The sequence below is a fragment of the Dama dama genome, chromosome 9, assembly GCF_033118175.1.
Source record: "Dama dama isolate Ldn47 chromosome 9, ASM3311817v1, whole genome shotgun sequence".
Classification (NCBI taxonomy): domain Eukaryota; kingdom Metazoa; phylum Chordata; class Mammalia; order Artiodactyla; family Cervidae; genus Dama; species Dama dama.
In genome coordinates, this window is record NC_083689.1 from 62,108,737 (window position 1) to 62,397,094 (window position 288,358).

Here is a 288,358-nt window from a genome sequence, read left to right on the forward strand (position 1 = left end):
AAAATAAATCTATGTGAGTAAAAATTTGAATTGACTTAAATAAAAATATTAAATAAATAACAGTACAGGCAGGACACATGTTTGGTAAAAATCCTTGGGTGACATGTTAGAACACTTAACAATCCTACCAGCTCAGAGATTGTCTCCATTTTGTAAATGAGATAAGTGAGGCAAGCGCTGGTTAAAAAAGGCCCGAAGTGACACAGGTGTCTCAAACTCGAGCCTTCAAATCCATCCCTGATTTGTTCACATTCAAATCAAATATTCGGCCTCAGTTTTCTAGATTGGATGGAGAAGAAATTGCACGTTATGGCTAGAAGAAGTAAGTGCATTAGTCTTCCACCCCACCCCACCACCCCCCCCCCCCCACCCCCCGGCTCTAGACTAGCTATTACAGTAACCAGAGTAAACCAGAGTCATACAGAAAAAGAGAAAAGCACTATTGATCTCTCACCAAAGAGAGATAGAACACCAAAGAGAAAAACCGATAGACAGCAAGGCACCAAGAACACATTTTTTTGTTTCTTACTTGAAAACAATAGTGAAGGAATTTAGTTATAGCCACTCCCCAGCAGACCACACCCTTTCCCTCCCTCATCCACACCCATGCCCACCCCCCAAGCCCCAGCTAGACAGCAATTTGCTACAGCACAGAGCAAGTTAGCAGCATGAAGAGGAAATGGTGAGGTGAAAGGTGAAGTCTCAGAAAGGATTTTTTTGCAGACACATACTTGAGTGTTAACTGAAGTTGGCTTTTTATCATTTTTGCTTCCTAGCTGCTGATCATGAGCTGGATGGGGAGTGTCAGGGCTTCTCCCTGGACAGCCCTGTGGGCTGGAGAATCAAGGTGCAGAGCAGCACAGGTGAACCCCCTTTATCCCAGGCATGGGGCAGCCTGGCTGTCAAGACTAATCTAGCAGATGTGGCTGGGGTCGTGTGCCCCCCCGGGAGCATCCCTTCATGATGTTGCAAGCTTTCTGGAAAAGGATGACCTCAGAGAAGACAGCAAAATGCCTCTTCCTTGAAAAGCTCCAGTTCTTCTCCTTCTGACTCTTCCACACACATGCTGTATTACCTAGATTCCCAGAAGCCAGAGATTTAAGTAATGCCACGCCAGCAGCTGTCCAGATAAAGCAGCTCTGCTTCTGTTTTATGAGGCTCCAATGTGAGCATTTGGCGCATCACCCACATCCTCCCAGCCCTCCTCCAAAGAGATGGCAAAAGATGCTTGTGAGACTCTCTCTATAAAAGGGACCATCTTCCTGACAACGGCAAGGGCTCCTGTTCCTGCAATTGCTGTTCTTTCCCTGACCCAGGGTGCATGTGACCTCTACAGACACCACTCATGGGCTGGCCCACACAAGCATATCCAGAGAGTCCGGAAGATACGGACCTGTGACATGGTCAAGTCTCATTTTCCCATCCATGTTGTAGTCTTTGGATCCCTGATGAGTTCAAGTTGCCACTTAATATGGGAGACTATCACAGAGAAATAATATTTGGCATAAGCAGATATGCTTTCTACATTCCTGGGAAAAGAAACATTTCATAGGGAAGAAATCCTACTGTATTTGTATATGCATGTATTACATATGTATTATATAGTAGCAATTATTTACTTTGGGAGACATTAAAGTGTACCAGCTGCCTCAAAGCAAGGATTTCTTAATCTTTCCCTAAGAAGTCCTTTATCCTTTGAGAACAAAGACCACATTTAGATAGCATGCAGAAAAGTCTGGACTCCCAAATTCACTTATCTCTGCCTTTTCCATGAAAAAGTGAAAATAAAGGAAATGCAATTCTGAGGAGGCATATTAACCCTCAGCACAGGGAGGTTCCCATCAACGGGGTGACCATTCAGCCTAGTTTATGTGAGATTAAAAGGTTTCCTAGAACGTGGGGCTTTGGGTGCTAAAATCAGGGTGTAGTTCACCCAGGTGTAGTTCACCCATGTCGAGTCTGACCATCCTCCCACAATCTGGGGACTGACAGGTCCTTCCCTCGTGGATGAAATGGCTGATAAGGAGGCAACTGTGGCTTCTGGGATCACTTAGGAAGGAAAGTGGGGACAACAGACCAAGTAAAAGGGCAAGGAGAACTGGTGAGGTTAGAAACTTCTGGCACTTCTTTATCTTGTAGTTCACGTTCGATACACTCCCGACTACCCACCACGTTGCCCCTTCCCTAGGCTTCCCCATAACGACCAGCAGTGAACACTCTCAGTAGGGTTTTTATCAGCAACCAAAAGAGAGGCAACTGAATAACCATAGAGTCTCCAGCTGAGGGGATACTTCACCCCAACATAAAGTCATTTGGTGTTGGCTTTGACATCAGGGAAGCATCTCCTTAGGAGCTTGGAAGAAATGAGATACCTAAAAAGATGTAGAAAAATGGTAGCCCAGGAAATTCATGGGAAGGAGGCCAATGAAGTTTCCCAAGAAAGTAAGCCCCTAAAAGGGGCTTATAGGAGCAACTGAGTATCCCTCCCAAAATCTGAAGTGTAGGACAATTCTCAGTCAACATTCTTGGTAAAGGGATAAGTCCTTTTCCCACTGTCATGGAAGGGGAGTGAATCAAGATTTATTTTGAATGACCTCAGAGCAAGTCTGCCAATGAGAAAATATCTTTAAACACACACACACATACATACACACATCAGACCAGCTATAAAGAGGCCTTTTGATAATGGATCCAAACCAAAACCTAAGCAGAGTTTCCAAAGTCTATCCCCAAGAAAAGAAAAATGTTCAAGTCTATGAACCAAAAAGCACTGATGCTTCACTTGAGAAAATTCAGTGCTGGACAGATATCTTGGCACTGACATCAACCTAATCTCTTTGTGAGAGCCTTGATTAATTCACCCACCAATGCACATCCAGAAGATGGCCAGAATGGAGAGGAAACTGGAGTCGTTGAGTTCAGAGAGAAGACTTTAAAAGGTGGGTAGGTGGCAGATCATGGTCTTCCAATATTTGAGAGCTCTCAGTGGAAGAAGGGGGCCAATTGCTTGGTCCTAGATGCAAACTAAAGCAGAGACAAATCTGTGTCCCAACAAAGGAAAGAGCTTCCTTATAACTAAATCTTCTCCACAATAGAAGGAGCTGTGTTAGGAGGGAGTAAGCTCCTGTCCCTGGAGGTATACAAGCAGAGACTGACCAGCCTCCAGGACGCAATGGAGGATGCCGCTTCTGTGTGGGCTGGGAGCCTGCATCTGATGGCACCTGAAGCCTCTTCTCAGCTCTGAGGTCCTCCACGCTCTGCTCTTGGGTTCCGTCCAAACCTGTCATCCACGTGCCTTCCCTGGGCCCTTGGCCCCACGGCCCATGCCTCTCAGGTGGTGATGAGGGTCAGGAGAGATGCCAGGGTGTCCTGTTCATCCAGACATGAATGGGAATGAATGGCTTAGTTGTGAGCCATGTCCTCAATCAGAAGCATGATTCCAGGGATTCTGGGTCATTGTGTATGGGCAGTTTCTCGAGTTCCTGGTGTCCACTGTGCAGAACCGTGTACCTAAGGAGGAAGGAAAGAAAGCTTGAGAGTCTGACAGGCATTCTTCAAGGACACCAAAGAGAGCACTCCCATGACTCTTGATGTCCTTTCCCCACCCACTTCTGAGAGCTTGGCGAGGTGGGGCTGGCACTTCATCAAGAGGGAAGCCCAAAGAACAGCATCTGAACTGCTCCTTTTAACTGAAGTCCTGGGGGAAAGGACAGGCCCAGGGTTATATAGAGTGAGGGGTAGAACTGGCATTGGTACTCAGATTTATTTCCCTGCAACAAAACCTGGAGTTCTTGTGTTACTCATCAAAATGGACCCTACGTACCACTTCAGGCAGTGTCTATTATATATATCTTAGCAGGGATGGTTCTGGGTTCAGCAATACCCAGGTTCTGAACTGAGACTCATAAACCACTCAGAGCCTGAAAGACAATGTAGCTGTATTTGTTAGCTGGATTTCTTCTGGTGACATTTGGGACAGTAACTCAATTAGATGGATCCAACAGCATCAGAGTGAACTTTACCATTTGACTAGTGTTTATTATTTTTCTGCAGTATCACACACTTGCACTCAATATGTTAATTGCATTTAAATCAGTCTTAATCACAAGTGGGTCTTGTCATCAGTAATCCAGTTTACAGCATCTGGCAGTGATCCTTCTGACATTTCTACAGTTTAGAAGGGCTATTACCTCTCATTCTCATGGCCAATGTCTAGTCCATTCAGTAAAATAAACACACACTAGTTACTCGGCATCATGTGTTGACAACCAACTTGATGGTGGTTTCTCAAGAATTATACTGATGCTTTCCTTTGAATTATATTAATTTATTGTTGACTTGTGTTGACTGATTGGTACATACCAGGTACTGTACTAAACTCTCTCCACTCTATATAATCTGCACAACAACCCCATGAAATAAGATTATGTCTATTTTTCATTTAAGCCAAATTACACGTAGCCTCAGTGACTTGCTCAAAGGAGTACAGGTAATATGTGAAGATACAGCCTATCAAACCTGGTCTATTTGATAGCAACACCCATGTGTTTAACTGGTTCACACACAAGCCATGGACCAGCTATAAATTTAGAACAGTGAGTCTCAACAGAAACAATTTGGAGGCACTTTTGCTTGTCATGGCAGGGGTGATGCTAATAGTATCTAGTGGGTAGAGATCAAGAACGCTGCTAAATATTGTTTAGTACATGGCGCAGACTCCCACAACAAAGAATTAACTGGCCCAAAATGTCCATGGTGCCCTGATCTAGAATAAAATATCCTCCTAGCTAGACAGAAGCAGGTGTTAGCTGAGGAACACAAGACGAAGGGCATGAGTCTGCTCAGTGACAGAAGTGTCACTTCAGATGGTGCTAACAGAGAGGTGAGCAGCAGAGCCATGACCTGAAGAACCACAAGTACCTGCTAGGTGAGTGCTGAGGAGAAAAATGAAGTGGAAAGAGTTATAGAAAGGGCTGGATCACACAGTCTTCATGAGGGTGGCCAGGACAGTCCCAGTGAGATATGTGAGTAAAGGCTTTAGGGTGGTCAGTGTTCCAGCTATAGAGTCATAATCTCTCAGCCTCAATACCACTCTTCTAAGCTTGGCTCTGTGGTTCTGCAAAGCAAGTTCTGGCTTGTGAGCTGGCTTCTCTCAGGCTTCTCCAGCAGATGACTGGAAGCCTGGATGGAAGAGAAGAGCCTTGCTCCTCCTGCGAGCTTCCTACCTACTCAGCTTCTCGTGAGCATCACCCCACCCATGCTTCCTCAGCAGCAGCGCTGCCTTGCCGTAGCAGCAGCAAGTCTTTTTTACAGTTTTTCCAACTCTTACATAACCAGCTTCATAACAGCCCCTTGGAGGTAATGCGTCCTTTTCCTCAGAGGTCCAAGTTTCTGCTCTGTGGGATCTCTCTAAGTTTCTAGGTTTGTTTGTGTTTTTTTTTTTTTTTTTTTGATTACTCCTTTTGTTCTCTCAGCCCTAGAGGGAGCAGTTGCTTCTTACTGTTGCTACCTCCATATATTAAAATATTGCTTAAATATCTGGTGTGGTTTCTGTCTTCTGACTAGATCCTATGAAATATAATAAAGAATGGAGATAGGTGCGTATCAGGGAGAAGAACATTCCAGGTAGAACAGCAGGTGCAAAGGTCCTGAGGTTAGATTCTGTCTGGAAGTTCTGAAGAAAAGCAAAGATCCTGGGTGCCAAGGCAGAAAGAGTGAGGGGAAGAGTGGAAGGAGTTGAAAGTTGAGGTCAGTGAGGTAGCTGGGGCCGGAGTGTGGAGGTGGAGGGGCCACGGCTTGCAGATTCCTGTAAGGCTTTGACTTTCACTACATGTGAGAGGTTTGAGCAGTGCCCTGACATAATCTGAATGACTTCTTAGCTGGCTCTCTCTGGTTGCTCTATGGAGAGTAGATGGAATGGAGCTGACATGAGCACAGGGATTCAGGAGGTTACAGCAATAATCTGAGTGAAGGAGTAGTTTGCTGTTATACTTAATCCTAGCAGAAGACCTAGCCTTTACAACTGTTCTCAAGCTCTGTCATGTGTGGTGGGGTTTCCCTGACCTTATCTCACCAACCAGAGGCTGTGTTGTGCAGCATAGTGATAAAAACTATGACTTGAGTCAGCAGACCTTTCCCCCAAACCAGGCTCTACCACTTACCAGCTTTGTGATATTTAGCAAGTTATTCAATGTCACGATGCCTCATTTTCCTCCAGTGTGACAGAGTGACAGAGATACCTCACAGTACTGGTGTATGGACCAAATTATATTATGTATGAAAAACAGGAGCACAGAGTCTGACACAAAACAGAATCTCAAAATACTGAAGCTAAAATTATTCTATTTACTTCTTTCCCTCAATATCTCATTTAGATGTGAGTATATGATAATGACAGCATATATAATTCTAGGCTTAAAAATATTTTCCTGCTTTATTTCCTTTACAGGCAAAACTTAAAAGAATTCAAGATATTGAAAGCTTCCAGATCTTGTTCTTTCTCTCTTATCAGAAACACAAGCTCTCATTTGGCAAGCATGGGCACCAAAGCAGCACTAATTGATTTTCCCACCCATGACTTCAAAAGTAGCTTTTCAGGCCAGGTAATATAGGCAATAAAACCAACATTATATGGAGAAAAAAGTGAAACTTGGTGCATCCGAGTGAGTAATGAGCATTGTGGTAAGTGAGCGGCAGAGCCTGACCAGGACCACAGTCAGATGCCCACCTGTTTGCTCAAATTCACATCCATTGAGTCGGTGATGCTATCTAACCATCTCATCCTTTGTCATCCCCTTCTCCAACTGACTTCAATCTTTCCCAGCATCAGGGTCTTTTTCAATGAGTTGACTCTTTATATCAGGTGGCCAAAGTATTGGAGCTTCAGCATCAGTCCTTCCAATAAATATTCAGGGTTGATTTCCTTTAGGACTGACTAGTTTGATCTTGCTGTCCAAGGGACCCTCAAGAATCTTCTCCAGCACTGCAGTTTGAAAGCATCAGTTCTTTGGCGCTCAGCCTCCTTTATCATCTAACTCTCACACGCATACATGACAACTAGAAACATCATAGCTTTGACTATTCAGACCTTTGCTGGCAAAGTGATGTCTCTGCTTTGTATAACACTGTCTAGGTTTGTCATAGCTTTCCTTCCAAGGAGCAAGCGTCTCTTAATTTTGTGGCTGCAGTCATCATCCACAGTGGCTTTGGAACCCAAGTAGCAACTATACTAGGACCTATTTTACAGATGAGAAAACTAAGACTCAGAGAAGTCAAGCAATTTATTTAAGGCCACAGTGTCTATGACACCCACACTCTTAACCTCAAAACACATTCCCAAACCTTTGCCCTTTTCATGGCCAATAAGCCATGCTCACTGGCAATCAATCAAGTCCACATGAAGAGGGTGTCCTGTTTGAGGCATCTTTTCATATTTATATACAAAGATATGCTGCCATGGAATCAGGCACACCTCCACAGCAGCCTTTAACATGTCTCTCCTGAGTATCTGTTTCTCGTGTGCTAATGAGTGAGTTGTTTAGGAATAACAAGTGGAGGCTCCAGAGTTTAGTGGAAAGACAGAATTTCCCATTACACATGGGCATGTTTCCTGTTACATTTGGATGGTCCTGTCACCATCGTGGGTGATACACCCAGAAAGGAGAGGCCAGTCTGAGATTTCCTCGATAGCACTCTCGCAGAGGGCGGTGTGTCTTACGTGGTTGTCTGACCTGCAGAGGTTTCTCCAAATCTCATGAGACCTATATTTAATTTGGTATTTTCACTTTGACAGTAAATAAGTAACCTGAGCAGATTTGGAATGATATGGTAAGCTATCTTATGAACTCATACTGCCTTGTGAGTTCAGCTTCGCCTGGTGTGGTGACAGTGACTGACTTTGGGCAGCATTTCTCCAACAAGGGTGCGTGAAAGCGCATGATACTGCAAAACAGCATTCAGGTCCTGACTCTACCACTTACTAGATGTGTTACCTGATCAGGTAGCTTAGTTCTACCTACCTCACAGCTTTGTTGTGATAAAATCAACATCTATAAAGACCTTCACAAAAGGCTGGACATGTAGTGGGTGCAGAAATCTTCACTGGTAAGGAAACCAAGGTGCAAAATATGTGACACTCCCAAGGTCATAGAAGTAGTTATGTATGAGGTAGTTAAGAATACAGGCTTTTGAGTCAGAATGCCTAAGTTTAATCCTACCTCTAGCACTGTGATTTACTCAAAGTGTTCTGAGTCACTGTGGGCATTCAGTGAAATAACACACATAAAATGCTTATTAGAACAGTGCCAGTCAGCTAGTAAGCACTCAATAAGTGTTTACGAGAACTGTTGCTATTTGATGATAGAAGTAAGACCTGAACCCAGTACTTGATGGCTGATTTGCAGAAATCCATTCTTTAATCAAATATTTGTTCACTTAGTCATTGATCATAGGGCTGTTGAAGGAAACCTTGAAGATGGATTTACAGATAAAGAAACAGCCCCAGAGAGAGGTTGTCCTGAGTGACAGAAGTCTCCGGGTTGGTTTGGTATAAGATCTGTTTGATGAAAGAGCTGCAATCTTGGAGCTGAGCTGTGGAAAGCAGACCCCAGATGTGTGAGTGCACCTGGACGGCTCTGAGTCCAGATGAAAAAAACCCAACTGCTGTCTCCTAAGCAACAGGAAGGCAGGAAGCAGCTCCCTTCAAGCTGGATTGCTTTCCCTCTCTGCATTAATTTACTCAAACATGACTGAAGCCACATTAGGTTTGATAATTACCTGAGTCTACAATTCATTCACTGAGCAATTAGCATCACACTTAGAGCAGCCTGGATGCAGTAATTAGTCACATGATAATAGCCCCCTTTGCCTGCCCAACCTAGTATTATAAGGAAATGATTAGACTTTATTACACATGCGGCTCTCCCCCTCATGGCAGTGTTCACATGGGGGCACTTGCAAGAAGATGATTTAATTAAGATGCAAGGTGCATGAGTTTAAAGAGATTCAACCCTAAAGCAAAGTTTCATGGAAGCCGGAGCACCATCACCTGGAAACAAAGATCTCATATTGGGTGCTTTTTGATGTTCAGAGGAAAATGAAATTTTCAAATTCTTAGGCATTTATTCATTCGGCCACTTATTTATTTAAAAACGTATTATGAGTGCTTACCACTGTGTCATGCCCTGAAGGTAACAGGGCAGTGAGGAAAATCTATAGTCCCTGTCCACAAGGAGCTCACAGGGCCGTGTGGGAGACCCACAGTGAGATGGAAAATAGCCAGCCTGAGAAGCGTTAGGGATGAGAGGTTCTTGGCAGTGCTGAGAACATGTCACAGGGGATGTGGCCAAGGTTAGTGTGTCAGGGTAGCATGACTGAGGAAGTGAGGGAGATGAGAGCTGAAAGATGGGTAAGGGTTAAACAGGTAAAGAGGGGGAAGATGTTGGCTAAGGGCCAGCCAGAATAGAGGACCACAATCCTGAGGGCATGTGTGACAGCGGAACAGGGTGCGCAGCATTCCAGGAGGAGGGTGAAGGCCCAAAGGCTCCCCTTGCTAAAGGCCGTTTTGCTCATCCTCAGAGCAGCGCGAAGCTGGCCAAGGGAACAAGAGTGGGCTCATGAGGACTTAATGATTTGGAAGACCATTCTAGCTGTGATGTGTAGAGTGGGCAGAGGTGCGGTTGCAATGGGGGCCAGAGGCAAATCAGGAGTTAGCTTCCCATTGCTTCTATAATAAATTACTACAAACTTACTAGCTCAAAAGAATGCAAATTTATTATCTTACAGTTCTGGAGGTCAGAAGTTCAAAATGGGTGTCAGTGGGCTAAAGTCAAGGTTCTGGGTGGAGCTGCACTCTTTCTGGAGATCCCAGGAGAGAACGCCATTCCTCATCTTTTCCAGCATCTAGAGGCTGCCCTCATTCCTTGCTTTGTGGCCTCATTGCTCTGACCTCTGCTTCCACCATCACATCTCTTCCTCTGACCCTGATCCTCCTGTCTCCTTATAAGGATGCTTGTGATTACAGTGGGCCCATCCAGATAATCCAGGGAAATCTCCTCCCCATCTCACTACAATACCGTAATCACATCTACAAAGTCCCTTAGCCATCTAAGGTAATAGATTCATCGGTTTTGAGGAATAGGATGCAAACCTCTTCGGACACTATTTTGCCTGTCACAGGTGATTTTCTTTCTTTCTTTCTTTTTTTTGTTTCTTTAAGATGGTATATACTGAAGCAACTTTGCACACATGCACATGCTGATTTTAGGGGCTTCCCAGGTGGTAAAGAATCCAGCTGCCAATGCAGGAGACATTGGTTTTATCCCAGGGTCAGGAAGATCCCCTGGAGTAGAAAATGGCAACTCACTCCAGTTTTTTTTTGCCTGGAAAATTCCATGGAGAGAGGCGCCTGGCATGTTACAGCCCATGCGGCCATAGAGTCCGACACGACTGAGCCACTGAGCACAAAAACAACATGCTGACTTTAACATTGTTGTTATGCTTATGTTGGGGGAGTAGGCAGTGTGGACTGGCACTCTTTATTTTTATTCTATTTCCTAATTTTTATTGTGGTATATTTAATTTAAAATGTGTTAGTTTCAGGTGTGCAGTAAAGTGAGTCAATTATACAAAATATATCACAGGTGATTTTTAAGGTGTCTAGAGATGTCAGACATCTGGTCCCATCACTTCATGGCAAATAGATGGGGAAATAGTGGAAACAGTGAGAGACTTTATTTTGGGGGACTCCAAAATCACTGCCATGAAATTAAAAGACACTTGCTCCTTGGAAGAAAAGTTATGACCAACCTAGACAACATATTAAAAAGCAGAGACATTACTTTGCCAACAAAGGTCTGTTTAGTCAAAGCTATGGTTTTTTCTAGTAGTCATGTATGGATGTGAGAGCTGGACTATAAAGAAAACTAAGCGCCTATAAAGATTTGATGCTTTTGTACTGTTGTGTTGGAGAAGACTTTTGAGAGTCCCTTGGACTGAAAGGAGATGCAACCAGTCAATCCTAAAGGAAATCAGTCCTGAATATTCATTGGAAGGACTGATGCTGAAGCTGAAACTCCAGTACTTTGGCTACCTGATGGGAAGAACTGACTCATTTGAAAATACGCCAATGTGGGGAAAGACTAAAGGCAGGAGGAGAAGGGGACAACAGAGGATGAGATGGTTGGATGAGATATCAGTGACTCGGAGATTTGGGATGGTAGCAGTGAAGGTGTTGGGAAGTAGTCAGATTCAGGTTCCACCTTGAAGGCAGGGCTCCCAGGACCTGGTAGTGCCCTGGACGTGGGGACGATGAGGGCTTTCAAGGTCTGGCATGGGCTGGGTGAAGTGCGGAGGAGGGAAGAACTTAGAGTGGTATCCTCAGTTTGTGGAATGGTGATTGTTCTAAAAGCATCCTGCATGGTAGGGATGAGGTTCCTGGGAGATGAGGCTTAGAGGAAGCTGAGGCTCCATGACTGAGGGTAAGGAAGTTGGGCTGAATCTTGAGGTGAAGGAGAATGAAATGAATACAGGCTGCACTGTGGGAAATAACAGGGACAATGGGGACACTGAGACCAGTGTGGAGGCTCGTTCCTCAGGAAGAGACAAGACAGGTCATAAGAACAAGTAGGAGCAGTAAGTGGGAGGAGAGAGAAGGACCTTGTAGAGAATGGTGAGCAGGACACCCTCACTGGTCCCACCGATTGAGAAGGGTGTCCGGTCTGAATTTAGCCTGCAAACCTAATGGGATGCCAATGTCATTAATGATGGAGCTCTCAATCACCTGTGATTTTCCTTCTCCAGGAGAAACACCTCCAACTCCTTCAGGATTCCTCATAGACCAGGGTTCCTATTCTCCCCTGGCTCCCTGGTTGTTCCCCTCTGCACTAGCTTATTTCTGTCATTAGAAAACAGATATTCTTGCTAAGGGACCCTGGCCTTAGGTCCTCTCTTTGATTGTCAGTGGAGCTGGGATTAAAATCCACACCTATAATTCAGCTGTTTGTTTTTACACAGGAATTTATAACTACTCCAAAACAGGAAATGTTTCCTTTAACTGTGTTCCTCTCTTGGTCTCCCCACCCCACACTATCACAGGCTCACAATTTCTTACACATGCTTCTTAACCACAGCACACAGCTGTGGCTGGAGGTGTGGCTGTGGTCTCCAGCCATTTCTTTCCTAATCTAAGGACCCCCTTAGATTAGTCCCCACCCCTGCAGGAGGCTCTAACCTCCTGGCCATGTGTTAGTCAGGAGGCTCTACCTCCTGGTCATGCGTTAGTCACTCAGTCATGACCCCACGGACTGTAGCTCACCAAGCTCCACTGTCCATGGGATTCTCCAGGCAAGAATACTGGATTGAATTGCCATTTCCTTTTCAGGGGACGATCCTGACCCAGGGATCGAACCTGGGTCTCCTGCATTGCAGGCAGATTATTTACCATCTGAGCTATAGGGAAGTCCACCTCCAGGTCATGGCAGAATCCAAAGTTAACTCTGCTTCTATCTCCAGGAAATATGTGACTGGGGAACATGGAGATATTATCAAGGTCTTAGTGTTTGAGCTGAGAATGGGAAGGGCTGCCTAGGGGAGCCAGGTTTGACTCATGTGTTCATAGAAGCAAAGAAAGGTGATCTAGAAAGAGAAAAGAATAAAGCTGATATGCAGTGAAAAAAACAGAAATAGATTATGGTCTCAGAGAGATAGAGAGAGGAACTTAATCCCTAAAAGTACCCATCTTCCTCATTTGTCACCAGGAAGGCCAGTGAGTTTGCTATTCTGGGGATCCATGAAACATCTCTGTATCTTTTCAATAAATCTCCCTGTGTTTTTCTCCAGGAAGGACAAATGGGTTTACAGTCTATAGTAAACATTGTGAGTTATTTAAAGCAAAGGCTCACACATTCTTTTTTCTTTCTAACAGAACCTGCCTCCTAGTATAGGCAAAAATACCAGGTGCATTACAGCTAAGGGCTTGGCCTGTGATCTTCTGATTAACAATACTTGAAGGTCTGCTAGGGGGATGGAAAATGTTTTCCTCCTGAATAAAAGACAAGTACAATAAGAGTCTACCTTATCTTCTAGCACTTGGTTATGATTATGTGAGGAAGATGCAATGTTTGGAACTATTGCAGCTAGTTTGTGATCACAAGAGTATCATTTAGAATGAAAGCTAACAGGCTGAAAAGAGCAGAGGAAAAGCATCTGGGTCCTTCACAGTGCTGTTGAATCACTGAAATAACCAATCCTAAAACTACCAAACTCTACCAAACCAAGCTTTTTATCATGTAAATGGATAAATAATCTTATTTTTAAAGTTAATTTTAGTTAGGAATTCTAGCACTCACAGGCCAAAGTATTCTGAATGACACAATGCCCACAATCCCTGTATTTCATGTCTACAATGACTTCCACATTCTACCACATCCAAATTCTACCCACTCTTTAAGATCCATTCAATGTCACCTACTTCCAGAATCCTTCTACACCACCCATGAGCATTTATTATCTGTAGGAACACAAATTATCTGCTAATGTGAGGTGTCTGATTGGACATATGTCTGGCCTCCTGACACTCCTGGAAGGCAGAGCCGGCATCTTATTAAAAGAAGAATCAATCTTTCAGCCCTCTGTACCAGACCCTGCACTGCGTACTTTAAAATGTTATTGCATTTAATACTAACAATGAGTCTATGATGTTAGCACTGTTATTTTATATATTTCCATTTCACAGATGAGAACACTGAAGCTCAGAGAGGTTAAGATTTGCCAGAGGTTACTCAACTAGCAATGGCAAAAGTGAAGTGAAGTCGCTCAGTCGTGTCCGACTCTTCATGACCCCATGGACTGTAGCCTACAAGGCTCCTCCGTCCTTTTTTTCCAGGCAACAGTACTGAAGTGGGTTGCCATTGCCTTCTAGCAAAGCCAGGATTCAAACCCAGGCATGGTAGAATCCCAAGCCCTTTCTGCTATTAGTACTTTGCAGCCTTATTCTTTTTAATACTTGCTACATAGCTCACAATATATAGTGCAGAATATCATAGAATATATAGAAATGTTTACTGACTGGATTACAGAATGAGACAACCCTCCCCACATTGCCTGGAATTTATATTGATTACAAAGTATGTTGGCAACTATTCTCCCACTGATCTTCACAGCAGCCCTGTGTGTTCACCACTCAGGTTATCTCTGCTGTAGTGACAGTACTTTCTATTCTTTCCTGTGCTATGCCATATCTTCCAGAGGATGGGGTGGGGAGATGTAATCCCCTCCACACATTCCTCTTTGGGAAAAAACCAGGCTGAGAGTATTTCTGGCTGTGGGTATTCCATGTCAGGAGGCCAGACATATGTACAATCAGACACCTCACATTAGCAGATAATTTGTGTTCCTACAGATTATAAATGCTCCTGGGTGGTGTAGAAGGCTCTGGAAGGAGATGGCATCGAATGGATCTTAAAGGGCGTGTAGGATTTGGATGTGATAGAATGTGGGAAGTCATTGTAGACATGGAATACAGGGATCGTGGGCATTGTGTCATTCAATCCTTCCATGAGGAGGATACTGAGAAACACAAAACTCACATCATGGGTTCGGTCACTTCCATGGACACCCCCTGGCAAAGAAGCTAGGAGTCTGAAGATTAAAAAAGGAATATCTCTCAGCTGGTACAGGATGGAAACATATTATAAACCAAATATTTTTATTTTTTCAAAAATTCATATGTTAAAGGTCTAAACCCAAATATGATGCTATTTGGAGGTGGAACCTTTGGGAGGTAATTAGGTTTAGAAGAAGTCATGAGGGTAGGGCATCCATGATGGGATTAACACGCTTATAAGAAGAGGAAGAAAGAACTGAGTCCTCTCTCTCCATCCCCCCACCTCCACACTCTCTCTCTCTCTGCCATGTGAGGACAGTGACAAGATATCTCTCTGTAAGATAGGAAGAGGATTCTCACTGGGAACCAAATTTGCTTCCACCTGAATCTTGGACTCCCCAGCTTCCAAAATTGTGAGAAATAAATGTCTGGTGTTTAAGTTACCTGGTCTATGATATTTTGTTATGGAAGACTGAGCAGGCTAATACAGGAGGTCTCAAGGAGTCAAAGAAAGAATGGGGATGGAGGGAAAAGAAAACAACAGTACATGTGGAGACAGGACTTTTCGCTGCTAGCCATTAATTCAGGAAAACCTAAGGCATCAAGAGAAAATGAACCACCAGGGGGACATCTGTATGTATGTGTTCCTGTGAATCTTTTACTAGCAACACTTCATTTATCCAAAGGTCAGTATCCAGTGACCCTAATGATCCAGAAACCTACACCTTTGGTTTGTTTGTTCTTTTCAAAGGTCTCAGTAATCAGAGCAGTTGTCCCAAAGGTGTGGACTCTCCTAGTCTTCCTCATTTTTCACTCAGAGAATATGTAAACTTAGTTTGCCTACAACTCTAGAAAGCTCCGTCCTTCTACACACAGAAGAGCAAAGACTGGAAACTAGGGTGAGAAGGGAAATATGTAATGCTACTGTAGATAAACTGATTACAGGAAACAAGGAGAGGTGACATGTGCAGAGAGAACAGAAACATAAGAATGTCTACAAAAATCAACACAGCAGAACCAACTGGGACCACACAGGGAGGAAGAAAATATTTCAAACATCCCTCAAAGCCATTACTGTAGTGTAAAATAACTTAATAATGGAAATTCAAAATAATGACTTCGAACAAAGTTACTCAAAATCTCATTTGATACTAGGGGAATCCAAATAAAGTCTGTGTTTCACTTAATAGTATTGGATAAATGCTAATTTTCTAGCTTTTGATGAATGTCCCGTGGTTATTTAAACTGTTAGCATGAGGGGAAGCTGCGTGCAAGGTATATATGCATACTATGTACTATCACTGTACTATTCGTTTTAAGTAACTTATTTATGTGACTGTGTTGGGTCTTAGTTGTGCCATGCAGCATCTTGGTTGTGTCATGCAGGATCTTTCATAGTGGCACACAGACTCTCTAGATGTGGTGCATGACCTTAGTTGCTCTGCAGCATGTGGCACCTCAGTTCTGTGACCAGGGATCAAACCTGCATCTCCTACACTTCAGTATTCCTGCCTGGAAAATCCCATGGACAGAGGAGCCTGGCAGGCTATAGTTCATGGGGTTGCACAGAGTCAGACATGACTGAGTATGCACGCATGCACACTACTGCATTGCAACGCAGTTTCTTAACCACTGGACCACCAGGGACGTCCCTCTATTATTCTTCTACAGATACAAAAGTGTTTCAAAACAAAAAGATTTTTTAAAAACTGAAAGAAAAAAAACTTAGTCACAATCATTTGTTTGAGAAAGATGGGGTTCACCACTTACAGCCAAGGAGACACAGGATGAACTGGGGCCTGGAAAAAGCCTCCGAGGACCATGGTTAACACTGGTGGAATTCAGCTCGATCAAGTGCTCATCTCCTAGAGGGCTTGAGAAGATCGTGCACCCAGAACAGGGAAGAAGCCCAAAACAATATTTAAAATTAAGTAATAGAAAATAAAGCTCTCAAACCATGTGAATCTTTGACCTTCAGGTCAACAGCAGTCAAGGTCCAGAAGGACCTCTGCACAGGCTTCAGCCAACAACTGTGACGTTTCCATGATATGTGATGTGTCCACTGGACTCAACATGGCCCAGTGAGGGCAGAAGAATAAGAGAAACCAAGGACCTTTTGTGAGAAGAAGTGAATGGACAGATGCACATATACTCACAACACAGACAGTGACAGACTTACAGAGTATGTTCAGAGCTATACAGGAACCGGTCTATTGCAGAAGAGCAGGAAAAAGCTGGAGACAGAGGAGCAGCCACTTTTAGTTGAAACAGAAAACAGCCACAGAAGTTGGGGAAAAAAACAAAAAATGCAGAGGTTAGTGTACAGGTGATCTTAGCCCAGCTGAACATTCTGCTAGAATCAAAGTGCCTTTAGGAGAGGGTAAGGAAGGGAGCATAATTATTGCACAACACGGTTATACCACGCAGTACCTCTGAAAAGCACTTTTATAGCTAGAATCTCATTTGAGTCACAGAAATGCTTGAGAGGTTTATACTGTAGGTTGCTATCTTAATTAACCAAGTCAGAAAACAGGCACCGAGAGGAAAGTTACCTGTCCAAGGGCACCCGGTAGTTAGCTTCTGAGGCAGAACCAAAGCCAAGTATTCTAAATTATCTTTTATGGTATTATGGCCAAGCTATGTATAGAAAGCCACCTTCTTTCCTTCCCCTTCCTCTTCGTCATCACTAGCTAGGCCTTGTCTTGTATTCCATACATGAATCATCCCATGTAATATTCCCAATACAACATCCCTGTATATAATGTTGCACATAATATTCAAGCCAACCTTGTGAAGTAGACACTATTTACTCTCATTTCCTAATGTGGAACCTGAGGCTTGGAAGCAGGCTTGAATGTGACCAAAATAATCTGGTTAGTAAGAGGGATGGGGGGTTCAGATCTATGACCTTTGAAAACAGTTCAAGGAGAAAGACTTAACCAAGAGAAGACTGAGAAAACACTGGAAGTCGTGTTGATTGTTACATAATGTTGAGTAAAGTTAAAATGGTTTTGTGGGAAAAAAAAAAAGAGGGAAAACCATAATCTGACCTCAAGGCCCTCTGACAGAACCACACACATTTAAAGTGAGCATCTTGATCACAGAGCCTCCCTTCTAAAGGCTAGAGCAACCTATTCCCCATCCCCATCCCCATCCGACTGGCCCCCAGTAGATTCTGGATCAGGCAAGGAATGAAGCTCATCTTGCGCTCTGGGTCCCATTCCAAGAAAGAAAAGCCAAGCATGGCTTTCTTGTATTTCCCAGAGATACCCCAATCTCTGCATTAGGAAACCCCATCCAAATACTCCTTCATACCTTCAAGACACCAGGTTCTAAAAGGCTCTCCTAGCTCTGCCCACTTCTTCCCTCAACAAGACATCAAATTTCACTTTTTCATGGGGCAAGAAGCCAGGTAGAAAGCCAGGATCCTGGAGTCAGAATTGTTAAGGGCAAGCTGATTAAAACAATTTCTTTTTCCTTCTCCAGGGGATCGTCCCAACCCAGGGATCAAACCCAGGTCTCCCACATTGCAGGCAAATTCGTTACCAGCTGAGCCACAAGGGGAGCCCAAGAATATTGGAGTGGGTAGCCTAACCCTTCTCCAGTGGATCTTCCCGACCCAGGAATCGCACCAGGGTCTCCTGCATTGAAGGCGGATTCTTTACTAACTGAGCTATCAGGGAATAATTCATCATAAGGATAAAAAAGCACATACCATACCCTCTTTGCCCTTCTTCCCTCTTCTTTAGCTAACTTCCTATGGTATGTCCGTGGTAAGGAATCTTTGAGAATGTAGCTGGGTAGGCCACTTCCTCCTTTCAGCCATCTCTGGCCATCTCAACATGATATTCCCTTTCCCTGTTTTAAACAAACATAGCCCTTTCTGCCTCTATAATTTACTTGACAATATAAACTGCCTTTGTGATAGCCTTTACTGTGTCTTGTTAAATGCAACTGTACAAACACTTAGATAGCGTATTTCCAGATAAACTACTCTTGTGGGAAGGAACTATGACTTATTCATCTAGTAGTTTTTACTTTACTGACCATTAGCCAAACAATGGTGGTTGAGAGTCAAATGTTCAGAATTCTAATCACAACTTCATTACTTAGAAGCCTCACAACCTCAGACATCCCTATACCACAGTTTCCTCATCTGCCATAGAGATAAAAACAGTATTTCCCTCAGCTAGCTATGGTGAGACATGATCATATTGCTCATCGCGCCTGGCATGGTGCTCATGAACTATTAGCCAGTATTGCGCTGCTGCTGCTAAGTCGCTTCAGTCGTGTTTGACTCTGGGCAACCCCAGAGACAGCAGCCCACAAGGCTCCACCATCCCTGGGATTCTCCAGGCAAGAACACTGGAGTGGGTTGCCATTTCCTTCTCCAATGCATGAAAGTGAAAAGTGAAAGTGAAGTCGCTCAGTCATGTCCAATTCTTCGCGACCCCATGGACTGCAGCCCACCAGGCTCCTCCGTCCATGGGATTTCCCAGGCAAGAGTACTGGAGTGGGTTGCCATTGCCTTCTCCAGTATTGTGCTAGTCAAACATTAACTACATGATTTCACAGTGACATGGACCCACATCTTTTTCTTCCTTCAACTGGTTCTCTCTAGCCCTTCATTAGCCTGATGACATGCTTTTACTATCCTTCACAATCAAGGCTCTCCTAAGGGTTACCGTAACAAGTACGATGTCTATTCTATGAAAAGTTTCAATTTCAGTAACTCATATATGGTATGGCTCCTAACAGTAGGAGCCAGGGTGTTTCCGAGTGCAAGAGGAGCTGAGAAACTCCATGGCTCTGAGCTTCCACAGTTCAATAGATGCCAGTATTTGTGTGGGGCTGAGATTATACATAGGATAATACAAACTACTATAAATAACTAATACTACAAATATATGTTAGACCTTAATAATTACTTAATTAAAAATTTAATTACTCTTATATTACCCTTACTCCTTTTAATTACTGTAATTACTCTTACATCCTTTCAAATGTAACAATATTGTTTTTCTTGGATATAACCCTTAACGAGTTTAATGAGCAAATTTTGGGAGTGCAATGTATAGGTAAGTTATAGACATGTCTGAAATAGTAGCAATTCTAGGGGAAAAAACTTTCCTTATAAAAATCTCAGAAGAAGATATAATCTTACAAACACTTTTTTTGCACTGCATTACACTTAAACAAGGGGGATGAGATTAAAATTACACATTGCAGAAATGTTAAGATGAAATTTAAAATATTAGTATAAAAGAAAAATTTATATTTTCATAAATTTTATAAAATGTCTTAAAGACCTATTCCCTGTCCCTTGTCCATGTCAGCCTTGCTGAATAGTTTTCCTGTGACCTCTGGCTGTTTGAATTTTTACTGGCTATAGTATTAATGTAAGACCTCTCCCAGCTGAATCTACGTTTTTATATACAGAGATTTTCCCTTACATTTGTACTGTAGACCATGATCTTATAAAGTCTTTGACATACATCACTTTACTTTTTACCCACCACGAACCTAAGAGGTTGGTATTGTGAAAGTATGAGCAGAAAAAAAAATCACACGTCCCTTCCCTTGCCCAGACAAGACATGTAGAAGACCATGCTAACTGATCAGCCTTACCTTTCTTAAATTCAAACATATTTGGTCCAGGCAGAGCCTTGGCCTGGCAGCTTGGGACAGAGCTGGGGCAGGTCACAGACCCAGGAAACAGCACTGTGACGGCTGCTTTGGCTACTGTTTGGATGCAGCTGTGACAGGCTGGGGATTGGTTGGTGGTTAGCCAACTGCCTGACAGCAGGTGTTAGATAAACTCAAAGCCGAAAAGACAATGCTTGGTGGCAGATAGAGGGAAGAGGTCAGACAGAGAGCTGGCATCCGAGATAATGGCTGGGAGTACTTCTAACACCAGGATAGCTCCTGCCACCTGCTGTGACTAAGAACCATGGCTTTCCTGATTAGCTCAATCTCTGTTACGCTTGGAGGAATTCTTTGCTACTAGACAGGGTCTTATCCACAAATACTGAGTTAATACCTTAAAATCATTTGCCATAAGCTCAGAGGATAAGCCTGTATCTGGCCCAAGGTAGGGACCCACAGCAGTATCCTCCCTGGGAAAGGAGGTCATATTATCCTCTTCCTCAGACTGAGGGCTCTATGTCTTCAGGACAACAGTTGAGGACCAAGTCTCAAAGCTGTTTTTAAGCAAAGCTTAATGCCATAACCAAAGACAGCTTCCCCTAGCATGGCAAATCCTTAGCTACAAAGTGTACTTTCATAAATTCTGCCCTATATATCAGGGACAACGATGAAGCTTCTTAAGGGTAATTTTCATTATTTTTGCAGTAACAATATCAGGAAACACAACTTAACATATTGCCCAACAACAGCGTGTTTTTTTAATCTACTGCCTTAAAAACATCTGACCTGAAGTTGTTCTAAGCTAAAGCTGATTGGAAATGACTGGGACTCCTTCCATGAGCTAACTTTGAAATATCACCTATTTTTACAGTCATTAACTCACTCTGAGGCTGCTCCACTAACAATCTTAACAACTTGCTGTAACATCACTCTGAGGGCACACTTTGCTCAAATCAAGTTTGGCCAAAGCCAAATAAAATACAGTTCTGATCTGACTACATCAGCCCTGCTGTCAAAAATGTCCTGGCTCCTTACCTCACTCTTCCCTATGCTAGGGACCTCTGCTTGTCCCTAGTGGGAGGCTAAGTTCTGGCACATTCTGAAGCCACCTCTGCCCTGGATAGGAACTATTAGATAGAATCTGGCTGCTGTTGATGAATTTCACTCTCTGTAGCATTAACAATGAGGTCCTGCTGGGGGTTTGTGTTTGTTTGGTCAGGGCTTTTTCCATTAGGTTTGGTCATCAGCAGTTGGCTGGTTACAAATGCAGCCCTAAGATCGAATGGCTGGAATCCAATTATCCCAGCTTCCTGTCTGCTGAGCCCTGCCAGGGAAGAACACAGTCATGTTTGCCTGCCTTGTCAGGCTCCCAAGACTCAAAGTATATCATTTGGAGAAAACTAACAAACAACAGATCCTCAGATGTTTTGATGGAGAGGCAACATGGTGAGGAAAGAGGATGCACTGGTTCAGAACACAAAATCTAACTCTATTCCATATTCTGCCTCTTTCTGGCTCACTGTCTCTCCTTTCATTTCTTTGTGCTTTCGTTTCTCATTTATTAGAGGGAGATCACAGCACCAACCACTGGGCTGTTGGGAGATTTTAATGAGATGTTGTATGTGAAAGAGTTTTGAAAACAATAATGCTGCTGATGATGATCATGACAATAACAAAGTTAGCTGACATCTACTGAGAGCCTATCATGAAAGGGCACCCTAGTGGGTATTTAATAGACACCATCTCATTTAATCCCTACCAAAATCTTCGGAAAAATTGATGATGGTGGTAATAATGATATTAATAATAATAGCTAGCATTTCTTAATTGTTTACCATATACTGGCCTCCAGTGTCAGCATTTTATACATGTTACATTATGTGAAATAGGTACTTATTATTATCTCTAATTGACACATGTATAGTCAAAGTTATGGTTTTTCCAGTAGTCATGTATGAATGTGTGAGTTGGACCATAAAGAAGGCTGAGCGCCACAATTTGTATGGAAATACAAAAAACCTCGAATAGCCAAAGTAATCTTGAGAAAGAAGAATGGAACTGGAGGAATCAACCTGCCTGACTTCAGACTATACTACAAAGCCACACTCATCAAGACAGTATGGTACTGGCACAAAGACAGAAATATAGATCAATGGAACAGAATAGAAAGCCCAGAGATAAATCCACGAACCTATGGACACCTTATCTTTGGCAAAGGAGGCAAGGATGTACAATGGAAAAAAGACAACCTCTTTAACAAGTGGTGCTGGACCATTGCAACAAAAAGAATAAAATATTTAGGAATATATCTACCTAAAGAAACAAAAGACCTATACATAGAAAACTATAAAACACTGATGAAAGAAATCAAAGAGGACACAAACAGATGGAGAAACATACCATGCTCATGGATTGGAAGAATCAATATTGTCAAAATGGCTATTCTACCCAAAGCAATCTATAGATTCAATGCAATCCCTATCAAGCTACCAACGGTATTTTTTACAGAACTAGACCAAAGAATTTCACAATTTGTATGGAAATACAAAAAACCTCGAATAGCCAAAGTAATCTTGAGAAAGAAGAATGGAACTGGAGGAATCAACTTGCCTGACTTCAGACTACACTACAAAGCCACAGTCATCAAGACAGTATGGTACTGGCACAAAGACAGAAATATAGATCAATGGAACAGAATAGAAAGCCCAGAGATGAATCCATGAACTTATGGACACCTTATCTTTGACAAAGGAGGCAAGGATATACAATGGAAAAAAGACAACCTCTTTAACAAGTGGTGCTGGGAAAGCTGGTCAACCACTTGTAAAAGAATGAAACTAGAACACTTTCTAACACCATACACAAAAATAAACTCAAAATGGATTAAAGATCTAAATGTAAGACCAGAAACTATAAAACTCCTAGAGGAGAACATAGGCAAAACACTCTCCGACATAAATCACAGCAAGATCCTCTATGACCCACCTCCCAGAATATTGGAAATAAAAGCAAAACTAAACAAATGGGACCTAATGAAACTTAAAAGCTTTTGCACAACAAAGGAAACTATAAGTAAGGTGAAAAGACAGCCCTCAGATTGGGAGAAAATAATAGCAAATGAAGAAACAGACAAAGGATTAATCTCAAAAATATACAAGCAACTCTTGAAACTCAATTCCAGAAAAATAAATGACCCAATCAAAAAATGGGCCAAAGAACTAAACAGACATTTCTCCAAAGAAGACATATAGATGGCTAACAAACACATGAAAAGATGCTCCACATCACTCATTATCAGAGAAATGCAAATCAAAACCACAATGAGGTACCATTACACGCCAGTCAGGATGGCTGCTATCCAAAAGTCTACAAGCAATAAATGCTGGAGAGGGTGTGGAGAAAAGGGAACCCTCTTACACTGTTGGTGGGAATGCAAACTAGTACAGCCACTATGGAGAACAGTGTGGAGATTTCTTAAAAAACTGGAAATAGAACTGCCATATGACCCAGCAATCCCACTTCTGGGCATACACACTGAGGAAACCAGATCTGAGAGAGACACGTGCACCCCAATGTTCATCGTAGCACTGTTTATAATAGCCAGGACATGGAAGCAACCTAGATGCCCATCAGCAGATGAATGGATAAGGAAGCTGTGGTACATATACACCATGGAATATTACTCAGCCATTAAAAAGAATTCATTTGAACCAGTTCTAATGAGATGGATGAAACTGGAGCCCATTTTACAGAGTGAAGTAAGCCAGAAAGATAAAGAACATTACAGCATACTAACACATATATATGGAATCTAGAAAGATGGTAACGATAACCCTATATGCAAAACAGAAAAAGAGACACAGAAATATAGAACAGACTTTTGAACTCTGTGGGAGAAGGTGAGGGTGGGATGTTGTGAAAGAACAGCATGTATATTATCTATGGTGAAACAGGTCACCAGCCCAGGTGGGATGCATGAGACAAGTGCTCGGGCCTGGTGCACTGGGAAGACCCAGAGGAATCGGGTGGAGAGGGAGGTGGCAGGGGGGATCGGGATGGGGAATACGTGTAAATCTATTGCTGATTCATGTCAATGTATGACAAAACCCACTGGGGGAAAAAAAAAAAAGTGGTGCTGGGAAAACTGGTCAACCACTTGTAAAAGAATGAAACTAGAACACTTTCTAACACCATACACAAAAATAAACTCAAAATGGATTAAAGATCTAAATGTAAGACCAGAAACTATAAAACTCCTAGAGGAGAACATAGGCAAAACACTCTCCGACATAAATCACAGCAAGATCCTCTATGACCCACCTCCCAGAATATTGGAAATAAAAGCAAAACTAAACAAATGGGACCTAATGAAACTTAAAAGCTTTTGCACTACAAAGGAAACTATAAATAAGGTGAAAAGACAGCCCTCAGATTGGGAGAAAATAATAGCAAATGAAGAAACAGACAAAGGATTAATCTCAAAAATATACAAGCAACTCTTGAAACTCAATTCCAGAAAAATAAATGACCCAATCAAAAAATGGGCCAAAGAACTAAACAGACATTTCTCCAAAGAAGACTTACAGATGGCTAACAAACACATGAAAAGATGCTCAACATTACTCATTATCAGAGAAATGCAAATCAAAACCACAATGAGGTACCATTACACGCCAGTCAGGATGGCTGCTATCCAAAAGTCTACAAGCAATAAATGCTGGAGAGGGTGTGGAGAAAAGGGAACCCTCTTACACTGTTGGTGGGAATGCAAACTAGTACAGCCACTATGGAAAACAGTGTGGAGATTTCTTAAAAAACTGGAAATAGAACTGCCATATGACCCAGCAATCCCACTTCTGGGCATACACACTGAGGAAACCAGATCTGAGAGAGACACGTGCACCCCAATGTTCATCGTAGCACTGTTTATAATAGCCAGGACATGGAAGCAACCTAGATGCCCATCAGCAGATGAATGGATAAGGAAGCTGTGGTACATATACACCATGGAATATTACTCAGCCATTAAAAAGAATTCATTTGAATCAGTCCTAATGAGATGGATGAAACTGGAGCCCATTATACAGAGTGAAGTAAGCCAGAAAGATAAAGAACATTACAGCATACTAACACATATATATGGAATCTAGAAAGATGGTAACGATAACCCTATATGCAAAACAGAAAAAGAGACACAGAAATACAGAACAGACTTTTGAACTCTGTGGGAGAAGGTGAGGGTGGGATGTTTCAAAAGAACAGCATGTATACTATCTATGGTGAAACAGGTCACCAGCCCAGGTGGGATGCATGAGACAAGTGCTCGGACCTGGTGCACTGGGAAGACCCAGAGGAATCGGGTGGAGAGGGAGGTGGCAGGGGGGATCGGGATGGGGAATACGTGTAAATCTATTGCTGATTCATATCAATGTACGACAAAACCCACTGAAATATTGTGAAGTAATTAGCCTCCAACTAATAAAAAAAAAAAAAGTATTCTGATGACCTGATAAATAAATTTTCAGAAAAATGATCCAGCAAATCTTGTAATCAATCAAGATATTACATTAATAAAATAGTATTATAAAATTAAAAAAAAAAAAAAAGAAGGCTGAGTGCCAAAGAATTGATGCTTTTGAACTGTGGTGTTGGAGAAGACTCTTGAGAGTTCCTTGGACTACAAGGAGATCAAACCAGTCAATCCTAAAGGAAATCAGTCCTGAATATTCATTGGAAGGACTGTTGCTGAAGCTGAAACTCCAGTACTTTGGCCACCTGATGCAAAGAGCCAACTCATTAGAAAAGACCCTGATGCTGGGAAAGATTGAAGGCAGGAGGAGAAGGGGATGACAGAGGATGAGATGGTTGGATGGCATCACCAACTCAATGGACATGAGTTTGAGTAAACTCCGGGAGTTGGTGATGGACAGGGAGGCCTGGAGTGCTGCAGTCCGTGGGCCGCAAAGAGTCGGACACAACTGAGTGACTGAACAATGTGATGTATCTCTAGGAGGTAATGTTATGTGTGATTACCTCATTTTGTGGGGCTTCCCATGTGGTACTAGTGGTAAAGACTGAAGGCGGGAGGAGAAGGGTTTGACAGAGGATGAGATGGTTGGATGGCATCACTGACTCGATGGACATGAGTTTGAGCAAGCTCTGGGAGACGGTGAAGGACAGGGAAGCCTGGCATGCTTCAGTCCACAGGGTCGCAAAGAGTTGGACATGACTGAGTGAACAACAACAAACTGACACATATGAGAAAAATTGGACACATCAGTTGGGTAATCTGCTCAAGATTAAGCTGGTGGAAAGAGGCCACAAGGATCCAAACACAGGCATTGTGATTCAACAGGAGTTGGCAAACTTTTTCTATAAAAGGCTTGATGTAAGAATTTTAGGTTTGGGGACCACATGCCATTTCTGTTGCATATTCTTCTCTTTTGTTTTTTTCTGAGAGGGAAGTCTGTTTAGTTCTTGTTATTGTTGAGTTTTCATACCCCTTTACAAATGTAAAATCAATCTTATCTCAAGGGTTACACAGAAATAGGCCAATGGCTGGATGTGGCCCACCATAGTTTGATGACCTTTGCTCTAGAGATAACTTCAACTTTACAGATAAGGAGACTAATGCTCAAAATACTCAAGTACTTAAGTCATTGAAATCAGGATTCTAATTCAGTTTTATTGGCTTTCATAAAGTGTGCTAACCCAGACTCTATTGCTTTCACATATGCTGTTAAAATGTAAGATATTTTCGCTGAGTTAGGGACAATATAGTCATCCCAGTCAGTTTCTAAAGAGAACAGGCTTTTCCCTATTTGAACAAATTCCCTGTATCTTGTCTTTGGGGCAAGATAACAGTCTGAGGTTTAGCAGACCCAATGCTGTGTACAGTGCCTAACACACAGTAGGCATGCCATAAATCTCTATTGAGTGAAAGATTTCTGATTAGATTCAGCAATTAACCAAGATCTCAACCATTTGCTCAAATACTCTAGACCTTGTGTTTGAGTCTGTAAATGAAGGCAATGACATATTCTTTGGTTTAGCTCATAGAGAATCTATACCAATTTATGAGATCATTTCCATAGAACTATTTGGGGGAAAGATATTATGTAAAGAAATATGATCTTCACAATGAATTGTTCTGTTGACAATAATGGCACTTGGAGACTCTACTTACGACTTTGAGATACATACATCACTAGCCAGAAACAGGACAATAAGGATGAGTCTGTGACTTCATCAAGTTAATACTGCTGTATCCACCAATACAGTCTTATAACAAAGTGGAGATTTTAATTTTAACCTTGGGTTTTTACTTCAGGGAATAAGTGAACTTCTTGGAAATGTATTCAAAATTCTTTCCAGATTTCTAAGGGAAAGGCTATAGATTATATCAGACTCTCAAAAGAGTTTTATTATACCCTGTTAGTACTACAATAAAATTGATGCAGTGTAGTTTCCACCTGATGAGGAAAAGGGAAAGATAAAACCTGCCAGTGCATAGTGATCAGTGCTAGGTTTTCCAGATGTCCCTGACAGTATGATGCTTTGTTATACTCCCAAGATACCCACTTAGGATCCTATAGCAGCTCCCCAGTTCCCCACTAGCACAGGTGTCTGGGTCTGGAATCCATCCAGAAGATTAACCAACCATCCATGCTGGGTGAGTGACCAACATTCAGAGAAACCAGGAGGGTAAAAACAGCTACAAAATGCAGCAACAGGGCCTCTTCCATTTTTACCTTTGCCCTTGAGATCAGGGCCACAGAGGGTGTCATAACAAGCCCAGAGATCTTTTCTCCCCCCATTACTAGCACTTAGCTAGCATTTAGTACTGGATTACTAATAATAATATTACTCTGCATTTGTTGTCCATTCCTATATATTTTAGAAAGAATATTGTGTCTTAATTAACCTCACCAAACATCACTTTTTGCCTGGTTTTCTAGTTTTTGTAACTGTGTCTTTCCCTGACTACTAATATTATAGCCATTAAAGGCCCGTGCAAAAAAAAAAAAAAAAAAATTTGATTTGTTTCTCTCTCCTCTAACAGCACAAAAACCTTTGTCAAGTGAATAAATAAAGTTCGGTATCTGTGAAGTGGGCTACGGAATTTGTCTCATGAGAAATTTGGGACCCAGAAGGGAAGTGGCTTGCCAGAAGTCACCCAGCTGGTGACTCACAGTGGGATCAGAATTCATGCTTTTTTTTTTTTCCACATAGGCTATCACAAGTGAAACCATCAGTTACAAAGGAAGGTTTAAATAGAAAATAAATGCCAGGAAATTAGAAAATAAACAGAGACTGCTACTGAGAGGGCTTCTATTAGATGAAACAGAATTCTGGAATGACTTTGGCATTTTACTTTTATAACTCAATGTTTCCAGAAGGCTTTGCATTGAGATGAGGAGATGCAGTAATAAGGGTAACCCTGATAAAACCACTCTTTCCTGGTTCCTTCCATTGACTCACATCCCCTTGACCAACTGCCCACTCTCTGGCCAGCTGGTACGAAAGGTTCACTAGAAATGGTGCCTTGGCTCAGTCATCCAGGGGCTTTTCACTTGAAATTATGAATCCCTGGCTTTATTTCCCTTTCACAAAGCCTTAGTAATGGATGACTCACAGTCTCCTCCATGGCAAGTTCCTGAGGATGATAAAGAGAGATTGTTATAAGGCTTCAGAGAATGAATATGGGGTGTAGGGGGGGCGTTCTGTGTTCTGATCAAGAATTTCATCATCAAGCAATGGCATATGGGCCCCCATTTGGACCCTGATGACAAGAAGACTATATTCTAATGATTACCATGCTAATTCAGGGGACCAAGGCTGGAATGAAATAATATAACCCTTCAATGACATTCAATACTGAGAAAGACTCAATTGAAGTTGAATTATGTGATCTCAACCAAGTATTTTAAAAACAAAGATAATGTCTGACCTTTTATCAAAGGCTCTAGACCAATTTAAAAGACTATCCATCCAGGCTACCAAGATACCCAGACATATTATAAAACATCTTCTAATTTTGGAAGGAGGATCTCTTTAAAGTTTGATGACATTGTTTCTACACAGGCAGAAAAACAGAGTATGAACTCTGAACTCTTAGGATGGACAACTCTATGCTCGTATCCTGGCTTTGCTCATTATTACTTGTATAACCTAGGTTCAGAAACTCAGTCACCCTCAGCCTCATTTCAGTTATCCATAAAATGGATTATTATATAAAATGACAATGAAAATAATAATAAAATAACAATTATCTGCCTGGTAGTATTGTAATTGCTATCATATATAAAATTTAATTTAAATTATATAACCTCATAAGTCAGGTAGCAACACCTCTATTTTACTCATGAAGAAACTGAGACTCAGAGAAGTTAATTAACTCGTCCAAGGCAACTCAGCTGGCAACTTGGGAAGGATTCAATATAGTCAATACTATTTTTGAGAATTAAATGCTATAATACATGTAAAGCCTCAAAATAGTATTGACATATCTTAGGTGCTCAATAAAATTGTGTCCCTTTACCATCTTAAAAGGTAAAGTGTAGCTACTGCTTAGGAAACTCATGAACTGGAGAAAATGAAGAGACATTTTAGGCTTTCCATAATAAGACACTGAATCAACTAAACTCTGTTTCCTGCCTACGCACATGATATAAACCTTCTCTGACTCTGTAACCAAATATCTTATCATCTCCAGCTTCTCCTGAATAGTGTTCACAGTCTGCCCTTTTCTGGATTAGACACCTGACATAGAAATAACCACTGCTTGCCACTTTCACCACTTCCCCACCCCTGGTTTCTCAACTTCCTTTCCATATGTCTCTACACGCAGCTTCAGAATTTCAAATGTCATGGAATCAGAGTACTAATAGTAACAGGTACACTTCAGTGAGTGTATATGCCAGGGACTATGCTCCACTGTTTATGAGCTTTAACCCACTGAACCTCACAACAACACTCTACAGGATGGGCTATCGTTATCCCTCCGCTAAGAAGAAACATGCCAGAGAGTCACGAACTTTCTCAAAGTGATGTACAGTTAGTAACTGGAAAAGCCTGAATCTAAACCCATGTCTATCTAATGACAAAGTCCAAGCTCTTAACCACAAAATGCTTCTCAATTTATATATGCAAAACTGAAGGCAGAGAGAGGCAGGGACATGTGGAGAGTCATACGGTAAGTTAGGATGCTAGGGAAAAAGGACACATTTCCTGACATCTCTTGAGCATGCTGTATCATATCCTAGCCTGGGCAACTCCCACATCCTTGGCCTGGACCATCCAACATCCACTCCATTCTCTGTGCTGTGTCAATAAATGCCATTACAGGTGAAATGGTAGCCAATGCTCTCTAGGATTATACAGTGTCAAGTAACTCACACTTCAGTCTGATTCACCACCATGTTTTATAAATACAAAACTTTAAGCTTAAGTTCTTTTTCAACAGGCAGACATGAACCAAAAAAAGGGTGGTGGGGGGGGGGGAAGCTTGTCATAAACCATGGAAATAATGGTATTTTGAAACTCTAGTCTTTTGCTACTTGCAAGAAATATGATAAAATCTTGATTTTATTCAAAATGGTCACAGGAAAATTTTCTTCTTATCAGAAAGCTGCAGCTACTGCAGTGGATGGAGAATTAAACAGCAGAGGAGCAGTGAGATTTGCGGGTTGAAAGAGCTAAGCAGGATGTGCAGTGCAGATGCTATAAACAAAAGCAAGTTCTTCCAAGTAAGTAAATTCAATGAATTTATTGAAAAGCTTCAGTGCATAAAAACCTGTGTTGGACACAAGAAAAAGGTGAAAAAAATGATGATTGATAAGAATTGGCTCTTGTCCTCAAGGAGCTCAAAATCTGGACTCTGGAAGGGAAGCTCAGAATAGGAATCATTAATGAACCATGAGGGCTTCCCTGGTGGCTCAGATGGCAAAGGGTCTGCCTGCAATGCAGGAGACCCAGGTTTGATCCCTGGGTTTGGAAGATCCCCTGGAGAAGGAAATGACAACCTACTCCAGTATTCTTGCCTGGGAAATCCCATGGAGAGAGGAGCCTGGCAGGCTCCTGTCCATGGGTTCAGAATGAGTAGGACACAGGTGAGCAACGAACAATACAAATCACACTGAGAAGCACAGAAAAAAGTTATAGGAGCACAAATAAAGTGCTTCAGGGGCTGAAATAGATGAAAAAACCTCACACTGTCTTAGAGGCTGGAAGAGACTTCAAGTAGAAGGTGGTATTTGAGATAGACCATATAAGAGATGCTAAGAGATGCATACCCAAGGGAAAGAATAGAAGAATCAATAAACTGAGGATGAAAATGTGAAGAGCATGTAAGGGGAACACAGAGCAGACGGCTCGCTTTGTAGGGATATACCTATGTATAAAGAGAAATAACTGGAGGCAAAACTCTGATAGACTTAGAAAACTATGGGCAGCCCAGATCTGGTTAACAATGAGGAGTCCTTTGGTCTTCCCTTGTGGCTCAGCTGGTAAAGAATCCGCCTGCAATGCGGGAGACCTGGGTTCGAGCCCTGGGTCAGGAAGATCCCCTGAAGAAGGGAAAGGCTACCCACTCCAGTATTTTGGCCTAGAGAACTCTGTGGACAGTTCATTGGAGGAGTCCTTTGGAGGTTTTGATCTGAGAAACGGCATGCTCGAAGTTGTGTTCATAGCCGAACTCCCCAGTCTGAAGGTGATAGCATCAGTTGTAGAAGGATGACGTAAGTAGGATGAAGATTTAAAAAATGCATGAGAAAAATCTACTGATTACATAACCAGATTCAATTTCCTTTTATTTCTGATGAAATGAATAGTTTTATAGGAAATCACTTTCTGGCTAGATAATAATTGACTTTTTAACTTCCAGTTATGTGCTATTTGGGATTAGCATGGCTTCCCTGGTGGCTCAGATGGTAAAGAATCTTCCTGCAATTCCGGAAACCCAGGTTCAATCCCTGGGTCAGGAAGATTCACTAGAGAAGAGACTCTTGCCTGGAGAATCCCATGGCTAGAGGAGCCTGGCAGGCTATACAGTCCATGTGGTTACAAAGAGTCAGACATGACTAAGTGACTAACACTTTCACTTTCACTGGAATTAACATACGTGAAATAAATGAAGAATCGCTATAAATGTAAGCAACACTTCATGGAGAAATAAGGGAGACAAAAGGAAAAAGACAAGAAGAGAATTATCTGTGTTAAGGATGGTTCTTGTTGCTAAAGAGAACAGGTATCAGGTGGGTCGAGTCCCCTCAGCTAGTGACACTGGGGAGAAAGGCTACACTTGGCAGGGTCTGGGTTCCATTTCCCCATTTCTGGCTCTAAATAATCTCTTTGTTCTTGGGGAAATTCCAGGCTAACTTGCATGTGATGGAAAAATGATACCTACCTTGTAGAGTTTCAGTTAAAATACTTCCCATAAAGCCTGGCCCATAGTAACTTACTGATATGATAGTTCTCTGCCTTGACACAGCAGATGCTTCACAGGAGGTGAAGGCTCAGGTGGCCATTCTTGATGGATGTTTCAGGAGATGAGGCCTTTTCTTCATGGAGGAAGAGGTTCTGCAAATAAGTTCAGTTCAGTTCAGTTCAGTTGCTCAGTCATGTCCGACTCTTTGAGACCCCATGAATCGCAGCATGCCAGGCCTCCCTGTCCATCACCAACTCCTGGAGTTTACTCAGACTCATGTCCATCGAGTCAGTGATGCCATCCAGCCATCTCATCCTCTGCCATCCCCTTCTCCTCCTGCCCCCAATCCCTCCCAGCATCAGGGTCTTTTCCAATAAGTCAACTCTTCGCATGAGGTGGCCAAAGTATTGGAGTTTCAGCTTTAGCATCAGTCCTTCCAATGAACAGCCAGGACTTATCTCCTTCAGGATGGACTGGTTGGATCTCCTTGCAGTCCAAGGGACTCTCAAGAGTCTTCTCCAACACCAGAGTTCAAAAGCATCAATTTTTCGGTGCTCAGCTTTCTTCACAGTCCAACTCTCACATCCACACATGACTACTGGAAAAACCATAGCCTTGACTAGACGGACCTTTGTTGGCAAAGTAATGTCTCTGCTTTTTAATATGCTATCTAGGTTGGTCATAAATTTCCTTCCAAGGAGTAAGTATCTTTTAATTTCATGGCTGCAATCACCATCTGCAGTGATTTTGGAGCCCCAAAAAATAAAGTCTGACAAGTGTGATTCTGAGGAAAGTCATCAGGAAAAATGGCTCACAGGAATCTTACAAATGTTTTAGAAAAATAAAGAAGGAAGGAAAAGCCAAGCACCATCATAGACTTTCAGTGGAGAGTGCCTTATCCAGCTGCTTAAGGTTTTTAGATGTCAAGAAATCTCCTTCCAGCAATGGATCGTAATGAGTAGAGATGAGGAAACCCAGATATACCTGTTCTCCATCCTACACCTGTTCTCCATCCTACTTCAAGCTATTGCAATGGAGTTCCAGGTAAATCTTGCATATGAAGAAAGAGCTTTTATTTGAAAACCTAATTCTTGCCCACCCTCTGCATTTCATATGTGAGATGATGGTGGCCCCAAGGATTAAACAGAAGAACTGGGGTGAGTACACTGCCCCTGACTGCTGATGGGGGTCTTTCCATCACCCCATTCTCAGAACAGTTAGGACCTGAATTTCACTGACTTATATTCTGGGCCTCAAATTCCAGGAACTCCAGAATCCTAAGTTGTTCATGACACAGAAAGAGAGGCACATGATTAACAACCTCAATTCAAGACCAGTGAATATACACTATAACCACCACACTGACTTGAATGGCTCCTATGGCGTATGCCCTGAGAGTGGCTGGGCTGAAGCCTTCCCCATGCCCTTCGTGAGATGACCCATGTAAGAGACATACGTCTTAGTACTTGAGGCTGACAAAGGTGACAGGCAGACAGGCAATATCACATTATCTAGGAGTCCTAGGCTTCTGTCTTTACCTTGAAGAGAGCCTGATGCTTGAGACAGAAAATTCTCCAGGGTCAAACATCCAAAGCTTCTGAGGGGTGAGTTGGGCTATGAGATAACAGAGAAGTTGCAGAGAACTGAGGCATGGGATTGACTTCGGCATTTTATTGTATACTCAAAATTCTCCTAATAGTTTTAAGACATTAGATTTCCCTCCATATGTAATTCTATAACATGTAAAGAATGCACAAATATAAACATATGTATTTTATTAATGTTTATCAATAAATAGAATTTATCGATTAAAAAAACAAGGCTCCTGTTTTTCCTAGAACATATTCTTGGGAACTGCATCAAAAAGTGAATTGCATCATAAAGCCAAGGGTATAGGAACAAATTAGAATCAGGGGTCCTAGTACTTCAAAGCTTTAGCTTCAAATAAATCATATGTATAAGTAACAATTTCATAAAACCAAAATATAACCATCATTAAAACTTGCAAGTCTTTGAAGATATATATTTAAATCCCATGTTCTGTATAATGGACACACATGTACTTTATTTGTTGATTACACAAGGGGACTTAGTTTGCTGGATAATGCATGAGTGGCCCCACTTGTAACTCTGCTTTATTAAAAATGTAAACAAAATGAAGGTACTATCTAGATAACACTAAGTGATAATTAACAATAATTTACATAGACTATCAGATTTTAAAAAATCTCAAAATTATTTGCTTCAGTATCTCAGTAGACTCTTTATATAACATTATCAGCTTATCATTCATGATTTAATTCATGTTGGAGGGTTCTTTTCATATATATATATAATACATATATATATATAGAGAGAGAGAGAGAATTAACAGGGTGGGGACAATTTCGATGATCCAAATCTTTGTCTACATAAATGTTTTCATGACAAAAAGGTATATGAATTTATTCCATGTGACTCTGAAGGTACATGAAAAATTAGGCTCAAAAAAAAAAAAGAAAAATTAGGCTCATTATCACAAAATTTAGACTGTAGTCCTCATCTCTCTCTACCTACCTCTTTACTTTGAGAACAATAAAATCCCTTCAAATGAGAGTGTTTGTGATGCACAAATTTGCAGTGTTGGTGTGTTTTGGGTAGCCTAGAATAATCAAATGCAAAAGACTAAATTTGGGAGAATGGATCCCCAAAAAGATGATCCCTTGGTATTGTTTTTCAGTATAGAAAGCTCACTCTCTAAACTGGTCCACCTCTTGGTGAAGAAATTCTTAGCCTTTGACTACCCAGGAGCACTCAAAGTAATTCAAAGTGATAGTAAACAAAATGGCATTTTATGATTTACAGAACATCTTCACAAAAATTATCTAATTTATCTCCACAACAGCTTCATGAAGGAGGCAGGAGAGATTGTTTCTGAGGCCAGAGAGGTACAGTTACTAGTTCACGGTCACACAGTAAGTCACAGCAATTGATTCAGGGCCTGTGCAGCTTCTCTTCTTCCTCATCCTTAGTGCACATTCATGCAAGTTGTGGACAGTGTGGGCAGCAGCCCAACAGATAGAGTGTGAGTTTCACTGCCAGGTTCAGGGCCTTGCAGTTCAAAACCTTGCTGATCTCTCCTTTGTATTAGAGGAGGATCATCCTCCTAAAGGTGGCTGCTTCCTAAGCTCCAATCTTGTTAACGGCAGAGGGACAGTGACTTGAAAAAGCACAGGCAGTTGGTCCATCCAAAGTCAATGTACAAGACAGGACTTAGATAAACTTTCTTCATATATGATGAGACTAGGTCCCCAGATGAATCTGCTCCCACTGATCAGTGACAACCCCAGGCCACACCAGGAGCATTTCAGCATGGCACAACTTTCTTAACAGCATTTGGCAGTTCAAAGTCACATTTCTCATTAGAGTCTTTTCCTGTTCCTTAACAAGTGATTTTCTCCACAAAAAAAATTGTAAGCCTTTGCAGGACTCAGAATTTTTTTTTTTTTTGCATTTGGATTGTTTGACGGCAATCTTTTCTTTCTCATTCCAAAGTCTCTTCCAGGCTGGTGCAATTCCAGAAATAAAGTAAACATCAGTGGAAATGACACCTGACTTCTTAAACAGAAGGAACAAGGACAGTATGATGAAGTCCTGAGATGCTATCAAACCACAGCCAAGACCAAAGTGGACACCTCACAGGGTTCTGGGATGTGGCGGTGTTTACCTCCCTGGGACCTTCACTCTGGGACAGGTGGCAAGAGCTGTGAACTCAGTTTTGAATGAAAAACATCCAGGCTTATCTGAAGGGCAAAGCTGGCAAGGTCAAAGGTCTAGAAGGCCCAGATGAGGCAGCTAGTTCCTTTGAAACAAAGTCAAAAGGCAGGCAGGTCACACCTTTTCGAGGTAGCTGATGGCTATAGCAGCATCCTGTTGTCATAGAAACAGAAAGGAATCTTAGAGATCCCCTGGTCCAAACTTAAGTTGATAGATGAAGAAAGTAAGGTACAGGGAAGGAAGGGCATGGGTCACGATCTCACATCATGTTAGAAGTGGAGCCGGGGCTGGAATCTAGGTCCTCTGGCTTCAAGTAAAGTGCCGTTTTTCCACCCTGAGCACTGCTTGGTCCTTTCCTCCACCTGGGGAAACTGCAGTGAGTGACAAGTCTTGGCAGCGTGAGCCTCCAACAGTTCTCTCCTTTGGAAGCAGCAAGGCCAGATTCAAGGGTTATAAATTGGTATTATGGACTTTGCCACAAGCTCATGAGAAAGATTCCAAAATCTTTCAATAAACACTATGATGCCGCTGATCCTGCCCAAGGCTCTCGAGGAAATGGTTTGTTCTAGGAAAGTGAGCATCTCAGAGCAGGAGGGCTTGAGGCCATGGGACTGATGGGGAGCCGTCTATCTTCTGCTTCCCTCCGAGGTTGCTGCAGAAATGGTTTTCCTCTGAAAGATTGTTGCCCTGTTTCTTCCATGGTGAATAATTGGAGCATATCCTGAAGAGAAGGACTGACATGGACATAAGAAAGAGCAAGTAGAAGTCTGTGATGGACACGGGAAGACGCACAGTTGGACCCAGACTCTGGTGGAAAGTGTATTAGTGTCTGGCATAGAGCAGGACAGAGATGAGCCAGTGAGTAGTCTGAACATGGCTGTGACAGACACGAACAAGCAAGAGATGTGTGCTTTTGGAACAGAACTCTGACCAAGGCAGGCGCAGGGAGGATGTGTTTTGGCAGTGCATGTGAGCAGGCACAGCAAAGAAGGAATATTTGGAAACGTCTATGATTGAGATAGGACACAGTGAGTGATCATGTTTGGAACATGAGCAAGACAAACCAGGGTTTGTCATGCAGGGTATATACTGGGGACAACAGAGACTATGAGGCAAGGGACAACAGAGACTATGAGGCCAGAAAGAGAGAAAGCTAGGAAACAAAACGATCCCTTCCAGGGGGATCTCTGGAGAAGAACCTCCCAGTGAACTAGGGGGCCATCTGGTCCCCTGCCACCTGCTGGAATCCTGGAGGAAAAGCTCGATGGGCACAGGGCACCTGCACCAACAGATGGAATGCTGGGTGAAGAGGACACCGGGTGCAGTCATGCACAAGCAGCAGCTTAGGACCTGGCCCTCTCCCGGAGGGATGGCTGTCTTCAGGGTCACTGCCCCAGGGGCCTAAGTGTCACTGGGCTGTGCAGCCACCAAAGGAGAACTTGCTGGGGGGTGGGACTGACTCTCCCATTGGCCACCACATTCCACTGCATCCCTAGAGAGGGGAGAAGATCACAGAACCTCAGAGTTGGAATGGACAAATAGTCTGGGGCAAGAACCCACCCACTGCAGGAAAGCCCCTTGTGCCATGCAGATGGGTGGTTGTTTAGCCCCTGCTTAGGAATCTCCCCTGACCCACCAGGCCACATTATTTTTGAGCAACTTTAGTTATTGGAAATAGCTTATTCATGTTCTGCCAAAATGAGCCTTCCTACAGCTTCTACCTAGTGGAACTACTATGCCCTCCAGGCCCACTCAAAATTCTTCTCTCTGCTAATTATATCCCCCAAGTTTTCTCTTCTCCAGGCTACACATTTCCATTTTCTGTAATAGTTCATTATATATTATGGTTTCCAGATGATTGCCCATAATAGTCACTGTCCTCTAAACACAATCCTTATTAAAATTATCTCTCTTGGAATACAGAACCAGGAAAGAGCCCAAATCTACATAGTGAATCTGATTTATGTCACAAACTTTTCATCAATTTAGTTTACTTCTATGGATGTGATTAAGTTCATTTCTGACAATGATAATATTCTATTGGCTACATGTTCAGTTAATTGCCAGGTTTTATCTTTTTTGATACAAACAGCTGTCAATTCCTGTGGTTCTTTACTACACTGGTGCAATTTTTATTTATATGTATATTTGTTTATTTACTCATTCACTTATTTTGCCAAAATATAGGATATTACATTTGTCTCAGTTTAATTTCATTTTATTGATTTGGTATCATTTTACTCAATTGAGATCATTCTAAATCATAACAATTTCAACATTCAAGATAGGATTATTTAGCATTGACTCAAGTGAGACTTTAAGGCTTCTACAAGCACATAAGAAGATCAGATATTCAGGATAGGGGGACACATGTACACCCGTAGCTGATTCATGTCAATGTATGGCAAAACCCACTACAATATTGTAAAGTAATTAGCCTCTGATTATAATAAATAAATTAATTTTTAAAAACATGCAAAAAAAAAAAGAAGATCAGATAACTATTGCTACCTAGATCTTTCAGTTTAGTATCATTTGCCTTTTAGATATTTAATTTTCAGTCAAGAGAAAAAAAAAACTATTGATCACACAGGGATAAACCAGAACCCTGTGGTACCCCAACACAGACTAGCCTCCCAGCAAATGGGTAATCATCAGTGTGCCTGAGAATGGTGCCTTGCTGAAATGTCTCTGTCAAGCAGTAAGTCTGTCCTAATAGATAATGAAATGAGTTGACATGAATTATTTTTTAATGAGACAACACTGACTCTTGCATCCATACCATTTGTGTAATAATTGTTTTCAATTTTTGGTAAGGTCTATTTCAAGTTGTGAGGCTACAGTTTCTGGAGTCTACTTTATTCTTTCTTTAAGAACTAGGGCAATATTTACTGATCTCCAGGCTGCTATCAAACCCTGAATCCACAAAAGAGCACCAGTCAGAGGTCTCATCAATCAGTTCCTTTAATCCCCTGAGAAATATTAATAATACATCTTGGCTCAGAGACAGTTAAAAGCTTTCCATAAATCTCAGTTAGCAACTTTCTCCCTGTGATGTTCTCTTCTTTCCAGTTGGAAGACTATTCTTACTGAAGCAGAATATGTAAGATTTCTTCCCTAAATAATGAGAGCTAACTATTTTTGGGTTTTCTACTTGCTCTGAACATAGCTATTGATTCATCCTTAGTTATATTTTCTTTCGTTCAGATTTTTCACATGCCATTTTCAAGCATGAGCTCCCTAGAAAAATTCAAAATGCAACCTCATGTCTTTATATACCCCTTGTATTTTCCTCTGTTTTATTCACTGAACATATCTATTAAAAGAAAGACTCACTGAAGAGAAAGGAAGAAAGAAAAGGAGAGAAGGAAAGAAGAAGGGGAGAAAAGAAGGAGGGGAGAGAAGAAAGGGTTTCTCATTTCTCACTGGCCAAATTCCCTTTGTATCACACTTTTTATTATTATTAGCAACAATAAAAACAATCACTCATTAGGGTAGCATCTGTGTGCCAGGGCCTGGGCTAAGTGTGTTATATGCATTAATTAGTATAGTTTAAACCCATTTAACAGACAAGGAAACTGAGTTTCAGAGTTAAATAATTTGCCCAAATTTATTCAGTTAATAAGTAAATCAGAACTTAAAAATTCTGGTCAGTTTTGATTCCAAAATCCGGACCCTGAATTGTCCTGATACGTTGTCACTCATCATCTTAAGAACCATTACTGCTAAGTTCAGGGTTCAGGTTCTGTGTCTCCAGCATTTCCATGTCCCATTATGATGGACTCTAGGGTAAAAGGAATATGCACATGGGTGTACATTACATCTACTCCTCCTATGGGAAGCCTACAGCATGATGTGTCTTCTTCTTTTACTGAAACACAGTGTGACTGGGACACTAATCCGGAACTCTTTCCTCTTGCCCACTAAAGGAGCATCTTTGCCAAGAGGTGCACATATTTTCTGTGATGCAGAACCAGGGAGACTAGGTGGAAAAGGAAAAAGAAACTGTGAAGTCAGGGTAGCAGAGAGAGTAAAGGAAGGGGTTAAGTGAGTAAACATCACAAAGAATGAGCAGAGGGGATGGAAGACAGAGCAGGAAGACCTGGGATAAACGGAACCACTGAGCTGGGTGTGTGGAAGGCTCCAGAGCAGTTGTGGAGCTTGGGAGGAGGTTCTTTGAGAAGTATCTCCAACAGGTTACACTGGTTCTCTCATATAATCCTTCCAGATAGTCAATTAATGATTGAGACTTCTGCAGAATTGCTATTGGATGCTTGGTACCACTCCTTTTTATTCAGACAATATCAATATAGCTCTTGTCAAGGAGAGAAGAAAGGAAAATATCCCAGCCTCCTAACTCCATGGAGAACTCACAATCCACTCCCTCTCAGCAGGAAAAAAGGAGACCTGAGAATAATGAGGGGGTGATCTTGTGTCCTGGTTGGCCTGTGTCAGCCTCAGTTTACACTATTGTATGAATCACAATTAAAGGTTTAAAGTCTTCTCCCTTTCAGTTCTTCATTCAAGATACAGAATCACGGTGCAGTATGCTGTCCCCCAAGAGATATTGTTCCCACATCTGTCCATGGAATCTTCCAAGCAAGAGTATTGAGGTGGGTTGTCACTTCCTACTCCAGGGGATCTTCCCAATCCAGGGACTGAACCCACATCTCCTGCATCTCCTGCATTGGCAGGTGATTTCTTTGCCACTGAGCCACTGGGAAGCCTCATACAATGGAAACATGACTTTAACAGTCAGTGAGTTACCTTTCACTTTCAACTGCAAGGCCACCCTATTAACTAAGCAATGCAAACAGTAAACCAGGAGACAGGAAGCTAGATTCTGACGTCTTTTTAGCCTTCAGTCATGGCCCGCCTCTGATGACTGAGTCCCTTTCCTGTGCCTCATTTTTCTCATGTGTTAAACCAGGAAGATAATCTTTGACATTCTGGTTCTATGAGTAGCAGAGATGGTGGGTGACAGATGCAGACCTTCTGACTGGGCACCAGCTGTGTGTGGGACTGTTCTCCAAAGCTGTGGGTATTTGAATTTGGCTTTTAATATTCTATTGTTAGTATCTGATACTTTATATTCTGTGTGGAGGGAGGAGGTTTCTGTGGAAACACAGGAAGATAATTTTGGGATTTGTATTAAAGAATCTGAAATACTTCAATTTCTGAATCTGTGAAGTCACAGTGCAAAGCTGTTAAATATATCTGGCTAAGATAGGACAGGGAGGGGCCAAGATGCCACAACTTAAAATGCAGCGAGATCACAACTGTCTTTCCTCAAACATATGCTTGATCAGAAACATTGGCAGAGCCACTCAAAACCCCTGATGCAAAACACCATTAAAAAAGAATCTCTGATATTTTAACAGATGAGTTTTTAAAATGCAATTTCTTATTTTAATAGTTTTAGTAAAATCCTCTACAATTCATGAAACATTCTTATATCATTATATCATTCCACAAATAACCTTCAACGTAACTCTGTAAGGAAGGCAGGTAGGTACAATGTAGGGGCATGGATTGACTGATAGGTAATAGTGGATCTAGTGCTATAAATCAGGTGGCCTGCCTCCCAAATCAGGAATTCTGTCCACTGGGAAACATGGAAATCATTGTATGGTGGGAAGAGCTTTGTGATGAAGTTTAATATGAATGGTTGATGAGACAGAGTTAAAATTACAATTGTTCCAGAAGAAGAGGGAGAAGGAGGAAGAGAAGGAAAAAGAGGAAAAGAGGAGAAAGATCACTAAGTCATCTTTCACAAAACTGTCCAGAGACTGTGTGCATCAGAGTTATCTTGAATACCCATAACAAATCCAGATTCTTAGGACCCACACACCAGACCTCTAACGACAGCGTGGGAGTAGGGAGTGGGGAGAGGGCAGAGGTGAGGAGGGGAGAGCAGAAACCTGCATTTTTAAAAGGTGCTTTCATATTATTCTTGGGCACATGGAAGTGTAAGATTCCCCGAGGAGGTGAACGTCCAGTTATTTTACTCACACCTGAAGCAGAGTTTAGCAACAGAAACAAAGGGAAGAGAAAGGACATGTGAATACGAAGAACTAGAGTTTGAGGCATTCAGTGATTCTTCACAAGGGACCAAAAAGAAAGCATTGAATCGCATGCAAACAGTTCGTTTTAGCTGAGTGGACAAGTGGTATTTGTTGGCTTTTATGACATTGATGATAAAATGAGGAAAGATTTGGTGATGAATCATAAAAATGAGATAGCAAAAAATGTAAATGCACAAAAAACGAGTTGCACAAAGCAATATTTTTTAAGGTGTTTTTTATGTGATGAAAAAAAAAGAATGACTGGATACAACTAACTGATAAAAACTAATAGAACTGTTTATAAACAGTGAGCATATAAACTTGTACTGAGTTATTAGTAAGTTTAATGGCCCAGAAGGTGACAGTCTAGGGTTAGGGTTAGACAATTTCTTCATTTGTCTTTAGAACACTATCAACCAGAACAGAATTTTGATGCTGGAAGATCTAGTATTTCCCAAATATGCAGTACTTGCCACAGATGATATGCCAAAAAAAGAGGCATAGCATTAAACAGCCTGAATTGCAGTAAGGAGATTCAATACTTCATTCATTCATTCTGCTTATTTTAAAGAGAAATACTCAGTTTGGCTCCACTCTGGCTTTAACAAGTCTCTAGTACCTAATAAAACGGAGAGTAGGCCTTTGCTTAGAGTTTTTGGCAAGAAATATTATTAAATTTTAATACTAATAAAAATTTATGCAAATAACAATAATTTGTTTTGTTTTCAATGTATTTGTTTTTTAAATCATCTTCTGTATGTGATTTTGCATGTAAGGGCATGATAAAGTTTCCAATTTCCAGAGATCAAATTGCCAACATTCGCTGGATCATCGAAAAAGCAAGAGAGTTCCAGAAAAACATCTATTTCTGCTTTATTGACTATGCCAAAGCCTTTGACTGTGTGGATCACAATAAACTGTAAAATTCTGAAAGAGATGGGAATACCAGACCAGCTGACCTGCCTCTTGAGAAACCTGTATGCAGTTCAGGAAGCAACAGTTAGAACTGGACATGGAACAACAGACTGGTTCCAAATAGGAAAAGGAGTACGTCAAGGCTGTATATTGTCACCCTGCTTATTTAACTTATATGCAGAGTACGTCATGAGAAAAGCTGGGCTGGAAGAAGCACAAGCTGGAATCAAGATTGCTGGGAGAAATATCAATAACTTCAGATATGTAGATGACACCACCCTTATGGCAGAAAGTGAAGAAGAACTAAAGAGTCTCTTGATGAAAGTGAAAGAGGAGAGTGAAAAAGTTGGCTAAAAGCTCAACATTCAGAAAATGAAGATCATGGCATCTGGTCCCATCACTTCATGGGAAATAGATGGGGAAACAGTGGAAACAGTGGCTGACTTTATTTTTTTGGGCTCCAAAATCACTGCAGATGGTGACTGCAGCAATGAAATTAAAAGATGCTTACTCCTTGAAAGGAAAGTTATGACCAACCTAGATAGCATATTAAAAAGCAGAAACATTACTTTGTCCACAAAGGTCCATCTAGTCAAGGCTATGGTTTTTCCAGTAGTCATGTATGGATGTGAGTTGGACTATAAAGAAAGGTGAGCACAGAAGAATTGATGCTTTTGAACTGTGGTGTTGGAGAAGACTCTTGAGAGTCCCTTGGACTGCAAGGCGATCCAACCAGTCCATCCTAAAGGAGATCAGTCCATCCTAAAGGAGATCAGTCCTGGTGTTCATTGGAAGGACTGATGTTGAAGCTGAAACTGCAATACTTTGGCCACCTGATGTGAAGAGCTAACTCATTTGAAAAGAACCTGATGCTGGGAAAGATTGAGGGCAGGCGAAGGGGACGACATGGATGAGATGGTTGGATGGCATCACTGACTCAATGGACATGAGTTTGAGTAAACTCCGGGAGTTGGTGATGGACAGGGAGGCCGAGATGGTTGGATGGCATCACCGACTCAATGGACATGAGTTTGAGTAAACTCCAGGAGTTGGTGATGGACAGGGAGACCTGGTGTGCTGTGGTTCATGGGGTTGCAAAGAGTTGGACATGTCTGAGCGACTGAACTGAACGGAACTGAGAGTTTCCTTTACAAACAGATCTATTCAAATTTCAAAAAATGTATTTAAAGATAGATAGCAAATAGCATGGGCAGAATGCTGATATGGGTAAAAATTGTGAAAATAGCAGGCAAATGACCAAAAAAAACCCCTGTCAGACAGATGTGAAAACCTAATTGCAGAGAGTACTGTCTTGACAAGGACATAAAGCAATGCATCCTCGGGGTGGAAACTCTGGGATCTTAGGCTAGCACTCTTTTTATTATTTTGTGCTGCTTGCAGAAAGGACCCCAGTTAGCTGAATTTGCAGTTTGGAATGCCTAACTTTGTAGCTTGGACAAAACATATTCTAAGGGGTTCTTTAATTCCATCACCAGTGTCAGACATGTCGATGTTTCAACATGCCAAAGTGCAAGATCAAATCAGTACATATGGCTTATTCTAATCCCAATGCACCTCTGTTTATCCACATGCACATATAATTAAAGACAAACCAAGTTGCTTGTGAGACTTTTTTCCATTGCCTTCCATAGTTCTTGAAGGACAAATAAAAGACTAGAACTTTTAATCTTTGGGGAATCAGACTGTCTGCCTGCTTCTTCTGCTAAACTATTTTGATATGAAAGAACCTAAAAATCTGCAGGAGAAAAATGTCTTAAAGGTATGGATCCATGACAAAATCAGCCAGTATTAACTGAATATTTATTATGTGTCGGTGATTGTGCTAGGCTAATCACGGATTATCTCATGTAATTTTCACAACAATCCTATCACAGAGTTTTTTTTACAGTATCTAGTTGAACAGAATGAGGCCTAGCAACTTGCCCAAGTGAAATGGCTAGGGAGAGGTGGAGCCACAATCTGAACCAGGCAAATTCAACAGCCGCACTGCTAAATGTGCACCTTCACTCAGTAAGTACTCTTGACTCTTAGACACTGCAGGTGGGAAATGTCTTGCTTTCTAGAAGCTGCCCAGGTGAGCAGAGAGTGTTTTAAATACATAAAAGTATTTAAGATCCTACAGGATAAGCTGAGTCTCCAAGAAAAAGAGAAGCAGGTAGTGTGAGGGCCCAGAGGAGGAAGTGATTACCTCAGAGATTGGGGGAGTAGGGATCAGGAAAGTTTAGAACTCATGTTGGAACTATGCCTCAAGGAATGAGTAGGCTTGTGCCAGGCAAGAAATTGAGAAAGAGCATTTAGGGCAGCAGAAGTAATTCACAGGCTGGAGAATTCACTGTTCACCTAAAGAAAACTGATCAATCTTGCATGCTTATTGCATAGGAAGTTAGGTCAGGGGAGAGTTGGGGGAAAGGAGTTAGAAAACCAGATTGGGTCAGGCAAGAAGGACTTTACATGCCCTTCACTATTTGCCCACTGCAAATCACACTATATTGCTCAAGGTTATTCTATTACAGCTCAATCCAGTTGGCATTTATGGTTTAAAATCCCACATGCCTGAATGGCCTTAACATCCTCTTAAATGATATATGTGAAATAGCTTCTCTCTCTATGGTGATATTATACATATAGTCCCAAAAGAAAACCAGAGGCAAAAAATTTATAATTTGCAGCCCTGCCAATGTCTTGCCTTGGGTAATAGTAAGTTACCCCTCACTGGGAGGAGAGACAGACAACTACCTACCAGATAAGTTATAGAAGAGATCACTGCACTGGTTGGGATATTTGACCAGATTGCTTCTGAAGCCCAGCCCATGTCTAAGAACCAAATGTTCTGCATTATTTCAAGAGTTTTCAATTAACTAGCAAGGAGCATAGCTTAGTAGTTAACAGCAATGGTCTGAAATCAGATGAATATTTGTTAGAATCCTGGCCCACCACTTGCCAGCTATAGGATAGTAGCCAAGTAATTTAACCTCTCAGAGTCTCAATTTTCCCATCAGTAAAACGGGGATAATAATACCTGCTCCATGGGTTATATTAAGAATTCCACGAGATGACGTATGTAATGCATTTAGCTTAATCCCTGGCACATAAAACCAGCACTCAGTAAATGGCCGATGCTAAGATAATGATAATAAACATGGTGATGTCTGGACCAGGAACCAAAGTATTCATAGGCAACTAGGTGGTATACAGGACAACCATACACACACACACACACACACACACACACACACATACACACACACACACACACACCTTCCCCCATAGAAATTCAAAGCAGGCAATGCCAATTCACAAATAGAAGAAAAATTCCATTATAACAGCCAACAAAGGAAATAAAAGTCTGAGAAGAATAAAAGGAACATGAGTAGGCACCAAATATGTTTGTTTGTTAGGTTTATCAAAATACAGATTCACCCATTTCTTAGAGAATAAAAACCTCTCCAAGAATAATTCTAACTGTGAAATGTTTCGAAGAATCTTGTAAAAAATGAGGATGGGAAAATAATTTGGAAATCATCTTATGGAAAGCAGGTTCTTGGCTCTTTGGTTGAAAATAACCTGGAGCACACTCAGATGTCTGTTTATACAACCAGAAGCCGTCCACCAGGTTTCTTCACCTAAGGGTTAGGGGTAATTTCACAGCACTCCTTGGAGGACAGAAGCTAGAACTTTCAGCCTCACTCCCTTCCCCACAGTTCCCCTTTCCTTGCAGTTGAAGTAATTTTCTTCTCCTTCTGAATTTCTTGTTCAGGAACTATCCTATACCTTATGAAAAGGATATTAAGGTAATTTTGACCCCAAACCATTTCCCCTCAGACCCAGTTCTGACAACGAACCAGTGTTTCAGAAATAGGAGCCTTGTCTTCCTAACTTAGAGTTCCTGCTTTTTTCGCCTACTAAGATGATGATTATGAGAACACAATTCATCAATAACTTACTAATTCCAGGCTCCATCTGTATAATATCTTACATCAGCCTCATAACAATGTTATGAGGCAAGAATCATCTTCACTCCCTTTTTTCACTCACTCACTTTTGCATAGAAAGAAACAGGGGCACCAACAGGTCAAGGAACTTGTCCAGGATCACGCAGCTTCAAAGTGGAAGGACCTGAATTCAGACTGAGGCTCATCAAATGCCAAGTCCTATTCTTTTAGCCATAATACTAAATTGCTTCACCAGTGTTCTGATTTCCTCTGGATTGGGATCCTGCTTTATTACTTTCAGACCAGTGAAGTCCCAACAGTCTTAACTGTCCATATGTAAAAAAAGAAGAACATGAAAACCAGGATGAGGGGATGTTTCTTGAATCTCAATCCTTCTCCTTAAAAATCTTTATCAGCAATTTCTTTCATATCAAAGCCTGAAACAATAGAAATTTATCTTGATTGTCAGACAGAATCTCAGGCATAAAATCAGTTGCTTACCACTGAGCACCTACAGAGGCTGGGAATGGATTCCTTCCTTGCACGCATGCATGCTCAGTTGCTTCAGTTGTGTCTGTGTGTGACCCTATGGACTCCTACTCCCTGCCAGGCTCCTCCGTCCACGGAATTCTCCAGGCAAGAATACTGGAGTGGGTTGCCGTGCCCTTCTCCAGGGAATCTTCCCAACCCAGGGACTGAACCTGCATCTCCTCCATTGTAGACGGATTCTTTACCACTGAGCCACCAGGGAAGCCCGGATTCCTTCCTCAGATGCATCTAAATTTCCTATCAGCCAGAAGAATCATAAAAGAAAAGAGAACTGACAGCATCACTCTGGCATATCTCTTCCCACAAGTAACCTTTGCAGAAGGTCTCCAGCTTCAACCAAAGAAGACACTATGCTGGCTGAAGTAGGTTTGCTCTCTCTTGTGTTTAACTGCACTGTGGGAGGATTTAGTGGATCTGTAACTCACACAATCACAAATGAAGGGTCTGAGAACATCTCCTTTGACCTCCCACCCCTTCCTTGGCCAAGCTAATGATCAATCAATGCTTCCAGTGACTGGTGATCATCCAATTTTATCCTTCTACTTTATTAGGAACATCTTAGTAAGCAGATCCGTTCCATTTTGTGTTGAAATATGTATCTTTAAAACTTCAAACCTTTATAACTACCTCATTTCTTTGCTGTTGTTGTTTAGTTGCCAAGTTGTGTCCGACTCTTTATGATCCCATGGACTGTAGCCTACCAGGCTCCTCTGTCCATGGGATTTCCCAATCAAGAATACTGGAGTGGGTTGCCACTTCCTTCTCCAGTGGATCTTCCCAACCCAGGGACTGAACCCACATCTCCTGCATTGGGAGATGGATTCTTCATCACTGAACTACCAGGGAAGCCCACCTCTTTCCCTTGGGATCCTGCAAAACAAATTGGTCCCCTCTTCCCAAAAAAGCCCTCAGATATATTAAAAACAACACTTAGGACCTGAATCATCTTTGAGCCCTAAGCTCATCATCCCCCGTTCCTTACATTGTTCTTCACATGGCATGAATATTGCAAAAAAAAAAAAAAAGAAAGAAAATCATGATGTTTATCTTCTACTGGATACACTCTTGTTTGTGGACACCAGAATAAGATGAAGCTTTCCCACTGCCATGGACCAGGGCCGCGTGTCACCAGAGAGGACTAAGCGCACGTTTACACGGTGGTGTGGTTTTCTAGTGGGTCTCTCAGTGTGCTTTGGAAGCGATTCCTTCCTGAACAGCTGCTCCGACTAAATCGGGAGGGCTGTGTCTCTGCCAAGTACATGCTGTAAGGGAACAAGCTTGTAGAGCCTGCCTCATAGAAAGGGCTTATCTGCAAGCTTACTGCCGGCACTCTAACCACGGACATTCAGAGCCCTTCCTCTCACAAACACCTGCCTTTTACAGGGGTTTCCACTCTTTGGTCCTGTCTTGGGAGTGGATGCGGATTAAGAAGAGTCAAATGATGCAGGGGCTGCACTGTAGTAGGCAGATAACAGCACACACAACTCCTGGCTCCTGCTATCCCCTGGCAGAGGTAAGGAGATTCTTTGTTGCGAAGCCCAGAGGATTAGTTTAAATCAGGGTTTCTCAACCTCAGATTTATTTTGAAATTTGGGACCAGACAATTCTTGGGAGAAGTGGGATGTCCCATGCATTCTTGGATGTTTAGTAGCATCTCTTGCCTCTATCTACTGGCTGCCAGTAGCATCCACTAGTTTTTTTGCTTTTTTTTTTCTATTTTTGGTTGTACCACGTAGCATGTGGAACTTCCCGACCAGAGATAGAACCTGTGCCCGGTGCAGTGGAAGCACAGAGTCTTAACCACTGGACTGCCAGGGAACACCCACCAGTTGTGAAAACCAAAAATGCCTTCAGACATTGCTAAATGTCCCCTGGCAAACAAAGTGAACTGAAGTGAAGTCGCTCTGTCATGTCCGACTCTTTGTGACCCCGTGGGCTGTAGCCCACCAGGCTCCTCCATCCATGGAATTTTCCAGGCAAGAGTACTAGAGTGGGTTGCCCTTTCCTTCAAGCAAAACTGCTCCTAATTGAGAATTGCCAGTTTAAATCCAAACTATCTCAGTAGTTTAAGACATGGTGTTAGTTGCTCAGTCGTGCCTGACTTTTTGCAACCCCATGGACTGTAGCCTCTGTACATGGAATTCTCCGGGAAAGAATATTGGGGTGGGTAAGCCTTTCCATTCTCCAGGGCATCTTCCTGACCCAGGGATCAAACCTGGGTCTCCTGCATTATGGGCACATTCTTTACCATCTGGGCCACCAGGGAAGCCCCTTAAGACATGGAGCTAGACCTAAACTTGAAGCATTACCTACTTCTACTTTCTCGTTTTACTGGTGCAGAGAGAAATGACAGCAATCAGTAAGAAATTAGAAGACAGGCTTCGCTCGTTCCAGTATACTAATGGTTCTCAATCCTGCTGTATACATTAGAGCTCCTAAAACACATGCATTTCCAGTCCCTGACCAGACCAATTAAAACAGAATCTCTACATGTGGAAGCCAGGAGCTCCCAGCGACTCCAGTGTGCAGCCAGGGTCAAGGGTCAGAGACTCGCATCGCACTGCCTCTGTTCTTGCCTCCAATAAACCACCTTGAGCACCTCTGGAGTTGGGTGTGGTTTGTGGTTTGCCCTGCAGGGTGACATGCACAGTGGGGCACCAATCTCAGAGGCCTGGTACATCAGACCCTAATACCCTAGAAACAAGAGCACTTGCAGAGCAAAAGGGGGAAAACAAATACACATAGTGTGTAACCAATTTGTTCAACAAGCTAGCACGTTTTGCGCTGGATCAAAGAAATGCCTACAGGTAATTTAAAAGCCAGAAGTCATATTCAAAATAACAGCCCCAACTGTTCAGCACAGGGCATGATGTACTCAGGAAACAAGTCTTGTCTCATGTTGTTTAAACAATTATTTACAAACAGTGTGATTAATTTCATTTCATTCATTTCTGGCTTTTCTCCTAACAGAGGAAGCTCCTTGTTTAAGCAGTGTTTATAACATAGAGATTTCTATTGACTCGTTCATCAAGAAACGCTTATCAGGAAGCTGAGAAAATAACCGGATAAGTTGTTTGTTTTAACCAAAACATGAGCAATGTTATATCTACAATTATAATAACAATAGTGATGGCAGCTTCCATTCATGAAGCACTTTTTTATGTATCAGGAGCTGGGCTCAGCTCTGCACATACATTATCATATTTAATCTTAACAAAAGTTCTATGAGATGGGTTCTAATATTATCCCTGTTTTACAGTTTGGCCACATTGCTAAAGATTATGTAGATGGTAAATGACAGATCTGAGACAGGACTGACAGCCAGGTGTGACAGACTCCAGCCCCTACAGCCATTATGCTACATTGGGTCGAATGACTGTTTGGTTACAAACCAAAGGTCAGCTTCCTCTGAGTCAGAGACTGGAACTTTTCCTTGACAATATGTCTCAGTGGAAGGGAAAATGTTTAGATCTCAGCACTTTGGCCCAGAAGTGGGCATCCTGGAGGTCAGCTTAAGCCACTTGATTACCAAACTTTTGCAGGTACGCTCTGCAAACAGCACTAACTTTTCTAACCCTGAGTATTTGATGAGGCAAGTGGAGCTCTTGTGATGTTATTCTCACTATGTTCTAGTGTGATGTCAACAAGAACCATGTTTTGTGAGAGCTGCCTCAGGTAGGGATGGGACAAAACTGAGGACAGGGCCAGCTTCATGACTGTGCGATCAGAGTAGTCACACACAAACTCAGAGCTTGCTGCTTGTCCTCATCTCAGAATTCGCAGTAACTTTATCTTTGAAACAGTGAACCCTGAGACAGTGAGGCATGCACGTGAGCAGAGACGACATGTGCAATGGGCAGCACACCATAATTCCTTGCTGCCTATCACATTAGCGATGCCCCATGAGCACAGAATTCTGGTAGACCCACCAAACATATGGACTTTACTCATACTCAAAGCAAGCACAATGTGAACATATAATTTAAATGAAGTATTTTCCATTGTCTTTCTGTCAGCAGCTTCTCTAACATGCTTACCTTGTGTTTGCTGAGTCTCGCTGAATTTCCACAGAACATGGGTCTGCTACAATTCTGCACCCATGTTTCCTATCAACACATCTACCAACACCAGTGGATGACTGGTGGCCCTGAGAGTACATGTTTTCCATCTGAACCAGAACTTGCCAGATGCAGAAAGAAGGCAGAGATTGTCTAAGAAAAAGAAACCATCAAGGAACCCTACCATGTCTTTTTCACAGTGTTGCTCTCCTGTATTAGCTAAGCATTTATGTTTAAAGTACTGACATAGAAAGAAAGGATATGATAGAGCAAGTCAAGGTTCTTTTCTCTGCAGTCCTTCTTTACTCCTCAGTAAGCTGAGGGGAGAATGTTAGTAGAATGTGTATGCAACAAGAAGTAAAATAAAAATAGGTGCATTAGTTTTATGCACTGTCTGGTAAAAATAAAATACATAAGCATGTCTGAATTTCAAAATACAATTTGTGTAATTTTGGTTATTCCACATACAAGTTAAATGCTCTTCTTTTTGCATTTAATACTGCCATTGCACAACATAAAGATAGATGGCAAATTTTCTGCTAATAATTTAAAAATGCATTTTGTTTTTCTACTAGAGAACAGGTAAGTAGCAAATAAAATACATATGACAAATTAAGAGAAAGACTGAGGAGGAAAGAAAATGGCTTTACATTTTAATACTTTTAACAGAAATTTGTTCCTGCCCTTTGAACCAGAAGCCCCACATTTTCAATTTTCACTGGGGCTACAAATTATGTAGCCCGCTCTGGAGGTGATTGAGGAAGAGAAGGCGAGGTCATTCTCATCCATCCTTTACTGTCCGAACTATCAGCGAAGCCCCTTTCATCCATCTTTGACTTACCCAGAGTAAGTCTGCATTGGCTCAAAACAATGAGATAAATGTTGAATCCAATTGTAGCCTCCAAAGTTCAAGGTAAAGGACAAAAAAAAAAAAAAAAAAGGCTTTTAAATGCCAAACAGCTTTCCAACATTAGCAGAAACCTCTAGGGATCTAAAGTAAATTAAACCTAAATTATTTCCTCATCTGTGGGTAATCTTCCAATCTACTAAATGAAAACCTTTATTTAAATACAGAATTCTGATGGGATGAAACTAAAGGTTGGTAAGTGGCTTCACTGTGACAAAAGCAACTATTCCAGTTAAGAGTTAACAAAAAAATTTCTTTTTGTGGTGAAAATTTATTTGAGTACACAGTCCTGGTAAATGATAGGGTCTAGGCAGGGTCTGATAAGGGCATCCATCTATTCATTAGACAAATGTATTAACTGAACAATGAGCTATACCCTGCAGTAACTTTTGGGAATAAAATGGACATTATCCACCCTCAGGGACTGACAGTCTGGGTGCAGATAATAAAGAAGTAAACGAAACATGAATATAATTAAAAATTCCGATAACAGGAGGCAATAATGAACCTGAAGAACTTTTTTCTCCTACTGTTATTTGGGGGAAACTCATTCTCTTTCTTACTTTCACTTTTTCCTATTTTCACATTTCTCTTTATTGATGCTACATATAAATCTGAATATACTAATCTTGTGCATGGAAATGTCAAAGATTATACAGTCCATCCATTAGAATCATTTTATTTATTATTAAGCTCTAGTGGATAATAAGAGTTAATAGTATGAGGAAAAACATATATTGCTTCCTTCCAGAGAGAAGGATCAAATTGCTTTGGAGCAGTTTTGTCCATTGGAACTTTTCACGATAAATGAAATAGTCTTCGTTTGCATTATCTAACCTTGCTGTATGTAACCACTGAGCTCTCGGGATGTGGCTACTAGACAGGGCAGGTCTAGAGACCTCCAGGTCAATGGAAAGACTTCATCAGAGAGATTGAGGGTAGAGAACAGAAGATGATAGCCAAGTCAGATAGGTAAGAAGTTCTTTGGGAAGTGCTGCACGAATGTTCAGCCTTCTTAGGAATTAGGTGAGTGACTTAAGTCGAGCAAGATCTAATCTTGCAGAATGTCAGGGAAGATACTGAAACCCAGCAAGAGCAGAGAAACCCACCCCCGAAGCTAAACGTTCCATGCAAATTCTGCTTGTGTTCCCTAACTTATAAATAGTCTGCTCTTATAATTATCTCCCCCATGAGGACAGAGATTTGCAGTTAGCAAAGCAATTTCACATACATTATCTTGTTTGATTTTCACAGTGAGTTAGGCAAGAAAGGAATTATTTACCCAAGAAGCCCAAACTGGAATTCTCAGTGGATTTCAGGTAGAGAATGATCTCTGCTCTGAAGTTACTGTTAGCACCCCAAGTCCCTACTCTGCCAGGGATCATCTGAACTAATCAACATAAATAGAAGAGAAGCTAGACCAAGAGAGAAGAAACAGAAGCACTCCTCCATTCCCTTGTCAAATCACACGATGTTCCAGGCACTTTACGAGGCTCAGAGGACACAGTAGTGAACAAAACTGGCAAAATCCTTGGCATTTATCCAATGCACAAAGAACTCCAGAATCAAATCCCTATATAACCCCACATCAAATCAACATGGCTTATTCCTATCATCTGTCCCCCATGTGACTATGCATGGTCACAGTCTGCGGGTCCACACTATGCCTCCCAAGTGTGGAGCATCACTTTACTTAAAGAATGACTGAGCTGAAGCAAGCTTCCAAAGGAATATTCTCCCATATTTTACTGGTTAATATCAGATAAAATTATGTTTCTTCCTTTTGTCATTTGAATTTTGTATACACAATGTTGACCAGCAAAGATGAAAAGGCATCCTTGTTTTCTTCCTGACTTGAGTAGGAAAGCAGCCAATGTTTTCTCATTAGGTTATTTCTTCCTTTCTCTGTCATTATATTTGATGTGAGTTTCCTAGAGTGGCAAAAGTGACTTCTATAAGACTAAGAAAGATATTGGCAGATGGGGAAAACCTAGCTATAGAATTGGGTTAAAGATGTGATAAGGAGAGAGAAGCGAGCTCCAAATTAACTAACAATTAATTTATACACAGGATGAACCTGTTAGAATCCATTGTTCACATGTTACTAGCATTATGCCTCTTTCTTATATATGTGTGCATACAAATTAAAACTGCCCCAAGAAACATTCATATGATATAATTCATGTTTGGAAACCATTTTTTTAAAGACTATGTAACCTACATATCTGGACAAACTATTTCATCAGTTAACCAAATGGTATCTTCACTTCTATTTTGATTGTGGGCTGGATATTCCCAAAGAAGACAATTATCCAACAGAAAACAACCAAACACAACTGCAGACTATTCTGCTAGTATGGGCACATTAGTCAGTACAAGCTGAGTGACCAAAGTCCTCTAAAAATGTCTTGCAAAAATGTATTATTTCACTGGCTACCCAACTGTTTGTTTAATAATAAAATGTCATGTAAGTCAAAGGGCTGTGAAGATAGGACCAAGTATGGGAAATCTACTGTTCTAAACCACCGAGGTCAGATTGGCTTGTTTTTAATTCAACTTGGAAAAGTAAAATTCCATTTTTTCAAAAAGATTTTAAGAGGAAAAAAGGTCAGAGTCTCAGAGTGCTGCCATTAACTGGCTCTCCTCAGTGTGAGTCTTGGATTGTAGACTAAGTCCTCTACAATAAGAGACTTAAGGAAGATTAAAAGAAAAAAAGTAACTTTCAGTTTTGAGCATGTGAATCTTTCATAAATCTGAAGATAATCATGAAGATACTTCATCAGCAAAAATGTACTGATCATTTGGTTATATACTATTTTGTAGACACTGTGTGAGGGGCTAAATGGTATACAGAGAAAAGAAAGCCGTGGTTTCTACCCTCGAGGAATAATTGGCCTTATAGGGGTTAAATAAGGAACTCTATAATCTCAAGCAGTACAAATGCGAGAGAGTACTGTAAACAGGTCACTGCTATTCAGAGGAAGCAGAGAAGAACAAAGGATCCAATTGAAAAAACACAAAAAGGGTGTTTTCTATAGACGAGGTTAGTATCTATCCTGAGATGAGTTTCTATTAAGTTGATTATTTCTTTGAATAGTCAATGTGTGCCCAGGCAAGAAGTCAATGAGATTACAAAGAATAGACTTATCTGACCTAACCTTAGTTCCTTTTTAGAAAAGAGATGGAGAAAATGCCTGGATTTGAACAAGTTACTAATCTTCACAGTTTGCAGACAAGATAGAGAAATATGAGCATGATGGCAGAGTTGACAGACTGATAAATATCTCACCTAATTTATACAAACAGTCAGGATGAACATGAGAAGTGGTAACCCTATTCCCGACTCTAAGTGGGCTGGACAAGACTGAACTCTGAAGTCAGGAAAACTAGGATCTGGATTCCAGCTTCCAGCTTCATCATTTACTATTACTTGTATGAATTTGGGCCAGTTACTTACCCTCTCTAAACCTTGGTTTACTCATCGCTAAAATGACAATAATTGTAACACCAAATTCTTTGGGTGTTGTGAAAATTAAATGCCACAATGATTTCAAAGTTCTTAAATACAGTAACTGGCACACTTTTCTGGAATTATGTTAGGCATCATGATCACAATCATTATTATTAGTGATATGGAAGGAGGTCTCTGGTGGGCTGCCCCATACTTTGTCAATAGATGCCTTGGAAGAGGAAACTGACACACAGTTCCAAATTTGACATACACAGCTATAAATTTGTTCAGCCATCATCCTACATTTCTGTGATTTATATTTTGCTTGTATGATTAAAACTTGCATTTATTTAGATTTAACTCCATATTTCCAACATTGGCTGATTGGTTTTCCTTTCTAAAGCCTTTAAGTCTGCCTTCTAACATGTTAGCTCTCCCTCAGGGCCATTTATTAATATGGTAGATGATAGCTCTACTTATGGAGACAGGGAAGACTCAGGAAATTTGTGGCTGGGGTGTGAGAAATAGAAGAATTCTATTTTGGATGCATGAAATTTGATATTCCAAAGAAACATATAAATGGGGTTGTCAAGGAAGCAAATTGGATCTTGTGGCCTGGAGTTCAAAAGGCAGCTATGACCTGGAGATATAAATTAAAGAGAGGGCTGACAGCATGATGATTGCATTTAAAGCTATGGATGCTTAAATCACATAAAGTGAGAATGTAGTTTGAGGAGAGTATTAGGAACCAAGTGCTGAAGAACTCCAACATTTAGAGGCCAGATAGAAAAGGAAGAACCTGTTAAGGATTCTCAGAAGGTACTGATATTGAGTTAAGAGGAAACCCAGACAAATATGGTGTTTAAGAAAATTAATTTAGGAAATTTTTCAAGAAAAAAGCTGAGTCAACTGCAAGAGATCAAATAAGAAGAGTTTTTTTCAAAATTTAAAACTTCTGTAAGAAAAAAGCTAACCAAAGTTCAAAATCAAGCAGAAGATGGGAGTATGTTTCTGCAACTTATCTAACAAAGGATTAATATTTGGAATATAATAAAGAACATCCAGAAATTAATCAGAAAAATAAAACATAGTTTTCAGACAAAGTACCAAATATAGGAAGGTGCAGTCAATAACTAATTTAAAAAAGGGTCAATCTATCAAATCACCTGGGAAATGCAAATAAAATGAAAGATCATATTTCAAAGTAGTATATTAATAAAAGATGCATAATATCCAGTGAGGGGAAAGAGTAGCAGATACTCTCACAGCCTGCTGATGAAAACACAAGGTACTATGGTGCTCTGCCGTGCCGAGTCGCCTCAGTCATGTCCGACTCTGTGCGACCCCATGGACAGCAGCCCACCAGGCTCCTCTGTCCAAGGGATTCTCTAGGCAAGAATACTGGAGTGGGTTGCCATTGCCTTCTCCAGTGGTGCTCTGGGAGGTCAGTTTTACGGTAAGCATAACATTCTTAAATGCACATAATTGTCAATAGTGCAATTTCACTTTCAGCAGTTATCTGAAAGGAATACTGGCACATGCACAAAGAAATGTGTTTCAGGGCATTAAAAATAGTACAGTTTGTAATAGCAAAAGATTGGAGACACCTACATATCCATTAATGGGAAATAACTAAATAAAATGTAATATGTATTTTTAGTACAGAAGATTATGTAACAGTTAAAAATAATGAGTTAGATCTATATGTCTGAGTGGGATGATCTCTAAAATGCATTGTTAAAGAATAAAAATCAAGGTCCAGAAAAGTACACACAGAATGGCTCCATTTATGTAAAATGAAGGGAGAAAAAATCTGTGAATCTGTATGTTTTTCTGAATGTTTGTAAATGCATTGAAAAGATTATAGACTAGTGGTAATTGTTGTCTAGGGGCTGGGTTAGTAGGATAAGAGCTGACTTTACTTTTCATTGCTACAGGTTTTATATTTCATTCATTCATCTGTATTTGTTGATGTCCTACTTGTGGGAGTTTTAGGAAAAACACACATTTTTCTTAGATTGAGTTAAAATAGCCAATCTGGAGAATTAATTTTATGATTTGTTAAATTATCCATCAAGCAGCATATTGTGCATTTGTTACGTTGCAGGAAATAAAATGGGCAGGATTCCTGTCCTTGCAAGGCTTACACTCTTGTGGAGTCAAATAGTTTTCTCTTCTCTGTATAGGCTACCTCCACTCTTACAAGATTCTTCACCTCTACAGTGAAATACCTGATACCAATTTCCTGTACTTTTCATGGCCTCAGGAAGAAATAAATGTAAGGAACAAAGTGTGAAGAATATATACATAAGCCATCTCGAAACTGCTCTCTCTGCTTAACAATCATGCTGCAGATTTCCAAAAGCAGGAGGGATAAAATAATAAAGTATTAGTAAAATAGGTTTCCTGGGCTTCCCTAGAAACCCTAAACTCTATGACTGTTAGTGTGGGGGAAAGGCACCAGTTCTAAACAACTGTCTTAGTAAAGGCACTGCTAGAACAGACTCTCTAAGTAGTAGGCAACTGAGCTTAAATCACTAAAAGCTCTCTGGCACCCACACAGACGTTCTAATACACAAACTTCACTTTACTGTAAGATCCTTTCTGCGACACTCATGAAGGCACAATAATTATTTATAAATAAGAATGCCAGCTTATAGGAGTATCTTTTGAGGCCTTTCTACCAGCTGGAATCTCAACATCATACTAGGATTTAACTGCAAGTCTGTTCACACCGGTAACAGAAAATTGAATTTATGTTTCTGAGAAATCTCTGAAGCAAAGTATTGATATTTCATAGAAACTCCTATGTTTTCTTCTTTTCTTACACATGCAAATGAAAAGTCCCCAGTTTTCAGCTGCCAAAACAGCTAAATACTGTCATCATCAGAAAAATTAAATGTTTGTCTCAGAGAAGGAGCTGCTGTGTGGAAATTCCTGTGCATCTCAGGACAAAGGAAAAAAATGTTGTTAATGATTAATCTTTGCTAAAGGATAAATGTACTTATCATACATGGCTTTTCACAGTTTCACAGCTAAGAACAACTGTAAGCCAGGGTAGCAAGAAAATTATCAGAGTTGAGAAAGAGGCATCATGCCTAGTCACTGAAAATCAACTCCAAATTTTCTCCTACCTCCATCAACCTATGAGACCTTGGGTAAATCACCTGACCTTTCCACACTCTTTCATATTCCAGTGCCTTCCTCATGCTGCTCATTCTATCTGGAATGCCTTCTTTGACATCTCCTCCAAGGCTGAATTCTTATGAAACGTTGTTCTGTGAAGTTTTCCCTCATTCCCTTAACCAAATCAGCTTCATTCCTACTCGTATTCCCAGTCTACATTGTCCATACTTCCGTTATATCATTTATCACATGGCATTACTATTGCACATTTATCACTTAGTTTTATTTTAGCTTATCATGTTATTTTATAGCCATCTTATGGTATCAGGTTATATGCTATTAGTTCTACTCCTACAAATATTTACAATATTATTAGTAGTATTATGAGCACTTTCTATGTGCCAGGCCCTATATGATTACCCCTAATTGTCATACAAGTCCTATATGATGGTGTTATAATTATTACCATTTTTTACAGTTGAAAAAAGTAAAAATCAAGAAAGATCATGCAAATGATTAATAGTGGCACTGAGGATCAAAATAAAGACTATTTTACTATGGCTTTAATTACTACCCTAAAATAGTACCTGTAAATAGTAGATAATATATACTATATTCTTACTAGGTGTCAGATTCTGTACCATATGCTTTATACAGAGTAGCTAATATGATTCTCAAAAAAGCACTGTGATGTAGAAATTGTGATTATGATTTTCATTTTTTAAAATGAAATTAAAGGTTCAGAATGGTTAAATGACTTGCCTGAAGTCAAAGAACTCTGGAGGCTGGATTTGAATACAGGTCATTGTCCCCCAGTGCCTAAGGGCTTATCCATTACTCTATTCCATTAATAGATGGGAGAAGTTTATTTTAATCTTTGAAAATACTATACAGATTTTTAAGAATAATCCATCTGGAAACAGAAAACTAGAAAGTTACCTCTTCTGAGTCATGCAAGTGATCAAAATCTAACAAGCCCCAGAGCACTCACCTTAGCACATGTGTGGATCCATTAATGGTTGTGGTTGAACAGGGGACAGTCTGGCCCAGAATGGAAGGTCTTCGGTAGCGTTCATCATCACAGCAGAGGATGATGAGGAAGGCACGTCTAAAAGACTTATTCAAGAAGGCGTAGAGAAAGGGGTTCAACCCAGAATTGATGTAGCCAAGCCAGAGGAAAGCGGTCCACACCTGCCCGGGAACAGTATAGTCTACGAATGGATCCACAATATTGGTGACAAAGAATGGAGCCCAGCAAAGGCAGAAGCAGCCCATGATGATGCACAGAGTCTTGGCTGCTTTGGTCTCTGTCCTCATGCGATGAGTGCTATGCTGGTCTGTTGGTTGGAGCCTGCCCTCTGTGGGGGCTCCTGCCCGCTGTAGCATCTGGATCTGGTGAGCATGCTCCTTAGCTGTGACATAGATGCGATAATAGGCCAGCACCATGAGGAGAAATGGGATGTAGAAGGCTACCACGGAGCAGGTGATGGCATAGGGCTTGTTGACCATGAAGATACAGTACGTAGAGTTAGAGTTCTGATTGAACTTCCTTTTTTCTATCTGAGAGTTAGAGGGAAAGAGGAAGTGAGGAAGTGGGGGGAAAGGAAGAAAAAAGTGGGGGGAAAGGAAGAAAAAAAGTGAATAGGAAGAAGCAGGAGAGGAATGAGAAAAATTGTAAGACAATACAAAGGATGAAAAAGAAGAGAAAAGGAGGATTTGGAAGGTCGAAAGAAAGAGGAAAGGAATAGAGAAGGAAAGGGAGGGATTGATAAAAGAAAAGGGTGAGGGGAAAGAAAATGAAAAAGGTTTATCAGAAAAACTTTTGTTTTTCTTCTAATAAGCCTACAGCATATAAAACCATGACAGTAGAAAAGGAATATGCTTTTGGCTGCTTTGGGTCTTCTTATCTCTCAGAATTTCCATAAAAATCTTCTAGAATTTTGATAGGAACTAGAATAGCATAACTGAGGAAAAATGACATTTTTTCAATGCTAAGATTTCCAATTCACAAGCATGATAATTCTTTCTCTTTATGTAAGTCTTTCAGAATTTATTTCAGTAATAGTTTATATTTTTATATAAATATCTTTTGCCAGATTTAACATAAATATTTGCACTTTTATTCTAATGCAAATAGTACTATGCTAAATTCATATTCCAAACTGTCTGCTGCTAATATGTAGAACTCTGAAAAATTTTTGTATATTGGTTATGTATTCAACAATTTTGTTAAATTAGTAACTAATATTTCATCTTTAGAGTCTTCTGAATGTTTTCCATGAATAATCATGTGATCTGCAAATAATGACAACTTCATTTCTTTCTTTCCAGCCTTAATACCATTTTTCCTTGCATGTTGAACTTAGTAAGATCTCTAGTACAATAATGAATAAAAATGGTAACAGTGGACACCATTGTTCCAGTCCCAGTTTTAGGAGGGGAGATTTCAATATTTTACTATTAAGTATGATATTTGCTGTCAGTTTTTTTGTCAATGCCCTCTATTTGAGAAAGCTTCCTTCTATTCTTACTTTGATGAAAAATTTTTAAATTATGATTGTATGTTGAAACTTGTCGATGCATTTTTGATAGTAATAAGATGATCATGTGGGTTTTCCCTTCTTTCTTTAATTCATACAGTGGCATATAGTGTTGTATTACTGGTATAACCCTCACTCGCCTTGAATACTGTGATATACTAGATTCATCTTAAGAACTGAAAGACTTTTCTTCCGCCTGTAAACTCTGCATGCTGATGGCTCTTGGTTATCAGTCTTCTCTAGGAATAGATCTTGGTTGAAGAGAGCTGTGTAACCCAATGACACTTCCCCTCCTGAGGTCAGCCTGCATCCAGTGTGAACACACACGTGAATACAGATATGAACAAAAATATGTATGATAAACAATATGCTATTTCATTCACTGTGTACACATTTAGTATCTTGTCTTATAGTATATTGTAAGGTTATAGTATACCTTCTTATTGAATTGATATTATTATTATAATAAAATCTCTTTTTATCTCAGTATTACTTGCCTCAAGTCACAGGAACTTAATCCTATATTTCACCTAGGAACAAAGATTCATGATTTGCTAATTCAGTATTTGCAGCAACTTTATTACCATGAATAACAAGGATCAGCTACACATGTATAGAGAACACCTGGGTTACGCTAGTTTCTCTCTAGGCCAATTCAAAGTGCAAATGAGTGAAAGATATGAAATGCAACTACAATATCATGGAGCAAACACTAAGCATGTTAATAGTAAGCAGATGCCCCATTCCCCAGTTACATGAATTAAACAGGGGATGCTTCTATCTCACTGTCACAAAAGAACACAGTTCACGAGGTTATTTCTCTTGGAAGTTCTATGTCAGAAGGTAAGAGTGCTGAATCCTTGTTACAAATTTTGATGCACAGAAGCTTATACTTCCAAAGGTCTTCTCCATTAGGGATTAGGTTTAGCACAAACATAAGGACATAGACTCTTGGGTCCAGTAAGCTTGGGCTTAGCTCTAGTCACCAGCACTCCCTACCAATGTGACTTAACCTCGTTGACCCTCAGTTTCCTGAGGATGATAACAGGATTACTTCACAGCACTGTTGTGAGTCCTGAGTGAGACAATGATTAAATTAACACAGGGCTCAGCACACAGTAAGTGTTCAACATTTGCTGGCCATTATTATATTTATCCACTCATTATTAGAAATTTGAATTTCACTTCCCCCAAGAGTGATAAAACTGAAAGCTTGAAAGAAAAGGGATAGGATTTAAAAAAATATCCATACAGTCTCCCTTGTACGGATCCCCTTTCATTTCTCCACTCCTCTGTCCCCAGCATTTCTTTCAGAAGCCCAAGGAACTCTTGTTCTGACATACCACATGCAAATCCTGGCCCAGTCTTGGCTTGGATATCCTTTCCTGGACAAAGAATAAGGCAAGATTAGGGGCTAGGAATGGGATGGAGAGAGGAATGGGCAGTTCCTATTCTGACTGGTCCTCTTGGGTCAGAGCTCACTCTCAATCTCTCCTCCCCATTCCCTGGTCAGAGTCCTGGGATCCATCTTAAAGTAACTGCCTGACAACTTCCTTAGGGAAAAAAGTATATATATATATATATATATATATATATATCTGCTAATGGATCCAAACCATAGCTTTCAATCTTCAATGCAAGCTTGATATTGAAAACAAAGTATGTCAGAGTTGGAAACTCTTCAAGAGCATCTAGACAGGAGTTGACAGATGCCTGCAACCTGTGTTTTCCTGCACTGCTCAAAGACCCTGTTCCCAATGAGGACCCAAGGATCTTCTCATCACAGCCCTTCAGGAAGTGGCTCAGTGACAGAGCTGGGCTCAGGGTCCAGTTCTGGACCCCTGGCCCATACATTTTCTGGAAACCTCCACCCCCATGACAGGTTTTCTGTGGGTCACCATAAGCCTCAAAGGGTCTCAGCATGAAATGAGATGAAGGTGTCTTGGGATACTCAGGCTCTGGAGTTTGTCTGCTAAGCTTTGAATACCTGTTCTGCTATTCACTAGCTGTGAATTCACAGGCACATTACTTCACCATTTTTGAACCTGAGTTTTCTCAGTTGTGAAATGGGGGGAAATTATTGTAATTTTCCCAAAGGGATGCTGTTGTCAGGATTACATGTATTTAGTGTACTACTTTCTGGCATACAGTAAACTTTCAAAAATGTTAGCCTGCTTGTTGTTGTTGTTGTTATTGTTGTTATTCTGTCAGGATCTTTCTTAGGATACCCACCTAACCTGACATTGTTTGTTTATTTAGAATCCCAAGCAAACAAAGTTAGTCAGACAGCAAACCCATAGGGTCTGCATGAGTACTCACCAAATCAATTATTCCAATGTTATTCCAGCCTTGCATTATAGGGAGAAAAGAGATAAACATGGGGATGACCCAGCAGCCTCCCAGCATTAATGCGATGCGCAGAGGGGTCATCTTGTTCCTATAGACCAAAGGCTGGCAGCAGATGGCATAATACCTGGAGAGAGAATAGAGGGGGTAGGTGCCAAGGGAAAGGATAGATGAGAGGGAGAAGGAGGAGGCATAATTCATGAGAGAGTTCAGAGGAGAAGGGAAATAAGAAGAGGGAATTAGTGGGAAAGGGGAAAATTAGAGGGGGAAGTAGAGAATAAAAATAAAGAAGGAGGAAAAAAGAACAAGAAGGGGGAAATTGGATGAGAGAGTAGTAGAGGAAGGGAGAGAGAAGTGGGAGAACAACAGAGAAAATAAAAAGCAATTGTACAATAAAATATTGCATTGTCCAGTGACTTTCTGCTACTATAAATATAAACTTTAGATCACACATATGAGAACCATTACCAGACATTGGTCCCATATCCCTCTTCCTCTCCTGATACCTGAGAAACTCAACATATACCTGAGAGTCTGCTCTGTCTCAGGCACAGACCTAACACTACCCTCATGCCTAGGAATTTTAAAGGCTACTGCCCAGCTCTCTGGGCGTCTGTGTCCAGATATATGCAGTCCTTTTGACAACAACGTGAGGTAACCCAGAGTTGGCCCTATATCTGAGCTCTAAGAACAGTATCTCAAACTTGCCCCATCCTCTTGATACCTACCTATACTGAGTTGATGCTGTAAGTCAGTGTTCTTTAAATTTTGGTCCAGGGATTCTGCCCTTCCTCTCTATATCAGACTCACCTGAGGAGATCTGCTTAAAATGCAGATTTCAAAGATCTCCTGAAATAGAGCCTGAGGGGGAGGAACCTGCAGTTTGCATTCTGACAAGTGGAAATCATCACTGCTGTTTGCTACATATGTCCAGTTCCTGACCTCCCTGTGGTTGAGTGGGGCCAAATGACTATTTTGGCCTGAGTCATGAATAAAATTGACATGTATTATTTCTGGACTGAAGCATTTAATTGTTTCTCTGATACCAAGAAAGTAAAGTTTCAAATATTTCCTGCTCCATCATTTCCTACCTCCTGGTAGAGACCATATTATTCCCATTTATCAGGGTCTGATCTCCTTCAGGGGACTCTCTGCTCATGGTTTCCAGAGCTCAGATTCTGCTTATGTTACTGAAAGTGAAAGTGAAGTCACTCAGTCCTGTCTGACTAATTGCGACCCCACAGGCTGTAGCCTACCAGGCTCCTCCGTCCTTGGGATTTTCCAGGCAATAGTACTGGAGTGGGTTGCCATTTCCTTCTCCAGGGGATCTTCCCGACTCAGGGATCAAACCCAGGTCTCCCGCATTGTAGACAGATGCTTTACCATCTGAGCCACCAAGGAAGTCCTGCCTATGGTACTAGCTTTCTTCTTATCTCCAGAGAGAGGTACAACTTGCCCCACTCAATGATCTGGCCTCTAATTCCTAGACTGTTCCTTGTATGCTGTTCCAATCTTGGAGACCATTACTTCCATCCCCAGACAGTTCACTGAATCTGACAACAAGTAAAATATCATGGTAAGCCCATCAGCCATTTGTCTTTGGAAAAGTCAAAGAAAAAAATGCAAAAAGACAGCCTGGAGGCTAAGTCTATTCTTTAAGATTTTACACCATTTAATGATAAGCCACCCCCTTATACCCTTCATTTTATGCAATTCAGTTTGTTAATTTTTACCACCTCTTCCTTTCTTTTCTTAATTCAAAGCCTAACTAATAGAACAAAGGCTATATTCTTTGACAAGCTGGTGGCAGGATGAATTGGGAGAGGGAGTGAAATGAGAAGGAGAGCCCAGTGTTGGAGCTTGAGAAGACAGTGCCATACGATATGGGAGAGGAGAATTATACCCTTCCCTCCAAGGCATCAGAGTAGGCGACCACAGTGCGTCAGGGAACTCTCTGTGCCCAGCAAGACAGTGGAGTGTCCTGGTCTGGACCAGGGTGCAAAGAACAACAAACCAAAGAATGAGAGCAGGGATTACTCCGGAACTCATTTTCTTTATCTATAAAACTGACATGATAGCCAAATCTAAATAAGACTAACTCAGTAATGGAAAGAATCACGATTAAGTGGAATTCTCTTCACACTCTTGACTTACATAAGAAAGGCAAATTTTTCTGAATGGCTGTATTAATAATCATCAGAGGTTTACTTACAAAAAAGTTGATGAATTTGGAGTATATGAAAACATAATTTTTTTTTTCAAAATTTGCTCCCTTCCTCACTTCCTACTAGAGGGCCTAGATTAGCTAGATTATATATTGGTTTTGTACATTTACCATCTTCCCTCTTCTTTCTTGGTAATAGCATCCCAAGTCCTTTGGGTATTCTCTTTTCACTTGCTGTTGTATAGTTGGGAAAATAAATGATGTGACTCTGACTTTTCTAGCCAGGGAGTGACCTAATCAGACATTTTCCTGGAACGCTGAATGTCATGCAGAGTGATGCGAAGATGGGAAAGTCAGCAAAGGTCCCTCTATTCCCACAGCTGCCTCCTGCTCTTAGCAGGACTGAGAGCAGCTCCTGCTCCTTAGATATTTGGGCAGTCATGCTCTTGCCCCTTTAGGTTCTCAGTTCTTTAGTTCTTCCTTCAATTAAACAAGCCACCTCATATCTTTCCACTAAATTCCCTTTTTTCAGTTGATGTTATGGGTTGAAATGTGTTTCCCTCTCCCAAAAGATATGCTGAAATCCAAAGCTTCAGTGCCTTGGAATATGGACTTACTTACAAGCAGGTTCTTTAGAGAAGTAATAAAATGAAAATGAGGTGATTAGTATGGGCCTTAATCCAACATGACTGAAATCCTTATAAAAATGGAAAGTTAGACAAGACAGACACACTCAGAGACAAAACGGCAATGTGAAGACAAAGGATTGAAATGACGCTTCAGCAAGCCAAAAAAATACCAAAGAGTGCCAGCAAAACACTTGAAGCTAGGAAGAGGCAAGGAAGAATCTTTTCCCTACAGGTTCAGAGGGAGCAGGGACCTGCTAACACCTTGATTTCAGATGTCTAGTCTCTAAAACTGAGATAATAAATATCCTGTTGTTCCAAGCCACTCAGTTTGTGGTACTTTGTTATGACAGCTCTAGCAAAACCTAATAAAGTTGGCTAAAAGAAGTTTCTGCTACTTGTAACCAAAGTACCTTGCCTCTGTGAAAATGGTAATGAATGCCAGATATGTCCTTCATAGAAACTTTGTTCTAAGTAAGAATGCTTTCATTTTTATTCACTACACCTCCAGGTCAAAGCTCAAATTATAGCATCTCTTCATCCACCAACCCAAAGAAGGCAATCAAAAAATAACTGAAAAAGGTGCTTCCCTATCTTTGCTGAATAACTTATGATTTTTGAGGTTTGGAACAGGTACCAAGATACTGGGTAAAGAAAGACAAGAGACTTCAGGAATTTGATTGGATCTCCATTGTCATGTAGATGCAAAAATTCAAAAAGGCAAAACCAAATCAAATATTTTATAGGACAAAAGGTATGTTTGAAGAGGCAAGATGAAGATTCTTCTGATTTCCATAAGTAGATATGTATGTTTAGAGGATTATGTTGGGAAGACAACAGAATTTACAGAAACGGACTATGACCACATGGTTATACTCATTGGTAAAGAATCCACCTGCAATGCAGGAGACCCCAGTTTGATTCCTGGGTTGGGAAGATCCTCTGGAGAAGGGAAAGGCTACCCACTCCAGCATTCTTGAGCTTTCCTTGTGGCTCAGCTGTTAAAGAATCCGCCCACTATGCGGAAGACCTGGATTCGATCCCTGGGTTGGGAAGATCCCCTGGAGAAGGGACAGGCTACCCACTACATTCTGGCCTGGAGAATTCCATGGACTGTATAGTCCATGGGGTCGCAGAGTCAGACACAACTGAGTGACTTTCACTTTCACTTTCTTTTCTAAGCCTAGTTTGGCCAAGGTGATTGTCTGATTTCATAGCATAATGAATATCATGTGGACAATAAGAGCTCCCCAAGTTCTGCTGTCCAAACATTCAATGCATTAATTTGCATTGTTGTTGTTTAGTCACTAAGTCGTATCTGACTCTTTTGTGACTTCATGGATTGTGGCCTGCTAGGATCCTCTGTCCATGAGATTTTCCAGGCAAGAATACTGGAGTAGGTTGCCATTTCCTTCTCCATGGGAATCTTCCCAGCCCAGGGATCGGACCTGCATCTTCTGCATTGACAGGTGGATTCTTGACCACTGAGCCACTTAACTTGCGTTGCCCTTGGCTACTTGGAGCTGCTGTTACAGAAATAATGGGGACAGGTTCTTTTTTGAAATTCAACTTTAAGAGGCATCCTGTGGATGCAGTACACATCCTGCCTATCGCTTACACATTTACATACACAGTCTGTGCTCTGAACAATGAGGGACTGGAATAAAGTTGCTTGGAAAGTTCATTTCCCAGAGGAATAAGGTAGGACATAGTGATGGTTTCATGCACAGACGGCTGTAGAAAGTTACTCTTGCATGATGTGAGGTGGGGGCTTCCCTGGGGCTCAGATGGTAAAGAATCTGCCTGCAATGTAGGAGACCAAAGTTCAGTCCTTGGGTTGGGAAGATCCCCTGGAGAAGGGAATGGCTACCCACTCCAGTATTCTTGCTAGAGAATCCCATGGTCAGAGGAGTCTGGTGGGGTACAGTCCAAAGGGTCACAAAGAGTCAGGCTAACACACACACACAAACTGATGTTAGGTGGTGGAGCAAGCCTAGGAAAAATCCTTTATTTCCTACTATAAAAAATAACAATAAGTAAAGGGGGAAAAAGAATTTTATTTTCTCTGAACTATATTGCTGCTGCTGCTGCTGCTAAGTTGCTTCAGTCATGTCCGACTTTGTGCAGCCCCATAAACGGCAGCTCACCAGGCTTCCCCATTCCTGGGATTCTCCAGGCAAGAACACTGGAGTGGGTTGCATGAAATTGAAAAGTGAAAGTGAAGTCGCTCAGTCGTGTCCAATTCTTAGCAACCCCATGGACTGCAGCCTACCAGGCTCCTCCATCCATGTGATTTTCCAGGCAAGAGTACTGGAGTGGGGTGCCATTGCCTTCTCCAAACTAGACTGAAATTGTGAATTACAGGTAAGGATGACTAAGACAAATACTAAACTGTGTCTAAGTATGTGTTTTACTTAAATATTCTCCTCTACACTTTCAATCTGGTGTCATGTCCTACAATAAAAATAATATGATTTTTAAGTGACATGGAATAGAGACTTTAAGACTAAAAACTATAAGCTTTTTATTTGGAGCTCAAATTAAAGCTCTCACTTGACTTTGTGGGCCCAAGATTCTTACCAAGGCCTTGGGGCCCTTGAGACAGCTGTCATAAATAAGCCACCTCATATCCTTCTAATTTCTTTCCTCATATCTCTCCGATCTTTGCTTTCTAGCAAAGGATCCAGAAAAATAAACATCCTCTTGAAGGATGTAAATTAAGTATGTGAAAATCAATATCACTGAAGAAAATGATGAATAAAAATTGAGTTCCACTATTAACTGACTAATAAAGGGAGCTTCTTTAACATTCTAGCTTTGTTTGTAGATCATGGACCAGATAGATATAAAAAAAACTTGATTTTTACCTATCATGGTTGCTTTTAATACTTACTTTTGGATTATATTACCAGTGTTAATAACAAACATATTTTTCCTATAATGAACTGCCCCCCAAACACATGTGCAACATTGACAGAAATAGCTAGTTAAATTTGCAAGTTATTTGGAGTTTATGAAAAGCATGCTGAGTTAATAATAAGATCTACTCTTCATTTCCTTACCAAGGAAATTTCCTACTTGTAATCTCATTTGGTCCTCCTCACAACTACTTTTGAGAAAGGAACTATAAATGCACCCATTTCACATATGAGGAAAGACAGAAGTGTTAAGACTTGTCCAAGGTCCCGCTGGTGGTAAGAACCAAGCTGGGATCCGGCCCAGGCAGCCTGGCACAAGGGCCAGGACGTTGACCTCATTACTGTCACTTCACTCTGTCGCTCATCTGAAACCCCCAAGGGATTATTCTAATTCTTTACAAGCCATTTTAAAAAACAATCAAAACATAAAAAATGTTGAATCTCAAAACTTGAAGGATCCTCAAAATCCCCAAGTCCCCACATCTCTTCTAAAATGAAGCATATCCAAGCCTGCATGAAAGCACAAAGGACTGGGAATTCACCAAGTCCTACAACAGTACACTCTAAACTTAAGACTATCCCGAAGTCTCCTTCAAAACTGATTTTCTGTAACTTCCAGTTTTACCCTCTGTCTCGAATTTAAATTTCTATCTCTAATTCTCCTTCTGCACAGTGGTCCTAGATATCTAAGGAGAGCTCTCATGTTTCTCTTGAGTTTTATTTTCTGCGGGTAAAAGTATTCCCAGTTGCATGCAACCCAGATTGATTTTTCATACCAAAGTATATTTTGCAATGTATGGAGACATATTTTGTGGTCATGATTGGAAAGGGTGATGCTATTGACATTCAGGGAGCAGAGGTCAGAAATGCTGCCAAATGTCTTACAACGCACAAGACGGCCTGCTACAACACAGAGTCATCTGATCTCCAATGACAGTGGTGCTGCAGTTGAAAAACTCTGGTCTAGAGGAGGTGATTTTCACCAACAGCAGGGACTCTGTCCTCTGTATGTGTTAGTGTGCCATTCCCTGTTAAGAATGGTAGCTATAAGGACAGCATAATTCTCTGGTGTATTCTATACAGATCAGAGAAGCCTAGAATATTACCTTCCGCTCTACCCACCATAACTTAACACAACCTACACGACACCCAGCAGTACAGTATAAGAGACCTGCACCTTCTCAGAGCTATGATCTAGGACAGGGGCTGTGAGAAAGTCTACCCCTAACTGATTTATACGTTTCAGAGATGTTTGTCTGTTCTCAATTGTATCCTCAATGCCTAGTACAATGCTATATATAGAGTTATACTCACAAAAGGGCTGAATAAATAGTAAACCCTGGATCACTACCAATTAAAATAAATTACACTAAAATGTGGGACCAAGTTTTGAGAATGTGAAAAACTGTGTCTATCAGAGGGATGAGGAAAGGCTGTCCCCAACAAGTGTCTTTTAAGTTGGATTTTGGGCTTTCCCAGTGGCTCAGTAGTAAAGATTCTACCTGCAGTGCAGGAGCCACGGGTTCGATCCCTGGGTTGGGAAGAATCCCTGGAGGAGGGCATGGAAACCCACTCCAGTATTCTTGCCTGGAGAATCTCGTGGAGAGAGGAGCCTGGGAGGCTACAGTACACAGGGCTGCAAAGAGCTGGACACGACTGAAGTGACTTAGCACAACACAGCACAAGGAGAGTGGAGGAGAAAACACGATCCAGGTATTATAAAGAGCATGGACAAAGACCTGGGATAGAAATTTTATACATACACACATCCATCTATAAATATACATCCATGTATCCACATACACACATAAATACAACAGAGTACAATAGCTGGAAGGGAGAGTGTTTATATGGAAGTAGAAGGAAGTAAGCCTAAAAAAGCTGACTGAGGGGCAGATCTCAGTGCAATAGTTCTCCAATGATGATGTGCTTCAGAATCACCTGGAGAGCTTGTTGAAACACAGGTACAGGTAAATCTTGAATGGGGCCTAAGAATTTGCATTTCTGATACGTTCCCAAATGATCTGTTGATGGTCATCCGGTGACCACACTTTGAGACAATTGTCTTAGAGGTTTTTGAATGCTATGCTAGGAAGAGTCACCGAAAGTTTTTTTGAACTGGAAAATGTCCATCACAATCAACACTGCTCTACCAAAGGAACTGAATTACAACAAATTCAAGAAAAAGAGTGGTGGGTTCACAGGCTAGCTGGATAGTATTCATCAGAAAAAGCAATTCTGTCTCATCTGAGGACTAGGTTAATCCACTGGATTAATCTAGGTCTGTTCTCTAGACTTCCACTGGACAATTCACACCCTTTTTTTTTTTAACTAGAAAACTTTTACAAAGTGGTTAAGTAAATGTTTAAATGACAAATGAGGTTCCAGATGGCCAGGATTAACTAAAATGTAGCAAGGATATTTACAAAGTAATATATTATGCAAAACATTTCCAAGTATTGCTCACAAAACTCCATTAAAATCCCCTTTGGTAGACCAATCACTAGTTTCCCCAACTATAGCCATGTGTAACTGTGTGATCAAATTTCTTTTAAATGTCTCTGGGGACACAATTTACTTTGACAACTTTTAGAAGGCAGTCATGTATTTTTAAGTTCCATGCTAATCTTTCCCACTCCTCTTGCAATTAAGGAAAATTCTTCCTCCTCACTTACTGCCCTTCCAACCACAGTGAAGGCAGAAGGAGCAAAGAGAACAACTTGGAGCCCTAGACTTTCAGAATCAGAGGAGATTTTAGCAGTCATCTTACGTTTTTGCATGTGGCTACCATCAACTCTGTGGTCTTAGAATCAGTTACTTAACCTCTTCAAGACTCAGTTTCCTCATCTGGGACTGTTATGCCCAGCTCATTGACTGGCTGTGAGAATTGATGAACAATATGTTTAAAACTTAGAAAGTTTCTGACACATAAAGCTTAAGAAAGAGTAGTTACTATTTTTATTCCCAGCCCCTCTGACCTTACAGGTATGCATGCGTGTGTTCTAAGTCACTTCAGTTGTGTCAAACTCTGTGTGACTGCATGGACTACAGCCCACCAGGCTCCTCTGTTCATGGGGATTCTCTGGGCAAGGGTACTGGAGTGGGTTACCATGCTCTCCTTCAGGAGATCTTCCCAACCCAGGGATCGAACCTGCATCTTTTACATCTCCTTAATTGGCAGGCAGGTTCTTTACCACTGGTGCCACCTGGGAAGCCCTGATCTTATATATATATATATGTATATGTATGTATGTATGTATGTATGTGTGTGTGTGTGTGTATAATAAATATTATTATAAACAAATTTAAATACATTTTGGAACTGGGACTCTAAATCATTTAACAAATAAAATAGAAGCCACTGAGTTCAACCTCTTTCCTGGTCATTGATTCTAAGAAACAAAAGGCAAATGAGTTGATCCCTCAAGGTGAATGGAAACAATGAGACCATACTGGCTACAAGCAGCGAGGTTGATTAGATGTAGCATCCTCTCGTAGATTTAATCCAGGCCCAGCTTTTCTACCTGGCATGGCTGAAGATCACATCTTGGATGATCCACAGAAATCAAATCTCCAATTAAGATAAGCTAAAGAAAAAAAATGTCAATCACGGGACAGAAGAGATGAAGTATCAGGTGGCTGATAAGACCTGGATTTTGGAATGGAATAAGAAAACAGAAACCTTTCACCACAAATATTTTCACAATTCCTAATCAATAAAGCACAATCATCTTTAAAATTTAGGAATAAAGTGTTAAAGGTCTTCGCTGAACTAGCAAACCTAGGATTTACAAGTGCATTTTGCCTTTAGCAAGAAAATCAGTAAGTTCTAGTCCCAAATATTTCATGCATGTTCCTTTTGACTTTGGACAAATCTTTGGACACTACACATCTTTGTGTCTCTGTTTTCTTATGTGTAAACAGGGTATTGACTTACATCTGAGTTTTTATAATAGGTTGTAACTGTAATGAATTAAAGATGGCCACATCTCCCATCCAGGGACAGGGCATCTGCATCCTTCCCACAGGGCTGCCCTGTGAATGGTTTGACCAACAGAGTACATTGGAAGTGTTCTATGATGGTTTCAGGTCCAATTTTTAATAAGACTCTTGGTTTCTTGGAGTCAGGAGCTGTCATGTAAAACATCCAGTATGCATCAACATGAGATCATGAATAGGGATCACACGGACAGAGAGAAGAGCCTGGCTGAGCCTCGCCTTCCAGATGACCCTACCAAGATGCCAGGTATATAACTAATGACCTTAGACCCTCCAGGCCAGTTCAGTCTCCAGTTAAAAGCCATCAAGTGACTTCAGCCAAGCCGAAGTTCCTGATGAACAGAACTGTGATATCTAATAATAATGCATGGTTGTTTAAGGCACTAAGTTTTGGGGTAGATGTTACACACAACCACAGAGGTAAACAGGTAGCATATAGTCGTGGGTCACTGTGAGGTTTACCAGCTGGGCAGTAATTCTCCTTCCAGGAGGTGATCCATATTTTTGTGGCAGAATTTTAGAGGAAGAGACTGATCTTTCTGCTCTTGATTTTGTTATACTTTAGTTCCTCCAGTTCTATTCTGAGGGGGTGGAGAACAGAGAAAAGCACCAGTAGCTCAAGAAGAAACTAAAGGCCTTTTTCTTGGCATCCCAAGAGGCTCGGCAAGCTGCCAGTCACCTGGAGGATCAATGGGGAAGACCTCACAGGGATATTCACCAGCAGCCAGGCACAGGAAGGAGCTGAGAATGCAGCCAAGAGCAGAGATAAAACTGTGGGTTCCAGTAAGGAAAAACTATAGGGGTGGAAGGACAGGGAACGACTGCTTCCTGTCAGAGATGCAGAGGGCATCAGATCGAGTCTTTGCACACAATCCCACATGCAATGTGCAGATTTAATGTTTACTATGTTCTTCTTGGTTAAATATTCTTCTGTACACTCACGATAAGAAAATTTGCAAGAAGGGGAATATCAGCTGTCTAGGAAGGTGTCTCCTGAGTTAATACTGACTAAAGGAAAAAGGATAATCCACTAAAAATATAACCTGCAAAAATCTTAGCAGGGTTTACTGAACACACAGAAAGGTTTCCAAGGTATATTTTGATATATATGAATTGATCAATCTGTCAGCAGACAGTGGATGATTATCCCACTGACCCTTCCAGACTAAGCCCAAGGGTCACATTCCCTGGAAAGTTCTTCTGGCCCCAAAAAGCTCAGGGGAGACTCTCTCCTGTGAGAGACGTGGATTGGTTCTTCATCTCTGCATTTTGGGGGAGGGGAGCGGGGCATGCCACATGACTTGTGGGCTTCCCCGGTTGCTCAGTGGTAAAGAATCCGCCTGCAGTGCAATAGACACAGGAGATGTGGGTTCAATCCCTGGGTGAGGAAGAGCCACTGGAGAAGGACATGGCAACCCATTCCAGTATTCCTGCCTGGGAAATCCCATGGACGGAGGAGCCTGGAGGGCTACGGTCTTGTGCTTAGTCACTCAGTAGGGTCTGACTCTTTGCAACCCTTTGGACTGTAGCCTGCCAGACTCCTCTGTCCATGAGGATTCTCCAGGCCAGAAAACTGGAGGGGGTTGCCATGCCCACCTCCAGGGGATCTTCCTGACTCAGGAGTCGAACTCAGGTCTCCCGCATTGCAGGCGAAGTCTTTACCGTCTGAGCCGCCAGGGAGGCCCAGGCTACAGTCTATGGGGTCGCAAGGAGCTGGACGTGACTGAGCAAATAAACAGCAGCTGCAGCACATGACTTGCAGCATCTTAGCTCCCTGACCAGGGATCAGACCCATGTCCCAACAGTGAAAGTGCTGAGTCCTAACCACTGGACCACCAGGGAAACCCCTCTGCCTTGCTGCTTTACCGTACCTCGTACATATGTGTGACACAGCATTTCTCTAGCTATATTACAACTGCCACTTATTTCTCTGCTACAATTACTGCTATTCAAACCATGTTGCTGTTGTTTAGTTGCCAAGTTGTGTCTGACTCTTTTACAACCCCATGGACTGCAGTCCCCCAGACTCCTCTATGGAATTTCCCAGGCAAGAATACTGGAGTGGGTTGCTATTTCTTTCTCCAGGGGGTCTTTGTTACCCAGAGGTCAAACCTGCATCTCCTGCACTGGCAGGTGGACTCCTTACCACTAAACCACCAAGGAAGCCCATTCCTACTATACACACCAGCTATTTTTTTAGGACACACTTTGTGTCAGAAGTATTCTACATTATTTCTAATTCCTACCAACTCTGCAAGGCAGCATTCAAAGTCCACACTTTCAATATAAGGAAACTAAGGCCCAGAGAATTTAATACACTTGCTGAACATCACACAGCCAGATATGGTAGAACTGGGACTGAATCCCGCATTTGCCAAAGTTCATACCCTGGTAATGCTAACAAAAGGGCAAGGCTTGACACAAGTAACTTCATCTAGAAATAGGAAGGACTGTATGTAATGCCCTATAAGCTTTCTGAGCTGAGGACACAAGAAAAAAGACATATTTAAAGATGAAACTGACAGATAAGATAATACACAGAAATAATCACTAAGAAGCTACTGCAATAACCCAGAAACAAGATGAAAAAAGTTTAAGACGGGGAAGATAGATTTGAAAAAATATTTATGAAAATATAACTAAGACCCAGCATTTGGATGGTCATGGTAGATAAGTAAAAGATGCCCTCAAAGAATTACCTTTAAATGATGAAAAGTTAACTAATAAATGCATCTTTGATGTACAAAGTGAAGAGGATAATGTTTATGATGGAAATTTCCACTCTGGGATTAAGAAGACAGAAAGATGCTTAAGGCAAGATGTTGAACAGGCAGCTACATGTTCTACAGAGACCAGAGGCATGGGACATGGGACACAGGACAAGTTTACAGCAGGAGAGATGAAGGCAGAGGTGCAGATAAAGCCACAGGGTATGGGTGATCCTTCCAAAAAAGAGAAAGAAGATATCGAGGGCTGGAAGGCTGAGGGTCTAACCTTGAAGGACACTCAGCTATGCACCAGGAAGAAAAAGATGACTATCAGCGTCACGGAGGGCACTCACAATAGCCACCAGGAATTCGCATTGGGAAAGGGAAGCAATAATGGAATAATAATTGTGGCTAACATTTACTGAACACTTACTAGTTGTCGCACACTAGCATACCTTTTTTTTGCATATACTCAGTAATTTAATCTTCAGAAACTCCAAACGGAATATGGGACTTCTCAACTGGCTCAGTGGTAAAGAATCCACTTGCCAATGCAGGAGACACAGAAGATGTGGGTTTGATCCCTGGGTCGGGGAGATCCCCTGGAGGAGGAAATGGCAACTCACTCCTGTATTCAAGGACCCTTATTCAATGGACATGAATCTGAGCAAACTCCGGGAGAGAGGATCCTGGCATGCGGCAGTCCATGGGATGGGAAAGAGTCGGACACAACTTAGCAACTGAACAACAACAACAACAAAATGGAATATACTATTAATATTATTGGACTTCCCTTGTGGCTTAGCTGGTAAAGAATCCATCTGCAATGCAGGAGACCTGGGTTTGATCCCTGGGTTGGGAAGATCCCCTGGAGAAGGGAAAGGCTACCCACTCTAGTATTCTGGCCTGGACAATTCCGTGGACTGCATAGTCCATGGGGTTGCAAAGAGTTGGACATGACTGAGCAACTTTCACTCACTCACCCATTAATATTATTAATACAATTTTGCTGATGAGAAGATAAAAACCTGAGAATTTAAGTAACTTATTAAGACCATATAATTGATAATTAGTCAAAGCTGGGTTTGAATCCAGGAAACTTAGGATCCCAGGTCTCATTCTTATACATGTATATATCAAGACTTCTTAAAGGGTAGAAAAACTAACACTAAAGTCATATCAAACCACAAGTCACATTTCAGAGCATTCTGTGCTCAGCTAAACAGGCCTGGAGCAGCTACTACTGATCCGTAAGAACACAGAAACAGACGAGATAAAGACTGCCTCTTAAGGAGCTGGTGAGAGACAGGTAAATAAACCAATTATTTAAAAAGCGGCAACTGCTGTGTTAATATTTATGGGAGCTCAGAGAAAGAAGTAACAAATCTTCTTTGGGAATGAAGCTCAGCCAGTTAGTGGAAAAGGTTAGTACTGAAGAAGGCTGCATATTCACCTGGAAATGAAGAGGAATTCAAGACACAGGTGCAACATGGAATTATGAGGAATCACACCACACTTGGGAAATGATAACATACCACTCATGGGTGGGAACAGAGACAGGAATACACAGACTGAGGATAATTCTGAGGAAAAGGACTGAAATACAAGCTAAGAATTTAGTCTATATTTAATAATCTGTCACCAATAAACCTCTGGGGCTTTGCATATGGGTATGCTCCCCATACCCCACTTTCTCCCTCTTCACCTACTGGCACCTACATCACCTACAGACCCCAGCTTCACCATCACTTCTTCTGAGAGCTTCCCTGCATAGGAAGTCACGTGCTCCAACAACCCCTTTGACTTCCCCTTATTCTATTTCAATAACCACAAATTTTACTATAATTATCTACCTACTATCTATATTTCTCACTAGACTAAAATCTCTGTGATTCAGAGCTATTCTGATTGTTCACCATTGTACTTCCAGTGCTCTACTCAACTCAGAGCAATTAGTAAGCACTCAATAAATAGCTGATAAAATGAATATAAAAGTAAGATTTCATATCCTCTAGCATGAGCTTCAATTCAACAAATATTACTATTATATAAAAACATGAACTTCAAAGAGTATGTGAGAAGGGGAAACTTGTAATCTCCACTCCTTGCAGAAATGCATTTCAATCCTGTTGGGAAAACAAATGTAATTGTGTGACACAAGCTCAGGGTGACAGACACTTTTCATTTATACACTGCAAAATTGAGCTATGCTCCAGGGAGATCATTAAGAAATGCCAGCACATTTATCTCCAGCACAGGATGAAATATACAATCTTTGACTCAGAATCGTAGGTTTTAGAAGCAAAACAGTTTTAAAAGAAAATGTGTGACTGAGTATCTGCTGGAGGAGTTTTGCAGATAAAACACATCAAATTCCTGGGCTGCCAAGAGGAAGGATGGCAATTCAGATGGACACATCAAAGAGAAGATGATGCAGTGCTACAGGTAATGGTATCCTCAATGAAGTGAAAGGGAACTACATTTGAGCCAAATACAGGGCAATATACAGCATGATCAGAGAAAGAGCATCAGCGGCAAAAAGTCAAGAAGTAGCGATATATAGCTTAGTGTAAAGAAGACTTGGGGATGACACACCTCTGTCATGTTGTAGAGACTCCATAAAGATACCTGTAAGTCTTCAGGTCAGCTTAAGAGATGTTGATAGCTGCTATTCATGTCGCCCAACATCCCTCTTTCCATGGGGAAATGAAATGCCATTTTCCTGAGACAGCTGCTTCTGGTAAAGGTGGCAGTCACAGGGCCTCATCTCTGCCCAGCAATCACATGTGTCAGCCCCACACCAAGATGATTAGCCAAGAGGAGAGTGTCTGACCCAGGCACAGTCAATGGTCTTCAATGAGAAATAGCATTTAGGTTTATCTTCTTTGGATTCATGAGGTAAGGATGCTTTAAGACTCATGTTGCCTACAGCTATTTTTCAACCCAGCCTAAAAATGAATCCAACAAGTAAACAACATAGGGACAGGCATAGAGAAATAGAGACACGGAGAGAAGGACCGAGAGAAAGAGAAGGAAAGAAGGAGACAAAGAGGAGAGGGAGACAGAGACACGGGGAAAGAACTAGACTAGATGATATTGGTCAAACCCTGCAGAGCCATGTCTGAAGCCTGACTTTTCAGCTACAAATCAATCAGTTCATTTTCTGTCACACGATGATGAAAAAGACCTCACTAAAATATCACCTGAGAAGCAGGTTGGTAAAAACACTACACTCAGGCAATTCATTAGGATATATAAAGAGAAAGCCCTCTTCAAGGTCTTATTTAAAACATAAAACCATTGAGTAAACTAAAAATATATTCACATAACACATCTGCTTATTGCACATGAAATGACTGGCATTTAGAGGGGACTATTATTTACAGTTGTTAACTCTAGGGTATATAGTTGTGGAGGTGGAGAGAAATAAATGGGGACATTTTTATGTTTTACTTGTGAAATAATGACTTTTTTTTACAATGCTCAGATATTATTGTTATGATATTTTAAAACTGTAATGATTAGAAAGGACCTTGGTGAAATAAATCAAACACAAGGTCATGAACTGGGGTTGGATGAATGAAGACGAAGGTGAGGGTCATTGTGAGGAAGAATCTGCTGATAGGAGATGTGAGGGCTCCCCTGGGGGAGATTTTAGGGCATTTTGTGACAAAGCAGAGAAAACTCATTGGTCAGAAAGATGTCCATGCTCCCCACCTTGTTCTGACCTCAGAGGGAACTTCGCATACCTAAGTCAGAATGTTCTCAGAGATTTGAGGAATGTGCTATCCCAGGACCATGTCCAGCTTATAGCCCATTGTGGACACACTTACAGTCAAGAAGTGTTAACTTCCAGTAAAGAGAAAACTGAGTGCATATTTCAGAAATTAGTAAAAATGACCAAGATCCAAATGACCATCCAGCCTAGCCAACACTACTCTCTACTGCCCCCAGATAACCATTTTAACAGTTTGGTACAATTTCATTCCTACATTCCTACATTCATTCATTCATTCATTCATATGCTCTCATACACACTAACTCACGTACATCCAGAGACAAACATCTACATATTTACTTTCCAAAAGTGAAATTACTCTAAACATTCAAGTCTGACACTTGCTTCTCCACCCCCCACATAATATACCAGTGATATCTTTCTAGGATATCACACATAACTTTTCCTCATGGTTTCATTGGCTGCATTATATTTCACTTTAAAAATTAGTACTTTATTACAAATACTTGGTTGGTTTTAATTTTCACAGTAAACCTTAGATTTCAAACAATCAATCATATGTAAAGTTTTAATGCTGTTTTTGACCTCCCATGACCCATATTATCTGATGCATGTATTTTAGTCATATTTTGGAAATTATTTCTAATGAGTCAATAAACTTTCATTAACAGGTCTCAGTCCTCAAAGCACTAGGAAGCACAGTGGATAGAGAAAGATAGCTAGAGAAATGCATTATATATATATGTATAATTTTAACTTTTTATTTTACATTGGAGTATAGTCAATTAACAATGCTGTGATAGTTTCAAGTGCACAGCAGAGCAACTCAGCCATGCACAGGCATTTAATAATATATTAATGGAGTCTTGCATTTTGCTTTGATACAGAGGTCTACCATCTGGGTGGAATTAGAAATCAAGATGAGCATTCTTGCTCGAGAGGCACTGCCTACATCAGTCACCCCCAAAGACTCAGAGCAGCTTTACAGAGGAAAAGACATCCTGCTAGGTGCTACTTGGCAAACAGTATCATCACACTTCTCTGAGATATTCATTCTGTACTTCAGTCCAGCCCGGCCCAGCCCAGTTGTAATGCTGGGAGGAACACAGCAAAATAGAAGCTAGATATAAATAAGATCACACTCTTTCAGACTAAACTGTCCTGTAACATCTAGAATGAACCTTCCAGCTCAATGAGAATGTCACTCTTGGGACAGAAAATGATGGGAGATAAATGGCAAGTTTCCAAGACTCTCAGAAGAAAACAAAATCATTTGACTTAATTTATTAATAACTGATGGGTGCTCGCTTCGGCAGCACATATACTAAAATTGGAACGATACAGAGAAGATTAGCATGGCCCCTGTGCAAGCATGACACGCAAATTCGTGAAGCATTCCACATTTTTAACATCACTCATTATCAGAGAAATGCAAATCAAGACCACAATGAGGTATCATTACACGCCAGTCAGGATGGCTGCTATCCAAAAGTCTACAAACAATAAATGCTGGAGAGGGTGTGGAGAAAAGGGAACCCTCTTACACTGTTGGTGGGAATGCAAACCAGTACAGCCACTATGGAGAACAGTGTGGAGATTTCTTAAAAAACTGGAAATAGAACTGCCATATGACCCAGCAATCCCACTCCTGGGCATACACACCGAGGAAACTAGATCTGAAAGAGACACATGCACCCCAATGTTCATCACAGCACTATTTATAATAGCCAGGACGTGGAAGCAACCTAGATGCCCATCAGCAGATGAATGGATAAGGAAGCTGTGGTACATATACACCATGGAATATTACTCAGCCATTAAAAAGAACTCATTTGAAGCAGTTCTAATGAGATGGATGAAACTGGAGCCCATTATACAGAGTGAAGTAAGCCAGAAAGATAAAGACCAATACAGTATACTAATGCATATATGTGGAATTTAAAAAGATGGTAACAATAACCCTATATGCAAAACAGAAAAAGAGACACAGATGTACAGAACAGACTTTGAGACTCTGTGGGAGAAGGCAACAGTGGGATGTTCTGAGAGAATAGCATTGAAACAAGTATACTATCAAGGGTAAAAAAGATCACCAGCCCAGGTTGGATGCATGAGACAAGTGCTCAGGGCTGGTGCACTGGGAAGACCAGAGGGATCGGATGGGGAGGGAGGTGGGAGGGGGGATCAGAATGGGGAACACATGTAAATCCGTGGCTGATTCATGTCAATGTATGGCAAAAACCACTACAATATTGTAATTAGCCTTCAACTAATAAAAATAAATGAAAAAAAAAAAAGAAAAAAGTGAAAGAGAAAAAAAAAATATTTGTGGAATGAAAAAAAAAAAACTTATGGTATTGGAGTTTCTGATGTCCACTCTCAGAGAAAGAAACAGAATTATTGGCAGCACTGTTCAAAAAGAGAAATGTGCCAAACATTCCTTTTGTTCAATGGTGTTTATAAAATTCCTAAATCAGTATTTATGTAATTACTGGTTAACTGACAATCTCCCAAATAAAAGGTAAGTTCTGTGAGGGCAAGAGCTTTGTCCTTACTCATGCTCTTGCACTTTTTTCCCATTGGGGGAGATAGAGACATTTAAGAAAAAAAAATGAAAGAAAAATCAATTGTGGTTTTAATCACAATTGCATTAAGTTTTTAAAGGAGAAGACCAGATCGGACCAGCTCAGAGAGGACTTCTGCAAGAAAGAGAGGATTGAGCTAAAATGTGAAACACATGCAAGCAAGGAGGAAGCAAAGGAGCTTTGCACGCAGAGGGATGAGCCAAGGCCCTGAGGTGGCTGAGTACAGAGCACTGGAAAGAAAGAAAGAAGGTCAAGAGTGAGGCTGGTGAAGGGCACCAGGAGCATAAAGTGGGGCTGGACGTATAGATAGGAAATAGATGATGCAAAACTCTACAGGCCAAGGAGTTTGGTCTTATTGCTGGTGCAATGAATAGCCATTGAAGGGTTTTAAGCAAAAGAACAACAGGGTAAGAGCTGCAGTATTAGAAGAGATTTTGTCAACACTAAGTGGATTAGAGGGGATAAAATAAATGTGGGGGAAATAATTAGGAGGTTGTTGCAGTGATATCCAACAGACAATAATAGTCTGGACTAGAATGACAGAGATGGGAAGAAATAGACTCAGATCTGTGCCAGAAGGAAAGTCAATAGGACTTGTCATTATTTAAATGCAGTGGATAAGGAAAGACTGCATTAAGAGTAACTACCTGGTTTCTAGGTGTGCAGCTGCTGGAAAAGCTACTCACTGAAAAGGAGGTCCACGTTTGGTAAGAAAGACCATGGGTTGTATGGACAGAAACTGAAATTAGCATCCACTAACACTGAGGGCTGTGCCAAGCTGGGTCAATGCTATGCTTTAAATGGATCATCTAATTCATCCTAACTGCCATCCTATAGAATAGGTGCTACTGCTCCCATTTTTAGAGATGAGAAAACTGAGATTTGGAAAGACTTAGTAACTTATCGCCATTCTCAGAGCTAAAAATTGACTGAGCTGGGATGTGAACCTGGATTTCCTTGGTTCTAAAGCAGATGGTTCTTAATTACCAGCCCATACTGCTTCATGACAACTGAGGTCTACTTAGGAAAAATTTCATGGTTTCAAAAGGGCATGATACTTACCCTAGAACTTTGAAGCCAAACCTTCCTAGAAAACCTTCAGTTTTCCTCTCCAGGCCTCCCAGAACAACTGTCCACATCAGCAAGATGATTCTACTCTTTCTCCCATCCTTCACTGCCCACCCACTCAGGCTTTTGGCCAAACGTCAAGGTTACCTCCAGTTGCCCTGATCTCCTCAACTTTGCCTTCTCCAAAATACTGTAATATTTTCAGTCTCACCACTTACTTTGGCAACAATCTCATGTGGGCTACCCTGCAAGATGTCCATATATTCTCAACTTCCTCACATTTTATTTTTCCTATTGTGGATTTTCTTTCTTTCTTTCTTTCTTTTTTACAGTATATACTGACTGTCTTATAAAGCCTTTCAAGCACTGAAGTCAGATTGTTGTAAATAAGCTAATAAACACAAATTTCAAACTGTGACACTCTGGTTCTGGCTGCCAACCAACAGCTCTGTTTTACCAATGTTATTATCTCTAGTTGTGGAATGGAATCTCATTATACACTGCATTTAAATTAAACACATTCATCTATATATTCTTGGCAGAGCAAGAAACAGAGAACATGCACATTTTAAACAGAGCAGGCCATTATGCCTGCCATTCTAATCCATAAGCATGTGTCCCATAAAATAGGAGATGAATTAACTGATTTGAGTCCCTAAGGATCTTTTCTAGTATGAGTAATTATTTGGACAAACTCTGATTTTAGTGTATAAAGGTACATATTTTAGATAAACCACAACCTCTAATTTTAAGTCAACTATTCTTCCTAGTCCTCTATTAAGGAACCTATTCTAGTGACCTATCCCAAGATTAGGGGGAAAGTTGGGTCTTCTGGACTAATCAAGAGACAGTAAGGGATTGTCCCTGGCAATTCTGATAACACAAGACTTTCACACCACAGTTTCTTTTGGGATCTACCCCTAAGATATGACTACAGTGATGGCAGTGTATGTTCAGTTAATCATCTGACTTTTAAATTGTATTCTCCCTTTATTATTGAAAATAAATAAGCATGAACTGGAAAATGAAAAGTGCTGATACAACTGATAAACATGTGCCTCTGACAAATGAGGCAAAGACGGAAATCATTAGGCCTCCTGAAGTCAAATGCGAAATAAAAAGAACCCAGTTATGCAAGAGGAATGAAATTCTAACTTGGGTCCAAAAAGCCAACAATTATTAGGGATTTTATAATCACCCTTGATTTTTTGGAAAAGAGCCTCCCCAGCCACAGGCACAAATCTAAATATGCACATAAAATGATGATACAGGTGCATTATCAGAAGGTCGTGTTCAAACAGAACACTATCACTCTAAACTACCCTGCTGCCTACTGGGCAGATAGATTAATTCTTGCTTCTCAGCATCCTCAGAATTTTCTTTGTGCCATCAGCATACAATTTCAGGCTTACCTATGGGAAGCATGGTTGCTAGTACCTGTCACTATTTAGACTGTAAGCTCCTTGCAGGCAGCTTCTAGGCCTTACTCATCTCTGCGTCTGCAGTGCCTTAGAGAATGCCTGACTAAGAGAGAGTGCTATACAAAAGCCAGAGAGTGAATAAATAAGTGAATAGCCAGATTTACCTCTCTGAGATTCATTTCCTCTTATGAATCAGAGAAGAAAAAAGACACAGCCCAGTGGGCATCAGGCTGCTGTCTCCAGCATGGAGGTACACTTCGTACATGGTGCTGGCCTTACCTATCCAGAGAAATGCAGCATAGGTGAAAAATCGATGCTGTTGTGAGCAGGACATCCAGAGATGTCCGGACAAGGCAGAACATCTCCCCGTAAATCCAGATGTCTTGAACCAGCTCAATGGCACCGAAGGGCATCACGAGCACTGACACCAGCAGATCCGCAAAGGCGAGAGACACAATGAAATAATTGGTTTTTATTTTCCTGTGGGTGAAAAAGTGTAAGGGAGGAGGCAGTGGGAAGGATGGAGGAAAGAGGTTAGGGGGAAAGGAGCAGGGGAGAAAAGAGAGGGAAAGGGAAGCAAAGAAATAAGGGAAGAAGGGAGGAAAGAAAAGGAGAGAAAAGTCAGATGTGCAACATACTCTGTGGGATTCAGTTTCCCCTTCTGTCTTGTGTGCGGTCCAGTCACTTTGGACTTCTCCAGACCCCTGGCACCATACATCGTCTCTTGCCCTCATCTTTGACCACACTGGCCTGACTTGAGCCCCCCATGTACAGAGACCCTCCAGAGGGTCTTTATGGGGTGTTCTCTCTCCCTACTGTTGGCCTAGCTATATCCTACCAACTCATTGGGCCTCAGATTAGTCATTCCCAGGAAACCCTCCCAAGGTGCCCCCCCCCACAAACAGTGTCAAATTCCACCATTTTCCACTTTTACACTGACTACCGTGTGCCTCACATTTGTCACAGTGGTTAGAATTTTGTTTTTATGCTTTCTTGATTAGAGCATGTCTTGCTTTAAGAGGAAGATAGCAGCAGATGGGACAGAACTGAACCTTTCATCCCTTTTTGTGGCCTGGTGGATCTTAATCTAGACTGCACAATAGAATCACCTAGTAAATGTGTCTAAATATCAATGCCCAGGTCTTGCCCTGGATCTATTAGTTCAGGAATTCTGTGTGATGAACCCACTTACCACTCCCCGCCAAGCTCGCCAAATAAAATATACGGCACTCAGTTAAATGTGAACCTCAGATACACAACAAATAATTTTCCAATATAAGTGTACTCCAGATATCACATGAGACACACTCCTGCAATACATTAGTAATTTTAAAAGGGTCTTTAGGTGATTCTAATTGCAGCCAAGGATGAAGTGGAAAGAGCAGAAGACCGAGGTTTAAATCCTAGATCAGCTACTAGTCAGCTATCCTTTGGGGGCTTCCCTGGTGGCTTAGATGGTAAAGAATCTGCCTGCAATGCAGGAGACCCAGGTTCAATCGCTGATAAGGAAGAGCCCTTGGAGAAGGGAATGGCAACCCACTCCAGTATTCTAGCCTGGAGAATCCCATGGACAGAGGCGCCTGGTGGGTTATATAGTCCATGAGGTCGCAAAGAGTTGGACATGGCTGAACGACTAAGCACACATCCAGCTATCCTTTCTTTGAATCAGTTAATAAAGCGAGGAGGTTAGATATGCTCTCAGCCATTATATATATAGTGATCACAACTATTATAGAAAAAACAACATAGGAAAAAAGTCAGGATGGAAATGCACTTACATGTTTATACTTGTTATGTTAGAACTATGAGATTACATGTGATTTTTTTCCCCTGCATCATTTTTCAAACATCATTGCCATGTATCTTTTTCCCTTCATAGCTATAAATTCTAGCGGAAATTATAAATTCAGACTCCAGTTCTCCAGGGAGAGCCCCGAAATCCACCCAGGTTTTCTCATGAGGTTGCCTCACGTGACTCACCTGAGCTGTCTGTCCCTGCACACGGCCACCATCACCAGCAGGTTCCCCAAGATAGCCATCAGGATAACTGCCGAGAGAAACGTGAGCAGCACGACCTTCTCCACTGACCCGAAACCCTCCTTGGAACTGGAAGACACACAAACACAAAGAACTGAAGAAAACTCTTGAGACACAAGAAAGAAAATTAGTTTTTTCCTTCATTCATTTTCAGAAAGGTAACTTCACTGTCGAAGCTGCAAACACACATGTCTTGTACACCTAATATATGCCAATGTTTGCACTTGTCACTTTACATGTTATTGTGGTTAACTCCTACATAATGAGAAGGAGGAGGCTCAGAAAGGTAGATTAACTACCCTGAGATTGCACAGTGATTCTCTATCAGAGAACTTGAGGCTTTCCTTCAGAGCACTGAGCTTAGCTTGTGCTCAGAAAGCTTATTTGGTTGATTCTTGTTTGGCACAGCAACACAGCTAGGTTGTAAGCTCCATGAGGCAGGGACATTGCCTGTTTTCTCCATTGACAAATTCAATTTCAACACATCATTCATATTTAGAGAATGAAGGAAAACGGCATGAAATGAGCAAATGAAGGTAACTTGAACCAGTATCTGTGTGAACACAAAGGCCATCTGTGTTCAGTATCTCATCCCAGTCCACACAGAAGCTGCTGTGTGCAAGTGGGCTGTCCAAGGACTAGGTCACGGTTTGAAAGTTGTTTGTTCCTAAATGGCTGACTTGGACAAACTGTTCTTGGATTATGTGAAACCCACTGGAAATACAGAATCCATCAATAAACTCAGGGATTCCTTTCACTGCCTTGAACTACATTTCTTTTGGTGCCCAATACAACAGCTCAAATTTGTGTGCTTCTGAGTTTCAGCAACCAATTTGTTTCTATAAACCCTGCCCTCCTAATGTCAACTCAGTTTTGTCTTGCTAACTTGGAAGTGAGTGTCCCCTGTCAATAAAAGCACAAAAAATGCAGATTATTCAGAAGCTGCAGGAAAATATTTGTTTTTTAATGTGTTTTTTAAAATGTTCTTTTAAATGAAGTTTCAAAGGATCTTAAAACTTTTAGACCCAAACACACATTTCAATATGAAGAAACTAAGACCCAGTGAGAGGAACTAAGTCGCCAGAGTGTGTTAGCATCTAGACGGGGAGAAGCTGCCTGCTCTTTGGGCCACCACCGGGTACTCAGGCAAGAGTGAACATCGACATTTTTGGAATCAGTGAACTAAAGTGGACTAGAATGGGTGAATTTAATTCAGATGACCATTATATCTACTACTGTGGGCAAGAATCCTTTAGAAGAAAAGGAGTAACCCTCAGAGTCAACAAAAAGAGTCCAAAATACAGTACTTGGATACAATCCCAAAAACGACAGAATGATCTCTGTTCATTTACAAGGCAAACAATTCAATATCAGAGTAATACAAGTCTATGACCTGACCAGTAATGCTGAAGAAGCTGAAGTTGAATGGTTCTATGAAGACCTACAAGACCTTCTAGAACTAACTCCCAAAAAAAGATGTCCTTTTCATTATAGGGGACTGGAATGCAAAAGTACAAAGTCAAGAAATACCTGGAATAACAGGCAAATTTGGCCTTGGAGTACAGAATGAAGCAGGGCAAAGGCTAACAGAGTTTTGCCAAGAGACTGCACTGGTCATAGCAAACACCCTCTTCCAGCAACACAAGAGAAGACTCTATATATGGACATCACCAGATCGTCAATATCGAAATCAGATTCGTTATATTCTTTGCAGCCAAAGATGGAGAAGCTCTATAGTCAGCAAAAACAAGACTCGGAGCTGACTGTGGCTCAGATCCTGAACTCCTTATTGCCAAATTCAAACTTAAATTGAAGAAGTTAGGAAAAATCACTAGACCATTCAGGTATGACCTAAATCAAATCCCTTATGACTACACAGTGGAAGTGAGAAATAGATTCAAGGGATTAGATCTGATAGAGTGTCTGAAAAACTATGGATGGAGGTTCATGACATTGCACAGGAGGCAGTGATCAAGACCATCCCCAAGAAAAAGAAATACAAAAAAGCAGAATGGTTGTCTAGGGAGGCCTTACAAATAGCTACGAAAAAAAGAAGCGAAAAACACACAAGAAAAGGAAAGATACACCCATTTGAATGCAGAGTTCCAAAGAACAGCAAAGACAGATAAGAAAGCCTTCCTCAGCGATTCCAATGCAAAGACTTAGAGAAAAACAATAGAATGGGAAAGATTAGAGATCTCTTCAAGAAAATTAGAGACACCAAGGAAACTTTTCATGCAAAAGTGGGCACAATAAAGGACAGAAATGGTATAAACCTAAGAGAAGCAGAAGATATAAAGAGGAGGTGGCAAGAATACACAGAAGAACTATGCAAAAACGACCTTCATGACCCAGATAACCACGATGGTGTGATCACTCACCTACAGCCAGACATCCTAGAATGCAAAGTCAAGTGGGCCTTAGGAAACATCACTAGGAACAAAGCTAGTGGAGGTGATGGAATTCCAGTTGAGCTTTTTCAAATCCTAAAAGATGATGCTGTGAAAGTGCTGCACTCAATATGCCAGCAAATTTGGAAAACACAGCAGTGGCCACAGGACTGGAAAAGGTCAGTTTTCATTCCAGTCCAAAAGAAAGGCAATGCCAAAGAATGCTCAAACTACCACGCAATTGCACTCATCTCACACTCGAATAAAGTAATGCTCAAAATTCTCCAAGCGAGGCTTCAACAGTATGTGAACCGTGAATTTCCAGATGTTCAAGCTGGATTTAGAAAAGGTAGAAGAACCAAATATCAAATTGCCAACGTCTATTGGCTCATTGAAAAAGCAAGAGAGTTCCAGAAACACATCTTCTACTGCTTTATCGACTATGCCAAAGTCTTTGACTGTGTGGATCACAACAAACTGTGGGAAATTCTGAAAGAGATGGGAATACCAGACCACCTGACCTACCTCTTGAGAAATCTGTATACAGGTCAGGAAGCAACAGTTAGATCTGGACATGGAGCAACAGACTGGTTCCAGATAGGGAAAAGAGTACGTCAAGGCTGTATATTGTCACTTGCTTATTTAACTTATCTGCAGAGTGCATCATGAGGAATGCTGGGCTGGATGACGCAGAAGCTGGAATCAAGGTTGCCGGGAGAAATATCAATAACCTCAGATATGCAGATGACACCACCCTTATGGCAGAAAGTGAAGAAGAACTAAAGAGCCTCACTTTCACTTTGATGAAAGTGAAAGAAGAGAGTGAAAAAATTGGCTTAAAGCTCAACATTCAGGAAACTAAGATCATGGCATCTGGTCCCATGACTTCATGGCAAATAGATGGGAAAACAATGGAAACAGTGAGAGACTTTATTTTTCTGGGCTCCAGAATCACTGCAGATGGTGACTGCAGCCATGAAATTGAAAGACGCTTGCTCCTTGGAAGAAAAGTTATGACCAACCTAGACAGCATATTAAAAAGCAGAGACATTACTTTGCCAACAAAAGGTCCATTTAGTCAAAGCTATGGTTTTTCCAGTAGTCATGTATGGATGTGAGAGTTGGACTACAGAGAAAGCTGAGAGCCCAAGAATTGATGCTTTTGAACCGTGATGTTGGAGAAGACTCTTGAGAGTCCCTTAAACAGCAAGGAGACCCAACCAGCCCATCCTAAAGGAAATCAGTCCTGAATATTCATTGGAAGGACTGATGCTGAAGCTGAATCTCCAATACTTTGGCCACCTGATGTGAACTGATGTCATTTGAAAAGACCCTGATCCTGGGAAAGATTGAAGGCGGGAGGAGAAGGGGACGACAGAGGATGAGATGGTTAGATGGCATCACAGACTCAGTGCACATGAGTTTGAGTAAACTCAGGCAGTTGATGGTGGACAGGGAGGCCTGGTGTGCTGCAGTCCATGGGGTTGTAAAGAGTCAGACATGACTGAGGAACTGAACTGAACTGGGCACTCAGGTCCAAACAACAAGAAAGATCTATCTTCACTGAGCTCTTTTGATTGAAAACCAAGATACCTGCTAGTTTGAAATGGCATCAGCCCTCCAAATCTGGGCTCTGGCTTTGTCTGAAACCTCTTTTGTTAAACCTGGCATAGAAGACAAGATGACAACTGGAATAAGGAATCAGAAATTTCCACTCAGCTCACAAGTAGCTTTGTTGCTTCACTGAAGTCCTTATGGCTGGATTCAGATAAAAGGAAATTTTAGGTTATGTCCATCTAAATCACCCTTCTGCACCTAAACTCCAGCTATTGCTGGTACAAATCATAGACAGGTGAGATTTAACTCAATGAGGAAAGACTTCAGTAGGCTGTTTAGCCCACCCCAAACTATTTCGATTTAGGCCATGTTAATCAAGGCAAAGCGTCTAATAAAAGAGGTAACAATGCTTTTTGCCTTGTCCTTCTTGGAGGCTTTGACTCAGAATCCCTGTGAAACTTGTTCCCCTCTCTAGGTCTCTAAACTTGTGCCTTCTTCTTGGAATGCTTCTTCTCAATATTCAGGTTTCAGATTAAAGTTCACTACCATTTAATGTGCCACACTCAAACATTTTTCATTTTCTTTATAACCTTTATTGTTATCCAGAATAATAACTTCTGTTATTATTGTCTGTGTCCTACCTCCACAGACTGACGTTTGGTTGGTTATCTTTTTCACCACAATTCCTAGTACCTGGCACAGTGTCTAACCTATGGTATGTGCAGTGTAAAGGTAGATGAAGTATATAGGAAGTGCATAATTACTTGCTGAGAGAAAGATAGTGAATTCATAATGGTGAGGTTTATTCTTCAGTGTCTTTGGACAGGTTGCAGGTATAGAAAAGGTTTTACCTAGACAAGAGAAGACCCAAGGATGAGACATAAAAGCTATTGTTAACTCTCTGAGGACTGTCCTTTGAAATAAGAGTAGATTTATGCATTAATTCATTCAACAATACTTTCTAAGCACCTGCCCTGCATTAGGCATTGTTGTAGCCTTAGAGCAGCAGAAATAAGCAAAACAGAGAGCAATAAATAGATAAGCAAGAATATAGATACATTTAGCTAGTAATATGAACAGCAAGTGGGGACTGAAAGCCTGGCTGTTAAATGGGGGTCGTCAGTGAAGCTCAGCAATAGGTTGTCAGAGTTTACGGCTTACAGATTATGTAACTATGTGGGACCAGTGAGCAGTCTCTAAACAGTGGCTCTCAGCATTGGCTGCATATGGAAATCACCTGAAGAGCCTTAGAAAATGCTGATGTTAGAACCTGACTCTCAAAGACTCTGATTTAGTTAGTCTGGGTTGCAGCCTGAATATCAGAATTTTTAAAAGCTCCTAAGTGGTTCTGATGTGCAACCAAATTTAAGAATCACTGCTAAAGGGAGGGAAGATTTAGTAGTGGATGATAACTTTCTAATAACTAAGGATGGTCCACAGGAGCTTCCCAGTGTCATTGTGAGTGCCCTGGCTTAGCAAGTGTTTAAGAATATCTAGGTGTCAGTTAGATACGACTTCACACCTGTTAGGGTAGTTATTATAAACTACAGTTGTTAAAAACTGAAAAATAACAAGTGTTGGTGAGAAAGAGAATAAACTGGAAATTCAGTGCCTTTCTGATAGAAGCGCAAAATGGTGCAACTGCTATGGAAAATAGTTTGGTGCTTTCTCAAAATGCTAAATACAGAAAGACTATCTGATTCAGCAGTATCAGTCCTAGGTATACACTCTGAAGAATAAAAAGCATGGACATGAATAGAGATATGCACTCCATTGTTCATAACGGCATTATTCACAATAGCCAAAAGGGAGAAACAACTCAAGAGTCCATCAACAGATGAAAGGATAAAAAGAATGCAGTATAAACAGACTGGGGAATTTCTGTTCAGTGATAAAAAGATATTAAGTTCTCATCCATGCTACAATATGGATAAACCCTGAAAACATTATGCTCTGTGAAATAAACCAGACACAAAAAGACAAACATTGTATAATTCCATGTATACCAAGAGCCTAGAACAGGCAAATTCTTAGAGAAACAAAGCAGAATAGTATTTACCAGGGGCTGGGATAGGTAGAGGAGACGGGAATGGGGATTTATTTAATGAGTATAGAATCTCTATTTGGGGTTTGAAAAAATTCTGGAAATGGATAATGGTAATGGCTGCACACCACTGTGAGTGATCATCTTGTCACTCAATTGTACATGTAAAATGGTTACTGTATATATTAATGGTAAGTTTTATGACATGTACATTTTATCACAATAGAAAAGAAGAATACATCAGTTCAGTTCAGTTGTTCAGTCATGTCTGACTCTTTACAACCCCATGGACTGCAGCACACCAGGCCTCCCTGTCCATCACCAACTCCTGGAGTTTACTCAAACTCATGTGCACTGAGTCTGTGATGCCATCTAACCATCTCATCCTCTGTCGTCCCCTTCTCCTCCCGCCTTTAATCTTTCCCAGGATCAGGGTCTTTTCAAATGACATCAGTTCACATCAGGTGGCCAAAGTATTGGAGATTCAGCTTCAGCATCAGTCCTTCCAATGAATATTCAGGACTGATTTCCTTTAGGATGGGCTGGTTGGGTCTCCTTGCTGTTTAAGGGACTCTCAAGAGTCTTCTCCAACATCACGGTTCAAAAGCATCAATTCTTGGGCTCTCGCTTTCTCTGTAGTCCAACTCTCACATCCATACATGACTACTGGAAAAACCATAGCTTTGACTAAATGGACCTTTTGTTGGCAAAGTAATGTCTCTGCTTTTTAATATGCTGTCTAGGTTGGTCATAACTTTTCTTCCAAGGAGCAAGCGTCTTTCAATTTCATGGCTGCAGTCGCCATCTGCAGTGATTCTGGAGCCCAGAAAAATAAAGTCTCTCACTGTTTCCATTGTTTTCCCATCTATTTGCCATGAAGTCATGGGACCAGATGCCATGATCTTAGTTTCCTGAATGTTGAGCTTTAAGCCAATTTTTTCACTCTCCTCTTTCACTTTCATCAAAGTGAAAGTGAGGCTCTTTAGTTCTTCTTCACTTTCTGCCATAAGGGTGGTGTCATCTGCATATCTGAGGTTATTGATATTTCTCCCGGCAACCTTGATTCCAGCTTCTGCGTCATCCAGCCCAGCATTCCTCATGATGCACTCTGCAGATAAGTTAAATAAGCAAGTGACAATATACAGCCTTGACGTACTCTTTTCCCTATCTGGAACCAGTCTGTTGCTCCATGTCCAGATCTAACTGTTGCTTCCTGACCTGTATACAGATTTCTCAAGAGGTAGGTCAGGTGGTCTGGTATTCCCATCTCTTTCAGAATTTCCCACAGTTTGTTGTGATCCACACAGTCAAAGACTTTGGCATAGTCGATAAAGCAGTAGAAGATGTGTTTCTGGAACTCTCTTGCTTTTTCAATGAGCCAATAGACGTTGGCAATTTGATATTTGGTTCTTCTACCTTTTCTAAATCCAGCTTGAACATCTGGAAATTCACGGTTCACATACTGTTGAAGCCTCGCTTGGAGAATTTTGAGCATTACTTTATTCGAGTGTGAGATGAGTGCAATTGCGTGGTAGTTTGAGCATTCTTTGGCATTGCCTTTCTTTTGGACTGGAATGAAAACTGACCTTTTCCAGTCCTGTGGCCACTGCTGTGTTTTCCAAATTTGCTGGCATATTGAGTGCAGCACTTTCACAGCATCATCTTTTAGGATTTGAAAAAGCTCAACTGGAATTCCATCACCTCCACTAGCTTTGCTACTAGTGAATACATGGATGACCCTATATCAGGATGCTGTATGGTTTCTTGTACTTGAGGCAGGTAGGACTGACTGATTTTAGGTCCCTGTCTTGTCTATGGACAGTATTTGAACATATCCTCAGAACATAGATTGTCCATCAACCACACCCTCACCATAAGAACCATCTCCCCTCAATTGCCTTCCTCTTGCAGAAGAAAGGAACAGATTCAGAGTCTGAAGTGAACACCTTTGGTTCCAGAGAATGTATATTTCAAATTAAGTGGGAATGTCAGGGTCAGAGATCCCCAAGTTCAGTGTTATGGTTCATTCATGGCATGCCAATTAGGAGCTAGATACAGCGAAGCTTTGCAAGTGAAGGGCAAAATGTAACCACAGAATTTTTAATTAGGCAGATTTGTCCTTTGAACTAAACGTAAGTCCAGTCAAGATAATTAAAATATGTTAAGAACTATGTCTACTAACTTCATGGTAGGTCCTTGGATTGCCTCTGACACCCTTCAAGATTACTGTCAACCACCACCAAGCAACTCTCATCTGGCCAAAGGGCTGGCCACTCCACTAAATCGGTTATTTGACAGTTATTCTTATGAGAAATTTTACTTTCTCTCCCTCTCTTCTTTTGCTTTTCCAGTGATCTTTTGACCCATTAAGGAAATTCCACAAATTTGCTGGCTCTGTTTACCATTTTCTCTGTTCTTAACAAATGAATATCTATGACAATAATTCTGGGTAAATTTTAACATAGGTTTATACATGAAAATGTATTGTAAATGACAAAATGTAATATAAACAAGTAATCACTGGTATTAATACCAGAAGCCCATATAGGGACAATAGCTAAGGAAGTTTTAGATAGTTATGCTCTATCATCCAAAATAATGGGTCTCAAGGGCATACACGGACATCTCTCTTCCCCCCACACCTGCACTCCCACTTGTTTTGTTAAAATAGCTATGTAATTTCAAAATTTTCTGAGCCTGTTTCATTCTGGATCAATTGAGGAAGTCAGAGTAAATCTCTCATTTATCAGATATGTATTTATTGCCAGTTCAGTTCAGTTCAGTTGCTCAGTCATGTCCGACTCTTTGCGACCCCATGAATCGCAGCACGCCAGGCCTCCCTGTCATCACCAACTCCCGGAGTTTACTCAAACTCATGTCCATCGAGTCGGTGATGCCATCCAGCCATCTCATCCTCTGTCGTCCCCTTCTCCTCCTGCCTTCAATCTTTCCCAGCATCAGGGTCCCTTCCAGTGAGTCAGTTCTTCACATCAGGTGGCCAAAGTATTGGAGCTTCAGCTTCAGCATCATTGCCAACCATATGCCAAAATCTATGCCAAGCACTAGGATTCAACAGTAAAGAAGGTGGACAATGTCCCCACCTTCATGGAGTTCACCACTGATGAAAGTACACAACTAACAAAAAAATACAGTTTGTGATCAGTGTTTCAAAGTTACACTCTTAAACCTTAGTGCTCACATGTATCTTTTGGGAATACTGTTAGAATGCAGATTCTGATTGTTTTGGCCTAACATGGGGTCTGGGGTTCTGTGTTCCTCACAAGCCCACATACAGGCTCATGAAGAGTATCAGCGATACTCCTGCCACTAGTTCATGAATCACACGTGGGGCTGTAAGACTCTCAAGGGCATTGGCATGATGGTGATAGAGAACAACTAGATTAGAGGGAACATTTAAGAAATCAGGGAACACTGGATTTAGTTGTTCTGATACACACAAAGGATCCAAGAGTTAGGGTTAGGGGAACCAGGAGAAGAGCAAGTACAAAGGCCTTGAGACAGGAAAGATGTTTTTTGTGTTCACTATCAGAGAGGAATGAACAAGGAATAAAAAAATCCAAGATGAACTTCAAAAAGCAGTTAGGAGTCGTATCCAGAGGGTTTTGGATGGGCTGGTAAGAAGCTCATGCTTTATTAGCCAATAAATGAGAATACAGTAAAGTGATTTAAGGAGAAAAATGACATTGGGGATCTAAATGTGAGAGAAAGTAAGTAAACCCTGGACCTTGCCAGGGTCCAGGTAAGGGAAGACAATGGCTTGGAGTAGGGTGGTGGCCCTGGAGATGGAGATGTGGGTGGAATGAAGGTATATTTGAGAAATAGAGGTATAGGTAAGAACAATATATACCATGAATGGACAGAAAGAAGCAGAAATGAACGTCATAATTCTGATTTGCTTCTCTGAGTAAAAGATGGTACCATTAAGTGAAATGGGAAACACATTAAGTGTGAGATATGCATAAAACATTCAGGTGGAGATGTCAAGCAGGCAATTGGAGCTCAGAAAGGATGACTGGGTCTGAGAAACACACTTGGGATTTCCAGCATTTCTATGCAATTTAGAGCCTTGAGGAAGGATGAAATCATTCAAGAAGAGGGCCAGAGTCTTGATGAAATCTGATACTGAGATACGCAATAGAGAAGGAAGAACCAGCAGAGGAAACTGAGAAAGAAAGCAGAGGGGACATCACTGGGGAACACCAGGTGAGTGTGTTGCTATAAAAGTCAAGTGCAAAGAAAATATCCAATGAGGGAAACAAAGGTGTTTCTTGACAGTTCCCTGGGAATCACTGCAGGGCTCCTTCTGGGAAGGAAGGGAAACAAGGAGACAGGGTAATAACAGTAGTTCTTTTTCTTTTTATGTATTGCACTTTGCAATAAAATTATGTTTGACCACAGAGCTTCATCACTGGACCAACGATCTCTGCAGAAAGTCTCTCCTCTGCCACTGCTGTGCATGCCAACCACACAAAAAACACTCTTCTTGAAAATACACGCACCACATCCATTAAGCATTCCAAACAGTTCAAAATACTCCCTAACCAATAGCTTTCTTTACCCAACCTGCCCACCACTGCGATGTCCTTTGTCAAATAATTGCAAGTAAATTAGAGAAAACAGTGTTCATTTTCTTACCAATCAACAGTCAGCACAAAGAATACAAAAGCACTCTGAATTAAATGGGAGAGCCTGACTAAAACTGGATGGTTTCTTCCCAGTGTGAATTTTATTAACCTTAAGTGTAAGGTCCATGGCATTTCCTATAGTGATAAAAGACTGGATGTTGAACAAGAAGGCCTTAACTTTTTCACTCAGTTTGACTAAACTTCAGATAGACTTCTTATTCCAGACTATGGCCTCCCTTTTCTTAGAGCATTTTACTTCAGAAAACTTGTAAACTCTTTCTCTGCCCTTTGGGATGTAAGTCTTTTTAAAAGCCTCTTGCCAGTTTTTCAAGTAAGGATGTCTTCTGCAAGGATGTGGTAGCCCTTTGAAATGCAATCAAGGTAAAGAAAGCCCCCATCTCCCAGTCTCTGTGAGAAAGTGGAAACCTATGGTCCTATCTTCCGTGGGCACGTTGCTCCAAGTTGTAAAACTACTTTGTCTTTCCTTTGTTGTCATTCAGTTGCTAAGTCATGTCCGACTGTGACCCCATCAACTGCAGCATGTCAGGCTTCCCTGTCCTTCACTACCTCCTGGAGTTTGCTCAAACTCATGCCCATTGAGTCGGTGATGCCATCCACCATCTCAACCTCTGTCACCCTGTTCTCCTCCTGCCCTCAATCATTTCCAGCATCGGGGGCTTTTCTGATCAGTCAGCTCTTCCCATCAGGTGGCCAAAGTACTGGAGCTTCAGCTTCAGCATCAGTCCTTCCAATGAATATTCAGGGTTGATTTCCTTTAGAATTGACTGGTTTGGTCTCCTTGCAGTCTAAGGAACTCTCAAGAGTCTTCTTCAGCACCACAGTTCAAAAGCATCAATTCTTTGGCGCTCAGCCTTCTTTATGGTCCAACTCTCACATCTGTACACAGCTACTGAAAAATCATAACTTGGACCAAACTGACCTTTGTTGGCATTCCTTTAAATATATGCCATTTCCTTCTAGATTTCTTGGGAAATTGACATACAAACAATAGCCAGACCCTATATAGCAATAAAACTCTGGCAGTCTCTGTGGCACCAGTCCAGAAAGGTTAGGACTTGTTCAGTGACTTCTAGCTTCCATATTTTTCCTCTCCTACTGTTAGGGGAAACACTGACCAAAACCACCCACCCTAACTGCTTCCAACTCAAGACTTACCACAGAAAGCCAAATACACTCCTCAAAGCAATTACATTAGATGCCCCACTTCTTATGCACTTCCTGCTTTTCTAGGTCAACAATCTCTGATCAGAGCACAGCTTAAGTTCTGTTTCATGACAAGCTTTTCTACTCCCCATCCTGACTTTGAGTCTTTGCTAAATGCAAGTGATGATGGCTGACTCCCTTGTTACAGCAAGTGCTGAAGAAACAGCCTCTGTTCTCATCCATGTGATCTTTCTTTCCATATTCTAGATATACACCTACCCAGAATCCTATATTTTCAAATCAGGTAGAATCTTTTCTGGGGAAGAAAAAATTTCTTATTTTTTCGTTTATGCTACTTTGGGTTTATAATGGTAACTTTTTTGGGGGCCCAGCTAACTTTTTTTTTTTTTTTTAACAGTATGCTTTTATTCTTAAAAATGCTTTAAAAAAAACAGAAGGACTAAAATAACTCATATGAAATATTTTCATAATAAGAGCATCAGAGCAGTGGTGCTCCAGGATCACAAGAGAGCATCAAAATTACCAAGAAAGCTTGGTTCAAACACATGGCTGGATTCGCCAACAGAGTTTCTGTACATCCAGAATGAGGCCCCAAAAATGCATTTCTAACAAGTTTCTAGGTGATACTGCTGTGGCTGGTCTGGGGACCACATTTTGAGGACGAGCTGACCAAGAGCATCATGAAAGATGCCCTAACCCTCACATCTCCACTGCAAATTACCTTCTTTGTTCCTAGGTTTAGAACTTCCTGCTTGGAAGTGGGGAGACTGTGACATTGATTAAACCCCGATTACATAGCAAGCAACACACTAAGGACAGTTTTAACATTGGCTCATTTCATCTTCACAATAACTATGTAATCTATAACATGATGCCCTTTTTTCAGAACAGACTGGTGCTCAGCATGGTAAGGAGACTTAAGATCCTACTTAAGATCAAGTAATAGACCTGGGATTTTAAACCTACACATTCTGATTCCAAGATCAATGCTTTACCCACTAAATGTTAAATGTGCTCATTTGAAATTGAATAAATTTCCTTTTAAGACAAAAAAGACAAGCTAAAGTTTTACTGTGTATCTAGAAACCTAGAATCAAACATGTTGATGATGACAGCTTAATATGCCTTTTAAAAATATGCTGGCTATAGAAAATGCCAGGGAAAAAATTCACACAGATGGAAATTATGCTTAATGGATTTTCTATGCAATTCTAAAAGCACTACTTTTGATTGTTTTTGAAGACCTTATAGAGGAAGGTGGGAGGGTGAGGGTGGGGGTTAGTACACAAGGGAAGTAGGCTAGGTATCTTTCAAATGCCAACACGTGGAGGAAAATTCTTATGGCAAGCTCTAAATAGACTTTTCCAGAGCCTCAAAGATCACACACATTGAGAATGAGAAAAACTTCAAAGCCCAAAGAGGATCTGTCTCTATGGCGTATAATAGAGTTCAAAGCTGCAAGGAATACAAAAGATATCAGGATCAAAGACACGGTGCTCCAAGGCCATGTCTGGATGTAAAGCCAAGCCAGAACTGATGTGACAAGATTCTCACTGCTGCACAGTGTGTTAACTACCAGGGCTTCCATTCTTCCAGGAAATAAAATGCTAGATGAAAGTTGCCAGTAAGTTATACCTTAGAGGTGAGTCTCACTTTAAGAAAACCTATTCTTCCAAAACTGGAACTCAGCAAACAGTTCCAGAGATAGATTTTTTTTTTTCTTTCCCATATGTTATTTCTTCTCTGGTTTGTTTTACAAACATCTCTTTGCCCACATTTGCTCAGGGTATAGAAATATTCATCAGGTACAGAAAGGCCTTCCTTTGGAGTAAAACACATGGCATGTTTTCAGTATTTAGCTGATCATTTACTTCCTTGAAATTATTCTTATTGTTATGAGAATCCATCGCTGGGAAAAATATGGACCACATGGAGTCTCTCTACCATGGTCAATCATTTACCAGAAAGATAAGGCCTCAAGGAAAAGCGGAATTTCCCCTCCTCTGATAACGTCTTGCTCCCCATTGCTCTGTCACTGGGCCCCACTGCTAATGAATCCAGCTCTGCACATTTTGCCGTGGTTCTGCTTGTATGGTAAGTATTATGATTTCCTGTCTCACCTCTGCTTCTGACAATATAAAAATCTTAAGTTCTGATGAAAGAAGAAATTGCTTAGCATTACTCTACTGCAGAAGTAGCCAAACAATGGCCAATGGACCAAATTCAGCCCACTGTCAGTTTTTGTAAATAAAAGTTCATTGAAACACAGGCACATTCAACTGCTTATATATTTTCTATGACTGCTATAAAGGCAGGGTTGAGTAATTACAGCAGCAACAGTATGGCCTACAAAAGGTGAAACTATGTTTTGACCCTTTATGAAACAAGTTTGATGACCCCACTTTTTTGGAACCAGAGATATGTTAGGTCTAAAGAAGAATATGGGAGAGACACGAAGACTTTCTATTTAATTGGGGGTGATTCATTCCTCTCGATTTTCTCACTAAGTGAGAAACAATATCATTCCAGTTGACCAAGCCAGAAGCTAGGCATCTTTCCCCATTTCTTCTCCTTTACCTAAGTTGTTATCTACTTTGAGTATCTCCCCTTTTTTTTCTTTTGGCTCTGTGGCATGTGAGATTCTAGGTGCCCCAAAAAAGGACTGAACCCATTCCCTCTGCAGTGCGGATGTGAAGTCTTAACCACTGGACCACCAGGGTGGTCCGTTGAGTATCTGCTAAGTCTCTTCACTTCTCTCCAGTCCACTGTCGGTACTTTAAGCTCCACCTATTTTGCACCAGGGCCCTGTTTCATGGAAGACAATTTTCCCATGAACTGGATGGTGGAGGTGGATGGTTTCGGGATGACTCCAGCACATTACATTAGTTGTGCACTTTATTTCTATCATCAGCTTCACCTCAGATCATCATGCTTTAGGTCCCTGAGGTTGGGACTCCTGCTCTAACGGAAGCTTTCTGTCATCTTCATTTGCCTAGACTACTACAAGCAGTACTGTCTGCTCTGTCATCAGCTACCAGTCAATTAGACATGTTCAAAACTGAACTCTTGATTTCCCTCACCTCAAACCTGCTTCTTGTCTCAATTAGCAGCAAGTATATTGTTGCTCAGGCCAAACCTTGGAGTAATTCCTAACAAGTTTCTCTCTCAGACCTCACATATGTCAACAAATCCTGTTAGCTCTAATTTAAAAATGTTTTCTGATTCTGGCTCTTTTCCAGCTCTTCTGCCACCCTAATTTAAACTACATCATGCCTTACCTGGGTGATGGCAAAGGCTCCCAACTGAGTTCCTGCTTCCACCATCTTCTGTATATAACCTTCTCTTCAAGCAGTAGACAGATCGAGCTTTGCAATATATTTAGGGTGGAACATACCACTGTCCTACTCACTACCCTTGAGATGCCTTGTCATCACACTCAATAATACCCAGAGCCTTTACCTTTGCCCAAATAGCTCTATAAGGTTGGATCTTGGCTGCTTCTATGATCTCAGCTCTTGCCACTCTCTCCTTTTCCCAGGCTGCTCCTGCCATGAAGGCTTCCTCATCATTCCCTAAAGGAGCCAAATAGGCTCCCCTTTTAGGGTCTCTCATTTGATGCTGCCTCCATCTGGATCTCTTTATCCCGAGGGATCACTTCATTCAGGTCCATGCTCAGACTCACTTCTAAAGAGAGGGTTTTTCTGACTTCCATATTGAAAACAGGACCTCTCACTCTATTCCTGTGTCTTGTAGTTTTGATTTTCACAGCTGTTACCTAGTATGCCCTCCCACACACTAGAATGGCTTGATTGAAATCTCATTGAAAGCAGGAACTTAGTCTGCTATGTCTATAGATGTAGATGTATTTCTAGTACCTAAAACAGTGCCTTGCACATACAAATACTAGAAAAGTATTTGTGGAATAAATGAATGAATGGAGTCACCTTTCATTGGTCATCTCTGCCTTGACTCTTCCTCTTCCCTCCGATTGTCAGCACTGAAGTCAAAATGTTTTTTTCTATATTTTTCGAAAAGGAATTAGCCCGTAGTCTCATTGTAATTTTGGTAAAATATCAAATTTGACCTCATTTAACCCAGTCCCTACTTAGTTCTCCAGCTTTATTTCTGACATGAGTGCATGCATGCTCAGTTGCTCAGTCATGTCTAACTCTTTGAAACCCTATGAACTTATAGCCTGCCAGGTTCTTCTGTCCATGGGATTTTCCTGGCAAGAATACTTGGAGTAGGTTGCCATCACCTGCTCCAGAGGATCTTCCCATCCCAGGGATCAAACCCATGTGGCTTGTGTCTCCTGCACTGCAGGATTATTTCTGACACTGCTCCATAACTCTACCAGAGGAAAGTACTCAAATGCCCACAAAGGGAGCTGGGACACACTTGTTAAGCCCCACCTCTCTTTCCCCTCCTTCACCTGGCAGGCTCTTTTATGTCCATTGATACTCAATTAAACGTATTCTCTGGGAAGTCATCCCACCCCTGACTCCAAGAACTTCTTCTTTCTACATGCTTTATAGCACTTCATCATGGCTTTTATCACACTATATTTTAATTATTCATTTAAATATATGTCACCACAATCATACTATCTTACTCATTTTGGTATCCATATTGCCTAGCACAACAAATATTTACCAAACAAGTTAAAAAGATATGTATGTTAGCCCTTACTTGAAAGAAATTTAAACTCCAGCAATCACCATAAATTTAAACTCCAGCAGCCATACTGTCGCTGCTATAATTACTCAACCCTGCCTTTATAGTGGAAAGCAGTTATAGAAAATACATAAGCAGTTGAGTGTGCCTGTGTTTCAATGAACTTTTATTTACAAAACTGACAATTGGCTGAATTTGGTCCATTGGCCATTGTTTGGCTACTTCTGCAGTAGAGTAATGCTAAGCAATTTCTTCTTTCACCTGAAAGAAGTTTTTTTTTCCTTAAACTTAACAGGTCTATTTAATCCTACAAGTAAACCACTCCCTAAGTCAGGAGTATTAGGGTCATCAATCATCTCTTTGAATTACAACATGCAATTGCTAACATTACAGATTACCAAATAGTTTGCTAGTTTCTCCAGTGAATAATAGAAGCCTTTCCCACAATTTGCTCTGAAGGCTAACAATACTTCCAAACCTATTTCCTAGAACAACACTTCTAAATATATTTTCTAGTCATTTCCTATGCCCTGAAGCTATTGTAAGCAGTAAATAAGAAAATACATGTAAAACACTTGAGATATTGCCTGGCATATACTACATGCCCAATACATGTTAGCTATTAGTATTCTTCTTTTCTGTTCATTTTGAAAATGCACAAATGGCATTTACATTTTTCCTGGTCCTCAAGCTCATAGGACTGCAAGAAAGTCTGGTCGATGACTGATCACTATGACAGCATGTTGTAATTGGCTGGAGGCTGTTGAAATAACAAGTAAAAATAGAGTCCAGAGATGAGATATAGTAAGAATGCACTGGAGTTCTTCCAGACAGAGCTAGTAGAAAAGCAAATGTGATTGAACAGAGAAGGAAAAAAAATATGCTGAAAGTTCACAGACGTGGAGATAGAGTTTGGAAGTTTCCTTGGTCGCTCAGTGGTAGAGAATCTGCCTGCCAATGTAGGAGACATAGGTTCAATCCCTGGGTCAGAAAGATCCCCAGGAGAAGGAAATGGAAACCCACTCCAGTATTCTTGCCTAGAGAATCCCATGGACAGAGGAGCCAGGTGGGTTATATTCCATGGAGTTGCCAAAGAGTTGGATATGACTTAGTGACTAAAGAACAATGACATACAAATGTAAGGAGTAAGAATTTGGATGCATACAGAGCTGCCATAAGCATAAAATAAGTGGGGGATATCTAACATCTTGATAGGCATGAGGACTTTGAAGAGAAAGGCTCTGCGTTCAAGTTCACCATCACACAAGCACACTCATTCACACCTCCATGAACACAACCCAAAAGAGCAGGCTGGGCAGTGATGGGGATAAAGGAAGCCAGGTAGAGAGTAACTGTGGCATCACCCAAGGATAGACAGGTCACAGTTAGCCTCTCCACCCGGATACTACTAGACATTCTAGAGCTTATAAAGTCAGATCATTTAAAAACGACTGCTGGGATTTCCCACTTGTCAACTGAAGAACTGCACTGTATTACAATTCATAAATGCATGTCCAGATTATACTATGACAAATGTAAAAAGAATCTTAAAGACATTCATGCTCCAATTATTCCACTTCTAAGAATTTAACCTTAAAAATATATTAGAACTGCAATTAAAGATTTATGTATGAGTCATAACGATATTGCTTATAATTAGGAAAATTGGAGACAACCTAAATGTAAATTTGAGCATCAGTTACATCAACAATTTCATATTTATTTAATATTTACAAAGCCATTAAAATCCAGGATTGAAAATAATATTTAACAACAGGGGAAAGTTTTCATTAATATTATTCAGTGCTAAAAGCAAGTACATTTTTTAAATAAAAATGTGTCTTTACATAAAGGTCCAGAAAAATAACATTGAGAGATTGATTTGTGACCTTTTTCTTAATACCACAAAAAAGACTAGAAGGAATGAGTAGTTATCTTTCTCCTCTGTCCCAAGAAGAAAACTAAAATTTGTGTTTTGAATTATTAGCAACATTGGTTATGGGTTTTTTAAGTGGCAGAGTTGAAGGCAGCAGTTTCTAGTATGAGAGCATAGCCACCTGACCTAAAGGCAGAAGTAGCCAACTACGGAGGAAGGAAGGTTTGAAGAGCTATAACAAGGAGAAAGCAGGGATTTGTAGCTCTTCCAAGAAGAGCTAGAAGGAACACCATACTCCTTCTCAGCATCCATGGAGACCAATGACTGTAATCAATGTCAACTTGATATGAAAGCAGCAAAACCACCTTTCTTCCAGGGACCAGGTAAAAGTGGACAACTAGCCTGATGTAATCAGAGTGGACTAGAAAGTAAAAGGCCCAGCTTGTCCCATCAAGTGGAAGAAGTCCACCAAATGTCTGAGATTCCATTTCTCCCTGAAACCCACTTGAGGGCTTCATTAAAAAGTTAACCAATTTAGAGATTACAAGAAATGAGGCATTTCTTATACTTGAATTTTGTAAAATTCCTTCCAATACTTTATTTTCCTTCATGACATTTATCTAACATATTGCCTGTTTCTTTGCTTGGTTGTGTAATACTACTGACTGTATCTCCCACCCCGCCCCCACCCTTCAGAAGACTGTAAACATCATGAAAGCAGAGCCTTTGTTTTCCTGGCGCATAGTGGGTACTCAACAAATATTTGTTTAAGGTAAGGAATAAACGATGCTATAAGATTATCTTGGATTCATGGTTACACCACTTGCTACCATAAAGCCTTAGTTCACTCAGGCTTCCATAACAAAATACCATAGGCTGAGTGGATTAAACAACAAAAATTTATTCTATCATAGTTTGGAGGCTGAGAAGTCCAAGATGCAGAAACCAGCAGATCAGTTTCTGGTGAAAACTCTCTTCTAAACTTGCAAAAGGCTGCCTTCTCTGTGTGTCTTACACAGTGAAGAGAGAGCAAGATATCTGGTTTCTCTTCTTAAAAGGGCACTAACCCAAGCCCAGTAGGGCTGCCCTAGTGGCTCAGAGGTTAAAGTGTCTGCCTGCCACGCAGGAGACCGGAGTTCGATCCCTGGGTCAGGAAGTTCCCCTGGAGAAGGAAATGGCAACTGACTCCAGTATTCTTGCCTGGAGAATCCCATGGACGAAGGAGCCTGATGGGTTACAGTCCATGGGGTCGCAAAGGATCGGACATGACTGAGGGACTTCACATTCACATCATCAACCCCACCATGAGGGACTCTTCTAAATCTAATTATCATTATTTCCCAAAGGTGTCATCACCAAATACCACCACACTGGGGGGATCAGGGCTTCAACATATGAACGGGAGGAGACAAAATTCAATCTGTAACAAATAACATGTAGTTATTTATTTTGACCAAACTACTGCTTTCAGGTACTTTAATAATCTACTTACAAATCAAACATGCTATCTTTTTCACAAAGACTTTACATATTTTATTTCCAAATAAAATTACATTTGAATGAAAGTAAAAACAGGGAGAGAAGGAGAGCTATGTAAGCATATAAATACATATATACAATTAAATTCAGAGGTTATGGTCATTTGAATGTACAACCAATTGTCAATCATAAATGTTTTGGGTGGAGGACTAGAAGATAATGGGAGACTTTTTCCTTTGGGATATTATTGGAATTTGAAATGACAAGAATAGATTTATGTATTACTTGTTCAACTGAAGAATAAGGAAGTACTACCCCCTCTGCTGTGAATCTCATCTTGTACTTCTCAACCACAACACTTCTTACTTCACACTAGAAGGTTAACATATTGTTCTTGCCAAATAAGTCATACATGACAGCATTAATTTCTCTAAGCAGTTGGGTGTGAGCTCTGCTGTGATTAGAAAACAAATAAATTCACTGAGTCAACTAGACTTGGCCCAGGAATGTTAGCTAAGCTATAGGCATATGTTTGCTCATTTGTTAACCCAGCCATCCCTTTGTCTACTCAGTTATTTGTGTATGCATTCAACAGAATATGTGAGGGGCTTTGCTATTTCAGTCCCTGAGAAGAGAGAGCAGGCGTGATTCCTTCCCTCGGAAAGCTCAGAGGCTGTCAGAGCAGACAGACATGAATCCAACTATGTGTATACGTAAAATTGCAGCTGCTATAAACGTGGAGGCTATGAGAAGAGGTGTATGTAGTGGTGCTAACTTTGTTGCCAGATCAGCAAACACTTCCCTGGAGGTGTGGTCATTGAGCTGCAATTTAAAGGGGGAACAGGAGTTAACTTAAACAGGTAGGAAATGTTAGGGGGGCTTCCCTGGTGGCTCAGTTGATAAAGAATCCACCTGCAATGCAGGAGACCTGGGTTTGATCCCTGCGTTGGGAAGATTCCCTGAAGCAGGGCATGGTAGCCTACTCCAGTATTCTTGCCTGGAGAATCCCCATGGACAGAGGAGCCTGGCAGGCTACATGGGGTCGCAAAGAGTAGGACACGACTGAGCGACTCAGCACAGCACAAGGTTGGAAGTGTAGCAGTGAAAGCAATATGATGTATTCTAGCAGGTGAAAGAAGACCACCTTAACTGGAGTGCTGGGATCCAGGGGAGCCTCCAGCAGTTGGGGTCAACAAGGGTCAGATCAGAAGGGGACCACAGACTGGGCTAAGTATTTAAGTCTTCATTACGAGTTCAGTGGAATCACCAACTGTCTAAAGAAAGTTGGCATAAAGGATGGCATGATCAGGACTTCTTGGTGGTACAGTGGGTGGGAATCCTTCTGCCAATGCCAGGAACATGGGTTAAATCCCTGGTCTGGGAAGATTCCACACACCTTGGAGCAGCTAAAACCCATGTGCTACAAATATTGAGTCTGTGTGTTGCAACTACTGAAGCTCGAGTGCCTAGAGCCTGTGCTCCATAACAAGAGAAGCCACCCCAATGTATCACAACAAAGAGTAGTCACTGCTCACCACAACTACAGAAAACCCTTGTGCAGCAATGAAGATCCAGCACAAGCAAAAAAAAAAAAATGGATAACAGGATCAGATTTACATTTTGACATCTCTAGAATGTAGAGTATAAAGGTACAATTGTAGGGTTATTTTGGAAGGCCTTTGGCCTTAGTAATTTTTAAAACTTATAGGTACTCCAGTAAACATATCTAGAACATGGTTCTCAGTAGAAGTGTTAATACCCCCAAAAGCACTTTAAGATCCTTGGCGGGGGGGCCTAGATTTGTGGTTATGACTGGGGAACACTATAGGCATTTAAGCCTTCCCTGGTGGCTCAGCTGTAAAGAAACCGCCTGCAAGGCAGGAAACACAAGAGATGTAGGTTCAATCCCTGGGTCAAGAAGATCCCCTGAAGGAGGGCATGGCCCACTCCAGTATTCTTGCCTGGACAAGAATGGACAGAGGAACCTGGCAGGCTACAGTCTGTAGGGTTGCAAAGTGTCAGACAGGACTGAAGAGACTTAGCACACACACACATAGGCATTTAGGGAGAAGACAAGTGACATTATAATATGAGGGACAATCTCTCATTAAAAAGATCACATCCCACATTCTTCATGATTAGAATGTCCTATCACACATCTGTGTAAGTAAAAATTTGTTTATAATTCCTCAACTTAGAACTAAACCCCCTTTACATATAAACACTAATAATTTTTTGCATGGTAATTTATATACACTAAATGAAGGGGAAATTATGCTTTCATTTTGTTCAGAACAGGGATTCTCTAAATGTCACCAACAGTGATCCCACCTGTGGTACAAGAGTTGACAATCCAACACACCTGTGCTGACTGTCATTTGTAGGGTGCATTCACAGTGATTTAACGTGCAGGACACGTGTCTGACTGCTTCATTATGTTTTATACTGTAGACAAATTTGAGCATTTATATAATGAAACATATATTATTTTATTATAAATAACTTTTGCTTTGTTGCCTTTCTGTATTATAGTTAAGGAAGTATGTGCATAATTTAACTATGAATAGATAGGTTATATTATCCTCGGATTTCATTTCTGTATAGTCAAGGGTTATTACAAAATATTTGTTTAAAATAGGGTAGAGTAGTGGCTGATCTGATTATGGTCAAGAATCACTAGTCTAGCAAAGTGTAATGACTTTTAAGAGCCTGGCTTTTCTTCTCCTGAACTTCAGGTGTCTTGTCTAAAATGAAAGCACTGAAGTTTTCTTGATTTATCAGTCCTGGAAAAAAGCAATTAAAGAAGATCAGTGAATGTCAAAGGTTGGAAATAAAAGAGCAGGGGCAGAGGCAGCATACTATTTATCTATCAAGAAAATCAGGAAGATTTACTCTAGCTTTAAGTTTCTCTCATTCACAACCCTGAAGGATTTTTAACAGCCGTAACACACATCTTCTGTAAAAAGCTGTATTTCATTATCTTATGAATATCTAATTTGACAAATCAAGTTTGTGGCATTCTGGTGTGTGTGTTATTCATTCTCAGTAATTTATGGAGAAGAAATGCTTCTCTGTCCTAGAAACTGCTGAGCTGGAAAAATTAATTTTTTGGTTAGCTTGAAAACAAATGCTAGGCTGCAATATGTAATGTAACATAATGTAATGTAATATAATTAGGATATTCCCTTGGGGTTGACCGTGGCAATTTTCCAGCACCTCAGGCCTCTTTGGCCTCTCTACTTTAATAATAATGGGATAAAGAATATTAGTTGTTATCATTACTTTAGTGCCACCACATGCCAGCAGAAGGCATCAACTCATTCCTTTGTCACGACAAGATGGCTGTTCCAAATCTATCCAATTTTCAGATGAAGAAACTGATTCTCAAAGATTCAAACTGACGTGCCCAAAGTCACACAACCAGTAAACAGTAAATTCAAGGTTTGAACCTAGATCTCCCTAATTCCAGAAACTATGATGTACTAGGATAAATGTTCCAACATGTTAGAGTAAATTCAATAATCAGTGGTATAATTTATGAAGATAATCTAAAAGTTAAGATACATAGTCTGGAATACAGATGAATATAAATGCTACATCTTAAAAACGTTCTAACTTCCTTGAAAGTCCTTTGAGAACTATTAATACCAGTTTCTGAACCTGCTCTCCTACAGTAAGCTGTGTTCTATACTTCCTCAGTTACTCCAATGTTCAAACCTTAAATTTATTACCAATAGCTGTAACTCCCAACTACTCAATTTCAAATATTTCACTCTACAACCATTACTTCCTATCTTAAGAACCCATTCCTCCAGCAGTATAATTCTAAAAACTCTTGGACTCTCCCGGGATAGTCAATCCATTGATCCTAACACTTTTTCACTAGTCCTCACTCTTATTACCTTAGAACATCAGATACCACAGATAGGTTATGGGATCTTAAATACAGGAATGATAAAGATGCCAGAAGTCTAAGGCTATCCCGAGAATTGTCTTGGATAATGATTATCCAGGGATGTAAAACATATCTAGACATAGTTAACCAGAAATTTAAAAAGCCCTTTGAATTATTCCTTGCATCACAAATAGAGCAGCTGAGGAAATGGGGATTTCAGCCTAAAGGCCAAAAGGCTCAGAGGTGCTGGGATGGCAAACGCCAGTCTCTGAAACACTGTCAAGTAGCTCTGAAAAGTGTGATGGGATCCAGTGAGGGAAAATACTGACAGGTAGAATTCAACTCAACCAAAGAGAAAATGTCAAATACTTTTTTCCTCATATTACAAGCTTAATCCACTTGTATAGCTGAAATGCTATATTGGGAAGGTTACTGAGAAAGGGCCCTCAGTCATCATTGTGTCAGTCTGAATAGGCTAGATTCTTTCTGGTAACAAGCAACTCCCATTCATCAGTAGTTTCAAAGAACAAAGGTTTAGGGAATTCCCTAGAGGTCCAATGGTTAAGACTCCAAATTTTCAATGCAGGGGGTATGGGTTCAATTCCTGGTCAGGAAACTAAGATCCAGCATGCTGCATAGCATGACCAAAAAAATTAATAATAAAATAACAAAGGGTTATTTTTCACTCAATGTACATGTTCATGGTGGTTGGTCAGGGAGGCTCTGCTCATCACTTCACTCAGGGACCCAGACTGATAGAGTAGGCACCATCTAAAATGTTGCTAGCTGCCACGCTAGAGGAAAAGAGAACTCAGGCAGTGGGTGGGTGCCTGTGTGTATCACAAACTGGTAAGGAAATGCTCCTGCTTGGAGGTGGTTCATGTCACTTCCACTCAACAGCTGGCCAGAACTAGACACACGTCCCCACACATCCATGAGGGGGCTATGATATTCAAACCTACAGTGTGACCAGGAGAGAACAGTGAGCAGCATGATGAGCACCACAAGCAGCACGGTGAGCAGGGGTGTGCCCCATGGGTCCAGTAAATACATTCTGGCGTTTAAGTCTGATACTTTCAGTCCTGCCCTAATCACAGCAAAACTTCTCCATGTAGTGAGCTACCCAACACCACAGGGTGCCAGAAAAGCTCGGAGAACTGTAAGTCAGTAACACCACAACGCCTACCCACCACCTAACAGGCTGAGTGCGCGTGTGCTCAGTTGCTCAGTTGTGTCTGACGCTTTGCAACCCTGTGGACTGTAGCCCGCCAGGCTCCTATGTCCACGGGATTCTCCAGGCAAGAACACTGGAGTGTCATGCCCTCCTCTAGGGGATCTTCCAGACGGAGACACCTCTCCTGCGTCTCCTGAATTGCAGGCAGATTCTTTACCGCTGAGCCACCAGGAAAGCCCCGTCTATTATAATAGATTAGAGGAACAATAAGGAAGCCCATGATTATATGTTTACATATGAGTCCTTTACCACAATAAAATGAAACAAATTGGGCATTGTGGAACCCTGTACTAAAGGCAGCCAGATCTTTAAAGAGAAATAAGTAGTTCTCAAACCACTAAACGGCCAAGCACTGGTGTGAATTTTACTCAGTCGAAACAGATGAAAATGTGGGCTGACCACCACTGTTGTGTCATTGCTTCTCTTCTTTGCAAGAGAATCAATCATATTACCTCTCTCCTTAGGGAGAGATGACGATCAGAAAAATCAAACAAAAACAAGGCAAAAGACTTCCGCTGGAAGAAACCCCTCTAGCAAGAGTTGTAGTGCTACCAAATTTCTTTATAAAAACCAGAACCTTACTAGCAGCCTCCCTATTCAGCTACAGATAGGACAGCAAGTGGTTAGGTGAGGAAACAATCGGCTGTTCACCCAAGCCCATTAGCAGTCAGTCAGACTAAGTAGTGACGGATAAAATATGTGAGAAACTGCATTAAAGGCTGTCACACACACACACAAAAGATTTTTAAAGTTAGCATCTGAATTCAGCCTTCAGTTAGCAAAACTTCCCTGGATATTCCTGTTTAGTGCACATGTTTCAGAGAGGTTAGGATTGTTATTATAATTGACATTTCTGATAAGGAAACTCGGGTTCAAAAAGATGAACTTCATTCCTTCTCTATTATCTAAGTCTCTCTCTCTCTCTAGGGGTGTGTGTGTAGTGCACAAAAAAGCCTCTGAATGAGTGTGTGCCAAAAACAGACTTCCTAATGTGTCAAAGTTGACATGTTGACATAAGGGAAAAAGAACCATCTCATCACCCCACTAACACCTCCCCATTGCCAGAGTCAGTGATGGAAGATTGGGTTTGAGGCACCATGAGTCCTATACTATAAGGGACCTTCTTATTTTCTCAGGGAAATTATTTATCTCTGACATTCTACATTAAGTCAAATTTCCACCCACCATGGAATTCATTTTACTTTTTATAAATCGCCAAGTGACATAAAGTAATTTTCTCTGGTTTATGCTGTTAAAATGTCCTCATAGTGAAGCTGATTATTGTATCCCAAGAGGAAGCCAGCATTACAGGATAACTAATGACTCTGTCCACATGAGAGTTAACCACCAAGCACCCTGAAAATGAGCCACATCATCTGCAGATAAAAGGACTGGCTGACTGATGGTCCAGTCAAGAGAAGAGCTTCTGAGTGCATCTCCTCTCTGTCTACCTGCTTCTACCTGTCTCTTCTCACCAACTTGAAACCACTACAGGCTCCTCTCAACCTACAATTCTGAGGCTAGTATGGGCTTCCCTGGTGGCTCAGATGGTAAAGAATCTGCCTGCCATGCAAGAGACCTGGGTTCAACCCCTGGGTTAGGAAGATCCTCTGAAGAAGGGAATGGCAACCCACTCAAGTATTCTTGCCTGGAGAACTCCATGGACAGGTGAATCTGGCAGGCTACAGACCATGGGGTTGCAAGGAGTCAGATACAACTGAGCGACTGACACTTTCACAAAATACAGCCTTTAATAAATGGAGAGGTAAGCAGCCCTGGTTGGTTACCTAGAGATCTCAAGCTCACCTCAGCCTGCTTGGGGCTCCAGTTTTGCCTTATTCAAACACCAAAGCTGCACTGTGGTTCAGTAACGGGATTCCTTTCCTGTGCCTCTTGCCTGATTTCCTTCTTCTCTTTCTCTCTGTCTCTCTGCCTCTATCTCTCTGTCTCTCTCTATCCTCCCACTTCTCTTTCTTTGTAAGTACATGGGTACATGTAAGTACTAAAGAAGACAGGTACATTCTTTAGTAAACAAAGTTGGATTTGTAATAATTAATATGTGTCGTGGCCAAGTGTTGACAGAGATCTGAAACAATGGAGTTTCTTATGAGCTGCTGGTAGAAGTACAGTCACATTGGAGAGGATATGGGCACTGCCTAATAAAGTCAAGATGTATTTACCCCACAAACCACTCTTAGGCATAGAACCTACAGAAATGTATACATATACCCAGTGACATGATAATATAATTTTCTGTAACTGTAAAACACTAGAAATTATCTAAATGTTTATCAACAGAATCAAAAAAACAAATTATAGCTGACTACACAGGAGTGAAAAAAATTAAACTAGATAAACATATCAATATCAATACATTTTGCACATACGATGCTGAGTTTAAAAAACTAAGTTGTAAAATAATACATATACTATATTATTACATAAAGTTAAAAACATGAAACATGCCTATTTCATTAACCTATTAATAATTTTTTAAATACATGCTTTATATACTAAAAAGTATAAGGAAATACAAGAGAAAAACAGACTCCAAATTCTCAGGTACAACTGCCTCTGCTGGGGGAAGTAAGGAGATGCAAACATCAGGGACTCCCATATTTGTCATGCCTTATTTCCTAAACTGGATGATGGTATATGGGAATTTGTTCTATTATACTATGTGCCACTTTGTTTGTTTGACCTATATCATAATAAATTGTAAATATCCAGGAAAAAAAATCAAACATTGTAAATAACCTTAAACCTCATTTTGACTATTATCCAATGTCCATTCTGGGCACACTCCAAAGATATATACTGTTACTAATTATTAGTTCTTTTCTACTCAACATTTATAGCATTGTTTGAGCAAGTGTCTTTCCTTTTTATGTGATAATGTAACATATACTTTCAATTAACATTATCTCTTAATCACATAAGTACACTTTCCTCATTAACAAAAATACATTTTCCTAGAACTTCAACATTTTTTACAGGGAGAAGGATCCAGCAACTAAGAAAATAGACTTTGGAGACATGCCTGAGTTCCAGTTGATGCTTAATATTTACCTAGGGTAAGTTATTCAAGTTTCCCATTTTAGGCTTCTCATCTTTAAAACAGAGATAATCACAAGTACTAACCGCTCAGGATTGCTTAAGGATTGGATGAGGAAATTCATGAAAAGCATTTAGAGAAATGTCTGGCACATAGGGAGCCCTTGATAAACACAACTATTATTATTTACAGTTACTGTCTCTTACACCTTATGGGGAAGGGTTCTCACGACAACATCCTTACACTAAGCCCAGTTCATGGCCACTCCATAGGACAACTGTGATGTTCCTTTGTCTACCTCTTCTACTTGTGCTAGACTTTGGAAATCAGTTACCCTTCAAAATACCACAGAACCCGTGGCAATGTTCAGTCTCTGGGTTTCTGCACACCAAGTTCTATTTGTCCAAATTCCAGCCATTCTTTTCTTACAGAAGAATTTCTTCAGCTTGCTCATAGCTGTCAGATACTGCCAAGTTAATTTGGCAACTAGAGAAATACACTTAAGTATTTATATGTCACCATTCTGTTTTTTTTTTTTTTTTTAAATTAAGACTGGTGTCATGGCCAACTTTCCTCTCTCACATTCATTTTAATAATATTTTAGGTTGAGTTACTCATAGAATATGTTAACTTTCAGGCAATCTATTGTCCTCATGGTTCAGAGTGTTTACTCCAAATCAACCACATCATTTATTAATACTTGTTTAAACTTGCATTAACAATTTAAAATATATAATATAAAATTTGGAATTTGCATCATTTCCCAATATAACAGAGATCTAGAACAAAAGCTTTAGAGTCAGCCAGGCCTGAATTCAAATTCTTGCTCTATCATTGGCTAGTTAGGTTTCTCAGGGTAAGCACCTCAGTTTTCTATAGCTATGTAACCAATTACCTCACATTTAACGGCCTGAAACAACACTCAATCTTTAGTTTTGTAGGTCAAAAGTCTGAGCACAGTATGACGGAATTGTCTTCTCAGTATCTCACAGGCTGAAGTCAAGACGTAGGCAGATCAGGGTGTCATGGGGAGCTCAGGGTCTTCTTCCGAGCGCCCACGTTTGTCGGCAGAACTCAAATCCTTGCTGCTGAAGGACTGAAGCCCCCATTCTGTGCTGCTGTCAGCGGGGGTCACACGCGGTTCCTGGGGACTGCCCACGTCCCATGCCATGGGGCCTCCTCCTTCATCTTCAAAGCCAGGAGGCGTTTTCCGCCACATCAACTCCCTCTCCAACTTCCTCAACTTTTACTTCCAGACCTAGATTTAAACGGCTCATGTGATTGGCTCAGGCCTACCTGGATGATCTCCCTATTTTAAGGTCAGCTGACCTGGGGCCTTAATTTCATCCGCAAAATGCCTTCACTGCAGTACCTAGATTAGTGTTCCATTGAGTACAGAAGAAGGAACGAGCACTCCAGGGAGCAGGAAATCTTGCAGGGCATCTACAAGCTCTGACACCCATGGAAAGCCACTTTGGCCCCATAAGCTTCGGGCATACAAGACGGACAATGGTGCTCACTACACAGAAAAATATCAGTCGGATACAAAGAAACAATGACAAATGCTTCCAGGTACTGAATATGCTCAGGATTAGTTTCTCTGTTTTCATTATTTTATCTTCTGAGCAGATGTTTGAAATGAACCTAGTATAGAAGTTCCTTGGATGACTGCTGCTGATTAGGTCCCTAATAATTACTCATTCTACAAAAGAATGAGGCAGAGACTAATACACCTACATTTTAAAGATGAATAAATTGAGGCTTAGAGATAATATTTATAAAGTGGTTATCACAGCCTCTGGCATATACTATTAATGCTCATAAATTTATATTAGTTACCACCACCACCATCATAACTCTTATATTAGAAAGTGAAAGTGAAGTAGCTCAGTCGTGTCCAACTCTTTGCGACCCCGTGGAGTGTATAGCCTACCAGGCTCCTCTGTCCATGGGATTCTCCAGGCAAGAGTACTAGAGTGGGTTGTCATTTCCATCTCCAAGGGATCTTCCTGACCCAGGGATTAAACCTGGGTCTTCTGCATTGTAGGCAGACGCTTTACTGTCTCAGCCACCAGGGAAGCCCCTTATATTAGAGGGAGAACCTTAAAAGCCTAGAGGAGCACCTACCAAACACCTACTCCTCACACAAGCCAGGAAAAACTCTGGAGATGGTGAGCACTTTGTAAGGCATTTCTATGGAGCAGCTGTTCTCTGGGAAGATGCTTGGTCATTTTTTTGGGCTGGTTCTTTAATACCCTAGAGTTACTATTGAAACTCTAGTCCTAGAACTGACCACACCAGAATCCAGAAGTTTGCAGTCTCTTAATATCAACTTGATGGTGAAATTTGCATTGCAAAGTGCAAAATCCAGTCCTCTTGGCATTTTCATTTGATCTTTGTTTCTTGGTTATACAACTTCCTTTGTCTAATTTTACCTGTTATTTATTTTTAAGCTTTTCACCCCCTCTCACTCAACTTTCAGTAGAGACAAGTGGTATTCAAAAGCTCTCTCACATCTTATAAAAGCATATAAAACATTTTGTGCCTATTAAACTAACGCCCTTCATTCTTTCAACTGTCACTCCATAATCGACATAAATCAGGTCAGCAAAGCATGGTACTCAGAGACGCTTTAGATTTCATATTTAGCCTTGTAGAATATAAGATGCAGAAGAGATCTTGGAACAAAGTTACTCCAACCTTTCATGTGGAACAGGAAGGAAATGAAGCCCAGGACTTGCCTCAAGATCCAACTGACTCACTGATTATTAGAGAAATGCAAACCAAAACTACAATGAGGTATCACCTCACACCAGTCAAAATGGCCATCATTGAAAAATCTACAAACAATAAATGCTAGAAAGGGTGTGGACAAAAGGGAACCCTCTTACACTGCTGGAAATGTAAATTGATAGAGCAACTAAGGAGAACAGTATGGAAGTTCTTTAAAAAATTAAAAAAGGAACTACCATATGACCCAGCATTCCCACTATTGGGCATATTCTCAGAGAAAACCATAATTCAAAAAGATACATGCATCCTAATACTCATTGCAACACTATTAACATTAGCCAAGACACAGAATCTAAATGTCCAACAACAGAGGTATAGATAAAGAAGATGTGGTACATGTATACAATAGAATATCACTGAGTCATAAAAAGGAATGTAATTGTGTCATTTGCAGAGACATGGAGGAACCTAGAGACTGACATACAGAGTGAAATAAGTCAGAAAGAGAAAAACAAATATTGTACATTAATACATATATTTAGAATCTAGAAAAATGGTATAAATGACCTTGTTTGTAAAGTAGAAATAAAGATACAATGTAGAGAACAAACATATGGATACCAAGGGGGAAGGGGGTGGAATTAATTGAGAGATTGAGATTGAATTTATACACTACTGTGTATACTGCATAGCACGGGGAACCCTACTCAGTGCTCTGTGGTGACTTAAATGAGAAGGAAATCCAAAGGGGGATCTATGTATACATATAGCTGGTTCACTTTGCTATACTGCAAAAACTGACACAGCAGTGTGAAGCAGCTATACCTCAATATAAAAAAAAAAAAAAAAAACATTCAACTGACTAAATTCAACTAATGTGTAATAGAGGATGAGGTTGGGGGTGAAATCTATCACAGGCTACCTGCCTAAAGAGTTAGACAAATGCTGGATGAGGTAGCAAAAGATGACTGACTATAATATGCCCTTACATCTCTCATCTCTTCACTCCCTGCTGCCCCTGGTCCTCTTAAACCTCCTGTGATGGATGCCCAAAATTCCATCACAGAGTTTCCTTTTCTTTTAATCAGAGGCTGCACACTAGTGGCTCTTGGCCCAAACCCAGCCCCAGAAAACTGTTTGTTCAGCACAGTGTTTATGAAACATTTGCACGTGAATGCCTTTTGGTAAGCAGACACTCTCCAGTTCCCCAACACCCACACTTCCCCCTACTATGTCACACCTGCCTGCTTCAGAAATTTATATTACCTCCCTGGTTCCTGACGACATCTTGGTATTAGGGCCAAAATGTAATTTCCCTAGCTCTTAGCAGTAGATAAAACGTGACCAAGAGTAAAGGATTCAGGGCTAATTTTGTGGCATGGAAAGAAATAAAGATATTTACTGTTACATAAAATATCAGAGGTAGAAAAAAATGTAGAAGTGGTCTGATTTCACTTCTTCATTTGACAGTGGGGAATGTGAAACTTAGGAAGGCAGAGTTAAGTGTTAGTCGCTCAGTTGTGCCCGACTCTTTGCGACCCCATGGACTGCAGCCTACCAGGCTCCTTTGTCCATGAGATTTTCCAGGCAAGGATACTGGAGTGGGTTGCCATTTCCTTCTCCAGGGGATCTTCCCAACCCAGGGATCGAACCCAGGTCTCCTGCACTGCAGGCAGACTCTACCGACTGAGCTACAAGGGAAGCCCAAAAGGGCAGATGACATGCTTAAATCACAGAGCAAGGTACTGGCAGATCTAGGATGGGAACTCAAACTTGCTTATATCACACCAAACTGGTCTGGTACAGGGTAGGGGTGCTTTGAGGCCCTGGGGGTGAGAGGAAGCTAGGAGACTGGGGTGTGGGTTTTCAGAACATCATCAAGATTCTGTCTGGGCTGAGCCCGCCTTTTACAGGCTTTTCTTCCCAGCCACACTCTGAAAGGTAGGATGATTGCTCCTCCCACCTAATGATACATTTGTGCTTTCATCCTCCTTCACTAATTTGTATCTGTATCTTTTCTGTCACTTTATATAACTAATTACTGTTTACTCTTTCCAAGCCGGGTATGCGGGGATCCAAACTGTGGGAGAGAATGATGTTCCTTTAACCAAACCTCCGAGGAAACAAGACAATCCTGAGTAGAGGGCTCTCCTCTTTTCTTGCCAATCCTCCCACCTGGGTTCCAGGAAAAGTCCTACCAAGAAGTGAGAGTCAGTAAATCAGACTCAACACCTCTCAGCAGACATCAAAGCCGTGCATGGAAGGGTCTCCTGCTACCAGTTTTGGATTCTTTGCCAACTGAGCTATCAGGGAAGCCCTATCACAGCTGACTACAGGTTAAACTTTAGGATAGCACTGGGCTTTGACGATAGGGAAAACCAAGTATAGCTAAAGCTTCCATTCTCCTATGAGGGGCAGAGAATTTGTTTCCACTGTCTTGTTATCATAAGCAAACTGCTATAAACATTCCTGGGCACAAGTTCAGTTTCTCTAATGAGAAAACCTAGAAGGTAGATTGCTAAGTTACTGGGTGTGGGTTCTTTAATTCTAATGCTCTTCAAAATAGTTACATTAAAATTTTGCAAAATACATAGATGAAAATTTTGCCAAATGGCTCTTTAAAATAATTATATTTTCTAATTATCCCATTAATAAGAGCTCCTGTTTCTCTACATTATGTGTCAACACTTGGTAGCTTTGCCTTATTGATTTTTTATTTTTAACCAATATGATAGGTATCAGATGGTATCTCGTGTGTGGTAGTAAGTATTTCCTTGTGAGATAATGTAGACTTTCATTTATTTATTGGTCATTCAGTTTGCTTTTTCAAAAAAATTCCCTATTTCTCATTTTCTGGTTGTTTGTTTTTTTTCTCTTTGTAGGGACTGTATATTCTGTGCACTAATTCTTTCTTGGTTATATGGTTTACAAATATAAATATAAACTATATAAATATAGTTTGGCTTGTTTTTTTTTAATTGTGTTTTAGTATATTTGCCATATAGAAGCTTTAATTTTAATGTAATGAAACATAGCAATCTTTTATTATTAGGTTATGATTTTTATGTCTCATTAAAGATGTTTCTTCCTATCCCAATATCATCCTAGGTCTTTGAAATATCCTTAGCTCCACCTTGTTCTTATTTCATCAAATCGTTACTATTATTATTTTATTTTCATACAACAGCATAACAGATACTTGCTTAGTATTATCCATATGTTCATCAAATTCTTTGCTTGATATTGCTTTTTTCATTGTATTTCTACTTTCTGGCTCAGTTTCCTTCTTCCTAAATTCCACCCTTAATACTTAAGTAAAGGACTGACAATGAGTACATCGAAGAATATATTGTCACCCTGCTTATTTAACTTATATGCAGAGTACATCACGAGAAATGCTGGGCTGGAGGAAGCACAAGCTGGAATCAAGATTGCCAGCAGAAATATCAATAATCTCAGATATGCAGATGACACCACCCTTATGGCAGAAAGTGAAGAAGAACTAAAGAGCCTCTTGATGAAAGTGAAAGAGGAGAGTGAAAAAGTTGGCTTAAAGCTCAACATTCAGAAAACGAAGATCATGGCATCTGGTCCCATCACTTCATGGCAAATAGATGGGGAAACAGTGGAAACAGTGGCTGACTTTATTTTTCTGGGCTCCAAAATCACTGCAGATGGTGATTGCAGCCAGGAAATTAAAAGACGCTTTCTCCTTGGAAGGAAAGTTATGAACAACCTTGACAGCATATTGAAAACTTTGTCCACAAAGTTCCATCTAGTCAAGGCTATGGTTTTTCCAGTGGTCAGGTATGGATGTGAGAGTTGGACTATAAAGAAAGCTGAGCGCCGAAGAATTGATGCTTTTGAACTGTGGTGTTGGAAAAGACTCTTGAGAGTCCCTTGGACTGCAAGGAGATCCAACCAGTCCATCCTAAAGGAGATCAGTCCTGGGTGTTCATTGGAAGGACTGATGTTGAAGCTGAAGCTCCAATACTTTGGCCACCTGATACGAAGAGCTGACGCATTGGAAAAGACCCTGATGCTGGGAAAGACTGAGGGCAGGAGGAGAGGGGATGACAGAGGATGAGATGGTTGGGTGGCATCATCGACTCGATGGACATGGGTTTGGGTGGACTCTGGGAGTTGGTGATGGACAGGGAGGCCTGGTGTGCTGTTGGTCATAGGGTTGCAGACTCGGACATGACTTAGCAACTGAACTGAGCTGAACTGAAATATAATTGCTCTTGGTCTTGCCTGAAATGTCTTTTTTTTTTTCCAAAATTAAAATCAAAAGATTTTTGATTGGATACAGATGCCTAAATTATTTCCCCTCAGCTCTTTGAAGGTAATAGTCCTTTGTCTTCCTGCCTTTATTGTTGCTGAAAGTTTGCTGCTGTTCTGCACTTAAACTTATTCTTCCCTCTGATAACTTTTATTAAGTCTTCTATACATCTTTAATGTTGCACAAGTTCACTAAAATGTGATTACAAATGCATTTACTCTTCATTTAGTCTGATTAGGACGCATTATGATTCCTATACATTAATACTGATCTCCATCAATTCTGGAAAATTTTCAGTCATAATTTCTTGGAATATTACCTCTCATGACTGTCTTATGGTTTTGATTCCTTCTTTTATAGTTTTATGCATTGTAAGCAATTTTTTGTAGCTTCTATTACATTGGCCTATTATCTCAAGTTCTCTAAGTTAAAATCCTATTGATTTGGGGGTCTGTTTTACCTGGAGAATCCCGTGGACAGAGAAGCCTGGTGGGCTGCTGTCCATGGGGTCGCACAGAGTCGGACACGACTGAATCGACTTAGCATGCATGCATGCGTTGGAGAAGGAAACAGCAACCCACTCCAGTATTCTTGCCTGGAGAATCCCATGGAAAGAGGAGCCAGGTGGGCTGCTGTCCATGGGGTCGCAGAGTCAGATACAACTGAAGTGACTTAGCATGCATGCATGCATTGGAGAAAGAAACAGCAACCGGCTCCACTCAGTATTCCTGCCTGGAGAATCCCATGGACAGAGGAGCCAGGTGGGCTGCTGTCCGTGGGATCGCACAGAGTCGGACATGACTGAAGTGACTTAGCATGCATGCATAGCATAGCATGACTCACTGAAAGCAATCTTTTCCCTCATATACTTTGAAGTTTGGGACTAAGTTCATCTTTGGTGGGACTTTGTGAGAATTTTAGACAACCTAGGTTCAGCATGTGTCTCTCAGAAGATATCTGAATTTTCTTCAGGTAGGAGACCTTCCAGGTCCAATTTTATATTTTCTTGGCTTGCCAGTTACTGGACTAGTAAAGTAGCAGAAATTCAAACCTCACATCTACCTTACAAAATATGACTTTTCATCATTTGCTTCAAAATTACTCTTCCTTCTGATTTGATTCCATTAAACTAAGAAAGTAACACATCCTTCTTAATATGCCTTTTATTTCTTTACTCCCTCATCAGGAATATGTGAGTCCTACAGCTTCTCTTACCATTTTGTTTTCTGGAATGCATTTACTTTCCTCCACCTCTAATGCAACTACTTTAGTTTTTAAATCTCATATCTGAAATACTGTTGTTGTTCAGTTGGCAAATTGTGTCTGACTCTGCTACACCATGGACTGCAGTACACTAGGATTCCCTGTTCCTCATCATCTCCCAGAATTTACCTAAGTTCATGTCCACAGAATTGGTGATGCCATCCAACAATCTCATCTTCTGTTGTCCTCTTTTCCTTCTGCCTTCAATCTTTCCCAGCATCAGGGTCCTTTCCAATGAGTCAATTGTTCGCATCAGGAGGCCAAAATATTGGAGCTTCAGCTTCAGCATCAGTCCTTCCAAAGAGTATTCAGGGTTGATTTCCTTTAAGATTGACTGGTTATAACTTCTAGTTATTCTCTCTGCCACAAGACTTGACTTCTAACTTATTATCTGTACTGCAGCCAGACCGATCTTTCTAAAACTCAAATCTAATTACATCACTTTTCTGTTTAAAAACCTTTACAGTCCCTCTATTGCCTCCAAGCTAACACCCAAAATCTAAGATGAAATTCAAGGCCACAGATAATCTGAGCTCTCTTTTAAGCTTTCATCTCTTACCAATTTCCTCTCAATGCCTCCAAATGACCAATGCCTCAACCATCCTAAATTTTTAATCTACTTCAGTTCCCCAGAATATAGTATTTTGAATATACTAAAAAAAATCAATGAACTGATCCATAAAGTCCAGGTGCAAGCTTCTCAGTATGAATTATTGTCATATCTTTCCTGACAATGAGACTGTTATTTTTCATTATGCTTAATAGTGAAAAGACATTAAATTGTTGTAGTCAGCAACAATAGTCTACTTTTTACGTAATTCTAGTGGAATTACGTACATTTGTTCATATTCCAGTCATAGCATAATATATAATAATAATAATGTATTTTATGTCCTATAAATATACTCTCAATGGCAAACATAATGATAGATTCTTCATAAACAGATAAAGACTCTAATGCTGGGAAGGATTGGGGGCAGGAGGAGAAGGGGACGACAGAGAATGAGATGGCTGGATGGCATCACCGACTCGATGGACATGGGTTTGGGTAGACTCCGGGAGTTGGTGATGGACAGGGAGGCCTGGCATGCTGCGATTCATGGGGTCGCAAAGAGTCGGACACGACTGAGTGACTGAACTGAACTGAACTGAAACAGATAAATGCTTTTCTTAAGGCAAGTGAGCTCTTAAAAGGGAACTAGCTTCTTAGATATGATTGGAAACTATCAGAGTAAAAATGAGAGGTTCTTTCAGCATTCTGTACTTTAGTGTTATATGTGTGTGTGTGTGTGTGTGTGTGTGTGTGTGTGTGTGTGTGTGTATAAAGCTACCTAGTATTATAATAAAGGTAATTCAGTGGGAAAAGTAATGAAATCATTGACTATAAGGACAAAAAGTGACCTTAGAGATAATTTAGGTCCATAGTTTCTCGAATCTGTTACAAGTCAGGAAACTTAAAAAAAAAGAAAAACTTTGAAATTCAATATACAAGACAAATGCATGTCAATCTTTTCTTGTTTAATTTAAAGTATAGGGCACTGTAGCCCTTGGCACATGTAATCCTTTTATCCTTTGCCAGAAACACAGAGGCTATATAGAGCCAAATTTAAAAATCATTCATCTACCCCAACTCAGTCACTGTGCAAATGAAAGAACATAAAGCCAAAAAGACAATGATGTACTCAAGGTCACACAATTAGTCAAAGATAATACTGGCAATGAACTCCATCCCCTGAATCTTCACGAACTGCTATGGCTATGACTCCTATTTTTTAAAAAACAATAATATCAACCTAATCTCAGAAAATCAATAGAATTTCTCATTTCTCATCTTCCATAAACAGATTAATGCTATAAAGTAACATATTTCCCCCTGTATTTACTATCCAGAAGCTTTGACATAAGAAATAATTTCTACTCATTGTAGAAAATTTCAAAACTGAAGACAAGCAAATACATAAAAGATTGAGATCTGCAGAAATTCCACCTGGCAGAAATAATCACTGAGGCTTTTTTTTTCTATGCAAACATAATTTCTTTTAGCCAAATAGTATCATACAAGGGTTATTAGCTAGCATTTATAGTTGCAAACAGCAAAATACTCTTCAGCTAATTTAGACAGAGAAGACATTTATTAAAAGATATTAGGAAGTTTCAGAATCTCTAGGAAGATAAAAGAGTTAGGGTTGGAGTCCAGTTGACCAGAAAAGGCACAAACAACATTATGAGACTACTTCAGGGAAAATTTAAACATTGCTACCACCTCTGGGCACATAAGCCACAGTTCACATTCTGGTGCTGGGTAGGCATTAGAGCCAATACCACCTGTACTGACCTCCTGCCAAAGCCAGATCCTCCACTGCCTCCCAAAGCCAGAAAATGGATTTCCCATAGCATCTGCACTCTCATATTCTTCTCTTCCAAATACTTCACTGAAGTGGATTTGACTAACAGCATCCAGAACACAGGACACACTCTACTCACAAAGAACAAAAATGCCCCAAACACAGGAGAGCTGTTTAAAGATCTTACAATATAGTGATATAACATGTGTTGTTATTGTTTAGTTGCCAAGTCGTGTCCAACTCGGTGACCCCATGAACTGCAGCACACCAGGTCCTTCACCGTCTCCCAGAGTTTACTCATACCCATTGAGTTGCTGATGACATTCAACCATCTCATCCTCTGTCACCCCCTTCTCCTCCTGCCCTCAATTTTTCCCAGCAGCAGAGTCTTTTCCAATAGGTCAGCTCTTTGCATCAGGTGGCGAAAGTACTGGAGCTTCAGTTTCAGCAGCAGTCTTTCCAATGAAGAGTCAGGGTTGATTTCCTTTAGGACTGACTGGTTTGATCTCCTTGCTATCCAAGAGATTCTCAAGAATCTTCTCCAGCACCATAATTCAAAAGCATCAGTTCTTCAGTGCTCAGCCTTCTTTATGCTCCAACTCGCATATCCATACATGACTACTGGAAGAACCATAGTTTTGAGATCTTTGTCAGCAAAATGATTTCTCTGCTTTTTAAAAATATGCTGTCTAGGTTTGTCATAGCTTTTCTTCCAAGGAGCAAGTGTCTTTTAGTTTCAAGGCTGCTGTCAGCATCTGCAGTAATTTTGGAGCCCAAGATGACAAAATCTGTCATTGTTTCCACTTTCCCCCCCTCCATTTGCCATGAAGAAATGGGACCAGATGTCATGATCTTAGTTTTTTGATGCTTAGTTTTTTTTAATTTTTATTTATTTTTATTAATTTATTTATTTTTTAGTTATTTAGTTTTTTATTTTTTTAATTAATTTATTTTTTTATTTATTATTTAGTTTTTTGATGCTTAGTTTTTTTTATTTTTATTTTTTTATTTTTATTTATTTATTTATTTTTTAAAATTTTTAATTGAAGGATAACTGTTTTACAGTATTGTGTTGGTTTCTACCAAACATCAACATGAATCAGTCATAGGTTTACTCATGTCCCCTCCCACTTGAACACACCTCCCACTTCCCTCACCATGAATGTTGAGTTTTAAACCAGATTTTTCACTCTCCTCTTTCACTTGCAAAACATTTGTAGCAGGAGAAATTTTCATATATTTCTGTTGCTTTAATTTATGTTGTTATTGTTTAGTCACTAAGTCATGTCTGACTCTTTGTGACCCCATGGACTGTAGCATGCCAGGCTTCCTTGTCCTTCACTGAATCTCAAGTTTGCTCAAACTCATGTCCATTGAGTCAATGATTCCATCAAACCATCTCATCCTTTGTTTCCCCCTTCTCTTTCTGCCCTAAGTCTTTCCCAGCATCAGGGTTTTTTTCTGAGTTGGCTCATCGCATTAGGTGGTCAAAATATTGGAGCTTCAGCTTCAGCATCAGTCCTTCCAATTAATATTCAGGGTTGATTTCCTTTAGGATTGACTGTTTGGTCTCTTTGCTGTCCAAGGGACTCTCAAGAGTCTTCTCCAGCACCACACTTCAAAACTCTCGATTCTTTAGTGCTCAGCTTTCTTATGGTCCAAATCTCACATTCGTACATGACTACTGGAAAAACCATAACTTTGACTATATTGACCTTTGTCAGCAAAGTGATGTCTCTGCTTTTTAATATGCTGCCCAGTGCTCACTTCGGCAGCACATATACTAAAATTGGAATGATAATATGCTGCCCAGGTTTGTCATAGCTTTTCTGACAAGGAGCAAGCATCTTTTAATTTTATGGCTGCTTTAATTTATACTGACATCATTATATTACTAACCTGCTGAGACTGACACACTGACCTATAAAATCACCTTGCTTAAAGCAATGAAAATTGATTCCAAATGTAGTAAATAATTCATTTGTCCTGTGATCTTAAAAAATATTCACAACCTAAAAGTTGAGAGCTATGTTTTATTTGGTGGAGATTTTTAGGACTTCAAGCCTGGGAGACAGCATCTCAAGTAATCCTGAGAGAACTGCTCTGAGGAAGTGAGGGGAGGAGCCAGGTTATGAAGTTTTGCAACACAAGGCAGGTAGTCTGAATATCAAAAGATTATTGTTAATAAACAAAGTCAAATATCCCAAGCTAAGGAATTTAGCAATTTTTTATGTATGGGAAGATACAGGAGCCTTGGCTCACTGAAATCATTCCTCTGATATGCACCTTAGCTATCTGGGGCCAGTATCCTGTTTTCACGTCCTGAGTTTCCTCAGGGCTCACCATAGGGAGTGGCTGCAGTCTGATGCTGCTAAATAACAGGTATTCTTTCCTTCCTGAGTTCCTTCAGTGCTCACCAGCTCACCATCCATGGTGGCTGCAATTGCTGGTGAATGTGACACCCCTGTTCACTGATACAGCAGGAAATACTCCACTTAATCCTTTCCTATTCATTTATGCCAGATATAAGAGATAATTTCTAAATTTTCTTTGGACTTTACTTACTCCATCCTCCAGCATTCTCAAAAAAAATTTTATTTAAAAGCTCTTTCCAATTTAAATATTATAAATTCTAAAAATGATACCAATGATTTACAGGGATGAAATCCATAAACTGTGGGCTGCATGAGTTAGAGTAGTGACACACTTATTTATTGCTATGACTAATAATCATTGCAACATTATGCTTTTATCTTTCCAAGTTAGTTAAAAATATAGCGCAAAAGATCAGTTGCTTCAGATACCAATCTGCAGCCCACAGACTTCCAATCAAAGTGTGTGGCTGGCAATCAAACACAGTATATGGCATTTCTGCTTCTATGACAACCTAGAGCAGCAAATAAGGACATGGTAATTAAGCAAATACTAATGAACTGTCTTACAACCCAAAATGTATGGATTGTAGTTATTTGACATCCTTTTTAAGTGATAAGCACCACATGTGTGACAATGTGCTTGTAAAAGCTTTAGGACATGGTGATAATGGCCTATTAGTAGTCTCTGAAGGTATCCCAGGAAACTCTTTTTTTACCACTCAGTTCAGTTCAGTTCAGTCGCTCAGTCATGTCCGACTCTTTGCGATCCCATGAATTGGAGTATACCAGGCCTCCCTGTCCATCACCAACTCCCAGAGTCCACCCAAACTCATGTCCATCAAGTCAGTGATGCCATCCAGCCATCTCATCCTCTGCCATCCCCTTCTCCTCCTGCCCCCAATCCCTCCCAGCATCAGGGTCTTTTCCAATGAGTCAACTCTTCACATGAGGTGGCCAAAGTATTGGAGCTTCAGCTTCAGCATCAGTCCTTCCAATGAACACCCTTTAGGATGTTCTCCTTTAGGATGGACTGGTTGAATCTCCTTGCAGTCCAAGGGACTCTCAAGAGTCTTCTCCAACACCACAGTTCAAAAGCATTGATTCTTCAGCGCTCAGCTTTCTTCACAGTCCAACTCTCACATCCATACATGACCACTGGAAAAACCATATCCTTGACTAGACGGACCTTTGTTGGCAAAATAATGTCTCTGCTTTTTAATATGCTATCTATTGAAATGGAACAATTACCTCTAACTCATTAACAAATAATCCTAACTCAACATCCTGAAACAAAAAGCTTCAATTCAGTCATTCCCTTAGGTCAACCCTAGATTGGGTCTCACTGTGCACCATTCAAAGTTCAGTTCTTACCCAGGCATTCAAAGCTCTTGACTAAATGTTATTGGAAGCAGAGAAAGGTTTATTTGAGACTACTTAAGTATCTGTCAAGCTTGAATCCAGTGAACTCTAGTGAGATTCTGAGATTAAGAGTAAACAGTAGGACTAGGAAAAATGTAGGTGGAATATAACAGTCAGAAGGAATGAGGAAATGAGAGAAAAACAGATTGGGGTGGAAGGGAAGGGGGATAAAGAATTGGAATATGAAGGTGATGCTCAGAAGGCTGGAGTTGAGATTGGAGTAAGTGAAACTAGTGAAGGTTAGTGGTCAATGAGATCATCAAGTCATGTAACTTAGCATTTTAAAAAAGTGATGTGGCACATGGCACATACTAAATAAACTTTTGTTTAATAGTTTCTAACCAAATCTCCTTCTACTTAAAATAAACCTACTATTCAGCAGTATGGCTAATGTCCTTGGGCCTGCCTGCCTATTAGCTTTCCTTATGGTAACAAAATTCATGTTGAATCATAGAATGAATCACTGGTAGAATTACTGGTGGGTGATCCAGACCTTCCTTGAACTTTAAAAAAGATGAAGACTCTAAAACAATAAAATACATCCAAGAAAACAGATGACAAGATGGACAGAATTTCATAGTAAAAAACTTTATCTTTTTTAATTGAAATGGAAATTCTAGATAATTAAAATTCAATTATTGAAATTAAGAATGTAAGAGATGGGTTGGGGTCTTCCCTGGTGGCTCAGTCAGTAAAGAATCTGACTATGGGAGACCCAGGTTTGATCCCTGGGTCAGGAAGATTCCGTGGAGAAGGGAATGGCTACCCACTCCAGTATTTTTGCCTGGAGGATTCCATAGACAAGGAGCCTGGTGGGCTATAGTCCACGCAGTCACAAAGTCAGACACGACTGAATGACTAACACTAGAAGAGTTTAATAGCAGATTTTATATGAATGAAGAGAAGATTAAAAATCAGGATGATAGGTAAATAGAAAAATGCTGACTGAATCTTGCAGGTACCCAAAGCTAGTGCTCTGCGACAAACTGGAAGGATGGGGTGAGGAGGGAGGTGGGAAGGGGATTCAAGAGGAAGGGGACACATGTACACCTATGACTGATTCACAATGATGTATGGCAAAAATCATCACAACATTGTATAATTATCTTACAATTAAACTAAATAAATTTTAAAGAGAATTTAAAAATACTGAATAAAAAAAATAACATGGAAATAGGATACTTTGAAAAGGTCTAATATAAATGAAATCAATATTTGAGGAAAAAGTGAAGAGAATGAAGAGGTAAAGGCATTATTTGAAGACATTTTAAAAACTACTCAACTACATCAAACTCCAGATTCAAGAAATACTAGCAACAAGATTTATACCAAACTTCTCAACAGTAAGTATACAAACCAAAAGACAATAAAATATTTTTGCAGTGCTGAAAGAAAACAGGTGTCAGCCTAGACATTTTGTATCCAGTGAAAACATTCTTAAAAAGTGAAAGAAAAATAAAAGCACTTTCATGCAAGTAAAATTAAGAGAATTTGTCAACATTAGTCCTTCACTAAAGGCAATCTTAAAGAGAGTTCTCTTTATGAAGGAAAATGACCACAGAGAAAAACAAGGGAATATGGATGAGAATAAGGAAAAATGGGAAGGCTAAATACACACATAAATCTAAATTACTTTTTACTATACAAGCAATACATAACGTGATGTTTATGTAGACAATATTCAAAACGTAAACAAGGAATAAATATATGGGAAAATAAGAATTTACGGTTGTCTGAGAAGTGGTAAAAGTACAAATTTATGACTTACAAATTTAGGAATGTGTTATTAAATTCTAATAACATATTAATGCATATTTTAATCCCTAGGGTAATGACTAAAAGGATGTACATCTAACAAGCTAATAAAGAAGATAACACAATAATTAAAAATAAAATGTTAGTTCAAAATAAGGCAGTCAAGCAAAGAAAATAATAAAATAGAACAACTGGAAAATAAAAGTTAATATAATAGTTAATATAATAATATAATAAAAGTTTACATAATAGTTAATATGATAGACAAGTTATAATATTAATTATATTATAATTATAATAAATAGTTAATATATCTTTCAAGTATATTGGAAAATAAATAGTTTAAATACACCAATAAAAAGGAAAAGATAAAAAAAAAAAAAAAAAAAGGAAAAGATAGATGACTAAAAATACAGGCTGCTTATAATATAGTTTAAGAACACAAGTAAAATATAAACATAAATATAAATACAAATAAGTTGACCCTTGAATAACAGAGCAAGACTGTGTGTTTCCACTTATATGTGAATTTCTTTCAATAGTAAATACTATATGATCCACAGTTGGCTCAATCCACAGATGTGGAATGGGAGATGCAGACCAACCACGTATACCAAGGGCCAACGATAAATTATACACGGATTTTCAATTGCAGGGTGGGTCAGCATTCCTAACCTCCACATTGTTCTAGCGTCAAATTGTATTTACATTAATACATACCATATGCACATATATACATGACATTACCTAAAAGAAAACTGGCAGAGTTGTTGTAACATCAGAACAGATAAACTTAAGGCTAAAAGTATTTCAGAGGTAAAAAGAAACATTTCAAAATTGTAAAACTGCCAATTCATCAAGAAGATACATTTATTCCATGTTTTTATGTATTTAATATCATATCTTCAAAACATATACAGTAAAGAAAAAAGAGACAAAATTAAAAGGCAAAATAGATATATCCACAATCAGAGAAGGAGACATTAATGACCTCTTCTCATGAACTGGTAGCAAAAAAAACAGATTTAAAAAAAATCAATAAGGACAGAGAATCTAGATTAACAAATGTGGCCTAATTGACACATACAACACTGTATCCAACAATGACAGAATTTTTTTTTTCCAAGTACACATGGAAATTTATCAGACTGACCATATGCTGATCAGAAGCATATCTCAAGAAATTTTTTGAAAAATTAAAACACTCAGAGTAATCCACTGACCACAGTGGAATTATACTAGAAATCAGTAGCAAAACAATTAGAAAATTTTAAAAAATATTTGGAAATCAAGTAGTATGTCTTTAAATAAACCATGGGCCACAGAAGACATCAGAATGGGAATTGAAAGTATTTTGAGCTAAATAAAAATTAAAATGTGACATATTAATACTTGTGAGACATAAATAAAGAGGTACTTAGAGGTAAAGTTATAACCTTAAATGCACATGTTGAAAAAAGCATTTATTCAGAACATAATAAAAAATAAAAACTTAAGTAATTTAAATGTTCACCTAAGAAGTTAGAGAAACAAAAACAATGTAAAGAAAGTAGAATCCTAAAGAAAGTAGAATCCCCAAAAAAGTAGAATGAAGAAAATAGAAAAAGCTAAAGCAGAAATTAGTTAAATTAAAACAAACAATGCAGAAAATTAACAAACCCAAACTTCCTTCTTTGAAAAGACTAATAAAATTGATCCAAGACAGACAACAGACATTATTAAAAAAATTTTAAAGAGAGAGATAAGGCACCAGTTATTAGTGTTAGAAATAAAATATGGAACACATCAGAGACACACACTGTGTGTGTGTGTGCCAGTCGCTCAGTCGTGTCCAGCTCTGCGACCCCATGGACTTAGCCCACCAGGTTCCTCTGTCCATGAGATTCTTCAGACAAGAATACTAGAGTGTGTTGCCATTTCCTCATCCAGGGGATCTTCCTGACTCAGGGATCAAACCCACATCTCTTATGCAGGTGGGTTCTTTACCCCTAGCGCTACCTGAGAAGCCCATGTAACCTTAGGCAGTCTTTCAACCTCAACTAGCAAACTAGGGATAGAGGAAAATTTTCTTAATCTCAAAGAATATCCTACAATGATATTGTAAAACAAATATCATATTTAATAGGAAGATTGCGAAATCTTTTCTGTAAGATGAAACCCTGGACTTCACTGGTAGCTCAGACAGTAAAATGTCTGCCTGCAATGCAGGAGACCCAGGTTCAATCCCTAGGTCGGGAAGATTCCCTGGAGAAGGAAATGGCAACCCACTCCAGTACTCTTGCCTGGAAAATCCCATGGATGGAGGAGCCTGGTAGGCTATAGTCTATGGGGTCACAAAGAGTTGGACACGATTGAGTGACCTCACCTTACCTTTTCTGTAAGATCAAAAAGGCAAAGATGTTCACTTTCACCATGTCTATCCAACAGTGTGGTGGAGGTCCTAGCCAGTATAATAAAGCAAGAAAATAAAATACAAAGATAGGAATGAAAAAAGCAAAACTGTCATTGTTTGCAAAGAAATCTGGTTCTATATATATAGAAAATCCAAAATAATATGAAACAAATTGATCAAAGAATTTAACAAATTTGCTAGATACGAGGTCAATTTAAAAGCAAATTTTATTTCTATACATGAGCAACAAAATAATTAGCATAAGAAATTTCAAATGATGCTATTAACAGATGCACAATCATACATTAAATATCTTGAATTACAGTAATTAAGACTGTGGTGTTGGCATAAGAATAGACCAATAAAGACTAACAAAAGAACACAATGGAATCCTGAAGCGGACTCCCATCACTGACTTAGAATACAGAGTGCAATGGGTGAAAATGACTTTTTTAATGAATAGTGCTGGGTCAACTAAATATATATATTGAAAAAAATTCATTTTAACTTTTGCCATATACCATATGAAAAATCAGTCCCACATGGATTATAAACTGAATAATGAATAATAAGGTATCTTCAGAGTATATCTTCCTGACCTTCAGGTAACCAAAGATTTTAAAAAGTACTAACCATAAAAAATGCTATTGATAAGCTGGATTGCATTTTTAAGAACTTCTGTTCATCAAAAGTCACCTTTTAGAGAATGGCAGAAGATATTTATAATACATATATCAAGAGAAAAAAAAGTTTAATCCAGAATTGTAGAAAGAGTCTTTAACAATCAACAAGGAAAAGGCAGTCAATTCAATAGTAAAATGGGCAACAGACTTGAACAAAAGTTTCATTAAAAATACCACCATTGGCAAGGATATGAAGCAATTAGAACTCTCATATACTTTTATAGGAAACTGATAGTTTCTTCTAAGGCTAAAAACATTCATATCCATGGCCCAAGCAATCTCACTGCTAATTCATGCACAGTACAAACAGGTATGCATATCCACTCAAATAAAAAGTCTGTAGAGCATTAAACATGATAGCCTAAAATTGTAAACAAAGAGTCAACAGTAAAATGAATAAATGAATTGTGGTATACTCAACACAACAGAATACTTAACAGCCTTGAGAATGGACTAACAACTTCTACAAGCAGCAAAAGGAATAAACATTATAAAGATATCTCAAAGATAAAATGAGTAAATACAGAACCTACAATTCCATTTATATGAAATTCAAAACTAATTTAAGATGTCATATGGTGGGAAAATGGATACCTTTGATGGGGAGGGATAGTAACTGGGTGTTCTGGTGTAGGAAACACATTTCTTGATCTGAGTTTAGGTTACATAAGCCTTTTCATTTGAGAAGATTTATCAAGGTGTACCCTTATCTCGGCACATTTCTAGGTACATTTTATAATTCAATAAAAAATTTACTTAAAAATAATTAGCCACATTTGCTTTTCTCATCAGGCTCTTCCTCAATCTGTTTTCTCTTATGCAAGTCATTTCCTAGTCCTCCTGATTTCTTCCTTTGACTTTATAATCCAATTTTCATTTGAAAAGATTCCAGAAACACCTTTATCAAAACTGACATCTTAACAAGATAATAACGCCACTTACATAATATAGAAGGTTACAAATACAGAATGCTTCATCCCTCATATAGCTGTAACTGTTGTAAAAACAGTAAAATCACAGGCACAGCTGTTTCAAGAGTAACACTTTCTTCTACCACTTCCCCAGGCCAGCTGGGTAGGAAGATGGAGAAGATGGCTGGCTACATAGTTCATTAAATGAGAAGAGAAAGGAAAGCATTTTGCAAACTGTAAACCACTAAGCAAAGTAAGATATTACTATACCCATTCCATTCCATAGCTCAGGCAATATAGAAACTCACTGAAATATCTCACATAGCCACAATAAAGGGTGTTGGCTCAGCTGAGTATTATGACCAACTGGACCCAATGGATCTAACATGGCCAGGACATGTTCCTGTGTGTTCTCTTGGGGTCTCTGTTTTTCTCCAAATGTTTGAGTCCTTCTCTGCTACTGCAAGCTAGATTTTCCTAAATAAAGAAAACAAGTATCTGACAGTTCCTGATCCTCATACTCCACAGCTACCACTATGAAGGAGGGTAACATACATTCTCAAGCCTGTACATAATGATGTTTAAAAACCAGCTTTTGAAGTGTTGTAAATTTTATTATAATTTGTGTATGTGATGCTATAGATTAAGTCTGTATATAATATTTAGTGGCGGGAACCTATCTTTAAATATATATATATATGCTGTGCTATGCTAAGTCACTTTAGTCATGTCCCACTCTTTGTGACCCTATGAACTGTAGCCTGTCAGGCTCCTCTGTCCATGGAATTCTCCAGGCAAGAATACTGGAGTGGGTTGCCATTTCCTTCTCCAATATATACGTAAGAGGGGTATAAAACTCAGTTGTCACCTCCATGGATTAGCCTCATATAAAAAATAATAGCATGTTGGAAGTATGCAACTTTTAGTTGAAGGATGTGGATACTCTAGCTATAAAGCCTACCTGGCAATGTTTCTATGCCCCTCTCATTTGAGCAGGGTTCCCGTAAACCATTTCTGAAGAATAAAGCCAGTCCTATCTCAGTTAAACCTTATTTACCATGGGAGAAATAAAAAGGTATTCAGGGGCAAAGCACTAACTTTGAAATCAGCTTGATCTGGACTAGTGTCTAATTCTGTTCCTTCCTCTTCAGAGAAGTTGATTCATCTCTCAGGCATTCAATTCCTCATTTATAAACTGAAATAAAATACCTGTGTTTTTAACACAGTACCGAGGCATATGATATTTACTTCTTTTCTGTTTTCTCAGAACACCACATAAACAAAAAATGCAGTGGGGCACAGACTGGACCAGACAACCTGAGACAGTTTCAACACTGACCTAGCCTGTCCAATTCTCCACCGTCGGAAGTGATAATGAATGTTGTACAAGGGCTGTAATTTATTGAAGATATTAATAGTTGAAGGAAATAAAATTAGTAATTTTCGATGTGTCTTTGTTATTTTTATACCCTTCTCTCCAGTATCCTTTCACCATTTTTCTCCTAACAGGGCCTTAAATCGTTTTGACAAATTTCTCCACTCCCCCATTCAGTCCAAGTGGCGTGGAGGAGGGAGGGGCACCACTTGCCTTCAGAGATAAAGCATGTGACTCAGGCCCAGTCAGTCAGAGAACCACATTTCTCTGGCAACAGTGATGAAATGAAAATGATGAAGGAAAATGATGATGAAAGAAAAAATTAAAAGTACAATTTTGATTCAATGGTTCATCATTGTGCATATGATCTAAGTTGGTCCATTCATAAGAATAAGGATACATATGTAGGAGCTACCAAGAGAAGATTCTCTATTTTTCTTCTTACAGTGTTTGAATACTTAGAACATAAAACTTAATTAAGTTCTATGGTTTAAACTCCACCTTACTCAATAGGTGAGCTAATGTAGAAGTGAAAAAAAAATAAACTTATTTCTTTAGATTTTCAAAGTTAACTTGGCTAAGTTTTACACTGCCAAGTCCCTGATCACTGGATTCATCAGAACACTGGAGGGTGACAGCTAAGATTATGAATCGTCGAGAAGCCTATATACTTACTCTGTACTAACTACAACTAGAAACTTAGGTAGTCTGGATCACACTCCAAGATCTGAACTCCACCCAAAAATACAGTCTATATAGTTTTGTCTGGATGAAGAGCTATCTTATCAAGAAGCAACTATGGCTATTTTGGAACCCAACGAGTAAACCTGGTTTACCTTTGCACTTACTCAACTAGTATTTATTGGGCATACACTGCGCTAAGGATTTGGCTAAAACAAAACAGCTTCTGCCTTCATAGATCTTAAGACCCTGCAGAGAAAACAAACAGGCAATTATCATATAAAATCATAAGTATTATAATGAAGTATTAGGGGGACACCTTGGAAGGTTATTTAACCACCCAGGCTTGGGTGGTCTACAAAAGCTTTCTGGTAAAATCAACATGTAAGCTGAGACCTGGAGGATGTGATATAACTTAATCAGGTAAAGAAATAGAGAAGAATGCTCTCAATAGAAAGAGAATGCAAGATATGGAAAAACAGAAGTACTTCACAAGGACTGAATGCAATCAGTAAAGGGGAGAGTGGTATGATGCAAGAGAGACAGACCAGGGGCCAAATTGCAGAAATCATTAAAAGCCATGTTAAGAAATTTGGATCTAATCTGAGAACCACAGAAAATTGATAAAGGTTTTTAAGTAAGGAAGCAGTATAACAAGATTCATGGTTTAGAAATGTCACTCCAGATGCAGTGACAGAATGGAATGAAGGGAGATGAGAGGAAAACATTTCCATCAGTCCTCTGTGTGACCAACGAAGAGGCTTTTGCAGTAAGCCAGAAGAGAGTCGATAATGTTCTAAGAGACAGAAGCAGTAGGACTTAATATTTGATTAGTTTTTGAGCCTGCCTGATCTTCAGCTATCAACTCCTAGGTGGCTAATCAAGATGATATATTTTATTAAAGGTTTAAATACAAAAGAGATTCTTATGTCAGGTAGGGGACTGGTTCACATCACTCAGGATCCCTTTCAAGTCTGCAGTACATTGACTTTGTGCTGGCAACAGGGATTAAGAGTAAATAATTACTTATTCACTGATTTCTTGGATAATAGAAGTAGGGATCCCCCTGTTGCCTGAAAATTGGTAAACGATTAGACATAAAAATAAAACATACTACTCATAATGAAGTTGCACTGTGCACTCATTTAACTAACCCTGAGAGAAAGGGAGGGGCCAATTGAATTCTGCAGGCATTCTGCTCACTGCTCCACTGAATGACCACTGCCCCCAAACAAGCGTGAGAAGGGAGCCAGGTAATCAGCTGTTCATTCAATCAACTTGACTCCCACTGTTCCGCACTGGGTACAAACCTTGCCACTCTGGTTGTAATTCTGATTACAATCAGAAATACACAGAATCAGAAAATCAAAAATACACAGTTTTGAGTTTCTAAGAACATGCTTTCCCAAAATATAAGACAATTGCTTCATATTGTTCTCAAGGGAAGAAAAATGGTGATGTAGGTTTACTGAAAGACGGCATTTAATCTCTACTTTTGTATACTGTACTTTAACTTTTATAGCTTAAGGAATTTTTAAGGATGATTTTTTTTTTTTTTACTATGAAAATACAACTTAGGCACTGACCTTAAAAACCCTTGAGTGAAATTCAACTTCAAGGAAAATAAATAATGGAATTCACTATCCTAAAAGTTGTAGAACCTAAAAATTCCAATTGATATCAATTTTGTAAGTTCCAGAAAGGTTATGAAAAAACACTAGAAAGGTTTCAGAACAATGCTAATATGATGTTATCCTTCCAAAAAAAAAAAGAAAACATCGTTCGTCACAACTATCCAAGAAAAAGAATCAATGGGGTTTTCTCGCAGCCCTCATGACCTTGCAGATGGATATTCCTGAAGAAATGAGTTCTATGACTGCTTTTCTTTCCAGCTGCTCAGGTAAAATGTGACTCAGGACTTTCATTTGTCAGTCAATCCCTCAGGTGAAACAAAAAATATTTTTGTAAAATGCTCCCCTGCCTAAATCTACTCAGAGCATATGATTTAATTTGCAGTTGAGAGATACAGTTTGGGCATTTTCTTTTTCATTTTGTTTTCCATAGTCTTTCTTTCCCTTTCCTCTTTCTATTTTTTGATATAAAATAAAGGACAAGACTCTGTAGTGATTAAGAAGCAAACATAGCAATTCCACTCATGTTGCTAGGCAACAAGGGCCATGTATGAGCTCAATGAATGGATTCTGAGCATCTGCGCAAAGGAGAAATAGAAGGAGCCTATGAGTGAACTGTCTGGATAACTGCAAGGGTTATTACTTTTTGACATACATGCTCCTGGATTTTCCTGAGAATGGAGAAGGCACACTTATTTTAAACCTTTCTGGTGGTTTATTTTTCCAAGATGTGTTGAAAATTGTCTTCAATGGAAGGTTGGCACAGTATGCTATAATGATTATCAGCTCAAATGGAGAAAGTAGGTAAAAATGATCTCTGTTTCTATTTGCCAAGTTTAAGTATGCATTCCCCATAACTCTGGCTATTCCAACAGCCTTCAACCTGATCCGTATTTGTTTCCTCCCCATCCACACCAGTTCATCTCACCTAACTGATTAATTACAAGGATGTTTTCTATCATTTTCTATCTCCTTACAAGCAACTTCCATCCCCTATGATCAGCATTTACCCTATTCAGTTGTGGTGAAAAATAGAACATTGTTGACAATAATTAAGTCTGGTTTATTTTATTCTTATTATAAAGCAGTGCATAATCATTAACAAAAAGCAGAAAAATAGAGATACATAAATGAATATCAACATCCATTATCCCATTCATGAGAGACAAACAACATAAATATCTCAATGCATATCAATCTAGATTACTTTCTGTGCATGTACACACAGAATTTTTCCTTACATAATTGCATCACCTGTATACAATGAAGTCATAAAATCAACAAGAGCCAACATAGTATTTAATGGCTTCTATACCGTGTTGGGCTTCCCTGGTAACTCAGCTGGTAAAGAAGCTGCCTGCAATGCAGGAGACTCTGGTTTGACTCCTTGGTCAGGAAGATCCACTAGAGAAGGGATAGGCTACCCACTCCAGTATTCTTGGGCTTCCCTGGTAGCTCAGATGGTAAAGAATTCACCTGCAATGCACAAGACCTGGGTTTGATCCCTGGGTTGGGAAGATCCCCTGGAGGAGGGCATGGAAACCCACTCCAGTGTTCTTGTCTGGAGAATCCCTAGGGACAAAGGAGCCTGGTGGGCTACAGTCCATGAGTTCTCAGAGTTGGACGCAACTGAGCAACTAAGCACAGTATATAGCACATACTATGCCATAATAATTTAACCATTTCCACAGAACTTGGGATAATTAACAGCATAAATGACCAGCTGCAGATATTTTTACTAATCTCATTACATTGTTTTGTTCATCTCCTGAATACAACCACCGCTAGCTTTGTTAATTCCCCAGTCTCACATCATTACTTCCTTTCCATCTTTACTAGTATTAGCCAGTACAAGTCTCTTACCTGATTTCTTACAATTATGAATTATTTAGGACTCTCTTTGGTATTCTGGCCTGGAGAAGTCCATTGACTTAGTCCATGGAGTTGCAAAGAGTCAGACACGACTGACCAACTTTTTCGCTTCACTTTGGTCCTAAATGTCAGAAACCCCAACTCAAAGCGGCTGAAGCAAAAGTAAATGTATAGCTATACAGTCGAAAGTTTCACTAGCAGGGGCTAACTGAATGCATAGTGAGATCCATGAACTCAAATAAAATCAATGGACAAGGCCTCACTCCCTCTACCTCCTGGCAATTCCTTCTTTTGTAAAGGTTTAATTCTTGGGAAGGCTTCCCCTTAATAGTGACCAGATGGCTGGTCGACATCTCTAGGCTTCTACATTCTCAGGAATTCCAAGGGAAAGAGCATTCCTCTGATTTAGTCCTAGAAGTTACTCTGACTGTACCTGCCTGAATCAAACACTGTGGCCAGAGGCCAGGTGCTCTGATGAGGGCCAGGCCTAGAGGAAATGCCCATCCTGGAGCCTGGGGACAAAGTCTACCACATCCAATAACCACAAAGCGCAAGAGTCAAGGAAGGGTCAAAGCAAAACCAGGGTGCCATTACCAGGGAAAGTGGGCATAGATACTGGGCATTGAGGAACAACAGCTGTTCACTGCCATTATCCTCTGTGCCCCACTTGCTCCTTCAGATCCACTCGCCACCTTTCTCCACCTGGGCTCTGTGTAGGGACCATATCAATCAGCTCCCTTTCCCCTGGCTTCTGGTTGGGTTTAGTCAAAAGGGGAGTGAGGTCAGAGAATATCTCCAACTCCCTCCTTGCTAGTCTCCAGTTGGCAGCAGCTGTACCCCCATACTAAAGATCACAGCTCCTCTTGGATGAACTTCTACAACCCGCTGCAGGTCCTCTTTGGGTTCTGTTAACAACTCTCTTTTCTTTGCTCCTCAAACATACGGGTGGTAACAGCTCCCTGCTGTGTGAGCTCCAGGATACTCCACTACCCCCTGTTATTTTAACCCTGCACAACTTTACCTCATTCAGATTCTCTTTCCTGGGGACCTTGGCAGGTGCAGCCTCCAGCCAGGTTGCACAACTTATCACTGCTCCTTCAGATCAACCATAAATCCGGTTAACCATTAAAATCCTCATTCAAGAAATAAATGTGAACACTGAAAGTTCAAGGCTAAGGGCTACAGTCAATTTAATACAAATCAACTGTCACTGTCATCTAAGCTTTGGCAACCAAAGAAATACACTGAAGATTATAACACATACTAATCATTCCAGCTGCTTTCATATTTGTTGGAGGCACTAGTGGTAAAGAACCCACCTGACAATGCAGGAGAAGTAAGAGACGTGGGCCAACTTGGGTCTGGAAGATCCCCTGGGGAAGGCATGGCAACCCACAACAGTATTCTTGCATGGAGGAACAGTATTCTTGCGTGTTCCTATGGACAGAGGAACCTGGTGGGCTACAGTTGATAGAGTCGCAGAGTCAGACACCAGTGAAGCAACTTAGCATAGTACATCTAGAATATACCTTATGAAGGTTATACATTAATGCTGTTGATCCAGCTTTCCTAGTAAAAACTGAAAGGAAGGAAGGAAAGAAGGAAAAGAAAAAAGAATATAGGGATAAAGAGTTCTGACTTTGGAGTCAGTAAACCTGAAAACTCAACCCAACTTTGCCTATAACAAAGATGTTGGGGTCTTTCACTGGGTTTCATTGTCCTGATCTGTCAAATACTGGGATTTAAATAATATTGTAGTTATCGTAATTATTGTAGCTCGTTAAGTCCTAACAAACTACAATAAATGATGTCTGTAAAACAAATGCACTTACAAACACTGCCAGTTCAAAGAAAATAAAGATACTTTACTAAGTTGGAAAAAAATGTCTCTCCTGACCAAGAAAAGTAAATTCTTTTTGAAAACCAGGCATTCATTTAAGTTAATAATGGAACGGAAACCTGAGGCACTGACCTCAATTCAAAACAAAATTGTTTTTGTTAGGCTCCTTGCCTCAGACCAAATTTTATGTAGAGACACTGTGGGGCTATCAATAGGGATCTGCAGTGAAGCCCAAGAGAAGCACTAATGAAGCCAGCAGGAGCCCACACAGCCTGGCCATGGACGCAAAGCAAGATTAGAAATACAGCTGCAAGTCTGCAAAGTAAGGAGTCTCTGCACTACTTTGCGTAGTTTCCCTGGCCCAGCCAAGATCGTGGAAAGCTGTAGGAGGAAGATCAAAAAAAGGCTGAAGCAGGAAACGAGCTGTAACTTGACAGAGTCACACACACACACACACACACACACACACAACAGAAAAACATGAAACATATCAGGTCTGAAGAAGGAGCATGGAAAAAGTAGCTTGTTTATTCAAGAATGAGGCAGTTGATATTATTAAAAAGGATTTTAAAAAACCTTTTAAGCTCTGAGATATTTCATGGTAGAAATATCCATTATAAATAGTCAGGTATAAGAACAGGCAATAGACAGAGTGTGGGAATCTAAGCTTGTGTGTATATTGGGGGAAAACAGAGGGGAAGATTTAGCTGTTTACTCAGGAAAAGGTCAAGCAAGGACAGGATACCTGTAGCAGAACCCAGTGAGAAGAATACAGAGAAGAAATCAGAGGCTGAACTATGTGCATTGGCAAAATGGTTTCAAATCACTTGCCCAGTAACTGGTCATTTGGTAGTGTCTGCCTTAAAAACTTCTAAGAAGGATGGTAAGGTCACAGGACCAGAACACAGGAACACAGAGCAATAAACTAGTCTGTAGCATCTGCAGTTAGGGTGAGGGGTGGGGGTAAGAATGGAGAGTGGTGGCTCTTTTGAGTAATTTGTTGACCTTGGAATATGAGTTCTAGGGCTGCACTGTCCATTATGGTAGCCATTAGCCACACATAGCGATTTAACATTTGAAATGTGACTGGTCTAAATTCAGATGTGCCGTAAGTGAAAAATACACATCACAATTTGAAGACTAAGTATGAAAACAAAATGTAAATGATCTCAATAATTTTTATATTGATTACATGCAGATACAATGTTTTGGACATACTGAGTTAAAATAAATTATTAAAATTAATTTGTCTCATTTTACTTATTTTAATACATTTGCTGTGTGTTAGTCACTCAGTCATGTCTGACTCTTTGCAACCCCATGGACTGTAGCCTGCCAGGCTCTTCAATCCATGGGATTCTCCAGGCAAGAATACTGCAGTGGGTAGCCCTTCACGTCTCCAGGGGATCTTCCTGACCCAGGGATGTAACCCAGGTCTCCTGCATTGCAGGCAGATTCTCTACTGTCTGAGCCTCAAGGGAAGCCTAGAAAATTTTAAACCACTTATGTAGCAGGTATTTGTGGTCCTCATTATAATTTCAACTGGATAGAGCTGTTGTGTAAAGTTCTTTCCTCTCTCTACAGGTTTCTGTGATATTATATTGGAGAAGATAAACTTAGCCCTCACTGTCTTTCCTATCTCAAGCAGAGCCTAATTTCAGTCTAAGTAAAAGAAAACCACATTGAGATTAGACAGTTGCTGTATCACAACAACTCACATCCACTCGGGAATATACACTTAGAAAAACAGTCACCACCACCTCCTCCAGTGTACACCCACTTACCATATACGTACACAACCATACTTATATGTGTCAGAATAATATCCATAAATAGGGAAGGAATATTAGCAGAATCACTAGTTACATTCAGATTTCTACTGTCGAAGGAAATCTTTTGTTTGAATGGAAGAGAGTCATTAGTGCTTGATGATAAGAAAAGATTCTTTAAAATTCAAAAGAATGTTTGAACTTTGTGTTTTCCATTTCCTAATAAACAACTAGTTCACTGAGGAGGCAATTCTAGCATAAATAAATCTTCTACCTATTATCTGGAGTTCCAGGACTGCTCATACATAACTGAGTGTGAAAACCAAGCTTCTGTCTTGTAATGAAAACCTCTAGTGTGATTTACCAACCAGCACAATTGGATCCTACTCTCTTAGTTGTCTTCTCTGGACTTTTGCTCTTTGTGAATCCTAAGAGCCACCTGATTCTTACAGCCTTATCAATTTTACTGGACCCTATCACCTGGTACATCCATTTATCAGTACCTGCCAACTGCATCAAACTCTTGGTCTAAATTCTATTTGGTCCACCATGGTGACACAATAACTTAACATAATGATACAATTATACAAAAATTTGAATAATGATACACTAAAGGATTTCTTTCACAAAGGAACCTCAAAGAACTCTGACTATTGAGCTTAGTCTCCTCTAAGTAAGGATTTGGGCCCATATATTGAACATCTGCACTTTTAAGTGGTCCAGCACTCATCTCCTCTTCATTTGGTAACAGAATTTCCTTTTCCTTGGAGGAAGCATCTTGCTCCTACTCTGGTCCGTGTGCTTTGGGCAGGACTGAGCCTGTTCTCCCCACTCTCATTTCCAGGGACAGACCAGAATCTAGGACTAGCCAACTGCCGTATTTAGTTCCCCTAGAAATTCAATAGAAATACAGTACAAGCCACAGTGGTTAAGAGATGTCAACATGGATGGAAGGGCTTCTCCCTGGTAACTCAGTGGTAAAGAATCCGCCTGCCAAAGCAGGAGACTCAAAGTTCAGTCCCTGGGTTGGGAAGATCCCCTGGAGAAGGAAATGGCAACCCACTCCAGTATTCTTGCCTGGAAAATTCCATGACAGCGGGGCCTGGCGGGCTACAGTCCATGAGGTCACAAAAGAGTTGGACACAATTTAGTGACTAAAACAACACAACAGCACATGGATGCAAACTGGTCCAAGGGATTTAACTGTGGGATTCTGTTAGGAAGGAAGACCTTTGTTTTATCCATATCAGAAGCTAGTAGGATGTAAGCCTAAACGTCAAGGCAGTGCTAGATTGAAAGGGCCCTGCTTTAGCAGGATGGTAGAGCAGAGAGACCAATTCTAAGGATCTTGTTTAAGGCCCTGTCCAGCAGGTTGCACTCCTGAACTTCTCAGCTTGGTGAGTTAATGAATTCTCATTGCTGCTGAAGTAACTTTGCATTAGCCTGAAACTGCAAGAATTCTAACAGCACTCTTCAAATGTTTAGCTGCTCCATGGATAATCTATATTTTTCCTGTATTTCAAAAGCAACTTCTCATTAAGTCTCTCCTGTTGATGTAAGCTCATCCTGAATTTCCTTTTTATTTTATCCTTACCAATAAATCATTTGGAGGGTACACTATCTTTATTAGAACCTGCCATGGTGATCTGGTTCATTTATAACAAAGAGAATTCAAAGGTCACTTCAATATTTCATGCTGAGTTACCGACAGTGCTTGACATCAAGTCATCCTTACTGTTCATTTGGATTATATCCCAGCTCTGCGCTCTTGGTTTCAGTATAGAGACTGAGACACAGCTGCCAATTTACATTCCAACTTTGCCTGGTATCTAAATGCACCCCTATGTTTCTGACAGCCTCTTGCAATAACCTCCCCCCAAACTCAGTCACTTCATCATCACAGGTCTCTCTCACCAGTCTTTCCACCAGTCCCTAGTACATCTTGTGAAACCTCCCTAAGAACAATGAGCTATCTATATGATTTTAAATGGTTGATTTCCAGATTCCCCACTGCTGGATATGAATATTACCATCTGCTGGATTTGCCTGATGCCAGTTACTTGTTAAAACATCATTTTATGGACTGACTTTTCCATCATGCACCTGTTATGTTTCTCCATAAACGAATCTATCCTGGTGTATAATTTGTCTTTAGGTATCAGCTATTTCTCACCACACTTCAGTTAACCTTTCCACATGTCCCAGCCTAGGACAAACACCTAGGTTTTACATCATGCCTCTAGTTATATATTATAACATCACTGTTATCATGCTGATATACTTATGATACTCTTGTGTGCACTTACTGCCCAATGTATAGTTTAAAAATAATGTGGGACTGAGAGCGAAAACATCTGAGTTCTAATCTTGGTTCTGTTATATACCAGTGGTATGACTTTAAGCACTAAAAATATCTTTCATAACCTCTCAAATGTTTATTTCTTTTTATCTGTAAGTTAGGTTAATAATAGTTGCCCTATTTTGCTGGATGCTGTGAGAATTAGATAATAATGGATGTGAAACCACAATGTAAACTCTGAAATACCATGTAAATAAACTGTAAATATGAGGTCTTATCATTAGCCAGAATTACTATCTCATGTTGCTTTTTAACTACAAATAGCCACACATATTGTGGATAGTTGGTGAATACTTGTCAATTTACAAATATGTATGTAAGTATTCCTGGAAATTCATTTGTAAAACAAAAAGGAAATGTTTGCCAATGACCTAAGTGAGGGGTTAGGGGAGATAAAAACATTGAGAAAAGAAGATGTAGAAAGTGATGGGTTGTGAAGGAGAGTGGAAGTCCTGGTCAGAGTGGAAAGGCAAGAGAAAAACAAAACTGGGGGAGACAGGGCCAGAGGGATGCAAGATGGCATGCCAGTAACACAATATGGCAGAGACAGCAGGGACAGGGAAAGGTGAGAGAGGAGAAAAGGTGTCAGTTATTCTGAAACTAGAGTCATCTGCTGGGGAGCCCAGGGACTGAGGGAAAAAGGGCTCCTGGCTCCCCACTGGCTTTCAGCTGGCTGCCTGACTTTGTCTTAAGGAAAGCCGTCCGGTCCAGCGAACTTGGCCCCGTGAGGCAGATGCAGACAATGTTTGCTCTGTGGGAAGAGAGCGAGACAGCAACTGAGCAAACAAAGAAGTAGGATGTTGAACTACGGCACAGAAAATGAGAGAGACAGTAAAGGGGCAGAGGCCACACACTTGACAATCTATAAAATGAAACCTGTTGCCAGACTTGACTATCAAAATACCGTATAATTTGACACAATCTCACCATGGTTACCTTTCTTCACTGAAATACAAAACAATCTGGACTGAACTGATGATTAAGTCTAATTTAGCCAATTACCTGGACATACTTAAAAAGAGGATTAGAATTTTCAAGCAGAAGCAGGTGTCTACTTTCCAGGACACCACAATGGGAATTCTGATATATGGCAGAAACTTCAACTCTCTTAAGGTCCCTGAAGGACCATAATTATGCTAACATTCCAGGTCCTCAGTAGCTCAGTCTCCTCCGAGTGTGGAAGAAAGAAAAACAGAAGTAATGCATCTAACAAACTTCTTACTAGAGGTGAGGAAGAATTCTAGAGACTGAGGCAGTCATAGAGAAACAGAATGCCTGTTGAAAAGGACCTAGCTTCCTCTGGTCACAGAGCACACAGGGTCCTCTCTGGGATGACACAGCCTTTCTCAGAGCCGCCCATCTGTACTGCTCCCCAGGGACACAGGCCCTGTCCACAAAGCACTTAGCACAGTGCTCAGGACAAAGAAAGCATTAGGAACTCAAAGCTGTGGTCGAACAAACAGTAGAAATAACAGAATTACTAGTAACAGTTGAAGTAGCAGTACAAGTTGTAGAAGTAAATGAGAAATGGTGGTCTTAGGACTTGACTTAATAATACTGGCTTAATATGTTTCAATGTGACCATCTATAAAATGTAGATGATAAGTGCACCCCCTTCACAGAACTATTATATGGAATGAATGAAAAAGAACTTATAAAGGGTTTAGCATAGCACCTACAATATCTTTTTAAATTTTATTTATTTAATTAATTTATTTTTGGCTGTGCTGGGCCTTCACTGCTGCGTGGACTTTTCTCTGGTTGTGGTGAATGGGAACTACTCTCTAGTTGTAGTGGCTTTTCTCGCTGTGGTACTTGGACTCTAGGGCGTACAGGCTTCAATGGTCGAGGCTCCCGGGCACCAGAGCACAGGCTCAATAGTTGTGGTGCCTGGGCTAGGTTCCTCCTCAGCATGTGGGATCTTCTTAGACCAGGGATTGAACCCATGTCTCCTGCATTGGCAGGTGGATTCTTTACTACTGAGCCACCAGGGAAGCCCCACACCTACAGTACTGAGTGCTTGATATCTGTTAGTGAGACACAGCAGGAATGGTGGTGGTGATGGCAACACTGCAGAAGAGTCCATCCCAGGAAAAGGGACCATGAGCCCTGTCACTAGAGGTCCCATGCCATGAAATCTGTAAAGAGCCTCACCAGAGAGGTCTTTCCAACTTCAAATAAGAACTGGTATTCTTTCCATCCTCCTATCTCCTCTCTAAATCTCATAGCTTCAGAATCCATAACTGCAAGTGAAATTCAGGGTTTGGGGGGTAGGAGGTAGAGGGTAGAGATTGTTAATATCCACTGGGTGCAAACCTGTCTAATATAGGCCTTCAGTGATGATGAGATCTTGCCTAAAGAGTTGTAAGGTGAAACATAAAGACTTTCTCAATGTCAGCTAAATTTTTACCTCCAACACTATAAAATGCTAGACAGTGTACTAAACGCTGACCATATGAAATCCAGGCTTCGCAGGTGGTTCAGTGGTAAAGAATTCACCTGCCAATGCAGGAGACACAGGTTGGAGCCCTGGGTCAGGAAAATCCCCTGGTGAAGGAAATAGCAACCCATCCCATATTCTTGCCTGGAGAAATCCCAAGGACAGAGGAGCCTGGCAGGCTACAGTCCATGGGGTGGAAAAGAGTCAGACACAACTTAGCAACTAAAGAACAACAATAACATGAAATCAAGCAAAGGAGGCAGACCTATTAAACAAATAACTACAATCAACTCTGACAATTAAAAACAACTGATACCAGCAATCCATATACAGAGCTCTGGGAGCATAGAGGGCAGGGCGGGAAGGCTTGTAGGTCTGTAGAAGATGAGTTTCAATTTGAAGTGTGAATAGGAAGTTTACAAAATACCGGGGATAGGCATGATCAGACTTAAGCTATAGAAGATGGCCGGTCTGGGACTGCTAAATGAACTGGAGATAAGACAGCCACAATCAAGAAAAATGTTTGGTGATGACACCAATCAGTTTAGAAATAAACGGTGAGGTCTAATGACAGAAATGACAGGATGGGAAGAAGAGGGTTGCAGAGTCAAGGTTACATAATTCTAAATGAAGTAGTGTTAAAATTAAGCTGGTGTAAAAAGGTTACTAGTTGTTTTTTTTTTTTTTCTTCTCCCCCAGAGTTAAACCTCATCAGTTCAGCATAATTGGACAGAAGCATGTCACAATTAATCAAATATGAATTACAAATTTTTAAAAATATGACTAACTGCTTAGGGTTTTTTGACTAGATGAGATACTTTAAATACCTTTCAACTTCCCTAATTTTAATTAGCAGCACCAATGTTCCTGCAAACAATTTAAATAAGGTTCTTTGAAGCAAAATTCTTCTCTGAAGTGGACTGAATCTTTTTCTCTTCTGCCCTTCTTCCCACAAATGTGCTTCCCAGATTCCAAAGTTGATCTTTGCCCACAGCCAATTCCTCTTTTGCTAGTGTAAAAAGTCACAACCCTGACCTCAGGCTGATTGCCCAGAGAACTGTTCTGGGATGCCTATAAAATCTTTCAACAAGCTAGACTAGTTGGCTGGTACTTCTTCCCATCAATTAGGAGTGTCAAACTGGATAGCTGTCAACAACACAATCACAGAAAATAACAAGTTTGTAGTTAAAAACAGAAACCTGCCAAATTTTCCTGATTCTCGGGATTCTTTGGGGGCAACTCAATTTATTTTCAAAAACTTCTACCAGTGATACAATGACAAAGTTCAGTTCAATTCCACAACAAGCCACCAAAAAAATCCCTTTTAAGGAGGGAATTTTATCCTATCTTCTACTAAAGTACTGCATTGGTTGAAATCCTTAATTATAATAGCCTGTATAAAACTCACATTAAATCAACACACTGTTTATTTTCCAAATACTTGTGCATTTCTTACATCATAACCCTCATGAGTCATTAATTTATTAACCATGAAAAATATTTGACTCAATACTCACAATCACAGTGACTAGAAATGAAAGGACAAATGAAATAACTTAGTACTTCCAGATGTACAGCAGGTAGCTTGTTACCATAGGCTTTCTGAGTTTATAAATTCAACAGGGTTGTAGTTGTAACTTTTACACACATACCAATTGTGCAAAACTTCTTTATTACTTGTAAGTTAGAGTATGAAACAATTCCTGAAGCCTCAAGAAAGAAGTTGTTTCATATATAGGCAGTCTTTCTAAAGAGCTACATTCATTTTTCCCATGTCTAGAAGATCATTAAAGCTTTGAGGGTCAACATCTATTCCATTCAATCCATCATGCATCATATGGGATCAGAATCTTTCCACAAACATTTCCCCTCTGAGCTCCACACTAATTTAGCCAACTTTCTATTTGTTGTTTATCACAAGAATGTCTCACAGTTTCTTCATCTCTACCAGCTCCAAACTATACTCGACTTCTCCATACACCCTACTCCTTCATGTCACCTTCAAAATGTCTTCCTCTTCTTGTTCATTCAATTTTCTACCAGAAATTCCACTTCTTAACTTCTGTGTCTTCTTCCTCTATCCCTGTTCCCTCAATCTTAGTTCTGGTCCTCATCCACTGTTCTCTGTACAAGTCTCTGGAGTCCCTGAGCCCCTAGCTCCTTTCATCCACCATAATTCAGCCTGCACTCAGTCATCCTCCCACAATACCTGATATGACTTTTCCCTCTTCTGTGCACACTGATCCCATTTCTGGACCTTCCATATCTAGTTTTATTCATTTACTATTACAAATATTTTTCAAATGCTGAGAAGTAGTTTTTTTTTCATATTTAAAAAGCAACTTAGTAGTTCTATTGGTTCCTGGACAGGGAATCAGATCCATGGTGACAGAATGATAAAGACTAAATATCTCTTTTTAAAAACTGGAGATACCAAGGGAACATTTCATACAAAGATAGGCACAATAAAGGACAAAAACAGCAAGGACCTAACAGAAGCAGAAGAGATCAAGAAAAGGTGGCAAGAATACACAGAAGAACTGTATACAAGAAAGCTCTTAATGACCCAGTTAACCATGATGATGTGGTCACTCATCTAGAGCCAGACATTCTGGAGCATAAAGTCAAGTGGGTCTTAGGAAGCATCACTACTAACAAAGCTAGTGAAGGTGATGGAATTCCAGCTGGGCTATTTCAAATCTTAAAAGACGATGCTGTTAAGCACTGCACTCATTTTGTCAACAAATTTGGGAAACTCAACAGTGGCCACAGGACTGGAAAAGATCAGTTTTCATTCAATCCCCAAAAAAGGCAAGGTCAAAGAATGTTCAATTTAGTGTATAATTGCACTCACTTCACACTCCAGCAAGACTATGCTTAAAATTCTTTAAGCTAGGCTTCAGCAGTGTGTGAACCGAGAAATTCCAGATGTTCAAGCTGGATTTATAAAAGGCAGAGAAACCAGAAATCAAATTGCCAACATTTGCTAGATCACAGAAAAAGCAAGGGAATTCCAAAAAAATATCTACATCTGCTTCATTGACTATGCTAAAGCCTTTGACTGTATGGATCACAACAAACTGTAGCATATTCTTAAAGAGATAGGAATACCAGACCACCTTACCTGCCTCCTGAGAAACCTGTATGCATGACAAGAAGCAACAGTTAGAACTGGACATGGAACAATAGACTGGTACCAAACAGGAAAAGGAGTACATCAAGGCTGTATATTGTCACCCTGCTTATTTAACTTATATGCAGCGTACATCATGAGAAATGCTGGGCTGGATGAAGCACAAGCTGGAATCAAGATTGCTGGGAGAAGTAACAACCTCAGATATGCAGATGATGCCACTTTACTGGCAGAGAGTAAAGAGGAAATAAAGAGCCTCTTGATGAAGGTGAAAGAAGAGTGAAAAAGCTGGCTTAAAACTCAGCATTCAAAAAACTAAGATTATGGCATCCAGTCCCATCACTTCATGGCAAATAGATGGGGAAACAGTGGATGACTTTATTTTTTTGGTTCCAAAATCACTGCAGATGGTTATTGCAGTCATGAAATTAAAAGACGCTTACTCCTTGGAAGGAAAGTTATGACCAACCTAGACAGCATATTAAAAAGCAAAGACATTACTTTGTCAACAAAGGTCTGTCTAGTCAAGGCCATGGTTTTTTCCAGTAGTCATGTATGGATGGGAGAGTTGGACTATAAAGAAAGCTGAGTGCAGAAGAATTGATGTTTTTGAACTGTGGTGTTGGAGAAGATTCTTGAGAGTCCCTTGGACTGCAAGGAGATCCAACCAGTCCATCCTAAAAGAGATCAGTCTTAGGCGTTCATTGGAAGGACTGATGTTGAAGCTGAAACTCCAATACTCTGGGCACCTGATGCAAAAAGCTGACTCATTTGAAAACACCCTGATGCTGGGAAAGATTGAGGGCAGGAGGAGAAGGGGACGACAGAGGATGAGATGGTTGGATGGCGTCACTGACTCAATGGACATAAGTTTGGGTAAACTCTGGGAGTTAGTGATGGACAGGTAGGCCTGGCGTGCTGCGGTTCATGGGGTCACAAAGAGTCGGACATGACTGAGCAACAGAACCGAACCGAATTTATTGGAAAGACTGATGCTGAAGCTGAAGCTACAATATTTTAGCCACCTGATGCGAAGAGTCAACTCACTGAAAAGACACCTATACTGGGAAAGATTGAAGGCAAGAAGAGAAGGGGACAACAGAAGATGAGATGGTTGGATGGCATCACTGACTCAATGGACATAAGTTTGAACAAACTCAGGTATATAGTGATGGACAGAGAAGCCTGGTGTGCTGCAGTTCATGGGGTTGCAAAGAGTTGGACACAACTTAGAGACTGACCACCAACAACAAAGGAGTGCTATATTATCTACACATACACTTTTTCTAGAACTCAACTTTGAGGGTTTGGATTGCAATAATTATACATAATGAACAAGGGTGACATTTGAGATATGGTGAGGCTAAAAAAGCCAGTTACACTGTAGACAGTGAGATCTTACAATAAATATGCATCTATATCTGTTAAGCAAAATACACGATAGTACTGAACATTCAAGGATGAGTACTTTGTATAATACTTTTTTCAAGCACTGAAATTAATAAAGCCATTATAAGTTCAGGAGCAAGTGAGTGGGCAGAGGAAAATGGGGGAAAGGAAAGATTATTCTTACAGTTCTTTAGAAATGCAAATAAGAACATTGCCTGCACATCATTACCTGACTGATAAAATGGTAATCACTTAACAGATATTTAGTTAGAAACCTGTTTCAATTCCTTAATTGAAAAAGTTCTTTAATTCAATACAACCCTATTTGCTAACTGATAATAAAGCAAAGTTCAGGGAGAAAAATAGCAGGTACTAAATGTCATAATATGGTCTATAAAATTGAAAATGGTTCTTACCCCATTTTCAAAATTTAACTAATAAAATAAAAAGCCTTTGAGGGTGTGGTAGGCAGATTGAACTCCCTGACCAACTGAATGCTATGGCTAGGGAGGGGGTAACATAATGGCTGTTTGCAGATAATACAATTCATTGTTACTCTGTAAACTGCAGAGTGCCCAGGTTCCCCACAGGCACTTAAGTCAATTTTTTAAAAACTGAAACAGGCCAAACAAATGTTTGTGCCAGGCCTTCAGTGTGGGAACCCAAGTCTTAAAATGAACAGAACAGATACTCTACAACACAGAAATCTCAGCATAAGCAAACTGTGAAACTTAGACTCTGACATCAAGCAAACCCCGGTGAAAACACTGGCTTCACCTCATATAGAAACGTGGCTCCCAATCAGAGAGCGAAGAAATCTAAAAACTCCACTTTCCTTACTTCCTTACTAGCTAGCTCTGGTTATTTTCTCTAAATAAGAGGTCAAGAATGGGAAACTGGACTTTGAGAGGAAAAAAGAACCATTTCTCTCGAGTATCTGGAAGTGCCATCAGCAGTGAGAGCAGTAACAGATGACTCCGTAAGCAACAAATGTGATGACAGCAGGGCTCGTACCAGTTCCCTGAAGCTAACCTCTGGTTAACACCCCCTTCTTCCTGTCCTTTCAGGGAGCTTTGTGACCAACGCCCTGCATTAAAGCTACCTTTGTTTGAAATTTATTAAACAGCCTCTATTTTCCCAACAGGATACTGATACACATACAAACAGAAAGAAAACGGTCAGAGGTGCATTCCTCTAAACAAAAAATCATCAGTTAAGGGATGCATTGCATATAATGGAGAGATGGCTTTATTGAACAGAGCACAAGACTAAGAGTCAACAAGACATAGGACTGAATCCTAGATCCTCCAATTCCCAAACAGCAATGGATCCATGTTCATGGAAGACGCAGAGTAAAGAGAAAACAGTGCTGAATAGGGTAGAGAAGAGTATCCCAATTATGCCACTTGTGAGACCCAACACTGAAGGTTTTCTATCACCTTTGGAAGAGCCTCAGTTTTCTCAGCAGAGAATGGGCACAATCAAGGACAGACAGTCAAAAAATTGAACAAGTGACTAATAAGATCAGCCAATTAAATGGATACCAAATTTAAGCAATCAAGAAACTTATATCACAGTTAATCAGCAGTCCTCGGGGCTAATAAAAGCCTATAGCTCATGATTATTGTGATCACTAAAGACAACATTCACCATTTGTTTGATGCACGTATGTGTGAGATACTATGTTAAGAGTATTACCTACATTATTTATAATCCTTACCAAAACCCCATTTTCAAGATGCCAAAACTAAAGGATCTGAGAATTAAATAACTAGTTCAAAGTCATATAGCTAGTAAGTAAGAAAGCCAAGACTTGAACCCATGTCGTTTTATTTCCCAAAAACCCCACTCTTTCAGCTTCCTGTGATGGTTCCAGTTGACATCATTGTGGTATATGTACTTTGGAAGCTGCATAGAGTGACATCATGTAGAGGATTGCTAGCTTCAAGTCACAACCAGCGAATTTCACACATTGAAAGAGTCTACTGTTTTAGGACCATAAATGTCATCCTCCCCTTTAAGGTCCCCTGTGACCCCATGAGGAACAAGGTAGGTTCCAGTTTGTAGGTTTCTGATCTAATCAGAAAACTGACTGAATAATCACCATTGTATCAGTCAAGTAATAATGTTGAGTATGATTCTCATTTGCATTTCTAAAGCAACATAAAAATAACCCCTTTTAAATGGTACCCACTCACTTTCTCCTTATATGCTAATGCTTGTCATAATTTCAAAGCCTGAAGAGAGATTTCCTGCAAAACATTTCACTGACTTAAAGTTGCACATGCTCATAGCTGCAATTGCCAGGTTACAAACATGAATTAACTCTGCTTCCAAATCAATTACGTATTGATAAGTCTTCAGGGCTGACAACTTGTACACCTTGATTTTAAACTCTAGGAGTTATTTCAAGGCTTTAGGATATTTAGCACTAAAAATTCTAACTTCATCCTGAGTCTTTAGTGAAATCTAAGTATTGTCACCTGGAGAAGGAAATGGCAACCCATTCCAGTATTCTTGCCTGGAAAATTCCAAGGACAGAGAAATTTGGCAGGCTATCATCCATGGGTTGCAGAGTCAGACACAACTTAGTGACTAAACACATACACATAAGTACTGTCACCAGTACTAATAATCAAACCAGAAATCAACTCCCTTATTTCTCCCCCCTTATTTTTTTTAACTGAAAAATTTATTTTTATTTATCTTCTAAAATTTATTTTTTTGGAGGATAATTACTTTACAATTTGTATTGGTTTCTGCCATACAACAATGTGAATCAGCTGTAAGTATACATATATCCCCTCCCTCCCACCTTATTCCTCATCCCACCCCTCTAGGTCATCACAGACCAGCTTGAACTTCCCTGTGTTATACAACACTCTCTAATTTGTAAAACTGTTATTTTTTTCCTCTATGCTAAAATTGTATCATTTCAATTAATTTCTGTAGTCACACTGATTTCCAATGAATTTTATTTACTGATTTGAAGTAGTGAACTGCAATTTAGTGCCATGACAGAATTAAGGCAATTGGGTAATTAGAGTTAACCTTTGAATAACTCGGGGGTAAGGGGTACTCACTCTCTGAGCAGTTGAAAATCTATGTATAACTTGTAGTTGGCCCTCCGTACCAACAGTTACACATCCATGGATTCAACCAACCTTGAACCATGCAATAATGTAGTATTTACTATTGAAAAAAATCTGTATATCAGTGGATTCAAGCAGCTCAAATCCATGTTGTTCAAGGATCAACTGTAACTTGAAGCCAAATACTTATCATATCGTGGTTTTTAATTAATGTTGTGACATATGTACAACAGGTGACTGCATTTATATTGTGTACATATTTTATATTTTAAAGTATTCAGCTTTTGGTATTTATTCAGATTTATGTGGGCTCTATATAAAAGCTTGCCATTTTGATCTTCTGTTCAGTGATGCTAAGTGGCTCCCTGTCACATGGCAAGCCCTACCAAAGAAAGAAGAAAGATTCTCCCTTGGGAAAAAAATGCTTCTTGGGTTTTTTCTCCCTCTCTTCCTTCTTTCCTTCATTTCATAAAGTGGTTTACAAAAATAAACAATATAAGATGTAGTTTAAAAAAATCAAAAGAAACAAGATGATGTGGCAAAAAGAGTTGGAAAAATAAAATAAAGGCATGCTAGAGCCACAATAAGTGCCTAGAGATCTTCTATACTTGTTAATGGTAGTTATAAATGCAGTTCTGACTGCTAGAAACCATAGCAAAAGGAGGGAAATGCTACCATTTACACGATTCATCATTCCTATATGATGCTGTTTGGTTGCTAATGAGAAACATTGATGAGAAACCATAACAGTTATTCTTTAGAGGAGAAACAGAGTCTTAAACCAAGGTGTTCTTACTGAAGAGGGGCAGTGCACCAGGAAAGTATACTGGAGCAGGGAGATGAGTCAAGGCTAGGAGGAAGCCACAGCTGAAAGAGAACAGACTTGTGGATACCCAAGGGGGGCGGGAGAAGAAGAGAGTGGGACAAATTGAGAAAGTAGCATTGAACCATATACATTACCATATGTAAAATTAGATAGCCAGTGGAAATTTACTGCATGACGCAGACAGCTCAAATCTGGTGCTCTGTGGCAACCTAGAGGTGTGAATGGGGTGGGAGGTAGGAGAGAGTTTCAAGATGGAAGGGACATATGTATACCTATGGCTGATTCATGGTGATGTATGCCAACACAACACTGTAAAGTGGGTACCCTCCAATTAAAAATAAATAAAATTTAAAAAATATCCTTGGGTAAATAATATATTAGAAGGGAAAATAATAGGAAAATGATTCAAGGTGAGCTTTAAGTAATCTGAACTACAGGACTTTGTCAAAGACAAATTACAGTTGTAGAACAATCTGTACATGATAAACTTCAACAACACAGAATTAAAATGATTAGACAGAAGCCAAGAGAGGAATTGGACAGAAGGTGGAATGGAACCGCATATATGAATATGCTACTTTCCAATTAATCTATATTTTGTGCTCAGAAAAGAGTATTTAAAATCAATAAATCAAGTCATAGAGATGAAAGTGTATATTTAAGGATATTAAAGGTAAACACTGAGGAAAATAATATATTCAATTAAAATTAGATAATTTTGAAGGGCAGAGGGAAAAGAGGAAGAACCAAATATTGAAAACTTTCATTATCATTCAAATTAAGGAATAAGTAATGAAATAGATGATTGTGTTAGATAATACAATTAAGAGAGCAACCAATAGAGTAAAAAATAAAAACCATCACAAAAAAATACAAAAATAAAGAGATAAAAAAACTGAAAAATAAAATAAAAAGAATCAAGATTTAAAAATAAATTTTCTCTCCATTCAATGTCTGAGCTCTTTATCTTGAGAAATCTTCAAAGAGCAAATTTGTGAATATTTGAACTTTTCTGCTCTTACTTAACTGCTGCCTGAACCCTATACTTTTTTAAATTAGAAACTGTTAGAAAAAAAAAATTCTTGGAAAGCACAAACTGTTCATGAGCAATAAACAGCAGGAAGAAAAGGAGGCAGACCTGGGTCACCTTTAGGACTCACACATGAGCTGAGGAAAGACGCATGTCAGTGGGAAGAATCTAGTAGTTAAAATAAAGAGCATGGGTTAAAAAGGTTCCAGCCTTTAGAATATAAAAATCTCCAGTTAGAGTCAATTACTGTCCATTCTGTACAACAGATACCTTCTATTTTAGTTGCTAATAAAGGGCTACACAACTTGGGGGGAAAAAAGCATGAGTTATGTCTGAAGTCAGGCAGTAACTATTTCAGAGCCACATTAGGCAGCCACAGCAGCTTGGGGGTGAGCACAGGGGTTAGGAACTGCCAGGCTCACCGCCCAAACTCAGGCCAGTGATATCCTCAAGGAAAATCTGCTACAAAGTCACCAAAGCCACCGTTTCCATTTTCCTTTCTTCAACCCTACGAAAAGAATGCTGTTGTCTTACAGAGCCCCAGCAAGAAGCAAAGAGACCAAAAACTGACATCAGATGTGTGTCAGACTGTCTGGAAAGAGATGGCTGCAAGGTTTGTGAGACATACTTCTCAAAGGTTAGGGCTCATCAGGTGCTTGCCCCTCCAAGCAGGGCCTGATTCACCGCTGGCTTTTCATCCTGAGTCAATCCATCGTACATCAACTGCTCTGTACAATGAAAGCTCTTAAGGGAAAAATGCTTGTAATGCTTCTCCTATTTCTAAAATCCAGACCTAGCATTTCTTTCTTCTTCTTTTTTTTTTTATTTTTGTTGTTGTTCAGTCATCCAGTTGTGTCCGACTTGGTAACCCCATGAACAGCAGCACGCCAGGCCTCCCTGTCTCTCACTATCTCCCAGAGTTTACCCAAGTTCATGTTCATTGCATCAGTGATGCTGTTCAGCCTTATCATCCTCTGATGCCCTCTTCTCCTTCTGCCCTCAATCTTTCCCAGCATCAGGGACTTCTCCAATGAGTCATCTGTTCGCATCAGATGACCAGAATACTGGAGCTTCAGCTTCAGTCCTTCCAGTCAATGTTCAGAGTTGGTCTCCTCTAATATTGACTATCTCCTTGCTGTCCAAGGGGCTTTCAGGAGTATTCTCCAGCACCACAGTTTGAAGGCATCAATTCTTTGGTGTCTGTCTTCTTTATGGTCCAGCTCTCAGAACTGTACGTGACCACCGGGAAGACCATAACCTTGACTATACAGACCTTTGTCGGCAAAGTAATGTCTCTGCTTTTCAGTACACTGTCTAGGTTTGCCATCGCTTTCCTGCCAAGAAGCAATTGTCTTCTGACTTCATGGCTGCAGTCACTATCAGCAGTGATTTTGGAGTCCAAGAAGAGAAAATCTGTCACTACCTCCAAGTTTTTCCCTTCAATTTGCCATGCAGTAATGGGGGAGGATGCCATGATCTTAATTTTTTTAATCTTTAGTCTTAAACTGGCTCTTTCACTCTTCTCCTTCACCCTCATCAAGAGGCTCTTTAGCTCCTCTTTGCTTTCTGCCATTAGAGTGGTATCATCCGCATATCTGAGGTTGTTGATGTTTTCTACTGTCTATCTTGATTCCAGCTTGTATCTTATAGTTAATTCACAGAGAATACAGCTCATTGTATATAGTTCACTATTCAGGTTCTCTTGTCATTTTACTAAGTTCTATTTGTGTAACAGTATTCTAGCTTGAGATCTTTAAGAATAGGCACTTATGTTAACTCTTCCTGGCACATTATTTAGGTGCTTAACTAATTATATTAAACTAATGAAGGAACCTTACATATTTTTATTTACCCATGGAGGAACTTACTTGTAAATAACATAGATAAATCCAACTGCAACAAAACAAATGGAGTTTGACATTAACATATTTTGGCTACCAAGCCTCAATTCCCCCTTCCTAAAAAGCACAAATTTCTTCAGAGGATTTAACTTTCCTCCATTGCATACCATCTTCCTGAGTGATACCCACCTCCCATTATGAATGCTGGACAACAAACTGTCACATGACTTAGCCTGGTCAATCAGATGTCTGATTCTGATTCTTGAACAGCATATATTGATAGAGCAAATAGTTGGACATCATCCATGATGCAGAAATGTACTGATCACTTCTTCCCACGGTTGGCCATTGTTCCACTTTTTAGCTCTACTAGAATTCTCAAAGTTCTTTTCTATTTGCAAGCTTAGACCCCCAGAATTTTCACCTTAACTCTTTGAACCTATACATTATAGCTTCCCCAAAATTACCTTTGAATATATTAGCAAATTAGTTTCTGATGCTTACAGTCAATAACAGTAGATATACAATAGCAAGGATCAAGATGAAATAAGAAACTCAATTAAATGAAACCAAACAAACCAAAAGTCAGGTGTTCAGTATGGCCTGACCAAATACTTAAATGCTAGACATTTTTATTTAGCCTTAAGTGTCATCCTAGGACCTCTCTGTTCCTTGATATCTGGGAAAAACTGGATGGAGTCTCTCAATTCTATATCCCATAGTAATCTTTCTCCCAGATTTCTGAAATTTCCCCATTTATATTCTTCTCCCATCCTGTGATTTTTGGGGTGTCCATTCTCACACATTCATTTTCTCTTCCAAACTACATTTACCAAGACAGGAATGTCAGCCATCTCACCAACTTACACACACACACACACACACTCATATAAAATATCTGTAGTATAGTAGGAGGCAATGTGATTTTATGACCTTGAGCAGGTTGCTTAACCTCTTTGTACCTTAGTTACCACACACTGTAAAATGGATGATTGTTTTAAAAATTAAACGAGATAATACATGTTAATTTTATAGCTTATGATGACCTCATACATAGTAAATATTCAACACTGATTTCCTAGCCAAGCTAGAAAATTCTGCTCTAGAACTCAGTGCTGGGAGAGGTCAGCACATACATCATGCATTTTAAACAAACAAACAAACAAAACTATGCAACCTAACTCCTCTCAACATTTTACAGCCACCATACAACTAGATACTTCACCTTCTGCTAAGCAGAATCCAGACTCTCCTTCTTCTTGGAATTTACTTTTTTCCTACGTCTCCCTCCTCTGGCCACTCATTTTCCTGTCTTAAGAGTAACTTAAAAAATTCCTCTCCTATACCAGGAACCCAGGCCCTTTGGCTTTCATTCTATATGGACACTTTACCAAGTGAAGACATTTCCTTACCAAAGAAAGAATTTCTGGTTTCTACTCTTCAAATGACAAAATTTATTTTATCTAGTTATACCTAGAATATGGGCTTTCAGACCCTAGTCGTCTTCATAGTACCCATGTGGATTTTTTCACATTTATTTGTTAATGAATAGTTTAAAAGTACATAATATTGTTTTCCAGCTTTATTGAGATATAATTGACTTATAGCACTGTATAAGTTTAAGGTATACAGCATAATGAGCTGACTTACATATACCATGAAATGAATACCACAATAAGTTTAGTGAACATCCACCAATGCATATGGGCTTCCCTGTGGCTCAGATGGTTAAGAATCCACCTGCCACGTGGGAGACCTGAGTTCAGTCTCTGGGTTGGGAAGATCCCCTGGAGAAGGGAACAGCTACCCACTCCAGTATTCTAGCCTAGAGAATTTCATGGACTGTACAGTCCGTGGGGTCATAATGAGCTGGACACAACTGAGTGACTTTCACTTTCACCATCTCATATAGATACAAAATTATCTCATATAGATACAAAATTAAAGAAATAGAAAAAAAATACTTCTCTTTGCCATGAAAGTTCTTAGGATTTACTCTCAACAAGAATGAAGGCAATTAAAAGATGCTAACCCCCAATTACAGGATAAGTTTAACTACAATATGATAAATATAATTAACACAGTTGTATAAAACTTTCCTTTAAGTAAAACTTACATTTACATTTTAAGTAAACGTATTTTAGAAGAAAATTCTATTTCACTACTATCAGTGGCAAAATAGTATTAAGTTTAAATGTTAGTCTCTCAGTCATGTCAGACTCTTTGTGACCCCATGGACTGTAGCCCGCCAGGCTCCTCTGTCCATAGAATTTCCCAGGCAAGAATACGGGAATGAGTAGCCATTCTCTTCTCCAGGGGATCCTCCTGATTCAAGGATGGCAGATTCTTTACTGTCTGAGCCACCATTACTTGCCACCATAAGATTACCTTAAAATACTTACTTTAAAATAAAACAGATGTTCATGTGCCACCTAAAATCATCATGCATTACTAGTGACCCATATATCAAAATTTGGTAAATAAATGTCCTTTCATGGACACCAAGAGTGTGGGCTGGGAAGGAAATGTGTGGAAAGTCTGTTGTATTTGCATATTACTAATACTGTGGGTATGGAGAGGGAGTGGGTGAGGGTGAGTATATATTGATGGGATCAGTTTAGAAATCAGACAGAGAGGATGGTCCAGAGACAAGATTCTGAGGATTGATACCATCTTGTATCCTGCATTACAGTTCTACAGCACCCAAGAGAAAGGCTAATGTTAATTTAATTGAATTGTATTCTGCTATTAGAATTCAAGGCCACTATAAATAAATGTTGAAAATCTAGAAATGTCAGGGATCATGCTATCTGAATTACCCAAAAAGAAATACATTTTAACCAACTGATCCACTTTAATACAGTGTCTGAAACTTAAAACAATTTGATAAACTTATCGCCATTGACATTGCTCACTTCAGCCTTTTAATTAATAAAAGTAAAATGGAAACTCTCTAGATTCCATTATGCTTTCTCTGTTCAAATAATGTCCCAAACTTATAGAGGAAAATTAAACATGTGGCACTAGCCTAAAAATCTGTGTTAAAGTTCTAAGGCTCTGCATCAAGTCAGTATTTTAGGTAAATAACAAAACCCATGATGCTTCCATTGGGAGAGTAAAATGCTTTATTGCTGAATATAGAGTCTCTGTGCATACCTAAGTGCACTAGAATGTCACCCCATTTGAAATATATGTAGCACAATGACTGGCTGATCAATAACTCCTATTAAGTACCCACCAGGTGTCAGGGATTATTCATGAGACATATTCGACCCTTAAGTATCCCCTGGGTTAGGGCGATAGTACATCTTTGCAACTCCAGTCACATTACACTAGAGTTTCTGTCAAGATGTTTGACAGCTTCATTTTGTCACAGGAATCTCCTACATCAAACACAGAGGCACAGTGCTCCTGATCTATAACTGAAATGTGCTTCCCTACAGATCTCAAATGAAAGAAAAACTGCTCCTGTGCTTGTATCAAGAGTGTATTTTTTGAGGATGTCTTCCAGCTATTGATATCGATGATATCTTCAGCCTCAAACACCAATTCATAATATTTAAATTTTATTGAGTACATTTTTTCACATTATTTGGTTGTACCGAATAAAATGCAGCAAGCCTTTAAGAAAACAACTTCCCTAGGAGTCATCCTATTATTTGATCTCCAAGAGTTGCAGGAAATTATAAGAAAACAAAAATAATTTAGCTTTATTGTAACTATACCATGCAACCATTATGCCATACAATAAAATGACCTGGTTGATAAAAGAACCAGCAAACTAGCACTTGTCACAAAAAGCTATTTAAGTATCTATCTAAAGTTGAGATACACACAAAAATATTCTTAAGCTATTTTTACCCCCATTTAAATGCATTTTCTTCCTTCCTGTTACAGAGATGAATATTTTCATGCAACAGCATCTCCTGTAACACTAACTTTTAGCATAGGCATCTGGAATCATTTACAACTATATTATACTTAACATTTAAGTGTAAATGAAATTAAAAAATTAATAAACAGTACCACATTCATGATTATATTGATATATGAAATGTTGAAGAAAATACACATTTATTAACTTTGTAACTCTACCCAAACAGATTTTTCAGAAGTCTTAGAGTTCAAATAACCACAATTTATAGCACAACATATATAAAAATGCAACATACCTCACATTAGCATCAAGTTCGTCCATTACAGGAAATAGGCATGGGTGAGCTGGATATCAGCGCCCACTGGGTACTATAACGGGGAAATAACAAAAAGGGGGTTAGAAAAGAAGGCAATGTAGAAAAATAAAAGTCATTAGGGGAAAAAATGCCAAATAATCATTGCTTCCTAACAGTTAAGACTTTTGTACAGGATTGGAAAAGTAATAAACAATATTACAGTAAAAAGTTATTGGCATACTGAGATATGGCAGAGATGAGTGCTGCATCAAAGAAACTCACAGATGAGTTTCTTTGCATTTGATTAATCTCCTAGAGATTAGAACATAAAGGCACTTCTTTTTACTCCATGTTTAACCTATTTATTTATTATTTTTTGCTCTTCCCAGAAACATACTTATTTATATGATCTACATTAGGACACCAGCTGGTGAAAACTTAGAACACTGTCTAAGATGATCAGCCATCTTGTTTCCTATGAGAATTTTTCAGGTTGCTATTTAAAAAACCCTTTTTGAGGGTGAATAATCATATCTCTTTGAGACTCTGTAATAGTAAACTCTTGAGAACCCTCTTCCTAGGGAAAAAAAAATAGGTGTGCATGCATACACATACACCTTTTCTGGGGAGCCCACAATTCCTTGAGGCCTTTCCATGAAGCCCAGGCTAAGGACTCACAATCGAAGAGGAGGTCAACTTTCAAACTACTGATAGTTCCTCTAGCACAGACCTTTAGAAGACCTTACACTCTTTAATGGACAGACACTCACTGATCTCCACCAAGTCAGTCCTCTGACCTGGCTGTGTAGTTTCGGTTTGCAGAAAAATTCCTGTATTTCTCACCACATTTATTCCAAAACATGGTGAATCAGAGAACACAGGGGCAGAGGTCAGTGTGTTTCTTTTGAAGTTACCCTAAGCAAGACCCTTTTTCTTCTAACTACATCATCTATTCAATACTTCTCAATAAACAGAAGGGATGGGAAGAGATGATCGCTGGGTTTACTTCTAGCTCTGATATTCTATAATTCCATCTGCTGGCTTTCTAGTAAAATTTTACAGGGAAGAAACTGTAAATATGTTTATGTACATAACACAACCATGAAAGTCAGCCTGAGTCCTGGGTTTCCTTGGTCAGCATGAACCAAACACATATGCCTGGCAGCCAGGAAAAAAATGACAGGCCACCAGAGCTGGAAAGGACATAGATTTCTGTGTGTTTTTTTCTGTGTGTTTTTATTCTTTAAAACCTGTAAGATTAACATGGGCACCCATGTGCATTTGTGCATCTATGACAGGTGTGAGGAAGGCTGAGCCTACAGGGCTCAATTCCCTACTCTGACCTCAAGCAAAACACCTCTGTCTACATCTATCTCTTTTACATTCTGAATCTGGAATAATCTTTTATTTGAAATACATAAGTACAAAGCCCTAAGCACTGAAGTAGTGGGATTCCACCCTTTGTACAAGTCTATCTAGAATCATTCCTGAAGTGAAATGATATGTGTGCACATCTATTTTTTTCTAGGCAGACAATGATCAAGAGTTTACTAGATTGCCAAAGGGATATGATTACCCACTTCAAAGAAAGAAAGTGAAGTCGCTCAGTCATGTCTGACTCTTTGCGACCCCATGGACTGTAACCCATCAGGCTCCTCCATCCATGGGATTCTCCAGGCAACAATACTGGAGTGGGTTTCCATTTCTTTCTCCAGGGGATCTTCCCAACTTCAGGGATTGAACCCAGGTCTCCCACATTGCAGGCAGACGCTTTTACCATCTGAGCCACCATGGATAAGCCACCCACTTCAAAAAGAGCTTAAAAAACTGAAAATACTCATACTATTTTAATCATAGCAATACAGTAACCTATTTATAGTAGTTAGTCCTAATGCAGATCATATAAATAACTGATGTTTTTGAAGAGCAAAAAATAACAGATTACCATTCATCCCTATGTCTTAAAATACAGTCTATTTGCTAAAGAATCTCAAAGTTATAGCTTCATCCCAGGCCCTTCCCAGACTCGTATCACCTACCTGACATCTCAACTTGGATGATTAAAAAGCATTTCAAACTAAACTCATTTCCCACTCCAGCACAACGAGATGCTCCTCCCCTAACATCCTCCATCACAGTAAATAACTCCACCATTTACCCAGTAACACTTTTTTTTCCACACCCTGTAACCAAACTATTAGGAAACGCCCTCCTCTACTTTGAAAATGATTCCTCAATCTGACTTTTTCTTTCATTACCTTCAAAACCACACCTGATCCAAGCCACCATCTCCTTTCCCACCTGGTGTCCTAACCACTCTCCTAACTTTTGTAACTGGTCTCCTGCTGGCTCCACAATCATCTCTTCTCACCACAGTAGCATTTTTGAAATGGAAGTCAGATCATTTCTTGCCTATATAGAATATTAGTGGCTTCCTGCCACACTTAGAATAAAGTTTAAACCCCTTATCAGTTTGGATTTTGCTTAATAGGTAAAATTCAAACTCATTACATGGGTCACAACTTTGTCTAACTCAATAAACTATGAACCATGTCAGATAGGGCCACCCAAGATGGACAGGTTATAGTGGAGAGTTCTGACAAAACATGGCCCACTGGAAAAGGGAATGGCAAACCACTGCAGCATTCTTGCCTTGAGAACCCCGTGAACATTATGAAAAGGCAAAAGGATATGACACTGAAAGATGAACTCCCCAGGTTGGTAGGTGCATAATAAGCTACTGGAGAACAACAGAGAAATAGCTCCAGAAGGAATGAAGAGGCTGAGCCAAAGTGGAACCAACTCCCAGTGGTGGATGTGTCTGGTGGTGAAAGTAAAGTCTGATGCTGTAAAGAACAATACTGCATAGGAACCTGAAATGTTAGCTCCATAAAACAAGGTAAATTGGAAGTGGTCAAACAGGAAATGGTAAGAATGAGCATTGACATTTTAGGTATCTGTGAACTAAAATGGACTGGAATGGGCAAATTTAATTCAGATGACCATTATTTCTACTACTGTGGGAAAGAATCCCTTAGAAGAAATGGAGAAGCTCTCATAGTCAACAAAAGAGTACAAGAAATGCAATACTTGGGTCCAATCTCAAAAGCGACAGAATGATCTCTGTCCATTTCCAAGGCAAACTATTCAATATCACAGTAGTCCAAGTCTATGTCCTAAACCACTAATGCTGAAGAAACTAAAGTTGAATGGTTCTATGAAGACCTACAAGACCTTCTAGAACTAACAGCAAAAAAAAGATGTCTTTTTTATCATAGGGGACTGGAATGCAAAAGTAGGAAGTCAAGAGATAACCAGAGTAAGTTTGACCCTGGAATAAAAATGAAGCAGCGCAAAGGCTAACAGAGTTTTGCCAAGAGAACGCACTGGTCATAGAAAACACCCTCATCCAACAACACAAGAGACGACCCCTATACATGGACATCACCAGGTGGTCAATACCGAAATCAGATTGATTATATTTTTTGCAGTTGAAGATGGAGAAGCACTATACAGTCAGGAAAAACAAGACTAGGAGCTGACTGTGGCTCAGATCATGAACTCTGTATTGCAAAATTCAGACTTAAATTGAATAAAGTAGGGAAAACCGTGAGGCCATTAAGGTAAGATCTAAATCAAATCCCTTACTATTATACATTGGAAGTGACAGATTCAAGGGACTAGATATGATAGACAGAGTGCCTGAAGAACTATGGATGGAGGCTAATAACCTTGGACAGGAGGCAGTGATCAAAACTATCTCCAAGAAAAAGAAATGCAAAAGGTAAAATGGCTGTCTGAGGAGGCCTTACAAATAGCTGAGAAAAGACAGAAAACAACAAAATTCTGTAAAACAACTATCCTTCAATTAAAAAATGAATAAATTTCTAAAAATTTTAAAAAAGAAGAGAAGTAAAGGGCAAAGGGGAAAAGGATTGTTATACCCATCTGAATGCAGAGTTTCAAAGAATAGCAAGGAAAGATAAGAAAGCCTCCCTAAGTGAACAATGCAAAGAAATAGAGGAAAACAATAGAATGGAAAGACTAGAGATCACTTCAAGAAAGTTAGAGATATCAAGGGAATGTTTCATGCAAAGATGGGCACAATAAAGGACAGAAATGGTATGGACCTAATAGAAGCAAAAGATATTAAGAAAAGGTGGCAAGAATACACAGAAGAACTACACAAAAAAGATCTTAATGACCCAGATAAACATGATGGTGTGATCGGTCACTCACCTAGAGCCAGACATCTAGGAGTGTGAAGTCACGTGGGCCTTAGGAAGCATCATTACAAACAAAGCTAGTGGAGGTGATGGAATTCCAACTGAGCTATTTCAAATCCTAAAAGATGATGCTATGAAAGTGCTGCACTCAGTAGGCCAGCAAATTTGGAAAACTCAGCATTGGCCACAAGACTGGAAAAGATCACTTTTCATTCCAATCCCAAAGAAGAGCAATGCCAAAGAATGTTCAAACTACTGCACAATTGCACTCATTTCATATGCTATCAAAGTAATGCTCAAAATTCTCCAAGCCCAGGCTTCAACAGTATGTGAACCGAGAACTTCCAGACATTCAAACTGGATTTAGAAAAGGCAGAGGAACCAGAGATCAAATTGCCAACGTGTGTCAGATCATAGAAAAAGCAAGAGAATTCCAGAAAAACAGCTACTTCTGCTTCATTGACTATGCTAAAGCCTTTGACTATATGGATCACAACAAACAGTGGAAAATTCTTAGAGATGAGAATACCTTACCTGCCTCCTGTAAAATCTGTATGCTGGTCAAGAAGCAACAGTTAGAACCAGACATGTAACAACAGACTGGCTCCAAATTGGGAAAGGAATACATCAAGGCTGTATATTGTCACCCTGCTTATTTAACTTATATGCAGAGTACGTCATGAGAAATGCTGGGTTGGATGAAGCACAAGCTGGAATCAAGACTGCTGGGAGAAATAACCACAACCTCAGATATGGAGATGATACCATCCTTATGGCAGAAAGCAAAGAGGAACTAAAGAGCCTCATGATGAAGGTGAAAGAGGAGAGTGAAAAGTTGGCTTAAAACTCAACATTCAAAAAACTAAGATCATGGCATCCGATCCCATCACTTCATGGCAAATAGATGGGGAAACAATGGAAACAGTGAGAGATTTTATTTTGGAGGACTCCCAAATCACTGCAGATGGTGACTGCAGCCATGAAATTAAAAGACGCTTGCTCCTTGGAAGAAGAGCTATGACCAACCTAGACAGCATATTAAAAAGCAGAGACATTACTTTGCCAACAAAGTCTGTATAGTCAAAGGTATGACTTTTCCAGTAGTCATATATGGATGTGAGAGTTGGACCATAAAGAAGGCTGAACACCAAAGAATTGATGCTTTTGAACTGTGGTGTTGGAGAAGACTCTTGAGAATCACTTAGACTGCAAGGAGATCAAACCAGCCATCCTAAAGGAAATCAGTCCTGAATATTCATTGGAAGGACTGATGCTGAAGCTGAAGCTCCAATACTTTGGTGAACTGATGTGAAGAGCTGACTCATTAGCAAAGACCCTGATGCTAAGAAAGATTGAAGGCAGAAGGAGAAGGGGACAACAAAGGATGAGATGGTTGGATGGCAACACTGACTCAATGGACATGAGTTTGAGCATGCTCCGGGAGATGTTGAAGGACAGGGAAAGCCTAGTGTGCTGCAGTCTATGGAGTCACAAAGAGTTGGAGATGACTGAGTGACTGAACAACCAGCTTATCACAGTCTGAGCCCAGCTCCTCTCCAATGCCCCATCCACTCACTGCCTTTGTACTCACTGGTTTTGCTTTTCTCATTGACCATCAATGTAGGCTCTCACCTCAGGGCCTTTTCACTTGTTTCCTCTCCCTGGAAAGCTACTATGTAGACCACTCTGTTACTTCCCTAGGGACACAGCCCAAATGCCACTTTCCTGATGACTTAAGTAAAATTTCAGACCTCATTTTCTGAACATTTCTGTAATCCACTCTATTTTTTTCTTCTTAGTACATACATTATATATACTCCTTTGCTTCTTTATTAGTGATCTATCTCCCTTCCTAGAATGTAAGTCTCAAGAGGGCATAGTTATATCTTGATCACTATTATAACATCAGTGCCTATAAAAATGCCTAACATACTGTATCCCCTTCATAGATATATCTTGAGTCAACTAAGTAGTTACTTTGTTTTGCAAATGAGGAAAGTGAGGTTTGAGAGCTTGTGACTTTCCCTCTGGGAGGTAGAATATGAACCACTCCAGAATAAATATAATTTTTAAAAATATAAAAAATCAGTTCCTCTTATTTATTTACTCATTAGTATTAACAAGTGCCAAATGCTGTCCTTTTCCTTCTCCTCTAACCTCTGAGAATTTATTGTTAGATGGAGAGACTAAGAATCAAAGAGGTTAACTGACTTGCCAAAGTCACATAGCTAGTACTTAACCAAACTAGGAATTGCATTCAGGGCTGGGAATTCTGAAACTCAAGCTTTATCTTGCATAGTTCTTTTCATCCTATCACTGTTGCCCCCACTGTTAAAAAGGGAAACTCCTCATGAAAGGGAACATGTTGCTTTAATTTTCTGCTAACCATTTATTTCCTCTTTCTCTGAGAATAATGCCTCGATTTTCCTTTTTGGAACCCCTCCCCTGCCTCAAGCCCACTGGTGAGCATCTGACCAGGGCTGGCCAATCAGAACAGTTCATTCTCCGGCCCCAGGGATTCATTAATTCACTGGCTAGACTGTAAAGCCAGCCCTGAGATATTTGCTAGAAAGAGTCTGTCTTTCTCCTGGTGTTGCTAAACTTTAAATTTAAAGCTGATGGTGGCCAACCATGCCACTATGGGGGAAATTTTGTCTGAGAATGAAGTTAATACCAATGGAAAGCAGAGTTGTAACACAGAGATTGCCATATCCTGATGAAATAATTTGAGACTTAAGGTCTAGCAGTGTCTTATGACAGTTTTATACTTGAACTTCCCAATTATACTGAGCCAATAAATTCTCTTTTTTCATGTTTAAGCCAATTTGAGTTGGGTTCCAAGTGTTATTTGAAACAAAAAAAATTCTTAGAGATATACAGGAAAATCAATATTATATTTGTATATAGATTAGAGGGAAGAAAAGCTGGAACTTAAAAAAAAAAACAACAGTTAAAAGCTAGCTTGAGTCACTGAAACTGCATTTGAAAAATGTTACAACATGAGGAAAACTGTATATACATAGCAATGTACATTATTATATTTTGCTCATGGAAACTCAATGAGCAAATTTAAAATGACTGCCATTTAACAAACCAGTGAGAACATGCATTTTGTTAGAGATAAAGGAAGAATAACAAAAGAGAAAATGGTGATCAGTACCTATCCTAAATTCATTCATTGATTACAGTCCACTATTTTTTGTCATGCTTACCAGGAATATCTAATCAGAGCTGTGATTATAGGGACACCAGCTGCTGGGAAGAATACTCAGAGTGACAGGTGTGTATAAGGAACCATGCTTTTATTTTGCATACTTATGTTTCTGACACCTTAACAAAATACTACCTAGTTAATTAAAAGCACAGTCAACTGAGTATCTCCCATGCTCAGATATAAGCTATGTCACTTCTAAAATTTCTAATTTATTTATTTATCTTATTTCTAATTCAAATTCAATTAGACTGTGTATGTCTGTGGCACACATGCATGTGTATGTGTGTGTTTTAATGACAGTCATACTGTATCCTCATCTCCTTCAGAGAAACAGTCTTAGATTGTCATAACCAGGGGAAGAAAAGCAGAGCAAGTTCTGGGGAACAAGAGAAAGAGGGAGTCAAATAAACCTTTCTAGCATTTGAGGTATAAATGAAGGTCTCAGTATTATCTCAGCAGTAGGAAAAGCTCAAGCTACTAATCATTCAAAACACTTTGCTATAAAAGTAAAGATACAGAACCATGCAACTTCATCAGATTCCTTGAAGCTTCTTTTCTTTGCTGTATACATTGAGACTTATCTTTCCTTAAAAGCGGAGCAGAAGGAGAAGAAAGAGGTGATATTCTTCGTGCCACCAAATGCTGATTCCGACCCTTAGTTTTCTGACTTACAAATTGTGAATAACTAAAGGGCGAACCCCGAAGGTAAGCACATCTCATCTTTACCTATGTCCTTTTACTGAGAATACTCTGAAAGACTGCTGTGGAACAGTTGTTAATGGTTAACACAAGGCGTGTAGTTGCATCTCTATTATGAGGAGCGTGAGCACAGGGCCCGCCTGTAAATAGTCCTCACCTACTGGAGTGAAATATCGATGTAGGCTGGTGCAGTGCCAGCATCTGCCAACTTGGAGCAATGTCATAACTCAGCTTGCTTTTTTGCACTTTGGTTTTTTTCCTTTGGTTTTGGCTGCGAGCGTATATTCATGCATAACTGTGCGAGGACTGACCACGTTTCTTTATAGAGTATGCTTCCATGGATTAAATTTCTACATCAAAGGGCATATTCCAATACCTTTGTTTTGGACAAGTGTCAGGAATAAGTAAAACATTATTTATCTTAGTTGCCAAATTGAGAGGGGGAGCTTGGCACGCTGGAAAGAACACTAGACCAGGAATCACTCAGCCTGACCCACTACTAACTCACTGCTCCTATTCCTAGGCAAGTTTGTTCATCAGTCTGGGTCTCAGTTTTCCCAACAGTAGAATCAACTGGGCCAGACAGTACTAGACAGGCTGAGCAAAGGAAGAAACTTCAAGTAATTAGAACTTCTTAGAAGTTAAAGGAAATTTTGAAAAGGTGAGTCACTTGCCATTGGAGGTATTTAGGCAGCATATGGGTAATTAAGGATATCTAAATGAAGGATATAATTCTGGTGACTGGTGACTGGTAAGGTTTCTTCCAGTGCTAAAACTGTAGCACTGTGATACTCTATGTTAGTTCTGCTCAAAACCCCAGCAAGAGATCAAGTGTTTTAATAATTTTCCAATTAAAACAAATGCATGCTCAATTCACCTATACTGTCTCAAACAGATTCCATCTCCTGAGCATTATCCCAGTCATTTCTGAATAGGTAGGACTAAAAGAAGAGCACAAAAATGTATAATTAACTAAAGCCAGATATTTGCTAAGAGTTGGCTGTCAAATGCTTATTGTTAGCCTCATTACCTCATTACCCTAACCCAATACCAGCCGCATGTACCAAAACAGTCAATCTCACCAGGATCAAACACACAAGCATTTTCCCCAAAGTCTTCTGCATCCCATGGTGATCATGATTTCCTAGTTACCTTCACTGTGAAAGAGACTCAGGGATAATCTGAAAGACTGAAATTGTATAAATTCTCACTAAATGGAAGAAAAAAGTCCTCTCCTTGGCTACTTACTAAGACTTTGTTTTCTGGAAAATGTTTGGAATCAATAGGATGCTGGCTCAGAAATTTACTTCAATCAGCTGATCATACTCTCTAAAAGAATCTCACTATAAATTAGTAAAAATTCACATTATTTGTTTATCTAGATGCTTGCACCTTGGAAGAAAAGCTATGACTAACCTAGACAGCATATTAAAAAGCAGGGACATTACTTTACCAACAAAGGTCTGTCTTGTCAAAGCTATGGTTTTCCCAGTAGTCATGTATGGATGTGAGAGTTGGACTATAGAGAAAGCTGAGAGCCCAAGAATTGATGCTTTTGAACTGTGGTGTTGGAGAAGACTCTTGAGAGTCCCTTGGACAGCAAGGAGATCCAACCAGTCCATCCTAAAGGAAATCAGTCTTGAATATTCATTGGAAGAACTGATGCTGAAGCTGAAACGCCAATACTTTGGCCACCTGATGTGAAGAACTGACTCACTGGAAGAGACCCTGATGCTGGGAAAGATTGAAGGCAGGAGGAGAAGGGGATGACAGAGGATGAGATAGTTGGATGGCATCACTGACACAATGGACATGAGTTTGAGTAGGCTCCAGGAGTTAGTGATGGACAGGGAAGCCTGGTATGCTGCAGTCCATGGGGTCACAAAGAGTCGGACACGACTGAATGACTGAACTGACTGAGACATCTAAGTGATGGTAGTTCACAAGTACAAATGTGTATAAACCATGAAAAAAATATCTGTATTCTAAGAGTTGAACCTTCATTGCAAGTGTTTCTTTCTAGGACTGGATGTCAAAATGCTATTTGTGCTAAGTCATCTAGAAAGATTCGGTCTAAATAAAAAGCTGTCTCATTTCCATAGCTGAAAATCCACACAGATGCCAATTCAGTTACACTTATGGGACTACTATGCTGATATATACAATTAGCATGAAAAATGGCTTTTAATTTTTTTTCAAAATAACTAAAAAAATATTCTTACTAGGTAAGTAAACATTTCTCAGCTGGAAACTTTAGTCTTTTAATTAAAAAACTAATACTGAAAATAGCCCTTAACCAATGAAAGACTAAGAGGCATACTCATTCTATCTTTGGGGGGAAAAAATGAATTACAGGAAATGTAAAGGAGGAACATGAATGTCCATTTCATGTAGAACTGAATGAAGTATATCTAAAGCATTTCAAGAAATCATATTTTTTATAAGGCACATATCCTCTACCACCACAAAAGAACGTGAAGAAGACAGTGACATTACAAGAAACCCGATCCCAGTAAATGTGGATCTGGGTATTTCATAAAGAAAAAGATTCAAGGGTCATTTATTTACATACTTACTTTTCTGATCACTTGATTACTGTCCCACTCCCAGCACAGTCACAGGTTCTACAAGGATGACCTACAAGTGCATGATCAGTATTTCTTGAATGAATGGCATGACATGATGTGAAATTTCCACTTGATAATTAGAGAAGGAATTAGACTTGTCTTTGAGTTGCCAAAGGGGAATCAGTGGGAGTCTCAAGAGAAGTTTGAGCCACACTGTGAGGTGGGTCATTTAACACAGAGCTGTCCAATTATTGACCTGTATGCTTTGGCAAGCAACAAGGTCCATCTCAGTGGGAGGCTCAACAGAAGCCAGAAAACCATCTGTCAGTCACGTTTGAGGGGAAGAGCAAGTCTTGGATGATTCTGAATTCTGATGAAATCCAGGAATGCAATGAAAGCAGAACTAAATAAGAGACTGTTTACTGTACAGTGGTGGTTCTTATGTTTAAGCATGCACAGGAATCACCTGAAGGCTTGTTAAAACACAATGACTGAGCACTAGCCTCAAGTTTCTGATTCGGTAGGTTTAGAGTGAACAAACTGCATTTCTAACAAGTTCCCAGATATTGCTGATTCTACTGTTCTTAGATGACTCCTTAAGGTAGAACATAGATTTTGCAAGTATGGTTCTCATACCTCCTGGAAAAAGCACATGATATTAGGCAATAGGTGGACAGAAGTACCATTGGATCATGTGGTAAAAAATGTGATATTTTTTGGTTTTCTATTTTATTTACTGTTATTTACATTGAAGAAAAGGATTCATAGACAGCTTATCATCAAGTCCTTCATATTTGGTAAAATCTCTCTTTTATAATTAAAAAAAACAAAACAGGTCAGAGTCTCACAGTCTTTTGTTAGAAGCACTGCTGTCTTCCGGCTTCCTCCTAAGAAGCAGATCTTGAAGTGAGGGTTAAAAAGATGCACATAGTTGATCTGACAGTTGCAGGTACACTGGCAGGGAAGTAATGATATAGGAGAGAGGATGAAAGGCAGCTTATTAAGCTACTGAAGCTTAATCCCACTGGGAAGTTCTGGGAAACAGTATAAAACATATGCCTCAAAACTATCCTGAACAAGTGGGGAGGGAACTGGGATACTGATACTCCCACAGCCATTAGGTATTGGTTAAGAGCCATCCACAGGGGGACATGGATTCCTAAGCACCGTCAGTCATTGTGCTTGTAAAAAAGGTTGATTTCAGCAGACCCAGGGCAGCCCTCCAAATATTATGCTGGTTCACCATTGTAAGTCAGGATGGTATACACAGAAATGTTGAGAGGATCTGTAGGGAAATGGGAGGAAGAGTTGATAGTATCTGCTCCAAATATTTAGCTGAAATCTAATATGTTGCTTTGTGTGTTTTTTGTGTCTTTTTTACAGTTACCTTCTATTTCCTTCAACTCATACTGGTTTGCACTTATACTTTTCTTTCTCTGTAAAATAAATTTATCTAAGGAAAACTAATTGCTCTAAAGGAAAATGCTATGCATATAATGTTCTAAATGTTTGCAAGAGAAGGTGGCAGTAATCACAACAGTAGTTACTCCCAAATAACTGAAGTTTGGGAAATTCTAGCATTGCATTCAAAGAAGAAATTGGCAGCTTTTTGTTTGTTTGTTTGCTTGTTTTGTTTTCTGTAAAGGGCCATTTAGCAAAGATTTTAGGCTTCTTCAAGCATAAGGTCATCATCACAACTACTCAACTCTGGTGCTACAGTGTAAAAACTGCCACAGACAATACATAAATAAATGAGCATAACTGCTTTCCAACAAAACTTATTTATGGACACTGAATTTGAATCTTTAACAATTTTCATGTGTCACAAAATTATTCTTCTTTAGGTTTTTATCAACAATCACAAAATGTAAAAAAACATTCTGAACTTGTAGGCCAGTCAAAAACAGGCAGCCAGTCACATAGTTTGCAAGCCCCTGACTCAAGGCATCAATTACCACTACACCTTTGACAAATTGCTTACTTTCTTTAGCTTCAGTGGCTTCATCTGTATAATAGGGGCAAGGGTAATACCGATATCACAAAGTTACTGCAAAAAATAAGTAAAAATGAATACTTAAAAAGCAGGTACCCAGAGATTTCACAATATAATGTTAGCCAGCTACTGTAGCAAGGCTGGTCTCCAGTTTGGCAGTTCCTCAGTCATTGGAGTCTGAATGCTTCATACTCTGCTTCTCCACAAAGGCAGCTAAGCATCTGGGGGCCGATCTTCCCTACTTTGGGATATGATTACAGAAATTATTCCTCTTCTCTATAAAATAGGCCCCTGAAACCTGAGCCTGGAAATGCCCAAAGGGTTTTGTCACCACTGATTTCAGAGGCCTGGAATTGGGAGCAGGTCAAGCTAAAATTTGCATTCCATCAAAATTAAGCTTCCAAATTAGTGTTTTAGATCTTGCAGTATTATGTTGCTGACAGTAGTGGTTCTCAAACAGTAGAATACTTAAAATCACTTGCAAAACTGAAGGTTTGGGTGCCTCATTCAAAGCATTTCTGAATCAGTAGGTCCAGGAATCTGCATTTTAACAAATGTCTCAGTGATTCTGGTGCAGATGATTCATGGAGAGCAGTTTGGGAAACACATCAAGGTTGGATTGCAATCCACCAGGTGAGCACACCCTTCTGAAATCCTCTTTCATTGTTTTCCTATATCTGTTTAAATACCTCATCAGCTGAGCAACCAAGATTACAGTATTTGCTACGCATACCGAAAGAAAGATCTCTGCCAGCATGTTTATCTCTTCTGTCCCCACTCTTTTCTAATTCTTCTAAACCTCTTGGAGTAGAAAACAGTATATACAGAACTCTCTACTCCAGATATCATGTGCTGATTAGCATATACAATTAAGCACACCAGTGCAATCTCAAAGGACATGTGCTATTTAGAGCTTAGATGTAAATTCTTGAGCAGAATCTGCATCTTTACTGGACTGATAAGATGTTACCTCCCGAAAGGCTGCTGCCCACAGTTTTCTACCAGTAGTTTGCAAACAAACCTCTTGGAAAATGTAAAATTAAACTGTAGATTTTAAGGGGGCCCACTTAACACAGACAAGACTTCTAGGGTAAGAAGCAGGAGAAGAATAATGTTTCTATAACTGATACTTTTTAACACATACTAAGGACCAAATTCTTCACATGCATTACCTCATTTCATCTTCACATCATGCTACAAAGGATGCTACTACAATTATCCTATTTCACAGATGAGAAAACTGAGGCATAGAAAGAAGATATTATCCAAGGCCACACCATAGCCCAGACCTTTCAACCATTAAGTTATCCCATGAATGATCCAGACCTCAATAGTTCCCCGCCTCAACTTTTGCAGCTCAATTTTATTAATTAATTATTTGTGTAGCTCATTAAAACCTACAAGAAAGTCTACTGACACTTGAAGAGAAAACTTTTTTTAAAACAAAGTCCAACTTTGCTCATAGCAGTATGTGACACTAAGTTCCTCATTTTGCTTCCATAATTCCCAGGTCTCCAGCTGTTCAAGGTAGTTTAGATATCCAGCCCACCTGTCTTGTAGATCTGCTATTACTCATGAAGTTCAAATAAGATAACATATGTGAAAGTCCTCTGAGCAGTAACAAGTTATCTAAAATGATAATTTCCCAGCCTGTTGTTTCCACAAATTATTTTAAAATGTTGAGAAGGAAGAAAAAGTGTATTAGTTCTGCAAAATCACCTGTGTCAAAAATCAGATTTTTCCAGAGATTTTGTAGGTTATAAAGCACCAAATCTGCAGATATTTGTGGAGCAGAAGAAACCCTGCTTCTACGTGGAAAGTAGACTGTTTATCATGGTTCAATGCAATGGAACTTTTGGGAGCTTGAGAATCAGATGACCTGGTGCTAGTCATTGCCCTGACACTAAGCAACCTTGAGTGAGTCTTTCTTTCTGCCCTACCAGGAGATACAATACTGCTTGGTGGTTAAGAAAATGGCTTGGGGGAGTAAGAGCTCCAGTGATAATCGACTGCCTCCTCATGAATGACCTCAGGTAAGTCATGTCACCTGTCTTGGTCTCAGTTTCCCAGTGATAAAAATGAGAATTAGAAACAACAGCTTACTTTGAAATTATCAAAAAAAATTAATTGCTGAATGGATAGAGGAGTGAAGATAGAAATATGGTAGTTTTTAAAAAGAAGTTAGTAAAATATTATTACAGAACCTACTTGGTAAGTATTTGGTATTCACTATACAAGTCTTTCAACTTTTTCTTAAATTTTTTTTACAATAAAATATTGGGAAATAAACCCCCCAAAAGGCAACAACAGGGTTGTTAGAAGAGTTGAATGAGATATAGAGCTCTCAGCAATGCTCGTGGTAAGTGCCTGGCATACTTTAGAAATGATTTGCTATACAGGTAGAAGATGGGACAAGACGATAGATTCCTTCAGCTCATACAATCTGTGAGCTAGAGCTGTTCTAGGTGAGCCAGAGACACGACATGCCTCAGCAGGATGAGAAACCAGGCCACATGGTACAGAGATTGGATGGATAGAGAGAAGCCAGGATGCAGTCACAGAAGTATCAGAAACCAGGGTAGAGACAGAGGGAAAGCCTAAGTTGCTCACTCATGTCCAACTCTTAGTGAGTCCATGGACTGTAGCCCGCCAGGCTCCTCTGTCCATGGAATTTTGCAAGAATACTAGAGTGGGTAGTCATTCCCTTCTCCAGGAGATCTTCCCAACCTAGGGATCGAACCCAGGTCTCCTGCATTGCAGGCAGATTCTTTACCATCTGAGCCACCCAGGGAGGCCCAGGAGGCATGCACAAATGAAAGCTGTAAGACCCTACACAGGGAAGGTCTAACATGGATGAACCTTGAAAACAAAGGCAAGTGGCCATTACTACATGCCAAATTAACGTGCTTCTCTCTCAACTATCCCTTTGGTAGGAGAAATGCATTGGAATTAGAGTCAAACCAGAGCTCAAATCTAGTCTCTGCCAACTAATTATGTGACAACAGGAGATATTCACTCAAGCATCTTCTAGATCACTTTTACTAGGAATACCTACCACAGTACAAGAGTGAGCCCTGGCAACCACTTTTCTGCTATAACCTTGGGCCATCAGATCCTTTCTCTTGAGAATTTGAACCAAGAGACACAATCGCGGGAATGTGTCACATTAACTGAAGAGCAATGGGGAAAAGATTGTGAATGCCTGGAACTGAGTTCTCTGGAGATGACCTTGTTCCCATTTTTCCTGGGGTCTAGTTCCTTGATCTACAAGAAGCCCCATTATCCTTCCAATAAATTTCACTTTTTGTTTAAGCAAACTAATGTGGCCTTTATTATATAGGACAAAATTATATATATTTACTAATACAATTAGCTTTCTAATATTACGAGAGTTTAAATTTCTAGGCTTTGTTTTCCTCGTCTCTACACAAACAAACCTCATCTCTCTGTAACTGATGGAAAAATAAAAAATAATAGGTGTAACAACTCCACAGCACAGAGTAAATATTCAATTAACATTATTTAAATTGCATCTGAGCTTCAGAATCACTGAATCTTTCTAAGTATTTGGAGACACCTTGTTTAGGTGGAGAATGTGTGGTCCTGCAAAAAGAAACACACGCTGGCAGTCAAGAAGAAGGAAGAGGTTGAGTGAGTTTGAAATTTGATTTTAAAGAAAGTTCTCTGAAATTTAAAACAAATTAATCAGTTACCTATTACTGTTTTGACTTGAATTTCTGTTGGGTTTCTTCAGTGGGCTGGTACTGATTTAAAAGGGAAAAGAAGTATAAAGCAACAGGAAACAAAAGCTGGATGCAGAGGTAACATCTTTCTTAATCTCAGAAGGACTGATCAGAATTTATCTGGCAATAGATAAGATTTTAAAGTACTTTTTATTTGGGTTATCCTGTGAATAATGAGGATTTCTGTCACCCAAATTGAGCAATAGGTGGAAGGAGGGAACAAGAAAAGATCTAAGATCAGAAATATTAACCCAGAAATACCATAGCTGAAAAAAAACAAAAGGTTTTTCTGAAATTCAAAATGAAAGGCTAAGTGACAGATGTCAATTAGCCCCTAGTAATTATTGTTCTTTTAATCTTGCTGTATTGATTCTCATAAATCCAAATATTTAGTTGTCTTAAAAATAAGATAACTTTTTGTTTAAAAAGTCTCAGGTGGGTGGGTCGTGAGCTTTATTTGGTTATTAGGTCTTAACTATGTTATTCCCAAGTTGTGGTCCTTGGACTAGCAGCATCAGCATCTTCTGGGAACCTGTAAGAAATGCACATCCTCAGACCCGAGCCCAGAAACACTGAATTAGAAACTCTCGGAGCAGGGACCAGCAATCTGTGTACTGATATAGGGTCTTAGAGGAAAGACCCTCTAAGACCCTCACCCTTGTTAGGACTTGCCTTGGATCTTCAATTGGTAAAGTAAAGTAATTGGTAATTGGCAAAGTAGTCATTCTTACTCTGACTGTATTTAAAGTTAGCCCTATTGATAAGCCTGTTTAGTAGCTATTTATATCACATTTATATTTCCATCTGTCCAAATGTATACCACTTTCTAATGCCCCATAGTATAAAAACAGCAAGCAGAATGGACGAATGAAAGGGCAGGCCAAGAAGAATACAGAAGGAGGGAACTGATAAAAGTATGGTGACTTTATTTGGGTGATAACATAGATATTTAAAGTTTAGATAATAGTAAGGACTTAATGGGAAAAGAAATGTTTCGTCCATTGTTTGCTTCCTCCTGCCATTCTTCCTTTTCTCTGAGCCCTTCTCCCCTAATTTAACCAAGGCCGCCATCACCTCTCTCACTCTGCATGTGCCTTAGAGCTATTTCTAAATAACCTCAATTACAGAGACAGAAGACAAAACAGGGAAGAAGTCACAATACATCAACTGAACACAAATATCTACCTCACAGTCTCTAACTTACCTAGAATCAGTTAATTCTACAATTGAACTACACCATGTTTAAGATCCTTTCTACCCTGTGACATCAAGATCTCATTCTCAGAAGGCAGTTTAATGTGGAGGTTTAGAAGAAAGACTCTGGAGCAAACAGCCCAACCCCAGGTTCACCGCTTTACAGCTGAGAGAACTTGGGGATGCTATTCCACCTCTCTAAATTTGAGTTAGCCGTCTATGGGGTCGCACAGAGTCAGACACGACTGAAGTGACTTAGCAGCAGCATCTCTAAGATGGAGGAAATAAAGTATCTCTTTTAAAGGATTCTTAATGCAGATTAAATGAGATTATCCATGTAAAGCATTTGGAGCTGTGTCTGGCACATAATAAGGGCTGGATTAATGTGAGCTATTAGGATTATTACTATGTTGTCTCTAAAACGTTTCTCAGCCTTTAGCAGCATCTTGAGCATTTCCAGACATAGCAACAAGGCAGTGAGAAACCAGGAGGCATAAAGGTAAACGTGTGATGGTGGCTAAGTTGGAAGCGGGTGGGAAAGCAGCTAACAACACAGCATTCCTCTGTCTATTAACATACTTTGTTGTAAGGTCTTTCTGTTCAAGGTCCCAAGACTTGTGTTTGAATTACAACAATCGTTCTCAGTAGGTGTTGGAGGGGGGACTTTGTCCCCAAAGGAGGTACTAGTAATATCTGTAGATGTTTTTGGTTGTCACAACAGGGAGTTGCTACTGGAATCTAATAATAGCAGAGATGTTGCTAAATATCCTACTATGGACAAGCTAGTCCTGTACGACAAAAATTATCTAACCCAGAAGATTAATAGTACAAGAGGTTTGAGAAACCCTGAATTACAATGTTGTTTGAAGTCATCTTAGTAAGACTTGGCACTTTTTAAAAATTTTCAAATGGGCAATAATATGGAAGATTCTGACACTTGATGGGAGGCAGGAATAGTTACCTAGAAGACCTTTTCAACTCTGAGACTTGATGTGTGCTGTGGACTCTGAACCAGAAAACAAAGGCAACAGTGCATTTCCACCCTTTTCTCTTTGCCTAGTTCCTTTCCCTGAAGATAAGCTGAATTTTATTAAAAAAAAAAAAAAATGATGGTTGGATACTGGAAGGATAAGGCATTAAAAGTTTCTCACAAAAACAAAGAACATCAATGATAAGCAGAGAATTTTAGAGCTGGGGAAAACCTTAGATATGATTAGCTGGGGAAAACCTTAGATATGATTAGCTGGGGAAAACCTTAGATATGATTTAACAAGTAAATTCTACTTGAAATCTACCATTTCATAGATAAAGAAAGTGAGATTTTAAAAAACCAAGAGATTTGATCTGATCATGTAATACTATAATCATCAGAAGGTCCAGATTCTTCCAAAGAATTTATTTATTAGTCACTGATAATATCAAGGGACTCCTCTATATGCATTTATTTTGCATTTTTTCAATGATTACAGTATCAGTCTCTATCTCTGGAAATCCCTGAATATGGGTTTCACCTGATTAGGTGCTGGCAGTGAGATTAAAAAACAAAACAAAACAAAAAAATTAGCTTCAATAGGTATTGAGGAAAAATGAATAAGACCTGCTTATTAATTAAGCAATGGCTGCTATTGATGAAGAGGAGAAATAAAGAAGTGACTTCGGTTCCAGCCACAGTGACTTGGAGGATGGTGATGGTTCAATAAAAGACAGGAAAGTCAGGAAGAGGTCTGGGTAGCAGGTTGCTTACACTGTGTTTCGGGTGCTGTTCTTCAGTCTGTGAAGCTAAAGAAAGAGATGAGGGGATGAACAGTGTTAGGGAGATTTGGAAGAACTCAAATGGAAGAAAGTGTATTCGATTTGGTGGTTGCAAGGCCATCGTGGCGCCTAGAAGGAGCAGCATCAGGAGCAAAATCCAGATAACTGAGAGGAACCAAGAGCATCACTGTCCTCTGGGCCTCAGCAACCGAACTGAACTGAACTGGGCTGAACCGAACACTCCCTGATGCCCCCGCTTGTCTAATGTGCTACAGCTCTCCTGGAGTTTAAGTGATGACCCACTCAGCTGTACAATAATAATTATAATGAAGACATTTCCAAGGTGGAAAATGATACAGACACAGGAGTGAGTTCAGGGTAAGGGTGGTATGGAAAAAATATACATAAGACAGAAAAATGACGTGAGAATGATGCAAATACTTTTTACTAATTTTTTTCCACACTCATCATTTCTTACTGGAGAGAGCTGCTCCTCAGAACTCCACAAGTCTCATCCCTGTCCTGACTTATTCCTTGTTTCTAGGGCACTGCGTCCATCATCAGTGTCCTTTCCCTTCATCACCTGGGCTCACCAGTGGCACATAGCAACCTCTCCTCCCTCATCAGTGAGGCCGGGGTTCCACACAGAGGCCTAGGCAAACACCATCCATCACCCTCAGGGTCACCCACAGCTTTCTGACCCATGGACTCCATCGCAGTAATATTAAGACAAGAAGAGCAAACTAGCCTAAGGGTCTTTCCATCAAAAGCCACTGTTTGGGTCATGCTGAACCTGTATCTTAAACATTTTTTATCCATTTTAACGAATCAATAGGAAGCCAAGCCAATGTTTTCTCAACAGTGAACTCTAGGAACATGAGTTCATGCCACGACTTCTCCACCTCTGCCAGCCACCACTTCCCTGTATCAACAGCCACTTCTTCCAAAGGGGACTAACAGCAGAGCCCCAGACACTGGGGAGCAAGCTGAACTGAAAGGCATCTTAAACTGAGGTTGGGATTCTGTGAGAGACAACTGCAGGAAGCTAGCCCTGGCAGCCACCACCAATACTTCATGCAGTACCGCGTGCCCACACACTCACGGTCACTCACACACACAGCCACACAGCCAGTTATACACGCTGGATATGCGTATCTTGTTATGCACAGAGAGAGTTAGCCAGAGTCCACTCTCTCCGTTATACATCCAGGATCATCCATACTGTCCACACATGTACCCTGTCACACACACACACGGTTATGGACGCACAGCCTATGTCTCTCTCTCACACACACACACATACACATACACGCACACGTTATACTACCTCACAGAGTCAGCAAACACAGAAGCAGTTTCACAAGTACTTACGTACCCAAGTGCAGGGCATGAGCCCCAACCCTAGTGGTCCCATGCTGAAGGCGTGTACTACACAACCAGCCAGCCCACCTACAGTCTGAGTCGCCACGCAGCCCATCCCTGAGCTAAAGCCGAGTCCCAGGAATCCAGAGCCCCCAGCCCGTCCCCGCCGCGCCGCCGCGTCTCCGCGCACGCTTGGGCTCGCGGGGTTGTGACCCGGGCGCCCTGGCCGCACCTACCCTCGGCTGAGGCTAGGGAGCGAGGCGCCCCGGCGGACGGGAAGGGCCACCCCACGCCGCGGAGCCGAGCTTCTGCCGCCGCCGCCGCCGCGCTCCCAGCCGCTGCCTGCGCCCTCCCCGCCGCCCCCTCGGGTGCGGGCTCCAGCCCCCGCGCTGGGAGGCCGGCGAGCGAGAGGCGCGGGCCCGCCTGGGGCTGCGGCGGAGAGCCCCCAGCCCCGGCTCACCTGAGCGCGCCGAGCATCGTCCTCCTCTCGGCTGACCGACGGTGGCTCCGCGGGCTCAGCGGCCCCCAGCCCGCATCCTCCCCGCGACCGCCCCCTCCGGAGGCCAGGGATGGCGGGGGCGCGGCCGGGTGCGCACGGGAGTGGGCGCGGCGGGGGCCAGAGGGACCTCACTCCTCGGGGACGGGCCAGCGGGCGCCTCGCCTGGAGACCGCTGCCCAACCGAGGAAGGTAGCCCTGGGCTCACTGCTGGCTCCTGGGTGACCTTGGGCAAGTTGATTAACCTCTCTGAGTACCCACTCCTCTAGCGAAAGATAATAAACGTGAAAAGGGTAGGCGCCTGTGGTGTCCGTGCCAGGGGAAATCTACAGTCTACTTCCTTCTCAGCCTCTGACTCCGCCAGGGCATGGTTAGTTTGTGAGCAGGGTTCAGCGTGAGATCCGTAGTCCCTTAGATATAAGGCGTCCAAGTTTTCCGGTCAGTATTTCAACTGACTAGTCTTCCCAAGTGATCCTGCCAACACTCGTTTTGCTTCCATAATCTGGAGGAAGCCTATTCTGGCTTTATCAGTTTGTGACCTTGAGCGAGGGGTTAGACAAAAGACTAGCTCCTGGGCTCCCATGTGTGAAATGGGGACCGTAGACTCCCAGTTGTGTTGAGACTTACCAAAGCTCCTGCCTGTGTGTCACTAGTGCATTGTAATATCTGTGAGGAATCGTGACAGAATGAGAAACATTTTTCCTCAACTCGTCTTTCCAAGGCCTCCAATACCAGAGACAAACCATTTCAAGAATAAGTCATGTAGGGAAGGGAAGGGGAAAGTCTTCCTTTAGTGAGACAGGTTGGGGGGAGTGGGAGTGGGGTGGGAGCGGGGGAGGGTCGAGGGAGGGAAGTGGCAAAGGGCCTATTGGGAAGATAATTCACCCCACCCCACCCCCACTTCCTGGACCACAGAGTCTTCGGGGAAGCTTAACAAAACAGAGGAGCTGTGATAGTAATTAACCTCCGAAAGCAAATAAATCTTTCCAGACAATCTGAAAAATTATTAACTTACAATTGTGAACACAACCCAAGTGAACGGGAAATTTAAATTGACCAACAAATTCATGCCAGAAACCTTTGAGCTGGTCCCTTTCTAAGATTCTCTCTGTTGATACTCCTGCCTCTTACTTCCTCCTTTTGCCAACCTGGCCCGTCTTAATGGTATTCCTTCCCCATCTTACTTGTACACTTTCTCTCACTTGAATCTCTCTCTTCCCATCTCAGTCTTTCCCCCACCTAGGTGTCGCTTCTTTACCTTCTTTGTGCCCTGTGTCTATCTCAACAGGTCTCACTCTCAGTCGTTCCCACCCATGATTTCTCTCCCTGGCTTGTATGTCTTGAATATTTATTGATCATATATCCCCCATTCAAAATTTGAAAGTGGAAAAGTTGTCAGTTATTTCTCTAAAGATCCAAACTTAAGTTTATCACTGTGTCACTTCCCTAAACCAAATATTCCTGATGAATGACACCATGATCCTCACACTCATGGGAGTGCAAAGCCTGATTCATCTCTGACAACTCTACCTCCCTCCCCTTCTCCCCAGTTTCTAGTCAATCTCTTCCCATTTCCTAGGGAGTCTCTCCTTACTCTGCCACAGGCAACTGTTCTTTCCTCCTCTTCCTATTGGACCAAATCAAGTGTAAGTTAAGGATCTTGAAATGAGAAATTGTCCTGGTTGCAAAGGTGGGCCTTTAGAAGGGTCCATAAAAGTAGAAGTGAGAAGCAGGAGAGGAGGTCAAGAGTGATGCAGTGTGAGAAGGACTTGACCAGCTGTTGCTAGCCTTGAAGGAAGAAGAAGGGGTCCCATGGCAAGGAATGCAGAAGCTGAGACATGGGGCAAGGAGACAGATTCTCCCTGAGAGTCTCCAAAAAGGAAGGCAGCTTTGAAGACACGTTGATTTTAGTGTAATAACACTTACGTCAGATTTCTGCTCTAGAGAGTTGTACGATAATAAATTTGGGTTGTTTTAAGCCACCAAGTAATTTTTTGGTATAGGTAACAATACAGCAGGAATAGGTAACTAATACAACATTTCTTTTTTTAGCTATGGTGTGTGTGTTAGTCACTCAGTCATATCTGACTCTTTGAAAACCCATGGATTGTAGCCCGCCAGGCTGCTCTGTCCATGGAATTCTCCAAGCAAGAATACGAGAGTGGGTTGCCATTCCCTTCTCCAGGAGATCTTCTTGACCCAGGGATGGAACCTGGGTCTCCTGCATTGCAGGCAGATTCTTTACTGTCTGAGCCACCAAGGAAGCCCTTTTTAGTCATGGAGAAACACACAAATGCCTTGTCTTGTTATTAACAGCAATCCAAGACAGCACCTCTTTTCAGTCATCTTGGCATATCCAAACCTTTTGTTTCATACCCAAACCTTGTGTTTCAAGCAATCTGTCCCCTGAACATTTGCTTTTCTTTTCAAGTCTGTACCAGTGCTCACAGTGTTGTCTCCAGAGTGCCCTCCTCCAGATGCTGCCTGACCTACCTTCTTCAGTGCTCTTGGATTCCATGGAGCTGTCTGTGATCTCTCCCTTCTCTGATTCTCCAGAACTCTGATTTTTCAAGGTATATTCCATTTCAATTGGTGCTTTCTAAGGGAAGAGAAGGGAACAAGAGAGAAGAATGGAGTTTACATGCACAGGTTGAAACTGCTCCAGGTTCTTTCTTCCCACAAGGCTGTTTTCCTCTCTCTGCTGCAGCAGTTACCACCACACTGTGTTACAGTGAGTTATTTACAGGTCTCTTTGGCCACTGGATGATGAGTGCCTCCAAGGTGGACACCACGTCTTACCTCCCTTTCTGTGTCTTAGCCCATAGATCCATGCTTTGGCCACTGGATGGTGAGTGACTCCAAGGTGGACACATCTCCCTTTCTGTGTCCCAGCCCCTAGATCCATGCCAGGGACACAGTAGGGATTCAGTGACTATTTCTTGAATGAATAGATGAAGAGAGCAAGTGCAATGTCTGGTTGTGTTGAACAGACGGGACTATTAATAATTTTTTCTTGCACATTTGTCTCTATTTAGTTGGGCTGGTCAATTGAAGTACCTCAGTTAATGCACTATGATTTTAAATGGCACTGCTTTGATGCATAGCTTAAAACATAGACTTTTCTTTCCTTTTCTTTATGTTTTTGTTTTTGTTTTGCTTTTTCTAAAGAAGCCTCCCACCATAAAAGTTCCTTTTTATCAGCTTTATTTAAAAGGTGCTACTATTATAAGTAAAGTTATTATAATCATGCAGGCTCTTTACTCCAACAATTCTACTACTAAAAAGGTATCATAAGGATAATAAACCTATGTACACAAAGGTTTACCTAAGAGCATGTTCACTGTGGGATCTTTTATAAGATTAAGAAATAGCCCAAATGTAATGGTGTTGTAGTAATGTGTTGTCGCCCAGTAGGGTCCGACTCTTTGCTACCCTATGGACTGTAGCCCTCCTGGCTCCTCTGTCCATGGGATTTTCTAGATAATAATACTGGAGTGGGTGGCCATTCCCTTCTCCAGGGGATCTTCCCAACCCACGGATCAATCCCTGGTCTCTTGCATTGCAGGCAGATTCTTTATCATCTGAGTCATGAGGAAGTCCCCAAAGTGTGATGGGGGGTTATCTAAATAAATTATCTCTACCATGAGATATCATTCAATTATCAAACATGATTTTGTCAACTGATATTTATTATATAGAAAGATGTCTGTGAATATTTTTATATTCTTTTCTATGTTTATTTTTATTTTCTAGCCACCATATAATAAGCTTATATTTAAAATTTAGGTTTAATTGTTATTTTAAAATAGTTTTGCCTCCAAAAGAAAAATTGCATAAAACTTCAATATTTTTCCAAATTCCAAGAAAACTCATCTACAGATGAGATTCAAATTCTCTGACTATGACAAAAGCAGGGGAAAATCACAAAGGCTTGAAATATAACTCATTCCATTAATTCATTCACCCTAGGAACATTTATCGTACTGTCTCAATTAACTTAACGTCTTTGACAGCAAGCAACAGAAAAGGACTGTAGAAAAGTTAAGCAAAAGGGAAATGATTGGAATGTTATTTAGGGATGCACAATTGCTGAGATTTTGGAAGCCAGGCTTAGAGAAGCAGGTACCAGGAGAGCTCCAGAGAACCGAAAAAGAAGAAAGTTAAGCCCCTGGTTCACAGAAGAACTCCATCGGGACCATGTGCCATCCCTCATGAAGTGGTGAATGGCCTCTACCAATTCTCCATCCTTGACTCACTCAACCAAGTCCAAAGTTACTGGTAAACACACCACACAGGCACAAGTTATCTTTGCGTCTGCTCCTTCCCCTGTCCTGAATCAGAGAGTGAGGAAGGAAAGATCCAGTCCCTCCACAAAGACTACAAACAGGAGGGGAAATTTCATATCTCCAGTAATTTTGGGGTGTTGTTAGGAAGGCAGAATGGAAGTTGACAGCTCCACAATAGTAAATGACCACTCCAGGCCCCTGAGATGTGCCAGGCATCCTTCTAGACTCACTTTCCCTGCTAGAAACCTCTGATACAGAAATACCACTCAGGGGAGATTTAAGAAAGCTTTGATTTATTATTTCACTTATAAACTTGAAAATGTTAAGATTTCCTATTGCTAATTTCTTCTAGTCTGCAAAAAAAAAAAAAAAAAAAATACTATTTTCTTCTTCTAGTTGTCCACACTTTGCTTGGCTGGTACAAAAGTCCTCTTATGTGTTTACCCCATAGCAGCCTACCACGGACTGAAGCATCTTCTCAACAACACAGCATGAGGGTTATCTTCAAAGGTTCAAAGCTTGTTTTAAGTTTATTTGGCTCTGGGTTCCTTAGCTGCAAGGTGGAGGGGTATGTGTGTGTGTGTGTGAGAGAGAGAGAGAGACAGAGAGAGAGAGACAAGGAGGGAGGGAAAGAGAGGGAGAAAGAAAGTAGGCAGAGAACAAAGAGAAAGGAGCAAAGAAGATAGAAATCAAATTCCAAATCCAAATTACTGAAATAAATCAGTGCTTCTCTTGAACTCACAAACTCGAAGTCTGCATACCTTCCATCCACTTAAGAGCTTCTAAAAATTTAAACAGTTGAACAAAGAGTTTTAATGCAGCTGCAAAAGAATGGAAACCAAACTGTGAATACCTTTCCCGTAATGAAGCCAGGATGGTTGCCTTCATTTTAATAAACACCACAGAATAAATAAGATCCTAGAACAAGACACTGTGGCATCATCCTATGTCAAGAAACAACTTCTAACAAAATCTTCTCTAAATCAAGTTGAAAGTGCAGAAACATTTGCAACTTGTTGTTGGTAAGAATCAAATCTCCCAACAGAAGGTTATATTTATTCTTACTTTGCTACACACCCTGAAGTGTATGATTATCTCCAACATCCCCTAACCCAAAGCAGACCTGTTGAGCAGGGTTGTTGCTCAGGCTCCTCAACTCAGCCTCCAGGGAGGTTTTGTCTTGAGCTTGCTTCCACTTCTAGCCCAGCTCACATGCTCTGCTCTCCCACTGTATTCTAGCCATCCTGGGCTATTGTGTCTAGTCATGCATGGCTCTCTGGCCTGGGGACCTTTGTATTGACTGTTTAATAAACCCTGAAATGCTTCTCCTCTGGTTCAGCCTTTTAGAGATAGGCTTCCCCTTGACCGGCTATCCCCCATTCCATTATTTTCTATTCTGGCACTCTGTTTATGTCACCTATAGTCCTCATCTCACTCTGTAACTAATTCATTGGCATTTTTTTTTTTAACTTACTTACTCTCTGCCTCTCCAATAAAACATAAGCTACTAGAGGTAAGAGACTCTGAACTTCAGGAAGAGCCTGGGTTAGAGTGAATACTCCTTGGTATCCACTCCCGAAATATGAACGGGACACTAGAATTTGAGACTGTGCTTTCCAGTGAGTCAGAGTTGCCCAAGAATCAACGAGACCAAAAGAACCCATAACTCTGTAGATGAAAGGATGATCATTCACTTCTGTGAGAGGATGTGGCTTTGGGAGACAGAGACTCATGTGCGGGAGGGGCTGTTAAATGGAACAGGTGGTTTAGATGCTCTGACATTATGCCTGCAACTGAAAGTGGATGAGGATCCAAAGAAGGAAGTGAGAAGCTTCAGGTTGCCTCTAACTAGGAAGAGCTGTCCAAGAGTCAGTCTATTCCAAAAGGGATTAACAATATTAAGTAAGAGAGTATGAGACCACAAAAATTCAAAGGCAGGCTGTTCTTAGTAACTTGCTATGTGTCAAAGTCTGTTATGAACCTGCTTTGAATGCTGAAATGTTGGGTGCCTGCATTAGCAGAGAACAGAGGCAAATAAAAGCAGCCAAGCAGAGTTATCATGTCCAGATAAAAGGCTCCTGGCCCTTTTTTGTGCTTTGCTGTTCTTTGTCCTCTAGTCATTCTGATATTGTTGGGTGTAATCTATTTATGGCCATTAACTAATCCATGTTTTATTATTGATAAAAATCAAATAAATGAATATTTAGTCTTTGGGAAGGAAAACTGGAAAATAAAATTTTCCAAGAACAGCCAAGTCACAAGAAAAACATCATGAGTGTGATCTGCCAGGTAAAACTCTGGTGCAACTGAAATTCTACAACTTATTTTAAAATTTCTAAGTAGTAAAAATTTACTGTTTTTTTTTTTTTTTTGGTGTATAGTTCTGTGAATTTTAACAAATTTATAGAATTCTGTAACCACATTCAGGATATGGCAAAACTAAATTTTAATATGGACAAGGGTAAATTTTAAATATTATATTTAGCGGGATATTTTTAACTAGCTTTGGCTAATGTGAACAAGTCTCCTCCCCCTCCACACTGCGCATCCTTCCCTGCCTTATATCAATATGTCCCATTCATGAATTTGGAAACTTTTCCCCTGTAGCTAGAAGATGGGGCTCTAATGAGGGCAGAAGCTACAGTGAAAAGAAGAGAAAAATGGAGGATATGGAGTGGCCTCTCACCCCACGAGATTCCTTGGACTGGTTTGAGTTGTAGCAAGAAGGGATTAGAAGCAGAAATCAATGGGAGCCTTCAGGAAGGATTTCAGAGAGGCTGGGCACAAGTCAAGACTCTGTGTTTAGGATTCAACTAGTGAAGCAGAGCTCAGACCCAGGGAGGAAGCCTGTCCTTGGACCTGAAGAGGCAGATCATTCAGAACCAGACCCCTTGGCACAGACGCTGGCAGTCCCAGGAAAGGTAGAGGCAGCAGAGGCCCGTCACCAAGAAGCATTGAAGGCAATAGAAGTGGTCAGAGCAAAGAGGGACAAGGTGAGTATGGATGAGATCGCTGGATTCTAGGTACATGTGTGGAATCATTTTGGGGTCTCCCACAGATAATAAGGTGGCACTTACAATAAGATGGTTAGGCTTCGCTGGTGGCTCAGATGGTGAAGAATTCACCTGCAATGCGGGAAACCTGGGTTTCCCTCATCTCTTGGGTTGGGAAGATCCCCTGGAGGAGGGCATAGCAACCCACTCCAGTATTCTTGCCTAGAGCATTCCCATGGACAGAGGAGCCTGGTGGGCTACAGTCCATGGAATTGCAAAGAGCTGGACATGACTGAGCTACTAAGCACAGCACAGCACATAATAGGATGGTTAGTGAAGGATTTCAACTATCATTTTATGTTTAAAGAAGGGCTACCTGGGTAGCTAGGAGGTTGGCTAGCTGTCCCAAATATCTGCTTCGCAAATGATTTACTAGTTTTCTATGTGGTAGACCCTATGCTCAACCATGAGAATATGGCGAATAAGATAAGAGGATGGCTCCCTCTTTTCAAAGCACCCAGAGCCAATCAGAGATAATTTCAACACATTGTAAATGTTAATAAGGTAAGCATAGGTGGTAAATAGAACTCATTGTATTTATTATTGCTATCATTTTATTATTACATCACAAATACTTATTAAGTGCCTACTATTTACTAGTCAATCACTATGAAAGTTTAAGGAACTTGGTATTAAGATGACATGACATGGCTGGAAAGTGTCAGAGTCAAGGTTAGAATTCAGGCTGTCTGAATTTAAAGACTTTTCCAAATCAACTGTGAAATAAAAATCATAACAATAATAACAACAATATATAAACAATGCTAATGGTTGATGTATTATATGTATTGGGCATTTATCTATGTCAATGTGTGTTAGTCACTCAGTCATGTCCAACTCTCTATGACCCCATGGACTTAGCCCTCCAGATTCCTCTGTTCTTGGAATTCTCTAGGAGAGAATACTGGAGTGAGTTGCCATTCCCTTTTCCAGGGGGTCTTCCCAACTCAGGGATCAAACCCAGGTCTCCAGCCTTGTAGGCAGATTCTTTACCGTCTGAGCCACCAGGGAAGCCCAAAATATGTGTTAGTCACTTCAGTCGTGTGTCACTCTTTGTGACCCCATGGACTATAGCCATCAAGGCTCCTCTGTCCATGGAATAGTCCAGACAAGAATACTGGAGTGGGTTGCCATTCCCTTCTTCAGAGGATCTTCCTGACTCAAGGATTAAACCTGGGTCTTCCATATTGTAGGGGAAGTCTTTACTATCTGAGCTACCAGGAAGCCCAAAGTATGTGTTTGTCATGTGTGACTCTTTGTGACACCATGGATTATAATCCACCAACCTCCTCTGTCCGTGGAATATTCTGGGCAAGAATCAGACTGGGTTGCCATTTTATTCTCCAAGGGATCTTCCCAACCCAGGGATCAAAACTGCATCTCCAAATTAAAGGACACTTGCTTCTTTGGATAAACGCAATGACAAAACTAGACAGTGTATTTAAAAGCAGAGACATCACTTTGTCAACAAAGGTCCATATAGTCAAAACTATGGTTTTTCCAGTAATCATGTATGGATGTGAGAATTGGACCATAATGAAGGCTGAGAGCCGAACAATTGATGCTTTTGAATTGTGGTGCTAGAGGACTCTTGAGAGCCCCTTGGTCAGCAAGGAGATCAAACCAGTCAATCCTAAAGGAAATCAACCCTCAATATTCATTGGAAGGACTGAAGCTGAAGCTGAAGCCTTGACCACCAGATGTGAAGAGCTGACTCATTAGAAAAGACTCTGATGCTAGGAAAGATTGAGGGCAGAAGGAGAACAAGGCATCAGAGGATGAGATGGCTGGATGGCATCACCAACTCAATGGACATGAGTTTGAGCAAATTCCAGGAGATAGTGATGGACAGGGAAGCCTGGTGTGCTGTAGTACATGGGGTCACAAGGAGTTGGACATGACTTAGCAACTGAACAACAACAACAATTAAACCATCTCATACTATTCCAAGAGCTATTATTCAGAGAGAAACAATAAAATCAGGCTGAAGTTTTGATGCATGAGAAAGCAAAACAAGGGCCAGGATATTATGGAGAAACAATTCAGCTTGATGTTAAGACTGTCTCAACATTTGGAGCCGTCTAGCACTGTAGGTACCAAAGCACAGGCTGGATGCCATCTGCCAGGAATGCTGAAACAAGAACTCCTGTTCCAGATGCAAGGTTCAACATCACCTCTGCTACTTCCCCAGCTCACTGATTTTCTTATGTTGAAGTTTGAAAAGCTCAGTCTCTTTTTCCAGCACCTTCTCTGACTAACACTTAAATGTCAAAACTTTTACTCTTCTTTCACTGTCTGTACACCCCTATACTATTCCATCCACTGTGCTTGCTTTTTAATTATCATCTGTATGCTAACAGGTGCCAAACTCCAGCCCAGAATTCTTTTCAGAGCTTCAGTTATATCTCTCAAATATAAGATATTCAAGCTGCTGGTCTTGGGAATACTTGGTCTAATTTGGCCTAGATGACCATGGAAGAGCTCTCCCTATGGAAAAACATTAAAAAAAAAAAAGGTGAATCAGTTTAAACAAGATCTTAGAAAACTTACAGAAATGGTAACAGTGTTTGGTGGTGTTTAAAAACAGAAGGATTTTTGGACTTCCCTGGCAGTCAGTGGTTAAGACTCCGCACTTCCACTTCTCAGAATTTGATCCCTGATCAGGGAACTAAGATTCCGTGTGCCTTGTGGTATGGCAAAACAAAACAACAACAAAAACAAAAGGAGTAATTTTAATTTGAGTGGCACAGACTTGCTTCTTTGACTACCTGGAAAGAAGCATAATGTAAGCATGCCATTTGGATGTTCACGGACAAAATAATATCATAATGATTTAAGTGTTATTTTCAGCCTGGAGACAGTTAAGAACACTTAACCAAGACGGTCAGGTTGTGTATTTCTCAACTTCAACATTGTGAGTACAACTGACAAAGTTTGAGAAGTAAAAGTGAGAAGGTGTGGTAAATGAATGAAAGTGTGGCAAATGTCCTTATCATACAGTTTGGGAATCAAGAGAATCCCTGTGATTAATGGAATGAGAAATGAAGGTTTAATTGTGTTATTTAAAGTTGTAGAGGTGACCACAGAAGGAATTGAGACTATGATAATGGGAGGTCAATAAACAACCACAAATGAAGAAATAAAAAAGTGCCCTTCTCTTACAGTGAAGTATAGAATACAAAATCATGAAATGCTCCAGCCATCTCTATCATTCTAGGCAGAGCCAGTCTGGGGGTAAAAATAATGCATGAGGAGGATAAGCCAGAGAAATGAGCAAAAGTCCAAATGATGCCATCATCAGTGGGATCAAACTGTACATGGGGCCATAGATAAACCTTGACTGACTTAGTTATGTAAAGCAATATATTTCCTGATTGCCTACACAGTATTCTTCATCTACTTCTATGGGTAATAAAATTCCAATTTTATTCAGTGGTGCACTGATCCCATATAAATATTCTCAACCCCCAGCACTTAGCTGAGCTCTGGCCAGTGAAATTTAAACAGATGTGCTGTATGGAACTTCCAGGAAGACTCCTTCAAGGTTCTTAATGTAGCTAGAGCATGTGTTTCTTTTGCTCCTTCCTCCTTCCTGTTGTGTGGATGGAGGAGCTTCAGCAGCAAGCATTTTGAAACCTTGGAAATGGAAGGCATGAGGAAGTGGGAAAATAACAGAGCCCAAGTCCCTGATGAATGTAGAGCTTACATAGCAAAGACTGATTGTGTATCTTTAGGCTTCCTTTTACCCAAGAAAATAAATGATAAAGTGTTAAAGTTTCTATTAATTTGTATTTTCCACTATATTCAGTAAACCTATTCCTAACCAATATAGCTGGTGTTTCTATAATTTGAAAAACTGAACAGTCCTAATAGTTGAACTCAAACAAAAAATTCTCTTCTCTGGAGACCACTGATTCTCAGATAGTTGAAAAAGTAGACAGATGACTATCACTTTTCCTATAAGCACTACATTATTTGATTTTTGAAAGTTGGACATGAAAAATAAAAAAAGGAAGGCAATATAACAAGTCATGGAAAGACCACAGAGTAAGAAGTAAACACTAAAATACATGATTTAAGGGAGCTCTAGGGTTACCACTTATGAAGATTAATGTTATATAGAACCCAGGATAATTCTCCATCTAAGGGAAATTTTAAATTATGGAATAAATCACTAGAAAGCATTGTATTCATGTGTATACACACACATAAATATACTCAAACAGGTCTCATAGACTATTAAATTATATGTAAAAATATTCACAAAATAGTATGGAAAGAAAAAAGTGGAACACCTAACAGCACATTTAATAGCATCCTACTTGTAGAAATGACTGTGATACAGGACTAAAAATCTAGACCTGATGAAAGTGGCTTCCCCCATCTTCTGGCCAGGAATGGACCCGGGAAAGTGGAGTCAGGAAGACAGAGGAGCACGTGACAAGGGCATGAAGTGGCACATGCTTAGGGCCAGTGTCCTTCTGCACACATAGGTGATAACAAAGCCTGGCTTTGTGTGTTTTACGGCTTCTAGTATCTTTCTGATCCAGAAGGCAGCCTGGGTCATAAAGCACCCTGAGGAGAGAAAATAAAAGAAGGTACAAAGTTGATAAAGATATTTTCTCATGTTGGCACCAGTAAGTACAATAAACTCCAGATTAAGAACACGGAGTCAAAGAGGAGCTTTTGAAATGAATTAGCCAATTGACTTTTAAATACAAAACAAAATCATCATAATCTTAAGAGGAAAATAAAGTTTTTTAAAAGGTAAATATTTAATTTGAAGGCCTTCTCTAGCTTCATTTTATAGTCTAAAAAATTAGATAATTAGGTAAGATTAATGTTTTTAAACTTTTGGTAAATTACACAGTAAAATTACCAGAAAGGCATGAGTCCAATATAAGATTGACACCAGTTCATTAGCATTAATCCTCTTGTCTGCACTTGCCACGTATAGTTTAAAGCAAAAATAAACAAATGGGACCTAACTAAACTCAAAAGCTTTTGCACAGCAAAGGAAAGCATAAACAAAATGAAAAGACAACCTATAGAATGGGAGAAAATATTTGCAAATGATGCTACCGACAAGGGATTAATCTCCAAGATATACAAACAGCTCATACAGCTCAATATTAAAAAAATAAAAATTAAAAAATGGACAGAAAACCTAAATAGAAATTTCCCCAAATAAGGCATACAGATGGCCAAAAGGCACATGAAGAGATGCTCAACATTACTAATTATTAGAGAACTGGAAATCAAAACTATAATGATGTATCACTTCACACCAGTCAGAATGGTCATCATTAAAAAGTCTACAAATAATAAATGCTTGAAAAGGTGTGAAGAAAAAGGAATCCTCCTACACTGTTGGTAGGAATTTAAACTGGTGCAGCCACTATGGAGAACAGTATGACAGCTCTTTTAAAAACCAAAAATAAACTACCATATGAAATGCAATCCCACTCCTGGGAATATATCCAGAAAAAACATGGTCCAAAAGGATACATGCATCCCAGTGTTCATAGCAGCACTATTTAAAGTAGCCAAGACATGGAACAACCTAAATGTCCATTGACAGAGGAAGGGATAAAGAAGATATGGTACATATATACTATGGAATATTACTCAACCATCAAAAAGAATGAAATAATGCCATTGGCAGCAACATGGATGCAGTTAGAAATTATCACACTAAGTTAGCCAGACAGAGAAAGACAAACATCATATGATATTATTTATATGTGGAATCTAGAGAAATAATGCAAATGAACTTATATACAAAACAGAAATATACTCAGATACAGAAAACAAACTTATGGTTACTGAAAGAGGGAGGAAGGATAAGAAGGATAAAATAAGAGTTTGGGATTAACATAAACACACTACAATATGCAAAATAGATAATGAACTAGGACCTACTGTATAGCACAGGGAACTATACTCAATATTTTGTAATAACCTATACAGGGAAAGGATCTAAAAGAGAATATAATATATATATGGCTGAATCACTTTGCTATGCATCTGAAACTAACAAAACATTGTAAAGCAGCTATACTTCAATTTTGAAGAGCAAAATATGTTCTCTAACTGTTTTCTACTCAAGTTCTCACAAGGTTTGTGTCATGCCTTCTCCTAAGCACAAATGTTTTCCCACTTTTACCCCACAGCCTTCTGCAATAAGACCTCTCAGGTGCCAGGACCTTTTTCCAATATTCCTTTTCCTTCTAGCTTCTGCCTCCTCCTTTTTCTAATACTAATGATAATAATGACAATGAATAAAATGTGAACAATTCATCTGACTCCTTGGGAACAAAACCCAGAATGCTTCTGGGTTTGTTTGTTTTTCTTTTTTTTTAAAGAGCAAATCTTTTAAAATTTCTGAGTGGCTAAGAACAAAGATGGTCTCTTATTTCACCACTGGCTCCCTAGGACCTGATACAGCATCAGGCAGACAGAGGACACTCAATCATCTTGTAAAAATAGTGAATGAGCTCACGAATTCTTCAAGCCCACTAAAGACAAATACTTGACCCCCTGCTCTCACAGAATTCCCCTCCTTGAGGACTTTTATCCATCATGGACTCATTAGAAGCCAATATTATTTACCAGAGGCCTGGGAGGTAATATGCATATTCATTTAACTTGCACAAATTCAATTTTGTATGTTTGTCAAAAATAGAGAAAAACAATTTAAATACATTAAGGCAATTCTGCCCTCCATTTCCTTCAAGAACTGTGTGTCTTAGACTTAACATGAGATGAGAGAAATGAATTTCATTTTCCTCATTTGATCTCAGTTTTCCTGCACATTTGTTGAAATGAACATCTCATTATGCTAATTGTGATTTTACTGTCTAAAGTGATACATTTTTCATATAACATATCCCCTAAATACAAACAACCAGTCATCTGATACTCAACTAAAGGAGCTACAATCGATTTTCAGCTGGAGAAGAAATCAGTTGAGTTGGGTTTATTCTGAGATAGAAGGTTGCTTTCCAGTGTTGTCCCTTACAAGGATTCTATTGACCCTGCAATGTTTGCTCATATATATTATTTTCACGTTTCAACCAACTTTGGAGACCAAATCTAAGATACAGCTGCACTGTAAAATGTCTACAATATCTGGAAAGAGTGATTTCCAACATGTGTGAATATGTGTATGAGTGTGCCTGTGTGTTCCAGGACACATGGGTGTATATTGCCGTGACAGGTAAGATGGTTTAGGCAGAATGGAAACTCACTTTCCATCACAGAGCTTAACATTTTGTCACCTTCCTTTGGTAGTTAATGAAGTCAATTTAGCAATAATTGTAGAGATCCCTATTACAAGAGAATGACTTTTTCCTTAAATTGGGTATATGTTTTTTACAAAGAGAAAATGAGATCAGAATTGGAGGTAAAGTTAGTTGAGGAGTTATACCATGATACTGTGGCTACCAGAGAAAGGTGGATTCAGTGGGAGAGAATCACAGAAGTATACCCATGGCATCTATGTCTTGAAAAGTACTTGTATTCCATCATTCATAGGAACTGAAGCTACACAGAGAGCATCAAAGTTGCAAACTTTGTAACACTGAACAAGCTACTTCCCCTCCATGCATTTCATCTGTAAAATGACTGCAACTATGGTACCTACCTCTTGGTGTTACAGTAAAGATTAAATGAGATAATATGTGTAAGTGCTAAGGTATTAATTTCTTATCAAGCATGCAAAACTTACTCAATAGTGAGTTATTGTTATCACTCTTCAATCATAAAGTGAGGGATAAGATTAGACAGTCACTCCCAGTTTTGATATTTTAGCATATTGCTGTTCAATAGAAATACATAAGCTACATAATTTCAAATTTTCTAATAGCCATATTTTAAGAAGAAACAGGCAAAAGTAATTTTAAATATGTTTTATTTAATTATATATATATGTAAGATCATTTCAGCCTGTAATCAATATAAAACCTATTAATGAGATATTTTGCATTCTTTTTGTTGTACTCAGTATTTGAAGTTGAGTGTGGGTGACACCTAGAGCTGAGTGGTAAAGAATCCACCTGCCAATGCAAGAGATGTGAGTTCGATCCCTGGGTTGGGAAGATCCCCTGGAGAAAGAAATGGTAATCACTCCAGTATTCTTGCCTGGAAAATCTCATGGACAGAGGAGCCTGGTGGGACTACAGTCCACAGGGTCGCAAGTCGGACACAACTTAGCAAGTAAACAACGACAATGTGGGCATTAGGAAGTTTTACAGAGGAAATGGAGAGCTTCCCTTAATTCAGTGACTCAAGTAAGTGAAGGTCAGCTACAAAAATACCTATAGTAGCTGAGATGTAGATGTTCTGTGTTGTTGGTTGATAGATAACATGATGTCACTTAGTATGCATGCATGCTAAGTCGCTTCAGTTGTGTCTGACTCTTTGCGACCCTAACGACTGTACCATCAGGTTCCTCAGCCCATGGGATTCTCCTGGCATGAATACTGGAGTGGGTTGCCATGCCCTCCTCCAGGGGATCTTGTCCACCCAGGAATCAAACCTGCATCTCTTAAGTCTCCTACATTGGCAGGCAAGCTCTTAACCACTAGCACCACCAGGAGAGCCCGATGACACTTACAGCACACCTCAATTCAGATGAGTTGCATTTCACGTGCCCAATAGCCACACTTTGCATGTTGAACAGCACAGTTCTAGAATAACAATGAGTTCAGTTTTAAACTTATTCAATTTGCTTTGCCTGAAGGACATGTGGAAAGCAATGCCTCCAAGTTACTTGAAGATTAAGCATTGGGACCTTGGATGAGAAATTAGGCTAGAAATGGAAGTGAAGAAGTTATTCACACTGTTAATGTCATAAATATGGACGACCACCACCAAGCTTGAAATCCTTCCTAGCGGTCATCCATTAGGTTAAGGCATTATTAGTTACGTCCACAAAAAGCTACAGGAAAATACATTACCTTGAATAATGGCTGCTACCACTATTTGGATTTCTCCATGGGTTGCTGAGAGAGCAAGAGAAATTACATTATGCTTGCACTCCTGATCAAAGCTCAGTAACTTAACAGTGACTGTGTCCTATTTATTTTTAATAAAAATTAAAAGTTAATAGATAAAAAAACAAAAAAAGTTAATAGACAAGCAGAATTGTAGCAATCATCGTAAAGATAGTTTTATGTTAGTATCTGAACCAGAAAACACTAACAATGAATTGTGAAGCAAAAGAGACAATCATGATGTGTGTGTGTGTGTGTCTGCACACACACGCGTGCATGTGCATATATGACCAGTGGGGCCACACGATCTACTCAGGAAACACTGACTTTGCTGTTGACCCAGGAATCCAAAAAGATTTCTAGGAGACACACACTGGAAGCCCAGGGTGGAACAAGCAGACAGAATTTCAGGTCAGGAATTGATAAGATATCAAAACTGTCACCAGTGATACTTTGGTTGGTCTGCCCTAAAGGGGCTGTCTAAGGAGCCTTCTCACAGCCCATGCAAAAGAGTCCCCTGAAATTAAACCCTTTTCAGGGCTCTACACACAGTGGAAACTGCTTATTCTCATGGCATCCATCTATGACAACCAGATTGTGGAATGTAAAATGATCACCCTTTTGAATAAATTTATTTTGTCTTCTGACGAGTAAAATGGGCAGATTAAGTTACCAGATGCTGATTCTACCATACCTAGGCTTGGAGTCTGGCTCTACCATCTGACCTGGAACGTAATCTAAACCATGGCTTACTAAAATGAAAACATGGTAGCCTGTCATTCACAGGGATGTTGTAAGGCTTCCACGAGGTATCCACATCCCTAGGCTCAGAGCCAGGCATCTTGTTATTACGCTTTGTTCTAAACTCCCTCTTTGCAAGGTTTTAATTTGGCAGATCATAACCAAGAATAAGCATTTGGATCATTCTATACATTTTGCTCCATGTTATGCATTTAATTATTTTGGGTGGTTGAGGGGAAAGAATCAATAAAAATGCCAACAAGGAGGGCACTTTTTAAAAACATTATAACCAAATTCAAACATAAAAATAGAAGGGAAAAAATGTATTCTAGCTTCATGAGGAGAATCTTTAAGATAACATTATGAACCTACTGGAACACAAGAGAATCTTCTGGGGATGGGAATTCAATAGAAGGAAATTAAGTTCTGAGCCTCATTCAAGGGAGTTTAGTTATTAAAATATGAACATATGGCCTCACGTCTCAGATAGCTCCTGGCCCTGAGAAACTATTCTGGCTTCCCCTTCTGAGGTACGTAGAGGGGAAGCCAGAATAGTTTCTCAGGGCCGGGAACTGTCTGATACGTGAGGCCATATGTTCATATTTTAATAGCTAGAAGATCTCCCATTTCCTTCTGCTTCTCACATCTTAGGATTCTATGTCTGTAGCAGGATTGAGTTCTGCAGATTCAATTAATGAGCATTTGACAAAATGACAATAATTATCTTTTGAAGGTTCTTCTCTGCCTGGGAAGAGAATCCTCCCTATCATTCTTGGGATTATAGGATCCAGGATCAAAAGAAAATGGTGTGGGGTGAGGGTAACAGGAAGAACATGAGGATCTGGGGAGAGAGAGGGCAGGGAAACTGGAAAGGAGAAGCTGCAGTTTGACAGGTGGCTGGGAGAAAGCAGGAAATGGGGGAATTTGAAAGTCCCCAGGGTTTATGTTTCTGCTTCAGTTACTGAGACAAATTTACAAATTTGTTTTTAAATGATTGTAGACAACTGGGTATGTTTTGATAAAACACCAGTCCTAGAACAACCAGGGCACCACCCCACTCCATCCCACCCTCTAACCTGTGGCACTATCAGTTTTCCCATTGGCTACAGAGAGCCCAGGAGTCACCTGGGCAGGTTTACCCCTTTCAGATGGATTCACCCCTCCCAACCCTACATGCACTCTAAAGTAGTCTCTTAAATGAGATTATTGAAGATATCCTAAAAGTGGCTTTTTGATCTGGGAGAAACCTAAAATGACAAAAGGTTAGTTATTTCCTTTTCTTATATAGTTCACAGTTTTCTTTGCCTACATTCATGTCCATCCTTTGCAGAGGACATAATCAATGGGCAGAATATATTTTTTACTTTTGGGAGGTCTGATTCCTTTCATTATTTTTCCTTATGTGTTTCAACTCTTCTTAATGCTTTTACATTGAAATGGGAAAATAACTGATAAATGATGACAGGTTTCCTCCCACTCTTCTCTCCTCTCCATTTTTTGGGGTGACTCCAGGACAATATTCAAACAATTTAAGCATTGTCTCTTTAGAAGCTCTCTTGACGTCTCTCTTTAACACACAGCACCGTGTGCAAAGATTATCACATCACTTATTACACTGTATTGAGATGTACAGTGTATCCCACATCTCCCTGGTAAGCAGAATGAGATAGCTCATTCACCTCCTTCTCCACAACGCCAGGCACAGCATCTGGCACTGAGCAAGTCCCAGCAAATACTTGTCCTCAACCACCTGTTGAACAATGAATTTTGAAGAATCCCTTATGGTCCAGTTTCCTTTACTGAAGCCCAAAGGGGTGTGGAAAATAAGGAAAGTACCTCTCTATGTTCCCATGGCAATCAAAATAAACACAGCAACAATTGGAAATGAACACACTAAAAATATCAGTTTACAAAGTAAAAGAATATCATTTCTTTAAGTATTCACATTATACTTGCTGCTCTTTCTTCCCTTTAGGAGAATGTTTAAGACAGCTTATAAAATGATGACTTTCTGTTGCTTACAGAGCTTACTTCTTTTATCCTAATTATATAATTTATTGTATGGTGCTATGGGACACATATTTATGCCCCCCCCCCGAAATTCATTTGTTGAAATCCTAACTCCCAATATGACAGTGGGACCTCTGAGGATGTAATTAGGCCATGAGGATGGAGCCACCCGGAAAGGGATTTGTGTCCTTCTTAGAACAGATAGAAGATAAAAGATAAAAGATTCTTCTCTCGGCCATATGAGGATGAATGAGTTGATAGCAGTCTGTCAAATAGGAAGAGGACTCCTGTCAGACACCAGAACTGGGCCTTGATCTTAGACTTCCCAGCCTCCAGGGACCTTGATCTTGGACTTCCCAGCCTCCAGAACTGTGAGAAAGCAATGTCTGTTATTTAAGCCTCCTAGCCTATGATATTCTGCTATAGCAGCCCATGGTAACTATAACAGAAAATACATACATATGTATATAAACAGGTCCCTGCAGGGTCTGTATTGATGCCCATCTCTCTTCTTTTTGTTTATTCATTCAGTCATTTTTAAAACAAGTGCTAATAATAATGTTCCAGACACCATGGTCAGCTCTGGGGACAGAATCCTGACCAAGAGAAATTCTTCCTTCAACAAGTTCACAGTCAACAGAAGAAATAGATAACTTAAAAAGCAAGCAAACAAAACACATTCTTACCAACTGCACAGGGGAGGTACAGAAACTACAAGGTGCTTTAATAGAAACTGATAGGGGGAGAGTGGGGATGGGCCTCTCTCAGGAAGAGGCTTCTAAGATGAGAAGGGTCTGGTCTATGAAGAGCTGCTGTTGTTGTTTACTCACTGAGTTATGTTATGTTCGACTCTTTGTGACCCCATAGACTGTAGCCTGCCAGGCTCCTCTGTCCATTGAATTTCCCCGGCAAGAATACTGGAGTGGCTTGCCATTTCCTTCTCCAGGGATCTTCCCCACCCAGGGATTGAACTTGCATCTCCTGCACTGGCAGGCAGATTCTTTACCACTGAGCCACCAGGGAAGCTCCTATAAGAGCTGGGAGAGGACTGTTCCAGGCAGGTGCAAAGAGCTACAGGCAGAGTCACAGGGTTGAGGAATGGAAAGAAGTTTCATGGGTCCTTTAGCAGAGTACAAAAGAAGGAAATTGACTAGTGTGGTGGAGAGGAATTCAGTCACTGAAGTGTTATTAGCAGGAGTGTGTTATAATCCAGAATGTATTTCAAAGATCATGTGGTTGCTGCATAGAGGACAGTTTTGACAAGATGAATAACAAAATGTGAAAGCCAGGCATGAGATTTCCAAGAATTTCAACAAGAGATGGTGGTTTAGACAAGATAGTGGCAGGAGAGACAGGAAGATGTGAATGTGTGTGGGGAATATTTTGAAAGGACTTCTTGTGTCATTCCTCTATTCAAAATCCTTTGACAGCTCTTCTTATGACTCAGAGTATAGGGCGAGGGTCCTGCAGGGTCTGTCCCACCCCTCACCTCTCTGCTCTCATCTCCCACTCATTTGCTCCATTCCAACCACACTCACCTCCTTGCCGTTTCTTGAACATCAAAGCCATGTTATCAGTTCTTCTGTTCCTTCTGCTTGAAACAATTTTCTCCAGGATGTCACCATTTTCCTCTCATGGTTCACTCCCTCAAATCTTTCCACCTTTGCACAAATGAATCTCATCAAATCCCTCATTGACCATGTTCTTTGAGATTGTATGTCCCTACACTGGCAGTCCTTACAAGCCTTCTGTCTTATGTTCTTCTTGGCACTTGCCACCTTCTAATATGTTGTCTTATTTTGTTTTTTATATTGTTCGTTGTCAAACTCCTTGCACTAGAATGGGAGAAACATCCATGAGATATCCATAATGTGGAACAAAGTCTGCTACATGATAGGGACTCAATAAATTTTGCTTTATAAATGTAGGAGGTCAGGGAAGGAATCAAGAATGACTCCCAGGTTTTGGGTATAAACAATTGGGTTATGCTTTTTAGCGAGATGGAAAAAACTAGGGGGAGGATTGTTTTTATTTTATGATAGAATGAAAACAAATTCAACACCATTTTATCCTATGATAAAGTTAGTGTTTAGAACCCAGAGGAATCGGGTGGAGAGGGAGGTGGGAGGGGGGATTGGGATTGGGAATACATGTAAATCCATGGCTGATTCATATCAATGTATGACAAAACCCACTGGAAAAAAAAATAATAATAAAAAAAAACAAACAAACAAACAAAAAAAAGAATCTGCCTTACAATACAGTGGATGTGGGTTTGATCACTGGTCTGGGAACGAAGATCCCACATGCAACTGAGCCCATGTGCTGCAACTAAGACCCAATGCAGCCTAAATAAATAAATGTAAAAGAAATAAATTAAAAAAAAAAAAATGGGTTTGAACTCACTTTCTTCCAGAAAGTGGGAAATACTAATTTTGAAGAAACTTAGAAATCTTAATAGAACAGCTAACAAGAGAGTTGAGTTCTCCATCTCTTGCCCTCTATCTCTTCTCCCTCCTTCCCTCCACCTCTTGCTCCCTTTCTACACATATCGTTGGGCCTTCCTTATCCTGAAGCAACCTCCTCTTTTTTTCCAGAACAAGCTCTATATCCTAATTCTTTCCCTGGGTGCCTACTAGCACTTCCTATTTCTGTCACTTTCAACCACTTATAATCTGGTTTCTGAGACCCCTACAAACAAACACAATGACTTTATCATATAAGAAATCCTTCTACTGATTCTCCTTGATTCACTCTTCCAAACTACTCTTCCACTTATAACTACGTGAAATATCCTCTGGGCTAATAAATCTAGAACAAACATACATTCCCCATCCACCTACTTGTTCAGGCTTTTTCTCTTCAGTAGACTCACCTCATTCCTCTTTATTATCTTTTACAATTAAACATGGGATTTAAGCTACAGTGACAGGAGATAACTAGTGGTTTTGGACCAAGAAGACTGCTAGAAAGCCTTTAGTGAGTAAACACTGGCAATTCACAGCAGAGCCATGAATTCATAAAAATGCATTCTTAATTGCTCCCTTAACACTTTCATCATGATGCTAGGCATCCTGCTCCTTGCTGTACTGTTAGAAGAGAACTCTTTAAATTATCTGTTTGAATGACATACTGTTGCAGAGAGGATTAAATAGGGGTGTCCATGCATGTGTGCTAAGTTGCTTCAGTCATGTCCGACTCTTTGTGACCCTATGTGTGGACTGTGGCCTGCCAGCCTCCCTGTCCATGGGATTCTCTAGGCAAGAATATTGGAGTGGGTTGCCATGCCCTCCCCCAGGGAAGCTTCCCTATCCAGTGATTGAATCTGTGTCTCTTAGGTCTCCTGCACTGGCCAACGGGTTCTTTACCGCTAGTGCCACCTGGGAAACCCAAATAGGGGTAATACACACAAAGCAATTAGGACTGTACCTGGCATCTAACAGATGCTCAATAAATGTTAAGTGTTATGAACTATAAAAACCCTCTTCCTCTGCCTGCTATCAGATTGGGGCTCATCCAAAGAAAAATCGCCCAAAAGGATTCTCAAGATCAAAGTGAAGCTTTCTCCTTCCTGCAAAATTTCAATTGCAACTTTATACGATAAAGCCTGTTAATCTTCATCTGCTTTCAGCCAGAAAGCTGATAAAGTAGTTGAACTTGATTTTGCTTTCTATAAACCCTGAAAAATTAAGTTGAACAAAACAAGATGGTTAGTAAACTAAGAAGCATGCATCTCAGACTTGGTTGTGGTCTCTCAACTACAGGAATACAATGATAAGTATAAAGTGAGAATGTGAGACCTGAATAACATCTTAGAGGTCATTTGTCTAATTTTTCATTTTCTTGTTCTTACAGGAAATTGAAGTCCAGAGGGAGAAGAGTGATTTGCCTAGGGTTATGTCGTGAGTTGTGGGGGAAACAAGGATGAAACCAGTTTTCAAATTGCCATGCAATACCCTTCAGACTTCCTTCCTTCACTCGCAGGAGATTCCTCACAGAGTTGGGGCCAAATTTCATTGTTAGGGTCTCATTCCACATAGGGACAAAGAAAGGGGACCCTTTGGCTGTGGAGGATCCAAGACACTGACAGTATCCCCTCACTCATGCTAATGTCTTGGGAGCAGAGAGACAGCCAGAAACCAGAGCAAACTTTCTTGTTGATCAGGGATGAATCCAGATTTGAACTGAGCCAAATGCCAATTTATAGAATCAACAACAAGCCAAGGATGGGATAGGAATGGGGAAGGGAGGTGATATGCGTATTTCATGTTGTACTTCCTTAAGTCAAGGAACATGTTTTTGTAATCTTGCATTTCTCAATATTCATTGAATGAATGAATAAGTTCTCAGCCTTTCTCTGCTATTACCTTAAAACAATATGTTAAACATACTCTAAAACCCATCAGAGCATCAGACAGAGTTATATTAACCTGACAATGTAAGAAGTAGACAAAATTAAAAGCTGAAAAATAAAGTTGACCAAAAACTGTGTTCCAAATAAAAGTACCTAATGAGCTCATTTTCCAGCTCATTTATCTTATCCAATGCAATTTCCAAGTTCCATGCTTGTCTTAAATGTCTTCCTATTTTAACAATTTTTAGACAAAATGTACATAGTCCCTCCAGTCATAGAGGGAAGACAGTAATAAGATGATCACACAAATAAATGTATAATTACAATTTCAGTAAGTAGTATGAAACAGAGGGAACTAGGAGCAACAATGACCTGATTAACAGAGGTCAAGTTTTCAGAATGTGGGAAGTGATGGTCTGTTGCAACTCAAACTCCTCTTTATGTTTGAGTTCTGAGTTCAGTTCTAACTGCTTTCACTTTAAGACCCAAGCAAGACATTCTCCTATTGCCTCCACAGTTGATCTGACTTTTCAAGTGCCATTTTTAGGGGACCTGCTTCACTTCAAAGCAGGAACAGAAACAGACAAAAGGAAACTATATTTCATTCATTCATCAAACATTTATGAGGTCCCTGCTATGTTTCAAGCACTTTGCCAGAGCTTAGGATACAGTGGGTGGTGAAAAGGATGAGTATGGTTTCTCCTCTGATGCTTTATAGTTTTGTAGGAGATCAAGTGCAATCACCTGCTCTCACAAATAAAGACATAAATGCAAATTATAGGTGCCCAAAAGTATAAGAACCTATGAGAAAACATAATTGGATTTCAATTATGATTCTTGAAAGACTTTTCTAAGAACTGAAATTCACATTGCATTTTTTAACCACTTCATGAACTTCCAGATGTTCAAGCTGGTTTTAGAAAAGGCAGAGGAACCAGAGATCAAATTGCCAACATCCACAGGATCATCGAAAAAACAAGAGAGTACCAGAAAAAACATCTATTTCTGCTTTATTGACTATGCCAAAGCCTTTGACTGTGTGGATCACAATAAACTCTGGAAAATTCTGAAAAACATGGGAATACCAGACCACCTGACCTGCCTCTTGAGAAATCTGTATGCAGGTCAGGAAGCAACAGTTAGAACTGGACATGGAACAACAGACCAGTTCCAATTAGGAAAAGGAGTACATCAAGGCTGTATACTGTCACTCTGCTTATTTAACTTATATGCAGAGCACATCATGGGAAATGCTGGGCTGGAGGAATCACAAGCTGGAATCAAGATTTCTGGGAGAAATATCAATAACCTCAGATATGCACCCTTATGGCAGAAAGTGAAGAAGAACTAAAGAGCCTCTTGATGAACATGAAAGAGTAGAGTGAAAAAGTTGGCTTAAAGCTCAACATTCAGAAAACTAAGATCATGGCATCTGGTCCCATCACTTCATGGGAAATAGATGGGGAAACAGTGGAAACAGTGGCTGACTTTATTTTTCTGGGCTCCAAAATCACTGTAGATGGTGATTGCAGCCATGAAATTAAAAGATGCTTTCTCCTTGGAAGGAAAGTTATGACCAGCCTTGACAGAGTATTGAAAACTTTGTCCACAAAGTTCCATCTAGTCAAGGCTATGGTTTTTTCAGTGGTCATGTATGGATGTGAGAGTTGGACTATAAAGAAAGCTGAGCACCAAAGAATTGATGCTTTTGAACTGTGGTGTTGTCAACAAAGGTCCATCTAATCAAGGCTATGGTTTTTCCAGTAGTCATGAATGGATGTGAGAGTTGGACTATAAAGAAAGCTGAGCACCGAAGAATTGATGCTTTTGAACTGTGGTGTTGGAGAAGACTCTTGAGAGTCCCTTGGACTGCAAGGAGATCCAACCAGTCCATCCTAAAGGAGATCAGTCCTGAGTGTTCATTGGAAGGACTGATGTTGAAGCTGAAACTGCAATACTTTGGCCACCTGATGCGAAGAGCTGACTCATTTGAAAAGACCCTGATACTGGGAAATATTGAAGGCGGGAGAAGGGGACGGCAGAGGATGAGATGGTTGGATGGCATCACCGACTCAATGGACATGGGTTTGGGTGAACTCCAGGAGTTGGTGATGGACAGGAAGGCCTGGCGTGCTGCAGTCATGGGGTCGCAAAGAGTCGGACACGACTGAGTGACTGAACTGAACTGATTAAGGTAGGATTGACATGTTAAAAAGCTTTATATATTTAGTATAAACAGCTTCATGAGTTTATAAAACTCACTAGAAACCATCACCACCACAATCACAGACATATCCATCATCCCTTGGTTTCCCCCTGTTCTTTGTATTTATGTGTGTGTGTGTGTGTGTGTGTGTTTGTAGTAAGAACATTGAACATAAATATCTATCCTCTTACAGATTTATACAAAACAGTAATGCTAGCTCCAGGCACCATACTGAAAACTGGATCTCTAGAACATATCTTGCATAACTGCAACTTTGTATCCTCTGGCCATCACCTCCCCATTTTTCCCTTCCCTTGGAACTCACCATTCTACTCTTTGCTTCTTTGAATTTGATTATTTTAGATACTACATGTAAGAGAGATTATACAGTATTTGTCTTTCTCTGACTTATTTCAGTTAGCATAACATCCTCCAGATCCACCCATGTTGTTGCAAATGACAGGGTTTCCTTCTTTTCCAAGGCTAAAAAACAACCACATGCAAAAGAATGAAACATCTTACACCATACACAAAATCAGCCAAAATGTAACACGTGCAACCATAAGACTCCTGGAAGAAAACATAGGTAGTAAGCAACTTGACATAATCTTGGAGATAATTTTTGAATTTGACACCAAATGCACAGACAACAAAAGCAAAAATATACAAGGGGGTATACATCAAACTTAGAACCTTCAGCACAGCAAAGGAAACCATTAACAAAAATAAAAAGGCAACCTATACAGTAGGAGAAAATATTTGCCATGTATCATATAGGCTGTATATCTCATAGGGGATAAATATTAAAAATATGTAAAGAACTCAAGCAATTTGATAGAAGATAAGGCAATAACATGATTTAAAAATGGACCAAGGACCTGAATAGACATTTCTCCAAAGAAGACAAACACATGGCTAATAGGTATTTGAAAAGGTGTCAAACCACTAATCCCCAGGGAAATGCAAATCAAAACTCAATGAGATTACCACCTTACAGCTGTCAGAATGGCTATTATCGAAAGTACAAGAGGTAACAAGTGTTGGCAAGTGTACAGAGAAGAGGGCAACCTTCTGCACTGTTGGTGGAAATGCAAATTGGTACAGAGGTTATGGAAAGCAGTATGGAGGTCCCTTGAAAAAAGCAAAACTACCAAACTGAAATTGAAAGAGTGTGTAATAGTTAACAAAGTAGAGAAAAATGACACCATGGTATAAATTCTGAGAAGACATTACCATCAAGCCAGGTCGTTCCTGGCAAATCATTTGACTTCATAATTTAAATTTAAGTTGGAGAGAACTGAGTATTCCAGTGTAATGAGTTAAATTGCTAGGACCAGTGAGCCAAATATGGCACTACTGCCTGTTTTTTTTTTTTTACAGCTCATGAGATAAGATTGGTTTTTCTTTTTTAAGTGATAGAAAAAAATCAAAAGAAGAATAGTTCATGACATATGAAAATTATATGAAATGTAAATTTCTGTTCCAGAAATAAACTCTCATTGCAACATGGCCACACCCCTTCTTTTACACACTGTCTCTGACTCCTTTCATGCTACAGCAGCAGAACTGAGTAGCTGTGACAGAGACTATATGGCCTGCAAAGCTTAAAATATTTGCTATCTGGCCCTTGATAGAAAAAGTTTGCCATAACTTTTTTTTTTTTTATGGATTATAAGAAAGTGTTTCTTTTTAGAAGATAAAATTGCCAGTATTGAAGTTGCTGCTTGAGGGAAGGATTTAAATGTTTAGAGCAGTGGGATTATATTGGTTCCAAGAAAAGTACCTTCACCGTGTGAAAAGTGACTTGCCTGTTCTCTGGCCCCAGGTGTCCCTAAGAGATAACTGAGGCCTCAGTTGAAGCCTTCACTCTTATATCATAAGCCACTTTGCCCCTGCTAGGATGAGGCAGTTACTTGCAGGGGTGGGGGCACGTGAGTTCCATTAGCAGTGCCATATCTGGAAAAAGAAAAAGTCCCTGTGGAACTTGTCATCACCCATGTCAGAAGCAGACAGCCAGCATCTGGTGACACCAAGGCTGCCAGGGCTTAGAATCCTCACTTCTTCCATCCTTCTGCTCAGACACAGGAAGAGGATAAAGAAGGTTGCATTTTTTTTTTTTTTTTTTTGGAGTGCTAACATTCTCCACACCCCTGTGTTAGGGTCAGGTAGAGGATGTGAGCAAAAAAAAGCATATATGTTTGGTGCCATGTGAATCAGAGAATTTGCAGAAACAGGGCCAAGAAGTTCAAAAGAGAAAATAATCCTGCTTTTGTCCCTTCCTTGGGAAGGAACATTATAAAGAGGGGAAGAGTGTACCAAGAAGAGGGAACAGCATGCTTATTGGTTCTCAAGTAAGAAAGAGCTTATATAGTGAAGAACAGCAAGGAGGCTGGTATAGCAGGAGCTCAAAGAGCAAAGTAGAGAGTATAGGAAATGAGGTCAGAGAGAGGCTGGAGTCAGATCTTGTGGGGTTGTCTTAGGATATTGAACTTCATCATATGTGTCGTCAGAAATCATGGAAGGGTTTTAAGCTCTGGAATTGATTGATGGTATTGAAATGTATGACTTATTATACTTTCCAGAAATAGTCACAGCAAATATCCCACTCCACTTACTCATCTTTCAATGTGAAGTAGATACCCTTCCAGAGAGAGATGGGGTCTATCTTTCCTCCCCTTGAATCTTGGTGAGACTGTGACGATAAGTGACCTTACATGAATTCCTAGGTAGGTCATAAAAAGGGTTGCAGCTTCCACCTGGTCTTCTGACATTGCTATGAGGAAGCAGGAAGACCACATGCAAAGACCACAAGAGATGTTCCTGCCAACAGCCCCCTCTGAGGCCCCAGTGGACAGCTAACATTTGTCTCTAGATATATCAGTGACTAAGGCTTGAGATGATTCCAGCCCTCACCTGTTGTGTCACTACAGGCCCTTTGGTGTTTCCAGCTCAAGTCCTAAACACTGTGAAGCAGAGGCAAGTTTCCCTTGACTTCTTGACTCCCCAAATCAGAAACAATAAATTGTTGTTATTTTGTGCCACTAGCTTGCAAAAGGGAGGAATTAGGTTACCTGGCAAGAGATAATCAGAACAAGATACTAAAAACTTAAAGTCTAAGTTTCTTAAAAGTAATTTTTGTTAATTCCCTTGCTTTTTCAGTTTGTAGAATTATCTACTGGTAATATTTCCCTGTGGGTGTTTAACCTAATTACATTGGACAACAAACAACTCTAGCCAGGGCTTAAGTAAGGCTGCTCCTATTAATTCTGTTCCAATGACTGCAACTCACAAGTTTACTTTTTTATCAGAATGTAAAAACCCATAGTATAACCTAAGAGAGCATTTGAAAAAAAAAATATTTTAACAGAATTTGAAATTTTATCTTTCTTCTCTTCAGAAGTATGGGTCCTTGAAGGGAGGAAGAAAACTGTTAAGCAAAAGCATTGTTAGTAGCTACTGAAGATTAGAAAAGATGTGAATATTATAGGCAAATCTAATTTCACCTCTCCACAAAACAACTTGGGTGAAACAAACACCTGCTCATAAACTGTCACCTTTCTCACAAATCTTGGCACGATTCACTATTTAATCTGCAGGCATATTTGATCAGAACACTGCTTTCTTACTCATCACAGTCTGTTTTCTTAGAATCAGACCCTTCCTAGGACTGCAGGAAGTTTGACGTCAACGCTCAGGTTTCCCCAAGTGCCAGCAGGGGACTGCTGCTCTGTGGGTATCTTATGCCAGCCACAGCCTTTCTGCCTACCACCTGCCTGTCCATCTTCTTGCCCTGATACTACAAGGAGGAGGCTTCTAGCTAACAGGAAGGAAGAAGAAAGCAACTAGCCATGTCTCTGCTCTGGCTCCTGGCTTTGCAGCCTCTCTTCATTCACAAAGAGGAGCAAGTACATAGTGGCTCCCTGGCTGATTGCTGTTTTCCCGCCAGAAAGGAGTCATAACCCTCAAAGGGAAGAGAATCTTACTCTGCTTTTGATAGGATTTTCTACTGCTTTTTCAAGCACTGTTTGATTTAAATATAATAGTGAACCTTCTGGATCAAACACTTTTCATTTCTAAAAGCAGATCAATTCCAATTTACCTCTGAAATTCTACTTTCATGAAAAAACTTCTTTTGCAGTCTTATGGGATTCCAGCTTTTGTGAGAGATCTTATTGAGTTGCTGAAGATTGATGAGGTGTGTATGTATGAAAAGGTTTTGCAAAGCCTAAAAAGCCACACTAAAGGAAGAAGAATCTAGTGGACTGTACTGCTAACATTTTTGGGCATTTATGCCAGGCCATGATGATAAATATAATCCACAAAGGATTTTGTTGAATTCTCCAACAACCTTGATTTGAAAGTAAAGTTGTCAGAATTTTAAGATGAGGAAACTGAGGCTTGGAGAGCTTAAGCAACCTTCATGTGGTTAAACAGCTGGGTAGTCACAATGCTGGGATCCAACCCAGGTCAAACAGCTCCAAAGCCAGGACTTACGGAAACCCACAGTGGATTCTGACATGAAGCCAAGTTTGAGAACTGACAGATAAAGGTTTCCAGGCTTCATCCAGTGCTAATCAGGCAACAGGTCAACCACACACAACACAGTTTTGCAGGATGTCTGATCTCAGTTGATGAATGATAATCACTTCCCACAATGTTTTCAATTTTTCTTCTTGAGTGTTTGGATATGGTTGTTTTTTAAAATCCTTGAAAAAGTGCTTAGCACCTAAAAACACCCCTAGTAAATTATGTAATGTAGCTTCTAATTTGAATGTGCTTAGGATGGAATGCACAATAATCATAGTATCAAAAGCAGGGGCTGCCCAGGGTTCAAGTCGGAAAGTCTAGATTGTGATTTCTGTTCTGCCCAGTTTTGCTGGGGGCAGGGGGGTGGCAACTTGGGCCAAAGATAAGCATCCCCAATCCCACTTTACATGGTCTCATGGGGTGTCAGTCAAGGGCCCCTAACCTCTACAGACTTAGGGGTGGTTCCATGCCCTTATCAGGGTGGTCAGATTCTCTGGGAAAGTAAGTTTAACACATGGAATTCAAGAAAAGCACAAAAAAGTGGAACATATTAATCTCCAAGAGAAGACTGAAAAGATGGCTTCAGAGCTTTGCGCCTTGGAGGTCCAGACCTGCTCTTTCTAAGGTCTGGTATGTCAACTTCCCTTGGAATCTGTGACTTACCCCAGATCCTCTCAATAAATTCCTCATTGGCATATACTAGGCAAAGTGGGTTTCCATTGTTTAAAACCAGAGTGGGTTTCTGTTGTTAATAACCTAGCACAGAGCTCATTAGAAGACAAAAAAGTCAAAACCACAACTTAGATGACCCCTAAAGTCTCCTCCAATCCTATCACCTCATGGTTTTAAATTACTGTCTTCCTAGGACTTAAATTGTTTCTCTATCAGAATATCTACCCTTCTGATAAAGTCCAAAAAGGAAGGAAAAAAAAACAAGCAATTTGGCATTTTCCACACAAGTTTTCAAATAGCTAAAAAGCTGAAAAATCTGGGAAAGTCTGCCTGAAATTTCAGTCTTTGTGTGTGCTGTAAAAATGTGATTATGGTTAAGTCTGAGGAAATTAGAGTGAGCTTTGGAGCTAGAGAGATCAGGATTTAAAATTATCACGCCACTTATTAGTGCTTAAACCTGTATGAGTTGCTTCATCTCTCAGAATCTGTTTCCTTATCTATAAAGTGAGTGTGGCAAAGTGATTTATTAAAATAGTAAATTGTGTTTCACTCTCACTCTATTTTGACCAACCCCCTGCATACATATACATCGGTGTAAATGCATGTTGTTCTTCTTGTTTAGTTGCTCAGTCATGTTCAGCTCTTTTGCAACCCCATGGACTGTAGCTTACCAGGCCCCTCTGTGCATTGGGTTTCCCAGGCAAGAATATTGGAGTGAGTTGCCATTTCCTTCCCCAGGGGATCTTCCTGACCCAGGGATTGAACCCACATATCCGGCACTGGCCGGCAGATTCTTGACCACTAAGCCACCAGGGAAGCCCATACATGTGCATTTAGACAAATGTATATGCACAAATCCTTACATACAAGTACACACATAGAACTCTAAGAAGTATTCCAAGAATTCCAAGCCTTTTGTGTCTCTTTGACTTAGAGCCAAAAAAAGATGCCTACAAATGAAACCTGCTTCTGGACCTTGAACTTATGGAGTGATTTGTGCTAAAATTGGGAGTACTAGAGATAGGACAATCCTTAAGACAGGCAAGAGGACACAGATCTTTGCATTCCAAAAGCAATAGGAACTTAGGCTACAATTTCCAGGGCCACTCTCGAGGAGAGACCAGGACCTCAGAGGGATTTCTCAGAGAGAAAATCTAGTCTCAGTAAAGATTTTCCTCCAAGCTTGGCATGTAAAACAACTTATTGCCCAATCAAAGACCCATGCAAACATGGACAAAATAGGTATCAGTGGCCAAAATAAGAGAGTGGCACCAGGTAATTTGTATGTGACTCTAAGAAGAGGGCAAAACACCCTGAAAATCATGAGGACTGAATATCTTGTCCTCCTGACAAAATGGGGACTCAGAGCCAGATTTCATTTGATTCAAATATATGTATGTATGTGCACATACATACATACAAGATTAAGCACTAATACACATATAAATAAAGACTCTGGAAAATATATGCATATATATATGTGTATGTATATATATATTTGTTCACAAGAATGGAATTATTTAATATACAACATTTATACTTACTTTTTTCAATTTACAATATATTTTGTATCCTTTTCATAATAATAAAATCAGTCAGTTCACTTCAGTCGCTCAGTTGTGTCTGACTCTTTGCGACCCCATGGACTGCAGCACACCAGGCCTCCTTGCCCATCACCAACTACTGGAGTTTACCCAAACTCATGTCCATTGAATTGTACAGAAGAACTGTACAAAAAGATCTTCATGACACAGATAATCACGATGGTGGGATCACTCACCTAGAGCCAGACATCCTGGAAGGTGAAGTCAAGTAGGCCTTAAGAAGCATCACTACGAACAAAGCTAGTGGAGGTGATAGAATTCCAGTTGAGTTATTTCAAATCCTGAAAGATGACGCTGTGAAAGTGCTGCACTCAATATGCCAGCAAATCTGGAAAACTCAGCAGTGGCCACAGGACTGGAAAAGGTCAATTTTCATTCCAATCCCAAAGAAAGGCAATGCCAAAGAATGCTCAAACTACCATGCAATTGCACTCATCTCACACGCTAGCAAAGTAATGCTTAAAATTCTCCAAGCCAGGCCTCAGTAATATGTGAACCGTGAACTTCCAGATGTTCAAGCTGGTTTTATAAAAGGCAGGGGAACCAGAGATCAAATTGCCAACATCCGATGGAGCATCAAAAAAGCAAGAGAGTTCCAGAAAAACATCTATTTCTGCTTTATTAAATATGCCAAAGCCTTTGACTGTGGGAAATTCTTCAAGAGATGGGAATACCAGACCACCTGACCTGCCTCTTGAGAAACCAATATGCAGGTCAGGAAGCAACAGTTAGAACTGGACATGGAACAACAGACTGGTTCCAAATAGGGAAAGGAGTACATTAAGGCTGTATATCATCACCCTTCTTATTTAACTTATATGCATAGTACATCATGAGAAATGCTGGGCTGGAGGAATCACAAGCTGGAATCAAGATTTCTGGGAGAAATATCAATAACCTCAGATATGCAAATGACACCACCCTTATGGCAGAAAGTAAAGAACTAAAGAACCTCTTGATGAACATGAAAGAGGAGAGTGAAAAAGTTGGCTGAAAACTCAACATTCAGAAAACGAAGATCATGGCATCTGGTCCCATCACTTCATGGCAAATAGATGGGGAAACAGTGGAAACAATGGCTCACTTAATTTTTCTGGGCTCCAAAATCACTGCAGATGGTGATTGCAGCCATGAAATTAAAAGATGCTTGCTCCTTGGAAGGAAAGTTATGACCAACCTAGACAGCATATTAAAAAGCAGAGACATGACTTTGCCAACAAAGGTCCATCTAGTCAAGGCTATGGTTTTTCCATTGGTCATGTATGGATGTGAGATTTGGACTGTAAAGAAAGCTGAGTGCCCAAGAATTGATGCTTTTGAACTGTGGTGTTGGAGAAGACTCTTGAGAGTTCCTTGGACTGAAAGGAGATCCAACCAGTCCATCCTAATAGAGGTCAGTCCTGAGTATTCATTGGAAGGACTAATGCTAAAGCTGAAACTCCAATACTTGGCCACTTGATGTGAAGAGCTTACTCATTTGAGAAGACCCTGATGCTGGGAAAGATTGAGGGCAGGAGGAGAAGGGGACGACAGAGGATGAGATGGTTGGATGGCATCACTGACTCAATGGACATGGGTTTGGGTGGACTCCGGGAGTTGGTGATGGACAGGGAGGCCTGGCATGCTGTGGTTCATGGGGTCGCAAAGAGTCAGACATGACTGACTGACTGAACTGAATTGAACTGATGCCCATTGAGTCAGTGATGCCATACAACCATCTCATCCTCTGTCATTCGCTTCTCCTGCCTTCAATCTTTCCCAGCATCAGGGTCTTTTTAGATGAGTCAGTTCTTTGCATCAGCTGCCTAAAGTATTGGAGTTTCAGCTTCAGCATCAGTCCTTCCAATGAATACTCAGGACTGACCTCTTTTAGGATGGACTGGTTGGATCTCCTTGCAGTCCAAGGGACTCTCAAGAGTCTTCTCCAACACCACAGTTCAAAAGCATCAATTCTTGGGCACTCAGCTTTCTTTATAGTCCAAGTCTCACATCCATACATGACTACTGGAAAAACCATAGCTTTGACTAGACAAACCTTTGTTGGCAAAGTAATTTCTCTGCTTCTTAACAAGCTGTCTAGGTTGCTCATAACTTTTCTTCAAAGGAGCAAGCGTCTTTTAATTTCATGGCTGCAGTCACCATCTCCAGTGATTTGGGAGCCTAAAAAAGCAGGCTGTCACTGTTTCCATTGTTTCCCCATCTATTTGCCATGAAGTGATGGGACCAGATGCCGTGATCTTCGTTTTCTGAATGTTGAGTTTTAAGCCAACTTTTTCACTCTCCTCTTTCACTTTCATCAAGAGACTCTTTAGTTCTTCTTCCTTTTCTGCCATAAGAGTGGTGTCATCTGCATATCTGTAATAATATAAACATGTGTAATTATGTTTCATGGTTAAGCAAATCCTATAAGGTGTAAAATACAAAGTAAAAATGAACCACCCAGTTGCAGAAGTAACCACTGTTCATCACTCCATGTGTAATCCATTTGAATATTTTAAGCATATGTGAGTATGTATTGTCTGCTTTTAATTATGCTTAACCAAGAGCAGTTATTGTAGTTCCAGTTTCTTTTCTCCATGTGTCTATCTGAACTGTCCATCACCCAGAAGGCCATACAATGTGATTTCCAGGTCAGTCCCTAAATGGAAGAGTGGTTAGAAAAGGGGCCTCACCAAAAAAGTTTCTAAGAGGAATAGATATTTTGTTTTCTAAATCTTTTTAAGCCATAAATCAGAAACAGTGATTAAAATAAGAACATACAGGCAACTAAACAATATACAAATAAATTTTGAGTGTGATCCAGTGTTAAAAACAAGCTATAAGTGGCTTTCTTCAATAAACCCCACTCACTTATTCTCAGTAATGATGGTCCCAAGTTCAGTTTTAATGCCTACAAATCTGTAATGGAAAAGACTTTCTAGTCTGTTTATTTAACACCTCCCTCATTTATCACATCTCTGTTAGTCCTAGTTATCCAGGCCAAAAGTGATTCAAGGACCTACACAGCTGCTAATGACCAATGGAATTTTCAGAAAGCACAATTTTAAAAACAATTTGGATTACATATCCGTGCTTCTCTCTATTCCCTACAACAATTTCTTGTCTGTAGAAGAATCTTGACCATACCAAGAGCTTAGCTCAAGACCACACTGCATTAAGCCCCACTTGATACTACAGTTATTTTTTGGTCATATAGTTCCCAGTATTGCCCCTAAAAGGAACTCATTCAAATGCCATAGAAAAGAGTGTGCACTTCTATAACAGGGAGTCATCAAATACGTTTACGTAAGGAAAAAGCACACATTGGTCTACCTTTTGGAAAGGTAGATTTAGCCTTTTCAGGAAGAGGTATTAAAGTGACTGAAAACTAGAGGTGAGACCCAAATCCAAGGTCCAGGCAAGACATACTGAAGGTCTGAACTTGGAAAGTCCCAGGAAGATACAATCAGTAGGATTTTTTGACATTATACTAGGTAAGAGTGACAAGGATCAAAATAACCTTTTGTTCTTAAGTGGTTCAGTAGTGGCTGAAATTTTAATGCTGGGGAGAAACACTCTTAAGGGTGAGAATGGCCAATATTGAGCTCCATTAAGGAAAGCTGAATTTGGAATATTTATTAGGTATCTTCTTTTCAGGTATAAAGTGAGCAAGGAAAAGAATCCATCATGGAAATTATGAATGTGGCAGAAGTATTCATGGCAAAGAAGGGGATCATATGAGAGATGTTGCAGAGATTCAAAGGGACACATTGAGAACTTTTCACAGTTTTCATTCCCAGGGTCACAAGACTCAACTTTACACAACTTGTTGTACTCAACAAAGAAGCTGACAATGGAACCCATCAGCTGAGCCCAGGGACTCCCAGGGCTTATGCTACTAAACTTCATCTACTTACAAATATCCTAATGATGCCAGGGACAAAGGCTTCCCCTTCTGAAAGGAAACCTAAGAGCCAGCTTTCTCCCTCTGCCTTCCAGATGGCATTATACATGTCGATTAGAAATGTTCAGGAAGCGCTTTCCTCTGTAACCAAAAGAAATAGTTTCCTTCTTTGGAGCCTGCTCCCACTTTCTCTCCTTCCTTAAATGGAATCTGATGTGTGTTTTTTCCCCAAATTATCCATGACCAGTCCCTTGCACTGTTTGTGCTCTTGGTAGATACTGTGCAGTGGGCAGATAAGGATGGGGCTCAGTGACGTACATTTCTCTGCTGGTTTCCTTAGCAATGCCCCAGCAGCCTTCCAGCTCCCCTACAAACCTGCTTCTGAGTCAGCCTGCTTTCGGCTACAGTCCAGGCTCTGTTAGAACATCACTTTAAAAATAATAATTACTCTTTTTCCTTCATGGCACTTTACAGTTTATAAAGATCTTTAATGATTTTTACTTCATTTTGCCTCCACAGTACAATCTTACAGAGAAAACATTACCAGTATCACCATTTTATGGATAAAGGAATCATGGCTCATAAAGTTTAGTGAATTGCCTAGATTGCACATCAATAAGTCGACGGAAGAGGATGAGGCTTTAGGGGTTCATGGAGTTTATTTGCCTTGGGCAACAGTGTCCACTGAGTCACAGCCAGATTTTGCCTTGTCTTCTGAAGACTTCAGATAGAGGTTATTCCAGCCCACAATAAAATAAGGGGCAGATCTTCCCTTTGAATTAGGATATGTTCGTGATTTACTGGTGACACCTAAATCATGGGCAGTAATGGTAAAAGGCTTAATTCAGCCACCAGTTTGTGCCCCACACCACACTAGTGATCAAAAAACAACCGTTTCTATCATGCTCATCATATAGCAATTGTTCTATGGTTTCATCACAGGTGTGCTCCTAGTTACTCAATGTGTAAACTTAATTTTGCTTTACCTGTTGGTTCACACTGTTATGGCTGTTTGTCGGGTATAACAATGAGTTGAATAGTTTATTGAAATAGTGTAGAGTTGGTAGAATTTGTTTTGAATAATTGATACAGTTTGGTATACAGCTGGCATCTAAGAAAGGATGCATGTTTGCTGGCACATGGCTGTGTGTATAGGAGGAGCAGGAGAGAGCAACAAAAGGCTGTCCCCTAGGAGCTCCCTAATGGTGATGGGTGATAAAGTTACATAGCACAAACCAGGATGCTTCTACAGACTCTCTGAGGCACTGGTATATGGGATTAGTATTTACATTGCAAGTACCGTTGACTTGTTTAGCCCTCTTTTGAATCTCCTGATCCCCTGAGGGGAGCTCTAAATTTCTAGCGTTTGAATGTAAGCCACATACTCAAAAACCTGAAAACTGTTATAACTTCTCTTTCTGGCAAAATCAGAATTAGTGGTTAAGATATTAGATTGTAAAAAGTCCTTAAAAAGTCATCAGAAAAAATTAAAAGGCTGTTGAATTAAATTATCCATCTGAACTTAGATTCTATTTCTAAGCTCTTGCATTTACCCCACCTGACTCACTGGCAGGAGTCTCACTACCTCTCAAGACAGTCTGATTTTTTTTTTTTTTTCTGTTTTTTTTTTTTTTAATTTTTTTATTAGTTGGAGGCTAATTACTTCACAACATTTCAGTGGGTTTTGTCATACATTGATATGAATCAGCCATAGATTTACACGTATTCCCCATCCCGATCCCCCCTCCCACCTCCCTCTCCACCCGATTCCTCTGGGTCTTCCCAGTGCACCAGGCCCGAGCACTTGTCTCATGCATCCCACCTGGGCTGGTGATCTGTTTCACCATAGATAGTATACATGCTGTTCTTTTGAAACATCCCACCCTCACCTTCTCCCACAGAGTTCAAAAGTCTGTTCTGTATTTCTGTGTCTCTTTTTCTATTTTGCATATAGGGTTATCGTTACCATCTTTCTAAATTCCATATATATGTGTTAGTATGCTGTAATGTTCTTTATCTTTCTGGCTTACTTCACTCTGTATAATGGGCTCCAGTTTCATCCATCTCATTAGGACTGATTCAAATGAATTCTTTTTAACGGCTGAGTAATATTCCATGGTGTATATGTACCACAGCTTCCTTATCCATTCATCTGCTGATGGACAGTCTGATTTTTCTACCACATACTATCCTGTTTCTTACAATAATTATAGAGTATTTTTCACGGTCAGTACCATTGTGGCCTGTAGGTCACAGGTTCCCTCTTATTTTTGTGGACAGAGGATCACAAGCCTCTGCTTGGATCTTTCCAGAAATGAAAGCTCCATCACCCCCTGAAGTAGCACATTCTTAATATTTTCCTTTATAACGATTAGTATTCTGCCTTCTTATAGCTTCCAGGAGAGACAATTAAGCAAAAAAAGATAAGGTTTAAGATTTTGGAGTCAGATAACCTGGATTTTATTGCCAGTTGTGTCACTTCCTGGTTCTGCAACTTGGGATGAATTTCTTAATACTTTGGAGTGGTAATATCCCAATCTATAAATAAGGAATCTATAATAAGGAAGAATCTATAAATCTATAAATAAGGAATAGTAATAATAACACCTACCTCTTTGGATTGTGATAAGGACTAATTAAAATAATGCATGCAATATTCTTATAGCACAATGCTTGGCACATAGTAGTTATTTAATTAACTGGAGCTATAGTGCAATTAGTGTTTTACACCTTATTCTACTTAGCTTGGTCTTATGGGGTCTTGTGAAATAGATCAGTGAGCTCTTCCACATGTAAGCTTTCTCCTATACTTGAAAACTCTCCCCATTGACACCCTTGTCTTCTCTTAGGGTAACTCATCTTAAGTAACACTGCAAAGTAAACACAACCCATTTCTGTCACCACAAAGTAAATTATAAGATAAAAATGCTCACTATTGACAGTGTGGAGAATAAGACTTGGCTTAAGAATAAACCTGTGAGAGATTTATAATGGAGTGACAGGACATAGCAGTGCAGAGAATGTCTAACCAGGATTCTTGATGAATGAATTATACTTGCTCTGTGCTCTTGGGCAAGTCATTTGGCTACTTCAGTATCTTCAATTGCAGAAAAGACATAAAATAAGTGTCACAACACTTGTGATAATTAAGGAGTTACATATGCAAAACTGTTATGAGGAGAAGTGTTCAGCACATAATTGGCATTTTCAGCTGGTATTGCATGATTTTATTACTAAGCCCCAGATATTCTGCCCCCCAACAATATTCCCAATCTAGATAGTTGGCTAAGGCCTTTCAGCTCTTTAACTAGGCCCTACTTCTAGTCCATCCTTGAATGTCTCGTTCTAGTCACGTCCTCAGAATCCAGCAGCAGAATATAAAGAGAATAATAATTATGAATCAAAATCTATGGGAAGTGATCAAAACAATATGTAGAGAGAGTTCATAGCTTGTCTTAATTCTTTAAAAAATAAAGGAAAATCAGCTAACTTCTCACCTATTATATAAAATGAGGAAAAGAGTGAAAAAGAGAGGATAAGAAGTCATAAATGTGATAAAATGAAAAATAAATTAGTTTAATAGTAACTAAAATGTAAAGAAGTGATTGATATAGCCAAAGCCAACTTGTTGGAAAACACTAACAAATGGCCAACAAACAGCAAATCTAATTTGAAAACTAATAAAATTAGAAATGAGAAAGGAAATAGAGCATCTAGGATAATAGGAAAAAAAATTATCAGCAAGCATTTTGCACAGTTAAATGCTAATTATTTTAAATTCTATGTGAAATGAATTATTTTCTCAAAAGCAAGGGGATTATCACTTACTGAATACTGATCAGTAAGCAAGCACCCAATCATAGCACTGAATGTTTTATGTGCATTCCTTCTTTTTGTCACTGTGATAACCCCAAGAGATAAATATTTGTCCTCCTTTTAAGGACAAGAACTGAAGCTTTGAGAGATGAAGCTATGTATCTAAGATCACCCAACTAATAGGACATGCAGCTGGAATTCAAATTCAGATCTGCAAGGCCTATATACTATTAATACTTTCCCATGTTTTCATTCCTAAAAATGTAAAATATCAGAATAGTCACAATAAGGAAGAGGAAATTTTAGTATCTAGTAACTAAATATGTTCAAAAATTGTTCACACATCACACACACATAACTGGATAAGCTTGTTCAGATCAAAACTTCTCTAAACTTTCAAATAGCAAATAGCAACCTACCAATTTCATTCCCCAAGAAGAAAATAACAGCATACTACTATAAAAGAAAAAATCATTTTTATTCCTAATTGTGATTAGAGTACACTCATACACACCTACCAATGGTGAGATTTCCCCTTATAGATGCAAACTGTTCAATAAAAAAGCAAATTGAATAAAGCAATAAATTATGACATGCTAGAAGATGCCAGAAGAATACATGTATACCAGAAGAAAAAACAAAAAAGAAATATATTCTAATTACTATTTTCATTTCAAAAGCTTCTTCACAAAAAATCACATTGATAGGTCCAACAATACATTTGACAGAACCTTAGACCCACTCCTGATTTTTGGATGGTTTAAAAATAGTAAAGGGCAGCATAACAACATGACAAACTCCATAGACTTGCTCTCCACTGAAACTGGTGAAGATTATATAAAAACAAAAACAACAATTTAAAGTCTCTGGAAATGGTCCCAAGGAAACACAGCAAATGAAATTTACTGAAAATCTATTAAAGTTTGATAATAATAGCAAGTCTGGCATTTCAACTGAGACATACTCTCTTCTCCCTCTGTAACCATGAGATGGAAACTCTGCTCCAGACTGGCACAGACAGAAAAACAGGGCTCCCTTTCCCTTGGCTCCCAGTCAAAGGGCTATCTTCCCAAGAGGAGCAGAATGTTGGCACTTTTCATTCTGCCTGTAGCTACCTGTTGGTAGGGCTAAGTTCCAGGCAAATGTCACTGAGAGGTGGGGGTTCTCTTCTTCCACTCGTCCTCCATTGGTGGTATGAAGCCTTTATGTTGGGTATGCTGCCTCTGAGAATAGTGGAGCCCCAACAGTCCTTGTCCTAAGGGGGTAGGTCCATGCAGGAGAGGCAGGCTGAGAAGACCAGGGCTACTGCCCCTATCTCCACCAGGAGTTCAGCTAAAAAGTGGTGGTATCACCCCAGGAAAAAAGGTTCATTATCCCCATCCTCAGGTCCAGAACCACCTCAGATATTTTGCTTGAGGAAAAAAGCGGGCCACAAAGTCAGTCAGTTCAGTTCAGTTGCTCAGTCATGTCCAACTCTTTGCAACCCCAAGGACTGCAGCACACCAGGCCTCCCTGTCCATCACCAACTCCTGGAGCTTGCTCAAACACATGTCCATTGAGTAGGTGATGCCATCCAACCATCTCGTCCTCTGTCGTCCCCTTCTTCTCCTATCTTCAATCTTTCCCAGCATCAGGGTCTTTTTAGATGAGTCTGTTCTTCACATCAGCTGCCCAAAGTATTGGAGTTTCAGCTTCAACATCAGTCCTTCCAATGAACACCCAGGACTGATCTCCTTTAGGATGGACTGGTTGGATCTTCTTGCTGCCCAAAGGACTCTCAAGAGTCTTCTCCAATATCACAGTTCAAAAGCATCAATTCTTGGGCACTCAGCTTTCTTTATAGCCCAATGCTCACATCCACACCTGACCACTGGAAAAACCATAGCCTTGACTAGATGGACCTTTGTTGGCAAAGTAATGTCTATGCTTTTTAATATGCTGTCTAGTTTGGTCATAACTTTCCTCCCAACGAGCAAGTGTTTTTTAATTTCATGGCTGCAATCAACATCTGCAGTGATTTTGGAGCCCCCAAAAATAAAGTCTCTCACTGTTTCCATTGTTTCCCCATCTATTTGCCATGAAGTGATGGGACCAGATGCCATGATCTTAGTTTTCTGAATGTTGAGCTTTAAGCCAACTTTTTCACTCTCCTCTTTCATGTTCATCAAGAGGCTCTTCAGTTCTTCTTCACTTTCTGCCATAAGGGTGGTGTCAGCTGCATATCTGAGGTTATTGATATTTCTCCCAGCAATCTTGATTCCAGCTTCTGCTTCCTCCAGCCCAGTGTTTCTCATGATGTACTCTGCATATAAGTTAAATAAGCAGGGTGATAATATACAGCCTTGATGTACTCCTTTTCCTATTTGAAACCAGTCTGTTGTTCCATGTCCAGTTCTAACTATTGCTTCCTGACCTGCATATTGGTTTCTCAAGAGGCAGGTCAGGTGGTCTGGTATTCCCATCTCTTGAAGAATTTTCCAGAGTTTGCTATGGTCCACACAGTGAAAGGCTTTGGCATAGTCAATAAAACAGAAGTAGATATTTTTCTGGAACTCTCTTGCTTTTTTGATGCTCCATCGGATGTTGGCAATTTGATCTCTGGTTCCTCTGCCTTTTCTAAAACCAGCTTGAATATCTGGAAGTTCACAGTTCACCTACTGTTGAAGCCTGGCTTGGACAATTTTGAGCAATACTTTACTAGCATGTGAGATGAGTACAATTGTACAGTAGTTTGAGCAATCTTTGGCATTGCTTTTCTGCTGCTCCCACCTCCACCAGGAGTTCAGCTCCTAAAGTGGTGGTGACACTCAGGGAGGAAAGGTTCATTATCCCCACCCTTAGGTCCAGAACCACCTCAGATATTTTGCTTGAGGAAAGAAGCAGGCCACAATGTAGATAGATCCTAATATTTTTCCAAAAGAACTGACTTCACTTGGAATACAATGTAGAGAAGTTCAAGCCTAAGGACGTTCTCAAGAACAGTGAGACTGTAGTTAAAGGCAATTGGGAAGAGATTGGAGATTCATTCGATTTATAGCCTGAACTGTAAACCAGCTAGTTGTCTGAGAGAACCAGGGAAAGGCACAGCCGGAGACACGTAGAGACAGAACAAATCACAAATTATTTCTTCAAAACAGACAATTTGGATGGCTTCATCTGTAGAGCAATTTATATCCCAGGGCATTTTTTAAACCACAAAGTGATCAATCTGTAGTTAATGGAGTTTAACGGTTGTGGACAGAGAAAACGATAGTCAAAGAAAGCCCTGCCAAAATCTCTATCAGCCCAAGATGACAGCAGACATATACACGGCTTCAGCCCCCAAGAAGCATAATCAGAGGCTTAACACTGTGCATAAGGGAAATAGAATTCACCAAATAATCAAGCCAGTCAATAAGCAAGCAGCCGTGAAAAGAAACAGGGGAGAAGGCAGTGCTGAGTGGCTACAATATTACCTACAATATTTGGTTTCCAACAAAACTGCAAAGATGTCCAAAGAAACAGAGAAATACAACACATACACTGAGGAAAAAAGCAGACCGAATAAATTGCCTGTGAGATAATCAAGTGTCAGATTTAATAGACACAGCATTCAAAGTAGCCATCAAAAGTATGTTCAAAGAACTAAAGAAAACCATGATTAAAGAGGTAAAATATGATGACAATGTTGCATTAAATAGAGAATATCAGTAAGGAGAAAGACATTATTTTTAAAAGTAATTAAATGGACATTCTAGAATTGAAAGTATAACAGTGGAAATGAAAATTTCACTAGAGATGTTCAACAGCAGATATGAACTGCAAAATAAAGAATTAGCATACATGAAGGTGTAAGGTATAGTTCGGGCCAAGGCAGAAAAGAAGGAGAGACCACCTCAACAGACGTAGGTTACCTTTATTCAGGCAAGGAGGGGTGACAGTTGGCCTAACGACCAGGCTGAGTGCAGGAGGGATCAGGGAGACTTCATATTTGAAGGGAGGTTTGTGGAAGCGACAAAGGAAACGTTAGTCAGGCGGTATGTTTTGGGTATTCTTTAGTTGAGATGGCATTTGTAGTTGAACAGGGAGTGGGAGGTTTTGGGCAGGGGGTGATAACTCCTCTGGGCAGGGGGTGATAAGTTCCAGGCAGATGTAGGGGGTGGAAGGTTTCTGGATAGGGGTAATAAGTCCCAGGTAGATGCAACCGGCCGGGAGCATCAGGGAGGGACCTAAAGTTTGTTGTTTTTTTTTTCTCCGAAGTTAGATGATTCAGCAAGGGCCTTTGAGATCATTGTTTTCTTTTCTAGGCCCAAAGACTCCTTCAGAAGGGATCTGTAGACATTATATAATCCAAAGAACACAGAGGAAAAAAAATGAAAAAAAAAGAACAATGTCAATGGTATTTGCAATGAACAATCTAAAATGAAATTAAGAAAATAATTCAATTATAATAGCATCAAATGAATAAAATACTGAAAAATAAGTTTAACAAAAGACATGCAAACTTGTACTCTGAAAACTATAAAACAATATTGAAAGAAATATGAAAGAGTCTAAATAAATGGTAAACATCCCATGTTCATTATCATAAGACTTAATATTTCAAGCCGGCAATATTCTCCAAATTTAGCTACAGAAGCAACACAATTCCTGTCAGAATCCCACTGGACTTCTTTGTAGAAATTGATAAACTGATGCTAAAATTCATACGGGGGGCTTTCCTCATGATTCGGGGGTTAAGAATCCACCTTGCTATGCAAGGGACACCCGTTGAATAGCTGGTCTGAGAAGATCCCACGTGCCCGGAGCAACTAAGCCCATGGACCACAACTATCGAGCCAGTGCTCTAGAGACCACAAGCCACAGCTACTGAGCCCAACCGCAGCAACCACTTAAGCCTGTGTGCCTAGAAACCACGCTCTGCAACAAGAGCCGCACTGCAGTGAGAAGCCTGCGCACTGCAACTAGAGAGTGGCTCCCACTCACCACAACTAGAGAAAGCCCGCATGCCAGAAAGCAGGACCCACCACAGACAAAAATAAATTAAAAGTTTCGTTAAAAAAGATCATATAGAATTGTAATAGACACAGAATATTCACAGCCTTCTTGACAAAGAACAAACTAGGAGGAATTAAAACTTCCCAATTTTAAAACCTAAAAGAAAACAGTGATAATCAAGACAGTCCAGTACTAGCATAAGGATAGACATATAGATCAATGGAAAGAACTGAAAGCCAAAAATAACTCATATGTCTGTGGTCAACTGGTTTTAGGTAAGGATGCCAAGACCATTCAATTTAAAAAGACTAGTCCTAAAAAATAAATAAATAAAAAGACTAGTCCTTTTTTTAACAAGTAGCATCGTAACAACTGAATAGTCACCTGCAAAAGAATGAAATTGGACTCCTACCTCCCATCACATACAAAAATTAACTCAAAATGGATTAAAGGCTTAAAATCTAAAAGCTTAAACTACAAAATTCTTAGAAAAAAACATAGGCATAAATCTTTATGAACTCAGATTTGGAAATGGATACTTAAATACAACACCAAAATCATAAGTAACAAAAGAAAAAATAGGCAAGCTGGAGTTCTGCAAAATTAAAAGCTTTTGTGTTGCAAAAGACACTACTAAGAAAGTGAAAAGACAATCCATAGAATGGGATAAAATATTTGCAAAACATATATCTGATTAGGAATTTGTATCTAGAAAATGTAAAGAAGTCTTTCAACTCAATAAGAAGTTGAATGACTCAATTTAAAAATAGATGAAAGACTTGAACAGACATTTCTCCAAGGAAGATGTACAAATGGCCAATAAGCACATAAAAATGTACATGACAGCATTAACCATTAGAGAAAGGCAAATCAAAACCACAAAGAGATTCTACTTCACCCTCAATAAAATAGTTACAATAAAAAAGTCAGATAATGACAGGTGTTGGTGAGAATATAGCAAAATTGGAACACTCATATACTGCCAGTGGGAATGTAAACTAGTACAGCCACTTTGGAAAGCAGTCTGATAGATCCTGAAACAGTTCATCATAGAGGTACCTTATTACCCTGCAATTCTGTTCCTAGGTATATACCCAAGAAAATAAAAACAAATGCCCACACAAAAGTTTGTACACAAGTTTATAGGAGGGTTATTCATAACAGCCAAAAGCTGGAAACAACCAAAATATCCATCAATTGGTGAATGGATAAACAAAAAGTGGTGTAACCATACAAAGAATAGTGTTAGGCCACAAAAAAAAAAAAAAGAAAAAATGAAGTACTTTTACATGTTACAACATGGATGAACCTTAAAGACAGGCTGGGTGAAAGAAGTCAGTCACAAAAGACCACATATTATATAATATCTATAATATGAAATTTTGGAATAGACACATAGTGGATTAGTGGTTGCCCAAGTCTAGAGCAGACAGAGAAGGCAGAAGGTGATGATAGCTAAAGGGTATTCTTTTTGAAGTCATGAAACTTCTAAAATTAACTGTGGTGATGGGTGCACATATTTGTGAATATACTAAAGAAACACTTGTATCAATTTTCTAAGTCTGCCATAACAAAATATCACGGAGTGGATGAATTAAGCAACAGAAAGGTATATAGGCTAGAAGTTCACAAACAAGGTGCTGGCAGGATTGGTCTTCTCTGAAACCTCTCTCCTTAGTTGGCAGATGGCCACCCTCTAGCTTCTTTGTCCACATTTGGTCATCCTTCTGTGCATCTGCACTTCTGGTGTCTCTTCTTTTTTATAAAGACACCGGCCATAGTGAATTAGGATCCCACCCTAGTGGCCTCATTTTAAACAATTGTCTCCTTGAAGACTTTATCTCCAAATATGGCTACATTCTGAGGTCTTGCAAGTTGGGACTTCAAAATATAAAATTTGAAGGGACACAATTCTTCCATAACATCATCAAACTGTAGACTTTAAAGGAATGAATTGTATGATCCGTGAATTATATCTTTAAAAAGCGGTTTTAGAATAGCATAAGAATGCTCTCTTAACATGATAAAAAAAAAATCTTTCACCAAAGACAAAATTATACTTTATTAGAGAAACGTTAATTAGTCTCCTTAAAAGTGAAACTTTGATATTATAGAACATTTCAATGAAAACTGGAGTGAATGGGTAACATATGGGATAAGAGAAGAAAAGGGTAGTTATAAATTCTTGGATAAAAAGAAAGTTATGTAAGAAAAGTGATGAGCTCCCCATGATACTATACCTGGCATTGCCTTGTGTCACATTTAATCATAATATTGATTCATTCATTTATCCAATTCTTTGAGCAGTTACTAGGTGCTAGGCACTCGTCTAGCTATATGGCATACACTTGTAAACAAAATGATCTTTGTTGTCCTAGACCTTACACTCTAGCAAGGAGTAGGAATATAGAAATAAACTGAGACATAAAGTAAAATAAACTCAGTAGGTTAGAAGGTAATAAGTGCTATTGAGAAAGAAAGGCTTAACAGAACGAAGGGACCTAAAAATGCTAGAAGAGTCAGGAGAGGGGCAGGTTGAAAAGGCATTGGCTATAGAAATATTTAGGAGAAGAGTGCTACATTCTGATGCCACAGCCCTTGTGAAGACTCTAAGGTAAGAAAGAGTCTGAGATGCTTGGCAAATAGATCAACACAGATGGAAAGGTGTAGACAAAGCAGAGAATAGTAAGAGACTAGATCAGAAGGTATTGAGAATCAGATCCTATAGGGCTTTGAAGGGTATTATAAAGACTTGAGCTTTGTTCTCCAAGTAAGTTGAGAAACCACCGCAAGGTTGTAAGAAGAGACTTGACAAGATCTTTCTTGCATTTTAGAAGGAGCTCTCTGTTGCTCTTAAGATTAGAATGAAGGAGGTAAGAGTAGAAACAAGGGGACTTTAAGGACCTATTGCATGCAAAAGTAAAAAGGACTGGATGTAGATTTTGTTTTTAAAATAACAGTGTTAAGAGGATGAGGAGGCAAAGTAGAAGCAGGGGTGATAAGAGTTGAGTCACCGTCTTCCATAAAAAGGAGTCAAGTATATAATATCTAAAATAAATAAAGAAAAGCAGTAAAGGCAAACCTTTCAAAATACTAAGTTAGTTAAAATAAGAGATAACTAAAAATAGTTTCAAATGATTGCTACTAGAGAGAGACTCTGAGGAGGAGGGACAAGGGACAGCTGCTTCTTATTCCGAGCCTTCCACTCCACTTCATTTTTTACCCATATGAATGTATTACTTTGATGACTTTTTTAAGAAAGGACCAGGATAAGGTTGACATTTGACTTCAGAATTAATGTTGGATTGGGGAATTGTACAAATGCAATGATGGAGGAGCCTGGTGGGCTACAGTGGGTTGCAAAGAGTCAGACACGACTGAGCAACTTCACTTTCACTTTCAATGTTTACAAAAGAAGAAATCTAGCTGTTGGGAAAGTGTATGTACAATATCATTATTTGCAGAACGCAGAATGCTTAGTTGAAGTAAGAGTCAACTAAAATATTTCAGCAATGTGATCAGATAAAGAAGCTTTTTGTTTTGTTTTGTTTTTACTTTCTGGCTAGAATAATGTCTTGTTTAATAACTGTTTCTCTTAAGTGAACTAGAATTGTCTTCACTGCCAATTAAGGCTAAATTCAACACTCAGCTATAGTCAGTGCTAATATCCTAGAGACCTGTTCTTTTTAATTCTTAAAAATTAAATGACCATACAGCTTTATCTGTGATTTAATAGTATTTACTGCTATGAGTTCCTCTGGCAAGAAAAAGGCATCATATTCTTTCCTCCTGGATATTTTTGGTTTAGAAGCAATTGCTGATCCAACCAACAGGCAGTTCAAGCACATGCTATGCTCTGGTCAAAAGTCAAGGGCAGGTCACTACCAATGGCTTTTAATATTCACCTCCCCTACTCTGGAAAGGAGAGTAGAAAGTAGGTCTGGTCAATAAATCATGCATTTATCCATACATCCACTTATCATTCATCCACTCATTCAAATCCTTACTGGGCAAGTTGTGCCTCAAGATTCAGGGGGAAAGACTTTATGTTACTCTCAGCTGCCAGTGGGCTGTGTGAACCACACATTTAAGGACAATTACAGTACACTGCAGGTTTCCCTGGTGGCTGAGTGGTAAAGAATCCCCATGCCAATACAGGAGATGCAGGAGAAGCAGGTTTGATCCCTGGGTTGGGAAGATCCCCTGGAGAAGGAAATGGCAACCCACTCCAGTATTCTTGCCTGGGAAATCTCAAGGAGGAGTGTGGCAGGATACAGTCCATGGGGTTGCAAAAGAGTTGGATGTAACTTAGCAACTAAACAACAATAACAACAACAGTACACTGCAGTAGGACAAAGACAGAGGATTGCCCAGTGCTCATAGAGGCATCTGTTAGTAGGGGTGGAAAGCGTTGGGAAAAGGGAGTGATAAAAGAGTCAGGAAAGGAATTTGATTGTATTGGCTGAGTTAAAGTGATAGGACATTGAGCAGTTGTAAAGGAGGGAAAGGGTGAACTAGAGTGCTTTGGAGGAGCTACAAAGAGAGGGTATGTGTGTTATTCAGTGTTCTAACCTCAAATGGCCATAGGAGTCAGAGATAATGTGAATGAGTGGACTTAGTTGGGTCCTGAGAAAGACAAGGGGGAGTACTGCAGACTGTGGAAACTGAGGAGGGTGTGCTGCACTCAAAGAGAACAGCCCTCCATGGCTCCAGTGATCAATGCTAGGCAGGACCTCGTGTTCCTGTAAATCTTCACTTTTCACCAGAAATACAAATCTGTATTGCGGTGTATGTATGAAATTAATTGTTAGTCTATTCAAATGCCTTAAAATTATAATAATGACATCTACTGTGCCTTCTCTTTTTTCTCTGGCAAAATCTATGAGTGACTGCAACCTGAGAGCTATTAGTGCACTCCCTCTTTTATCAATATATTGGCTGATTTGTTCTGCTCTATGCCACCTTAAACACATCACTGAGGCTGTTCTAAGCCTCAGTTTCCACATCTTTAATAATAATAGTACTTAATCTAAGTTATTAAAATCACAGGTTTTTGTGAGAACTAAATGAAGAAACATGTATAGCTAGATCCTGTTGAAAATGCTGCTTTGTTATAAAGTCATCTGTGATACATTTTTATTAAAATGTACTGCATATTGATATAAATCATTGTAGTAAATTACATATAATGAATCATTACAGTGCTGTCTATACACACACTTTTGTCCTCCACCAATGAGAGCTCAAGAACAGCCTGCATAGAAGGTATTATCAAGATATAAAGTTTACTCTGCTGTTAATTTCCTCTGTGCCATTTATGTCACATTCTGGCAAGCAATGTTGACCCGTAACAGCTGACCAAGACTGGGTAGTAACAGGGTTGGGCACCCCTAAGGGTAACAAAGGACAGGTGTCAATCTACATGCTGAAATGCAAGTGTCACAGCAGCCCCAGGAGGCTTCAAGGGAATGGCTGCAGCTCAGAGGATGCAGATCAGCCAGCATCTGCATTCATGGCAGATCTGGGGGAGCAGGAAGAATGGTCCTGCAGCCCAGGAGCATCAGCCAGGAACTGAATTAAAGGACACTGGTAGAAACTGTGATGAAAGACACATTATGGTTTCAGGGAGTTTGAAAAGACCAGAACATCAATCAACAATGAACAATGTATACAAGCATCTCTAAGGGGCATACCTCTGAGATCTTAATTTACTCAGCAATCCCATTTCCAGGAATTCCTACTTTGAGCTAAATGAGGTGTGTATGTGTGTATATGTTAAGTGTTCACCATAGATGATGGCCCTAGAAATGTGAGCTTTTATTATTATCTGCTTGATGTGGCTAGATAATGAAGTATATATTAAAAGGTGGTTAAAACATGAGACTGAAAAGACAGATGGCCAGAGACCAGGTCACAAAAGGTCACAAAGACTATGCTAGAGAGTTCAGGCTTTCACCAATGAGTTGGGAATGCACTGGAGGATTTTAAGCAGTATATCAACCACCTCTGTTAAATGTGATATATAACAAATAACTCACTACTTTCACTCAAATATAGAATGATTGACAGGAAGCTTAAATACATTCAGTCGATTTTTCAGTTCTCTCCTCTGTGACAATGCATACGCCGACTACAATCTTTAGAATCTGCCTTTAATTAACAGCATATGTCCCAGGGGAGAAGTGAAATTCAGATTCCATATGCTCTTTCAAAACAATGACCCTGCTTCTGAACTTTGCATACTGATGGCTGCTCTAACATAGCACCAGCAGAAGACAAGGACAAAGGGACCTCATGGGAAAAAGGACAACCTCACATACTTGAGCCACAACCTTGTCAGTAGACACCAGAAATGAATCAAAGGGAGTATTAGTTCTGCTTTCTGCTCTCTGAAAACAACAGCTGGCAGAGGCAGGACAGGGCAAGAAGTGGGTGGTAGGACAGAAGAAAGCTGCATTTTGCTGACAGAAATAGCTTCTGGGTAAGGTCTAACACACAAATACTAAATGATCCCAAAAAGGTGGTGGAGGAAATGTTTTCTAACCCTCGGTTTGAATATGATCTCAGCATTTTGGCCTCAGTTTCTCTCATTATTTCTGGATGATAGCACAAGATGAGATGAAATGCCAACTTATGTTCATGAGATCATCTCCGTGGCAGTTCTTAAACTTGCTAGTCCCAAAACCACAAAGGGCCCAGGACTAACAGTGAGTGAGCACCTGCTAACCTGCTAACCTGCTGGGTATTTTCCTAACATCAAACTCAGAAGACTGTCCAGTCTTTTTCTACTTGTCTCTTCCCTGTACTGCCCCTACTGCCCATCCCTTCACAACCATCTGCCTTTATCTGTAAGGCAGAGCAGTTCTGAAAATGGTCAGTGGTCAGATAGTCGCACAATGGGTATCTTTTGTTGTTGCCCCAAGTCTAGAATTCTGCAATGACCTCCTGCATCCTGAGCTGGGATACATTCCAGTTGATGTCTAACACATTAAGTAACTCACTTTGAAAACACACTGTTGAATATTGGAAATGACATAAATCCAAGCAGAAGAGCAAGAGATTGAACAGGGCTCCTGCAGAGGAAGAATTAAAACCTCATATTCTGTCCCTTTTTGCTCCAGAGTAATTATAGGTGAAACTACTGGGAGGTGTCTGGGGAAGTCAGTATAATATTTGAGCTTATTAAAATCTTTGAGACGGTTTCTCCCTCTGCTTCTCTTTTAGACAGGTTATGGCTGAGTACCATGTAGCAAACAAAATTTCCTGTGTTCTTCCAGACAAAACGATCTCTGTGTTCTTTTAAATCACCCAGGACCCCAAGGAGTCATAACCATTGAGGGGTTTAATTTTGACAACCTAACACACTGTGCACACATTAGTAATTATTATTGAGGTAAGGATTATTACTTAAGACATACTTCAGGAATGTGGTGTGATAGAAGCTGATAATTACCAATTGTCATTTCTCCCTTAATAATGAAACCTGATCTTATTGGGAGCATCAGCATGCACTGATGCAAAACTACTTTTTCCACCATCACCTTAAAAAAACAGTAGCCAGGTAACCAAATATAAGATAAGGCTTTCAGGATGGCTGCTAAATTAGGTGGGAGGCTCTTTGGCATTTTTCTCATTCCTCCTGCTTCTTGCCTGGAATATAGACTTGATGTCTGGGGCTATAGCAGCCACCTTGCACCTTGAAGTTGGAAGCCACATGCTAATGATGATAGAACAAAATTTTAGAAGCTGAGGGGAGGAGCCAAGATGGCGGAGGAGTAGGACGGGGAGACCACTTTCTCTCCTACAAATTCATCAAAAGAATAACTGAACGCAGAGCAAACTTCGCAAAACAACTTCTGATCGCTAGCTGAGGTCATCAGGCGCCCAGAAAAGCAGCCCATTGTCTTCGAAAGGAGGTAGGACAAAATATAAAAGATAAAAAGTGAGACAAAAGAGCTAAGGACGGAGATCCGTCCCGGGAGCTCTTAGGTGGCATTGCTTGGGGTAGGGTCCGGGCCTGAGTGCCCTGAGGACAATCGAAGGGAGCTTCTGTGAGTTGCCAACTTGAACTGTGGGAGACCAAAAGAGAGAGAGTAAATTAACCGGCCCGAACACACTGCCGGCCGTTCGCAGAACAAAGAGACCGAGAGGGTCCTGAGAGGAACTCGCAGGCTGCGGACCGGCCCAGCCCCGCCGGAGGCAGGAGGCAGGGGGGAGGGGAAGGTCGCGGCGAGACACAGGGCGCAGGCACCCGACCGGCGCGGGCGGGGACTGGGGCTGGGGACGCGGAGGGCAGAAGGCGCGCGCACCCGACTGGCGCCAGCGGAAACTGAGACTGGGTCCGCGGAGGGGAGGGGGCGCGCCACACCTGGGGAGAGTGCGCCCATCAAGCCCCTGGCTGCCTGGACCGCTCTGACGGGGAAGGCACAGAGAGCAGGCGCAGCTTTTCCTTCCGCGCTTTTGTGGAACACCCGAGGGCTGGAACCTCGCGCAGCACGGGGCGCGCTCCATATAGAACAGCCGGGAGCCTGAGCAGCGCAGACGGAGAGAGCAGCGTCAGCCCCTCCCAGCAGCGCCAGCCTGTCCCCGCGGCGCAAGCCCCTCCCCGCGGAGCGACGGAACTAGCTACCTGAATAAGAGTCCACCTCCGCCCGCCTGTGTCAGGGCGGAAATGAGGCTCTGAAGAGACCGGCAAACAGAAGCCAAATAAACAAAGGGAACCACTTCAGAAGGGACTGGTGCAACAGATTAAAATCCCTCTAGGAAACATTGACTACACCGGAGGAGCCTGTAGATATCGAGAAGCATAAGCTGGAACGAGGAGCTACCTGAAACTGAGCCGAACCCACACTGACCGCAACAGCTTCAGAGAAACTCCTAGATATAATTTTACTTTTTTCTCTTTTTTTATTTTTTTTTTATTTTTTCTTTTTTATTTTTTCTCTTTTATTTTCCTTTAAAATCCCCTATTACTCCCCCATTACTCCTTAACTTTCATTTCCATAGGCTTTTATGATTTTTTAATTAGGGGGAAAAAAAATTTTTTTTTTCTTTTTCTTTCTTTTTTTTTCTTTTTTTTCTTTCCTTTTTCTCTTCTACTTTCTATTTTTCTTTTTCTCTTATTTCTTTTAAAGTCCTCTAGTACTCCTCTACTACTCCTTAATTTTCATTTTCAATACACTATAACCTTACAAAAAAAAAAAAAGAAGAGAAGCCCTATTTGTAAACCAAAGATTATTCTCTCCCAATCTTGACTCTCTGTTTTCTACCTCAGAACACCTCTATTTCCTCCTTTCCCCTTCTCTTCCCAATCCAATTCTGTGAATCTTTGTAGGTGACTGGGCTACGGAGAACACTCTGGGAACAGACAGCTGCGTAGATCTGTCTCTCTCCTCTTGAGTCCCCTTTTTTCTCCTCCTGATCATCTCTATCTCCCTCCTCCCTCTCCTCTTCTTTATGTGACTCTGTGAACCTCTCTGGGTGTCCCTAACGGGGGAGAATCTTTTAGCCATTAACCTAGAAGTTTTCTTATCAGGGCTGTATAGTTGGAGAAGTCCTGAGACTACAGGAAGAATAAAACTGAAATCCAGAGGCAGGAGATTTAAGCCCAAAACCTGAGAACACCAGAAAACTCCTGACTACATGGAACTTTAAGTAATAAGCGACCGTCCAAAAGCCTCCATACCTGCACTGAAACCAACCACCACCCAAGAGCCAATAAGTTTTAGAGCAAGACATACCACGCAAATTCTCCAGCAACGCAGGAACATAGCCCTGAACATCAACATACAGGCTGCCCAAGGTCACACCTAACACATAGACCCATCTCAAAACTCATTACTGGGCACTCCATTGCTCTCCAAAGAGAAGAAATCAAGTTCCACGCACCAGAACACTGAAGCAAGCTTCCCTAACCAGGAAATCTTGACAAGCCAATCGTCTAACCCCACCCACTGGGTTAATCCTCCACAACAAAAAGGAACCACAGACCTCCAGAATACAGAAAGCCCACTCCAGATACAGCAATCTAAACAAGATGAAAAGGCAAAGAAATACCCAACAGGTAAAGGAACATGAAAAATGCCCACCAAGTCAAACAAAAGAGGAGGAGATAGGGAATCTACCTGAAAAAGAATTTAGAATAATGATAATAAAAATGATCCAAAATCTTGAAAACAAAATGGAGTTACAGATAAATAGCCTGGAAACAAAGATTGAAAAGATTCAAGAAATGTTTAATAAAGACCTAGAAGAAATAAAAAAGAGTCAATTAAAAATGAATAATGCAATGAATGAGATCAAAAACACTCTGGAGGGAACCAAGAGTAGAATAACGGAGGCAGAAGATAGGATAAGTGAGGTAGAAGATAAAATGGTGGAAATAAATGAAACAGAGAGGAAAAAAGAAAAAAGGATCAAAAGAAATGAGGACAACCTCAGGGACCTCTGGGACACTGTGAAACGCCCCAACATTCGAATCATAGGAGTTCCAGAAGAAGAAGACAAAAAGAAAGGCCATGAGAAAATACTCGAGGAGATAATAGCTGAAAACTTCCCTAAAATGGGGAAGGAAATAGCCACCCAAATCCAAGAAACCCAGAGAGTCCCAAACAGGATAAACCCAAGGCAAAACACCCCAAGACACATATTAATCAAATTAACAAAGATCAAACACAAAGAACAAATATTAAAAGCAGCAAGGGAAAAACAACAAATAACACACAAAGGGATTCCCATAAGGATAACAGCTGATCTAACAATAGAAACCCTCCAGGCCAGAAGGGAATGGCAGGACATACTGAAAGTAATGAAAGAGAATAACCTACAACCTAGATTACTGTATCCAGCAAGGATCTCATTCAGATATGAAGGAGAATTCAAAAGCTTTACAGATAAGCAAAAGCTGAGAGAATTCAGCACCACCAAACCAGCTCTTCAACAAATGCTAAAGGATCTTCTCTAGACAGGAAATGCAGAAAGGTTGTATAAACGTGAACCCAAAACAACAAAGTAAATGGCAACGGGACCACACCTATCAATAATTACCCTAAATGTAAATGGGTTGAATGCCCCAACCAAAAGACAAAGATTGGCTGAATTGATACAAAAACAAGACCCCTATATATGCTGTCTACAAGAGACCCACCTCAAAACAAGAGACACATACAGACTAAAAGTGAAGGGCTGGAAAAAAATATTTCATGCAAACGGAGACCAAAAGAAAGCAGGAGTCGCAATACTCATATCAGATAAAATAGACTTTCAAATAAAGGATGTGAAAAGAGACAAAGAAGGACACTACATAATGATCAAAGGATTAATCCAAGAAGAAGATATAACAATTATAAATATATATGCACCCAACATAGGAGCACCGCAATATGTACGGCAAACGCTAACGAGTATGAAAGAGGAAATTAATAGTAACACAATAATAGTGGGAGACTTTAATACCCCACTCACAACTATGGATAGATCAACTAAAGAGAAAATTAACAAGGAAACACAAACCTTGAATGACACAATGGACCAGCTAGACCTAATTGATATCTATAGGACATTTCACCCCAAAACAATCAACTTCACCTTTTTCTCAAGTGCACACGGAACATTCTCCAGAATAGATCACATCCTGGGCCATAAATCTGGTCTTGGAAAATTCAAAAAAATTGAAATCATTCCAGTCATCTTTTCTGACCACAGTGCAGTAAGATTAGATCTCAATTACAGGAAAAAAAATTGTTAAAACTTCAAACATATGGAGGCTAAATAACACGCTTCTGAATAACCAACAAATCATAGAAGAAATCAAAAAAGAAATCAAAATATGTATAGAAATGAATGAAAATGAAAACACAACCAGATCTGAAAGAGACACGTGCACCCCAATGTTCATCGCAGCACTGTTTATAATAGCCAGGACATGGAAGCAACCTAGATGCCCATCAGCAGATGAATGGATAAGGAAGATGTGGTACATATACACCATGGAATATTACTCAGCCATTAAAAAGAATTCATTTGAACCAGTCCTAATGAGATGGATGAAGCTGGAGCCCCTTATACAGAGTGAAGTAAGCCAGAAAGATAAAGAACATTACAGCATACTGACACATGTATATGGAATTTAGAAAGATGGTAACGATAACCCTATATGCAAAACAGAAAAAGAGACACAGAAATACAGAACAGACTCTTGAACTCTCTGGGAGAATGTGAGGGTGGGATATTTCAAAAGAACAGCATGTATACTATCTATGGTGAAACAGATCACCAGCCCAGGTGGGATGCATGAGACAAGTGCTCTGGCCTGGTGCACTGGGAAGACCCAGAGGAATCGGGTGGAGAGGGAGGTGGGAGGGGGGATCGGGATTGGGAATACATGTAAATCCATGGCTGATTCATATCAATGTATGACAAAACCCACTGGAAAAAAAATAATAATAATAATAAAAATAAAAAAAAGAAAAAAAAATTTTAGAAGCTTAGGGCACAGATTGTGTCACAGAACTGTAATAATTATAGAAATTCAGCCTCCAGACTGCCTATGGATGAGAGAAAATAAACCTCTCCATCTTGTTAAACCATGTTATTGCAGGTGTCTGTTATTAGCCGTCAAATACAGTTCCTAACTGATTCATCTTCCATGTGGTAAAAAAAGAAAAACAGAGCAAAAAAATAATATTTAATAAGGATGTTAAAAAGGAGAACATTGTAAAATTCTCTAGTTTTCAGAGCATGGTACATTTCTGGGGAGGGAATTACTAGATGAGTGCCAAGGGATAACTGTGATGTCCAAGCTGGCTAGTGGATGGAGTTCTTATAAGAGAAAACTGCAAGATCCAGCAGGTTTTGCCTGTGGCTTTCAAACACTCTGCCCTTTATGATGATTTTAAGCCTGCATTATTTATCAATGTTGAGTTTGCCTGGTCTATAGGAGAAATTACTGATCCTTGGACAGCGTTTCCCACATGGGGCCTGGGAGATTTCTGAATCTATTTAATGAAAAATGAAATGACATAGCATAACAAATTCAAGTTTATTTAAGTCAACATCAATGCCATTCTCTCCAGAAGAGGCAGGAAAAGAGACCAGCAGAGAGGAAGGTAATAAAAGCTCTTGGCTCTGCTTCCCTAATTACCCATAATCCGCTAAAGAGCTGAAACATCTTACAAATGCTAATTAATTAAGCCCCCTACCAGTTTAGTGATGTATACAGGAAGAGGGCTCTCTGCTAAAAGTATGGACTGTGACAAAACAGGGTAGGCTGGAAATGAATGTCCAGTTAAGCAGGCAGTGTTTGCAGTCCTGTAGGTTAGCTAAGGGGCTTCCCAGGTGGCACAGTGGTAAAGAATCCTCCTGCCAATACAGAAGATGCAAGAGACATCAGTTCAATCCCTGGGTCAGGAAGGTCCCCTGGAGGAGGAGATGGCAACCTGCTCCAGGATCCTTACGTGGAAAATTCCCTGGACAGAGGAGCCTGGCAGGTTACAGCGCATGGAGTCGCAAAGAGTCAGATAGGACTGAGTGAGCACACAGTTTAGCTGAAGCAGAGAGAAGCACTATTAGCACTGTAAGAACAGGAAGGTACAGAATCAGCATATGTGAAACAACAGACCATCTCTTCTTCATCCTATCCTCCACTCGGTTTTTGCCTACCCTCTTACAGTGGAAAACCTCTACTGCACCCTAATCTCAAGAGTTGTTCATCTTCTGGAAATCTTCTGAGTTTTACTTTTGTCCTTTCTCAACCACAGTTAGTTCATATACTTATCAGAAATTATCGTCTCAAGTTAATGTCCTGTTTTCAAGCTTCTCAAATTGTATTCTTCTGAATCATACTATGAGAGAAATTTGAATCAGCCACTATCTAAGCTTTTGGTTGCAAATAAAAAAAAATTCAACTGAAATTATCTTAAACTATAAAAATTCATTGTTTCTGGTTCATTTAACTGAGCAGTTCAAAGGTAGGTCAGCTTCAGGCATTAATTTAAAATTAGGGTTCTGGTTCCCTTTCTCTGCAGTTCTCTTTGTGTTCTCTCTGTCTGCTCTTTCCTCTGACTGATATCTACTATAACAACAAAATGCTACAGTAGTTCCTGGTGACACAACTATATATCACAGCATCTAAAGAAAGAGAGAGCCTCTTCTCCCAGATGTTCATTCCTAAAGGACAAAATCAGGTTAGGTTCCCACTCTTGGAAAATGCTCCTTCTGGTCCAAAAAAATAACGTATGAGCCAGCCTTGGCTAAGTTGTTCTGTGGTAACAAATAACCACCAGGCCTTGTGTTTTACAAAGCAATAAAAGTTTGTTTCTCATCCAACTTGCACATTGGCAGTTGTGGAACAGCTGAGACTCCCTCCTTGTCCTCTTTATTCTGGGACTAAGACTGAAGGAGCAACCAATTTCTAGGGCATATTACTCTTGTGGCAGAGGGAAGAGTGACAGCCGAACTGCAAGCTGGCCCTCAAAACTTCCACTTTGAAATGGCATATGAAAGTTCCACCCACATTTTATGGGGCAAAGAAAATCACGGCCTAAGTATATCGTCAGTTGGATGAGAGTGAGATCTTTTGGTAGGATCATTAGTAGATGGGATGAGCTTGATATATTTTGAACATAACATAATCTATTTCAAATGCTATGCTGATTGGGATAAATTGAGTTGTTCATCTCTGAACCATTTACCAGGTAAGAGACACAGGACTATACTTTTGGGCTTGTATCAATCAAAATCTACCCCCTAAGTGGGAATGGAATCAACCACACCTAGACCACGGGGTCTTCATTTCACCTATAAATGGGGTCAACTGGAGGCTCATTGTACAGATGAGAACACTGAAGCTTATAGCAACTGCACTTGTTTAAGACCACAAAGTGAGAATTCAAGTCATATCACCAACTTTTATATTCAATCCTTTCCATTGTACTAAAGACTTTGAATTTGGTACTACTATATCTAAAAACAATTTTCTTACCTAATTATTCATTTTTATTAGCAAATGTAATAAACATCAGGAGGAATCATAGTGGAAATTCATTATTCTTCCCTCAGGTCATCATCTACAACATAATTCACAGGTTCCAAATTTGAAAACCCCATAATTTGGAGACTAACTCAAAAGGAACACATTTGATCTAGGAAAACAACCATCCTCAAACAATACAGTTCAGAATATACATTACACAACCTTCTAAGACAGCAGTTTGACCATATCTAGCAAAAGCCTTAAAAAGTATGTGTAGACTGACTAAGCAACTCTACATGCAAAAACTTCTCATGAAAATAACCATGGCTGACCGGAAAAGTTAACAAAAATAAAACTAAACTATAAGAATGTTTGATGCAGCACAACATTTAACCTAATATATTTAACTTAAATATATAACAACATGTATAAGTAAACCAGGGAATATACACTCAATGAAATACTATATAGTTATTTAAAAAGAATCTCATAAAGAAATGGGACCTAATTAGGCTTAAAAGCTTTTGCATAGCAAAAGAAACCATAAACAAAACAAAAAGACAACCTATGAACCAGGAGAAAATATTTGCAAACAATGCTATTGATAAGGGATTGAGTTCCAAAATACACAAACAAGTGATACAGCTGTTTAAGTGAAGTAACAGTGAGAACGTCAAGGCTGTATATTGTCACCCTGCTTATTTAACTTATATGCAGAGTACATCATGAGAAATGCTGGGCTGGAAGAAGCACAAGCTGGAATCAAGATTGCCGGGAGAAATATCAATAACCTCAGATATGCAGTTGACACCACGCTTACGGCAGAAAGTGAAGACGAACTAAAGAGCCTCTTGATGAACGTGAAAGAGGAGAGTGAAAAAGTTGGCTTAAAGCTCAACATTCAGAAAATGAAGATCATGGCATCTGGTCCCATCACTTCATGGCAAATAGATGGGGAAACAGTGGCAATAGTGGCTGACTTTATTTTTCTGGGCTCCAAAATCACTGCAGATGGTGACTGCAGCCATGAAATTAAAAGATGCTTACTCCTTGGAAGGAAAGTTATGACCAACCTAGACAGCATATTAAAAAGCAGGGACATCACTTGCCAACAAAGGTCCATCTAGTCAAGGCTATAGTTTTTCCAGTGGTCATGTATGGATGGGAGAGTTGGACAGAAGCTGAGTGCAGAAGAATTGATGCTTTTGAACTGTGGTGTTGGAGAAGACTCTTGATAGTCCCTTGGACTGCAAGGAGATCCAACCAGTCCATCCTGAAGATCAGTCCTGGGTGTTCATTGGAAGGACTGATGTTGAAGCTGAAACTCCAATACTTTGGCCACCTGATGTGAAGAGCTGACTCATTTGAAAGGACCCTGATGCTGGGAAAGATTGAGGGCAGGAGGTGAAGGGGACAATAGAGGATGAGATGGTTGGATGGCATCATTGATTCAATGGACATGAGGGTAAACTCTGGGAGTTGGTGATGGACAGGGAAGCCTTTGTGTGCTATAGTCTATGGGGTCACAAAGAGTCAGACATGACTGAGTGACTGAACTGAACTGAACTGAAGACAGGGTAAAACAAGTATCATACGGTATCACTTATATGTGAAATCTTAAAAAAAAATATGATATAAATGAACTCATGGGGAAGAGCCAAGATGGCGGAGGAGTAGGACGGGGAGACCACTTTCTCTCCTACAAATTCATCAAAAGAATATCTGAACGCAGAGCAAACTTCACAAAACAACTTCTGATCGCTAGCTGAGGTCATCAGGCGACCAGAAAAGCAGCCCGTTGTCTTCGAAAGGAGGTAGGACAAAATATAAAAGATAAAAAGTGAGACAAAAGAGCTAAGGACGGAGATCCGTCCTGGGAAGGGAGTTTTTAGAGGACGTTTCCAGACACCGGGAAACCCTCGCACTGGCGGGCCTGGGGGAAGTGTTTGAATATAGGAGGGCAACCTGACTGGGAGGGAAACAATAAATAAAACCTACAGATTACGTGCCTAAAAGCAACTCTCGGCAGAAAAGTGCCCCAGACACCAGCATCCAACACCAGCAAGTGGGGGCGGCACGGAGAGGAGCGGGCGGCATTGCTTGGGGTAGGGTCCGGGCCTGAGTGCCCTGAGGACAATCGGAGGGAGCTTTTGTGAGTTGCCAACTTGAACTGTGGGAGAGCAGGGAAGAGAGAGAAAATTAACCAGCCCGAACACGCTGCCGGCCGTTCGCTGAACAAAGGGACCGAGAAAGTCCAGAGAAGAGCTCGCAGACTGCAGACCGGCCCAGACCCTCCGGAGGCGGGAGCAGGTCACGGCGAGACACAGCGCGCAGGCACCCGACCGGCGTGGGCGGGGACTGGGGCTGGGGACGCAGAGGGCAGAAGGCGGACGCACCTGACTGGCACCCGCGGAAACCGAGATTGGGACCGTGGAAGGGAGTGGGCGCGCCGCACCCAGAGAGAGTGCGCCTGTCAAGCTCCTGGCTGCCAGGACCGCTCTGACGGGGAAGGCACAAGAGCAGACGCAGCCTTTTGTTCCGCGCTTTTGTGGAACACCCGAGGGCTGGAGATGCGCGCAGCGCTCGGCGCGCTCCATATAGAGCAGCCGGGATCCTGAGCAGCGCAGACCGAGAAAGCAGCGCCAGCCTCTGCCGGCAGCGCCAGCCCATCCCCGCAGCGTCAGCCCCTCCCAGCAGCGCGACGGAACTAGCTACCTGAACAAGAGTCCACCTCTGCCCGCCTGTGTCAGGGCGGAAATGAGGCTCTGAAGAAACCGGCAAACAGAAGCCAAATAAACAAAGGGAACCGCTTCAGGAGAGAGCGGTGCAACAGATTAAAATCTCTGTAGAAAACACCGATTACACCGGAAGAGGCCTGTAGATATCGAGAAGTGTAAACTGGAACGAGGAGATATCTGAAACTGAGCCGAACCCACACTGACCACAACAGCTTCAGAGAAATTCCTAGATATATTTTTACTTTTTTTTTTTAAATTAAAAAAAAAAATTTTTTTTTAATTTTTTCTTTTTTATTTTTTCTCTTTTATTTTCCTTTAAAATTCCCTATTACTCCCCCATTACTCCTTAACTTTCATTTTCATAGATTTTTATGATTTTTTTTAATTAGGGAAAATTCTTTTTTTTTTCTTTTTTTCTCCTTTTTCTCTTCTATTTTCTATTTTTCTTTTTCTCTTATTTCTTTTAAAGTCCTCTAGTACTCCTCTACTACTCCTTAATTTTCATTTTCAATACACTACAACTAATACACTAATACACTAATATACTAATACACTACAACTAATACACTAAAAAAAAAAAAAAAAGAGAAGCCCTATTTTTTAAACTGAACTTCATATATATTTTTAAAATTTTATTTTTGTGTGTGTTTTGGTTTTTGTTTTTAATATAGTATTTTTAAGAGTCTAATCTCTACTCTAGATTTTTAATTTTTGTTTTTCAATATATGATATAAATTGTGAACATTTAAGAATCCAAAATTCAGTTTCCATTTTTATTCAGGAGTGTGTTGATTATTCTCTTACAATCTTGACTCTCTGTTTTCTACCTCAGAACACCTCTATTTCCTCCTTTCCCCTTTTCTTCCCAATCCAATTCTGTGAATCTTGGTGGGTGTCTGGACTACGGAGAACACTCTGGGAACAGACAACTGCGTAGATCTGTTTCTCTCCTCTTGAGACCCCTTTTTCTCCTCCTGCTCAACACTATCTCCCTCCTCCCTCTCCTCTTCTTCATGTAACTCTGTGAACCTCTCTGGGTGTCCCTAATGGGGGAGAATCTTTTCGCCATTAACCTAGAAGTTTTATTATCAGTGCTGTGTAGTTGGAGAAGTCCTGAGACTACAGGAAAAATAAAACTGAAATCCAGAGGCAGGAGACTTAAGCCCAAAACCTGAGAACACCAGAAAACTCCTGACTACATGGAACTTTAAGTAATAAGCGACCGTCCAAAAGCCTCCATACCTACACTGAAACCAACCACCACCCAAGAGTCAATAAGTTTTAGAGCAAGACATACCATGCAAATTCTCCAGCAATGCAGGAACATAGCCCTAAACATCAACATACATGCTGCCCAAGGTGACACCTAACACATAGACCCATCTCAAAACTCATTACTGAGCACTCCATTGCTCTCCAGAGAGAAGAAATCTAGTTCCACGCACCAGAACACTGACACAAGCTTCCCTAACCAGGAAACCTTGACAAGCCAATCGTCTAACCCCACCCACTGGGTTAATCCTCCACAACAAAAAGGAACCACAGACCTCCAGAATACAAAAAGCCCAGTCCAGACACAGCAATCTAAACAAGATGAAAAGGCAGAGAAATACCCAACAGGTAAAGGAACATGAAAAATGCCCACCAAGTCAAACAAAAGAGGAGGAGATAGGGAATCTACCTGAAAAAGAATTTAGAATAATGATAATAAAAATGATCCAAAATCTTGAAAACAAAATGGAGTTACAGATAAATAGCCTGGAGACAAAGATTGAAAAGATGCAAGAAATGTTTAATAAAGACCTAGAAGAAATAAAAAAGAGTCAATTAAAAATGAATAATGCAATGAATGAGATCAAAAACACTCTGGAGGGAACCAAGAGTAGAATAACGGAGACAGAAGATAGGATAAGTGAGGTAGAAGATAAAATGGTGGAAATAAATGAAACAGAGAGGAAAAAAGAAAAAAGGATCAAAAGAAATGAGGACAACCTCAGGGACCTCTGGGACACTGTGAAACGCCCCAACATTCGAATCATAGGAGTTCCAGAAGAAGAAGACAAAAAGAAAGGCCATGAGAAAATACTCGAGGAGATAATAGCTGAAAACTTCCCTAAAATGGGGAAGGAAATAGCCACCCAAATCCAAGAAACCCAGAGAGTCCCAAACAGGATAAACCCAAGGCAAAACACCCCAAGACACATATTAATCAAATTAACAAAGATCAAACACAAAGAACAAATATTAAAAGCAGCAAGGGAAAAACAACAAATAACACACAAAGGGATTCCCATAAGGATAACAGCTGATCTAACAATAGAAACCCTCCAGGCCAGAAGGGAATGGCAGGACATACTGAAAGTAATGAAAGAGAATAACCTACAACCTAGATTACTGTACCCAGCAAGGATCTCATTCAGATATGAAGGAGAATTCAAAAGCTTTACAGACAAGCAAAAGCTGAGAGAATTCAGCACCACCAAACCAGCTCTTCAACAAATGCTAAAGGATCTTCTCTAGATAGGAAATGCAGAAAGGTTGTATAAACGTGAACCCAAAACAACAAAGTAAATGGCAACGGGACCACACCTATCAATAATTACCCTAAATATAAATGGGTTGAATGCCCCAACCAAAAGACAAAGATTGGCTGAATGGATACAAAAACAAGACCCCTATATATGCTGTCTACAAGAGACCCACCTCAAAGCAAGAGACACATACAGACTAAAAGTGAAGGGCTGGAAAAAATATTTCATGCAAACGGAGACCAAAAGAAAGCAGGAGTCGCAATACTCATATCAGATAAAATAGACTTTCAAATAAAGGATGTGAAAAGAGACAAAGAAGGACACTACATAATGATTAAAGGATTAATCCAAGAAGAAGATATAACAATTATAAATATATATGCACCCAACATAGGAGCACCGCAATATGTACGGCAAACGCTAACGAGTATGAAAGAGGAAATTAATAGTAACACAATAATAGTGGGAGACTTTATTACCCCACTCACAACTATGGATAGATCAACTAAAGAGAAAATTAACAAGGAAACACAAACCTTGAATGACACAATGGACCAGCTAGACCTAATTGATATCTATAGGACATTTCACCCCAAAACAATCAACTTCACCTTTTTCTCAAGTGCACATGGAACATTCTCCAGAATAGATCACATCCTGGGCCATAAATCTGGTCTTGGAAAATTCAAAAAAATTGAAATCATTCCAGTCATCTTTTCTGACCACAGTGCAGTAAGATTAGATCTCAATTACAGGGAAAAAATTGTTAAAACTTCAAACATATGGAGGCTAAATAACACACTTCTGAATAACCAACAAATCATGGAAGAAATCAAAAAAGAAATCAAAATATGCATAGAAATGAATGAAAATGAAAACACAACAACCCAAAACCTATGGGACACTGTAAAAGCAGTGCTAAGGGGAAGGTTCATAGCATTACAGGCTTACATCAGGAAACAAGAAAAAAGCCAAATAAAAAACCTAACTCTACACCTAAAGCAATTAGAGAAGAAAGAAATGAAGAAGCTCAGGGTTAGCAGAAGGAAAGAAATCTTAAAAATTAGGGCAGAAATAAATGCAAAAGAAACTAAAGAGACCATAGCAAAAATCAACAAAGCTAAAAGCTGGTTTTTTGAAAAATAAAAAAAATTGACAAACCATTAGCAAGACTCATTAAGAAGCAAAGAGAGAAGAACCAAATTAACAAAATTAGAAATGAAAATGGAGAGATCACAAGAGACAGCACTGAAATACAAAGGATCATAAGAGACTACTACCAGCAGCTCTATGCCAATAAAATGGACAACTTGGATGAAATGGACAAATTCTTAGAAAAGTATAACCTTCCAAAACTGAACCAGGAAGAAATAGAAGATCTTAACAGACCCATCACAAGCAAGGAAATCGAAACTGTAATCAGAAATCTTCCAGCAAACAAAAGCCCAGGACCAGATGGCTTCACAGCTGAATTCTACCAAAAATTTACAGAAGAGCTAACACCTATCTTACTCAAACTCTTCCAGAAAATCGCAGAGGAAGGTAAACTTCCAAACTCATTCTATGAGGCCACCATCACCCTAATTCCAAAACCAGACAAAGATGCCACAAAAAAAGATAACTACAGGCCAATATCACTGATGAACATAGATGCAAAAATCCTTAACAAAATTCTAGCAAACAGAATCCAACAACATATTAAAAAAATCATACACCATGACCAAGTGGGCTTTATCCCAGGAATGCAAGGATTCTTTAATATCCACAAATCAATCAATGTAATACACCACATTAACAAATTGAAAGATAAAAACCATATGATTATCTCAATAGACGCAGAGAAAGCCTTTGACAAAATTCAACACCCATTCATGATTAAAACTCTCCAGAAAGCAGGAATAGAAGGAACATACCTCAACATAATAAAAGCTATGTATGACAAACCCACAGCAAGTATCACCCTCAATGGTGAAAAATTGAAAGCATTTCCCCTGAAATCAGGAACAAGACAAGGATGCCCACTCTCACCACTACTATTCAACATAGTGTTGGAAGTTTTGGCCACAGCAATCAGAGCAGAAAAAGAAGTAAAAGGAATCCAGATAGGAAAAGAAGAAGTGAAACTCTCGCTGTTTGCAGATGACATGATCCTCTACATAGAAAACCCTAAAGACTCTTCCAGAAAATTACTAGAGCTAATCAATGAATATAGTAAAGTTGCAGGATATAAAATTAACACACAGAAATCCCTTGCATTCCTATACACTAACAATGAGAAAACAGAAAGAGAAATTAAGGAAACAATACCATTCACCATTGCAACAAAAAGAATAAAATACTTAGGAGTATATCTACCTAAAGAAACAAAAGACCTATACATAGAAAACTATAAAACACTGATGAAACAAAGAGGACACAAACAGATGGAGAAACATACCGTGTTCATGGATTGAAAGAATCAATATTGTCAAAATGGCTATTCTACCCAAAGCAATCTATAGATTCAATGCAATCCCTATCAAGCTACCAACGGTATTTTTCACAGAACTAGAACAAATAATTTCACAATTTGTATGGAAATATAAAAAACCTGGAATAGCCAAAGTAATCTTGAGAAAGAAGAATGGAACTGGAGGAATCAACTTGCCTGACTTCAGACTACACTACAAAGCCACAGTCATCAAGACAGTGTGGTACTGGCACAAAGACAGAAATATAGATCAATGGAACAGAATAGAAAGCCCAGAGATAAATCCATGAACCTATGGACACCTTATCTTCGACAAAGGAGGCAAGGATATACAATGGAAAAAAGACAACCTCTTTAACAAGTGGTGCTGGGAAAACTGGTCAACCACTTGTAAAAGAATGAAACTAGAACACTTTCTAACACCATACACAAAAATAAACTCAAAATGGATTAAAGATCTAAATGTAAGACCAGAAACTATAAAACTCCTAGAGGAGAACATAGGCAAAACACTCTCCGACATAAACCACAGCAAGATCCTCTATGACCCACCTCCCAGAATATTGGAAATAAAAGCAAAACTAAACAAATGGGACCTAATGAAACTTAAAAGCTTTTGCACTACAAAGGAAACTATAAGTAGGGTGAAAAGACAGCCCTCAGATTGGGAGAAAATAATAGCAAATGAAGAAACAGACAAAGGATTAATCTCAAAAATATACAAGCAACTCCTGCAGCTCAATTCCAGAAAAATAAATGACCCAATCAAAAAATGGGCCAAAGAACTAAACAGACACTTCTCCAAAGAAGACTTACAGATGGCTAACAAACACATGAAAAGATGCTCAACATCACTCATTATCAGAGAAATGCAAATCAAAACCACAATGAGGTACCATTACACGCCAGTCAGGATGGCTGCTATCCAAAAGTCTACAAGCAATAAATGCTGGAGAGGGTGTGGAGAAAAGGGAACCCTGTTACACTGTTGGTGGGAATGCAAACTAGTACAGCCGCTATGGAGAACAGTGTGGAGATTTCTTAAAAAACTGGAAATAGAACTGCCATATGACCCAGCAATCCCACTTCTGGGCATACACACTGAGGAAACCAGATCTGAAAGAGACACGTGCACCCCAATGTTCATCGCAGCACTGTTTATAATAGCCAGGACATGGAAGCAACCTAGATGCCCATCAGCAGATGAATGGATAAGGAAGCTGTGGTACATATACACCATGGAATATTACTCAGCCATTAAAAAGAATTCATTTGAACCAGTTCTAATGAGATGGATGAAACTGGAGCCCATTATACAGAGTGAAGTAAGCCAGAAAGATAAAGAACATTACAGCATACTAACACATATATATGGAATTTAGAAAGACGGTAACGACAACCCTATATGCAAAACAGAAAAAGAGACACAGAAGTACAGAACAGACTTTTGAACTCTGTGGGAGAAGGTGAGGGTGGGATGTTGCGAAAGAACAGCATGTATATTATCTACGGTGAAACAGGTCACCAGCCCAGGTGGGATGCATGAGACAAGTGCTTGAGCCTGGTACACTGGGAAGACCCAGGGGAATCGGGTGGAGAGGGAGGTGGGAGGGGGGATCGGGATGGGGAATACGTGTAAATCTATTGCTGATTCATGTCAATGTATGACAAAACCCACTGAAAAAATAAATAAATTAATAAAATAAAAAATAAATAAATAAATGAACTCATATACAAAGCAGAAATAAACCCACGGACCTAGAAAACAAACTTACACCTCACACCAGTCAGATGGCCATCATCAAAAAGTCTACAAACAAATGGTGTGGAGAAAAGGGAACTCTCTTGCATTGCTGGTGATACAGCCGCTATGGACGATGATATGGAGATTCCTTAAGGAACTAGGAATAAAAGCACCATATGGCCCAGCAATCCCATTACTAGGCATATACCCTGAGGAAACCAAAATTGAAAAATACACATGTACCCCAATGTTCACTGTAGCAATATTTACAATAGCCAGAACATGTAAGCAACGTAAATGTCCATCAACAGATGAATGGATAAAGAAGCAGCGGTACATATATACAGTGGAATACGACTCAGCCATAAAAAGGAAAGCATTTGAGCCAGTTCTAATGAGGTGGATGAACCTAGTGCCTACTATACAGAGTGAAGTAAGTCAGAAAGACAAATATAAATATTGTATACTGATGCATATATATAGAATCTAGAAAGATGGCACTTATGAATTTATTTTCAGGGAAGCAATGGAGAAACAGACATAGAGAACAGACCTTTGGGCATGGGGGGAGGGGAGGAGGGAGAGGGTGAGAAGTATTGAGAGAGTAACAGGGAAATGTACACTACCATATGTAAAATAGACAGCCAATGGGAATCTGCTGTAAGACGCAGGGAACTCAAACAGGGGCTCTGTGACAATTTAGAAGTGTGGGACGGGGAGCGAGATGGGAGGGAGTTTTGGGAGGGAGGGAACATGTGTGCACCTATGGCTGATTCTTGTTGATGTATGACAGAAAAACCACAAAATTCTGTAAAGCAATTATCCTTCAATTAAAAAAAAATAGAGTGACAAAAAATGACTTAAAAAAAGAAAGAAGTGAAAAAAAAAAAAGAAAGAAGTGGATAGTGGGGGTGGGAGGAGGGTTGGGGTGGGGAATGGGTGAGAGAGAAATTAGGAGTTCAGGATTAACATATACACACTATTGTACATAACACAGGTAAACAGTAGGTAAAAGGACCTACTTATAGCACAGGGAACTATACTCAATATCTTGTAATAATCTATAATGAAAAAAAAATCTGGAAAAGAATGTGTGTGTGTGTGTGTGTGTGTGTGCGGGTAACTGAATCACTTTTTTGTACACTTGAAACAAACACAACAGTGTAAATTAATTATACTTCAACAAAAGGAACAGAATCTCATACCTGGATATTTAATTATACAGAAAGATTTTTTAACTGTTGTAGCAAAAGCAAATTATCAAATGTTTTCTACAATATGTTTCCTTTTGTATGTATGGAATTACAGAAGATTTGAGCTTTTTCCTTTTGTTTATGTTTATATTCAAAATTCCTACATCAAGTGTGTATGACTTTTATACTAAGAAAATAAGCAATGAAATTTTCTTTTTTAATGAGGCACCACTCTCCCAAAGAAGCCATGTGAAGCAGATGAGATTACCATCTGCAGCAGCAATAAGATCTAAGAATGTGTTGCTGATTAGACAAGGATGCCTCTCATATATGATGGAGGAGATTAAAATGTAACTCAAACAATATAATTCCTGACATATAATTCTCTTATAGGCCAAGTAAACAGGTCTAGAAAAATGAGAAATTCTGATTAAGAGTGGTCAGTGTGACTGACCATCGCCCACTGGGAAGACTTGTAATTCATTAGAGAGTGAGGCAGGATTTTTTTCCAGAGAGACAATGACAGCTCATCACAATGTTCCAGTTTGGAGCTTAAAATTTTCAGCTTTCTTTCATTTAATTCTATACTGACCAACTATCTGAAATTACTCTTTAGTCAAGAATGAGGGCTCCATGTCAATGACAAGTTACTTTTCCTGACTGGTGGAACTCCTATTGAGCATGGCTAGGTAAAAATTCTGGCCATGCCAGTTTTGGGTGGGAATTTAATCAGTACCATTATGTCTCCCAAGGTCATTTTAACCCAGGGTGAGTTAAACCCATCAAATGGAAGACCAGCCAATCAGTTTCCTTCTTTCTATTAACATTTTCTATTTTTTCTTCTCTACCTGCAAAATCCTCAATGCAATCAAATGTTTTGGCCAACATCTTCAAATTTTGATCCCTGGGGTCCTTAAAAACTTATATGTAAGAGTTGCCTATACTCAGTGACTTATTTAAAATATTAGATTTAGCATTATAGAAATGAAAATTAAGTGTGTTCCATATAATATGTCCATTCTTCCACTTATTGCAGTAAAATTTTTTACTATAGCCATAAGTTTCTGTGTACATATTGTATATCACAGTGCCTTTGTTCAGACTCTTAAGTCTTGAACCATTCCACATCATATGTCAAAATTCTTCTCAACCACCAATTCACAGGTGGAAAAAAAAAATTCTCTTTCTCTGAATTCTTTAATTCAAAATTCTTTTAAGTAAGAATAAAATAAGATTCTGTTAAGTAAGAATGTAAGTTCTGTAAGGGTAGATACTTTATTTTGTTCATTTCTCTATCTCCATTACTTATTGAAAAGTGTCTTGTGTTAGTAGGCAATGCAAATTGCATGAATTAGTGTAACTGTCTTATTCCTAGCTTCTCTCCTCACCAGACTGCATGTTCACTGAGAGCAGAGAAGAGCAATATGAATCTGAATCACTCATGTACTGCCCAACCTGCATGTTTAACTTTTTATGCTAATAATTTTCAAACATATACCTAAATATAGATAATAACTCTGACCCAAACAACCCAGTTTTATTATAGCTAGTTTTTCTACATCTAGCAATAAAAGTCAAACAATTCAAAAGTGTACTCATGCACAAGCTAAAGATAAGAGTGATTTCAAGGTACAAAATCAAATTTGTAGTCTAAGTGTTACATTCCTCAAAAGTCAAAATTTTCAGTGGTTTCATGTTCAGATCCTAATTTAATGGCTCAATTCAATGAAACCTTCTAAAATGTCTCTTGGAAGATGAAATTAGCAAGTAACACTTCTTGCTGAAGCATAACAGAATAGTAACATGAATATAATTTGTACTGGTTCTCAACATCTGTTTTGTAAATGCCACATCCTAAAGCTTTCCATTATGATAGTTGAGTTTGTTGCATTTTTTCCCAAGAAAAGTTAAAAAAAAAACAAACAATAAACCTGACAGAAAGAAGCCCAGAGATTCTGCTAGGTGTTAGCAGATACTCAGCAAAAATGTTTTTTAAAAAAAATGAAAAGAATGAAATATCTAAGTCTATGTCTCCAGATACCTCTACATTATTGAGCTTCAAAGGAAATTCTGACCCAAGACCGTCTGTATCTTGGACATTTGTTCTTTTTCTACAACACAGGGACTTATTTTTGAAATTATTATATGCTTCTGGAGTTCAACAAGGGGTAACAGAACCTCATAATTCAAAGTATCATGAACAATGTTGAACTGGGACCAGGAAGACAGGAAATATAAGACAAAGATATCAAGAGAAGCATCCTAGGCTAAGTAAGAAGTTGGTCCCCTAGAGGTGGGCAGCAAGCTTGTCAACAATTCCACCCTGTCTCAGCAGGTTCAGATATCAAAGGCTGCTGATACAGAGTTGGACTCTGTAGCAAGTGTCCATGCCCAGAGAATTTTCTGCATCACATGAGTGGTAACATCCCAGTCCCAGCTGGTTTGAAATAGGACCCCAGTAGGGTAAAACAAGGCAAACAAAGGATGAATCAGGTTACTGGACAGACTGGAATTCACTGCCAGATTTTGGATGCAGCAGAGACATAGTAATAAGCTCAGAAAACCAGGCTCAAGTACAGTCCTGAGAGCTTGAAAATCAGAGCCATGATAAATAAAAAGTTCCCATTCACATCACCCCCCTTCCCAAAGAGCATCAAACTACTCTCAGTCCACACCTGCTGGTAGGGATGAAGTTCCTGTTACAGGGAAGGGCTAGAACTGGAAACAGACTTGGGGGCAGATGCAGTTGTGAGCAGGTCCTGAAGGCAGGAGAAGCCGGAGTGATAATAGATACCACCTAATTAAGGCTTATTATGTACCAGACTTTGCATGTGTTTTCATATGCATTATGTTTTACTACTAACATTACCACAACTACTCCATGAAACATTCACTGAAAAATTATTACGGGCCAAAGTATTGTTCTCTGTGTTTTACACAGATCATCCCATTTGTCCTCACAACAACGGTATGTGCTCAATACATTTTATCCCTGTTTCTTAGATACAGAAATTGGAATAAATAACTGATTGAAATCCTTGCCCCAAGGTCACACAGAGAGCAAGTGGCATAACTGGGATTATGACCCTGACTCTCTGAATCTAGAGTTCTAATCACTGGCTCATGATTTCATTTAACTCTTAAGAGTAGCTCTTTCTAAGAGAAATTTATAGTTAATGAAGTAGACTCATTTGAGGTATCATGACTTGCCAGAGATATGCAGGGCTTTCTGTAGTCTTCATTTTACAGGTACAGAAAGACATGTGGGTCACCCGTTACACAAATGGCAAGAGCACAGTGAAGATGGACATCCCCACCTAAAAGCTGAGAATGGGCTACTTATACCAGGAATTTTCTTCAACTCCTGCTCTAAAGAGCTCCATCCTTATCTCTTTTATTCCCTAGTCACCTCTCATAAATCTGGAATACAACTTTTTCTATTGTCCTTCCTTTCTTCTGTTTTCATTCCTGGAAACTGACTCTCATCACAAATAAATCCTGACCGAAGGAGACACGCCCAGAAACAGGAAGTAGTCAGCCTGAAAGGTTTCTGGAATCCAGTAATGTTAAATGAATCTCTAAATTACTGGTATTAACCAAATGCCTCCCAAATCGCCTCACTTCATTGCTTTCCCACATGACTACATCCACTCAGAGCCAACTCTTTCCTTGGCATGGTTCTTGATACCTACTGTTCTTACAGTTGCCTGATCTAAGACATAAAAAGTCACTAGTCCCACTGTCCAAGAAGAGGTAGCATTTAACTAGTGGTGAAAAAAGGGTGGGCAGTAGTGAGCCAGAATGAAATCATGAAGCCCCAGGTTGGACTAGATGTGGGTGGAGGAAGGCAGGAAGAAAAGAATGCAGAAGTCAGGAAGCAAGAGTCACCATAAACTTCAGGGTTTAAATAAATATTAGACCAATTCCCTGAGAATACAGATGATTATTTTTGTCATTGCTTAGTGTATGGGCCATCAGGTACCAGAATAGGAACAAGGTTTCCCATAGGAAATAAATGCTAGCATAAATAAATGCAGTGGAAATAAATGCTAGCACCATTTTACCATGATCTGCTTTTAGAATTTATTGCTATAAAGGAGGGTTTCCCTGATAGCACAGTTGGTAAAGAATCTGCCCGCAATGCACGAGATAGCAGCTCAATTCCTGGGTGGGAAAGATCTGCTGGAGAAGGGATAGGCTACCCACTCCTGTATTCTTGGGGTTCCACTGTGGCTCAGCTGGTAAAGAATCTTCCTACAGTGCGGGAGACCTGGGTTCGATTCCTGGGTTGGAAAGATCCCCTGTAGAGGGAAAGTCTACCCACTCCAGTATTCTGGCCTGGAGAATTCCATGGACTGTATAGTCCACGGGGTTGCAAAGAGCTGGACACGACTGAGCAACTTTCACTTCACTTCACGGAGTGTGCTGTACCTGCACTGTACCTGCATGACCACATTTTATCCTCAGAACAGCCCTGCAAGGAAGGTTACTTAAGTGCTTATTTCACTCACAAGGTTCCTAACTAAAATGATACAAAAAGCTATAACTGAGAAGAAATCCCCTCACTAATCTTTGCTGCCAGTTACCCCATTCCTAGTCTCATCTTTATAGGTAACCACTTTGATTTGTCTCTGTTTACCTCTGTTTTCTTTAGTTTCTGCATACATACAGAAAAATGAAATTATATATTCTTATTTCAATGAAGGGGGTCGTATTATTCACACTCCCTTATACACAAGGAATCCAAAGTCTGAAGAAGTTGACCGAGTCTTTTTCTGGGCTGGTCAAGAATCCACCTACTCCCAGGGTCATTTTAGATTATAGGATCCAGCCTGAGAGTCAAGAATCAAGGGACTTTGCTGAGCGAGACCCTAGCTTCTGAATTAAAGGTACCTGGTTGAGTAATCAGATTTGAAAGTTTAAAAAGTGTCATGCCCTTGTTCTGTGGGTCTAAGGAACTAAGGTACCACTAAGGCCTGGAGCTGGAGGTTTTCATGCACTGTTCAATGGGGGTCCTTTAGCAAGCTTCTTAAGATAGAAAGAATGGTATATACATGCCTAGAATAAGACTGTCAGATAAAATGCAGAGTGTTCAGTTAAATTTGAATTTCAGATAAACAATGAATAATTTTTTTGGTATAAGTATACCCTGCACAGTATTTAAGTGTATGTTCTATAGTTTTTATTGCTAAGTTTTGCTAAACCTGGCAGCCCTAGCACAGAATAGTTTTGGAACTTTGGCCCTTATGTCTTTAAAGGACAAGTGGCCTTAGGTTAGAAAGACTGAAGGGACTCCAGAAGTTGGGATGAGTTGGGACTTATTCCTTTATATAGATCCTTTATAGAGCTTGCCAACCCAGGGATTGAATTTAGGTCTCCCGCATTGTAGGTAGATTCTTGGCCAGCTGAGTCACAAGGAAAGCCCTTCTCTATAGCAATAAATTCTAAAAGCAGATCATGTTCTAGGTTTCATGGACCTCAAAAATAGAGAAGAACACCTTGGTCATTTCTGGGAATATAGCTTTGTAAGAGTTTCCTCAACCCCAATTAAACTGCCACCAACAGGGCATGAGAATGACAGTTGCGACCTCACCTAGCCAGTTCATTATTGGCATTTCTTTGAATTTTTTGTCACCATTAATGTAGCAGATGTAAAATAATAATTATGTTGCTTTGGTTTCATTTTCTTGATTATTTTAAAAGAGTCTTTTTTGATTATTTACTATTTGTGCTTTCCTTCATGTAAAAGAAAAAACTTTAATACATCAACGTTAAAAATTTGAGAGCTCATCAGAAATTATTGTAGCTCTTAGACTGCTGTCTGTCATATCTGACAAAAACATTTTCTGCTTTGCTTCTTATCCTTTACTTTAATTTTTGATTTACAGATATTTTAATGTTTATTCCCATGAGTCTAGCAATATGTTTCCCCTTGTAGTTATCTCTATTATTTCAAAGCAACAGGAAGAAAGTTGCCATTACTGTATGGTTCTCATAAATATTTTATTTCCTGTTTGTCTTCCTATGTTTAAAAACATTAATTGACTCTTAAATCTAATGGATCTCAAAGAGCAGTTTGAGAATCATCTGCAAAAGATTATTTACTTTGTTTGCTTAATTATTTTAAGATCCATGACAAACCTAATTAATCAAAATTTCTCTAGAAGGATCATAGAAATGTGTATTTTTAACCATCCTCTAGGTGATTCTTCTGTACCTTATGCTTGAAAACCACTTATTTAAACCATATGAAATTTATTTTGCATTTATGCTCACAGGTAATAAGTTGACTCAGAATAATTTAAGCCAAAAGAGAACTTGTTGAAAAGATTGGGGAGATTTTACAGAATTGAAGTGAGAGCTGATGAGGTTGGCTTGGAGAGAGAATAACCAGGCAGCTCTGGGAATCTTGGCAGAAGAAACTACTCATCAGACATAAAAGGAATATGACAGCAAAAGAAAGGAGCACTTACAGTCCTCTGTCCCCTTCCTCATCCACCAAAGTGTCAGCTCCCTGGGGACCTCTGCCGGGTACATAGTAGGTACTCAATACATTTTCCCCCTTTGCTCCAGTCACAGTTTCTTGAGACAGAGCTCGATTATTCTTACTTGGGTGACAGACCCCGATTATTCTTATTTGGGTGACAGTCACCTCTTGACCAGAAAAGGGCAAAGAATCTTGATTTATAGTCCCACCCACACTGCACACACAAGAAGAGGTTTTTCTCCCCCAAGCAAAGTTAAGATTTATTATCATAGGAAGGAGAAATAGATTCTAGGTGATTTAAAAACAATTTTCCAGTATATCATGGTATAAGGTATCATTCTAAGATAATTTTTTCTTCAGTTATTCCCAATATCATTTTTTTAAAATATTTTTTGATGTGGACCATTTTTTTTAAAAGCATTTATTGAGTTTGTAACAATATTGCTTCTTTTTTTTTAATGTTTTGGGTTTTTTGGCCAATAGTTCCAAATTTTGATCCTTGGGGTACTTTAAACTTATATGTAGGCGTCATCTATGACATGTGGGATTGTAGCTCCCTGACCAGGGATCAAACTCATACACCTTGCATTGGAAAGCGAAGTCTTAACTACTATACCACCAGGGAAGTCCCTGGGAAGTCCCCCAATATCACTTATTATTCATCAGTCTTTCCAATCTTCCTTATATAGAGTACTTTACTTAAACATAGGATACATTGTTACACCTAACCACATCTTTAAAGAGATTCGAATTTCATGCCATTGATTTATAACTGTTTGTTTCTCTAAAACACTAAATTCACTCCTACTTAAGACACAAGATTTCCCATCACCTTTCAGAGCTATAAAGTAATTAAATAAACTTCCCCATTGCACCACATACATGGCTCCATTCTCTACAAATATGCTCCTATTTTTAATGATCTTATTCTTGGCATTGTAAACATCTTTCATTTCCCTCTAGGGCTAAACTGTATGTTTACTTAGCAATGAACTCCACTCTGTTTTTCCTTTGGGTACTCTCCAGCCGAAGACTGATCCTAAGATAATATACATTTTCTTCTTTGAACTTCTTTATAAAGGTGATCCCAGCCTTTTTTATTTGAGTTTATTTTAGGACATATAAAGTTGCAGACTTTCAAATAAGAAAGCTCTAACAATATGTACCTGTAATTTCTCAAGTTTTTCTAGCGTTCAGGGCAGCCCCGCCCCCATGCTTAATATCCAACTAATTTTTTCTCAGCCCTATCCTATATTTTATTTATTGTTTATGAAATATCCATGTTTATTGGGTGTAGGCTTCTCCTTGTTACTCTTGAGAATCCTCAGGGAGTATTTCCACACTGTAACAAATCCACCTTGATCATCATTTACCATCTCTCACTTTGGGCACGTCTGCTGGTCACCTGTCACCATCTCACAGGTTTTTACAAGCTCTCACTATAAGACTGTGTTAAAGGGCACAACCTCAAGGACATGGTCCTTGTCTTGGTCCTGTCTTGTTATAGCCCATACCAGGAGGGTTCAAGCCCTGTCCTAATTCTCTATATTTCAGCACATGCCAGCTCTGATATCTGATAACATACTATTGAAATCTTGAGAATAATACAAGGAAAAGGAAAATTTTAAACTGGATATCAGACAGCACAACTCCTAGGATCTATAGGTCTGAAGTTTATTTCCTTGCCTAGTACACAGAACTATAGTTCAAGGACTGGGTCACCTTCTCCAAGAGAGCTTTATTTATTTTTCTCTTTTGCCCCTTGAGTCCAGGCTTTTACTTACTCCCTTCAGCCCCAGAGAAAGGAGGAAGTAGAGCCACCCCCTCCCCTAATCCCAGGCTCTATTCATTTCTTCATTCGAAGAATCAAAATAAAAACATATTGTTTCCGCCATGCTAGCGCCCAAACAGAGCAATTCCAGTGGATAAAGTGTCATGCTCTGCATGTTTATCCAGCTTTAAAAGATGGGGGGGTGAGGGTGGGGAGGGAGTACTGAACACTAACCCACAATGAACTGTACCACACCAGCTATATAGCTCATGCTTACACCTTATCCTGAAGGAACGATCAGACCTGACTGCTACCTGTTGGGAGAGATCTATTTTGCGAAAACCTAACAATAGTATTTAAGCAGACAAATACCCTCAGGTGGGGGCAGGGGGGGTTGGGGAGTGATTTTCTGGGACAGACCAAATAAAATCTACATAAGAAATAAAATGCCTCTTCTCTGTAAGGCCATAGTCTTATTGAAGATACTCGTAATTTTTGTTATGACAGAGTACCTTCTATCCCCAGAGTACCTTGTGTCTTTGTCCGACAAAGAGTTGGACACGACTGAGCGACTGAACTGACTGACCTTATATCCCAACCTGAAATCTTAGGCAGGATTTGAGTGATTTAGTGGGTTCAGAGTTTCCTTGAGTACAGTCATGAGTGGGCATTTGTCTTACATGTATATGATTAACATGCATTCACTAAAGGCTCATGGCTAAGTATGCGGACCAAGAGGAAAAACTAATCCTTAAATTTCCTGCTGAAGAATTGCAAGGTTTACAAGGAGGAATTTGGTGAGTTACAAGCTGGAAGTTCATGCTGGCAACTGGTACTTTCAGCAACAAGATCTAGTCTAAGAAACAAATATTACACGGCTGCCAGCAAAGGCAGGTTTCTGTCACATTTGTTGTACAGATGCTTATCCTTGGGCCACAAAAGACCCAGTCAGGAGTAACAATGCAGAATGCCATAGGGAGCTGCTGACAACTGAGGCTGAAGGGAGGACTTTGATTTATTTCTTACTTGCCTTGGTGCTCTTAGGATGCAATCCTGAACACAAAGTATCAGAAGTAAGAGTTTGCTCTGCGGGAGACACCTGCAGAAGACCCAGGGGCCTGGAATGTGGGGGCGCTCCACTTCAGGTCTTTACCATTTACAAACTAGGTGGCTGTAACTCTGGGCAAGTCATTTCACCTCTGTACACTAGCTGGGAAACAGTGCAGTTGACTGAGAATTGGAATGCGGTTTAATAGTTTGCAAGCATGGAAGACTGAGGAGACTGACAGAAGTGAGCTCCTAACAGGGGTTGGATTTAGATGCACAGAGAAAGAAACATGGGCTCCATCTTACAAGTGAGTAGCTTCTGCCTGCCAGATAATCCTAGCTCTATGCCTCTTACTGTTTTTCCTTTTCACATTTTTTACAAAAGTTGAAAGGAAACCCAGTAGAATTCTTTTGACAATAGTTACTATACTATGAAACTACTTCACGTTGTGGCCAAGTCCTGCCCTCTAGTGGTCTAAAAATTGCAATATCTTATCATTAAAATTCTCTAACTTTATGACAATTTTTAATGGTTGGGTGACCTCTGCTGTTATATTAGTCATGTCTTAGATTGGGGAACTAAATAGGACTTTAAAATTCATCTAGTCTGTTCCATTTCATAATTTAACCCTTCCAAAATTATACTCAATTCCTGCTTCATCAACCAACTTCCATGTAAAGATAGCAGAGTAAAACAAGATCACAAAAACTTCTTTGCATTTATGATGAAACGGTTATTTCTTTAAGGCCAATAATTAATTAATCAGCAATAACCAGAGAGGAAAGGAGTAGCACTTGTGACAGGACAACTCCTGAGGCCACACCCATCTCCCCAAAACAGAGTTAGTCAACAAAATACTTGGAATTCAGAATAACATTGTCTAACTGAAAAGTAAAAGAAAAGCTGCAGTCAGCTCTTAAACCATCCTGTGAAGGAAGGTAGGCAAGTTGGTCCCAGGTAAAGTGGGAAAGGTGTGTGGGAGAAATCGTCTACACTGCGTCAGAAAAGCTATAAGTGGAGTTACTTATTGCTAACATGAACAAAATGAAAGGAATTAGTATAGAAGTTACACAAGCCTACCACAAGGAAAATGAGTAATATATCAGCTTAGACAGAGATAAACAAAAACACTCGGGAAGAAAATAAAACCCAAAAGAGAAATGCTGATTCCCTTTCAGGGCTTTATTACAGAGAATTCATTAAACTATGAATTCAGTAAGGTAAGACCTCAAAGAAAAATCATAAAATAATTTACTGAGATGGAAGAAGAGACTATAGAGCTAAGAAAAAACAGAGAAATGAAACACTTTTGTTATAGATTTAATAAGTTAGAAATGGCAAAAAAGAAAAGTAGAACTGAGAATGTCATAGAGAGGCATCTGGGTGTAATCACACAAAGTGCAGAGTTGAAAAAATGTGATTAAAGAAAAGGTGAAAAGGATATAGAGAAAAAAATCATCCAACATGACAATTTTCATCCTTAGAGTATAAAGATAAACAAAAATGAATTCAAAGATATAACGTAAAATTTCCTAAAATGAGGAACTGTATTCACAGATAGGAAGGGAACACCTTAGGTCAAGAAAATTTGATACTAATCAAAATTAACATCTTTCCTGGTTACATAATTAAATGTTAAAGATAAAGGAAAAAATCCATCAGACATTCAGGGAGACAAAGGCAAAGTTTTCTCACTATTTTATAACTTTGCATTCAAAGAATTATATTACTGGTCAGTTTGCTCCCCTCTCTCTCTCATAACTGGAGAAACTGCATATCAACCTACCATTCTAGGTAAATGGTTTTTTAAAAACTGTTTACAATGTTTCCAATACTGCATTATGAATATAACTGGAATGCTGTATGCCATAAAAATTTTATAACATTATGCATTAGTGTATAAGCTAGGCTACTATAAAGCAATTAAATTGCTACTTCTCTGCTATCAATACATGGATTGTTATACTTGTAAATAAAAATGCATTTCTTTTTTGTATTATCTTTTCATTGTTTTAAAATTTTATTTATTTTTTAATTGAAGAATAATTGCTTTACAGAATTTTATTGTTTACTGTCAAACATCAGCATGAATCAGCCATAGGTAAACATATGTCCCCTGCCTCTTGAAACTCACTCCCATTTTTGATGTTTAGTCTTAGTAATATGTATAACATCTACAGTGTTTTGTATCATATAAGACAATATTAATGTAGGTGCTGACAGACTATTCATCTTGTAAATAGATGATGTAAACTTATGGTAAACACAATACTGATAAAAAATAGTGTATGGTAAATATATTTTCTCTCCTTATGACTTTTTTAATAGCATTTTTCTTTTCTCTAGTTTGCTTTATTGTAAGAATATGTTAATCAACTACTGATGTTACTGGTAAGGCTTCTGGTCATCAGTAGGTTATTAGTAGTTAAGTTTAAGTAGAGTCAAAAGTTATACAAAGATTTTCAACTGCACAGGGTTCAGCACACTTTACCACCACATTGTTCAATAATCAACTGCAATCCCAGTTGAACAATAATAAAGAACTCATGAGTGAAAAAACTGTGAAAAAGAGAACTATTGTGAAATGCTGCTATAGCCTAATACTAGTGCCCACCCAAAATTCCTATGTTGAAATCCGAATGCCCAAGGCGATGGTTTTAGAAGACCGGGCCTTTGGGAGGAGATCAGGTCATGAGGGTGGGATTTCATAAATGGGATTCATGCCCTTAAAAAAGAGACCCCAGAGTGATCCTTTGCCCCTTCCACTGTGTGAATACAGGGAAAAGATGGCCATGTAGGAAGTGGGCACTCATTCGGCATCAAACAAGGCCAGCACCTTGGATTTCATAGCCTCCAGAATCGTTACACATAAATAGCTGTGAGTATTATAACAGTCCAAATGGACTAAGATAAACATCAAGTTTACTTAATTTTAGAGCTAAAGCTAATCCTGTGTTGACATGAAGGAAGCATAAAAGAAAATAAGCCTTAACAAGGTGAAATTATTATAAGTGAAATCTGGAAAAGTGAGGTGGAAGGAAAAGTAAACATCCTACTTCTCTTCTCTAGTAGTAGGGGTTTAGCCAACTACAGCCTCAGGCCAAACCCAGCCTACCACCTGCTAATAGGTAAAGATTTATTGGAACACTGTCACAGTCAGTCATTAAGTGTTGTCTGACTGCTTTCTTGTTATAATGGCAGAGCAGAATCGTTGTGCTGTTGTTGATTAGCCTCCCAGTCATGTCTGATTCTTTTGCGACCCCGTAGCTCACCAGGTTCCTCTGTCCATGGAATTTCCCAGGCAAGAATACTGGAGTGGATTGCCATTTCTTTATCCAGGAGATTTTTCCAGAGTAGAGACTGAGCCCATCTCCTACACTGGCAGGCAGTTTCTTTACCAATGACCCACGAGGGAGGCCCCCAAAAGATTGTAACCCTTTGCAAAAAAAAAAATAATGTTTGCTGACTTGTTTTATAACACAGGTTATATAACTAAATTATATAAATATATTCATATAACTACAATCAAAATATGTAACTTTAAAATATGACTGTGTCTTTCAAGAGGCTATAGTAACTGTTTTAAATGTGGAGGGATCTTTATTGAGCACATTTTTATCCAACTTGTGTATCTGAATACATGCACATGTCTAAAATAATGTTCACTGAATGTTAATTCTTGTTACTTCTAAATGGTAAGATCTGGAGTAATTTTCTGCTTTTTCACATTTGTGCATTGCCTGAATTCTTTTGCAATGAGCAGGTGCAATTAAAAACCAAACAGTAAAGTGATTAATTACTCCTAAAAAATAAAAGAGCTACCTCATTCCACTTCCAACCCTGCTTTACTTAGAAGGTTGAGCCTACTGGATAGTAGCTTCTTCACCCACTCTTTCTCTTCACTTAAAAATGTTGCTATGTCTATTTTGGAAATGTGATTGGAGAATTTCATAATCAACAGTAGGGACATTCCTTTCTTCAGTTCCTAGAAGATCTGCCTTCAAATCAAATGAGCATTAAAGAGTACTTGGAACGGCAGAGGGCACCCTTCTCCACGTTTATGGGACTGTAAAACAAGTCCCAGAAGCTACAGCAGTTCGCCTTTTAGAAGTGGTGTGAATGGCAGTCACTGAACACCTCTGGGACTCAGTTTCTCTACCTCCCAGTCCTGCCCACCACAAAGCCATCCTCCACACTGCAGCGCAGACCAGGCCACTGTCCTGGCAGCAACCCTGCTGTGACTTCCTGCTGCACTTGGAATCAATCTTACACTCCCAAACCGAGGCTGAACGGAGCCCTGCCTCATCCCACCCCTGCCATGTCATTGCACCACCACATACACCCAATGCTCCAGCACACTGGCATTTTGTCAGTACCTAGAACGTATTAAGCTCTTTCCCACCTATAAACTTTTATACTCGCTGTTTCCCCTACTGATCTCTTTCCTCTCCTGAGTTCATTTGCATTAAAGAATCCTTCTCGGTGTTTAAACCTGGTTAGCTCTCACCTCCTCAGAGAAGCCCTCCCTGATGACTCTGTCAAAAGTCTCACCCACTTTTATTTTCTATCTCTGAACTGTATGTATGGTCTTGTACTTATCACTATCTGCAGTTGTGCTACTTGCTTAGTTGTTTTTGTCCATCTCCCACTGGAACCTAATTTGCGTGAGAGCAGGAATCTGCCTGTCTTCTTCTCCTGTGTCTTTAGCAGCTTACCAGAGCTTGGCAATTAGTGAGCTAATATGTGTGCTGACTGCTCCCTCAAGATTATTATAAAAAGGAATAGTGTAAAGGCCCTTGTAATGGGCTGAATTGTGTCCCCCCAGATTCACATGCTGAACATGTATTTTTGTGGTTCACACAAAATACCCTTCTTACCTTCTTCCTTCTTACCTTACCTTACCTTCTTACCTTCTTCCCTTCTTACCTGAACAAGGGAAATGCTACAGAAATACTAACTCAACTTTTATTTCACTTCTTTTTGCCTGTATATTCTATCAACATTGCCTATCTTCACCTTACCCATGAGTAAGGAAGGACTAAGAAAAAAGGAACTATGGGAAGGAAACATCCTTTCTTCCTCTGTCCTAATTTTCAGCTTAAGTGTTGTCTAATACACAGAAGTAACATGAATAAGAAAGGATATAATGGGGATCCTTGACCACTTGTGGTTCTTAGAATGCCATTGTCTTCCTTCTGTTTTCAAAGCAAGTTCTGATTTGAACAAAGGCATGGCCTCTCAGGGGTACATATAGCACACTTGCCTGGTACTCACATGAGTCTTGCTGAACTTCCATGCATCATGGGTGCAGCTGAATTCTGTGTCCATGGGACATCATGAATGTCATATGCAAACTGGGCTTCAAGGATCATCAGTGGACATGTATATTACATGTGTGTCTCCTCTGCTCACATGCATGCTCACTCCATTGTCCCATTGGACTTTACCTACAAAACACAAGTTCAAAGATAAAATTATTAAGAATTTCAAGATAGCCACAACAGAACATTAAACTAAACACAAGACTTGCTGAGTGTGGGTCCCTGCGCAACTAACTACATGGATTGCAAATCCTTGAGGCCAGCCCTGAAAAAGAAGGGAAGCCATCATTCAAGAACAAAGAAATTAAGTCAGTCCCAGACTAACTGAAAACAAACTGGCAAAGAATCAGCACCCTGTGGAGGTCCCTAAAGCCTTCCTAAAAAGAAGTCCCAAAGTGAAGTTTAATATCCAGTTATTAAGAGTAGAGATAGGAATTAACTCATTTTCACTATTGGTCTATGGTATCTCAGGTCCAGTGGACTTTCTGAGACTGTGTTGGTGCGTGCTAAGTTGCTTCAGTTTTGTCCAGCTCTTTGCAATCCCATGGGCTGTAGCCCACAAGGCTCCTCTGTCCATGGATTCTCCAGGCAAGAATACTGGAGTGGGTTGCCATGCCCTCCTCCAGGGGATCTTCCCAACCCAGGGATTGAAACCGTCTCTCTTACATCTCCTGCATTGGCAGGTGGGTTCTTTACCACTAGTGACACCTGGGAAGCCCAATTTTGTAAGACTGAGAACCTATAAAACAAAAATCCCTTTTTTAGGGGGACTGTGCCTGAGTTTTCAAAAATCCATGTGCAAATCTTCAGGAACCCACTCTACTTCTAAGATAAAAATGACCTGGATCTGTCAGTGCTGGGACAACATTTGGCCCTTTAATAAGGCAAAGCCCAGTTGGGTACCTTGCTAAGACCACAAAGAGGAAGCAACCCATGGAATCAATGGGCTGGAAGCCTGGAGACCCCGGTAGGGTGACCAACTCTGATAGGAAGTGTGTGACCTTAATAACTCAGAGACACTGAGTCTCATTTCTTTCTTTTGCAAAATAAGAGAGTTGGATCTGATGATCCCCAAGGGCCATACTGAGCTAAAAATAACCAGAACCAGCAAAACTTTGTGAGACTGGAGAAGGCAGAGAGAAAAGAGTGACAAAGTCACGTGGAATAACTTGACAGTGAATAATGAACTGGAGACGGTTTTAGAAACCACTGTGAACTGGTCTTTAACAGCTCTTTGCAGGTCTTGAAAGTTTCCTGGCTGCTTATGGTCTGACTTCTTCCAGGCAGAGGGGTTGTGGGCTGGGGCAGTGTTTAGCAGTAGCTTTTCTCTCCAGCCTGCTTTCCTGCCTGCCACCCGGGGCAGTGTCTTCCCTCTCGTTACTCTCAAGACAAGTTTGACCGATTTGCTACCCTGGGCCAGATGAAGATCCTGAAGGACTTGTGATTTCTCTAATGCTTTTCAGTACCACTGTTTTTCTTACTGGGGCTTCCCAGGGGGCTCAATGGTAAAGAATCCACCTGCCAATGTAGGAGGCGCAAGAGACTCGGGTTTGATCCCTGGGTCAGAAAGATCTGCTGGAGAAGGAAATGGCAACCCACTCTAGTATTCTTGCTTGGAAAATGCCATGGACAGAGGAGCCTAGCAGGCTATAGTCCATGGGGTTGCAAAAGGATTGGACACGACTGAGCGACTGAGCGCACACACACACACGTTTTTCTTATTAACCCATTCCTGGCTTCTGATCACCCTACGTCTCTAGAAACACTGGTGGAAACAAAGTTTTCAGGAGGCAGGAGGGTTTGAAGAAAGTAAGATAGGGTGAAAACCCGAGCCCCAGCTATGATGCTGACAAGTTTTGAGTGACCTCAAACAGGTCCCTTCTTCCTGTGGTTATTTTTTTTGTCCCCTCTCCAGCATCTCTTCTCAGGTGATAGCACCCTGTTCTTCACTTGTGGACACATTCCTGTTATGAAATCCTAATGTTTATGGAGGACTGACACTCTCCCAGCTCTCAAGTAAGCTCTTAAGGCCTCAATCCAATTGGCATATCCTATCCCTCTGGCCACAGTGACAGAGCAGGGCTAAGAACAGGACCTGGTTAGAGCCAATGAGAAGATCTGAGACCTGTAAAAGGGCTTCTGGGAGAGATAGGTTTGGTATATGTTCACGGGATTTAAAGGCATGAGCTTGTGAGGCTTGGAGCCACAATTGCCATCTTGCCATTATGAATTTGAGCCAGTCTGAATGAAGCCAACAAATGCATGATGAAAAGCATAACAAATAGAAAAGTACAGACACTGTGCCTCAGTGACATTTTCTGAGCCTCTAGAACAAACTGTGAAGTGAAAGTGAAAGTGAAGTTTGCTCAGTCATGTCTGACCCTTGGCAACCTCATGGACTATATACTCCATGGAATTCTCCAGGCCAGAATATTTGAGTGGGTAGCCTTTCCCTTCTCCAGAGGATCCACCCAACCCAGGGATCGAACCCAGGTCTTCCACACTGCAGCTGAATTCTTTACCAGCTGAGCCACAAGGGAAGCCCAAGAATACTGGACAAGGTAACCTATCCCTTCTCCAGTGGATCTTCCCGACCCAGGAATCAAACGGGGATCTCCTGCATTGCAGGCAGATTCTTTACCAACTGAGATCAAACTGTGCCTGTAGTCAAAAATCACCCCTGGATCTGAACCAATAAATCTGCCTATTTAAGCTGCTTTAAACTGAGATTTTGTTCTTTTGCAAGAATAATAACTCTAACTACTATATTTCATTTCTCTGGGAATAATTCCTTCTACTGTAAAACAGCCATTTTATGGATAATAATTAGCATGGGCCAGCATAATGGTATTACCTTACCAGGTGTGGCCGTAATTCCAGGGTGGTAGCAAAAACAACTTTTCAAAATGCTGATTTCCTCACCTAGTAAGCATCAAATTTCATGTTCTCATGAACATGTTGCACAGAAGCCTCTAATAGATGTAATTATAATTGTTCACACATAGTATAATTTTATATTTGTAGCTGAGGTCTCTTCTGAACCTCAGATGCCATTTCCAACTAAATACTGGATACCTCCATCTAGATGTTCTACAGTCATCTCAACATACAGGTCCCAAACAAAATATTGATCCTCCATGTTCCAACCCCCACCCTGTTCCCAATCAGAATTAACAACACCATCATTCATCCAGTTGCCCAAACCTGAAACCTGTAAATTTCCCTTTCCTCCCTCTCCTCCTTCCTTCACAATCCATTCCGTCTGCAAACCTCCTGAAGTCTGTCTTCCAAACAGCTCTCATATTTTCGCCTTTCTCTTTAGCACTCCTGGGGGCCATCAATATCCTAACCAACCATTGAAAAGATCTCTAATTGGTCTGGAAAGGTTTCTCTCCTTTTGGGTTCTGGTTTCAGTTCCTGCCCCTCATTTCTTTGTGCCTACAAGTGGTGAGAACTCTGCTGCTCCCACCCCTGCTGGACCACATGAGCCTTTGTGGTCCCTGTTCATAGATAAACCTTCCCTAGACTGTCATACTATGAGGTCCTGTCTGTTTCTCCCTGGGACCCTAATCCTTATACACCTTCTCATGAGCACTTCACTCCCAATGAAGATGACCCTGTAAGAGCCCTGCTTTTCTGTCCTCCTCTTCTAGACTTCTATGATGTCACCTGGAGGGGAGGGCAGAGGACGGTAGCAAGGCGAGCTTTGACTTTTAGGAGGCCCTGAGGATCTGTGGGGAGAGGGCTGTCCTGGTTGGCCCCAACTGTTGAAAATTCTTTTCAGAATAAGGAACTAACTCCTTTGTCCATTGTTTGGGCCCTGTTTGTCAATGCTGGAGCAATAGGCAAAATATGGCTGACCATCCTCTTACAGCATCTGGTACAGGACTTAATCAAGCTTCCAAACACACACCAGCTTTGTCACCAAACATCTTTCAATTGCTAGCTGATATCTTGTTTATTGTCTCTTACTAAAGCTTTGCCATGAGTGCTTATGGGTGGGCTGTACTTGGGTAGCTAGCAGTTGCTTCTACCTGGAAGCAAGACAGATGAGGGGAGCAGAACAAACACACCCAATCCGACCCAGTCGGTAGTGAACTCTCGCATCTGAGAAGGTTGTATTTGTGTAGCGTGTTGCAGTTTAACAAGAGCTTTCATCCCCCTTTAGCCGGCACATGGCTGAGTAATCAATAAATGTTTTGTAAGTGATTGAATGATCTGTAGTCATTTTCTCCTCTTCAAAACAACTATATGAAGTAGGCAGAAAAGGGACTACCGTTCCCATTTTACAGACAAGGAAACTTGAGCCCAAGGTGGTGGAATAAATTCCCTGAAATGACACGGCCAGCAGCTACAGCAGCTCAAGGCAGAATGTGGGTGTGTTGGGTGCCTTTACCAGTTCATTTTGAAAGAAGACCGGCCCACTGTCAGAAAAGGAAAGGGCTCCTGGATGAGGTAGGGGGTTGGATCACGTTCCACCTCCACAGGCACTATTACAGCCTAGTTGGGAGCTGCCATGGGGATCTGCTGAGTAGGCAGAAGTTCAGGCTGCTAACCGGCAGGGAATTGAGCAAAAGGAAAAAGAAAAAGATCTTCCAATGCCAAGACTCCAGGGAAATATTTGTTGACTTTTTGCTTCATATCGACTACTTCCAACTAGGCTTTGAAGCTAACTTTTTGATATAAGGGCTCCCTAGGGTGGGTGGGGAGTTCAGGACCTTTTTGCTGTGGTTCTCCAGGCAACCACAAACCCACAGCAGCTCCAGGAAGATGCCTGAATTACATGGAAAGTGGCAAGGAGCTACGGAGAAAACAGAGAACTCCCAGGAAAGTGGAGACTGAAAAACAATAATTTAAAAGGGAAAACAAGAGCTGCTACAGGATGGGACAGTAGCCACTAGTGCTGTGCCTTCAGGGTGCCAAAAGTGCTTCCCCCTGAGTCCTTCACCACCAAAGTGTTCTGTAGAAAACTGAACAGGAGGGGTCCAAGAGAACCAGCAGTCCTAGCTCTCTGCCAAATCTCTTAAAATGGATTTCTGGGTGGAGGGATCTTCTGAAAGCACAGATGTGAACCTTTACATACAGCCCCTGACTGTGGGTTCTTATTGCTCCCTATCACCCACAGAATGAAATCTGTGCTTCTCCATAGACCTCACAGGCACTACTAAATTTCTCTCTCCACATCCAACAGTTTTCTTGAATCTGGGCAGCTGTGCAGGTTTTCTTTTCCCTTGTCTAATTCCTGTTGACCCTAAGGGTTTAGGTTCAATGTTACTTTCTCTAGGGACACTCTCCAATCCCATTTCCACCCCTATATGAGGTCCAGAGTTCCTTTTATACATTCCCATGGCATCGTGGACCTTTTTAGAAGGCCACACAGCCACTCCAATAAGGCATGTGTTGCATCCTCGGCTACATCTCCCACATGAAGCAGAGGCCCTGGCCCTTAGGAAATGTCCATTAAGTCTCTGTTGAACAAAGAAGTGGGAGAAAAATTCAACATCTCCTTAAGAATCTTCTACCTCACCAAACAAGGTAGGAAAGGGAAATAACCAAGTGTGGTGGGGAGGTTGGGGGCAGGATCTGAGCAAAGAGGTTTTTTCTAAGGACAGAAACCTAGAAAAATAAATGGTCCTTAACCGAAGGGTCATCAAGAAGCATATTATCTCCTTGATAATTGTTCAGTTACAATTGCCTTTGCTGGAAAGAGGGGCCTTCTTGGAAGTACTGTAGAGATTTGGAGATGTCCTTCTGTAAGAATAAAAGAGGATACAAATCTACCAAGCATCTGGATATGCCCAAAAAGAGATCAGACACGACTGAGTAAGTGAACAAGAGAGCAAGTGTGGGGCTGATGGAGTCACCCCAGCCAGAAGGACAAGCTGTTTCTCAGTTCCAGCCAATTGTTGAAATGTAAGAATGCAAGGCACTGTTTTCCAGAGAAGCCAGAGGTACATGCAGTCTCTCTCTGTGTGTATGTAAGCCTCTCCAACTTGTTTATATTTTTAAAAATCAACTTGTGTGAGCCCTGAGGTGCCAATGTTTGACCTTTGTACCAACAAATCTGGCCTCCCTGTCTATTTATCTAAACAGGTTGACACCAAAGCTCCAAAAAACATGACTCACAACCCAGAGAAAGTGTTCACTACATGAGCGACTAAATAAGGACAGAGACTTGTCTGCATCAATTATTGGCACATAATAAGTGGTCAGTAAATAGCTGCTGAGTGGGAGAAAGGATAAGAGTGATGAACGTATGTCTGTAGTTCATGATTTCTACCACTAGATGGTAAAGTTTCGTTTTTGTTTTTTTTTTTTCTGCAGATGGAAGCATCCTGTTGGAGATTTCTGAGTGGGAGGATTTACCTTAAACAAAACAATTCTCTAAAGAAATAGCATCTTTTATTAAGATGGTTTTATGGGCATGTCTACAAGCCATGCATACTTAGCTTGAACATCCCACAAACACCAAGAATGTTTTCTCATTGTCTTTGTTCTCCCTCCTTACTTCCCACCCCAGTCAGCTCTAGATACAAAGTCATTAGAAGGAGATGGTTTCCCTTGGTGTTAGTGGCACCACAGTTAGAAACAGAGGATGAGCACTAGATGGTGGGGCCAGGAGAGAGGTATTGTGTATTCAAGAAGATCACAGTCTTTTTGGGTAAATAGACCTTTAACTCAGTTACAATACAATGTGTTTGATACTATAATGGTCATGTGGAGATGATGCTTTGTGAACCCAGAGAAGAGAGAAACTATTCTGTCTTGGTAGAGAAGGGTGCAGAAGCCCTCGGGTGAGTAGTTTATGAGTTAGATGGACCTTGAATGATGAGAAGGAATTCACCAAGGTACAAAGGCGGGAAGAACATTCGCACATTCATCGAATATCTACTGAGAAACTATCTGTGTTTGCCTGGCGCTCTGCTGACTGTTAGGGATGCAGCAGTGAGCGAAGGCCCTGTCCTCAAGGAACTCACAGTGCAGTGGGGAGACTTCTAATAGCCAGGAGAGGAAATACTTTTTTTTTTTTTTTTCAATAGTTTTTGTAAAGAACTAGGAAGGAAAGAAGTAGGATGCCGTGAAGAAAATAGGAAGCAAGGCCTGTATTATATAGGGTGGTCCAGCAAGGACTCTGGAGGGGGCTGCACTGCAGCTGCAAATGAAGGTTGAAAAGCTGAAAAGATGGTGAGACTGGAGTGGGGGTCCAGCGGATGCTTTTAGCAGAGCGAATACCCTGTGCTCTCCAGGGAGACAACCTTTAGCCATCGTGAAACCATTTCCGAAAGGTGGGGAAACCTCCCAATATATTTGAGGAACAGTAAAAAGTTCCTGTTACATTAGGATGTACAGTAGAAAAGGGAGAAAGAAATTAGTGGGAGCTGAGGCCAAAGAGATGGGCAGCATCTTGTTGTGGAAGACTTCAGACTTTATCTTAAAATTTAATCTTTCCCAAACAAGTGTCAAAGCCATAGCAAACTTATCATTTCTGTGACAGCCTCAGTCTATCAGAACTATTATTTCCTTATTTTTCTTTCAACAAACTTTACTTTTATGTAAAATATTTTAAAGGAAAGCTTAACAATATTATCAATATTATACAAAGAAAAACAGTATCATTTGCCATTAAGAATAGGTAAAAATGAGCACAAGACCAATAAAACTGTAAAATTCTCACGTCTCCTAATATTTTGTCAAGTTGTTCACATCCTACATAAGACGTGGGAAGGGAGGACATTGAGGAATTTTAATTATAGAGCTAAAGAGATGAGATTGCACTTCCGATACTGTTGCTGAAAGCACTATTTCATTTATATCTCCCAAAAACCATGATAATGATCCTGGCAGCCATAAAAAAAGGATATTCCTGGGCAAGAACTGCTCAGCCCAAAGGGATTCCCAGTGGAGAGTTATATGAGGCCAATTTTGAAAACCCTGATAAATAGCAGGCTACCACACAAAAATCCAGGGAGAGACCTGGTGAGAACAACTTGCTCACTCAAATTAACATGCTTAGTATCAATTTCCTCTAGCTTCAGGACCACTGCTTAGCTGCTTGGCAGCAGATAAGTAAAGAGATTTAGATAAAGCTCCTGAAAATGAGGAACCAGCTCCTAATTCTTGATTAGAAAAGCCATGATACAAAATCTAATATAATACACTATTTTGTTCTTCTTATGAACTCATATCTGTAGCTCAGAGAAGGAATCCCACTTAAGCACCCATCCCCCTGGAGCAGTTTATACTTTCATTTTGCCTTTGGACAAATATTTACAAAGCACGTAAAAAAGTCAGATACTGTGAAGAAATAAAAATTGCTTAATGGGGTTGCTGTTGCTGTTTAGTTGCTAAGTCGTGTCCGACTCTTTTGAGACCCCATGGATGGTAGACTGCCAGGCTGCTTCTGTCCATGGGATTTCCCAGGCAAGAATACTGGAATGGATTGCCATTTCCTTCACCAGGAGATCTTCCCAACCCAGGGATTGAACCTGGTTTGGATCGAACCTGTCAATCTCCTGCATTGACAGGTAGGCTCTTTACCAATGAGCCACCAGGGAAGCCTTTAATGGGGTTACAAATTCGAATACTTAACTGGTGCCAGGTGTGGAAGGTAATGAAAGACGCAGTCTAGTGTAAGATGACAGGGAGTGGTGGGGACTGTAGCGAACTGAAGGGGGTGACTCCCATTTGAAAGGGGATACGTACTCAGCTCCAGTCAATAGTAGCGATGTAAGAATGTGGAGACTATGTTGACAAGACTTCAGATATTGCAACAGAAAAATTGTGGCACAATGGTCATTATATTTAGGGGGAAATTAAGGGGTTGGAGGAAAACCTCCTTGATTTTAAAAGCTGGCAAGTAATTTAAAAAGTTTTAAATACTCTAAGAGCCAAGGAAAACATATTTATAGATGGCATGCAACCCAAGGGCCCCAGTGGGTGACCTCTGGGTGTCACAGAGTCTCAGCCTCTTCAAGGTGTGTGTGTTAGGAGATAAGACATGTTCATAAATAATTCCAACACAGAACATGGTGATAAGTGTTGTATGAGCAAGACAAAGCACTGAAGGAATTCAGAGGAGGCAGGAATGAATTCATAGCAAAACCATACACCCGGAGTAGGGGTTTCTCACAGGGCTATTTCTAGCCACATATCAAGGAGCCCCTGAACTGAATGAGGAGAAGAAAGACAGCCTCCAGTGATTCCAAAGGGAAATAACTGATAGTGTCAGGACTGAGCATCAGAATATTCCAGGAAGTGTTCTCAAGATGCACACGTTTAGGGCTTCCCTGGTGGTCCAGTGGTTAAGAATCCACCTGCCAATGCAGGGAACATGGGTTCTATCCCTGGTCCGGGAAGATCCCACATGTTGTGGGGCAACTAAGCCGGTAGGCCACAACTACTGAGGCCCATGCTCTACAACAAGAGTGGCCACCACAATTGAGAAGCCTGTGCAAAGCAACTAGAGAGTAGCCCCCACTTGGTACAACTAAAGAAAGTCTGCAGGCAGAAATGAAGACCCAGTGCAGCCAAAAAAATTTTTTAATTAAAAAAAAAAAAGATGCTCATGCCTAGTCCTTAACCCAGACATCCTAAATAGGAATTTCTTGGGTTAAGAACTACACAGCTAAATTTAAAAATACATCTTCAGTTAATTTTTATCAAGATCCTTCCCTAAGAACCTCTGCTCCAAGGAAGCACCCCCGAAATGCTAATAACTAAAACAACAAATATGACTTTTGCCCCTCTTACTCCCTCTAAATCTAACAAACTAGGATTCACACTTTGCCAGGTGTTCTCCCTGGGAGTGCATAGCCTGTGCCCGCTCACAGGACACCAGCCAAGGGGCTGCCGGGGCCAGGCTTGGGCCTTGGGAGAGCACTGTGTTTATTAGCACAGAGGAGAAAGAGCGTTCCTGTTCTTGGTCCATTTGGAGCAGATGCCATTTTGTTATTCACACAAAGGCACTCTGTGCCAGAGTGGCCTGAAGACTGTGGAGTAATTGCTGAATTTCCAAGCCATCTTCCTCCCATGTTACCTAGTAACAAATTCTATAGCCCTTATGTTGACAGGTTATACAGAAAATGCAGCCAAAAGTACATATGGAATTTTCTTGGAATTGATAACAGGATTTGTATTCAATACAGTGACGTGAATTCAAGAAGCTCACCTACATTTTTCCAATTTAGAAGACAAAGTCCTATTAGAACTGTTCCACCTATTCCTTATTTTACAGCTTCTTTCAGGCATATCTGGGCTCAGTTTTCAAATCAAAGAGACCTAGCAAGTAGGTCCTGTTGATTAGCTCTCACTGTTGCCACACGAGAGTATTTTCTGGCTCCAAATCTATTGCCCCTCTCACCAATGGCCATCCCTCGGGAGGGGTTGCTTATCTAAACACCGAACTACCCCTAACAACTCTTGCATCAAACTGTGCACTGTCCCAGAGAATACACACAAAGAATGTAGTATTCTTTGGCTCTCTGAATCACATACATTTCAAAATCAAGGAAGCATTTAATATGCAGAAGCTGTCATCTTTCTTAGAGTGCCCTTCCTCTTTGGAGCTACGACCATTGTCTGCCAGCCCAGACTCCAGTAAAAATGAAAGTAGTACATACCTTCTAAGCTATGATGTGAAAGACTTTGGATAATGAGAAAACCTTCAGACTATTAAAATTAATGACTCTATAAAACTCTGTGCTGTGCTGTGCTTAGTCGCTCAGTCATGTCCAACTCTCTGTGACCCCATGGACTGTAGCCCGCCAGGCTTTTCTGTCCATGGGGATTCTCCAGGCAAGAATACTGGAGTGGGTTGCCAAGCCCTCCTCCAGGGGATCGTTCTGACCAGGGGATTGAACCCAGGTCTCCCGCATTGCAGGCGGATTCTTTACCATCTGAGTCACGAGGGAAGTCCTATAAACCTCTAGCAGCTGCCATTAAAATAGCAATATTTGCATATTATGACACACAAGTGCTGCCTAAAATAAAATAAGGGGAATAGCCCGGAATTCTGCTAGAGGAACTGGTCCCAGGAAAATTGAATCTGCTGTCAGTAGGTTGGGGAGTACCCCGGAAGCTTGATTATGTTCTTGTATACTTGACAAGTTCAGTTCAGTTCAGTCGCTCACTCGTGTCTGACTCTTTGCGACCCCATGGACTGCAGCATGACAGGCCTCCCTGTCCATCACTAACTCCCAGAATTTACCCAAACTCATGCCCAGTGAGTCGGTGATGCCATCCAACCATCTTATCCTCTGTCATCTCCTTCTCCTTCAATCTTTCCCAGCAACAGGGTCTTTTTAAATGAGTTAGCTCTTCACACCAGGTGGCCAAAGTATTGGAGTTTCAGTATCAACATCAGTCCTTCCAATGAACACTCAGGAGTGATCTCCTTTAGGATGGACTGGTTGGATCTTCTTGCTGTCCAAGGGACTTTCAAGAGTCTTCTCCAGCACCCCAGTTCAAAGCATCAATTCTAGGGTGCTCAGCTTTCTTTATAATCCAATTCTCACATCCATACATGGCTACTGGAAAAAACATAGCCTTGACTAGATGGACCTTTGTTGGCAAAGTCATGTCTCTGCTTTTTAATATGCTGTCTAGGTTGGTCATAACTTTCCTTCCAAGGAGTAAGCATCTTTTAATTTCATGGCTGCAGTCACCATCTGCAGTGATTTTGGAGCCCCCCAAAAATAAAGTCAGCCACTGTTTCCACTGTTTCCCCATCTATTTACCATGAAGTGATGGGACCACATGACATGATCTTAGTTTTCTGAATATTGAGCTTTAAGCCAACTTTTTCACTCTTCTCTTTCACTTTCATCAAGAGGCTTTTTAGTTCTTCACTTTCTGCCATAAGGGTGGTGTCAACTGCATATCTGAGGTTATTGATGTTTCTCCTGGCAATCTTGATTCCAACTTGTGCTTCCTCCAGCCCAGTATTTCTCATGATATGCTCTGCATATAAGTTAAATAAGCAGGGTGACAATATACAGCCTTTATGTACTCCTTTTCCTATTTGGAACCAGTCTGTTGTTCCATGTCCAGTTCTAACTGTTGCTTCCTGACCTGCATACAGATTTCTCAAGAGACAGGTCAGATGGTCTGATATTTCAATCTCTTTCAGAATTTTCCAGAGTTTACTGTGATCCACATAGTCAAAGGCTTTGGCATAGTCAAAAAAGCAGAAATAGATGTTTTTCTGGAATTCTCTTGCTTTTTCAATGATCCAGCGGATGTTGGCAAGGGGGGATAAAAATCCTTTGAAGAAATATTACTTCATGTTGTATGTATTTTATAGTTGACAAATGTGTTTACACCCACTGCCTCACTTCATTTTCACAACTGCCTTGAGTGGAGGGCAGAGCAGGATTCCTATCACCATTTTACAAAGAAACTGGGTTCAGAGAAAGGATGTGTAGTGAATAAGTAATGTTGTTCTCAAACTTACCTCCACCCTTCTAGTTCTCCTCTGGAAAACAAGCTGTTTTCAGTCCATGTACGTTAGGAAGATCTGACAACACCATTCATCACTCTTAGGATGGGGCACATGAATTACAATACTAGGTCCCATTAATTTATTCAGGGATGGTCCTATAGATTTGGTTAGAGTTAAAAAGATATAAGAAGACTTTTCTTGTTTGGTGGAGAGGTATATACACTTTTCTTCTTACCATCACATAGTATCAGGAAATGAAGCAATCATAGAGTAAAGAACTCCTGGGAGAAGAAAAACTTGGTCCAGGTGAAAGGATTGCCTTTCCTACCTTGGAGCAATACATTTCTTATCTGCTTAACCTAACTTGTGCTGGATGTATTGATGGTTGGAACTTGAGGAGTGATTCAAAATACTCATGATATCCATTTCTCCATAACTGCACATTGCTCATGGGCAACATAGGTCTCTAGTTCTGTTTTGACATCACCTTTCTGTATTTATATGTGTTCTCAACTGAAAATTCTCTCCATATTTAGGGGAGAGAAGTGGGAGGGAGGAAATGCAGCCAACTCTCTTTTTGCTGTCTAAAACTTTCTGGCTACTGACCAGCCAGTGGATTGCATATCCTTGGCTCAAGTGCACCCTCCCTTCCTGACCCAACCCACAGTGGCCAGAGAGGGTGCGGGCAGAGAAAGGCAAATGGGTGATAAGGCACAAGACACGGTCACTTAAGCAACAGAGGCTTAGAAAAGGCAGCTCCCTTAGAAAGAGGCTGTAGGCCCCGGAGACCTTTCTATAGGTTTTCTACTTCTCAGTAGAGTTTCAGAGATCCACACATTCTTTGGCATCCTATGATAATTTTAAAAATTTTCATTTGACTTTTATAACCATTCAAACACTTTTAATACTTGGGTCACCTGTATTACTACCTTATGAGATTTAAATGCCTATTTTTGTTGTGTTTATAAGCAATTTGGCATTGGCCCCAAAGTAATACGATGCATCCTTGGTGGCTCAGATGGTAAGAAATCTGCCTGCAAGGCAGGAGACATGGGTTCAATCCCTTGGTCGGGAAGATCCCTGGAGAAGAGAATGGTTACCCACTCCAGTATTCTTATCTGAAGGATTCCATGGACAGAGGAGCCTGATATAGTTAGTTGTCATGGCTAGTGAAAAAAATATGAGAAATCTTAATAAATAAGTGATATGTTTATAGCAAATGAAAGTCTAACGACATCACAGAACTTCATACAACAAAAGTTTTGCAACAATGCAAACAGAAAACCTGTGATGGGAGATCTGAGACTCAAGTGAGTACAGACAAGTCAAACTTCAAAGGACCTTGTCAGAACAGGTGTAGATAGAGAATTATTTTCAGTTAAACAGAACTTCCCTTTATACCTAATTAAATTTGTCCACCTAAACTGTAGTTATTTTGTAATTTTATGTGCATTTAGTTCATAACTTCATTTTGCTGTTTCCAAGTCATGAAATAAACAATTTATTCCTATATTTATGTTAGTGTACACGTAGACAACATTATACTAAAAGATACATGTCAACACTGGGAACCATAAGACTTCTCTTTTGCCTTGAAGGGCTTGGTCAGCATCTCAAGCTTAAAAATCATCCTGGTAGTATCTCTTTTAGAACTACCTGCCCACTCTTTTGTGGTCATAGCCCTAAAATACCTTCCAATCCTTCCTGCTTTTGGTGTCTCTGCTTCTTAATCTACCCAACATAGAGTTAATCTTCCTTACATACTTTCTTCATGTCAATCCTAGACTCAAGAACTTCCAATAGCTTCTCCTTAGCTATCAAACATCTCCCCTTAACATGCGAGTTCTGAGCCTGGCCCATCATGCCTGCTTTGCTTTCCTCTCTCATGGTCTGTATTTCAGCAATTGGAATTCCCTTACTGGGTCCCAAGCACATCCTGTGCCTTTCTGTCTTTCCTGGTACCCTTGGCTCTGCCCTCCATTGTTATTTTTCTTTATGAACTCTTCTCAACTACTCCAAGTCCTATTAATATTTTCATTGCCAATAGTTCCAGTCCATAGCAATCCCAATTCCATTCCCATATTCATAACACCTATTATAATTTGTCTATATTTCCATACTTGATAATTTTCAAATTATGTGCTATCTCCTAATGTTATCCAAATGTTTCCACTGTAAGCTCTGCCCAAAATATTCTCAGGATAGCTCTTGGGTATTTCATCCAAGGGCAAGGTAAGTAGTGACGCATTGTCTTCACTTTCATTGTGCAGATGGAGAGAGTTCCTGATGGTGTAGGTAACCAAGAATGAGAATAACATGCTTTTGAGAGTTTACTAAAATGTCATAACCATTAAAAATGAAATGAATGTTCTTGAGAAACCAAATGCTAAATAAAATACATATATGAAGCACACTTTTTATTTCTCTCGTCTTAACTATTATCAATCTCTGCTTAAAAATGATTTCAGTCTTTATAGTTCTGTTGTTTGATAAGACTATCCATGAATCTTAGCACCAAAAGTTTCACTTTAAAGTCTAAAGTTTTTCCTTAAGTATCTAACCCTGTATGTTGTTAGACCAATTCCTTTCATGCCTACCTCCTTCCCTTTCTTCTTTCTTTTCTTTCCTTCCTTCCTTCTTTGCCTCAAGAAATATTCATTGAGCCACTGCTATATCCCAAACTGTGTACTAGGTGCTGGGGGCACAACAGCAAGTCTGTCAAATATGATCCATCTCTTAATGAACTCATCAAATATGTGCCTCTGTTGAAAACCCTGATTTGGACCAAAGTCTAGGTTTTTATTTTTAGCCAATATAAGGAAGAAGCTATTAAGAGAGAGAAAAAAAGATAGTGTTCTTTTCTATCTCTCAACACACATCAGTTTCAGCTTTTTTATTCTTGACCTTCAAGAAAAGAAGAATTGTGAGTTAGCATTTACCACGTCATATCTATAAGAAATGGGCTGTAAACTAATCAACAGTGCTGAAAAATGCTCACTAGGTCCACCTTGAATGGAACCATTGTAAGAAAATACGTGATTTGAATTATCTGATTCTGGTGGCCCTATTAGTCACAGCAGTCTTTGTCAACAGCCCAGAGTCTGCAGATACCTCGCCCCTGTCTGTCCAACTTCAACTGGATCAATCCAAGCCCATGCCCGAGATCTTCTACTTTGGAACAGAATGAGAGTTTACTTCACCTTCTAGTTTCAAGGAGCAAAAACAATGTGAACCCAAGTTTGTTTACAGCCTATCACCCCACAGATGAAAGATGCCCACCTGCTATATTTGGAAAGAATGAAATCAAACCATGAAAAAAAAGAGACCTGAAAGAAGGGGAGAAAAGTCATGCTTTGATGACATAATTTGAGTCCCTCAATATGGCTGTGCATAAAGCAAGACCTATAAATACCCTTTTTGCATAGGATAGTTTAGTTTTAGCTTATGTCATTTGCAGTTGGAAAAGTCTTGATTTCTAGAAGCTCCATTGATTGTTAATTGTTACTTGTAGAAATTCAGTAGCAGATATATTCTTTCATGCTTATTCATCATTTAAAGGAAAGCATATACAAATATGTGTGTGTGTGTTTATGAGTGTTTCTTCTGAACACACTAAAAACTAATGAGGAGGAATTCTGAGAGATTTAAGCCTTGAAAAGTATGGCTTCCTCAAAGGCAGCCAGAGCCTATTATGTCATAGATGAAAGCAAGTGAATTAATCCATTTAAAGAACATTTGTTGAGCCTTTTAATTCCTTTGGGACTACTAATATAAATATGCAAAAATGTTTTTTTTCTTTATAATCCAAAGGGCAAAATACCATACCTGTTGTTTAGGATTTTGCTCTAATCACATAACAATATATCTTAGAGCTATAATAAAGCTCTACTTCAGTCTTCCTTTCTGGATTCATGCTTTTCCACTATACAGATGTTCCATAAATTTTTAGTAATTCTCTACTAATGAACAATCAAGGTATTTTTTCAGTTTCTTGCTACTAAAAAAATGTTATAGTAAATGATCAC

General features: G+C 40.1%; 1 protein-coding gene and 1 non-coding gene across 6 annotated transcripts; one reads left to right on the forward strand and one right to left on the reverse strand.

Annotated features, from left to right (window-relative positions):
* Positions 1 to 629: 629 nt before the first annotated feature.
* Positions 630 to 186,799, reverse strand: HTR4 (5-hydroxytryptamine receptor 4). 5 transcript variants are annotated; one of them, XR_009694198.1, is made up of 11 exons: positions 186,460 to 186,491; positions 165,250 to 165,322; positions 134,184 to 134,253; positions 87,550 to 87,675; positions 85,849 to 86,049; positions 64,315 to 64,468; positions 63,339 to 63,380; positions 60,447 to 61,015; positions 34,214 to 34,289; positions 32,710 to 32,827; positions 3,492 to 3,510 (listed from the first exon to the last, which is right to left on the reverse strand). XR_009694198.1 is itself a non-coding variant. In XM_061151678.1 (9 exons), exons 3-9 carry the CDS (start codon positions 134,225 to 134,227, stop codon positions 3,426 to 3,428), a joined length of 1,221 nt encoding a protein of 406 aa, XP_061007661.1. In that variant the 5' UTR covers positions 134,228 to 134,253; positions 165,250 to 165,322; positions 186,460 to 186,491; the 3' UTR covers positions 630 to 3,425. The 5 variants fall into 5 exon arrangements, 4 of the variants coding, with proteins under 4 accessions (XP_061007661.1, XP_061007659.1, XP_061007660.1 ...); XM_061151678.1 differs by lacking the exons at positions 32,710 to 32,827; positions 34,214 to 34,289 and having other exon boundaries at positions 630 to 3,510; XM_061151677.1 differs by lacking the exons at positions 3,492 to 3,510; positions 32,710 to 32,827; positions 34,214 to 34,289 and adding an exon at positions 37,027 to 37,923.
* LOC133062952 (U6 spliceosomal RNA) lies at positions 81,796 to 81,902 on the forward strand. The gene has a single exon (XR_009694271.1). It is a non-coding gene; the product is annotated as a U6 spliceosomal RNA (small nuclear RNA).
* Positions 186,800 to 288,358: the final 101,559 nt, after the last annotated feature.

What these genes read in the sequence shown, in the direction of transcription:
- HTR4 (XM_061151676.1), bottom strand. Translation starts at nt 165,275, where the DNA reads ATGGACGAACTTGATGCTAATGTGAG. An exon ending in GAACTTGATGCTAATGTGAG is followed by an intron (nt 87,676 to 165,249) that starts GTATGTTGCATT and finishes TGTGTCTTCCAG; the next exon opens with TTCCAAGGAGGGTTTCGGGT. An exon ending in TGCTGCATTTCTCTGGATAG is followed by an intron (nt 64,469 to 85,848) that starts GTAAGGCCAGCA and finishes TTCTCTCTCCAG; the next exon opens with GTATTATGCCATCTGCTGCC.